At 40.5% G+C, this 250,167-nt stretch overlaps 6 protein-coding genes and 1 long non-coding RNA gene across 12 annotated transcripts; 5 read left to right on the plus strand and 2 right to left on the minus strand.

The window, feature by feature from the left end:
- Window positions 1-36,946: 36,946 nt before the first annotated feature.
- Window positions 36,947-42,777, minus strand: TRAT1 (T cell receptor associated transmembrane adaptor 1; the record flags this gene model as incomplete). The annotated part of the gene is made up of 5 exons (XM_084201061.1): window positions 42,666-42,777; window positions 41,085-41,121; window positions 39,685-39,746; window positions 38,350-38,408; window positions 36,947-37,231 (listed from the first exon to the last, which is right to left on the minus strand). Exons 1-5 carry the CDS (start codon window positions 42,766-42,768, stop codon window positions 36,947-36,949), a joined length of 546 nt encoding a protein of 181 aa, XP_084057187.1. The 5' UTR covers window positions 42,769-42,777.
- Window positions 42,778-102,285: 59,508 nt separating this feature from the next.
- Window positions 102,286-111,357, plus strand: SH2D1B (SH2 domain containing 1B; the record flags this gene model as incomplete). Its single annotated transcript, XM_084227041.1, has 4 exons — window positions 102,286-102,419; window positions 105,632-105,695; window positions 107,978-108,146; window positions 111,317-111,357. The coding sequence occupies 4 exons, from the start codon at window positions 102,286-102,288 to the stop codon at window positions 111,355-111,357; spliced, it is 408 nt and encodes a 135-aa protein (XP_084083167.1).
- A 2,815-nt stretch (window positions 111,358-114,172) lies between these two features.
- On the plus strand, window positions 114,173-138,662 carry CIP2A (cellular inhibitor of PP2A; the record flags this gene model as incomplete). Its single annotated transcript, XM_084224367.1, has 21 exons — window positions 114,173-114,274; window positions 115,222-115,369; window positions 117,016-117,128; window positions 119,022-119,116; window positions 119,748-119,844; window positions 120,800-120,922; window positions 121,074-121,216; window positions 121,951-122,026; window positions 123,107-123,334; window positions 123,874-124,046; window positions 124,872-125,003; window positions 125,759-125,858; window positions 126,735-126,853; window positions 129,313-129,505; window positions 131,721-131,795; window positions 131,878-131,988; window positions 132,690-132,886; window positions 134,773-134,905; window positions 136,728-136,797; window positions 137,289-137,428; window positions 138,492-138,662. 21 exons carry the CDS (start codon window positions 114,173-114,175, stop codon window positions 138,660-138,662), a joined length of 2,739 nt encoding a protein of 912 aa, XP_084080493.1.
- Window positions 138,663-143,318: 4,656 nt separating this feature from the next.
- LOC311166477 lies at window positions 143,319-154,173 on the plus strand. 3 transcript variants are annotated; one of them, XR_014617010.1, is made up of 4 exons: window positions 143,319-143,879; window positions 151,432-151,583; window positions 152,215-152,294; window positions 152,668-154,173. It is a non-coding gene; the product is annotated as an uncharacterized lncRNA (long non-coding RNA). The 3 variants fall into 3 exon arrangements; XR_014617011.1 differs by lacking the exon at window positions 143,319-143,879 and adding an exon at window positions 145,652-145,809; XR_014617012.1 differs by lacking the exon at window positions 143,319-143,879 and adding an exon at window positions 146,327-146,472.
- A 5,563-nt stretch (window positions 154,174-159,736) lies between these two features.
- Window positions 159,737-205,150, plus strand: MYH15 (myosin heavy chain 15). The gene is made up of 43 exons (XM_084201473.1): window positions 159,737-159,755; window positions 162,626-162,778; window positions 163,826-163,929; window positions 164,460-164,603; window positions 166,033-166,189; window positions 167,565-167,592; window positions 168,455-168,548; window positions 169,815-169,832; window positions 170,449-170,541; window positions 171,799-171,862; window positions 171,955-172,053; window positions 173,844-173,947; window positions 174,358-174,496; window positions 175,066-175,184; window positions 176,276-176,425; window positions 176,729-176,899; window positions 177,978-178,157; window positions 179,424-179,556; window positions 181,347-181,414; window positions 182,827-182,914; window positions 183,145-183,262; window positions 183,475-183,598; window positions 184,263-184,399; window positions 184,776-185,031; window positions 185,493-185,735; window positions 186,335-186,511; window positions 187,010-187,155; window positions 187,737-187,827; window positions 188,796-189,185; window positions 190,139-190,265; window positions 191,390-191,508; window positions 191,977-192,173; window positions 193,175-193,524; window positions 194,425-194,549; window positions 195,871-195,986; window positions 197,917-198,109; window positions 198,780-198,983; window positions 199,998-200,123; window positions 200,496-200,666; window positions 201,163-201,267; window positions 202,541-202,636; window positions 203,142-203,279; window positions 205,028-205,150. Exons 2-43 carry the CDS (start codon window positions 162,685-162,687, stop codon window positions 205,043-205,045), a joined length of 5,814 nt encoding a protein of 1,937 aa, XP_084057599.1. The 5' UTR covers window positions 159,737-159,755; window positions 162,626-162,684; the 3' UTR covers window positions 205,046-205,150.
- A 138-nt stretch (window positions 205,151-205,288) lies between these two features.
- On the minus strand, window positions 205,289-220,218 carry HHLA2 (HHLA2 member of B7 family). Of its 3 annotated transcripts, XM_084201476.1 has the most exons (9): window positions 220,116-220,218; window positions 219,122-219,225; window positions 216,240-216,325; window positions 214,844-215,164; window positions 214,133-214,393; window positions 210,632-210,922; window positions 208,520-208,614; window positions 208,250-208,329; window positions 205,289-207,627 (listed from the first exon to the last, which is right to left on the minus strand). In XM_084201476.1, the coding sequence occupies exons 3-9, from the start codon at window positions 216,301-216,303 to the stop codon at window positions 207,504-207,506; spliced, it is 1,236 nt and encodes a 411-aa protein (XP_084057602.1). In that variant the 5' UTR covers window positions 216,304-216,325; window positions 219,122-219,225; window positions 220,116-220,218; the 3' UTR covers window positions 205,289-207,503. The 3 variants fall into 3 exon arrangements, with proteins under 3 accessions (XP_084057602.1, XP_084057600.1, XP_084057601.1); XM_084201474.1 differs by lacking the exon at window positions 208,250-208,329; XM_084201475.1 differs by lacking the exons at window positions 208,250-208,329; window positions 219,122-219,225 and having other exon boundaries at window positions 220,106-220,199.
- Window positions 220,219-220,319: 101 nt separating this feature from the next.
- On the plus strand, window positions 220,320-234,562 carry IFT57 (intraflagellar transport 57). Of its 2 annotated transcripts, XM_084226369.1 has the most exons (11): window positions 220,320-220,508; window positions 221,832-221,994; window positions 223,065-223,183; window positions 224,077-224,167; window positions 226,091-226,159; window positions 226,703-226,825; window positions 228,914-228,985; window positions 229,576-229,707; window positions 230,613-230,675; window positions 232,433-232,499; window positions 233,038-234,561. In XM_084226369.1, the coding sequence occupies exons 1-11, from the start codon at window positions 220,330-220,332 to the stop codon at window positions 233,214-233,216; spliced, it is 1,257 nt and encodes a 418-aa protein (XP_084082495.1). In that variant the 5' UTR covers window positions 220,320-220,329; the 3' UTR covers window positions 233,217-234,561. The 2 variants fall into 2 exon arrangements, with proteins under 2 accessions (XP_084082495.1, XP_084082496.1); XM_084226370.1 differs by lacking the exon at window positions 229,576-229,707 and having other exon boundaries at window positions 233,038-234,562.
- Window positions 234,563-250,167: the final 15,605 nt, after the last annotated feature.

Raw genomic sequence — 250,167 nt, forward strand, 5'->3', positions numbered from 1 at the left:
GTTGGGCTCTATTCCCTCAAGGTTGTGTAGTTGGGTTTTTTTGGTGTTATTTTATGACATTTGTCTGAGAAAGTGTTATTTGGAGCACCAGAGGACAAAACACTGCCAAGCACCAGTCTTCCTCCACAGCACTGCCAAAAGATTTGTCCATACCGTGGTTCAGGTAGAGGCTTTGAATCAGCCTAAGAAATCTAAATGTGGAGCTGGAAGATGAGGGTCTGGTACAAAAAGTTCCAGATGGTCCTGACCTTTACCTCTTGTTCCATTTGGCTAATCGGGCAAACTGGTACAAAAATTTATCTATTAGTCTCTGATAAAACCCGGAAAGAAACTAAAGGTTCTTTTTAAAGATACAGTATTTAAAGGTTTTTAGAATAAATATTTTGCTAATCTTTGCAAATCTACTTCATGGTCTGAATATCCTGAAAGCTCTCAAGAATAGGAGTTTACGTGGTTGTCTTAAATGCTAGAAAGTCTTGATCTTAATTAATTTTAAATTTGGTGTACTTCATTTCAGATGAGCTAGAAAGGCAGAAAAATGGGTAATGTGTGTTTTTGCAGCTTCTAATGTTAGTAGAAAAATTTATTACTTTGTTTCAAGTCATACTAGGGAAGAAATTTCTAAGTAAGTATTAAAGCTGGGTCAACAGCTTTCTTCTAAGAAAAGTGAGCCTGCATAGATTTGTGTTTTTACATGTATATTTACATATTCCATAAAAAATAGAACCTCACAGATGTGTTCCAATTTAAGAAAACCATTCTTGTCTCTGGCTTTGTTTAATTGGAGCACAAAGACACATGAAACCATTTGACCTGTCTGGTTGTGATTGCTGTTAGCCTTAAAAAGAAAACCAAAACTCAGAGCAGCCCATAGACCTTAAACTCTCAACCCAAAAGAGATACCTCTGACTATGGATTATTAAAGCTAATGTACGGATTTTCCTTTCTCACTTACTTTTAAGTAGACCCAAAGTGTTTTAAATTAGGGTACATAAAGGTTTCTGCTATTAAGTTTGAACATTGAATTATTATTACCTATGAATGGACACCTGCCCTTAGAATAGAAGTAATACTGTTTTTTCTAGCTCACAATTCTGCATTTTGCTATATTTGAGGTTTACTATGTGGGTGGCATGTCCAGCACCCTCATCAAGTTTTACTGATCCAAATGACATTCCTTTGAGTGAGGGGCTTGTTTGTTCATATATGGCAGCTCTCAGTGAGGGAGGACCAGGTATGCTAAATTTCAACCTCCCAGAGAAGTGATATTTTTGTCATATATTGGCAGTTTAAATTGGCTTTTTTTCCTTGAGAGTTTTTTGGGAACACCATGGGCTTTGTGGTGTTTTCATAGACCTTGCTCAGTAAGGGATTTCAACTGGACGCTACTACTTTGTTCTTCTAATGCCCTCTGTTCCCAATCCAGATATGTTTGGAAGAGGCAATCTTCGGCTTCTAAAGGAATATGTTGTTAAAGAAGTATTTCAGTAGTTGTTTGCAAACTAATGAGGATTAATTTCCAGAGACAGTAACAGCCTTAAGCCAGAGCCTTCAATTTATGTGCTTGTTGAATTTTATGAGGGAGTGGTTTTATAGCCACCACGTGGAAAGTGGTGCTTTAAATAATTACCAGTATGTGTCCAAACTCGAGAGGATCGTGGCAGTTTTTTTACAGGTCTTGTTCTGTGCACTTTATTGGTTATATACTTGATTTAACTAATTAACAGAAGAGGGAATACCTTGATGAGCTCTCAGATGATAGCAGGTAGGGTTGGCCACTGAGAAAGGTGTCTGACAAATTTGGGCTAAAACTGAATGTTAATTTTCTTCAATTTCTTAGGAAGAAGTTCAAAATAATAGATTTATTTTGGAATAGTCCAGTGCTGAGTAGACAATTTTGGAAAGCTGCTTGAGTCAACCAAGGATATCAGTCTCTAAAAATCACACTCTCTCACGCTGTAAATCAGCAGACAGCACACTAGAAGGCATGCACAAGTGCCTTGCACATGAGGCACACAAAACAGGTTTTCTGCACTGTTCAACAGTGATAAAAAGCGTGCTGGAGTACTTTGGTTTGTGTTTCATTATAGTGTCATTGGCCCGAGTGAGTCAGAAAAGGAAACCAATTACTAGAGCCCCTGGTGATAGGACATAGATAGATGGAAAAATGAAAGAAATTGAAAACAAAACTAGCAAGACAGGCTAAATATTATGAAAGTAATAGAACCTTTTTTTCTCCTCCCATTCATGCTACGAAATATCAGAGGAGCAGAGCCGTGATTTTGAAGATGAGCACTCAGCAGTACTCCAGGTATGGGTGCTACATTGCATCTGTTTGGGTGGAGGGTTCCAGGCCAGGCTGGGTGAGGCTTTGAGCAATGTGGCCATCACAGAGGGGTTGGTACTGGATGATTTTTGAGGTCCCTTCCAAGCCCAACCATCCCATGTCAGCCTCTTTGGGAAAATGTATTTATGTAGTCAAAAGCGAAGAAATCATTTATGAGCAGGCTGCCCTGTACCACGATATCTGTACTGGCTTTCAGCTGTATTATTAGGGTTTTTTTGAAGGGGGAGAGAGCAGTTGGATACAGGCTCTTCACCATCAAGTGCCTTTTTTGTTAGGCAATATGTGGGTCTTAACTTTTTACATGACTGTTTGTCAAATATGTGTAGTCCAGAATAGCTTCTTTTGACTCAAAGTAAGTTTGTGTATAGACTTGTTAATAAAGATGGTGTGATTTGGTCAGAATTTATGGAATACAGCTGTGTTTGTGTCACTCCCACCACCCCCAGAAAACTGAGTGAGCAGTGAAAGCAGCAAATTCTATGGGCTAATTAATACAGCTTAAGTTACCAGGTATTAAAATTCCTTTCACGTGTTTTTAAGGAATCTTCTGAGAACTCTGGTGCAGATACATCTGATACAGGTGGGTTTTTTTATTGACTACTTATCTAAACTTTTATTTAACTTTTGTTTAGAAAGTTAAAGATGGCAAGGTTTTGACCTTGTATTCCGGCCTAAATTTTTGGATTGTGTTATTTAGTGGGAACTGCATTGACTTTTTTTTTCATATTGATAACAGGTATTATTCAACATTTTTGATTCTTGAGCAAATGAAAACCTCCAGTGTTTTTCCTAGCTTCAGCTATAGCTTAGAAGTAGCCAGCATTAACTGCTGAAAGAGCAGTTGCAGTAAAGTGTATGGTTAGCTTGGGGTTTAAGTATTCTGGTGTATAATTAGCCTGTTCATCTAGATAGCTGCCTCTAAGTGTGGCAATGACTTCCCTGTTGCAACAAATGTTTCCTACTGTCATTTTTGGGTATAGATTCAAATAAGCCTTTGAATGATCAGATAATTTCTGCCAATGTAGAAAGCATGCCATTTTTCTCAACCTGCTCAATGAAAGCTAGGAAAACTATTTCAGAGGCACCTGTAGCTTGGCTCCTGTAGTTCTTTGCCTTTTGCACTTGTGGGATAAATGAATGAAGTGCTTCAGACTCTGGTATTTTCATGGCAGCGTTTGATAAAATGATGATGTGCTTCTCCTCCTTCTCCTACGAATGGTCTGCAAAGAGGCTGGTGAGGATTTGGAGAAACCTCTGTGAGTTCCAGCTATCTCCAAATCCTGTAAGATGTGGAAATTAGACTCTTAGGGATATGGGATTGGATTCCTCACATAAAAAATTGAGTGCACTGTGGTGTTTGGGATGTGTGGTGTTTTGGCTTGTGGTAGTTTGGCTGGGTGTTTTCAGGGCTTTTTTTCTTGGTTGTGTTTTGGTGGGTTTTGATATATAAAAGCTTACCAATAGAGCACCCTAAATGAAGGAAAGAAATCTGTCTTTAGCTTTTGTAGGTAAACTTGTAGTTTTGGCTGGTGTTTTCCATTTTTAATATTCATGCAGAATACTTCACACTTCTCAGGGAAGACAGAGCTTCTTCCTGGTATTCTGCACTGCTTTTGTGTTGAAAGTGTGCAAAGCTTGTCTACAGCAGGTAAAAGTCAAGTGGAGCAGCTCTCGCCTGGGCCTGCAAGTGTTAGTCTGTCATTAATAGGGAAAGTTACTAGGATTACCCTCTTAGTAGCATGGCAGGGTGTATCTGACCATTCCTTGTACCTAGCAGGATCCTATCCCAGAAGACTGAATTAATTTGGAGAAAGGGATACATAAGTTATAACCGAGGGAAAGATAGTGTTTTGGATGCTCCTCCTGTGAAACAGCTTTCTGTAATAAAGGTCATATTTTTTACAGAGGAAGGTAGAAGTTTTCTTTTTTCCTCTCTGTTCTGCCTTTGAGGTGCCAAGGTGTTACTGAATTTCCCTTTTGGCCTTTAGGACCACTTTCAGATTCCATGGAGAAATGGCCCATGGCTAATTACTGAAGTTGCTGTGATTTGAAAGTATGATTGCCAGCACATTGCAGATGTACTGAAATTAGATTTTTGAGGATTCACACACTTGAAGGATTTTCCACTTGTATACAAATCTCCTCATGCTTTGATGCAAGCTATTTTTTAATAATTTATAATTGGTGGGATGGAGTCAACCATTCCGTGACACAGGAGTTGTTCCTTTTCTCTCAAGAGCCGCCCATTAGTGTAGCAGTCCAGTCTGTTCATCTTGATGAACGTTTGGAAGCAGTTTGACAGGTTTGTGCCCAGTTGTGCTGGAGGAAGAAGATTGTATGGCAGAAATAGCAATTTCAGAGTAGTATGAGGAGGCAGTGATGTGGTAGTATCATAACCAAGATTTTTTTCACTCACGATTTCCAGGGTTATTCTCCCCTCGTTTTCCTTTCCTCTGCTGAGTGCAAGGAAGTTGAGAAATCAGAGCTGAAAATCCAGTCATATTTTTATGCTTGTGGATGACTGATTTTAGCTAATGATGAATTGGAAGGTTGGCTTCATTGAGGAAAAAAATATTTTGTTGTATTTCATTCACAAAACCACCCTCAGAATACCTAAAACCGAGTTAAAAGATTCTGTCTTTTCTTTTTCATGTTCTCAAGTCTGCCTTATTTCTCACTTTGTCAGTCCTAAGGTGGTCTTGACAACAGGAAGCTACTAGGAGGAAGCGTGATATAAAGTCCTTGCTGTCTTTGTTGGGATATTTAGGAATGTAGCGGGCTTGTGGGCATTAATGATTAATGAAGCTTAGAGAGCCACAGAAGGAAGAGCTTTAAAAGTATTTTACTCTCTGAAATGTTTAATATAAATCGTAAGGAACTGATGGCAAACAAGTTTTCTTTCCCCTTCTTTGCTCCACTGAAGTCATTTATGGAGCCACAAACCATGCTTTTCAATTGGGATAGAAATGGAAATGTAATCTAGTTAAAAGTGACCTTCTAGAAAACTGTTTTCCAGAATGAGAATGGTGTAGTGGACAACCTGCACGGTGTGTGTTTGAAGCCATTTCTGTTTTGAGTTCAGCTATGTTTTATTTAATGTTTACCTTCAAATTGCAGGTGAAGAAGGGGGTGACGTAGCCTCAGTAGGAAGAAAATTTGAAGGAATTCGTCTCAAGGTAAAAAGTTTGGGTGTCTGATAGAATGTAATGATTCATAGAAAGTGTTCACTGTTTGAATAGTTTGCACATGCCTGATGAGCTGATGCAGTCAGCACAAGACTTGATATCGTCTGCATCTTAATGCACATTTTTGGCTCGTGAGGGGTTCAACAGAAAGCGTCCCAGAGACCAGTGACAAGTGATGTCATTGCCTTGCTAATACCAGTGGGCCAGAGAAAGCCCTGCAATGTACTGCGTCAACAGGCAGCCCTGGAAAGGCTTTTATAGGTAAGGAAAAAGGGGAACCAAATGGATCAGAGGTGAAAACACTTGTATAAAGAATGGTTGTTCACCTGAGAGTCTGGCAGAAATAGGTAACGTGATTTGAAGCAAATGGTAAATGTGCAATAATGGCTGCTGTAACAAAAGCAGGCTGGAATCTTCTGCTGTTGCTTCCCAAACTAGACTATGGTCAGGACTAGCCAGACTATGTACAGCGTTGAGGAAAAACATAACACACACTTTGTGTGTGCAGCCATTTTAATCCTGTCTTCTGCTTGCTCCAATAGCATTGCCTGAAATGGGATTTACTCTCCTTACTTGTCCAGCACCGTGCTGGTGTCCTCTCTCTGACAGCAGCTAATACAATCTGCTTCAGCAGGTGCCAGTTTGACTGATGAATTGCCTTTTCTTGCAAAATTCTCTCAGGTTTTACATTGAGGGTCGTTGCAGAGTAGACCTTAATTTGTATATGACTTCTCATGGGATGTTAGGAATATAAGTAGAGATTTGCAGCTGCAATTATCAGAGCTTTGTAACCATTTTTCATTTTTTCGCTTTTCTTTATTTGTGTGGTTTGTTGTTGCTTTGTCGGTATTTATCAGAGGATCTCTAAGGCTGTGTGTCCTGTGCCCTGAGTATTCTTGTTTATGGTCCCTTTTTAATTATCTTCCCATGTAATTCCTTCTTGGGATTTTTGGCGGGGAGTGGTGGGGAAGTCGGATTTTTGCCTAAAATGGATACATGAAAAATAAGTTTCTGCTGGTTGCCTATGCTGATCTGAAGAATACTAGTTTTCAGTAAATCGGAATAATCAGTTTGGAGTTGCCTGTGCCAGTAATTTCTATGTGTTTCAATAGTTTTCTTTTCCTCTAAGAATCTGAATGTAGATGATGGACAAATTGTAAGGAAAAAACGAGTTCCAGTGGATGTGATCTTGCAAGGTGATGAGAGAAATATTCCCAAATGGGTAACGGTAAGATATTTCTCCTATTCTAAGTTATTAGCTAGTTAGAATGAGATAAAAGCTCTATAACTGGGTAGCAGTGAGATGAATTTTAACACAACTTCTCTGTGGTTCTCCCATTGTTCTCCTGCTGGATGTCTGTGTAGATATTGTAGGATCTTGGCCTTTTGACAGCTAGCATATGTAAGAAACAGAGCAAATGGTTTTAAAATTTATTTTCACTTTTTTTTTTTACTTTTATAAGTTCTTGGAATCTTGATGTGCCGGATGATCTCTGAGCTGTCGGTTTTAGCAAAAGTCTCAATCTGAGCTTTACAGAGGCTCAAAGAAGAAGAATTAGCTTTGTTTTGATTTGGGGGGCGAGGAAGAGCAGTGGTAAAGTGTCAGGATACGGCTTCTCTTTTCTGCTGGAGCTGCCAGAGATATGTAGATTACTCAAGTGTGGTTGTGTAGATTTATCTCCATGGATCTATTCTTTTATTTGGAGTAGGGATTAATACATTACATACAACATATAAGTTGAAAAAATTCTGAATAGCTTTCCAAGAATAAACTAGTAACTCCTAAAACTTCCTACTGAAGCCTGAGACTAGATGTTTTCCACTTAGTCTGAGCTTGCCTGAGCCCTTAAAGACCATAACTGTACATGATCCAGAATAATAAGAGGCAAGGAAGTCACAAGTAAGGTTGCAGTGATATCTTTAAAATGCAAAAATCTCAAAATGTAAGATTGTTTTTCTCTTTCTTTGTTTTTCAGATACCAACTCGAAGGTCGCCAAGAAATCATCATTCAACTTTGCCAGAGCCAGAAGAGCTTGGTACAATTAAATCTTTTCTCTGTTGGTCAAATGTACTTGTTTAAAAATGTGGAGTTTTTAAAGTTTGTTAGAAAAAATACTTCATTTCTGGGGAGGATTTGACTTTGTAACCCCACATAATTACTCGATTGCATTAATTAGCAGCAACAGATTTTGACTGGGTTTTTGTAATATTTTAAACTGGTATTATTCAGCATTTTGAATTCTTGAGCCAATGAAAACTTCTACTGTTTTTCATAGATTCACAGCTCTGGTTTGGAAGTAGCCAGCATTGATGGCTGAAAGAGAAGTTGCAGTAAAGTGTATGGTTAGCTTGGGGTTTAAGTATTCTGGTATTGAATTAGCTGGTTCATCTACATAGGTGCCTCTAAGGCTGGCAATGACTTCCCTGTTGTGGGAAATGTTTCCTACTGTCATTTTTGGGGATAGATTCTAATAAGCATTTGAATGATCAAATCCTGCCAATTTAGAAAGCGTGCCATTTTTCTCAACCTGCTCAATGAAACTCACTGGAGAGATGGGGCAAGTACCCCTTGTGCACCAAAGGCTTTGCAGAGTGGCAGGCTCGCATTTCATATGTGAGCATTATCCAGTGGGAGAGGAAGGAAGCATTCATAGAGTACTGTAATAGACAGCTTTGCATTTCTAATGGTTTGGTTATGCTTTTGGGTTAGTGATTTCTGTTCAATATGGAAGAAATGCGGATCTAAGTCCCGAAGAGCCTTCATTTTGGCTTTAATAAGCTCAGATACCATAGAGTCTGTATTCATCAATTAAAATCTAGAAGCTAAAATCTTTTGCCTCTTTTCTCCTCTTGGTAGAATATGGGACTGTAATGCTCTTTACATTTTATCTCAGTATTGTTAGACTCAGCATGTGATTATCTTTTTTGTCTTGCCTGACTTCTCAACTTGAATTGCCGTATTCTCCTGGTTTGTTTTCCTTTAAATTTTTATTTCAGCAAATGTGGTGGTAGACAGTTTAGATTTTCTAATGCTTTTTTTTTTTTGTAATATGTTGTTCCTCAGTGTTTGCTTGAGTGATATTGAGTATAGATGGTATTATGGGAAGTGGTAATATTATTCCTTTTTGTTATCTTCTAGGACCAAAAGGACAGGAGAAGGTTTCCAAGAAGGATGGTCAAAAAGGGAAGAAAGGAGTTAGGGTATGTAATAGTAGAGTCGTACTGTGCAGCCAAATGCAGCAATATTTCTTTATGGATGTATAGATAGATAGATAGGATTACATTCTAATCTAGCCGTGCTGTATCATAATTTCAGAGGTGCTGAAGAGGTCAACATCTGCTTTAAGGTGTTTCCGATGCATTAGGCTTGAATAGATGACCATTTATCAGTGGTTAGCACCACTTGTAAAGCTGGAGAAATTTCTTTTTCAGTTGCTGTCTGTTGGGAATGTGTGTTTTTGGAACTCATCAGAATGTATTCCGTGCAGTTAATGCATTGTATCAATTTATCTTTGTGCAGGCAATCATCTCTTTGATTCTGCCAGGGTTTCTGGTTTCATCTTTAGTTTCTTTTTTTTTTCCCTGTGAAACAATACCAGATGAATTAAAGAATCTTTGCAGTCTCACCAGTCAGAGTGTCATGTAAACCCATGGCCTGTATGGCCTGCCCTGGCAGTGACAGAGAAGCTGTTCTGAACGCCACCGAGTGAGGGCATGAGGAATGAAATTCAGTCTGAGGCAACATCAGGGGATTTAATGGAGCCCAAAAAGAGGCTGCATTTAGGGTTGCCTTCCACTCCTGGTAATGGCTTGTGCACAGCCTACTAAGCATTGCTGCCTAAGTACATCAATGCCTGTGAGGGAAATTGTCTGTCTTAGCCTCTTATGTGGGCCCAGGTCTGTGCTTGCAGTGACTTTAGCAGCAACAGTAAGGGAAAAAGTGAATGATCAGGTAAGTTTTATTAGATACTTGTGGCTTTTCTGCTTAAGCTGGGGGAAACCAGAGAAAATTTAAAGGGCTTGTAGTTGTAGGCTATACCAAAGTAAATAAATGTAATGGGTAAAAATATTTTGCTCTTCTTTTATGATTCTGACTATTTTTTTCTATTGCAGCATAATAGTCGAACACCAAGGAAAACAGGTAGTGTTTTTTGAAAAAAAATCTATTGCAAAGTATCTATTACAAATTTAGCCAATAGTCTTGACCTAAAGGAATATATTCAGGATAGTCTTTGGTTTTGTGTGAGAAATTGTCAAATAAGTCATCAACACTTCTGTGCATAAGGATTCAGAATTGTCATTTAAATTGTTTAAATATATTATTTTTCATGGTGCTATCCAATCAAGAAGATGCCTTCATGAGCACCCCTTATCAATCAATCAAAGAGGTTTTTTATTGTATTTGTCAGTTTTGTCCGATAATAATAGAATCTTAGAGATTCCAAGGCTTACTTGTGTGCACATAGTGGTGAAATATGAATGTTGTTAGCTTTTTGAAAATTACTAGGTAAGTGGGCATATTAAAAAACACGTACTGAAATAATCTCATGAAGTTGCATAATGGGCTATCCATAATTTAGCAGATTATTCAGTGTGGTCAATGAACCAGGATGTCTCCAGGAAAGAGTAGCATACAGTTACTTTATTGGGAAATCAATTTCCAGAGTAGAAATCAAAACCTGTCTGTACATCGGAGTGTAGATGTGAGTCTACTTGGACGGGATGTGTGACATCTGAACATTTTTCTGAAAAGGAGCTGTATGTTCCAATACAATATATATCTCTGCTGGGATAAATGATCGAGGAAAAAATTTTCCAGTGTGGTAGAGTGAATGACACAGAATTGCTACACTGGGAGATACATTCAGGATCATTGAGTCCAGCCCACGGCCCAGAACCTCCACTAAACTGTGGCCCTGAGTGCCACATCCAGTCTTTTTGGAACACATCCAGGGATGGTGACTCCACCTCCTCCCTCAGCAGACCATTCCAGTTCCTAATCGCTCTTCCCGTAAAAATCTCTTTCCTGATATCCAGCCTGTATTTCCCTTGATGTAGTTTGAGATTGGGTCCTCTGGTTCTGTCCATTGCTGCCTAGAGAGAGAGAGAGAGACCAACCCCCACCTACCTGGCTCCAGCCATCTTTCAGGAGAGGTTATAAGGTCACCCCTGAGTCTCCTTTTCTCCAGGCTATGGATTATTAAAGCTAATGTACGGATTTTCCTTTCTCACTTACTTTTAAGTAGACCCAAAGTGTTTTAAATTAGGGTACATAAAGGTTTCTGCTAATTAGTCTGAACATTAAACAAATACCTATTAATGGACCCCTGCCCTTAGAATAGAACTCGTGGGTTTTTTTCCAACTCACAATTCTGCATTTTGCTAGAATTGAAGTTTACTATGTGGGTGGCATGTCCAGCACCCTCATCAAGTTTTAGTGATTCAAATGACATTCCTTTGAGTGAGGGGCTTTTTCTTTCATATCTGGCAGCTCTCAGAGAGGGAGGACCAGGTATGCTAAATTTCAACCTCCCATAGAAGTGATATTTTTGTCATATATTGGCAGTTTAAATTGGCTTTTTTTCCTTGAGAGTTTTTTGGGAACACCATGGGATTTGTGGTGTTTCATAGACCTTGCTCAGTAAGGGATTTCAACTGGACGGTACTACTTTGTTCTTCTAATGCCCTCTGTTCCCAATCCAGATATGTTTGGAAGAGGCAATCATCGGCTTCTAAAGGAATATGTTGTTAAAGAAGTATTTCAGTAGTTGTTTGCAAACTAATGAGGATTAATTTCCAGAGACAGTAACAGCCTTAAGCCAGAGCCTTCAAGTTATGTGCTTGTTGAATTTTATGAGGGAGTGGTTTTATAGCCACCACGTGGAAAGTGGTGCTTTAAATAATTACCAGTATGTGTCCAAACTCGAGAGGATCGTGGCAGTTTTTTTACAGGTCTTGTTCTGTGCACTTTATTTGCTATATACTTGATTTAAGTAAGTAACAGAAGAGGGAATACCTTGATGAGCTCTCAGATGATAGCAGGTAGGGTTGGCCACTGAGAAAGGTGTCTGACAAATTTGGGCTAAAACTGAATTTTCTTCACTTTCATGCAATGAACTTTAAAGTAAAAGACTTCTTTTGGAATAATCAAATGCTGAGTAGACAATTTTGGAAAGCTGCTTTAGTCAAGCAACGATATCACACCCTGCTGTAAAAGCAGCAGTCACTATGCTCGAAGTTATGCACAAGTGCCTTGCACATGAAGCACACAAAACAGGTTTTCTGCACTGTTCAACAGTGATAAAAAGCGTGCAGGAGTACTTTGGTTTGTGTTTCATTATAGTGTCATTGGCCCGAGTGAGTCAGAAAAAGAAACCAATTACTAGAGCCCCTCTGATAGGACATAGATAGATGGAAAAATGAAAGAAATTGAAAACAAAACTAGCAAGACAGGCTAAATATTATGAAAGTAATAGAACCTTTTTTTCTCCTCCCATTCATGCTACGAAATATCAGAGGAGCAGAGCCGTGATTTTGAAGATGAGCACTCAGCAGTACTCCAGGTATGGGTGCTACATTGCATCTGTTTGGGTGGAGGGTTCCAGGCCAGGCTGGGTGAGGCTTTGAGCAATGTGGCCATCACAGAGGGGTTGGTACTGGATGATTTTTGAGGTCCTTTCCAAGCCCAACCATCCCATGTCGGCCTCTTTGGGAAAATGTATTTATGTAGTCAAAAGCGAAGAAATCATTTATGAGCAGGCTGCCCTGTGCCACGATATCTGTACTGGCTTTCAGCTGTATTATTAGGGTTTTTTTGAAGGGGGAGAGAGCAGTTGGATATTGGCTCTTCACCATCAAGTGCCTTTTTAGTTAGGCAGTATGTGGGTCTACCTTTTTACATGACTGTTTGTCAAATATGTGTAGTCCAGAATAGCTTCTTTTGACTCAAAGTAAGTTTGTGTATAGACTTGTTAACAAAGATGGTGTGATTTGGTCAGAATTTATGGAATACAGCTGTGGTTGTGTCACTCCCACCACCCCCCAGAAAACTGAGTGAGCAGTGAAAGCAGCAAATTCTATGGGCTAATTAATACAGCTTAAGCTACCAGGTATTAAACTTCCTTTCATGTGTTTTTAAGGAATCTTCTGAGAACTCTGGTGCAGATACATCTGATACAGGTGGGTTTTTTTATTGACTACTTATCTAACCTTTATTTAACTCTTGTTGAGAAAGTTAAAGATGGCAAGGTTTTGACCTTGTATTCCAGCATAAATTTTTAAATTGTGTTATTTAGTGGGAACTGCAATGACTTTTTTTTTCATATTGATAACAGGTATTTTTCAACATTTTTGATTCTTGAGCAAATGAAAACCTCCAGTGTTTTTCCTAGCTTCAGCTATGGCTTGGCAGTAGCCAGCATTAACTGCTGAAAGAGCAGTTGCAGTAAAGTGTATGGTTAGCTTGGGGTTTAAGTATTCTGGTGTATAATTAGCCTGTTCATCTAGATAGCTGCCTCTAAGTGTGGCAATGACTTCCCTGTTGCAACAAATGTTTCCTACTGTCATTTTTGGGGATAGATTCAAATAAGCCTTTGAATGATCAAATAATTTCTGCCAATTTAGAAAGCATGCCATTTTTCTCAACCTGCTCAATGAAAGCTAGGAAAACTATTTCAGAGGCACCTGTAGCTTGGCTCCTGTAGTTCTTTGCCTTTTGCACTTGTGGGATAAATGAATGAAGTGCTTCAGACTCTGGTATTTTCATGGCAGCGTTTGATAAAATGATGATGTGCTTCTCCTCCTTCTCCTACGAATGGTCTGCAAAGAGGCTGGTGAGGATTTGGAGAAACCTCTGTGAGTTCCAGCTATCTCCAAATCCTGTAAGATGTGGAAATTAGACTCTTAGGGATATGGGATTGGATTCCTCACATAAAAAATTGAGCGCACTGTGGTGTTTGGGATGTGTGGTGTTTTGGCTTGTGGTAGTTTGGCTGGGTGTTTTCAGGGCTTTTTTTCTTGGTTGTGTTTTGGTGGGTTTTGATATATAAAAGCTTACCAATAGAGCACCCTAAATGAAGGAAAGGAATCTGTCTTTAGCTTTTTTAGGTAAACTTGTAGTTTTGGCTGGTGTTCTCCCTTTTTAATAGTCATAGAGAATACTTCACACTTCTCAGGGAAGACAGAGCTTCTTCCTGGTATTCTGCACTGCTTTTGTGTTGAAAATGTGCAAAGCTTGTCTACAGCAGGTAAAAGTCAAGTGGAGCAGCTCTCGCCTGGGCCTGCAAGTGTTAGTCTGTCATTAATAGGGAAAGTTACTAGGATTACCCTCTTAGTAGCATGGCAGGGTGTATCTGACCATTCCTTGTACCTAGCAGGATCCTATCCCAGAAGACTGAATTAATTTGGAGAAAGGGATACATAAGTTATAACCGAGGGAAAGATAGTGTTTTGGATGCACCTCCTGTGAAACAGCTTTCTGTAAGAAAGGTCATATTTTTGACAGAGGAAGGTAGAAGTTTTCTTTTTTCCTCTCTGTTCTGCCTTTGAGGTGCCAAGGTGTTAGTGAATTTCCCTTTTGGCCTTTAGGACCACTTTCAGATTCCCTGGAGAAAATACTTTTCTTTTTCCATTCTGTGCCATGGCCCATGGCTAATTACTGAAGTTGCTGTGATTTGAAAGTATGATTGCCAGCACATTGAAGGTGTACTGAAATTAGATTTTTGAGCATTCACACACTTGGAAGGATTTTCCACTTGTATACTAATCCTCTCATGCTTTGATGCAAGCTATTTTTTAATAATTTATAATTGGTGGGATGGAGTCAACCATTCCGTGACACAGGAGTTGTTCCTTTTCTCTCAAGAGCCGCCCATTAGTGTAGCAGTCCAGTCTGTTCATCTTGATGAACGTTTGGAAGCAGTTTGACAGGTTTGTGCCCAGTTGTGCTGGAGGAAGAAGATTGTATGGCAGAAATAGCAATTTCAGAGTAGTATGAGGAGGCAGTGATGTGGTAGTATCATAACCAGGATGTTTTTCACTCACGATTTCCAGGGTTATTCTCCCCTCCTTTTTCCTTCCTCTGCTGAGTGCAGGGAAGTTGAGAAATCAGAGCTGAAAATGCAGTCATATATTTTATGCTTGTGGATGACTGATTTTAGCTAATGATGAATTGGAAGGTTGGCTACATTGAGGAAAAAAATATTTTGTTGTATTTCCTTCACAAAACCTCCCTCAGAATACCTAAAACTGAGTTAAAAGATTCTGTCTTTTCTTTTTCATGTTCTCAAGTCTGTCTTATTTCTCACTTTGTCAGTCCTAAGGTGGTCTTGACAACAGGAAGCTACTAGGAGGAAGCGTGAGAGAAAGTCCTTGCTATCTTTGTTGGGATATCTAGGAATGTAGCGGGCTTTGGGCATTAATGATTAATGAACCTTAGAGAGCCACAAGAGGAAGAGCTTTAAAAATATTTTACTCTCTGAAATGTTTAATATAAATCGTAAAGAACTGGTGGCAAACAAGTTTTCTTTCCCCTTCTTTGCTCCACTGAAGTCATTTATGGAGCCACAAACCTTGCTTTTCAGTTGGGATAGAAATGGAAATGTAATCTAGTTAAAAGTGACATTCTAGAAAACTGTTTTCCAGAATGAAAACGCTGTGGTGGACAACCTGCACGGTGTGTGTTTGAAGCCATTTCTGTTTTGAGTTCAGCTGTGTTTTATTTAATGTTTACCTTCAAATTGCAGGTGAAGAAGGGGGTGACGTAGCCTCAGTAGGAAGAAAATTTGAAGGAATTCGTCTCAAGGTAAAAAGTTTGGGTATCTGATAGAATGTAATGATTCATAGAAAGTGTTCACTGTTTGAATAGTTTGCACATGCCTGATGAGCTGATGCAGTCAGCACAAGACTTCATATCATCCTGCATCTTAATGCACATTTTTGGCACGTGAGGGGTTCAACAGAAAGCGTCCCAGAGACCAGTGACAAGTGATGTCATTGCCTTGCTAATACCAGTGGGCCAGAGAAAGCCCTGCAATGTACTGCGTCAACAGGCAGCCCTGGAAAGGCTTTTATAGGTAAGGAAAAAGGGGAACCAGATGGATCATGAGGTGAAAACACTTGTATAAAGAATGGTTGTTCACCTGAGAGTCTGGCAGAAATAGGTAACATGATTTGAAGCAAATGGTAAATGTGCAATAATGGCTGCTGTAACAAAAGCAGGCTGGAATCTTCTGCTGTTGCTTCCCAAACTAGACTATGGTCAGGACTAGCCAGACTATGTACAGCGTTGAGGAAAAACATAACACACACTTTGTGTGTGCAGCCATTTTAATCCTGTCTTCTGCTTGCTCCAATAGCATTGCCAGAAATGGGATTTACTCTCCTTACTTGTCCAGCACCGCGCTGGTGTCCTCTCTCTGACAGCAGCTAATACAATCTGCTTCAGCAGGTGCCAGTTTGACTGATGAATTGCCTTTTCTTGCAAAATTCTCTCAGGTTTTACATTGAGGGTCGTTGCAGAGTAGACCTTAATTTGTATATGACTTCTCATGGGATGTTAGGAATACAAGTAGAGATTTGCAGCTGCAATTATCAGAGCTTTGTAACCATTTTTCATTTTTTCGCTTTTCTTTATTTGTGTGGTTGGTTGTTGCTTTGTCGGTATTTATCAGAGGATCTCTAAGGCTGTGTGTCCTGTGCCCTGAGTATTCTTGTTTATGATCCCTTTTTAATTATCTTCCCATGTAATTCCTTCTTGGGATTTTGGGCGGGGAGTGGTGGGGAAGGCGGATTTTTGCCTAAAATGGATACATTAAAAGTAATTTTACAGTTGCCTGTGCCAGTAATTTCTATGTGTTTTAATAGTTTTTTTTCCTCTAAGAATTTGAATGTAGATGATGGACAAATTGTAAAGAAAAAACGAGTTCCAGTGGATGTGATCTTGCAAGGTGATGAGAGAAATATTCCCAAATGGGTAACGGTAAGATATTTCTCCTATTCTAAGTTATTAGCTAGTTAGATTGAGCTAGTTAGAATGAGATAAAAGCTCTATAACTGGGTAGCAGTGAGATGAATTTTAACACAACTTCTCTGTGGTTCTCCCATTGTTCTCCTGCTGGATGTCTGTGTAGATATTGTAGGATCTTGGCCTTTTGACAGCTAGCATATGTAAGAAACAGAGCAAATGGTTTTAAAATTTATTTTCACTTTTTTTTTACTTTTATAAGTTGTTCTTGGAATCTTGATGTGCCGGATGATCTCTGAGCTGTCGGTTTTAGCAAAAGTCTCAATCTGAGCTTCACAGAGGCTCAAAGAAGAAGAATTAGCTTTGTTTTGATTTGGGGGGCGAGGAAGAGCAGTGGTGAAGTGTCAGGATACAGCTTCTCTTTTCTGCTGGAGCTGCCAGAGATGTGTAGATTACTCAAGTGTGTGTGTGTAGATTTATCTCCATGGATATATTCTTTTATTTGGAGTAGGGATTAATACATTACATACAACGCATAAGTTGAAAAAATTCTGAATAGCTTTCCAAGAATAAACTGGTAACTCCTAAAACTTCCTACTGAAGCCTGAGACTAGATGTTTTCCACTTTGTCTGAGCTTGCCTGAGCCCTTAAAGACCATAACTGTACATGACCCAGAGTAATAAGAGGCAAGGAAGTCACAAGTAAGGTTGCGGTGATATCTTTAAAATGCAAACAAACTCAAAATGTTAGATTGTTTTTCTCTTTCTTTGTTTTTCAGATACCAACTCGAAGGTCGCCAAGAAATCATCATTCAACTTTGCCAGAGCCAGAAGAGCTTGGTACAATTAAATCTTTTCTCTGTTGGTCAAATGTACTTGTTTAAAAATGTGGAGTTTTTAAAGTTTGTTAGAAAAAATACTTCATTTCTGGGGAGGATTTGACTTTGTAACCCCACATAATTACTCGATTGCATTAATTAGCAGCAACAGATTTTGACTGGGTTTTTGTAATATTTTAAACTGGTATTATTCAGCATTTTGAATTCTTGAGCAAATGAAAACTTCTACTGTTTTTCATAGATTCACAGCTGTGGCTTGGAAGTAGCCAGCATTGACGGCTGAAAGAGAAGTTGCAGTAAAGTGTATGGTTAGCTTGGGGTTTAAGTATTCTGGTATTGAATTAGCTGGTTCATCTACATAGGTGCCTCTAAGGCTGGCAATGACTTCCCTGTTGTGGGAAATGTTTCCTACTGTCATTTGTGGGGATAGATTCCAATATGCATTGGAATGATCAAATAATTCCTGCCAATTTAGAAAGCACACCATTTTTCTCAACCTGCTCAATGAAACTTACTGGAGAGATGGGGCAAGTACCAGCTGTGCACCAAAGGTTTTGCAGAGTGGCAGGCTCACATTTCATATGCATTATCCAGTGGGAGAGGAAGGAAGCATTCGTAGAGTACTGTAATAGACAGCTTTGCATTTCTAATGGTTTGGTTATGCTTTTGGGTTAGTGATTTCTGTTCAGTATGGAAGAAATGCGGATCTAAGTCCTGAAGAGCCTTCATTTTGGCTTTAACTATGCTCAGATACCATGGAGTCTGCATTCATCAATTAAAATCTAGAAGCTAAAATCTTTTGCCTCTTTTCTCCTCTTGGTAGAATATGGGGCTGCAATGCTCTTTGGATTTTAGCTCAGTCTTGTTAGAAACAGCATGTGATGATCTTTTTTGTCTTGCCTGACTTCTCAACTTGAATTGCCGTATTCTCCTGGTTTGTTTTCCTTTAATTTTTTATTTCAGCAAATGTGGTGGTAGACAGTTTAGATTTTCTAATGTTTTTTTTTTTTTGTAATATGTTGTTCCTCAGTGTTTGCTTGAGTGATATTCAGTATAGATGGTATTATGGGAAGTGGTAATATTATTCCTTTTTGTTATCTTCTAGGACCAAAAGGACAGGAGAAAGTTTCCAAGAAGGATGATCAAAAAGGGAAGAAAGGAGTTAGGGTATGTAATAGTAGAGTCGTACTGTGCAGCCAAATGCAGCAATATTTCTTTATGGATGTATAGATAGATAGATAGGATTACATTCTAATCTTGCCGTGCTGTATCATAATTTCAGAGGTGCTGAAGAGGTCGACATCTGCTTTAAGGTGTTTCCGATGCATTAGGCTTGAATAGATGACCATTTATCAGTGGTTAGCACCACTTGTAAAGCTGGAGAAATTTCTTTTTCAGTTGCTGTCTGTTGGGAATGTGTGTTTTTGGAACTCATCAGAATGTATTCCGTGCAGTTAATGCATTGTATCAATTTATCTTTGTGCAGGCAATCATCTCTTTGATTCTGCCGGGGTTTCTGGTTTCATCTTTAGTTTCTTTTTTTTTCTCTGTGAAATAATGCCAGATGAATTAAAGAATCTTTGCAGTCTCACCAGTCAGAGTGTCATGTAAACCCATGGCCTGTATGGCCTGCCCTGGCAGTGACAGAGAAGCTGTTCTGAACGCCACCGAGTGAGGGCATGAGGAATGAAATTCAGTCTGAGGCAACATCAGGGGATTTAATGGAGCCCAAAAAGAGGCTGCATTTAGGGTTGCCTTTCCACTCCTGGTAATGGCTTGTGCACAGCCCACTAAGCATTGCTGCCCAAGTACATCAAAGCCTGTGAGGGAAATTGTCTGTCTTAGCCTCTTATGTGGGCCCAGGTCTGTCCTTGCAGTGACTTTAGCAGCAACAGTGAGGGAAAAAGTGAATGATCAGGTAAGTTTTACTAGATACTTGTGTCTTTTCTGGTTAGGCCGGGGGAAACCTGAGAAAATTGAATGGGCTTGTAGTTGTGGGCTATACCAAAGTAAATAAGGATAATGGGTAAAAATATTTTGCTATTCTTTTATGATTCTGACTATTTTTTTCTATTGCAGCGTAATAGTCGAACACCAAGGAAAACAGGTAGTGTTTTTTTAAAAAAAATCTATTGCAAATATCTATTACAAATTTAGCCAATAGTCTTGACCTAAAGGAAGGTATTCAGGATAGTCTTTAGTTTTGTGTGAGAAATTGTCAAATAAGTCATCAACACTTCTGTGGCTAAGAATTCAGAATTGTCATTTAAAGTGTTTAAATATATTATATTTCATGGTGCTATCCAATCAGGAAGATGCATTCATGAGCACCCCTTGTCAATCAAACAAAGAGTTTTTTTATTGTATTTGTCAGTTTTGTCAGATAATAATAGAATCTTAGAGATTCCAAGGCTGACTTGTGTGCACATAGTGGTGAAATATGAATGTATTTAGCTTTTTGAAAATTACTAGGTAAGTGGGCATATTAAAAAACACGTACTGAAATAATCTCATGAAGTTGCATAATGGGCTATCCATAATTTAGCAGATTATTCAGTGTGGTCAATGAACCAGGATGTCTCCAGGAAAAAGCAGCATACAGTTACTTTATTGGGAAATCAAGTTCCAGAGTAGAAATCAAAACCTGTCTGTACATCGGAGTGTAGATGTGATGCTACTTGGACGGGATGTGTGACACATGAACATTTTTCTGAAAAGGAGCAATATATATCTCTGCTGGGATAAATGATGGGGGACAAAATTTTCCAGCGTAGTAGAGTGAATGACACTGAATTGCTACAGTGGGAGATACATTCAGGATCATTGAGTCCAGCCCATGCCCCAGCACCTCCACTAAACTGTGGCCCTGAGTGCCACATCCAGTCTTTTTGGAACACATCCAGGGACGGTGACTCCACCTCCTCCCTCAGCAGGCCATTCCAGTACTTAATCGCTCTTCCCATACAAATCTCTTTCCTGATATCCAGCCTGTATTTCCCTTGATGTAGTTTGAGACTGGGTCCTCTGGTTCTGTCCATTGCTGCCTGGAGAGAGAGAGAGAGACCAACCCCCACCTACCTGGCTCCAGCCACCTTTCAGGAGAGGTTATAAGGTCACCCCTGAGTCTCCTTTTCTCCAGGCTATGGATTATTAAAGCTAATGTATGGATTTTCCTTTCTCACTTACTTTTAAGTAGACCCAAAGTGTTTTAAATTAGGGTACATAAAGGTTTCTGCTAATTAGTCTGAACATTAAACAAATACCTATGAATGGACCCCTGCCCTTTTGTGGGTTTTTTTCCAGCTCACAATTCTGCATTTTGCTAGATTTGAGGTTTACTATGTGGGTGGCATGTCCAGCACCCTCATCAAGTTTTACTGATTCAAATGACATTCCTTTGAGTGAGGGGCTTTTTCTTTCATATATGGCAGCTCTCAGTGAGGGAGGACCAGGTATGCTAAATTTCAACCTCCCAGAGAAGTGATATTTTTGTCATATATTGGCAGTTTAAATTGGCTTTTTTTCCTTGAGAGTTTTTTGGGAACACCATGGGCTTTGTGGTGTTTCATAGACCTTGCTCAGTAAGGGATTTCAACTGGACACTACTACTTTGTTCTTCTAATGCCCTCTGTTCCCAATCCAGATATGTTTGGAAGAGGCACTCTTCGGCTTCTAAAAGAATATGTTGTTAAAGAAGTATTTCAGTAGTGTTTTGCAAACTAATGAGGATTAATTTCCAGAGACAGTAACAGCCTTAAGCCAGAGCCTTCAAGTTATGTGCTTGTTGAATTTTATGAGGGAGTGGTTTTATAGCCACCACGTGGAAAGTGGTGCTTTAAATAATTACCAGTAGTCTGTGTCCAAACTCGAGAGGATCATGGCAGTTTTTTTACAGGTCTTGTCCTGTGCACTTTATTGGTTATATACTTGATTTAAGTAAGTAACAGAAGAGGGAATACCTTGATGAGCTCTCAGATGATAGCAGGTAGGGTTGGCCACTGAGAAAGGTGTCTTGACAAATTTGGGCTAAAACTGAATTTTCTTCACTTTCATGCAAAGAACTTTAAAGTAAAAGATTTCTTTTGGAATAATCAAGTGCTGAGTAGACAATTTTGGAAAGCTGCTTGAGTCAACCAACGATATCACACCCTGCTGTAAAAGCAGCAGTCACTATGCTCGAAGTTATGCACAAGTGCCTTGCACATGAGGCACACAAAACAGGTTTTCTGCACTGTTCAACAGTGATAAAAAGTGTGCTGGAGTACTTTGGTTTGTGTTTCATTATAGTGTCATTGGCCCGAGTGAGTCAGAAAAAGAAACCAATTACTAGAGCCCCTCTGATAGGACATAGATAGATGGAAAAATGAAAGAAATTGAAAACAAAACTAGCAAGACAGGCTAAATATTATGAAAGTAATAGAACTTTTTTTTCTCCTCCCATTCATGCTACGAAATATCAGAGGAGCAGAGCCGTGATTTTGAAGATGAGCACTCAGCAGTACTCCAGGTATGGGTGCTACATTGCATCTGTTTGGGTGGAGGGTTCCAGGCCAGGCTGGGTGAGGCTTTGAGCAATGTGGCCATCACAGAGGGGTTGGTACTGGATGATTTTTGAGGTCCCTTCCAAGCCCAGCCATCCCATGTCGGCCTCTTTGGGAAAATGTATTTATGTAGTCAAAAGCGAAGAAATCATTTATGAGCAGGCTGCCCTGTGCCACGATATCTGTACTGGCTTTCAGCTGTATTATTAGGGTTTTTTTGAAGGGGGAGAGAGCAGTTGGATATAGGCTCTTCACCATCAAGTGCCGTTTTAGTTAGGCAATATGTGGGTCTACCTTTTTACGTGACTGTTTGTCAAATATGTGTAGTCCAGAATAGCTTCTTTTGACTCAAAGTAAGTTTGTGTATAGACTTGTTAACAAAGATGGTGTGATTTGGTCAGAATTTATGGAATACAGCTGTGGTTGTGTCACTCCCACCACCCCCCAGAAAACTGAGTGAGCAGTGAAAGCAGCAAATTCTATGGGCTAATTAATACAGCTTAAGCTACCAGGTATTAAACTTCCTTTCATGTGTTTTTAAGGAATCTTCTGAGAACTCTGGTGCAGATACATCTGATACAGGTGGGTTTTTTTATTGACTACTTATCTAACCTTTATTTAACTCTTGTTGAGAAAGTTAAAGATGGCAAGGTTTTGACCTTGTATTCCAGCATAATTTTTGGATTGTTTTAATGAGTGGGAACTGCATTGACTTTTTTTCACATTCATAACAGGTATTTTTCAACATTTTTGATTCTTGAGCAAATGAAAACCTCCAGTGTTTTCCTAGCTTCAGCTATGGCTTGGCAGTAGCCAGCATTAACTGCTGAAAGAGCAGTTGCAGTAAAGTGTATGGTTAGCTTGGGGTTTAAGTATTCTCGTCTATAATTAGCCTGTTCATCTAGATAGCTGCCTCTAAGTGTGGCAATGTCTTCCCTGTTGTGGGAAATGTTTCCTACTGTCATTTTTGGGTACAGATTCAAATAAGCCTTTGAATGATCAAATAATTTCTGCCTGTGTAGAAAACATGCCATTTTTCTCAACCTGCTCAATGAAAGCTAGGAAAACTATTTCAGAGGCACCTGTAGCTTGGCTCCTGTAGTTCTTTGCCTTTTGCACTTGTGGGATAAATGAATGAAGTGCTTCAGACTCTGGTATTTTCATGGCAGCGTTTGATAAAATGATGATGTGCTTCTCCTCCTTCTCCTACGAATGGTCTGCAAAGAGGCTGGTGAGGATTTGGAGAAACCTCTGTGAGTTCCAGCTATCTCCAAATCCTGTAAGATGTGGAAATTAGACTCTTAGGGATATGGGATTGGATTCCTCACATAAAAAATTGAGTGCACTGTGGTGTTTGGGATGTGTGGTGTTTTGGCTTGTGGTAGTTTGGCTGGGTGTTTTCAGGGCTTTTTTTCTTGGTTGTGTTTTGGTGGGTTTTGATATATAAAAGCTTACCAATAGAGCACCCTAAATGAAGGAAAGAAATATGTCTTTAGCTTTTTTAGGTAAAATTGTATTTTTGGCTGGTGTTCTCCCTTTTTAATAGTCATAGAGAATACTTCACACTTCTCAGGGAAGACAGAGCTTCTTCCTGGTATTCTGCACTGCTTTTGTGTTGAAAGTGTGCAAAGCTTGTCTACAGCAGGTAAAAGTCAAGTGGAGCAGCTCTCGCCTGGGCCTGCAAGTGTTAGTCTGTCATTAATAGGGAAAGTTACTAGGATTACCCTCTTAGTAGCATGGCAGGGTGTATCTGACCATTCCTTGTACCTAGCAGGATCCTATCCCAGAAGACTGAATTAATTTGGAGAAAGGGATACATAAGTTATAACCGAGGGAAAGATAGTGTTTTGTTTGGATGCACCTCCTGTGAAACAGCTTTCTGTAAGAAAGGTCATATTTTTGACAGAGGAAGGTAGAAGTTTTCTTTTTTCCTCTCTGTTCTGCCTTTGAGGTGCCAAGGTGTTAGTGAATTTCCCTTTTGGCCTTTAGGACCACTTTCAGATTCCCTGGAGAAAATACTTTTCTTTTTCCATTCTGTGCCATGGCCCATGGCTAATTACTGAAGTTGCTGTGATTTGAAAGTATGATTGCCAGCACATTGAAGGTGTACTGAAATTAGATTTTTGAGCATTCACACACTTGGAAGGATTTTCCACTTGTATACTAATCCTCTCATGCTTTGATGCAAGCTATTTTTTAATAATTTATAATTGGTGGGATGGAGTCAACCATTCCGTGACACAGGAGTTGTTCCTTTTCTCTCAAGAGCCGCCCATTAGTGTAGCAGTCCAGTCTGTTCATCTTGATGAACGTTTGGAAGCAGTTTGACAGGTTTGTGCCCAGTTGTGCTGGAGGAAGAAGATTGTATGGCAGAAATAGCAATTTCAGAGTAGTATGAGGAGGCAGTGATGTGGTAGTATCATAACCAGGATGTTTTTCACTCACGATTTCCAGGGTTATTCTCCCTTCCTTTTTCCTTCCCTCTCCTGAGTGCAGGGAAGTTGAGAAATCAGAGCTGAAAATGCAGTCATATATTTTATGCTTGTGGATGACTGATTTTAGCTAATGATGAATTGGAAGGTTGGCTACATTGAGGAAAAAAATATTTTGTTGTATTTCATTCACAAAACCACCCTCAGATAACCTAAAACTGAGTTAAAAGATTCTGTCTTTTCTTTTTCATGTTCTCAAGTCTGCCTTATTTCTCACTTTGTCAGTCCTAAGGTGGTCTTGACAACAGGAAGCTACTAGGAGGAAGCGTGATATAAAGTCCTTGCTATCTTTGTTGGGATATTTAGGAATGTAGCGGGCTTTGGGCATTAATGATTAATGAAGCTTAGAGAGCCACAAGAGGAAGAGCTTTAAAAATATTTTACTCTCTGAAATGTTTAATATAAATCGTAAAGAACTGGTGGCAAACAAGTTTTCTTTCCCCTTCTTTGCTCCACTGAAGTCATTTATGGAGCCACAAACCATGCTTTTCAATTGGGATAGAAATGGAAATGTAATCTAGTTAAAAGTGACATTCTAGAAAACCATTTTCCAGAATGAAAACGCTGTAGTGGACAACCTCCACAGTGTGTGTTTGAAGCCATTTCTGTTTTGAGTTCAGCTATGTTTTATTTAATGTTTACCTTCAAATTGCAGGTGAAGAAGGGGGTGACGTAGCCTCAGTAGGAAGAAAATTTGAAGGAATTCGTCTCAAGGTAAAAAGTTTGGGTGTCTAATAGAATGTAATGATTCATAGAAAGTGTTCACTGTTTGAATAGTTTGCACATGCCTGATGAGCTGATGCAGTCAGCACAAGACTTCATATCATCCTGCATCTTAATGCACATTTTTGGCACGTGAGGGGTTCAACAGAAAGCGTCCCAGAGACCAGTGACAAGTGATGTCATTGCCTTGCTAATACCAGTGGGCCAGAGAAAGCCCTGCAATGTACTGCGTCAACAGGCAGCCCTGGAAAGGCTTTTATTAGTAAGGAAAAAGGGGAACCAGATGGATCAGAGGTGAAAACACTTGTATAAAGAATGGTTGTTCACCTGAGAGTCTGGCAGAAATAGGTAACATGATTTGAAGCAAATGGTAAATGTGCAATAATGGCTGCTGTAACAAAAGCAGGCTGGAATCTTCTGCTGTTGCTTCCCAAACTAGACTATGGTCAGGACTAGCCAGACTATGTACAGCGTTGAGGAAAAACATAACACACACTTTGTGTGTGCAGCCATTTTAATCCTGTCTTCTGCTTGCTCCAATAGCATTGCCAGAAATGGGATTTACTCTCCTTACTTGTCCAGCACCGCGCTGGTGTCCTCTCTCTGACAGCAGCTAATACAATCTGCTTCAGCAGGTGCCAGTTTGACTGATGAATTGCCTTTTCTTGCAAAATTCTCTCAGGTTTTACATTGAGGGTCGTTGCAGAGTAGACCTTAATTAGTATATGGCTTCTCATGGGATGTTAGGAATACAAGTAGAGATTTGCAGCTGCAATTATCAGAGCTTTGTAACCATTTTTCATTTTTTCACTTTTCTTTATTTGGGTGGTTGGTTGTTGCTTTGTTGGTTTTAATCAGAGGATCTCTAAGGCTGTGTGTCCTGTGCCCTGAGTATTCTTGTTTATGATCCCTTTTTAATTATCTTCCCATGTAATTCCTTCTTGGGATTTTTGGCGGGGAGTGGTGGGGAAGTCGGATTTTTGCCTAAAATGGATACATTAAAAGTAATTTTACAGTTGCCTGTGCCAGTAATTTCTATGTGTTTTAATAGTTTTCTTTTCCTCTAAGAATCTGAATGTAGATGATGGACAAATTGTAAAGAAAAAACGAGTTCCAGTGGATGTGATCTTGCAAGGTGATGAGAGAAATATTCCCAAATGGGTAACGGTAAGATATTTCTCCTATTCTAAGTTATTAGCTAGTTAGAATGAGATAAAAGCTCTATAACTGGGTAGCAGTGAGATGAATTTTAACACAACTTCTCTGTGGTTCTCCCATTGTTCTCCTGCTGGATGTCTGTGTAGATATTGTAGGATCTTGGCCTTTTGACAGTTAGCATCTGTAAGAAACAGAGCAAATGGTTTTAAAATTTATTTTCACTTTTTTTTTACTTTTATAAGTTGTTCTTGGAATCTTGATGTGCCGGATGATCTCTGAGCTGTCGGTTTTAGCAAAAGTCTCAATCTGAGCTTCACAGAGGCTCAAAGAAGAAGAATTAGCTTTGTTTTGATTTGGGGGGCGAGGAAGAGCAGTGGTCAAGTGTCAGGATACAGCTTCTCTTTTCTGCTGGAGCTGCCAGAGATGTGTAGATTACTCAAGTGTGTGTGTGTGTAGATTTATCTCCATGGATATATTCTTTTATTTGGAGTAGGGATTAATACATTACATACAACGTATAAGTTGAAAAAATTCTGAATAGCTTTCCAAGAATAAACTGGTAACTTCTAAAACTTCCTACTGAAGCCGGAGACTAGATGTTTTCCACTTTGTCTGAGCTTGCCTGAGCCCTTAAAGACCATAACTGTACATGATCCAGAATTATAAGAGGCAAGGAAGTCACAAGTAAGGTTGCAGTGATATCTTTAAAATGCAAAAAACTCAAAATGTTAGATTGTTTTTCTCTTTCTTTGTTTTTTAGATACCTCGAAGATCGCCAAGAAATCATCATTCAACTTTGCCAGAGCCAGAAGAGCTTGGTACAATTAAATCTTTTCTCTGTTGGCCAAATATATTTGTTTAAAAATGTGGTTTTATTAAAATTAATTTTGAGAATAATTTCATTTCTTGTAAACAATGGCTATATTCATCTAGCTTAAAATTTCAATAGACTGGATTTCAGTGTTTTTTCTCATGGCACAATGTGTTTGGAAAACAAAAAGCAAATAACTTGTCTATATAAATCTCCTTTGCTTATGCAGCCTCAGGAACCTATATGAATTGTTTAAATATTCAGCAGTATTTAGCTCACTGTAAGCAGTGGTTTTTAGTTCTGCTTATTTTAAACTTAAGGATGGTAATACAGTGTCCTTGGGTCTGCTGACAACTGGTGGTCAGAGTGGTACTTTGTTAGCAAACTTCGTTCAGAAGCTTTCCAGGCTTGGTGCTAGCCTAAGAGTTTTAGTATAAATATTTTAGGCTAATAAGTTCTGAAAGCATTATTTTCATCTTGGTTTATGAAAACAAAAGCTTTCCTTTTTCTAGCCAAGTACAAAGCTTTTAAGGTACACAGCAAATAAGTACCGAAACCTTTTGGATAAGGCTGTTACTGCTGACCAAGATTCACAGTATTGCAAAGTCTTCCTCTGCAGTGAATATCTGCATATTATGCTATTTGAATAGTGGGGGTTTCCAACATGTAATTTCTTTTATCTATAGCATGCGAAGTCCATACGCTTAGAAGTGTATTAATTTTATTTTGTAATAATCAGTAAGGTTTTCTGAATCAAATGCAGTTTCTTTAAGTTATACAATAAATCGTTTTAAGTGCCTTAATAGGTTTGGATTTTTTGTGTTCTTTTTTTGGTTTTTTTTACTCATTGTTGTTTTTTTTTTTTTTTTTTTTTTTTTTAATAGGCTATCAAGCTGCTGTTTGCAGAAAGAAGCTTGAGTTTTTAAATGAATATTCTTCATCCAAATATCTCCAGGGACAACATTCTGCTGTTCCCATTTCATCAAATACAGTAGCCTCACCCAGGCATCGATCTCCTGCAGAACTGAGCATGACCTCATGGTATAGTAGTTTCCTTGGAGAATGCAAGTCTTCAGATGAGGAATGCTCCTTCACCAGTACAACCCTTACAGGCTTGTATCCAGCACTGGTAGCGATATTTACAAAGCTCATGACAAAGCACTCTCAGAGAAAAGTGCTGAAGTACATGTTTGGACACTTAAAGTCCAAGAGGCGGCGTTCTAAAAGACCAAAGCTCAATGTCACTGTAGACAAAGTGAGAGAGTTTGGACCCTGTAAATGTAAAAAGAAAGCGTTTCACAGCATGTGTGGCTGTAGAAGGGAAGACAATCAAAATCCAACTTTTGGAAATGAGAGCAGAGTATTCTGTTATGACAGTTGCCCCATTAGTAATTCATCTGGTTTGGTGCCCTATGCTTGTGCTGATACAAATGAAATCAAAATGCACTACTCTGACTCAACTTTAGAACAACACTTGGCATCTGGAAAAAGCCAAGAAGTTTGCAAACACACTGCTTTTCCTGATGTGTTGGATAGAATGGGAGTGACATTTATAGTTGAAGATAAATTACAGACTGCTGACTCACCAAAGAATTCAGAGTACACAGAAGGTGAAAAATTTACTGACAGATGTTTCTCAGAACCCAGCTTTATAACATCTACTGCCAGTTCAGATTCAAGAGCGTTTCATCTTGTAAAAGAGAGTCAGACTCAGAAAACTGACTTTTGTGTTGGTACCTCAGAGTTGTGTTCATCTCCTTGCAATTCCCATTGCAATAGACACAATTCTATACCTACCACAAATTGTTCTCCTTTAAGATCATCAAATGCTACGTTCATATATCCTCAAAAAAGAACTTCTTTCCAGCCCAAAGAATCATGTTCGTCCTGGAAGCAGAGTTCTTCAAAGACAGACGAAGAAATAGATGCTGCATTTGACAAACTCTACTACAGCATGATTTCTGGAGAAGTCCTAAAGCCTTTGACATTCACAAGACCTCTTTTAAATTCAGAGAACCTTGAAGAGAAAGAAACGTTAGTGAAGAGTAAAGGAAGTGATTCTGAGAGGTCCCTTAAACAGTGTGATATAGAATTTGAGAAACCCTGTAGGAAGTCTGTTCCAAAATTTCCTGGGCTTCAGATAGCTTCAAATTTCAGGAAATATGAAGAAATACAGATGCCTGAAACTGTAAATGCTCTTGTTAATTCTCCTGTCAGAACTTATTCTGCAATTTCCAGTGGTAAAAGAGCAGGAAATTTTCAAAACCATCCTCTTTGTTCACCAGTAAAGCGACTGAAATTTATACCGAAGCATTGTTGTTGTTCAAGCAAATGTCAGGAGATTTCCCACAGTAAAGAGGGTAATCTTCAGACAGGTGGCATGGAGTTTTTGAGCACATACAACTGTAGCAAGCCCAGCTGTTTTATGGATCACAACTGTCATTGTCAGGTATTTAATGACCTTGGGGGAAAAAAAACTGTACACCTTCACAGGAGAAGGGCTTAAGAATGGATTAGAGCTGCAAGCTGTTTTAACTAGGAATAACATACTTATGGTGCATTTTGGCCAGTAGGGATGTTTTACAGCTCTGGGGGCTTGGGGATATCAGGTCTCCTGGATCCATGTAATGAAACTCTCTATATTTAATAAATTTTAAATGGTTCTAAATGAAAGTTTTTGTTCCATTTTAATAGACAATGTCACTGGAAAGAATGGTTTTAGATAGTGACTCAGTTATGGTGTTGTCCTTCTGAAATAATGACATTAATTTAAAGATGGACAAGGTGAGACAATCTTTATAGGGTTTCACAGGACTCAATAAACTTTTTGATTTAAATCAGATGCTTATTTCCAAGTTCACAGTCATTTCTTCTAAGGCAAGCTGTGAAACAGTATATCTGTTAAAGAATGTTATATGTTGCTGCTTTATTTTCAGGGCTCTGGATCTCATGATTCTTCACATCAAAGTTTTCTTGGTATTCCTGGCACTTCCCTGCAAGGTTAGTTTCAGACACTTTATTAATTCATGCAAGAGTATTTTCTTGAAGAAATTTGCCCATCAAAGTACTTCCAATGTTTAAATAGGCTAATTAATACTTAAACAACATTCAGTAACGTTCATGCTACTCAACATTGTTCCTGCCCTTTTCATCCACTGTTTCTAATCACCAGAATCTGGGATTGCAGGTGTACACTCTGGTTGGCCTGGGGCAATGGAGAATTGCAGCTGTCTCAGAAATGTGAGCAAGTGTCACCCAAGGTAATAATAGCCTCTATTTAAAAGAGATTTCAAAATGAATTCTTACTCCTCTATGTCTGCATTAAAGATATGGAGGTGACATCCATACTTTTGTAGAAGGAAAATGAGTGTGGGAGAGCCCAAGCTAATCACAGCTGCATACTTGAACACTGAGAGCCAAGTGTCTGTGGTCAAAACTAGCCAGACTCGAGCAAGGAGAGCTGCTGAGCACAAGACAGTAAGATGACCTGACTGAATACCTACTCTAATCCTAATTTGGTGTTCATTATAGAGGCATTTTTTATTTTAGATAGTCTGTGGAATGGTTTTGATTGTGGCTCTGTGTTTAAGCTAACAAGTCCTCTGACAAGTCCTCTCAGAGAAGAGTGAAGCATATTGTTCTTTAAAAGGACTTGGAAAAGTTGGCACAGATGCAGATGGGCATCATTAGCTGCATTTTGGCTCTGTGTGAACAAGTGGTGGCTCTGTTTGAAACATAACAGAGATCCTCTCCTCCTGCTATTGTCACTACTGGCAGTGTATTTAGATCTCTGGAAGCAGGACACTCTTTCAGTTCCCTGAATACTGGCCTAAAATGTCTGGTTTTCACAGAAAATAAGTAACTTTTAAAGGATTATCAATCTTTAGATATCTTCAGTTTTTAATTACAAACATTTAATATTCTAAGGATTTTAAAATCATTAAAAGCTCTCTAAAAGATTCCTGATTTTATTAACCAATACATTTTTTACATGCTTTTGTGCCACAAGTGTAATTTGTCAACAGACATTTTGCTGGCTTCCCAAGCTCAGTCAAGAAATATTTTCACTATGCTTGAGATCGTCATATGGCTGTATCAACTGACAGTGTTTTAATTGGATGGTCAAAGGAAGGCTGAAAGCATTTTTTAAACTGCTTGTATGGAGAATTTAACCAGAAAAGAAGTTTAATGATGTAAAGAAATAAAGTTTCAGTTTAAGCAAAGATGGAATTGAAATTTAGAGGCTTACAAATACATACAATATTGATAAAGATTATATTTTGATTATTTCATGTATAATGAAAGATTGGAGACAAGCTGATGAGTATGCAAGGATGTTTCTGTGATATTGAGTATGTCCACTTAACTGAGCAAAGTTCTTCTCAGTTCTTTGATTCCATTTTGTTTTTCCTGAATATGTTATCCTGTCTCCCCATACAAAACAGCCATTCCTGTTAGATTAGTTATTGTTTTAATGGAAATGGGTTTTCTTTATTTAATGCCTATAAGTAGAGAAATTAAGATTTCAGAGTTTTCTTCCAAGTCATCTGGAATAAAATCTATTTCTTTCTTCTTTAATTACACAAAGACATGTTTGCTGATTTGTAGCCAAAACGGACTGTCAGCTGGAAAGCTTCCTGAGGCCTGTAGTGTGATATTTTTAGCTTTTTATGGTTCCCAGCAGTGAAGCTTTTTAATGGCTTCAGATCCCTCAGATGTTTAATGCCTAGCCATGTGGAGAAATGCTCCATTTTCTAATGAATGGTCGTGAAAAGAAAAGGAATAATGTTTTTCTATCTAGAACCAGATTTCCTTTGTCCAGAAGATGATTATGAAAGAGATTTCTTAACAGGAAATGTTCATAATTAATAACATAACATAAATGTCCATAGGTAATCTTAATAACAGCTCCGTGTGAATGCTGTCCTACAGCTTTACTGCTCTACTTAATTGTCAGATGTAAACCAAATTAGTTCAAAATAGGAGAGAAAATCTATGCAATTTCTTAAGTAATATGCAAGGTGTTTTCACTTGTGTCTTTACCTTTTATCTGGTTCTGAATACATTCCAAGATTGCATCTCAAAGTTTAATAGATATACATAACTTAGATTGATCTTGTAGCACTACTGAGGCATTAAAATAACATAGCATGAAAAGCTTCCTCTCCATGTGAAAGCACATAGGAAAGCAGACAAGGAGCCCTGCTGCTGTCAAGATGTTCAGATACCTTGCTTTGACAATTTGTTTCAATTTCATCCTGTTCACTGGAGTTTGAGCAAATACAGTATTTTTGTGTGATTTACTCCATCATCTAAACAGAGGTTTTGTTTTTTTTTTCTTAGAGTATACAGAAAACTAAGCTACACTGATGGGAAAGACGAATTGTAGGAATCCCTTGGATGACTCTCCAGTTAAAGCTCACCAAGAAGCATTAATGCACTATTAAAGTTTAAAAAGTTTCATATAGGTTGGGTTTTTATTCAGTGTTGTTTCTTCTTCCAAGAATCAAGGATGTATAATTATATGTAAGCAATACACAAATAGTTCTGATTTATACTTTATTGTAGTTCAAATCTTTGGGAAAGGGTTCGTCCCTTTTAACAGGGCACTTCTTATTCAATTTATAGCTAAGTTGGATTTTTCTATTTACAGAATTTTTAATAACATTCTTTTTATTTGCTGGTAAACTTTGATTCTCACTGTATTAATAATAAGGAAACTGTATTAATAACAAGCTCATTTACCTTAATTGCTGCTTATTCATGTTTTTTGAGTGTCTCAGTACAGATCCAAATTCACTGCTATGTGCTATATTAATGTTAATATTTTCTAAGTAGATCACCAAAGTTGATATAATAAGCTTTAATTCTTACTGTGTTAATAGTAAGTAACAAGCTTATTTATCTAAATTGCTGCTTATTCATGCTTTTTAGATGCATCAGTACAGACCCAAAAATCACTGCTATGTGATATGACTTGAGTCTGCTATGCAATGTTAATGTTAAAATTTTCCAGAGTTGATTGTTCAATAAAGTTTTATACTGTTTAATAGGTTTGATAATTTTATTCTGTGTTTTGACAAAATTGTACGATGTTGTGGTGTGATGTCATAGTTTGTCTCAGGTATCCCGGTCCTTTCCCAGATACCAATCACCTTTCCCCCCACCCTGACCCCTGCTGAGTGCTGTCTGTCAATCCTGGCATTCCAGAAGGGCGCCGAGTGATTGGCAGAGTTCAAAAGATGCTCTGCATCCCTGAGGGCCATTGGACCACCCAGGTGTCCCTTGCACCTGAGACCTGCCCACCCTGCTCCTGGTTGGTGGGATCCCTACCCCTTCCGTCCCCTTCTCCCTGGGGTTGAAAGAGCCGGCAGCCACTCAGTTCAGGAGGTTCTGTTAGAGCTGTTACGGGATTCAGAAACACCATTGGAATAAAACCCTGGATCGAAACCCTCTGGCAGAACCCGACTCCTTTTTCTTCACCTCGCCTTAAAGCTTCTCCAAAAGTGGTAAACCAGAGCTCCTGCATGTCTGGACTTGTCTGTAGTGCCAGCTGCAGCATCCAGCTCAGCCAAAGGTGTCTCTGAGGTGAAAATACTGCAGTTGCTGCCTTTTGGTCAAGCAGCAGAGGCTAGGCAAGCCTGACACGTCCCATTCAGCTATACTGGGAATTATTCCAATAGTATATGTTGTAAATAAAAAACTGTATTGAACAAATACCAATCTTCTAATTTTTTTTTCATCTGTGAATTCTCAGGAGGAGTTTGTATACCTGCACAAGCAAATCCATGAGAATGAGGTATGAGGGTCCCACAGGTTTTCACTGCTGTGTCGTTTCTTGGCAAGGGGATTGTGTTAGTAGTGTCAGATCACGTACTTGCTGTTTTATCAGCACTGCCCCTTGTTAGCTTTCTGAGCTTCAAAAAGGAAGAAATGGGTTTTCTTTGGGTTTATTTCCAGACACACAGGAGGGTTTTATTTTAGCTCTTAAAACCAAAATTTTGTTATCCTAAGTGTTGTTCTTGAAAAGGACAAGAAGCCAGCTGTAGTGAAGTTTTCTCTGCAATACGAACTTCTGCACACATATTCCCTCCTTCATAATTTGGATATTACGTGTCCTTCCATGACAGTAGCAAAATACTGTCATTTATAAATGCTCTTTGGGCTCTTTTTTCTTCCTTTTTCAGACATGGATGCGCTGTAAGGAATATACTTTATGAACTATCTTCCTCTTGGATTTGTTGAGGTAATTATTTCCCAGTATTTCTTGATACACTAGTATTGAGAGATTGCATAATTCATTGTTTTCTGCTCTAAAGTAATTTTGAAGTCAACTGGAATTGTGATTTGGACCCCTTCTGAATATAGGTATGACTTCTACACAGCAACTTCAGTGCAGCTCACACAGGTAAGGAAGGTAAGTGCGTTTATTCAACATAGCAAAATTGTCTTTGTGAAGATTACTTTGAAATAATTTAAAGAGGTTATTCTTGGAAAACTTTTGAAGTGTTGGAAGATAAGATCATACCAATGCCATGTTTTAGGTGCTAGCAGTAGCAAAAAAGGGATAAAGAGATTCTATTTTTAGAATTGGTCCTCCCACAGCATGTGATCCAGCAGACTCTCAAAAAGTATGATACAAGCAAAAGTCTATTGTTCCTCCTAATGATACCAACTGCTACACCAGGTATGTTTAGCCATATCTATCTGCAGTGATTATCAAATGCTATAATTACTGCTGGAATACATCTGCCTCAACTTACAAAGATGTCAGTGGTGCAACCTGATCTCTTGTGTTTTGAGTTCCATTCTTCTACCCTTCCAAACAGTATTGCTTTTTCCACCATATTTCCTCTTGTTTACTCATTCTTTACTGTTCTGTTGAGTTGGTACTTTATTGATAAGCTTACTGTTAATTAAAAAAAGCTTTACACTGCTTCTCTTTGCTTTAAAAAAAATTTTAAGGAACAGTGGAAAGACAGATGAGGTTACTGAGACAGTGTAAACCTAGAACCTAGTACCTCTTCTTATGTTGTAATTAGTTCAAACTTGCTCTATATGTAAGGAATTTAACCAGTATATGATAGTTTATGTAGGTCTTTCTCTAATGTCTTGAAGATGGAACAATATTGAACATGCTTTTTTATCTAAGGGTTCAGTAGTCATTTGAAAACTATCCCAAAACTTGTTTAAAAAAAATAAGGTTGTTTGATTGCTTATTTAAGCAGATGGAGGGTAAAGAGCTGAAAGAATAAAGCTAAATTTGAATGTGGCAGCATTACAAATGCCTTGGAAATAGTTGATAGGCTATTAAAGATCATCCTGAGAGCCTCAATCAATAATTTATTGGTGGCAGTGATTAAATGTGGAAAGGAAGTGTGTATAGATATATAAGGAGAACATTTACAAAAATGCTCTTTGAACAGACTATGTTGCAAGGGAAAGCAGCTGATGAAAATTAGCGTAAACATATAGCTGGACTAAACAACGAAGACCGAGAATAGAAAGGAAACTAAATGTAGTTAAATCCTGTGAAGTGAACTTTATGTTACATGTATACTCAATGAAAGAAGTGGGTACCTCATTTCCATTAAATTAGTTACCAGATTGAAATGACAGGTTTAATTTAACCATTGTTTTGGGTTTTTTTGGGGGGGGGGGGGTGGGGGGGTGGGTTCTTGTTTTTTGGGGTTTTGTTGTTGTTGTTGGGGATTTTTTTTTTTCCATAAATATATCTTAACCCTTGATGTGTCCATCCATTTCTACTGTTGGAAGGTGTTGGCTCTCTGTATTATGGGCCTTTTGTTTCCAGGTTTATCTCTCAGGACCTGACACAGTTTTAGGGCTCTGTGTGCTTCTGAGTTTTAAGCTCCTCGGCACTGATTGTGGATTTTAAAGCTTCCAATATCCTGGTTTTTTGAGAAGGCAGATGTGTCTGACACTTAGAGGCAGACACATTACATCAGCTTGCTTTATTGTTTCCTGCTGCAATTACTTAATGACTCCCAGAATATAAAATATAATAGAAAACAGATACCCACTCTATAAAACTTACCATTTAAAGAGTCTTCAAATTAAATGTGCATACAGTAGTGAAGGGCTTGGGGAAATAAAAAGCTCTTGTTGTTTTTGTAAAAGAGTTAAGGATGGCAATGGAAAACCCAATAGGAATGCAAACATAACATGGGGTATTGGAAGAAATCCTTCCTAGTTTATTGTTACAGATGGTGTGATAATCTTTGTGGACCCTTGAATACAGCTGTATACAATATTACACTAGTAGAGGAGTTGAGATTTGAGATGCATTCTAGTATTGTTAGAGGAAACTAAAGATACACAGATACTGCTAAGTCTCGTGAAATGTACAATTACTACTTCAAATCAGCTGTTAAATTATTCTCCAATCATTGCCACAGACCAGTCACAGTCAAAGTTCATAGTGTGGAACAGCAGATTAGTCCTTATTTGGTAAAACAACTAATCACCAAGTGTGCAAGTATGAAACACAATCTCATTTCAAAAGTATTTAAGTTAATATGGAATAGTTGTACTCTGCTAGAGCTGTTTAGACAACAAGGGGGTCTTTTAGGATTGCTTGAAAGCTGATAATTGTTTAAAACAGGATCAATTCATACTGGAATCACTACCCTGCGAATGCTGAGCTACCAGCTTCTGCGACTCTTTCAAATTGTCTTCAGAAGGGCAGATCCATCTGAGTGGCAGTCTGGACCTGTGTCTTGCTTAGTCTATAAATATGTTTGGCAGACAGGTTAGAACACTTAACTTACCCATTTCATACCACTGTTAAGTATGTCAGCTTTCTGGAATATTTTCTCTGGTCAATCATTGATCCTCCAGAATGAAGAAAGCAAATCTCACTTTATAGTTACATATTTGGTTCATTACATATTCGGTTCTCCCCTTTTGTATTATGAATCAAGCTCATTAATCTGACAGGATCATCGTGAATGGCTTCTACTTTCACCGTGTTTTCGGCAGCCAGCTGCTCACTGTTGAGGTAAATGCTAACTTTGGAAGCCACCATGGGGTTAGATGATCTTTCTCCTTCATCTTCCTCTAATGAAGGATCATTCTTTCTCCTTGGCTTTCTGCATTTTCCCTTGACACTGTGATCAAGTGAGGCATAACACATCTGATTGGCAGACTCCACCTGAAAGAAAATTCACTTTACGCTCAGTAGTTATCCTTGCCTTAAATTAATATCTAAGTTTTCAACTATGTCTACGCTCTAATCATAATCCTGCCTGCAATTTGCCTAAACTAGCTGTAAAACAGCTCATTAAAAGTACGAATTATTAAACTGTGGGAGAATGGAAAATGGATCAATATAAGCTAATGGTAAATGACTGATAGTGGCAATATGGAAAAATTCCTCAAGGTATCACTGGAAAGATTCTCTGTGGGAAAGAGGGAGTCTAGGTTCCTTGGGATACAAGACATCATTTGATCTGGTTTTCTTCTCACTTTTTTATTTTTTAGTTGGAAGCCCGTTATTAGCAGGCTTTGTTTATGCAGAAATCCAAAGATGGATGATTGTTGTCTATATATATGATCTCATTTCCAGTGCAAAATGTATGCTTTTTGTGTCTTTCCCCTGATTTTTGTGCTTTTCAAGCCAGACCATTAATGACTGTTGACATTGGAATGTCTAGATTTAAGAAGTTGTTCTTTACCTGCTGGAAATACCCTGTGAGAGAGTCTGAAAATCCATCCCTATGAAATATGTGGCAATCAACTCAGGAAACTGATGCTAGGAATGATTCAATTACAGGCAAATTTCATTTGAAGCTTTCATGCTTTTAGGCATACAGGTATCTCAACAAAGGACAAATCAATAGAAAATAATCTTTCCCTGGTTAAGGCATATAGATTTTGCACTGGACAGGAGAGAGCCAGTCAAACTCATTAGTATCATGTGATGCAGCTTGTGTTTTCACTTGGTTGATAACTAAACCAAATAAAATTAATTCTTTATATTAGCCACGGATGCAAATTTAATTCCACGTGATCTGCATGCCTGTGGCTGAGCTTTATTATGCTGTATTGCATGGATCTGAACCATCTGTAATTATGTTTCCTTATTAATGACTCAGATTGAATGGAGGGTCAAGTTTGTACTGAAATACTTAGATGAACTGAGATACTAATGCATGGTAATTTTTGTGACTGTGAACATTTTTGATATCTACTCTTAGAGGATAAATAAAGGAACTGTGAGACAGACCATGTTACTCTAATTCAGAAATCTAGAACTAAAATTAAAGATACCTGTAGCTGGTTAGCTGATCTTTGAGGCTGGGACTTCATCTGCTCGTAACAACATTCTTCTGTAATTTATCAAAGTAGAAAAATCTTTTTATTAAGACATGCTATTGAGTCTTAAATGATCAGACCAACAGATTTTCTCTGTTAGAGAATGCTCTAACATTATATTTAATTAATGCTCTAAATTACCCCCAGTTTACTTTGGTGGGATGTTTGTGTTTGTTTTGAAATCACACACAGTTCTCTCCCTCTAATTATAGAGAGGTAAATAGCTAAGAAATTCAGACATACTGTGAAAATGTAAATAAGTGTGTTCATATGAAGGAGAGATTTCTCATTATTTACTTAAATGGATATCATTTTAGAGTGGTAGGACGACTTCTTGCAATCAAGAGGTAGCCACATACTGATTAATTTTTCAGCATAGGCAGCCATTTCTTTGACTGAGAAAGAGGTTGTGAGTTGCAGCAGCTGGTGATTAAATTCTGTTCCTGAGTCTACTTCAGTTTTCTGTAAGTTCGGTTCTAGTTATTTTCTCATGTTATATCTCATTTTAGCCACCAGTAAAACAGATTACTTCCTTACAGTTTTCATACTTTTACAATGTCACTGCATTTGAGCGTTGACTTGATTCAATTTATGCAAACTGTATTAAAAAGTTGGGTTTGTTTGGGCTTTTTTTTCCCTGTAGTTGAAGTGCTTTAGTTTTGCTTAGCTCCAATTAAGGCATGCAGAAAAAGTCGTTCTGGTTACTTAAATACTGCTTTAACTCTATAAGGGCTTTGAAACCCTCTGCACATCCAGCTCTCGCTGTAGTTTCACGATGCTGCAGCCTTTAAGGTGTCTCTGCCGAGCTGTCTGCCCACCATTCAGCTGCTGGGCTTCAGCACATTCCTCAGTGTCCCGGTGGTATGTGGATAGCCACAGCAGACAGCTGGTGTGTGCTTGTTTCTGCCTGCTTCTGTGGGAGCACTGACCTTGCACTGTGAGTAATATGTGGTCTAGATTGCTTTAATAGGCATGGATCAAGCTGCTGTTTCAGTTAGTGTAGCTTTACATTTAGACAAGCTCTTTATTTTGAGACACTTGGCTGAACAGGAACATATGGACTGTAAAAAAATCAAATTCAGTATGAGATCTGCTCTTATAAATAGTAGTGCAGTATGAAGGTTTGCATTTCTATCCCAAGTATCTTTTAATAATTTCAATTATATCAATAGTTGAAAATATGTAGATTCTCAAGTTTGCTGTTTGAGAAATTCAAAATATGTCAGTCATTTTTTAATCATACATTTTTATAGCCACTGAATAGACACGTGTTCCTAAAAGGAAGCTTACCTAAAATATCTTGATTGAGATTGCCATAAACTGGATAATCTTCTGTGTGATAGCCATCATAGCTACAAGGGGAATGAAAAAATACTTTTAATTCACAGAATATGCTTTATTTAGCACCCCAATACTATTTTTTAGTAAATGTTTAATGCACATATGCAGACTGTGTGTGTATATCTAGATACAGCAGATTGTTTGTTATCTTATAAACAAGATAAAAATATCAGAGGGGGCAGAAATGGCAGTATGGGTATTCTCAGGAGAGATTTGTTACCTGGGCCAGAATTGAACTCTCCTTTCCTGTAACTTCATTAAGCACAAAGCTAATCTCAAGACTATTAAGCTACAGTTTTAGATAGAGTAAGAAATATTGATGATCACTGAAAGGAACCCAATCCATGTCCTCTGAGACCACTCTGCAATACAAACTAAGGCACAGTATGCTTCTTTTGGGACGATGTTCTTAAAAGGTCTCCTCCTGATTCAACTAAAATACTTCTGTCAACACAAACAGAGAAAACCATCAGCTCTGCATTTTTAATTGTATGTTGTGTTTCATTACCTGGTGTTACTTGAAAATGTTTTTAAGTGGATTTGTAAAATGGGAATCATTAGTGGGAAGCACTTTGTAACCTTCCTACTGCACCCTTATATTGCATCTCATCAAGGGGGTGAAGTCATGCTCTAACACCACATTCAGTGGTATTTTTCATTCTGAACAGGCAGTAATAGACAAATACAGACTTTGCAATTCCAAGACAATTTGTGATTGAGAATTGGTTTTGGGTAACAAGTGCAGGCTTTTGTATTTTAGTTTCAAGGGCCTTTTATATTTGGGTTGAGATGAGAATATCCATCTCTGTTTACTAAAGTTTGGGCTTGGTTTGGGGTTTTCTTCTGTGTGGCATAAGAGAGACTTTAAACAGATTTGTGTAACAGATCATGACATATCTTACAGCTGTAAACAGACTTTTATTGCTTTTGGATGCTATGTGTAAAAGATGGTTATGAAATGTAAATACATGTAAATTATCGCTCCACAAGTATTAACTATCAGGCTATAATTTGTCACTGCTCTGTGAGAGCTGAAAGTTCTTTCAAATTATTATGGAATTATTGACTTTAAGTGATAGGTAAAGCTGGTTTAACTCCATACCTTGCACTTTCAAATAAAATAGTATTAGCATGCAATTATTTCATTGTTGATAAAGTGACTGGAGGGTGTATCTCAGATGTGAGTATTTTTTCCCTAGGTTTTTTGAAAATTTTTTTCCACTACCAACATTTCCAGGCAGACTGCATAAGATATTGAATTTTCCTCTTTGCCTTCCCTCCAAAGCCATCTGTCATTATTTATTTCATATTTTACCCTTGCCAGAAAAAGCTTTTTTTAGACAGCTTACCTTGGGTCATTCTCTTCATAGTCTTTATGCATTTTAGCTGGAAATTAAAAAAAAAATGTTAAGAGAAAATGAAACGTTATTTTAGAACACTTCAGTCTCAACAGACATGGTTTTGGTTTTGTTTTAGAGAATACAGTTGAAAGCTCTGGCTCTCAGGATCTTCATTTGTCCCTCTACTTTTCTCAAATATTTTGTCAAATACGAAAAATGTTTGTGTTATGGCCCTGTGCTGTGTCTACAAAGTCTACATTAGTTTACAGTACCCAAAAAACATATTGTAACATATGTGACTCATTATTTATTTCCTCCACATTCTCCTTCTCCCTCATTTTTTTCTCTCTGATTTTCTCTGGGGAGGTGAATCATGTTAATTACGATTATTACGAAGTGATGGGCTTATTTATTTTACTAGTTCTGGTATGGCTGAAAAAGAGATCCTGTGATCCACACAGATGAAGAAACTGAAGCAGAGAGACAATGGCTACAAAGAGATTTCATGCTAGAGCTTGATGAATAATTCAGGAATGCCTGACTTTCTAAACTCTGCTCCATGACTCCAGAATTTACCACAGTAAGCTCCAAGTCAATGACTAATGCAGCATCAGCCCCTCTGACCTCAGAGGGGTCAAGTTAGTTTTGTAAATGCTTGTGATTCTTCCTCATAGAGATATCTGCCTAGTAGCCCCAAAACACAAACCAAAAAGCTCAATTGACACCCATCCCAAAAGCTCCAACAACTCCCTTAATATCCTGTGAATATCTGACTCTCCAGTACTTGGTGAACTCAGTTTATGAGCACAGGCCTTCTGTTTATGTAGATGACATACACAGGTGTCTTTAGCCTTGTTGAAGTCACCAGTGTTTGCCTGTCCACCCCTACCTGTACAGCCCAGGGGCAGTTTTCCCTGTGTAAAGGGAATGGGGAGAACTGTACAGCTTGTATGAGACAGGTCGCACTGGCACAATCTGTCAAAAAGTAAAAGTTAATTTCACCCAAAACCAGAGTATGACTGCAGCCACATGAGAGACACACCGGTTTAAGAAATACATTAGAATCCCATTATGAAAAGCAATTGGAATGTTTTTCCAAAATACACTGATAAGGCATAAAATCTGTATGAAATCTGAAATTCAAACAAGCATTCTGGAATTTGGGGAGGAGAAAATTTTCTCAAATGTATTTTCTATCAAGGCATCTACTCAAAATAATTTTTAATGGAAATATAAGTAATAATCAGTTATAGGAAAAGTATACTTCCTTGGAAAGGAAATTGCAGGTATTAAAAATAGACTTAAAAATAAAAATTTAGTCAGAACTAAATTCTTCTTGTTTTGCTGATTTACCTTCAAAGAATGGATTTAGGAAGTTGTTTTTAGCAGTGGATTGGGCAGCTAGCAATCGTTCTGTAATCATACCTGACTCTCCTAAAAGTTTTCAAAAGATAAATCCTCTCTAGTAGAATCATTCTTACCAAAATATAACTTTAAGATTCAGAAGAATCAATTTGTCGACTTCATAGCTCTGAGCAGGGATGGCTTTAAACATTGAAATTTGATTCCTTACAAAGAGACATTACTTACCTTGCTTCTTTTTCATACAGTGTACAATATTTAGTGTCACTGAAGCAAGCAGAGCCAAACTCAGGAAGGCCAAAACTCCCCAGACAGAAAAATGGCAGTCCATTCCTGTAACTGAAAGAAAATTTACTATTTGTGTTGTCTAACAATATTACTGTATTCTTTGTGCTTGGCTGGTTTTTGGTTTCTGTAATCAAAGCTGCTATTTTGTTGTTTACTCTCTGACAGTAAGTATATTAATTATTTAGCTTGTATTGTTATACAAGCTAAATAATTAATATCAAAACCAGATGATAAATATTAAGAAATACTTTAATAAACTTTTAGCAGAAATACTGTTTCATAGGAATTCAGCCAAAGATTAAGCTATTGGTTTGACTGTAAGATGCAGTAAAAATCAGAAATTAATAAAGAAAAAAATAATTTTACTGGGCAGCTTTGAAATTATTTTTGCAGTTGTCTTTAAGTTAGTATTTGCAGTAAATTAAATAAATTCTTAGCTAAATTCTAGAGTTCATGAAAGTAGTTCTGAATTTAGCCAAAACAAATTTGCTGGATGTGTCTCAGAATAATAGCTAAGACTGTAACATTTTAACAATCCCTGAAAAAAAAGTCAAAATTTGGTTATGTTTTCTTGCATTGTTTTCCAGCTATTAAAATCACTTACTTGCTCTTATTTTCTTGCCTGAGAAACCAGAGAAAGTGATGGCATCAGCTGGGAACCAGTGAAGCCCCAAGAAAAAGTTCAAACAGCTGGAAAATCACTTGTTAGAAGGTGGCTCCGCTTGTCTGAACAAAATCTTCTTTTGCTCTAAACTTGCCACTCCTTGGGAAAGAACCCCCCTGCACAAAATCTGTTTTTTCATCTAATTAATTCTTTGATTAACCTAGCTTATACAAATTTCCATCACAAACCATGCTGAAGCAAATAGCCTATTTGTGGCTGTCTAGTGGCCAAAATTATCAGCGTTGCTACAAATGGCCTGCGAAAGCCTTTTGTGACAGAGGAAACACTGAGCCAAGTAAATGAGTGAAAGGAGCTTGCAGCTTTGTTCTTAACTTTCCCCAGAGGCAGATTTCATGTTCTCTGAGATTTGGAGTGTTTGAAATAAAGCCTGCTGCCCAAAATGCCCTCTAATAGGGCATAAAAAGAAATGTGTAGCTGAAGCAGAGCACTCAAGGGGCTGAATTGGACGATACTGATCCTGAATGTACTTTGTTGTTTTTTGACATACCTGGATTCCCTCAGGAAGCCCACATTTTGTTTGTTTCCTAAGCCAAGTTAGAGGAGTACAGGAATGCACTTTTCCACGTTGCTGGCCAGGGGAGGGTGGCAATGCATTTGCTCCTGCTGAGAAAACAGAGCTTTGTTCCTTGACTGACTGGGCTCCAGCTCAAAAACTTCTTACAGGTTTTGCCACCTCATTGTTCTGGTGTTGCCAAAGCTCTTTTTGTTTTGTTGTACTCCAACCCCCAGGTGTTCTTATAATGACAAAACAAGATGAGCCCTGGCAGTAAAAAATCACAAATCACCTGGGCTTCTGGGATGCGGGTTTCTTTCCCAATCAGAACGCTCTTTAAAAAGGAACAACACAAAGCAAATAAGCTGTAATTTTCTGACAGACTTTTAACTTTTTTTTGCACATGGTGACCATTTATTCTTCTTTTTCAGTGACCATTTATTCTTCTTTTTAAACTAAACATCTTTCCCTTCCTTTCTACTACTTGAGTTCTCCCAAAGGTGTTTGAGAGTTCTTTATTACTGCAGTACTTCTTTTCATGTTGAAAGGCACTTCTACGCAATGAGATACAGACATTTATGAGAGACAAAATCCCCGTGGAGCAGCTATACATTATTCCAATTTTTCAGGGAAGGAATTAAAAGAATGGGAGATCCTACACTGAGAAGATGTTATCAGGGTGCATCAAGAATCACCAGTCTTTAGAGCGTGGTTACTGTGCAATTAGCGACTTAATATTGTATCTCGTGCAACCTGTCCAAAACTACAAGTCTGTCCAGGACAAGAAAATTCAAGATTCACTGTTGTACCTAAATAATCAGAATCCTCTCATTCTTCTCCTGTCTTTTTTATCTTTTCTGATGTGATTGGTTTCCATTCTTCTCATGTTCATTTGATATTTCTTTTCCTACAAACACTTTTTCCGGGGAGCATAAGCAGTATTGTGGCCTATGAGAAGGGAAGCACATGTAACCGATAGAATCCCAGAATCAACCACATTGGAAATCTGAGATCATCGAGTCCAGCCTGTGACTGAACAATGCCTTGCCAACTGCACCATGGCCCTCAGTGCCCCTGTCATTTTTTCCTGAAACACCTCAGGGACAGGGACTCCAGCAGCTCCCTGGGCAGCCCATCCCACCAGCCACAACACTGAGATTCATTAGAACTGAGTGAGTGAGCAGGTGCCCAAAGTACAGTTATGACCTAACATTGTTCCTTTTTCTTCTTATAGAATGTTGTCATTTATCTCTCTGATTCAGAAATCCAATTTTTGCCTGGTGTTTCCAGAGTAGAAGGAAAACTCTTAGTTTCAATTTGACTATTTTCAGTCCTTAACTGGCCCACTTTTTATTGACAAAATATTATTTTTCTGTTTTTGATTTAAATTAAAATTACTATCTGGAAAATGGTAAAGGTTGAATAATTTTTTTTTTTTTTTTTTTTTTTTTTTTTTTTTTTTTTTTTAGTTTTCAAGTTTAAATTCTCTAGTATTTGAGCCATCCTACTTCTCAAGAATTTAAAAAAAGTTTTACGAAAAAAAAGATGAAACTTGGATTTCTCATAAAACGTACCAATGTTTTAAATCTCACCATCTATAGTTCTTAAGGATGATTTAGGAAATTTCATGGGTGTGGGTAGATTAAGAAAAGAACATTTAAATTTCTTCCTGGATGAACACTACTTAGTTTATTTTTAAATATATTTTCCATAACACTGACTTGAACATCCGCTTGTGTTTCAGTAGAATGTATACAAACATATGTGTGACTTCAGCTTTTTTTTTTTTGTTTGTTTTTGCAATACTAGCTATTTGTTTGTCAGACAACACTATTTATATGGGAGAAACAACAGCAGTTTTTACTTAACCCGTAAACACCTTGATCAGAGATGTACTGGTGCTCTTCTGAGAGCTCCATGCCATTCTAACATTAGTTTCAACCTAATCATAATACCCTGATTTAAAATATGAGAAAATCCGATTTTATATCCTAGCTTTACAGATATGCAACTCCCATATCTTTCCTATGTCTTCTTGTTCTTACCGGTGTTTGTGATATGCTGTTTACATTTGTAACTGCATTATTTCAGTGTTAACTACTTTGACAACAGCAGCATTAGAAGGAAAGCTGACCAACTTTGTGAAGAACAATTTTTCTCCATGGATAACTGCACTGCCCTCCCTAAATGTACAATAGCAGATGCAACCTCTCACACTTAACAGGTTGTGCGAAAGTCAAAAATAAGATAAGGAGACTGTAGAAGGTGAGTGAGAAATAAACAGCAAGTCTATTAGACTAATTCTGTTACATTTTGAAATGTTGTCTTTTATTCTATTCTCTAATTTTAATTCTCCTGCAAGTCATCTATTCTCAAATGGAGCAAAACTATAATAATCTTTTTTACGTAACATATAATTAGTCCAAAGAACTCATGACACTTTATTCAGAGGCATTCTCGTTCAGCCATCAAATTGAATATTTAAAAAAAAAGAATGTTGTATCTTTTGAAAAAAGTCATATGGAATAATTAGGCCACTTAGGAATAGGACACTATGATTCTAAAACAATAAGCTCAAATTCCATCAGGGTTTTCTGTGACAGTCTATCTGTGATAGGAAAACTTCAGGGTGGTGGCAGTTTGTCACAAGAAATAATATTGAAGTCTTCTTAAATTAATGAGCTCCTCTGTGAAAGGAAGATGTTCATTACACACCCAAGGTTTCATGAGAGGGACAACAATTCTTTTTATATTGTTAGAAGATTTTGGGATGTGTGAGTGGAGAAATATTATATTTAATCATTATAAAGATGACAGTATTTTGATTAACTAATATCAGACTCTCTCTAGTATAAATGACACATTCTTATGCTGCTGTTCTTCCATTTATCTTTGAAAACCAGGTTAAACTTGGAATGGCATCCATATACAACGTCTGTCTTAGGTAAGTTGCTTCATTTGGAAAATGTTTTTACTTTTCTGACTTCAGGAATGGGTTACTCACCACCTCTTAGTACATTTTCCAGTGTTATAAACTGAATGTAGTAAATTCACACCACAAAATATAGACAAACAACAGGCCTTCTAAATATGTTGTTAATTGAGCTTTTTCTCTTTAAAGTCTATGGACAGCTTTCTCCACCAACAGAAACATGGGAATAAATAGAGTTTTGGTTATTTGTTCTTAGATTTTTCTCTTTACAGGGTTCATTACATTGTCACTGGAGCGCTGTGAGGGAAAAGAAGCAAAAATAAAACCCAACCAAAAAAAACAAAAGCCTCCAAGCATTGTAATCTTTCCTGGGTGAATTTCTGCTATTCCTTTTATTGCAGCTCAAAGGAGTGGATATAATCCTGTACTTACCTGTAGGGAGTGGAGCCAGATCTAACAATTCATGTTGGATATTTGTCCTAACAGCATAAGAATAGGTAGCAGAAGGGCTATGTTTTGTTCCTCCTTGCTCTAATATATTTTGTTTAGATAATCCATCACAAGGGAGACAGGATACTTCTACCAGGTTTTTGTACTGAAAAGAACGTGAGGTGAGGAACACAGATACCATCTAGCTGGACATGCCATCTGCGGTATCAATGTGTTATCCACAGAGGCAGATTAATTGCTACCAGATTTATGGTGACGATCTGGAGCACAGAATGGTTTCTTTCCTTTCTTTCCTCTTGTTTTTGTCTACAAATTTGTTGAAGATTACATAAAACTGTCTCTCCTCCCCCCTTCCAATTAAACATTGATATAAATAATATTTTGTACTAATGGCCCTTAGAAAAAGAAACTCATTAAGAGACTGATGAATGTTAAATTAGCATTAAAAATGCTTCCACCTGTGTGAGCATTTAATACAGGATTAATTCTCTGAAAAAGATTCCTTAAACTGCAATTAATTAGCGCACAACTAATTGCTTCGTAAGATATCAGCTTCATACTTCAGAAGGGAAACAGCACGTTGTAAAATTAGAAGGCCCACAGCACAGTATTTTCAGAATAAAACTAATGCCTTAATTAATGAAGGTTTAGCACCCTGAGCCACCTTTTTAGAAGACTGCGAATCTACCATAGCATTCTACTGTTCCTATGCTTACAAGTTAAAAAGATAAAGCTTACCTGGTTCTGTTGCTTCCAGGAATACTCTCCTCTCCTTTATCCAACAGGAAATCAAGTTATGTTGGCAGAAGTTGGATACTCTTGTTTTGAACCTGGCAGCATGAACCTGTCTTTAGAGTTGCTGTTAATCTCAAATCCCTCCAGTCTTTTTTTTTTTCACCTTCTTTCTTACAAACAGGAAATGTGGTTCAGCTTTTACAAGCAAACACACATTCTCCTTCAGTGTTTGCCTCCAGGAGAGAATATAAGTATTTATGTGTACCCTTGTATTTATTGTCCATCTGTCTTGTCTCAGAAGAACATGTACAGGACTATTAGTTTCATTTATGCGATACAAACCTACTTTTGTAATATTCATATTCACATTCTAAGTCTTCTTGGGTTTAATGTTATATTGAATTCAACAAAAGTATTTAGATACTTCTTAAAGTAAATTGCAGAACTGTTTTACCTAGGAGTGCTATGTGACTCTTTCTCTCTTGAAGTTTCTAAACAGAGTCAGAAAATCATTGCTAAGAGCTTACAGTTTAGCAACAATAGGATTCAGAGGCATGATGAGGGAATTATAACACTGCCAGCTCTTGAAAGTCAGGTTAGAATAACATAATGTCATTCCTCCATTCTTTAGAGTTTATGAATCTGGGGCCACAGTCCAGTACGGTTGTAGAAAGAAAGGGTAAACCAGTATGTGACTTACTGTGCGTGTTTGTCTTTAGAATTTAATGAAACATTAGGTAGAGAAGCCATTTTATTCTCTGAATCAGAGTAGCTTCTTCCAGAGGAAGCTTACACCCTCAGCACTGTCCTAGAAACCTGTTAGCTTCTGATGTTTTAGGTGTAGTTCGGCTTTTACGGTTTTTCTTCAGAGCAAACAGTTTTATTTCCTACAAAGTATGATGTAGAAGTAGGAGGGGGTTCTTATGAAAAGAATGTGAATCACATGACTATGTTTGTCTTTTTGGAGTACATAAACTGAAATAGCCCTCAATGTAGTCTAAGGAGCAATGTAAAGCTCTTCTCTTTCTCTAATGTGAGAAAATGTCCTCTGCAATCTGTTTACTTGGGATGCTATTCCTTTGGATTATTATTTTTGTATTCACTGCCTTGGATCAATGCTTAAGAAATAATTTACTGGATTAGCATCTTATTTGAACATGAAGGAACAGATTAGTCTTGATTAATATAATATATCCCATTCAAGTCTAAGGGTGGTATAGACTCTTCACTGCTCAGAGCTTTGTCATAATGAAGTGAATAGAGCAGGAGGAATTAATCTGAAAATACTCCAAATGGTGACAATTCTTATCAAAGGATACTGACCTGAGAGAGGAACTGGAGAGGGTGGAAAATGTACATTGTGAAAACAAAGACAGTTGCTTCTTTTCTCAGCTAGGAGCACGTGGAGTAAATCTGAGATCTGCAGAAGATTCCAAATAAAATACTTATCAGCCTGAACAAGAAGCTTACAAGAAATAAACTCCTTTGGAGATAATTAGGAGCATAATGGAAAGGTGAACACTGAGAATGCAACAGGAGATATCTGAGTCTGCAGTCCTGCTGGTGTGTTAATAAATCTGCTCTCTGAGAGCAAATAATTGCTGTACTGAATCGGCTTTGAATGGCTGCAAAAGCAAAGTCCATTGGAATAAATGTGAACTTGGTATGCTATTTTGGGCAACCTGCAAGTGACAGAAGGCTCTGTTAGATAGCAAGAAAATATTCGCTTCAGGCAGTAAAATCCATTGGGAATATGAGGTTTCTTTTTTTTTTCCTTTCCTTTGTATCACTGCTACATTTAAAAACTTAAGAGAGTCTGCTTAAAGCACTGTTATTCAGGACAATAAGGACAAGGACAAATCATGACTATATTTAGAAAGAGAGGACATAAGGCAATGCCACTTTATCTCCATCAAATGCATACAAAGGCATTCCTCCTCTGTTTGAAGTCCCCAAGCTATAAATTCCTGGGTGTTTATCCCAGGAAAGTGTCTCTGCCTGCTTAATTACTTATGTGATCTTTGGTAAACATAAAATGCTGGTATCTCGAGAAAAGAGTCTGTCTCAAGTGGACATCTGCCTTGGCTGGGAATAGCTCTTGCTACTGAAGTTCTTGGAGAAGGTAAACGGGGCATGATTAAATATTGATGTGCACAGATGTACATGAAGGAGTGAGTCTGTGCTGAAATGAAGTCAAACAGTACAAAAGTACATTTTGTAATATTTACAAGTTGCCAGCAAGTTGTGCTTTTCTAAAACTGCAGAATGCACGTTTATTCTGGCTTCCTGAAGGTGAAATAAGTTGCACAATTGACAACACCATCAGGCCTCAAATGCCTACTTTATCTATTACTACTCAAATTGCAACCTTCCTTTGAAAAATCATATCATTTTCTATGCTAAGTGTTGTAGTGTAAATACCCTTGCAAAGAATGTAGGAGACACTCTTTGTAGTAGCACTCTTGAAAAGAATAAGTATTCCTCCAAGATGCAAGTTATATATCTGTTTGAAATGGAAATCTATTTTTAATAATAAAATTTCAGAATTTTCTGGGCAAAGTACAGCAGAAATGTTTTTAATTGGGTTTATGCTGAAGTGCAGTCTGCTCTGGTTCTAGTCTCACAAACATATTGGAGAAATAGAACTGTTCTTTTAAGCTGAGCATGTGACCCTACTTTGATGTCGAGCGCAGACCTGGTGCTCCTTGTGCTATGAGCACAAATGAGCAACAGTGCTACAGGAGAGAGGTTGGTTTAAAATAGCTGCCAGAAAGAGTCAGGCCTTTCAAGTGCGCTTCACGTGCTGCAGAGAGCTCTTCTGTCTCTCACAGTGAATTTTGTACTTAATGATAAAATTTTAAAAACTAATCAGGCTCCTTTGTGCATTGTAGACAAGCCTGTCTTTAATCACCGCTTTACTTAAAGCCAGTGTTAAGCAGAATGCTATCTCATTAACTGCCCCTGAAATCGTGGCTCCTATTAAAAGCAGTATCATGGGTTTCCTGTGGGGAAACCACTGGGTGGTTTTTTTCTGAATGCTACAAAACCTTATTTTCAAGGACTATAAAGAGAAAATTTCTTATCTTGATAACTTTGCACTGAAAAATTTCCATTGAAATCTAACACTGCATACTTGTGCAGCTTTGGGTGGGGTTTTCTGTGCCGCACGTTTTGAGATAGCAGAGCAGTCCTGGTGTACTTAGCAGAGAGAAAGTAGAACAGATGCCACTTCATTCAAAGCCTGCAGAGATAAAGTGTGGCTTTTCCCTTGACTTCACTAGATTTTATTTTCTGTTCAGATAGACACTGTATCCTGAGAGAGCTGTAATCTCTAGTGAATTTTCTTTCAATAGCCACAAGAAGAATGAATTTCCTATTAAAGTGCTATCACCCATTTAGTTCCCTCTTGACACACTTATACAAGAGTGTGGGCAAATACTTTCCCCTGGGCAGCCAAAGGCCTGACCCTGCAACTATTTCTCATATGAGACATCCTTGTGAAGCCAGCAGGCTCCACTCTATGCTTGGTAGCAAGCTTACAACTGTATCAACTTCGACCAAGGTGCAAGAAAAATTTGTGAGCAAGATAGCAACTCTAAAATACTGAGCTTGTTCTTTTAAAAGATCTTAGTGACTACCACAGGCATGTCCATGTGGCTCTGCCGGACCCAGTGAAGAAAACTCAGACTGTACATGTGGCCTGAAGCCTCGTGGGGAATCACCCTGAACAGTCCAAGTCCCTTGCTATGGCCTGAGCTGAGAAACTGACTGCTCGTGTGTCCTCATTGCTGAAGTGATGAAGCTGACTCCTGCTCTGCAGTGTGTCCTTAACCAGCTTAGCCTTCAGAGTGGGCTTTCTCATCATGGCTAAGAGAATGTCAGAAGCTTGTCCTCTGTTTCCAATGGGTTAAACTTATTCTACCTCGAGTGAAGTGTTCCCAGCCACAATTCTGAATGAAAATCGCCCTTACTTTGGGCAAAACAACTCCTGTGCTCTGCTGAGTGACTGCTATTGCCGGTAATGAGTTCCTGTAACTCAGGATGCCGTCTCTGCATTTGAATACTGTCTCTTCCACCACTTTTTGGAGCCTGTAATATCGCAGCATGGTTCACGTTGGCCTGTTCTTCTGGGCACAAGAAAAACTCTGAGCTCTTTAAAATCTGACGGAGACCTAGTCTAGGCTGTTTTGTTGAGGGCTCTTGTTAGAAGTCAGACTCTGGTGTGTATGGGAATGCTCCCGCCTCACTTTACCATGGCATTGCAGGTGAAAGCACTTGAACTACATTTCTCTGAAATCTCCTCTGAAATACTTCCTGAATTTTATCCAGAGGGATGCTATTTCCCTCATGACACAATTGCTAGGGGGCAGCAGGAGAACCACTGAAGTGGAAGTGCAGGTCATGCACGTCTGACCAGTCAGAAACAGTGACAAGGAAATGAGAAAATGTATGAGCCTGCCTCAACTTAATCTGTGATCACAGATATTTACCAGTAAGCCAAGGTATCTCTGCAGTGCAGCTTAATGACTGCTTAGATCTAATTAATGTGTGTGTAGGTTAAGAGAAAGATTCGAAATAAAAACTGTGAAGCTAAGCTAAGCCTTAAAAAGTGGTCAGTGATGCATTGGAGTAATGAATTTGAAGTGAATCACCTAACTACTGAACCTTTCAGCTTAACAGCATTGTAGTTGCATCTCTATTTATAGAAGTTTCTGGTAAGCAGATCAAAGTGCTCATCTTGCCACATTCGTGGCTGTTATAACATTGTTTTCTTACTACTTCCTGTTAAGCAGCACATTTGGGCACAGCAAAGCGTGTGCTGCTTCTCTCGTACTTTGAACTGTCAGACGCTTGTTAGCACTTACAGAAAATAAGAACACAGGTGCGTGGAAAATGGTTGTCTTGTCCCACAAAATGTTGAAAGCCTTTGAAGTGACTGTCCTACATTGGCATGTACATTTTGGCCTTTCTCAGAGGCCAAAGTAGCTAAAGTTCCATGAGCATGAGAGTCTTGGACTAAAATGTCTGTGTGAAGGAGGCAGGGGACAGGCAGAACTTCTGTCTCTGTGTGAGAGATGAAGAATGCAGTCATGGACCCCTTTAGGTATTGTGGGTGACCTTACTCTGTCACACACAAATGCTACAGCTGCAAAGGGAGGACTTTGGTTTGGAACTAGATGATCTTTAATGTTCCTTCCAAACCAAACCATTCTCTGATTCTATGACACATTTTTCCAAGAGAATTTTCCCAAGAGAAATGTCATGGCTCATTTCACTAAGCTTCCAGGTTAACAAGACCATATTATGTCAAAACTCTGGAGTTGCCAAACCACTGATAGGCTCTAAACAAGCTCTGTTATGGCTACCTTGAACCAACAAAATAATCACGTGACTTCAATTTTTGTTTTGTTTATAATCTAGGCTACTAAAGTTTTTTATTCATGTTCTGTCCTTCATAACTCTTATTTTGAGTTTGGTTAAGAAAGGTGTTTTTCTCTTTTATGACATGTGCTCCTCAGGAGTATTTCCTGTCTTCTTTATTGTGTGTGTGCAGCTCCCACTTCCATAGTTGATGACTAGGAAAGAGCTGCTCCGTGTGCTGTTATTGGTGCCAACAAATTCTCGCTGGATTGCTTAGTCAGTGTTTTATTTGTAGCACTATCCAGGGTGATGAAATATTTGCATGAGTGGATTTTCACTTTTTATAATCTAAAGAACAAAATTACTTAATATTTAAAGGTGATAGCCAATTGTGTGATTTGGTTGCTATTTGGAGATTTCTGTTCAGATACTGAGGTAACTGATGCATAAAATAAGATGTACATCCTTCTACATCACCACTGATGTACATGTGGGTGTAGGTTCAGTTGTTCATGTCAGGTTTGGCCAGGGGGAGCAAAGACATTGTGGCTGAGATGGGAGTTGGATGACTTCAAAGCAGCCAGCAGTGCTGTCTTTCTGTGTTAGCTCTACAGAAATAGGCAGCATTTCCATCTTGAAAACAGGCTGACATTTATCAGAAAATGTGCCATGGCTATGTAGTTCGTAGAATACTCCTTAGGTCATGCTCTGCAGCTGCTGAAAAGGAATGTTCTTCTCTGTGGAGCTCAGGAACTTGATGGCAATCCCTTCAAGCAGAGGAGGCAGGTAGATCAAGCCATTTTCCAACCTTTCCTACACCTCCCTAATAAAGAAGTAGCATGATTTTAAGTACTATAGGGCGATAGAGAGGAAAAGAGAGTTGGATAAAATGCTGTACCCACACCTCAGTGAGGGAACAAAAAAAGTACCAGCATGCCTGAAGCTTGAAAGCAAAGGGAAACAAGCAAGAGAATAGTGTTAGTGTTAGTATTTGATCTTTGTGCATTGAGCTTTATTTTCTTCTCAGTACATAAATAAATGCATGCTTAAAACTCTTCATCTTTGCTGTGACTCAAGCATCCTGGCTAAAGCATCGGTTTCAAATATTGCTCTGCCCTTTACTTGAAGTGAAAAATGTTCAGGAGTTAGAGTACCGTACTAAAATTGAGAGAGGAGTGTAAATTATTTTCTGTCAGTTTAGAGAACAGTTATCCATTTTAGCTGAACAGTCACAGGCTGGGTTTTTCAGCTACTTGGGGAAAAAAAAAAAAAGTGGTAAAGGCTGACTATTCTGGTTTGTAGCTTTCTCCTACTGAACGCTTTTATTCTGTGTTTGAAACCATGCACATCATGACTTTACATCATGGGACAGACAGGTCACAGAAGGTCACTGGATCACACAGAGATGTCAGGTTCTGATGCACTTTGCACGAGTTTTCCTGGAGTTGTGCTCAGCTCAGTACCAATAGCAAAACTGGCATGAAAAGAAAAGCTGGAATCTTCTCCATATGTACATGACTGGTTTTCTTTTAACCATTGTAACCTTCCAGTATACATCAAAAGTTTGCACTCATAAAACTGTCGAACAAACATGCAATTTTGACATCAAACCCAGAGTTTCTTTCTCCATAACTGGAGGCCAAGGAGTTTCTTTTAAAGAAACTGTTGATAGCTTCTATTTTTTTTAATTGGGAGGAAAAAGCTCTGAGACCTCACTAAGTTTTCTCTGTCACTGGTTAAATGTATAATTGTGTGCATGATTCTTAGGCTAATGCTGTGACTTGAAGCTAATTATTTTCCCTGCTATTATATAATGGAGTTCTGTATTTTAATGTGCCTGCTTATTTTAGGCAATGAAATCCAGAGACAAGCCATACCAAAAAGAATCTGTACTGAGGTGCTTTTAAGAACCTGGTATTATTACAGGACTGTGTGTCTTTGAAACGTATCAAAACTCTTCATAAAGTGAAACCAATAAATACTGTGCACCCTACAGAACATGATCATTCACCCAACCTTGAATTAGAATGCACAGCTCTGTGAGGTTGTTCACAGCCACGATGGAAGGGTAATACCCAGTGAGGAATGCAGATTGGCTTCTGCTGAGTGCAGGTAATTACAGTTTCCTACACACACTGGAGTAACTTTTCTCTTTGCAAACTGATCTATGGTATATATGCAGAGTCTTGGCTCTGCATTTCATTTGAGCATCACTGTATTTGCAAGTTCAGGTCTCCAATGATTTGCTGAGAGCATTAATTCATGTCTAATTTAGCACTAGAGAAATCTGAAGATTTAATGCCTTTATAGATAAATGTGTGCAGGTTTTCAGGAAGGGCATTGTGCTAGTACTTCTACAATTTCTGGAGTGAGGCAGTTCCTATGCTACCTAACAGACCTGTGGTTTATAACATGACTTGCTGTATCAACTCAGCAAAATTGCCCAGTGGCTGTAGAGAGTCTGACAAAGAGTATTTATGAAATCCTATCTGTACTTCTCACTTTGATGCTAGTGTTTCTAAAGATGTCATATAGATGATTTAAATGGTTAAATTTCAGCTTTGGAGAGGCAAAGAAGGGAGCAGAGCACTATCAGGCGCGCCGCTAATGTGTGGCTGACAGTACTTAGAGTACCATTTTTTTATGTCTCTGCTTTTCTGCTGGAACACCTGCTGCTTTGAGCACCCTGGTCCTGTGGTGGGTGAGGGGCTGAACAGCTGGCAGCTTGCTGTGGGAAAGGTACATTTTGAGCCCTGTCTTTCCTGACATGACTTGCTTCCCTAGCTGTAGAGCAGAGCTGGAGTGTCTCTCCTGCACTGATTCCCAAAGGAAAGCTCTGATGACAGTGAAGCACGTGATGGGAGACAACTGGGTTGTCTGAGGTTGTCTTACCTCAGATGAGAGACCTGACAACCTTAACAGGAACAAGAACAGAGGCTTGGCTGCATGCATGAGCCTTTCACAGCCTGTCGCTGATGTCCCCTAATAGGGGGCAGAGGGGACTGCAAGCAAATCTTTTAAACTTAGAGAATGCTGGCCAGGTTGTGAGGTATCACCTGTGAAACTGGCATTTCTTAGAGCCAACTGGATTCTTGAGTGGTCAAAGAGATCCTATCTCACTTCAGGGTTGTTTTGTACAGGTTGGCCATATCCTTCCCTTCCCTCACCAGCAAACTGAGGCTGACAGTTAATTGGCAGCTGCCTTGCTGCAGCTCAGATGAAGATGTTTGTTATCCTGGAGTGGAATCAATACCTGTGCTGCTTTTATATCCAATGCCCGTGAATTCTGGCAAGCATAATGACTTTTCTGCTAGCTTAACCCCAACTAAGATTTAATTAGAGGATTTTAAAGTGGTAAATACATCCATCTGTCCTGTGCAAAGACTTTCTTATGATGATAAGCTGAGCAGTCAGAGCATCAGATCCTACCAGCAGACATCTGTGTTAATTTGGAGAGCTTGTCAAGCTCCTTTCTTTCGGGTCAGCTCTGTTCTCAGCTCTGTACTCATCTTTCTGCCTTTTAGAACCTGTCCCATGCCCTCAGCAGGAGCTAGAATCTTCCCAGTGCCAGTAAATTCTCACACTCTTTTGTTACCATTTCCTCTTCCCTTCGCTGTTCAAAGTGTGTCTTATCTAGAGAGCCCAGAGCACGGAGCGAAAACAAACCAATTTATATGTTCAGTAAACATCGGGTCAAGATACATAATTCAGTTTACCACAGCAGGGTGGCATTTCTGAGGGAGGTGTTTAAGGTACAAAAAGGGATTTTTTGGGCTATCAGATACATGGCTTCTGTTGGGAAAAAAAAAATACTGGGGTTTCTGTTGCTTCATTAGAATAACAAATGAAAAAGCAGAGTGCACTGAGTGCCAAAGCTGTATTTATCTTCATGCCATGTTCAACGCTTTCTCAAGGCAAATATTCTAACACAGAAAGAAATAATGAAAATGCAGACTAAGACAGCAAGTTCCAAAGTCTCTGTGCATGCTTTTCAGCAGCATATTTTGAAGCTGAATTCCTTTGCTCTCAGGAAATTCCTCAGGTTATGGATATTTGAGTTTAACAATGACTATTATATCAGAGGTTGAATTGGATCATGAGTCTTACTGGAAAGAACAACTGGGTAACACTGCAGGGAAAAGAAGGGCAGGATTCAAGATGAGGAAAAGGTAAAAAATAAAGAAAGATACGTGGGTGGAAAACACAGGGCAGAACTCTAATGATTTCAGGAAAGGATAGATAACAAAGGCCTCATGATGTGTGCCACACTTCATTGAAGTAGCTCTAAACAAGGGCAAAAGAGAATAACAAACAAACAAAAACCCAACAACCAAAAAAAAAACCCAACAAAACAAAACAAAAAATCCCAGGGCCTTTTCTGGGTTTAAAAAGGGAGCAGCTGAGGAGGAGTTAATTGCTGTGAGTCACCTTCAGTGCCAGAGATTTAAAGACTCAATCTCAGGCCTTTGAGGAATAACACCTCCTGACCAGGTGTGCTATGGAATTAAGGCAGCAGTACAGCTTACAGATACCCCCCTGATATTTGGAGACTTTTTTGGGGCGGGGGTGAAATTTTGCTCATGTTGTTTATTAGTTGGTTTCCCTTCTGGTGGGGAAACTCATGGACAAGTACTGCAGTGTATTGCTACCTCAGTGGTGTCAGTGCCACTTTTTGTGGTTTGTGGAGTTACCACTGCTGTTGTGGACTAGCTGCATTTTCCAAAACTCTTAATAAATTTACATCATTTCATAAAACACATTGTCTTTAGAGCAATTTCTGGAGCCAGACTCAGAAGGAAGCCATGAAGAGAGAATGCTGTTTATAGAAGTCTATAGACTTTAAAGGCTGAGAAACGACAGAGTTCTTTTTCAGAGTGCATCATTTATAGCACTTTCATGCAAGTGTGCCATCTTCCTTGATTTATGTGTATGTATATTTGGAGTTATTTTCTTCCTCTTATCCCAGAAATTGATTCTCTTTCGTCACGCCTCTGAGCCTATTTACACCCCGCGTGATATTCCATCACCTGCCTGAGTTACAGTGAATGCAGTGGAACAAATGCCCAGATGCTCCATTTCCAGAGTGTGGAAAGGGCATTTGTGCCTGCCTGTGGAGATGAGGACAGCTGGTTTTGCTGCTGGATAGATCATGCATGTCTCTGTTTTGGGTATCAGAAAATGGGATTGTGTTTGTGCTGCTTTCTTAGGATGTGTCCTTCCTCATTCTGCCCTTGGAAATTTTATCTGAATGTGACTGTTTGCAGTGTTTATGATTCTGAGAAGCCCAATAGGAATAAGTGGTGTTACAGAGGTGTGCAGGATGGTTTTCATGTGCCTCCAATGTGTTAAATTTATATGCTGGCTGTAAACACTGTGCGCCCACAGGAACTTGTGAGAGGTGGCATCACACTGCTGCTCAGCACAGCCATGGACAGAAGCATGGTGAGACGCCTGCAGAAGCACTTACAAAAGAAGGATCACATTAGTATTTACTCAGTAGTAGCCTTCCAGAAAGGCACAGAAATCCCACATGTTCTCTGCCTCCTTTGGTTATTTACCATGACAGATAATCCTAAAGTTCCTGACTGAACCCATTGAGCACTAATATGATTATTGTCCAGCCACCTTAGAGGGAAGAAGATCTGGCAATTTAAGGAAATGAAGAAGGGTGTGTGGAAAAAGCACTTAGAGATTTCAGCCCTGTGCTTAGAAATAACCTCTGAGAGCATATGAAGAGCACCATCTACTGATGCAGAAGAAAATGAACCATTTATATACAAAGCCTTTTTTTTCTTTTCCTTCTCCTTAGACCAGTTGTTGGTGGCTTTCTGAATGCAGACTTTAATGTGGATTTTGATTGTCACTAGCAAGATATTTTAACTATTGACTCCCCTTCCTAATGGTGCTGATAGAGAAGAGGGTGTGCTTGTACATGGTCTGTTCTGACCCTCAGCAATCCGGCAAAGAAGGGGCCTCGTTAGCACCCTTGATAGGTATAGATATGCATGCCAGATATATCAGCTGCCTGCCTAATCCTTATTGTCATGGCAATTGCTTTCAGTATCAGTTTAGAAAAGCAAGTTGAGCTGCCACAGATCGTCTCTTCCAGTGCCAACTTCCAAAGTGGTCTCTTTCCAGGGCCAACTCCCCTCAGCTTCCTAGCTGAGAGCCGAATGATTTGTGACAACCTTACCTGACAGCTTTATGTGCTCCATGCTTGGAACATTCCACAGCCTGTATGCACTTGACACCGTCACGGTTTGTGGTGCATGGGAGGGGATCATGAAGGTCCTCTTGCTGTCAGCTCCTAGGCAGACCATGCTGTGCTCACCTGAGAAACCATCTTAAAATAAAAATGCACTTTTTGTTCCTCTGGGTCTCAGTCAGCCTGACCTGCCTCTCTCTGCTAAGGAGGACTAACTCTATGTTTAATCTTGTTTCCTCATCTCAGTGCTCCATCATCAGGGCCTCTTTTTCAGTGTTAGATTGGGCATGAAGTTGCATCATTCAGAATCTGAAGTTAGTTAATTTAAGTTTGCTTTCAGGGAGCTCTGACAGGAACGATTAGACCTGCACAGAGATCTATGTGTCAGGTGTTGTAATCTTTCTATCCTGTTACTGCCTGATGATGTATGAAGAGGGAGCACAGCCTTGCTTCCCTTTTTACAGAAGCACAAGGCTCCCTGTTTTGTTATACACCAGCACCACTTAGTGCTGAGATGTTCCAGAGGTCACTAATAGAAAAATATGTTTTTATATGATCATACTCAATTTCTAAGTGAAGCCCTCATTTGTGAGGATTTGTATTAGCACTTAACTAATTTTTGCTCTGTCTGTGCTTTTTCTCACCCGCCTACTTCCATTTCATAGAAATTACAGCATCTTTTCCCACTGGAACAGCGTATTTGCAAGTACACAGCTTATTCACTGAAGTCTAGGGTACAGCTCATGTCCTGGGCCACCCCTTCCCAGCCATCAGCCAGTGAGTTCTAAAATTATAGATCCAGAAACTGTTGCAGTTAGAATTTTGAAGGTTCTGAGCATTCTGCATTTCTAAGTTTGTAAAATCTAGTTGATATGAACAGATTTAATAAAGTCAGAATATTAACAAGGGAGACAGAATCTTAGAACCAGTTATTCTGTTTGGTGAAAAAACCACAAAAGTGATCTCAGATCTTCCAAGCTACCAGATTGGAGTTTGGTTTTTTTTTTTCCATCCATTCATCAACTGATTTAGTAGAGGGATTTTCTTCTTACCTTGTTTTCCAGAAGCTGAACAATTTGGTGTGTTTAGTTTAGTGCAGATGATTAGAGAGAGGGGAAAGGATCTTTTTACCTGCCTGTGTCCATTACCTCTGAACTGAATTTAAAAACATATCTGGAACAACAGTAGCATCTCGTTTCCTAGGAGGGAAAGGCACAAGTAAGCCACTGTACCATTCAACTCTTCTGAACACATTCTTCCTAATGTCAAAGGAATGTAAGACTTGGATCAAGAAACTGCCTTGCTTTGTTCCGAGATATAAACAAAAATGAGCAAAAAGAAATATGAAAGACTTTTATGCATCATAGGCTCGTGCCAAATGACACTTCTGGCACCTACACATATTTAAATGTGACACTTTGAATACAGACTTGAGACGTGTCCTAGCAGATTACTTCTTTCATTGCCACGGAGAGCATTTGGTGGTCTCTTTCTGAACGAGAAAACGCCAGCTAACACTTGTTTACAAACAGCAGTGCCTAAGGCAGTCCGGGAGAGGGAGCACAGGACGCCCGAGCAGAGCTGCTCCACAGAATAGGCAGCAGAAATTGCTGCTTGCGGCACACCAGGTTCTAAATGTTTGGACAAGAATAATATCCCAGTGTTTTGATGGCAGTTTTGTGAGTGCCAATAATCTCCACTGTCCTCCCCAAAACCCTCCTTGGCCTGGTACCTATGAGTAGTAGAAAACAACAAAGTGCAGAGGTGACAGCTGCAGAAGGACAGCAAGATCTTTGAGATCAGGGCACAGGGGAAAAGGAGACTCCTCTCATGTAATGTGCCCAGCAATCCTGCATCAGGGAGGGACTAGGGCCAAAATACCTTCATCTAGCATGAAAATGCATCAAGCTGAATACCGAATATATATACTGAATAACTTACAATGGAACAGGCCTTATCCTTATATGATTATTTATTTACACCTGGTTTTGACCATCACATACCTTCTGTTTTTCAGACAAGAGTGGGGAAGTGTGGTGATATACCAGTCTAAAATTTCTAAGTTTGTCACAGTTATCTGGCAAAACCTGTCAGGAAAAAAGGATCATTTGCTCTATGCTTAATTTAGGCCACTTTCTTATTTTATTGTAAGACTTCATTGCAGATTCTTGTTTACTCAGCAAGTGAACTGAAAGAAGACTTTGTTGCTTCTTTTTTTCTGCACTAAATAATTTGGTGTTAGTAACTGATTTTTCTAGTTAAGAAAATCAAATGGACAATTGGTGACAATTTCCACAGCTAAAATAATTTAATATTTCACAACAAAATATATTTAGGACCAGAAACTGATCTCCAGATTGGATAGAAGGTTTTGCGATCTCTATTTTTTTTGCAATGAGTAGTGCAGCTATTGTATCTTTGCATATTGACTAGAACAAACTAATTATATAGTTCAATTTCTAAAAGTGTTTCATTATCCTAAAAAATGTGCGTAGGTTAAAAAAAAAAAAGGCAGATTTTTGGCGGGCTTTTTTACTTTGTATCTCTTTCTTCAGGTTTGAAGCTCAGACAGATCTTGCAGCAAAGATGATGTTTCAGGAACAGCAGTGTGAAATAATTTACTTCATGATACTTCTCTTCTGTAAAATTCAAGGGTTTGGTCTTAAACTACAAGGAAAGATTTTTACCTGTACAATTTAACACTCCAACAAAGCAAGGCTAAACAGAATTACAAAAGAGTTTTAGCTGTGTATTTGTCATTTGTTCCATTCCAATGGCTCGCAAAACTTAAAATTTTGTCTTAAAATTTAAACTTTTTCTAGGAATTACTTTTCTTTTGTTGTAATCTACTCCTGGGAAGTCTGGGGAACGAGTGGGATAGCGAGACCTTATGTGTTGTCTTGGTTTTGATACTGCTTATTTGTTTAATAGTAATTCTAATGCTTGGATGGATATTTTCCTTTGTACCTAGAGCCAAAAATGTCTAGATAAAAAGAGCCCTATCTCAAGGAATTCCCAGTTACACATGAACACTTTAAGTTTGTGAAAAACTTGCTGCGCTGTCTATTCAGGCACAAATGTAGGGGGGAGAACAGGGGGTGCCCAGGGAGGCAAGTCAGCATCTGGAGTTAATAACTGATTTAATAGCTGGAGTTAATAAGTGATTTAATAGCTGGAGTTAATAACTGATTTAATAGCTGACCACTGGCAGCATGGGGAGCAGGTCCCCAGTGCCTGCCCAGGGCTTGCAGCAGCACGGGTACCTCACTTAGCCCATATAATCCACTGAGCATTCAGCATTCCCACCTCTTCCTGAGCCACTGTGGGGACACAGCCCTGACCTTTGCCTTGTGTGTGCTCTGTGGGGACAGTTTGGCCTCCCCAGAGGGGCCTGAAGGGGCACAGCCCCGTGAGCCCAGCCCAGGGCACGCTGGAAGCATGGGCGCTGCAGGGGACACAGCCGGGCTCTGCCGGAGGTGAGTCCGTGGTGCCATCTGCATCTCGTGTCTGGCACTAATGACCTTCACAGGTGTGTCCCCGAGATACAGCCATTCTGCTGTGGTGTCAAACTCGACATTAACCAGTTTATATCTATGCAATGACTATAGAAATGGCAATGTGCACCTTCTTCTGTTTGAGTGGCTCATCTAGAAACCTCACAATTGGAGGTGGTAACATTCCCTGTATGAGTTTTCCTCCAAAACGTCACCTTAAATGAGCTCTAAAATTGTCATTAAAATTGTTATAATGTTTCATTTTGTAATTGTGTGAGCAAGTATTTCTTGAATACCTTCTTGAATCTCCTGATTCTGAACCATATGTTTCTTCCCTTAAAAATTGTGGATATATAGTACGTAATTTTCAGAAACTCATTTTAAATGGTTGACTTTTTGTTCCCTTTGGGGTCACAACTATTTGAAACCTTCAAAGGACAAAGTAGCTATGACTACTCAGACTAATGTGTCACCACAGTGTAACATGTTCTTCTGAGTTTATTACCAAAACAACTTTGACTGGGTCTACAGAGGAAAATAGGAACACTAAATTAAACAAGGACTGAAGAGACAGAAAGCAAAAGGCAAGAAAGGTTTTTTATCACTGTTGAAATGAGACGTGAAGAGATGTAGGAAGAGAGAACTGTGGTGAATATCTAAGGAAAGGAAGGCGAATAGAGGAAGAAAGGGAAAATTTTCTGTTGATGCTTTAGATAGGTTGACTCCTGATCCTCAGGAGCTGGAACATTTCCATCCCTTACTGCAGCAAGCATGTAGGGTAGGTGGTCAGTACCTATGAGATGTGGAGTGACTTGCTGAGGACTTCAGTCAGCTGGTGTCTGCTGCCTCTCCACTGCTCAAGATGCTGCCCACCTCTGCATGCTAATAAATCTCAACAAGCCTGAGGGCCCCCGAATGGAAAATGCCTTTATGGGGACATAAAGTAACATGCGTAGCATTTAGCTCCCAGAGAAAAGCTCTGGGACTCTCTGTGGGCAAGAACTGTCTCAGAAAGCACAGAGGGATTGCTGAACATAACTAGGCAAATTAGAGGAATTAGACAGTGGTTTAGAAGATGAATGACAGAGGTATGACAAAAGGTTATTGACCTTTCATGATATGCAGCCCTTGTTAGCAGCCCTGCTGCACAGGGAATTATCCTTTCCTTAGGTCACCTGCCTGCCTGGCTGATCAGCCCGTTTGAACCTTTGCAGTTCAATGCAATACAATTCACTGAACCCTCTTTAAACCTTAATTCTGTCCCCAGCTCCTATCCCCTATTTCAGCTACATAAGAAATAAGTGAAGCTAAAGCCTATATTTAATTTTCATGCACAAATTAAAGGCTAGATGACTATCCTGTGCAGACTTCTTGTAGTAGTAGGTGAGCTGTCCTTTTGATAGTGAAAGCAGAGTGTGGCTGAAGATGTGGTATCCTGGAAAATTAATTTCCTTGGGAGGGTCTTCGCAGCAGGGCTCCAGGCTCCATATTAATATCTCTCAGCCAGTGTCCTGGACCTTAGTGTTGCTCCTTTTAATTCCTGAGTAATTTAGGTCAAGGAAGATAGTGAGAAAACAGCTCCCTTCTGAAGGTCAGGAAGAAAGAGCTCTAAGTAAATCCAGATCAAACTCATTTAGCAGCAGCTACACAAAAATGTTGGATTTTGCTTGGTGGGTTCATAAACTAACTGCTGGAGCAAATACCAGCAACAACTATACAGAGGAGGGTTATAATGGCAATTCTAAGCTAAAAAATAAATCTAATTCACAAGTCCTTCACTACTGGGATTCTGAGAACAAGCAAATCCTGCTTCATCCTTCACCCACACTTTTATTTTCAAAGTTTGTAACAAGGGAGTAAACTGGCTTGTGGTAAAGAGAGCAGGCTCTAGGAGCTCTGGTGACAGGATACCCCAAATGGTTCGAGGAGGGTATAGCAGAGCAAACAATTTGCCCCTGCAGTGAGCTATTTTGAATTCAGGAATGGTGGGATGTGATCCCATGAAATACTAAATATTGAATTCAGGGCAGGTGGTATATATTAGGAAGAACTCAGCCATTATGATATCTCATCATTTGTTCAGTACTGGTAACACAGGACAAATATTCTTAAAATAGCTCTGTATGTTCTTTGTAGCTACGTTCCAGCCTGCTCTTCTTGGCTCTAGCACTTGCCTCATTACTGTGCTGCTGCAAGAGGCAGCACAAATAGCAAACTTGCTTTTATTGCTAAGTGAACCTGAAATGCTGCTGCATTTGGGCTTGCTGCTAGAGTTTGTCTGAAGCCCATGGATACATGCAGATGGGATGGGGGATGCATAAAAATCCCATGAATATTACGAACCCAGCGAAATCCTAGGGTTTGCACAAATTCATTCCTCAAGTAGTGACAAAGTTTGGAAATTCTCTGGCAGAAGAAAATGGCTGGTTTATCTACTCTGCTCCCTTTTTCCTTTGCAAGAAATAGCTGTCTTGTAAGTGGGAATATAAGTAGGTAACACAACCAATTTCCTCCTGCGTCTTCTTTATTCCTCTTCATGCAAGGCTGTCCAAAGAATAATTGAAAACCTGGATTACTACTCAGTATGCACAAATCCTTACTTTTTTTAACATCTCGTTTTTGGAAGCTACTTCAACCCACAAGTAACTTAAAAACCTACCTTAAAACAGAAATTAGCTTACAAGCTGGACAGGTACGTCTATAGGTTTGGGGTTTCCTTTTTTCTCACTTCTGGCAAAACTACTGCAAATTGGAGAATGCCATATATTGAAAAGGACTGTGAAAAATATTTGGTTTTGATGATCATCTGTCTCCAAAATGAAAAAGTCCCATTTCAATATTCTTGCCCACATTTTCAATTTTGGTGCAAAATGATTTTACTTCAAAGTTTTTGTGTGCTATGGACTAAAAGTTATTAATGTTTTGGGGAAGCTTCCTTGGACTGAAAAGCAACATTAATATTTTCTTCATATTTACTTACATTTTTGTGGCACTTGGGTTTTTTGAAAATCTTCCTGTCCTAAATTGTAGAATTATGGAGTTATTTGGGTTGGAAGGAACTGTATTTAAAGGTCACCTAATCCAACCCCCTTGCAGTAATCAGGGAATCTTCAACTAGATCAGATTGCTCAGAGCCTTGTCCCACCTGACTGTGGGCACTTACAGGGATGGGGCATCTACCACCTCTCTGGGCTGCCTGCTCCAGTGCTTTACATACACAAAGCAGAGTGCAGTGAAATGCAGGTCTTTCTTTCCAGCAGTTTGTTCATGCCAGCAACACAAGGTTGTTTTCCCTAGAGATCCATAGGAACTGTCTCTTGGTCTATTAGCTGATGCTGTGCACTCTGTGGAGGCTCTGATGGCTCCTGGTCAAGTGGCTGAGGACATCCAAGAGCAAACCTGCCTGAAGAACAGTCATGTGCAGTAAAGTCTGTGGCAGGACTCCACCGAGGTCAGGTACATATGCAAATTCTTGACTGCTTTTACAAATGCTGGCTGATATAAAACTAACAGGAATTACAGGAGCTGCTAGCCATTTCTGGTGCTAGGGAAAACCTACACAGTATCTCAGCAGAAGGGGGTGGAAAAGCGGTGATTTGTGGTGTTCAGTAATTCCTGCACACCAACAGTGCCGTGGTTTAAGCACAGCTGGCAGCTGAGTACCACAGAGTCTGAGAGTAAGCTTGAGGTGGGTCCATGATCACTGAGCAACTCTTCTGGGTTTTTAGCTGTCTCTAAGAGCACTGATACTTCCATAGAGGTAAGTAAATATTGTTTAAAGTCCAATGAAAAAACCCAGCATCTAGTCTACAGTGTTAATGAATGAAGGCACACTGGAAGCCAGCAGCCAAGCAGTACCTGACATGAATGGTAAGTCTAAAAAATATACTGCTGTGAGAAGTGCCCACTGGATCAGCTGGGTGGTCAGCACAGCGTGCAAACAATACTTGCTTGAGGTGCTCATCTTCGGGTTTCATTATTTTGATTGGAAAGAAGAATTATTGGTGGATTGTTAAGATAATTTGTATTAAAGCATTTACAGGGAAAGACAATTTTTTTTTTTCTTCAGGCCAAAGAATAAAACCTGTGAAATATATATTAAAAAACATTTCTAAGAAACTTCAATCAACTTTTGAAATAAAGTTAGTCCCCTTACATTCACAAGACTTGGGATTTGCTTTTATTCCAGGAAACTGAAATACTCTGTTGGCTCTGAGACGGGCTTGAAAGTTGCTACATGAAATTAAAGTTTAAAGTTCTCAAGAAAAAAAACAAGCAAGCCTTATGCTACTTGCATGCTGTGCTAAGCCAGTAAGTTTTTCAAAGAAAACGCACTGTGTCTTTAACTTTCCTGGCAAGCTACAGGAAGAATAGGAGGAGACAATAATAATTTTTTTTTTACTTCAGGGTCATTCATCTTTCACTCTTGGTACTCAGTCTTCTAATATTCATATCCATATATAATAAAGAATCTTTTGGTGGCTGTAAATGTCATCTGGCAGATTATTTCCTTTGAAGCTGGAAAGAATATGAAGGAAATCTGCAGGTATTTCATGCATTACTTTATAGTTGCATTGGTAAATGTACATATTAAAAGACTGGAGTTAGATTTTCTTGTAATTAAGTTATTATGTGTACATTTTAGGCAAGGATGTTAAAGTTCCTGGGAAGCCAGAAAGACTAATGCTGTCTCAAAAACTAGATGCTTACATAAGTATTTATCAGTATTACATTGCTTGCCAAACTTTACTACAAAAACATGAAAATAGGAATAAAGGACAAATCTTTTATATATTCTAAATATTGCACAAACTACCCATGTAACTACTTTGTATTTAGTCTTCAAGACTAATGTATCCTTGAATATATGTTTACATGTTTATGTATTTATGTTCTCACTGCCAGGCTCCCAGACTAATTCAGCAGTTTACAGGCATAATTGCTATAATATTTATGCAAGATATTGTCATTGTTACAATTTATTGCTTTTTCTGCCCAGTAGGCTCCTTTCTTTGAGGGCAGAAAGGATCTTAGAGGAGGGACTTTATTTATCTATCAGTGCAAAGTGTCAGACACATAGTAGGTAGGACTAAAAATGAAGTGATAACAGGTAAGTTCTTTGTCTTCTGGCCTGACACTAAATAAAGGTTTGTGCCTCATGCAGATCATAGGCAATATCTATTAATCCATTTTCAAGTGATCTTCTTTTAGGAAAGGACTAAGATGAAGTACCTTTTACTTACCTTTGTCTTCTTCAGCAGCATAGATACCTAGCCTATAAATGGTACCACTTATTCCCCTCATGTTTAAACATTTCCTGAAGTTTCAATACACTAATTTCCAAACCTGTTCATCTGAGTCGTTGTTCCCTCTCCAGCTTTTAGAATGCAAATGCTGTGAAATAGTGTTGCATTAGAAAGTGCTAATTAGCTCAACATGAAGCACAAAAATGTAGAGAGTGTAGGTAGGTTATCTCCATCAACCTACTAGATATTTCCCTAATAACTTTCTCATTAATTTAGAAATACATTTTCTAGTCTCTCATGGCTGTTTAAATGAGTCCTACAGTAGTTAAATAATATAAAAAGACTGAATGCTATGCAGATCTCTAAATGGCCACTTGAAGTTATTTAAATCTTACAGCTGCTTTTCTCAGATAGTATCTTCTGATAAACGAAGCCTTTTGAAAGCTCATCTTTCTTCCTTTTGAATATAAAAGGAGATCAAAACAGAGTATTTCATGGGAACACAGTAAAATCTTAAAATATGGAAAATTCCTGCCTCCAATGAATAAACCAGAGACTGCAACAGGCTCAGAGGGAAGCGAGTTGAGTTTTGTAGTTTCTGGTAAGACCCTCACTGCTTCAGTGCCAGGAAGGAAAGGCTGATTCAGAACCATTCTGCTTAGCCTCAGACCAAAAGGGAATTTGTTCCCTTATTTCTGGCATCAGCAGTCAAAATTCCCACTTGGATATTTTAGGATTTGAGATGAGTTTAGAACTCTCCAACCATTTTTCTAACACTGTCTTGAAATACTGTTTCCCATCTTAGACGAATATCAGAATGACAGAAGAAACTTGAGCCACCGGGAAACTCGAGATAATGTATTGTTACCAGCTCAGGGTTGTGTGGTTTATAATGATAAACTGCTAGGACTTTCTTCCAGTTTCCCTGTTTTCAGATTAAAGAAACACTGCAGAGCAGCTTTGTCACACTGAAGTTTCAAGACCGAACTTTAAGAGTGTACTTGCTTTGCATTTGGGTAACGAGGCCAGCAGGTGAGAACACAGCACAATGTCCTGCAAGAGCATTGCTGGGCTGTCTCTTTGTTCAGACTATCAGGATTTTGGCAAAGCAACTGGACAGGAAATGTGACAAATACAGAAAAAAAGAAGGAACCTGTAGGAAGAATTGGAGCAATGATGAGTCTGAGATAATTAATCAAATCTGGCTTTGCTGGCAACTGGTCACCTCTGTGCATTAAATCAATTTTTCCTTGATTTACACCTGGGAGATGCATTTAAGAGGTATTTAAAAATATATTTTAGAGGGGAGGAAAAAAATCCACAATTACTCAGTTATATTTGACTTATTTTCTTCAGCTTAAAAAAGGGTCTACCAAACTCAGGTTTCTCAAGAGGGTTCAGAAATATTTTGTTGAAGACTCTTTGCTTTATCTCAACCTTTATTTTTCAGATAATGTTGGGACAAAATAGGAAACATGCATTTTGTCATGACTCAGAGCAGCTGTTGCAGGTGTTGTGCCTTGGAATTTGTGGGATCTTACACTGATTATGGCATGCAAAAATAATTGCTCAGGAAATCAAGTTACATATGTCCCTACGCAAAAAGCCATTGCTCAAACTTAATTGGGTAGGATTACAAGTGGAAAATGGCCCTCATTAGCATAATGTTATTTTCAGGATACTGGTAAGGATTAGGAGTTTCTCCAGAGAACTTGCAGACCACACTCATCAACAGAAAGCCACAGCAACTCTCAGTTCAAGAAAAACTGGTTTACATAACTAGCATTGAGTCACAATACAGGTTTTACAAATTACTTTGTCAACCTAAAAGATGCTTCCTATTCAAATTATGAAGCCCCTGTGAGTACAGACCCATTTCTCTGAACAGAGAGACCATGAAAACATCAGTAACTCTGGCATAAAACTGATGTATTATGTAATAATGTTTCATATAGAACCTGGTGCTTCATTTATCATCAATGTCTGTAGCTAGGTTTGGTACAGGTTACAAAAGAAACCCTGAATGCTTCAGTCACATCACAGGTGTTAATAAAAGGGCATAATAGAGAGGTTGAGCAAGATGAATTTGGGGTATAATGGCTCCTTCAAGCCAAATGCTTGTGAAGATTAGTGGAGGAGGATGGATGGAAATCTGTGCTTTAGAATTATGCTGAACATCTTCCTACCTATAGCAAACTGACCAATCTGCTGTGGAAGAAGTAAATAGATACAAGGCAGGTTTCTTACCTGTCTACATACACAATTCAAGCTCATTTTAGCAGCTTTGACATATTACCAGTTGCTGGTTTTGAACATTATCTTTCCCCATGTGCAGATCAAAATCACAGGGAAAAGTGGGAGTTAAAATCCAGCAGAATGCAGATTTGGTAGGAAATGGCAGAGAGAGCAGCATAGGAAAGTAGGGTGAAAAAGACAGGATTCAGGAAAGTCTAAGGATAAATTTAAAGCTTTAATGTAGAGCAACCCATGTAACTGAGAGCTGGGGTGCTTTTTTCGTCTCTTAATGTAATCCATGTGTGAATTAACAGTGAGACAACAGTGAATTAACTTAGAGAGAAAGGAGTTAAGCCTTCTTGACCACAACCTGGATCTGTAAGTCCTCTTACCAAGCCCTAGAGATTTAGTTTTATTTCTTTAAGAGCTCTTGGCATGTTTCTGCAGCGTGGGAATAAGGTTGCTTCCTGCTAGCCCTGACTTGTGTCAGGTATGAGCAGTTAGATGTGACAAGACTCATGCATGGGAGGTCAAGGCTGTTTAAGTTGCTGGTCAGGGTGAAAGCCAACTGCAGTCTGGCCACTTTCCTCACTTAATGTACTCTGCCTTGCATCTGAAAGCAGCTGAGACAAAATTAAAGTAAGCAGTGCCTCTTGTGAAGGCATTCTAACTGCTCGTGCCTTTTTGCATCTTTAAATATTCTACTCCCTGATCCTTCTTCCTTGCCAAATGCTCTGCTCATGGAAGGGACAAAGGCTTCCAGAGGTGTCCATTACAGCATTATGTCCTTACCTAGAAAAATATATCTGTCATTGTTCATGTTGCATTCAGACACAGGAACAGGAACATCAGCAAGGCTGAAATAGGATTTTTAGGTAATATATCTTAATTTCTGTAGAAGGCTGTGGAGACATATGTGGGCTCCTGTGCTATGTACTTCTAATTAACTACTGGGCATTCACCACTCCACTTGTTAAAAAATACTTATTTATAGAAAAAAAGGGAAGTATCTATATAAACTGCAGAATTCTAGCAAATTTATCTGGTTCCTTTTGAATTGCTTCTGAGATGCAATGATAAATCTTATCTGATATTTTATGCCACTCTCTTTCTAAGGAGAAAACCACTTTTAACAAGAATTAGAAGAGCATGCAGATTCATTACTTGTCTCCTGAAATCTCAGATTGTAGTTAATTCTGTGCTTTTCAGATTTACAGTTTTGATTCTCACAGGACTACAGATCTGCTACTGAAAGCTTTTCCCTCCCACCTCTCTCATCTTGATCCCACATGCTGTTTTTCAAGGTGACACACCACTCTTCAAACATAAGAGGAAGTGGGGAAGGAGGGCAGGGGGGAAAGTCATTCCATTTTAAATTGGCGCAAAATGAAATAAGACTTTAAAATGTTACAAAGAAAACTCCCAAATCTCCCAAAGTATTACAGAGCCAGCACATCCTCACCTTCTGCATCCCTCTAATCCTATTAGATAACATCAGGAATAAGCAGCTGGTACAATAAAAAATGCCAAATAAATTATTTTGAACTGCTTGAAAGTATGAGAAAAAAAACCCGTAAGATGGATAAAAAGCACCAGGAACGTGACAAGAATATGAGAGTATTCAGCCCCTAGTCTTGTGCATAATGGCTGTCACTCAAGTGTGTCTAGTTAAGACTTGGGGAGATATTCATTTCACTGGAGACTTTTTGATCAGGGTATCATCTTGTATGACATTTTTCATGAATTGTTTCTTTCAGTAGCTTGATGATATTTCTTTTTTTAGCTAAATGAAGAGAAGTATTTATGAGAGCTCTGCAATTTGAAAACGTTTTCAAGGAATATGATCATCTGAGTGCCTACCTTTGCTTTTCAATGTGTCCCCTAACTCACTAGTCAGGAAAGAGGAGGCGGTGATGTGCTGCTGCTGCCTGGTGCCCCTGTTCCTTCAGATACTCCTTGCAGCAGAATGCTCTGGTAATTGCTGGGGTTTTGGCTTTTTAATCTGATGCCTCTCCATTCATGAAGTGCAAAGTGTTTACATAGCTGTCACTTCTGCCTCTCACTCCACAGAAGAAACTAAGGCAGGGAAGAGAGGAATGACTTGCACTCAAGGCGACAATGTTAATGCAGAAATACAGTTGAGGTTTCAGTCCCTGTGTTTTCTCTGGTGAGGTGTTCCTGTCTCCAGTTCTCCAGCAGAGGAGGGTTACTCACTCCCTAACAAAAGAAAGTGTTGAGCCCATACAATGTTCCTTTCAGATGCAAACTGTAGAAAGCTTCCCAGGTATCTAACCCCAAGCCAGTGAACCCACACTTGTAAATCACATCTGTACCAATACAGATTTCCCAAAATTTAGTTAATTTGCAAAGTCTGACTTTTGAAAAGTCAGGTGTAACTGTGGACCTCCTACATCCTTATTCCACTGCAGCAGTATGAATAAACTGTATAAAAAATTTCTTAATAGAGTCCCTTTTTAAGGTAAATTAAGGCTTTGGATGAGGTGGTTGGGTTTTTTCCACCCCACGTAGGACATATATGAATGAAGCAAAACAATTACCCATGACTACCCATGGCTGTGACTATGCCAGATGCACAAGTAGCACAACTGTAATGCAGACAAGAAATTGCATCTGATGTCCCAGAAGAAGCCTGTGATGTCTTTTACTCCTAAACAGAAAGTGGCACAACTTTAAGATTGAGATCCTGTCCTGGTAACTTTTTGCACACTTTTTTAAAATTAGGTCAAAATATCAGTCCCAGCTACAAGCAGAGCCCAAATTCAGGAAACAGGGAGGAAAGGGAAGAACAGGTGAAAAGATTGCATTGTTATAACCAGATCTACAGATTAGAAAGGAGTTGAAAATACACACCTGTGACAGGAATGATTTAAAAAAAAAAAAGTCTAAACAGCATATGTACACACCTTTTCTTTAGAAATCCTTTTTGCTTCAGATCACTTTGTTAAAGTTGAATATTAGTAAACAGGGAAGACATTGGCAGAAACTGATCCCTTGGCAAGCTCTAAACCAAAATCCATACATATGCCATCACTGCTGATTGCATGGCACGAGTGTGGCAATGAATATAGGATTTCATTCCAAGATGTAAACTTTAGAAACTTTGATAAATGAGAAGTCCCTTTGAGTGAACTGATATGTGAAATACATGATCTGTCCACCACCTTGCTACTACCAGGATTTCTAGTAGCCACAGGGTGGGTACTAGGTCTCTTACTTGCTCCAAGCCCACGACTAGAGCACGCCTCCCTGCCAAAACAGGAGTGGAGTGTGGTATAGGACTATAAGGACACTTGGGAATTGTTCATGGTCTCACTGGGTCTCAGTCTGTGGATAAGCATAGGCTTTCAGTGTCCATGACTGCTATTGTAGGTTTGAGGCTTTAAGGTCATTGTGAATTTAATGTTCTTTTACTGCATGCCAGATCGTTGTGGGGGGTTTTCTCTTTTCTTTGCTGGAGAGTCTTCACTTTCCAAGGTTTCCACTCAGAATATTGGCTTCAAACTTGTTTTCCCCATCATGTTCAGAGATGATGTCTTTAGTTTCAGCCTGCGTGTGCTCAGAATACAGGGTTAGTTTCGTCTGGGTGTTGTTTAGGAGCTGCCTGTTCCAGTAGACTTCAAATGCAGCATCAGACAGAGACTTGAATATAAAAGCAAGTAGTGCTGATGTGCCATATTTAACCCAGGCTGTGCAGGGAAATCAACCTTAAAAGATTTGTATGTGTTGATGTGCTCCATCTCTAGTTCTTCAGTTAATGTTTCAAAATTATTCCTAGCTCTTTGTGGTAGCTCAAAGAATCATTTATATGCTGGTGTAACTGCTTATTAACATTACTGCACTTAAAAACAGCCTCTATTCTAAGCCTAAAACCACTGTTAAGATTGTGGAAGCAGCACGGTTAATATTGTACAGCAGTTGTCAACTACACAGCTTGGAGTGGGGAGATCTCAACTGTTGTCCTACAACAACTAGTTTAACATCAATGGTTTGTGTGCAGGTGAGGGGGAAAATCCTGTTCATTTTGTAACTCATGCAATTTATTCTGTAAAAAGACTTTTTTAGGTGAACCTTCATAAACTAAACCTCTCACATCCAAAAATGGTCTTGCTTTGATTAGGCACCAGAGCTGGACACCCACAGTCCTCTTCTATACATCGTCCACTGAAGAAGGTTTGTGTGATCTGCCTTTCCATGGAGCCAGGTGCCGTGGGACTCATTGTCATCTGGAGCCCTTCCACAAGCACTGGCCACTGGGGCACAGCAGCAGGAACCTGCTTTGTGCTCTCACCAGAGAGGGATTAATGCATTGTGCACGTTACACTGGGATAATGGAACTATGAAACCCTGCTCAAATTTTACAGGGGTCAAAGCACTGGAGAAACCTAACTCCAAGCCAGAGCATCTTTGTGGGAAAATCCTTTGACTGGTCCTTGGCTTCATCAGAGGGTGAGAGAGCTATTGCATTTTTCCAAGCTATTCAAGGGCTTAGAGATTTCAAAGTGAAATATTTCAAAGCAAGTTAAGGCTGTGCTTAGTTTAATGTGGAGCTGCAAAGGATACTTCTAAGTACCAGGCAGCGCTTGTGCTAACTGTGAAATACTTTACAGCAGCAAAATACTCACAGCAGTCAGCATACCTTTGTGCCCCTAAGGCTCTGGAGCATTTCTGAAAATCTGAAATTGTTATATTCAGATTCACCTCTTCAAATGTTATAGCCACATTAGTTTATTGATTCAAGAAAAGTGTATCTTTTTCTGCATGAATTTTAGGAAAAAAAAAAAAGAAAGCTAGAGATTTCTTCACCAAAAGCTGAGATCCAACAGAACAGTGAGAGGTGACTAGTTCATGGATCTTGGGATGACACACAACTAAGTAAAGTGATGTAAATAATTATTTTTCAAATTTAAGTGTAATAATCACTACAATGAGTGAAAAGTGATTTTTTAGATTAGGAACTAAATGGGAAGCAGCTGGCTACATGTAGAACAGACGAAAGAACATATTAATATTTCTGCAGAACAGATGAAATTCAATTTACTCTTTTAATGCTCATAGCCAGAACAATCACCACATTCTCATGCAAAAGGAAGCAGAAGTAGGTAGAGAAAAGATGGAGCACTGTGGGGGTCCCAGTTGTTGGTTTCTCTGGGTCTGGATTGAGGGCACTTGAGACAGTATTTGTTTGGACTCAGGTGTTTATTATTTCTTATCAGTAAAACAGTCTCACTACTGTGAGTTTGGTAGCTTTTCATTAGAAGGCACAAAATGGCTCACAATCTCTTGTTACAAGCTCTTTTAAGACTAAACTGTCCAATTAAGAACTGACACCTGGATTCTTTTCCCTTTTAACCTAATAACTGATCCCACAAAGCCCACAACGGGGACTTTTCTGCCCAATTACCAAATGCCACCCAAACCCATGAAGAAAGAAGAAGCATGAAGAAGAAACCCAGGATGACACTCTGTGCCCTCCATCCATCTTGCTTCCATCCACAACACACTAAAAATCCCAAAACCTTAATTTCTCACCAAGTGATACACTTACACTACTGTCTATAATCTATTTCACCCTTCTGTGGACTCTAGTCTATTTTGAAGTCTGGGAAACTTTCTCCATGAATGAGGGTCAAAGTCAGTGCTCCCCTGGGGGTCAGGGCACCTCAGAGCAAAGAAATATTCCCAGTGCCCTGGGTCTCCACAGAGCACTTCAGCCAACTCATGAGAACTGAGGTTTTAGAGCAAACTCTTGCTTTTTCAGTCAAGACAGGTATATTTTCTATGAGGAAAACGTTATTTATTTCCTTTTCCCTTTTTAACTAGCACAATTCTCCCAAATTTGGCATAGTACTTAGTCTGAAAGCACCATGGAATAACAAACATAAACTTTATCATATTATATTTAATTACACATGTCCTACTTCCATTTCATAATTACCTTTCATTTATAAGGCTGTAAAGATCACCTTAATGACTTTTCAATTATTTTGCAATTAATTGCTTTTAATTTCCATGCTCCTTTATTAGGGAGGTCTGCAAATTACTTTGTAGATGAATGAGGAGTGTTGCAGAAGGTTCTACTTCTGTTTCTTTTTCTGAAAAACAAGCTGGTGAAATAGAGTCAAGCATTCAGCACAAATTAAAAGCTCACACACATGACATTTGGAAAACAGTCTGTAACTTTAATTTTAGGTGTGATGATAGAACTGAATTGATGGCCTAGAAATACACGAATTCCCTTGGTGAGTACTTGAAGCTTATAGAAATCTCCTTGCTGAATGGCTTGAAGTATAGGAGTTCCAGATCTAGACCAAGAATCCCATCTAGCTCCTGGACTCTCATTATTAAATCAGAATATGTTTTATTCTTGCTGTTAGGGAAAAAACCCACAACCACCAACAAAAAAATGCGGTGCATATGTAACTTTTAAAATATTTGAGACAAAGATTTTAAATAGAGGTAAACTACTTTTATTTGCTTCAGCTCTAAAATGGCTTCCCAGAAAAAGTATGGCATGTCACAGCAGCAGGGATACAGTATGCAGTTCTACAGCAGACGTTGCTTGTGATGCTACTTCTCCTTTTGAACTGATAAACTAAGTTTTTAATTACTGACGTGCTGTGTCTGAAGGCAGCCAATATTTGATGCTTCAGGGGCTGATTAACATTTTCTGTGACCCATAAAACTGAGTGTTTTCTCTTACAAACATCCTGGAGTTAAGAAAAGCCACTATTTATTTTTCCAGATGGCGAGAAGGAATCTGCATCCCACCGGTAATAAGTAAACCATTTACTTGGATTTTTTCTGTTGTTTGGGTCCCTCCATCGCACTGCATTAGTCCTACATGGAATAACAATGCTCACCTGAACTAGTGGAAATAAATAGCAGATGGGAATGGGTAGCAGTTCAACAGTCTATAAAATATGTATGAAAATGATCAAAATTCTCACCAGTTATTAAGGCTTTTTGAAATAGCTGGAGGTTCACTAAGCAGAACCACGAGCTGTGACCTGAAAGAGGCACTCTTGCACTCAGCTTCAGAGGTAGACAGACCAAAAGCCAAGCTGATTAAATGGACTCCAAAGACAACAAGAAGTCTTGTTTTGGCACGTGAAACTATGGAAGTGCTGCAAATTAGAGACTTCTATTACAAAACTGAATGTCTGGTTCAGAACACAAGCTTTTTGCATAATTGGGATGAATACAGCTGTGCAGGAGTTCTGGAAGTTTAAGTGTGCCTCATCCTCAGAATATAAATGTATCATTTTTGCAACTGTGTTTACGAAGATAAAGACTAGATATACCAGCTTTTCCTTTACAAAAGAAAAAAACCCAGAGTCTCAGACTCAGATTTGGGTCATAAAAGGCGTAGTTGAAGGATTTTAAGAAAGCAAAGTTAATGTAGAGATTATTTCAAATTCAGATGAAATCAATTCACTGTAATTTTGTATGCATATTAAGTAGAAAGACAATTTTGGTGGGTGGAGGAGGTAGGAGCAAGTAAGACACAGTCAGTTGAAGACTAAGGCATCCCACGTTTCACCAAATCAAGGAGATGAAGGAGCAATCTGGTATGGACTCAGAGCACTGCCTGCCTGCAGCAGGCAGCTGAGCTGCTCAGGAGGAGCCTCGGTGTTCCACATTGATGGAGACGGTCCAGGGACATGCCAGCAGCTGCTATTCAGATGGAGCAAAAAGGAGAGCTTGCAGTCCATGAAGGAAGCAGGTTACTCCCCCAAGTACTCCAGTTTTACACATAACAAGGTCTATCCTTGATCTGTTTTCATTGCAGTATCTGGGTGTAAAAGTGCATATATTGGCATGATGTTCTAATGATGCAGAGAAGAGCTGGCATCGATGTTTTAGAGATAGAAACTGAAATGCAGAATAGTTCTCTGCTCCCTCTGGGTGCTCACAAACACCAAAGTTCCACCCTGCTGTACCTCATACAGCAGAATCTCTGAATAGATGACAAAATGAGAGATGATTTTAGATTTTTTAGTTATGCTACCTGTAGCTGAAAGGAAGTTCTATATATAGGTAGACTGGGCTGTTTGAAGGGTTTGGAGTAGCTCTGTGAAAGCTGCAGGGAAAAGGAGTCTGATTTATCCCTCCTCTAATTTCACCTCTAGTCTTTCCTGCCTAAGTCTTGCTCAGCCTCTTCCCACCTGCCCCAACAGATAAATTTCTCTACTGCACTCCTGCAAAAGCCCAGAAGAGAAAATGAAAGGTAATTTATAAGCAGTAGAGACTCTCAGAGCATGTAAAGGATGAAAAAGGTCCTGGAAAATTGAGGGACAGCCTGAACCAAACAAATTTCTCCTTTAATTTTGCAGAATTTCTGAAGGCTGTTGTTATCCTACAATTGAAGGCAAAAGTATATCCTGGCTCCCACTTGTGCCAATAGAAATGGATCTGCAAATTGTTGCCCATGTGAAAACATTTCACATCAGTGAAGTAGCTGTAGTTATGTTTTTGTCTTCTAAGCAGAGCTATAAAAAGTACTTCACATTAAGGCCCGTCCTAGATTGTAGCCATGGGGATTGACTTGCTATTTATTGAATCTCATGGAGCCAGAGATCGGCTGTTTGTGGGGAATGTGCTTGTTCCAGCTATGGAAAAGGGGATGCATGAGCATGGCCATGTCAAGGTTTGCTTTTAGCCCTATGTGTTTTTCATGCGACAAAAGCCTAAAATCCCTTTCAGTTTGAGTCACTGGTTATTTTTGTCACTACTTTAGCAGGTTCCTATCCACTATGGTATTCTTCATGGGTTTAAAGTTGTGAGTACCAGCAGAAAAAGAGCCTATATTTTTAACTCAATAGCAAAATTATTTCTGTCAAAGTTCGATAACTGTGTAAGACCTGTAATAGATGTTCTTATCAAACAAATGGAGTTCTTTTTTTTCTTGTCAAGTAAAAAAGTTCTCTAACTAGGCTAGGTCTGTAAAGATCACCAAAAGAAGAACAAAACAGGTTCCAATTGGAAAGAAGAGTATCCTTCTGCATTTAAAAGTAATTTTCTATCTGGGATTCTTGTTCTAAACTGTAAAATACCACTTTGTCTAGGTATGATTCCTAGTGTCAAACACACAGTATGCACTCTGAAACTTTAAATTGCTTACTTTCATAGACCAAGCTGTTATGCTTTCCAGCCTGTATTAGCATTAAAAGTGATATCCCCATAAATATCAGTGTGAGTATTGAGGACAATGAAAATAAGCCCTGTGTGATGCAATCATGCAGGTTTTGTGCATTCTGGCCATGAGCCGCCAAAGCACTGAGTAGCATATATTTTGTCTTATATGCACCTATTGAACTCAGCAGGGATATTTGTGTAGTTAAAGGTAAGGATGCATTTGAACACTCGACTACACTCAGAGCAATTCTCAGATGTCAAGAACCTGTTTATTGCAAATAAAGTAACAGAACTTGCCAGACAAAAACACTGATGTGTCACTGTCAAGCACTGCTTTAGCTTCAGAAACCATCAAGTGACTGGTAACCATGGTTAGTTATGAGCCTTCCTCCAAGGCTATAAATATTTATTTCACAGACAGGGGAGTGTTAATGTACAGAACAGTGCAATGCAAGTAAGTAGTTAAATTCTCAGTCTTGAATGCTGGTAAGATAAATTTCAAAGGAAAGACTTCTGCACACAGAAATCCAGCTAATGTTGAGAACACAGACAATTATTCCAAATAAATGTGTATGTATGATCAGATTTGGACCAGTTCCTTGAGAGCTGGATCACAGCTCTCAAGGCAACATCAAATTAAGATGCTGGTGGTAGGGACATCAAATGAAGATGTCCCTACCACCACCTTACCCCACCTACACCTTGCTGGATTTTTTCTGTTAGCATGTCACTACTAATCAGTGAACTTCTCTTAAAGAACTCATTTTGTCTTTTTTTTTTTTTTTTAATTCAGAAAAGTCTGCTTTCTAGATCTTTTATTCTTGACTTGCATGCAACTCATAGCAAAATCTTTCCTTCATTCTAGAATCATTCTCTTCCTCACAAAAGTGGAGGGGGAAAGAGTTTTCAGACAAAACATAAGGTAAGTATTTTTAATCAACTACTGTGTCAGGTTTGGGGTTTGGTTTTTTGGTTTGGTTTTGTTTTTTTAAATGTTGTTTCACTCTAATATTATTTCTATATGATAGATTCCATGAAGAATCAAATATTTTCAGTCTGTCTATTGTTCTCAAAGTTTAAATATACCACATTGAACAGGATCATTCAACTAGCCTAATGACTGCTACTAATAAATAAACAAGTTTATGGTATAAGAATCCTGAAAATCTGCCCTTTCACTGAAGAAAACACCCAAATATGCTTAAGAAGAAAAGAATGCAAGTTAAGTTTGCCCCTGTCCATTAGTAATATAGAAAAAGCACTAATTATACTAATTTCATTATTAGAATAAACATAATAATGACCAAATAAAAGTTCAGACAGTGCCAATGGGGAAAAAAAATATATTTGTACAAGAATATCAGTCCTATACCTTCCCACTGGACATGTAAGTTCTTCCAATGAGTTTTAGTTTTAAAAGTACAACAATTCAAAAACAGATTGTGAAAACATTGTTTACCATGGCTGCCAAGTTAGAAAAGTGGCACCTCCTATATAAACCCAAAGTATAACTTAGCTTTTTTTTTCTGTTAATCTGTTGGTTATGCAGAAAGTACACATATTTTTCAGTTGCTTATGCAGGGATTCTCAGTGGGAAAATAAAGTGCTAACCACAGAGGCAATGTAAAGCTAAACCATTCTTAGAGAGGCTGGTAAGAGATGGCAGAGATGGGGAAACTTAACAAAATAAGTAATGAAGTAATGAAATAAGCCCATGGATACCATCAATCTTTAAGTAAATAATTTCAGAACAACCTTTAGCCTTAGGGAGATCATGTTTCATTTAGACATAAAATGAGCCAGCTGCATCAGCAAATTCATCTCTCAAGAGTTACAATTTATTCTGATGTTGAATGTTAGAGCTGCAGGCAATGAAAATTACTGATCAAAATCTGTATTTTTAAAATGTTTGTAGTGGGGTGATCAACTTCAGTGAGCTGTAGTTGATGTTTCTTGAGGTAAGGAAACATCTGAGTTTTATAATGGCCACGATTTTAGTTGTTTGTGAACTTCTCTGGCTTGATCACAACTTAACTAGCAGATGTGTCCTTCATGTTGAAATAACATTTCTTGTCTAGTATGTAACCAAAGGCCATGCTCTGATTCTTTGCTTGTGTTTTTTTTTATTTTATTCAAGGGCTCAGCCAACAGAGCTGCCCCCATTTGCTTCCAGGTTTTAGCAATCCAGAAGAGCTGTCTGTGAGCAAGACCCTTGCAATGGGACTGTCAACATGGCTGCAGTAAGAACACTGCATGGTCCAAAGAGGGATTATTTATTGGAAGCAATTCCTTCTGAAAATTGAAAAGCTTGAATTTACAGGGGACTGGGAACAAAAAATTACATGCTTATCAAAGGTAAGAGATATAAACTCCAATTCCAGTAATGCTGTGTGTTGCCTCTTTTGGACCTCTTGTTCCTCCTTGGAAAAGAAGCTTTAAAGTCTGAGTTGTCAAAATTTTCATTCTAAGTGTTGAGGAATGTTTTACTTCTGTAACCAAACTCTAACTTAGCTAACTTAGCTTTATGACAGATTCTTTGATTAATCCTCTGAGTTTTGGCAACGATTGTAATAGTTGTCCCATTACAGTGAGTCCCAAAACAGGGAATTAAGAGTCCAAATGGTCCTGCTTTATTGAGGACATTTTACTATTGCATTTGCCTGTGCCAAATCAAGCTCAAGCTATTGGTCTGATACATAAACTGCTTGAGCAGGATCCGTGTGCTTAAGGAGAATGACAGAGTGCAGAGTTAAACTGTTGGGGAACTCCTTCTGATGCAAAGGGCTGCCCACTATCTCTGTCACTGAGCTCTTCCTTCAACAAATACATAGATATGAAGTGCAAGCAAAACAGGTCTTGTCCTGAATGGTGCCAGAAAGCTGATGGTTTGGCACTTCCATTCCAAAAGCAAAAATCGGGGACCATTCCAAGCCGTGCTTGGACATGTTACAGCCTGCTCTCTCTTAGCACATTCCCCAACATCAGTCTATTGTTTTGGGGTTTTTTTTTTTGTACTATAATTGAATATGTTCTATTCAGAAGCAAGGGTAATTTGTGCAAAGGTCTCAAAAATCTTTAACTATTGTGTGATTGTAGAAATGGTTTTCTGCCATATCTCTCTGTTTTGCTCTATCTGAACTATAATTTCTTTCTGGAGTCAGTCTTTGTCTGCAGCAGGCAGCCTGACAGGCTACATGAAGAGCAAATGGTGCATATTAGACCAGAAATCACAATTCTTCTTTACTGATCATAATCATGGTCAGCCTACGAAGTCATTCTCGGCAACTGGGGAAAGGTGAGGACACCAATAGGGAATGCATTTTTGAGGCTGTCAGAACAGGACTGTTAGGAAAGTGTCATGCTGAAACACTGACATAAGGAGGAAATCTTTTGAAAAGCACTGGCTTTGTGCCCCAAGCTTGTCGGAGAAATTTCCATGAAGATGCTGTGCCTGTTCTTCCAATCACTGTTTTGCCTGAATGGTGTATGGCAAGATGACCCTTGTGTAACACACGTAAGGGCTGAATTCATTAACCAGCAACACTGCCTGAAAGCTTTTTCTTTGCCTCAGAGGATGAGGGTGGTATCATTTATGGAATTCAAGACTGACAGATGGAATTATTTTGACCTTGCTACACAAGCAAGGTTATGTGTGGTAGGTAGCCTGACTCTAAGTACAAAGAACATATCTAAAATGCTGGGTAGAGGTACAGAGGTCAAAGGCATTATGAGCCATAGAAAGAAGTTTAAAATGGGCAATAGTGCTTAGCTTGAGAAATCAGAAGGATTCCTAATTTCAGCTCCTTATTTTCAGTCATGTGCTATTGAATCGTGTGCCTACAAAGCAAAATGAGCACTAAATAATTTGTTCAAAATGGTTTAAGAATAGCATTTTAGCCTTTCTAGCCAGCATCCTCAGTTTGATGATAATTTTTCACTTCTCTAAGGAAATACTATGATTGCTCAAAAGAGATTCTTCATACAAAACAGAGCTTGATTTGAAACCTGAGACAGAAGCTGTCTCTGCACAAAAAAATCTGTGGTTTTCCCCCTGAACACCCTGTATAACAAACCCAGAATATGCTGCAATCTGAATAGTCCATTTAAACAGAGCCTTTGGTTTTCTTCCTTACTGCAATTGGAAACAATACTATTCTACAGTTTCAATACTTTGACTCCACAGTAAATATTATTCAGAAATAAAGATTTATAATTAAGTAATAGAAAATGTATGGGATTGACTAGTATATAGGTGGCACTCAATTGTAGCTCTCTACAATAGGCTTAAAATTATGAAAGTCATTAAATGTAAAATAATAATTACCTTGTAACAGCAGAAAAATTACTGAGAACAAATGTTTTAGGGCTTGAGTCCCTTAATTAATGCAAGTTTGCACCATTATTTTAGTAAGACAGATCACCTCCTCACTTGCATGGGAATAAAAAGAAAAATTTATTTCCCTCTCCATTTAGCAGTGACTAACACTGCTAAATGACTGGACATCTGTATAGGTAGAGATCTTATGCCTAAATTACAGATTGCTAAATTTGGTAATTACAAGACCTTTCCTCCATTTATTAATACAACCAAAGCTGTTATTTTCCCTACATGATTTGAAGTAACAGCCCAGAAAGCAAAGCAGTATCTGGTGCTACTTCAGCAGTATTCCACACAGCAGTACAGAATCAGAAAAAAACTTTTTTTGACTGTTGCCTCTTTAAGAGCGTAATATAATATTTGACCAAACAGGATTCCCTTGTGTTTTTGCAAATCTCTGAAGTCTGTCAGTAAAGGTCAGGAGCTGATAAACACCCTTTATACATATTTATGACTTCATGCTTCTATATCAGAGTGCACAGTAATCAAATCCTACCCAGAAGCTACACCTGGGATGTGATTGCTGCTCCTGCTGGTGTTGGCCTCCACCCCAAAGCAGGCAGGGCCCTTCTGGCCAGCTGGGAGCACGTGTTTTCAGTGCAGGAATCAAGAGCCACACTGAGTTCTGTGTCTGCCCATGTCATCTGGAGGTGGCCTTCAGCAGACCAAGGTCCATGACAGAAATACCAAAGCGCAAAGGAACTGACCCCAAATTCAACTTCGCTTGCTATACAGCAACACTAAAATCACATTTAAGGAACAACAGGCCAGACAGCACTAAGACAGCTATTGGCAACCAGCTAATAAAAAAAGATGTTAACACAACAATTTAAAGTGATAGTGTAGAGCAGAGCTCCAGTTTCAAAAAGCTGGATTTGCACAAGCACATTCTCATCCCCTTTAACTCTGTCATGTGAGAACATCACTACGCTAATGGCTTGGGTGTTTTGTTGTGTTCATTCTCAAATGAATAAATGGAAAATCTATATTAAGAAAGTAAACAAGCAAAGGTGAGCCTTGTTTTTTTCTGTGAACACCTGCAATAGAGATTTAAAAAGATTGATGTAAAACGAACCACAAGACACAAAATGTGTCAGAAGTATTTGAATAACAAGGAAACTTAAGGAGGTGCAGCAAAAGGCATTGGTGATTCAATAACATTCCTCAAGATTCGTACTTGTACAGGACCTCTTACAGATAAACAAGGAGACACATGGACAGAAAAGAACCAACAATAATTGCTGAGACTCTTGGGGCACAGCAAATAGGCTGGAACTACAAGAGAAACTTTTGACTCTCAGTAACTACATGCACCCAACTAATCCCTTCATATCATAAGCAAAAAAAGGAAAAATGAGATCCAAGTAAAAGCCAAGGAAAACCCCAGGGAAATTCTGAGTTTAAATGCTGAAAGCTTGTACTAAGTGCCTTGATTCTAGCCTGAGCCTACGAAAAGCGTCCTTACAAAATAGAATAAAATGCAGATTTTTCCCTTAGGGAAATAAATTAACAGTTGAATTAAGAACAAATATTCCATTGTAACAATTCTAAATTACTTGAAACTGAACAATCAGAAAAAGGAGGAAAATACTCAGGCTCCACGTTCAGGAGCACAGGAGAACTTAATCAGATGGCTAGGGCAAACATTGCCAATGCTCTGCTGTCAGCTAGGAGGGATTACTGTACCCCTATCCAAATTATCCCAAATGGTAGACAAAGGCTGCTCTCTGTGTAAACTCCCAGTTTCATTCTGCAGGAGGAAAGCCTACAAAACTTTTCCAAAACAGTCAAAGTGCAAGTAGTGATTTATAACATTGGGCAGATATCAGAGAAGCGTCTCAAAAAGGTATTTAACTGTTTCCTTGTATCTGTACTTGGGGTGTGTGATGAGGCAGATGCTAAGAAAAAGAAAGAAGAAAATTACAGTGCAAATCAGGGCATTTTAAAAATTGAATTTCCAGTAGGAGAATCAGCTAAAAGTTGATATATTTTACTGTGAAGCATGGCAATGGTTAAATCATTATTGCTGCTTAGAACAAATTTCTGAAATATTCAAATCCCAAACCTTGAAAAAAAATAATCTTTTCAAATCTTTGAGCTGAAACAAAAGAGTTTATGTTGGGGTTTTTTCAGTCAAAATCATGAAAGAATCATAAATCTGAACCCTTTAAATAAGAAGTTTTGAATCAAAATCTGTACCCCCTTAAACAAGTGGGTTGCAATCAAAAGTGGAACTTCATGGCACAAATGCATAAGAATAAGGCTTCCCCCCTTCAAGTTGACCTCAAAACAACTTTTATCTTTCATAATGACCTTCATAATGACCTTTCATGTTTTCTACTGATTTGGAAGTCAGATTTGTGAATTGTCTTTGAATCTTACTTCTGTTCCCTAGATAAAATACACTTCTCATCTTGGCATAGAAGCTTGGGTTTTGTTTTCTGTAACGTAGCAAGAAGACAGATGTGAGTTGGTGTTCTGGAATCAGGACACCATGGTAAAATGGCATTAAATCTGTAAGTAAATGGCATTTGAGAACCAGGAGCAGGTAGACTTGACTGGCAAGTCATCTGTTTTAGCTTCCTGGTATGAATAAAATCAACAGATCTTTAGATTTCCAAGGAGCACAGTATAAACTGGCAAATGAGATGCAGAATTATTAAAGTGCCATATTTACTGTAAGATGCACCATCAGTTGCTTTATTCTTGTGTTTGAATGAAGATGTGGGAATGGGAGAGAAGACCAAAAAATGCAAAACCCGTTCTATTAAGTAAAACTGCTTTCACTTTGGTTCTTCTCTGGATGTGGACAGTAAAAATATGGTATTCCTTTTGCAAAACAGATTACTTCAGATTACGTTCTTATTTAGTTCCAATTTCTAGCTAAACGTAGGTCAGAACACAGTCTCATTGACACTGACACAAGAAGCAGGCATAAACTGATTTATTGCTGTAATTCTATGCCTACCTTGGTCCATCCATTTCCATAAGACTTATGACAGCTGAAGGGCACATGCTGCCTAGCTGTTGGAGAGGCTTTGTAATCTTCAGAACTCAATCAGTTGTAGTGGCTATTTCCACCATGCTGCTGCTTGTATAGCAGCACATTTACACCACCACAACAAAACACACTTGTTGATGTAAAACATCCCTCTCTAGGCTGGTCAGGTCACAGTCCAAGCCCGCCAGATGTACACACTGCACCAGCAGTAACTGGAACCCGATCATTTTCATCCTGCAGAACGGGATCCCAAATGGCCATTGCTCCTCTCCCACCTTGCCCTGGCACCAGGTGACACAAGTTTGCTTCAGGGAATGTTCAAGCCCACTTCTTGGCTTGAACACAGGGCACTGCTTGGCTGTTCTGGTAAATTTCCTTGTTGCTATGAAAATTGTCCAAAACAGGCAAATGATCTTGGAGGAACATTGGGTATATTAGAAAAATTAAATGTAGCACTTGAAAACCAGCTTAAAGCTAAAAAGTTTAAAGTTTCCTCACTCATCTATTCAAGAATTTACTAATTATATCTTACAGTTGTGTCTTGTTTTCCCACTGAGATCTGAGACACAAAATTATGAGCCAGCATTATTTATTGGCAATATTTGTGCGGAACATACTCCCACCATAATGCTCTCTGATCCTTGATGGCCATTATAAAGAAATTTGGAGAGATTTATACCTATGACTTGATGGAATTCAGTGGTGATCATTATTTCTCCCAGTCCTCTTGCCATCCTTGTGGATGGCTGTGCTAAGAAATCATTAACACCTAGTCTGAGCACAGCCTGCATCCACTCTGTAGGGCAGAAACTGAACCAATTGACTGCCTTACACCCTGTGGCCTTGGCTTGGGCTTCTCCTTGTGTTTACAGCAGTGAAATCATCTTTGTACAAATCTGAAACATTTGACCTAACTTAGGAAAGATGCATACCTTTGCATCCCAGAGGGGAGGGTAAAACAGTGTAGGCCTCTTTGGTATGTGACCATCAAGAATTCTGTCATTTTCACTTGATAACTTGATTCCAACTGCTATGCCTTCATTAGAGCATTTATTTGTATCTCCTTTTGAAACATAGTTGGTCACATAATAATATATACCACTACTTTAAAGTATTTATTACAAATAAGAATGGATTATACAATGCACTGGACTTCTCAGTGAGTTGGAACAGATTAAGCTTCTTTGTGAAAACTCTGTTCTTCTCTCATCCTAATTCTGTAGCGCTCTTAGAGACAATATCCCACTGCAGCCCAAATACACAGAATGGTCATACAAAATGCTAAGCCTGATATTTCATCATGACAGCTATCCTGCTGCTTTCCATTAAGGAAATAATGTTAGAGGCTTCTATCATTATGAATCAGGAGGTGACTAAATGCCAGTCTCTAATAACACAAAAGATGCCTGTGATCCTGAACCTGCTTTTGGTTTGTTCGTCCCCCACCACCTACACTTATGTTTCTACAAGTGGCAATTCTGAGTAGTAATGTCGATTAGAAAGTTGATTTATACTAGAAAACCTTTAAATTATATTCATTTCTAGTCTGGAAGCAGGAAAAAACATTCTCTCTATTGATTTAGACTTTGGATAGTATATTTCTCCATGCCTTTAATAACATGATGGCTAGCAGTAAATTGACTCTCACTGATTGATCACACTGATACCCTGCCACTGTGAACACCTGATTAACCCTTCAGTCATGTGCTTCTAATCAGACATAACAACCTGGCTATAGGTACAGCTACACCCAGAGTACAGGTTCTGAATAGCGGGGAAGGGAATCTCTAATCGGATAATTCAGATTGCTTAAGAAAGAACATATGAGTAAAACAGCACCAGCTGGCTGTATGTGTGGTATTAACTGTGAACACACTGAGGGAGGCATTTTATGAAGTCACAGCTTGTGCTGTGACTGAAGAAGTAAATAGGCACTATAAACCCAGCTATTATGGCATGTCTGATATATAAAGGATGGAAGATAGTCACTTGGCAGCTGTGACTCCTTACTCAATTGGCAATGTAACATTTTACAAGGGCTGGTCATTTTAGATTAATCATTATAAAGAGTCACAGTGCCATCTAGGGACTGCAGACAGCTTCCAGAACTGATACTAGAGGAACAGAGAAGGCTTTGTTGTCATACTTAAGTTTAATACATTATGCCTTGAGAACACTGCTTTTCACTGAAACAATATCTTGCTTTGTGGTTATTAATATCCAGGTTTGATCACGAGCCTACTTCTTGTCTTCACAGGTTTTTTTTGGAAATCCAATCTTTTACATGAAAATGCAAAGAAGATGGGGCCTGGTGGAGGCAGGCTGAAGCAAAACTAACCTGACAACCAACCCGAGCCCCTGAAGTATTTTTGGCTGAAGTGCAGGTGTGGTGTTATACACCAGAAGGCACTAGGCACTCATGAGATAATCTGAGGGAACTTCAGAGTGAATGCAAGGGACACATGCTTTGCCTCGCTCTGTTTACTGGGGTGGAAGGCGAGGCTCCTACAAGAAGTGTTGTGCACTTCCAGCCTTTCTGGTTAGGGCTGTGTTGGGAAGCCTGTGTGCTCAGTGCTGGCTGTGAAAACACTGTGAAAACACAACCCTCACACCTACGGGAAGGAAGGCAGGAAGAGTGGCATGAGTGTCTGAAGAGGATTACCTCTCTCTGCTCCATAATGTGTGGGGGAAAAAACACTTGGCAAAAGCCAGTTACCACAAATACCAAGGTAAACAATCTGGGATTAGCAAACAAGAAAAGTAACACATTCTGATTTTTTTTTAATTAAACCAAAGAGATTTAATTAATGTCTTCTAATGACAAGAAACCGCTCTGAATTTTCCTGAGACCTGAAGCAGGAGTTGCAATCTGCCCCTATTAACAGTCTCCTGCATCTGTGTCAGACAATTTGGAGTTCAGATGGCCCAAGAGGAAAGAGACAGTTTTGGGAGTTGGGTGACATGGTTCATGGCCAGTCAGGTGTCCAAAATCAGTTGGGTTATGTCTCCTGTTTCTGCAGAGAAGATGCAAACATTTCATTTAATCCCCACTTCTGGGGATTTGGAAACCCAGGGCCCACAGAGGCACTATAATTTGTGCTTATACTTCATATTTTTGGTGCCTTGAAGGAGAAGGGAGAGGAAGATTTGGAGGCCTGGAGGCTCTGCAGGTTATTTGGAAAGCCCAACAATTCCCCAGAACTGGCAATCCCCCATTCCACCCTTCTTGGTGTCTGTAAAGGCATTTCAGAGCTGGGACAAAAGCCACCCACAGCCTTTACACTGGATGTTGTTGCACAACCGAATGGGAACTTTGGGAAAAGTTTATCAGGGAGACCCTCTTGCTGAGTCACAAGGTGCAGGATGTATTCATCAAGCTTTCTAAACTCCTTCTCAGAGAGGAGTTGAGGTGCAGCTGGATCCAGTCCTGCCCCCAGACCTGGTCACTAGCTTATACCTAAAGAATTGTATAGGTGAAATAGAACCTCTATCTGAGTTTGTCCTGCAGGATTTAGGATGGCAAACCAGATATTCAGTATCAATGAAATGAATGATTTTTAAAAAAATTATTAATGATAGGTAAGAAGGTAAAAATTTAAAAAGTGAAAATGAAAAAGAAAAAAAGGTCAAAAAGACAAAATACTTTAATCAGAATTATTTACTACACAATAAAACTAAAAATATAGTGTACTTCTTATTAAATCAACAATATCACAGCTAGCTTATCAAATATATATTGATGTTACTCACCCATACCAATGGCCATGGGCAATCACTTTCACCCAGCCTTGAGGGGTATCCTTGAGGGGCATGGCCACGTAAGAGAAGGATCTTCAGACACCTTAGGGAGGTATGCTAGAAATCCCCCCCCATGAAAAAGCTGGACTGGTCTTTTATAGTGTAAAATGATCGACTGTCAATCACATACAATTACGTGCTGCGCCCGCTGTGGTGGGCTGGCTTTGGCTGGGTGCCAGGTCATCAAGCCCCTCCACCACTCCCCAGCTGGACAGGGGAGAGGGAATAAGATGGAAAACAATTCATAGATTGACATAAGGCTGTTTACTAGTTTACTAGAGCAAAAGTGAAAGCACAAGCAAGGAGAGAAAAAAAAAGTTTATTCTCTACTTCCCATCTGCAAGACATGTTCAGCCATTTCCCAGGACCCAGGGCTTCAGCAGGTGGAGTGGTTGCCTTCCTTAGCTTTCACATCTGAGCTCACACGCTGTGTTGTGGAATGTCCCTCTGGTTAATTTGGGTCAGCCCTCCCAGCTGCGTCCCCTCCCGGGATCTTGCTCACCCCCAGCCGCTTGATGTGGGTGGGATTGTGTGGAGAGGCAGCGCTGATGCTGTGCCAGCGCTGCTCAACAGTACCCAAAACACTGGGGTGTTATCAACGCCTTTCCAGCTACCCATGCAAAGCTCAGCCCTGTTATAAACAAGAAGCTTGACTAGGCCAATATTCAAGCAACAATCAATTTATTAATTAATTATGGTAAAGTATGAGCAAAACAGCGCTGGGTACAGTGGAGACAGTTTTCCCTCCAACTGCACACCGATATTTGGGCTTACAGGTACCTATAGGGGTACCTATAGGGGTACCTTATAGGGGTACAGAAGCTCTCTCAGCAGTTTCTATTTCTACTTGTTTACATCACAATTCTATACACTATTGTGATTTAGTTTTTCTCAGGATGTGTCCCAAAAAAAGAAGATCCCCAGATGGTGGTAGCAGCCTCTGAGATGTTGGTCCAGTTTCCACAAGAACAATGATGAATCCCATCTGGTGAAGTCCAGCTCCCCAGATGTGGGTCCCCCTTGTTATCACAAGGACTATCAGTGATGTCCAGCTTCCCTTGGTGGAGTTGTAAATCCTTGAGATGATGTCTATCTTCCTTTCTCAAGCTGTTTTTCTCAGTTTTGTTAAGGAGTAAGACAAGCACATTTCCTTTCTATACATTCCAAAGCTATAGTTTCAAGGATACAACCAATATTCCAAAATTATACCTAAAAAGGTTACCATTACAGCACTCTTTAAGGCCTGACTACAAGCAAAGAGCAACATCCCGAATGCTGTAATTCAAATGTTCCTAAATTAATCCAGGTTAATTACAAACAAAAGCTAGGTTCAGAGGCCTTCTTCCATGCTTTACTTTCCTCAGTTATTATTAGAATTTGCAGTCGTCCCATGGTTGGTATCCACACATATCTCAATCACAACTACACACATTTCCCTTCTGTGCCAGACATGAAACACAGCTTTGTATTTCACAGCACTATGAGAGCTTCTAAGGGAAAAGGAACTCCAGCTCAGACCCAATACACCTGCTAAGCAAGATGTGCTTTATTGCTGAAAGAGATATTATCAGCTCCTGGGTTTCTCCTGCTTGACACTTGTGGCTCTCACGCTCCTCTCAGGGCCTGCACACCCGTACTGGTGCCAGCCTCAGCCAGGAAGCATCTGTCTGGCACTTGCTCAGGATGGGTCCAACAGATTGTTTGGCAAGCATTCTTCAACACCAAAAATCCTCTTTGCTCATTCCATCATTGCCAACTGGATAATGAGGCAAATTTTGAGCTGCTGTACCCTCGACCAGAGAGAGTGTCCTGCTACAGATGCTTGGATACATGACTTCTTAGCATACCATGCAAATTTAAAATCTTCATTTTTCCCTTCTAAGCAGAGTGAAAATGGAGTTTGGGTAATTGAATGATAATAATAGCATACTGTGTGGGTTAAGGAAAAATCATTGGCGGATCTATTGGACCCTCATTTCTCCCAAAAGTACATCTTGTTGAAGAATTACTCTTCCCCTGCCAAAGGGAGAGAGACACTGCTTTTTGTTGCTTCAGGAATGGGCATATAAGGATGCTTAGCTATCATACCCTCATCTCACTATTTTGTTTTTATCTCATGAAAGGGTTTTTCTCTTTGAGAAATGAAGGTAGAATGGTGCTAGAAGCTTGATGACTATCACAGCCAACCCAGGATTAGCTCCTGCAGGAAGAGCCATTGTGCATAACTGCATGCAGTGACCATTAGGCAGGGTAAGTCTCAGCCCTCCCTGGGAGAGCTGGTAGAGTGACTGCTGGGCACTGAGGATGTCAGAGCACTACCCCTGCTTTTTGCTCCTGCAGTTGCTGTGTGGCCCATGGGGCAGCCCTGCTCCTCCTGCCCCACCACAGTGCTGTCTCTGAAGAAACCAGGGCAGCCCACAGTGAGGTGGGTGTGTAAATCCCTGCCTTGCTCCCTTCTGTACCTGTTCTTTAACATATAAGAACATTTGTTTTTGAAGTGACAAACCTTATACAAGGCTGGAATTGACTAATGAAAATGGGACATATAAAAATTTCAGGCTGGCCTCAGCATCCTGCTGTAGCCCTCAGTCCAGGGAGAAAAGGGAACACAAAAGGAATGCAGTGTACTGGGAGTTATCAATCACCACTGGACACAGGGTGACCATGTATCCATCAGCCTTATTCTTTCCTGAGATGATAAAGTGATCCCTCCTTTTCTTTTCTCTCTCTTAACTCAGCTGTGTGAATGTAAAAAGGGGGGGAAATGACGTGTTCCAACCAAAAATATCAATACAAGGGAGCCCCACAGAAGCCTCTTGAGATTGGTCTCAATTGCGGGTTCTGTTTCTTCACGGAGTTACTCTAAGAATTGTGATAAAAACCCTTTCTGCCTCTCTTTAGACAGATACAGAGAGATGTGTATTGCCCAAATAGAATATGCTAATACAGAGAAGAGATCTCTCTGTTGATTTATATCAGGTGCCTTGTTGGTTCCTTCTTAGTTTCTATACATAATTTAATTGCAGTTTAAAACAAATAACTGGACAAATTCTGTAACATAATCCAAAAATCCGTTTTCTCGCTCACTATGAAAGAAATTTCTCACTTGTTTTGGGCATCTAAAATTTAACAACTGAGTACCTTTGTAAAGCCAAAGTCTACCCCACCTGCTGTTAGCCCAGTATTAGATGTAACCATTGCATATTTGTCTGTAACAAGCTGAGTGAAATGTGATTTTATGGAAGTTGTTAAGGAAACCTACAGAGCAGCTCTCAGTTTGAGAAGGCAGTTTAATGGATCATGAAGTGACAAACCAGCATGACAGGCCTTCCATATTTTTCAGCAGTAAAACTGCTGAAAAACTCCTCACTAAAACAAAAAGCCCAGCATGTAGTAAAGAGCACGGGCTGCAGAGGGGAAGGGCCTAATAGGGCTCTCAGAGGGTGTGCAAGAAAACAGATTACTTGATAGTCTGCTGAAAGGTCTGCAGTTAAAAATCACCTTTTAGTATGAGACTAATAATCTTCAATTTTGCAAGGAAACTTTTGGATAACATCTGGTTTTGCTGTAAATCCAGATGTTCCACTTGTACAATTTTACAGTCATGTTCAGGGCTTTTTCCATGGGCTTGGGGACAGGCTGGCACTCTGGGCCAGGACCAGGCAGTCATCCCTGAGCTGCCAGTTTCCTGGTGCACCTTGACTGGAAGCAGCCCCTGGGTCAGGTCACTGTCCCTTGGGAGCACCCAGGACACCCTGCAGCCATGCCAGTCATCCCTAGGGGCTGCATTCAGGGCCCTCGACCTTTGTATGTAGATGGTTTCTGCACTGCACTTGCTCTCTTTTGGTCCTAATTACAGCTGCAGAACCTTTGATTTTTTTGCATTTTTTCATTATGGTGTCTCATAACAAGTCTGTTCTTCACAGGTGAGCAATAAGGTCCTTGTGAATTCATATCCAAACAGATGTATTCTCTAGATCACAGAAGTGAGGTGCAAGTAGGAGGGATTCAACAAACAGAACAGGGAGAGCTTGCCACATTTACACTGCCAGTGTGTCAGGCTGCAGAGAGGAGCTGAACCACAAATGATTACATAGTAAGGTGTATTTTCCTCCTTTTTAATGGAGCATATCCATACAGATAGATTATAACAGTCTTTATGTAAGCACAAAATCTTACCCCTCTCCCCTCTACAGGAGTTAAGTAAGCTTTGTTGATAAACTCCCAGGCTTCCAAAGAAAAATTGAAGTGTTTGTGCCGTTAATTTTCATTTCTGCTTCCTCCTTCATGATTATTTTAACCAGTGCAGTGGAGTTATTTTCAGAGGCACCAAGCCAGAGAATCATTGCAGTCAGCTTTCATGCTGTGAGATGGAGCATTTGGATTTGAATCTGAATTTGATAGTAGCAACAGTAGCAGTGGGAAGCTTTATCTGTGAAAGGGAGTCAAAATGGAACAGAACTGAGAACTCCATCAGCAAGAGAATCTGTTATAGCTGGGCTGCAGTAGTTCAAGTCCCTTTTTTTCCCCCTGTTAATCAAGTAAGAGAAAGAGTGTTCCTGCCTGGCTCAGCACTTCTAATCTAGGCATGCTGTAAAAACACAGATCCCTTGGTAAATGCTGGCCTCTACTAATATGTGTCAAAAAGTACAAAGGTTCTCTAACTAGTTTGGGGGTATACAAGCACTGATTTGGGCTGAAATGCTAAACTACAATCTAATTTCCTAAATTTCCATCGAATTATTTCCATCTCCCTAACCAGCTAAGGGTTAGGGAGAATGTTTCTCATGGAGAGAGGGCAGATGCCTTTGCAGGCAAATAGTAAGCTGCCAAAGTGAAGCTCTAAGGCTCTGAAATCCACAGAAAAGCTGGGGATCCTCACATGGTCTCTACTCAGGTCACTTTTATAAACTGTCCTTGAAAAAGAGAAAAGTTCACCTGCTCATATACAACTGTGCTGGAGAAGATCAAAATTAATTTGAGCAGAGAAGCTGAAGCAGTGCGGGAAAACCATCCTGCAGTGCAGTTCATGGGCTATGTTCACATGAAAGTCATGGTACCTGCACTTCATACTGCCCTAATGAATCACTTGTTGCATGATCAGTGCTTGCTGATATGTCTTTAAACGAAGGTAAGTCAAATGGTCTTTAGATATTTTCCCCTTTTATTATTCTCATCAGCCTTTGATTGTTTTTTAGGAAAATCAGGTTCTGTTTCATTCATTAATCTGTTTTTTTCCTAGTTCCCTTCCTTTCCCTCCTTTGTTGCCTTGTCTCTGCCTTTCCCTTCCCGTGTGGCTGACCTCAGCCACTGACCTGCTGGATGAGTGTAACTGGCCTTGAGACACCTGCCACTCTGCCCATGGTTTTAGTGACCCTCACTTTAAAGACTCCTTACAGGATCTCACTTTTCTTCCTATTGCCTGCTGCTTACCCTCTGCCCCTTTTGCCTGCCTCGCTCCCTTCTATCCTATGATCTGCTCTGTTGTGATTTCCACTCCTTGAGGGATTCCCTTTGCTTCTTTCTGGCTTTCCTTTGAGGAATCACAGAAGATTTTGACTGAGACAACTGGCTAACAGAACCGTTTAAATTAATTGATGCATTCTCTTGGAATCTAGGGCTACCAAGCCAGTTTTCCCTAAAACCATTTTTCCATTCTGTTTTCTACCACAAGGCACAACTAAAGGGACACAAAGCTGAATGTCACCTTTGCTGGGGCATCTGTAGGTTCCCATATTCAGACTTCATCTGAACTTTGCAGCTTCTGTCTAGCAGGACATGTTTTTTCCTACTGATTTTTACAGAAAAGGTTCCTATCCTGGCTGTATTTACCCTCCTATGTACAAGAACTGTACTCACCTTTGTACAAAAAAAGTGTATCTTACCGTTTCCTTTTCTACATATCCACTAGTAACCATTTTTGAAAGTGGGATGTTGGCTTTTGGCTTAAACCAGATGGGCAGCCTAATTGCTTTCTTTGCTTTTGACATGCTCAATAAATTCAGCTTTAATCAGTTCTCCTGGCCTATTCTTTTGACACCATTTTTTAATGTCTGTGACTTAAACTCCTATTTGTGTTTTAGCCTTTAGCTTTAGAAAGTTGATACTTTCAAGCATAAGCAGAAGCTTATGCTTGAAAGTATGGGTATTCATGCCTGTCTTGCCCAAGACATGAATCCAAGCCTTGTGTGAACTTGTCCTGTAAACTCCTGAGAGCTCGGACCATCATTTTGTCCTGTGCATGCCCTGCACGTTCTTGGAGAGCCTGGTTCTCTGATCACCTCTCCGTAGTGCTGCCCAGACCATCAGTAAAGGAAGAGGATTATGTGAAGGAAGTTTGGTAGTTGTGGGATAAAAATTAAATGCTGGCACCCCAGTGGTTTAGAAAACAGTGCAAGAGCCCTCTTAAGTTTGTATGTTGTCATCCAGCTTTTCTTTACATTCTTCAGTGCCCAATTGCTACGGGGGGGAAATAAGTATTATTTTCAATATTATGCAAAGATGGCACAGTTCCAATGTGGCAAGCTGCAGTTGTCATGTGCACAGCATTCTGACAGGACACTGTAAGTTAGTGACTAGGAAAATATTAGTAATGGTAAAAAGAGCTACTAATAAGAGAAAATTCATGAGGTAAAAATGATGGCACTGTTCATATGACTCTAGATGTGAAGGACAGATGAACACCCTGGATGGAGTCTTGTCCAATCTTGAGACAAAAGCTCCAACTTTTACAGTGCAGTTATATGTGATGGAGTATGTAGCGGAAGTACAGAAATGTGATGAAGTGCAAGCGAGGTTTGTCACTTCCTACAGCTCTATTTGCACATTTCTGAACAGGAAGGCAGTACTTTGGGGGCATTGAGCTAACTTCTTACTTCATTTCATTAATTGATTTATGTGATATTTGAGACTAATGAATGATGTCTTAGAAGCTTAGAATTTTCAGGATATATATATTTATACTTTTATAGAAAAGAACTAAACCAGCTACATTCCTTCTTTCTGCTGCAACTAAATAGTTTTAAAATAATGACTCATATATAAACAGGACATTTAGTATTGTTTCACTCTAATTCACTCCAAGGGATTTATTAATAAGAGCCTCGGTTACCCTGCCTCAGAGGCAGATCACAACACTTAAATACAAACATTGCAGCTATTATAATCTCAGGGAGTAACTGAATATGGATCACTCTGAACCCTGACAATGGGGTTGCCAGTGAGAAGGAAATTATTGTTTTATGACTCTATCCTGTAAGTAAACATTTAAGCAAAATTCTAAATAATTTTAAGACCAAAACCCACTACTTACACATATTCATGTGTCTTATAAGCCTTTTTTAATTGTTTGGCTCTGTGACTTTTTAATTCAAATTTTAGCACAGACAAGTTTGAACTACCATTCTCAGTTCATTTTGAACTACCACCTTCATTCTGAACTACCATTTTCTCTTTACTTGTATTTTAAAAAACAGGCAATATGTTGTGAGAGTTATAAAACAGGTTTTCCTCCTAGGTTTATATTTTATTAGAAAGTTAACGGGAGAGCTCTGATGCCTTGGGGCTCCACAAACAGCTGTAGCAGCAATCTAAGTAACAGACACACTAGTTCAATTTTCTTCTTAAATTTACATCATAATGATTTTTCTTTCAGTGTCAAGTAAATCTTGCCATCAACAGATAATACCAAAATTACTGTACCTGTGTCCAGGCACAGTAAATTGCAAAAGTAGAGCCTGGTGTAGATATCATGCTAAAGCTGTAAATTGAAATTAAATGTAATTTTTTGCTGTAACAGTTCTTCTTGCAAAAACATTATTGGTTCTGTTGGTAGAGTAAGCCACAGGACTGGGACTGCCCAGAGACACAACTCAACAAGAACTCATATTTCAGGAGATTTAGCTAGAACTCAACTTACTTTCTGTTTTCTTATGTTGCGGCTGGTTTTTTCTTTCTGGCCAGACAACAAATGACCTTCAGCTCCTTGCTTTACGCACAACAGTTCAAGCACACCGGTTTTGCTTTTGGCCACAGCTTTTATTTAGCCACTGTGCCTGATGACTCACTGAATGTCTGACCCTCACTGCTGTCACACAGCCTAGCTTCTCCCCAGATTTCCTGTTCTTACAGAAGGCACTGTCAAGAGCTTTGTTGTGCTAGAGCTGCAGCCAGGAGATGTTACAGAACCAGAGCTCCAACTGTGCTTGTTAACATGAGGTGTCACTATGAAATAGTTAAGTTTACAATAACAGAAGGGAAAAAAAAAAGAAGATTAGTCCAGGCAGCTGAATGGCAGAAAACCAATGAGCTATACAGTCAACGAGGGCTTGGTGCTGCTGCCAAAATGTTGCAGGTCTTGTTTCTCTAGTACCTATTTGTGAAGGGAAGAGTGGCTAACTATCCTCTTCTAATCAAAAGAATTTCTTATTTACAAGCATCAAATTTTACAGAAGGAGTAGCCAAATTGGTGCCAGAGAAAAGTAAAGAGAACAATTGCAAGAAAAGGCAGCTTGTGGAAAAAGACTTCCTTCAGAAGTGATTGCATTAACTTCAGAAAGTGTAAGACTGACTGAAGGATGTGATTGTTTTGACATACAGAAGATTTTTAGGAAGTGAAACTCTGTTTCTTTCCCATGCTATGGTAGAAGCAGGCCAAGAGACAGTCTCTCAGGGAAAAGGACTTTGTTTTCCCCCTGTTCTCTGCCATCTGAAAGGACAGTCACTGCAGGAGGCTATCCTAGGAACTGTGAAATCTCCTTAAGTGGATGAGAAATAAAAAACAACCCAATTTTATTTTGGAACAGAGGAAAAGAACTTTAAGCACAGATTAACAAGAGCTATTACTTGGTTTGGTGTAGCTAAGATTCCCAGAGGTTCAGCCTGGTGCAATTGCCTCAACCACCCAAGCCCCACTGCCTTGGGGCATCACTGCCATTTCAGCTCCCCAAGTCTCTCATCATACATTTAATCAGACTTAAGATCATCAGGTCATATTTCTTACCACTCTTCAGACTTGGCTGAGGAGGCAGCCTGGGTATGCAGGTTTGTGTAAGCCAAAAATACTTGTGAGATTTGTTAAACTGGAAATGTTTGTGTTAGGAAATGTTTGCTCAGAGTTTACATTAGGCTACATTAAGGGCCATGGAAATATACTGTTGTGTGACCCCGACATGCACTGTAAAGATTCAGTGCTGTGTCACACAAGTTGTGGCGAGGCTCATGGTGCAGCTCTGTGGTAACTGGCAAGGAAATCCCCCACCTGCCAGTTGTTACACAGCATCCATCAGCAGGTATCCCAGGCTAGGATCTGCAAGTTCTGTTGTATATTTGCCAGAAGCTGTGTGGTTTTGCTCTGGGCTAGCCCACATACACATACGCACACACACGCCCCCACACCCATACATCTATTTTAGTGACATATATTTAGTCACATAACTGACTGACCAGACCACATTTAAAGCCTCTCTCCTTTCTTCCTTCAGGACCCCTTTCTCTAGCATATTTCAATGGTTTCTGCTTTTAAATCAAGCATTCTATCCTATTCTCAGGTGCATTTGAATATTACAGACAGGCGAGATAAAAGGACAATGTTAATTCCTGAATGCTCTAGGGAGCTGTGGAGACAACTGAGGAGGAAGGTGATTGGGCTAGTGGGTGGCTACTACTGCTGGAAGGAGACCCCAGCCCCCCATTTCTCCTCAAGCCCTTTCTCCTTCTTAAGATTTTTTAAAATCAGACAAGCGCTCTGCTAAGCTGACAGCAGGTAGCTTGTGGTTGCTGTTTCACTTTAAGTAAATTCTACATTCAGAGCTGCAAGATCTACTGAAACTACTGCCTTATATTTCTGCACCTAGGTAATGAGACCTTCAGGGAAAATTGTGAAGAATGTCTATTTATTACCTTCTTGAAAGAGGAATTTGCAGTTGTTTCCTATCTACCTTCCTTTCAATGCAAGCAGAGAACCTGCCTGAAGCAGAACAGTGCTGAGCGGTTGCTGCTCTTCATTTGCAGAGCTGGGCTTCTGGAAAAGCCATTCACCTCACAATACCTCATGGAAAATGTTTATTTATACAGTGTGTAGAAAAAAGGCCACAAACAATTTTAACCTGAGGAAAATACAAGTGCATTTGATAAGAAGGAGAATCTTTGTCACATAAGAATGTTTGTTCTTAAGGATGCTTACAAGCCTGGAATATTTCCCTCCCAATATCACTATCCCCATCCCACTGGAGGATAAAATAAGACTTATTCCAAATGCAGCTGTCTGCAGACAGCTGAAACTGGAGGGTTTAACTACATACCTAACTACAAGTTCATCCCCTTGGTGATCAGGACTTGTTTTATCAGTAACTTGTGGTCGTTGCAGGACAGACATCAGCGACAGCATCACCTTGGACGTGCCATTTCTCGGTTTCTCTCTTGGGATATTTTTTTTCCCTAAGTTTCTACATTTCTATGAGACAAAACAATACCTTTTTAGAGGTACTTTATTCCTGAAATAACTAGGATACCATCTGAAATGGTCTTAGTGTGATGCATGATCAACTTGCAGTTAAACACACAAATATTAATGTAAGATTTGTGTGTGTGCAAAGCTGTCAGAGAAAAACCACGAATGTAACAGCTGCATGTAAAACATAGTTGGTTTTGCTTACAGTGTTCCATCAGTATTTACCTTGGTTTTTTCACAGTTCTTTTTCATTGTGATCAAGACGACAGCAGTCCCTGCATCTCACACTGTTTCTCCATTAAACACCTTGTGTCATTCTACAGCTTATTTTGATGAAATTTGTTTAAACCTCTGCATGAACAGAGAATTGCCATTTTTTTTCTGGCACATCCTATGGCTTCATGACTGATGCTGCTCAAGATACCATGAATACTTATTTTCTCTTCTCAAAATCACCTGAAAAAAGACAAGAGTGCTTTTACATAATTTTATCCTCCCTTATACAGTCCTGACATATTCCTGAAGCATAAGACCCTATTTGCTAGGCTTTGAGCCATTTTAAACATAAAAGTTAACTTAAAAATGTAACTATACCTCAGTGTCAACTTAGTGATTTCGTAGCTTAGAGGTGTGATACATAACCCAGAAGTCTACTGGTACAGTGTGACAAAAGTGTTTTACTTTTTGATGTGGACTGTGACCAGTGTAGACCAACCTTTTCCTGCCTCCACGGAGCTCGTGAGCTGTCAAGCTGCAGAGCTAACCCACCTCACTGGGGACAGTTCAGTAAACAACACAGATGAACTCCTGTGTGTCCTTGGCACTTCCAACTTCAGATGTCCACAGGAAGCTGCCTTTGAAATAAAGTTTCTCCTCATGCTAGGCTTCTGACTTGCTCTAGAATTGCTTTGAAAGGCAAGATACCTTGTTTTCTTTGGTCCATGGAATTCCCATTTTTTCATGGAAAGATAACAAGAAAAACCTGTGAAGAGCTGCTGAGCAAGAAGAAAAAGAATGGCAGCTATTTAATACGGGAGAGTGAGAGTGTGGAAGGAGCCTTGTGTCTCTGTGTTTTGTAAGTACTCTAATGCTGATTTTTTATGAGATTTCAGTTGGATCCAAAGACAACAATCATCTTCTCTAACATTAATAGTTCTTCCCTGATATTAACAGACTCCAAGGGAGTGTGTCTATGTATTCAAGTAATGCTGGTTGCTTTAGGTTTCCTTTATAGTGACAAGTGAGGGGGTGGCATTTCCAAAAAGCCATTTTATGTAACAGATGATAAATGAACTATAGTCTGGTGATGCTGGCCTCTCTCTGCAGACAATAAGGCGAGCCCAGAGAAAATACCTCAACCTGCCAAAAGATGCTAAGATACTTACTCAAAGTAACTGCCTCTGTAATGATGAATAAACAGCATTTTAGCACTGTTGAGACACTGAAAAGTCTCATGGCATGTTACAAAACACCTCCTTCTTTGTAGACTTTCTGTCTGATAAAAACTCAGCCTTGTGTTTCAGAGGAATTTTACCTGTATAAGAACATTGGCTGAGACTGAATATTACAAAGTTCTTTTTGAATTTATATGAGAAATCCACAGACAAGATGGGCATAGAAAACTGCTACTTCTAGTCCAAAGCTTTAATTGCTACAATTAAAAGTTTATTTTCTTTTTCTGTAGGGAATAGCACTTTTATTTCCCTTTTACTCTTTTCATTTCTAATTGATCTGTTCATAATGCCTTCAAAGTTTAAAAACTATAATCTAGGTCTTTGAACCTATGAGGTTTTGTAATCTTATTGTAGATACATTTGAATGTGACATGAAAACCTTTTAAGGCATCTAATTAATGAACAAATATGAGAAGATGTTTTTATCAATCACTAAAAATGAATTTGTTATGAAACAAATCGATGGAAAGGGGAGAAAAAGAGAAAGAGAAATGGAGTACTACTGGGTTGGCAGGTAGAAGAAAGGAGATCTGCAAAATAACAGAACAAGGTGAAGAGAAATAGCAAGTCAGGAACAAACAGAGCCCTCAGCAAGGCAGCTACAGGAGCCTGCTTTCAGTATGGTGTGAAATGAGACAAAGCAGGTGCTGAGGGGAGGGCAGGGAGGCAGGAGGGAAGGCAGATGCATTCCTTGTCAGAAGGGTCAAATGGGGAATCTGACACAGAGGAAGAATGACAATGTTTGTTAGAACCTGGGTTAGGCTTTGTGCCACACCAACGCTTTTCCTTTCATCTTTTTTTTTTTTTAAGGGCAAAGCAGATTTGCCTTGTGATGTCTTGCAGGCATACTTTGGCCTGTCACATCTGCCTGCCACAATATTCTGCGCAGGCACATGAAAAATCATGACTTCCAGTTTGCCTCTGTGGGTTTTAGTGTTAAAAGCTGATAGAAACGGAAGTGTTTAGTGGATTTGCCTATAATCCTGACATGAACAAATGCCATAGTTAAACTGCAAAAGTGGCAGCAGTGGTACACAGATGGTGGCTTGCACAGGTCAGAGCAAGGCTTGTGTTCAGACAGCACATGGAACAGTATTAGTGCATTGGCTGAGAATTGCCCCAGAAACTGGGCTGCCTGGCAGTGGTTCACTGGCAAAATGTCCTAAAACTGTGGGCAACCAACACTGAAACTTTTAGTGATGTTCAAAGACAACTTTTGAATTGGCATTGCATCTCAACACCTTGTTTAGCACCTAACATGGTTTATGTGCAAACTGAGAAACCCTTCTCAAGTTAACTGATCTGTGGGCAGAGACATTGATCCAGTTGCTACAGCAAACAAACAAACAAACTTTCTTGTCCTTTTCTACTGGGATATGGGGGGCAGTGCATTTCCATGGAGGACCTGGGAGGCAGAATGGTGTGAGCAGTTCAAATGCATCTCTCCTCTAATCGGGCAAGGTGCACGGCTCTTCCTCCACAGCACACTGTCTCTTTCATCTAGAATTATCCCAGATCTCAGCACTTCATTTCAGACCTACTGATTTTGCTACTCTTCTCCTTACTGTTCAACAAGCCATTTTCCCTCTCACGTCGCTTTTCTTCCAGACCAAACATTTTGTTTATTTGTACCCTTTACAAGCTCTTGGTAAGCATTTAGTAGTTAATGAGGAGACAGAAGTTTCCATTTTAATGGTAGTTTCATGTTCATTTAGTAAGAATTACAGTACCTGAATAATATCCAGGCAGAAACGAACTGATCAGTAAAGAACAAGTTTCAAAAATGATCAATTCCTGGTATTTCTTTTTCTCACTTCTCTGTCTCTGTAAGCACTCACATTTGTAAAAGTACTTTTCAGCAAGGAACATATATATTTCCACAGGTATCTCAAGAAGACAAAAACCAAAATATGCATCCCTGTGATACTACTTTTTGAATTAAATTAAACCTATTATAACTGAAAGCCTTATTCTAATTTCAGTTCATAGTAACTTTTTTTGCAGAACAAAGTAGTTTCTTTTCAGTAACCCTTCACTTCTGTGCAAGTGCCCTGAGCCAGGCTTCTGCCCCAAGATTCTCCTCATGACAGTTCACTTCACACAGCCACAGCTGAAGTCCACCTGATGAACAGACACACAAGTTAAAAAAACTTGTTTTCAGATGCTGCTCCCCCCTCTCCCCAACCTCCTCACTTGTTTGTGATGTATATTTTCTTGCAACTCTGCTACCTTTTTTGATCACAATCACAATCTCCAGTCCACCTCCTGAATTGCTGCTACTGTGGTACCTGATAAAGCTTTTCTTTGTGTTGACAAAATATATCCAAAGACATCAGTGGCCTCAGTGTTCAAACACGTGCTTATTATCAAAAATAACCATGACTAAAACCTTGGGAAATGCAAAGGAAGAACATTCTCAGAAGTAGGAGCCATACTGTCATTTTCTGGGTGCTAGTGACAGGAGGCCATTTTCTGCCTACATCTCTCCAAGAATTCAGCAGCCTTCCTGTGACAGAAATGCAAAACGAAGGTTAAAGCAGTGAGGAAGATAAGAGAGAGATGAGAAGAGGTGATGTCTGTGGAATTAAATTATGTTTGTTAAAGGCCTGTGTTAGGCTTAGTTAATATGTTCTTTGAAACTCCTGGTCAGAGTAATCTTGTATTTCAAGATATTAAACCTTCACTTATTTTGTAATCTCTAAGATCGCTTCTCTTTTGCTCTCCTGTTCTCTGACTCATTCAATTTTACTGTACTTCTCATGTCTTTAATACTGTTTGCAGATATGTCCACTTTGTTAATATGATGTGTTACGTATACAATGTTTTTTCACAGCTTTGAGGACCTCATCTACACTTACCGTATATTCAGAGAAGACCATGGATATTTTCGAATACAGGTGAGTAACTCTCATTGCATCTCTAAAAATTGCATTAAGGATCATAGATTTTAAAAAAATCATGAATGAAAATATCTTATATTCATCTATGATCAATGATAATTTTAATCTATTATCATTTTAGTCTATGATCATAGATTTAAAAAATCAATAAACACAATACTATAGAAAATATTCCCAAGTTTGCTCTCTACTCAATTCTTATTACAGATGAGCTCAAAAAGTAGCTCTTGTGTTTGTAGAATTTCCTTATAATCTAAGTGTCTCTATCATTTATTAACCACCTGTTTTCTCATTTGACCATTTCTTTTTCATAGCACTGATGAAATATCTATTACTTTTCTTACTTTCTCCTGTTTCTAATTACCTTTTTCTACTTGAAAGCACTGCTAGTGCATGCAGCATCTCATAGGGATCTGGGATATTGCAATGATCTTTTTGATTTAAAGATTCTATAATTCCGTGTGATTGTGAGGCACGTGAAGTGACAATGCCAAATAATGCTGCTTATTCAAGTAAAACAAGTGTAAGAGACACTAATGCATTAACCAAATCCCCAGGAAATGTGAAAGGACACTTAAAAGCTGGCTCACTCCCCTGCTTGTACTAGCACAGCCAAGAGGACTGCCAATATTAAGCAGCATTTAAGTGGAATGAGGAAATCACTTCATAAAGAACACTCCAAGCTCTCATATGCTGATAATTTATTGCTTATTAGTGGTTTTGCCTGTGTATGAAAGACCAATTTCCCATGGAGGAGAACGGTTTGCTGACAAAAAATATTCTGTTTTGGACCCTACCCACCCTACTGGGGTTATGCTCTCATTCTTGTCATCAGGTAATTTAGATATTTTTAGATTTTTCAAACCTTTTCAATTCTTCCTTATTATGTTTTGCCAATAATGTGAAAAAGGAATTAATTTCTTAAAAATTTTAAGTCAGATTATTTCAGCTCACTAAAATAATCAACTGAAATAATGTATTGATGGTGGAAGAGAAGTTGTTTGGTTTTTTTTTTTTGATGCCAGATTCAGACATGAGCCTTCTAGAGTGCAGCAGGCTGGCCCCAACCAGCTAAGCACTCCCACAGCTGCTCACTCCCTCCCTCCTTAGTAGGACAGGGTTTGGGGAAGAGAACACAAAGAGCAAAAGCGAGGAAACTCCTGGACCGGATAAAATACAGTGTAATAGGTAAACAGGTAAAGCAAAATCGTGCACACAAGCAAACCAAAGAAGTTCAGCAACTCCTTCCCATCAGGAGGCAGATATTTAGTGGCCTCCTGGAAAGTGAGGCCTCAGCACACACATAACCACAAACCTCCTCCCTTTCCCTATGCTTTTATTGCTGAGTACAGTGTCAGATGGGGTGAGATGGGACAGCCAGCATCTTGCACACCCCCAGCAAACTCCCCAGGAGAACCAAGTGCAAGAAAGACATCCTTAGTGCTGCACGAGCACTGTTCAGCAACAGCCGAAACATGGCTGTGTTATCAGCACTCCAGTCACAAATTCAGAGCACAGCACTATGCGGGCTGCAATGAAGGAAGCTAACTCATCCCAGCCAGACCCAGTACACACAGGCATTGTCACCCAGTCCATTCAGGGCTGAATGGAAGATGAAGGATGCAGAAAACCAAAGAAAACAAATACATGGTTTTTTGTTAGCTAGCAGATTAAGAGAAAGCCCCATTCTCTTTTAATGACTACTAGCAGGCTGCTCACTGTCTGTCACTGCCCTGAAGTCACAGCACTGTGAAGTCCGTGCACAGAAACGTGCAGGGCTGAGCTGCAGGAGCAGTTCAGTCCTGCCATATGAACCCACATTAAAGAATAGTTTTTTGCACATGACCTTTGCTTCCCAAGGCTGATATTTTGTAAGAAGTTTGAGTTCTGTTTGTCACCGAGTTATTTAAAGGCAGCATTTTAAGCAAGAACTAAATATGTTATCCCTAAATTTTTGCACTCAGATCAGAGTGCAGTGTGTAATGCTGTCACTCTTCAACACTCTGCTGTAGTGGATCGTTGCAGCACACATCTACACCAATAATTTACCTGATGTTCTTTTTGGAAAAAAAAAGATGGTGAGGGAGGTTACTTTCAATGCTATAACCATGGCTCCAAATAGATGTCCCTAGTGTTTTAAGGACAGTGCAATATTCTGTCACCAAACCTGTTTACAAAACAGCTCCTTGGTAAATAAGAAACAACTTATCATTCTTTTCATTTAGGGGACTCCACATGAAGGGAACTTGCAAACACATTTTGTTATCCTTTCCTTACAGACTTCTGAAGGTGTTCCAGAGAGGACCTTCAAAACATTAAAGGACTTAATATACACTTTTGAAAAGCCAAATCAAGGACTGATAACAAAGCTCCGCTACCCAGTGAAGAAACCGAAGGCCGTGCAAAGAAGCCAGAGGTTCAAGTCAGGAATGGACAGTGTTTATGATGGTGAGAAACTTAGCTCTGCCTTTGTGAGTTTTTAAAGATGACAGCATTGATAGGTTTGTGGTGAATACTTGCTAAATATTGTCTTACATGGACAGAAGTTTTACATCCTCCCTTCTCTCTTATGTTCACTGAAATGGTTATTCGTAGCTCACAGATTACTTACCCTAACCCACTACAAATGAACAAATTAAAATCACTAGAGATACACAATGATGAAAAAAGCTGCCTCCAGCTCTCTTGTTCATGGATGTTGATGCTTCTAGGCTGGAGAAGACTGAGAAATAGTTTTACTCAATGTGCTTCTGCCAAGGTACCAGGTCCTTGCACTTGGGGGTTGAGGCTGTCCTTTACCTTCATTGTCCAGGTTTTAAGATCTTTTTATATGAAGACCTTACTCAGTTAGTTCTAAGATGGGCAGGCAAGCAAGCCAGCTTGTAATTTGTACTCAAACATGACTAAGTGATAAGCATATAGCCTTGTGCTAGGGATCACGGCTTTGGAACCAGAGTTCAGCCTCTCATTGCTCTTCTTTTGCTAATTTATGCTCCCGAGTCCCAGGTGTAGGATGAGGATATGATGCTTCTACCTGACAGAATTATGCAGATGGATACAATAAAGACAGAGGTTCTCATAAAGCTTTAGATTGTGTTGTATAGCCCCATGTCATCCTTACATCTTTGTTTTGAGAAGCATGACTGCAGATACTGTTGATAACTTACTAGTATCCCTCACACCATTCTTCCTATTCCTGCTGTACAACACAGAGCTGCAGTATCCATCAGGCCATGGGCTGCAAAATAACCCTGAGACTGTTCCATGACCTCTGGCAGAGTGTGCCGAGAGTCCCAGCCAGGGCACACGTGAGTAAGGGAAATCCGTTTGCTAAGTACAGATATCGTAAAGGAAACAAAACTTTGGAATCTCCACCCTGCCCTGTGATTTGCATCTCATGCCCAAGAACAGCTCAGCACAGTGGTGTGGGGCAGTGTTATGATCCAGTTATTAAAGTTATTAGTAAAGCCTCTGCCCGATTAAGGTGCATATGAGACCATATGCCAGTGACAATAGTTTGGGTTTTATTTGATAGTAAATAGGAGAGGGAGAGAGAGAAAAAGAAGAGTAAAGAAAAGAGAAAGGAGAAAGAGGTGGGGAAGACAGAAAGAGAGTGACAGAAAATATCACCACCACTGTGAATCCCAACAATGTTCCTTTGATCCTCCCAGCTGATCTTCTTAGTGGTGAAGGTATCTCCAGAATGCATAGAATCCAATGGCGTAATAGACACAGACTAGGTAGGAAAACCCCGGCACCTCCCTGGGGCAGGGGAGAGTGCCATTGTCTCTTACAACAGAATCTGGGTTTTTTGCATCACATGCAGTCCTGTGATGCAAGGCTTCAGGAACGACTCTGGGGGGCACATCAGGGAGTCTTTGATGGATTAAGGCACTCTCTCAGCTGCCTCTCATGTGAATGCCCCATGGATGTGACCTTCCCAAGGTTGGGGGCTCCATAGCCAGTTTGTGTAAGGGAGGATGGGTTCACTGCCCCTGAGCAGAGGTTACAACACGCCAAAACTTCCTCCCCCCACCTCGGCTGGGGGAGAAATCTGTACAAACCTCCTCCCAGAAAAGGGGTCTGAGGGCTATGGCCTCCCACACCTTGAAGTGAGGCAGAGATGATTCTCAGTACGGCTGCTGGGCTTGGCTCACATTCTTTTCCTTGTTTACATGTTTGTTTCAGGTGATTGAAGAATGGATTTTCCTTTATCTAATCTCAGTAGGTCGACTTTTAGTCCAAAGTTCCAGTCAGGCAACTTCAGGGAGGCTTCTTTGGTTGTAGCTTCTTTATACAGTTTTTGTTATAATGAGCAGAACTTTATAGCAAAGTTTGAGGCATGAACTATTTCCGACTCACAGACTCTGTGCTGCAGTCACTGGGGTTTCACACATAAGAGCAGTGTAACTGCTCTGGCCAAGCTTCCCCAGCACTGCGTGCACTGCTGCAATTTTGGGGCCTGAGCCACAGCAACCTTGCTAAGGGGAAGCTACAGGGACACATTTCCCATGTCATCAATATTACCTTGCCACCTGTATCACACAGCAAATATGCCACATTTGCTCTAAAAATGTTGTTATGATTTCTTATCATTGCTGTTGCGGGAGACAGAAAATATTACAGTAACATGGATATGTTTTTAGGAATTTTCAGTCATGTAATAGGGATTTTTCTAGAAGATGAAGTGTCCTCATCTGGAATCACAGGGAGGAAAACAAACCCTTTTATTTCAATATCAAAATATAGGCAGTCTTCCATAAATATGGAGGCTTTTTAGAAATAATCAAGCTACTTTGGAATTTTTTTTATTAAATTTTGATTTAAATTTCATTTATACAGCATTCCAAACTTCCCTCTCAGGCTGCATTATTACATGTCCACATCAGGGGCTTATGTAAATATCATGCTCTCCGAAACACAGGCACTGCTGAAAGCTCCCTAAAGCAAGCACATCCCTCACGTGCTACCAGCAGCTGCCTTTGCTGCACACATGTGACTGAGTGCAACCAGTGGAAAACCTCAAGGGACTGAGGTCACAATCCTGGTGGTTGGATTATTTGAACTTTGTTTTCTAGCTTAGGAACAGCTTTTCTAAGGGCAGCTGTTTGAAGAGCAACAGGTTTCCATAGTGGAGCTTTGAGTTCCAAGCATTGAATTTCTGCCTTTTCCCTGGCTTCTCAAAAACCGTAACCAATCTTACAAAGTGTGAGAGAGAACAGGATTTTTCAGGCTCTCCTTTAGTTGGGATGAGAATTTTTCTCTCTGGTATTTATTTACAGAACAAGGGATGCATTATGAGAGTCACAGATATCTCAGCTACTGATTTGATTTAGCAAGAATGGATGATTTCTGACATTTGACTGTTCCTCAGGAAGGAGGGGGTATCATGTGAATACAACTGTTTACAACAGTGCTTGCTGGCTCAGAAAAGGCTTTGCCTTTTCCTGGAGAATCTAGTCCATAGGACAGGGGGCCTAAAGACTGGCCCTGCAATAGCACACTGAGAAACCAAACTGAGTTACTGATACCTGCCCTGCCACAGGCCGTGCTGCTTCCCACAGCCTTTCAGAAGGGCACCTTGCAATGATATTTTTTTTTGTTTGTATTGATCACAGAAGTTGATGACAGTGGTGATTACGTCGATGTCTTACCCTGAAGGATCTGCGCCTGATGGTTTCGGAAACTGCCATTCCAGGATGTGCCCCGACACAGGGCCTCAGCTGGGAAGAGCTGCCAACTGGGTGTCCTCTGCTCTAGATCTGGAATTACCTCCTCCTTTTGCAGACTAGCTTTGTCAGAGTAGCTGTATCTTCAGTCAGTAGATCCCGTACAAATTATGCAGGTTTGCTCAGCAATAAATAAGTACTTTTTGTTGCAGACACAAACACACACACACAGGTATGGGGGAAGGTGTCCATGTATGTGTCTTCTAGTGGTTTTTAGCCAGCAAATTGTCCAAGATGTTGACTGCTAGAGTGAACATTCTGCTAGAAGGCAGCAATATAAATACATTAATTGAATAGGCATAAAGCAGTAATTTATGGCAGAATTGATAGGTGTTGATAAAAATCATATATGACAAAACTATTAGCATTTTAAGACGCTTTAAAACCCCCAAACCCTGTTATTTTGCACATGATTGATGTTACCGATGAGGTTGGAGGAGTGAATAGTATTTCAGCAATGTCAAGGAATACTAGTAGTCTGCAGCTTGAATCATGCAAATTAAAACAAAAATGCTAAGTTAAATCCATTCCATAAAAAAATAACCAACCAGAGGAAAATGGTTTGAAATACTTTTAATGTTGAGGAATGGTTCTGGCAGATTACAAGAGGACTACAAGTTGTACATACACGTCAGCATGAACACATCCTTTTTTTAATAGGTTCTGTACATATGGAAATACTCAATTTTATTTTCTACTGCCATTAGTTCTGTATTATGTATATGTCTTGCTGTTTGTTGTTTTTAATGCAAGAATTTGTTTTAATATTAACCAAAATTTTAAATATTTAATAAATACTTTACTTCTGAAGGTGGCTTGCAACTAGCAGCCACAGCCAAAATTGGAATGTTTGTCCTGAGTCTTCCAGACACTACTACAGATTTGCTCACTATTTGAGACTGTGAGGAAGACATTTGTATTTGTTGTATGTTTAAGACCCTTCAAAACTTATTTATGTATTTTAATGGGTAATACTAGTTAGACTTTTTTTTCTATTACGTTTCTCAAACATCATTATTTGTCAAAGGAATTCTAGATCTTTCAGAGCTTTGGACTTCATTATGAATTTAACAGTGCTGCAGAGTTTTTGGCTCCAGGCTCAACTAGTATTTGTAGCGTGAAAAAAACAAAAAAAAATAGACTATTAACTAACCCTAGAAATGCCAAGAAATACTAAAATGTATGTCCAAAACTTCATTAATTGGTCATCCATGAAAAACATACTATGGGACATAAATAACTAATGTGTCTCTTCAATTGCAGAATCCAGCAGCCTGTCTGATAGCTGGTTATCATAGGTACCAGACTGAGGAGCTGCTGTGCTGAGACACCCCACCTGCAGCAGCACGGTCCTCAACAAAGCGCAACACTGTAGTTTTTCTGAAATGACAGTCTCAGCAGTCCCCCGGGGGCTCCCTCAGTCACACTGATGAGCCTTGGGAAAAGGCCGAGTGACAAGGAATCCCAGCCTGTGTCTCATGGTGCCTACTGAGTAACTCTGATGGCTGAAGAGAGGACAAGGGCCCAGCCGTGGTACCTTTCAGGCGGCACTGGACAGCGCGTTTTGGACTCAGACTTACACCACCAGTCGTGGTGGCTGTAGCTCCTGGTGCAGAATCCAGGAATGAGGGTGACTTCAAGCCCACACTCCAGTCACTTCCCCAGCGTTCCCTTGCAGCAGTCATGTGAAAGAGGGGGACACAGGAAGGATCAAGGACTTAAAAGAGGAAAAAGAGACACAATGGCATTTACATTACATTCACATTGCTCGCCTGTCCTTCATGGCAATGTTTGTCCTATTAACGGCATAGGAAAATACAGAGACCGATACAGATGTTCCTACACATATCTGCAGGCCTAATATGACAGAAAACAATCTGTGCACGAGTTGAGAAAATACGTTCAAAAGCTTCGCACAGCAGCATCTACCTGCCAGCATCCGATGGGTGGGTGGGTGGGTGAGTGGGTGTTCGTCCATGTCGGGGAGTTGAGTAATGGGGGCGCGGAACCTCTTGTACCCTCGAACTTCGAGCACACGGTGTAAGGAAGAACACGGTCCAAGAAGGGGGTGATCCCGACGTCCCGGGCGCTCCAGCTGCGAGCGGTAGGAGGAAAGGATTCCTGCTGCTGTGCTCGCAGCGGCCTGCGGGGGTCGCTGTGTGAGGCGGACGAGCCGCTGGGTCGCGGGGGGCCGCAAGTTCTGTCCCCACCATCGCCAGGACACTGCCAAAACTCCCCCCTCCCGCGAGGGAGGCCAGGGGACCACAGGCGGGAGGGGGAGGCTGGCTTCTGGCTGGGCTTAAGCCCTCCCGAATAGGAGAGGAAAAGATCATGGGGACTAGAAAGACAGCAGGAAAGCGAGGCAGGGCTGCGGGCGCCAGGTGGGAAGCGACGGCACCTCCAATCGGAGGCAGCCCTCCAGAGGCTGGGCGGCTGGAGGACTCAGCTCCCCCCGACCACAGAGAGCTCCGCTTAGGAAAAGCACCTCTGGATGGTGCCGACGGCACGTGAGCCCTAAAGCCGCTGTCACCGATCCAAGCGCCCCCTCCCCCGGCTCCCGCCACCCGCCCCAAGCCGTGGCTACTGCCCGCCCCTGCCTCCCTTAAGCAAGATGGCGGCGGCCGCGGCGTTTCCCGTGCTGCCGCGCGGCGGCCGCTCGCGCTCAGTGGTCGTTGCGTCACGATGGCGGCGGCGGCGGGAAATGCGAGTGAGGGCCGAGCGGAGCGGCTGGGGGGCCGGGCCGCCATGGACCCCCCGAGCTGCATGAAGGCCCTGCTCCTCGCAGCCACCGAGTACCGCGCCGCCAAGACACCGCACAGTGCCGAGCTCCTGCAGCGCAGCCTGGAGGTGGGAGCGGCGCCCGGGCCGGGGGGGTGTGCTGTAGTATAATGTTTTATGGTGTTGTTTACAGAGGCGTGTTGTGAGTCTATATGCGCTCAGGGCAAGCAGATAGTGTGGGTTACAGGGGACTTAATTTTTTATTTATCCCCTTAATTCTGGCCCACATGAATTGTTTCACAGCTTAAAAAATAGCGTGTGAACGACGAACTGGTTTTGCATCTGGAGTTTTCCAGTTCCGTGCAACACGTATTTAGAGGTGTTTTTACTAAGAAGGTGGGCCAGTTCATTTCCCTGATCTTCAGGTACAGCTTTGTGTACAACTTATGTGGTGGCCTTTGAATTAATGTCCGAGTAACTTTTTCAAATATAGATTTATTTTAATTGCTAGAACGTTTATGTGAAAGTTAGTATCTCGCTTTGCTTTCCTCCCTATATCTCTTGTAAGGAGATACATAATGTTGCTTTTGTAGATTCCCTCTGTGTCTCCCATATGCAAAATATAAATCGTGTCTCCTGTATTGGTGTAAAGGTATATAATTTTTGGCCTCTTCTTGTGTAGGGTTCCCCTAGCCCAGGTTCCATTTCTTCATCCCAGTCACAGAGTCCTCCCAAAACAGCACTGACTGCTGCTGCAGATCCTCCCTGTGGAGTGCCACCTTTGGGTCCCTGTCCCGGCCTTTGGAAGGCAGGCTGACTGTGACGTGGTTATTCCTTCAAAATAAGTAAACTTGGTACTTTCCAAGCATAAAGGAATGAAAAACAGGGTTTTTTCTATTTCTGCCTTTTTTTCCCCCAGCACAGGTGAACATAAATGTCCCAGTACAATGGCACTTACATTCTCAGTTTGTCAATTAGGACAAAATCTATTTCATGCAACTCTGCGCTTGGACTTGCGTGTCAATTACATTGTTGCAGTTGAGTAAGTAAGGTTGTTTCTCTCCTTTCATCTCCAGGTTATCTCGGGACTGAAGCTTACCCGTTTTTTTGCTTCAAACCAGATTCTACCAAGTGAATGTCTCAGTTGCCTTGTAGAGCTCCTGGAGGACACTAATATAAACCCTTCTCTGGTCTTGGCTGTGGTTACTTTGCTATCACAGCTAGGTAAGGTTTACATCTGAACTTTTTGTCTGGGCAAGGGAAGATAAGACAGATGCTGATTCTGTGTTGTGGGGGATTAATGTCTTGGAAGAAGCATGACGTGTGAAAGATGAACTATTTTTCATTGTAGTGGAGTCCTTGGCTAAGCTACCTATTAAGAAGTTTTGCAGTGAGAAGGAGATTTGAAGTCATCCCTGTGAATGACAATGATCATGCTTGTCAGAATTTATCCACTGGGTAGGGTGAGAAATTATTCTCTTGTCCTTTATTTTTGGAGCTGGAAAAGACTACTTTTTTTAATCAAGTGAGAAACGTGGCTAGAGCGTGCAAGGGTAGGGAGAAGTGGTGTCACATCCTCTGTTGTAATAACAATCAGTCAGGACTTGGTTTCCTCGTGCAGGAGAAGCCAATTCTTCATTCTCATAACTGTTTTTACACAGTGTTCACAGACCTCGTGCTCAACTCCTATTGGCTAGTAGTTTTCTTGCTCCTTAATTCATTGTTTAGAAAATGTGTAGGTGTTGAGACACTCTCCATCTACAGGTATCTGCATATTTCTTTGGTGGATTCTCATGGGACAGATCTATTGTTTATGCAGGTGCCTCTTATTTTTCTCTGTACTAGGTTGTTATGCAAACAAATTCTCATTCTTAGGGTTTCTTCACATGGGAACTTAAAAGCTATTGCTAGCTTTAGCTAGAGTAGAAGGGCCTAAACCATATTTTATAAGACCTTTCTTTTATAACATCTTTTACCTGTCTGCAACAACTGTCATCACCTCAGTTTACCTCTCCCACTGGAGTGTTTGCTGGCAGTGTGGGCTCTCCAATAGCCTGGCCTATGTGCATCAAGTATCCCCACTGCAAAGAGGTTCTACTGCCTTTTGCTTGTGTATTGAGATACTTTTTTTGGGTTGTTTTTTTTTTCCCCTCTATTTCATGGAAATGGGACTTCACTGTCCAGGGAGCTCTGTGCTCAGAGCACAACCTACATATATAGGGAAAAATTATCCCATCACTGCTTGGTTTCTCATCATATATGAGTAGTTATTCAAGGTTTGAGTCCTTTATGATGCTCCCATGCTTATCTTCCCTGATTCATGGCGTTTAAGCCTCTCTGAGCTTCCTTTTATGTTTTTGGAACAATTACTGTAAAATTATATTTGTTATGGGGTTCTGGAAAATTTTAAGAATTAAGTCCTCTTCTAAATGATCTATTGCTCTACTTGTTTTGCTACAACTCTTTGGGGATTGCCTAAGCAAAACTAGCTGCTATTTATTTATTTAACTAATGCTAGATAACCCTATCAACTTGTCAGTTTGAGTCTACCTTTCCACCATAGCATGAGGCAAGAAACTGAGCTCATCAAGACCTAAGCCTTTGAAGTGCAGGTTTCAAGATCTCAGAACTGAAATTTGGTAGGTAGGAGGTAGGCTATTCTTTCAGAGTCCAACCATCTTAAGGAAATGGATTAGTGTTATAATTAACTGTATGCCCAAAAGCGAGGTAAAGAGGCAAGAGCATAGGAGCTGTCATTTGTTTGTAGTTACCTTTAAAACATAGGTGAATAACTGCTCAGAGACTTTGGCTTCTGCTTCAACTGGTAGCTAATACAACCGTTTCTTTTGCTAATAATTCCTAAATTCCAGCTTCAGACACAGAGACTAGAGAAGCTCTCCAGGACACCTACAATCTGACTAGTGTGCTGGCAGGAGTGGTTCATCGAAGTTCTACTAATCTGAGTGACCCAGTGTTATTACAGGTAAAGGAACTAATGCTTCATAATGTTTGGCTACTCATGCATAATGAACGTTATACTGATGCATATAATAACCCTTCAAAAGCTCTATTGGAAATAATGTGTAAAGGGAAAGTTGATCTTAGCTGTGTACTTTATTTGCTGTATGAGGTGGGTATGAGGAATTTAACAATTTATAGAGTTCTTTGTATTGTCTTAAATCTTACTGTGCTTCTCACAAAAGAGCCACTAAAAAATCCCACAAAGCAAAAATAACAATCAACCCCAAAAAAATGCTGCTCTTTAAAAATTGTTTCAAGAAGTCATTGCTTGAGAGCTCAGAAGATTGATTTCCAGTTGAGGTATTTGGCTGTTTCTCTTGACACAAGCTGTTTCATGGCACAAACCTGGAGATCATTTTGTCTCATCAGCACTTTGACAGGTAACTGTGAAAGAATGAAAGGAAAGCTGTGGCTGCCTGTTTTCATGGGAGGTTTGCAGAGCATGTGTGGCCTCCTTTTTTCTGGTCAGTGCTATCTACCAGTGAATGCCAGGTGCTGTACTAATCAAAGTGAATGTCTGACTATCAGTTTGAACTCACCAATTTTAACCTGTCCTTAAAGTTTTCTTTATTTTTTTCAAATATGCACAGGTTTTCCTCTAAGCTTTCAGCAAGCACTTGCTGGCTGCCTGTTGTCACTTGTCTCTTTCTGAAAAGCAGAAAATTAATTTACTAGTAGCCCTGTGGCCCTTGTTGTGTGGAAAATAAGTCAGGCATCCAGTAAAGATCTATTTTCCTGTGGTTTGTGTATTTCTCAAAGTGCTAGGAGTACCACAAGATCTAGGGATCCAAGTGACTCGCCAGTCAATAGGAGAGATTTTGTAGTCATCAGATAGATCCAATCTTAAGACCTTGAAGCTCTTAGATATCTAAATGGTGAGGTTTTGTTTCAACTGCTAACCTCTGCTGTGATTTTTGTCATGCTAGAGTGTATTGACTTCAGTTATGCTCCAGAAGAGTGCTGTATGAAGGACTTTGCTACCCTTAGATCTTCTGGCAGTCTTTAGAGCAAACCTTTTTTCCTGTATGCATCCTTTCTACAAGAGCTTGCAAAGTGCTTTTTTGGATTTTGATGAGACTTCTAGACCTTTCAATAGGACAAAGCCTGTTTATCACTGACAGAATGGAGAGCTTGCTGGTAAGGCAAAGGTAGAGAATTGAATGTGATGCCTTGAGAGGCTGACCTGGAACAGAGACTAGACAGAGCTAAAAAATAAAGAAGGTATTTATTAAAAGGCCTTAAAAGGATACACCTTGGGCAGTACAAGAGCCTGGCTAGGGCTACACCCAAAATGGACCCAAAATGGTCACAAGGTTTCACATTTCTAGAAGTTTTGGTCTATTTACATATTGGGGTTAATTGTCCAATTACACCTTCAGGTTATGACGTCCCATCCTCTGTGTTTCCTCTGTTCAATTCACTGTTGTTTATGCTCTTTGGGCTTGAAGCTGGTAACAGTTGTCCTTGGTTCCCCGGCTGGAAAAGGATTGTTTTGTCTAGCTACCCAGTGAAGAGAACTTACTGACACTTAGTATAAAGCTCAGAGTTACACACTAAGGCAGTACAGAACATGAAAAATATGAAAGCTAAAATATAAGGCATCAAATGGGCTGAAAAGGTAACTCCTCTGTCAAATAAAATCTTAATAATCTTTTTGGGCTTTTACTATGTAAATCAGTATGTTAGGACATTACAATGTGCTTGCAGCAGCTTGTGTAATTGTTATGTTAATGTTAGAGTCTAAAAATTAATTTGGTTGTGGTGTCTTGATATTTGTCCTTTCAGTTTCATCTTTTGTAGCACTCCTCCTGAGATGGTGTAGGACAAGCATGTGAACAGCTTTCTGTTTCCTCAGGGTATTCAGTTGCTCCAGAGACTAACCTACAACGTTCCCATCTTTTGTGCTGGTGCCAACATTGATGGATTAATTTTGTTTCTAATGCATCATGTGTAAGTGTGTACTCAGTGTCTTTTCTTATGGGAAACAGCAAGCTAAGTTTCTAAACTTTCTGAAGGCTATTAGAGTACTGTACTAACCTGGTCTCCAGAGTGAGCTGTGCTCTGAAGTTAACAGATTTTCCTTTGAAAACCATGTACTTGTTGCAGATTGTCAAATGCAGTGATTGTGGGACTTTTGAGTGATGGAATATTAATTTGCCTCAGCCCACCTCCACACCTCTGGGAGCGGGGACCTAACAAAAAGAAAAGCCAGGAGGAAATTCATGCTTGTCACTAGGAGCAGACCTGTTAGATTAATAAAAATTCGATTCAAGTGCTCTTGTAAGAAATCTAATGAAACTTATAAGTATATGTAATAAACAACCTCTGATAGCAGTGATCTCTGATTCTTTGGGGTTTTCTCAGATGTACTCAATTTAAAGCTGCCCACGCTGCATGGATACAGTCTGAATTTTGATTTGCGTGGTGAAATGGTGTCTCATTAAAAAACAAGCTCTTGCCAAGACACAAGACAAAATATAAGTCCCCCAACCACCCAGCTCTCCCAGCCCCCGCCCTACAATTTCTTCTAATTAAATTCAGGATACTTCAATGAAAACATCTTTTGGGTTTTTCTTTTAAGTCAATCCACTGAAGATGAGTTAACAATACCGTGTTTAGGACTCCTGGCAAACCTCTGTCGTCACAACTTGTCTATTCAAAGTCAGATAAAATCTTCGGTAAGAGCTTTGCTTTTGTGTCATGATACTCCAGCTTAAGGGTAAGAGTTAATTGACTCTACTAGGTAATTACCTTAGTACTTCTTTAACACTTTCAGCAGTGATAACCCTGACCTGCTTGTTTAGCCAAAGGGCAGTTGTTTCTCCCATGCTGGAGAAAATAACCAGTAGAACAGGAAATTGGGTATCCTCTTTCCCTTGGTATATTGCTGTGTTGTTGCCCTGGCTTGTGATACGTGTTTGGTTTTTGCAACTGTTCTCTGCAGCTGAAAAGTAAATTGAAAATTTGATCATTCTTCCATAGAAAGAACGAAATGTCATTAAAACATAAAGATTATAGGTGGATTTTTGGTAAGCAAAAAGGAGATTTGCCTTTCAAAAGATAAATCAATAAAATAGCCTTGATCTTCATGTCAGGGGTCCTTGAACCCTCAAATACATATATATATCTGAACTGCTTGGTTGCTGTGTGTTCATAAATCAGTGCAAACATTTTATTTTTTAGTTCAGAAAGAGAAATTAATCTACATAAAAGCCAATGTTCTGTTTACCTTGGATGAGAGGCAAGGGGCAAAAAAAATGGAGAAACTATTGTCAGATCTAATCATTAATCAAAGAAGGGATAGGAGTCAATTTTCAGTGATTATTTTCTCTTATGGGCTTTAGCAAAATTACTTTCTCATCTTTCCTTAAAATTATGATGTAATTTCTTCCTTGGTTGCTTCTCTGTTGTTTTGGGGTGTTTTTTCTCATTTTACCTTATACAGGTTGAAAAGAGAACATTAACATCAATGCCAGTATTGTGCAGCAGAACAATGAAATAGCTTTCCCAGAGAACTGTTACCATACTAGCATTTTTTTGTATTATTCATTATTTGAATGGCTTATGTATAAATATGTCAGACCTGTAAATTTGATGGGTTTGTAATATCTTTGTTTCTCCTTTTTGCTGTAGAATAATGTGAAGAGTTTCTATCGTACCTTAATAAGTTTCTTGGCCCACAGCAGTTTGACTATGGTTGTGTTTGCACTTTCGATGTTATCAAGCCTTACCCTAAATGAAGAAGTAGGAGAAAAAGTAAGTGTGTCTTTGAAGTTGTTTCTATTCTTAAGTTGTAGATAAAACCAATTGTCACACTGGCCAAATAAAATCCCAATTCCAGCTAGTTTTAATGAGCAAGACACCCAGCAATGTATGTGCCTATACATAACTTTCTTCTTCCTTCCAGCTCTTTCACGCTCGAAATATCCATCAGACATTTCAGTTAATATTCAATATTGTTGTAAATGGAGATACTCTAACAAGAAAATATTCTGTTGATTTACTCATGGATCTTATGAAGAACCCCAAAGTTGCAGATTATCTTACCAGGTATGGCTCCATTTCTGAAAAGTATTTTTCCTAAGCTCTAGTTCAGTTTCTTTGCTGTATGCTATTTGAATTCTAAACCAAACACTAAGGGGAAAAAAAGCCCACGATGCTTTTTGAATTTTGCTAGTTGATTATAATTATAACTGCTATATCTGAACCAAAAGGGTTGCTGGGTTACTAGTTTGACACAGAAGTGTGACTTAAAACCTTTCATTGTCACTGAAGGAACACTGAATACCCTGTTCTGTAATATTTTGTCTGGACCGTGTTGGTAGTCAGACAACAAGATGAGTAGCTATCCTGCCTTTTACAGTGTTATATAATCTTGAAGTGGAATAATATGGTTGAAGTTGCAAGAAGTAATAATTTTATTGGGGGGAGGGGATGTTAGAGTGGCTCTGTGGAGAGCTTGACTAGTAGTTCTGTAAATTCCACTACGAGAATTTAGGTGCTGATTTTCAATCTAAATTAAGCAGTAAACATAGCTGAAAAATCATAGTTTATTTTAAGGAATTGGCTTTCATTCTTAGTGATAAGTAACTTTAAATATTTTTAACACTTGTGTTGTTATATGATCAAAAATTTAAATAGAAATTAAATTATCAAAACCATCACTGTACTTAAAGTATTTGGGGGTGAGAAGGAGTATAGGGCACTTTCATTCATCACTTGGTGTGTCTAAATGTGCTGGAATTTCCATTTAATAATTTTTTTCTTCTCTATGCATGCTATAGATACAAGCACTTCACCTCTTGCCTTGGTCAAGTATTAGATCTTCTTCATGGAAGGGATCCTGATTCATCATCTAAGGTATTTATACTTTTTCTGTTAAAGGCTAAGGCTACATTCCTAATCTAGTTTCTCTTCTGTTATTATAAATACATTCCTTGTGTACAAGGGTTGGTCAAGAAATACGCTATCTTCAGGACTCTTAAATGACCTAGAGAATTCACCAAGTGTATATTTTCTAGTTATTCAAAAGGCTGTCAGATTGAATTTGTAATGATGGAGTTTTGCCAGATTGTGTGTCTGCTTTCAGGCAATAGATATAAAGGCAAAAAGCCAACATAAACGCCTTTTGTGCTTTGGCTATTAAGAAATTTTGGCATCTACCAGGAATGCAGTGCATCCTACTTTGCTCTCTAAATCTTGAATTAATGCTACTCAGACTTCAGCTGGTGATCAGGGAACTCTGATGCTAATCTCAAATGTGTAGGAATAAGTGTTCTTGCCTTAGCTGAACAAGTAGATGCCACTTCTGTTTAAGCTGTGAACTGTTACATTCAGCTTTGTGTTGCTACCACCTTATGTAAATGAAACATTGGCTATCTGTCACTAAAGGCTAAAATATGAAATGTGAAAATGCTGGGGCTAAATATAGCCGTGAAACAGATCTGGAGTTTTTCTATGAATGTGTTACACATCCTAGTTAATAAGAGATGCTACTATTTCTCTCTGTGTGGTTTCGCTGTTGTTTATTTGGTTTAGAGAGGCATGTTGACATGGAGCTTTCCAGGGTGGTTTTCTCTTTGTGCATGCTCGGAGAATGGATATGCATCTTTTCTTGTCTCAGAATGTTTTCTCTTTGACGGCTTTCTTCATGCTGAGTGTATACGTGTTTGTACTTTTACTTGCTTCACTAGCCAGCAGTCATGTCAGAAGAAAAGAATGCAAGACACTGAATACTGTCGCAAGCCTTCACCAGTCCAATGAACTGTTTCTGCTGCTGATTTGGCTTTAAAGAAAGAAAATTATTCCTCAGAAAACTTTCAAGTGCTAAAAGGAGTTGCATAGAACTCGCATATCTCTTTAGACTTGTGTTATGGGAGTTGCAGTTTCTGTGTAAGTTCTTGATTTAAAAGCATTTGAACTCTTCTTCACTTCACACAGATCTTAGAGCTGCTGCTTGCCTTCTGCTCTGTGCTAGAACTGCGTCACACCCTGCGGCAGGCGATACTGGAACCAGCTGGCTTGCCAGTCTCTGCAAACACCAGACTTGTGACTAGCTCAAAGAGTTTTGAACCATCTGTTGCATTGGTGCGCTTGTCAAACCAACCATTGGAAGGCTCTGAAGACTGTTCAGGGCTAGCATTGCAACTAATCCAAGAGATTTTTGAGGTACCAAGACTGATAACTGAGTTTAAAGAGCTTCTTAGTAGAGCTTATTTTTAAATTAACCAAGACTGATAACTGAGTTTAAAGAGCTTCTTAGTAGCTCTTATTTTTAAATTATTTTTAAACAACTGTTATAATTTGACTTGAAAAATAGCACATACAAAAATACCTGTAATAAAGTTCACTGTAAAATAGTTATGTTGGAATAAACATACTTCATAAAACTACCATTCTTTTAAAGACATGCAGTATTTTAGAAATATGTCTGTATTGTAAGTGGAAGACAAGGCAGTTTATGAAGTCATGACGTAGGTGGAACACTATCAGAGTTCCTTTCTAGGACTTACAGAAATGAGGAAGTTCCTGCTGTTTCTGTTCCCTGTAACCTTCCTCCTCCACTATGATACTGGGCAGCCATCTTAAACCTGAAATAGCAAGAGGCTGGGAAAGCAGGAACACAGACTGGTGCAGGAAGGGGTAGAGTGAGCTTGGCTTCCTTGTGTTGTACTTTTCAATATTGACATAAAATGTGTTTACTACAGGATGTTATCAACAATAAGGATGGTAAATCAGCTGAACACTTTATGGATCTTTTGCTGCCTGTTCTTCTTGATCATCTTCAGATGCCAGAACAGATTGTGGATGAGCTATTAGTGAAGAAAAAGTGTGAAAGAATGGTCAAGGCTATTAATGTCCTCACAAATATCCTTTTAATGTGCTTCTTGGCAACTGACTTATTATTCCTCCACCATGATCTGTTCTAAGATATTAAAAGGCATGTTCACCTTGGGTCACTTTAATAGCTTCTAATGACAATAACTGCCCTAATTTTACTTAGGAGTGTCATCTTGCAAGATCTAAAGCAGCTTTCTAATTGCTGTGAAATTATTTTGTGATACAGTGGTGCAGGATAAAGTGTTGTGGTTATTCAACAGAACAGAAGCCCTTTGCAGATCAAAACCAAAGATGAGTGTTTTCCATTGAAATTGTGGGGGAACTCAGACAGCCATCGTCTTGATCCATGTAGTATTGTTGCCTAGCTAAGTGCAGCTCCCAGCCAAATACCATACAAATTTAGATAAGGGAAACCGTGAAAAATAACATGGAATAATATAGTTTTACACTCCTCCTTGAGTCCTTAGTGTCCACAGTAAGTTTGGTAAGGGGGACATGACTGCAGGATGTAGTCCTGCATTCAAGCTGAGTTCTGTGGAGAAGTCCCTGCTGGCTCACTTCTAGGTAACTGAGTATTAGGGGCTGCCTGGTCCCTGCCTTTTGTTGACCATGCTTGTTTATGCCACCCATTTTATTAAGGTTTGCCTTCACTGTCTGTTTCCAGCTGAAAAGTGAAGCTTATTTGATTTGTTAGGCATTATTTAAGTGCTTTATGTTGTTGGGTATTACAAGCATTTTTAGAGGCTCTTGTGCTTTGATGCCCTAGCTTTTTTGCCCTAGATTATTATAAAATGTTGCCTTTTGGTGCCAATACCTAGGCATAGGTATATTGAATTTATTCTTAACTCTGCCTACTGCTCTGCAGAGATGACACACTGAAAATGCATGTCTCGAAGGTGCTGACTGCCAGCCAATGCACATGTCTGATAGAACATCAGTTTCCTTATTGTGGGATTGATACTGGCTTTGGGACAAAATTGGTGGACTCTAAAATGTGGTGAGCACACATATTTATCTAAAATCTAATTAGACACGGCTTGTGTGAGAGTTGTGATATTGTTGCAATGAAAAGAAATGGTAGTTGAAAGTACCATTTAAATCAATATTGGTATTAAATTAAACTTGGTATTTTGTGGAATAAAAAGTAACCTTGCTGGTCAGTTCATTCAGATAATGTTTTGGCATAAGTTGGAGATCCACTTATGTGGAATAAGGACCTTAAACCTCATGTAGTCGTTTAGGCTGATCCAAGTGAAAGCTTACTAGAACTGCTCATGGCATGTGATTTCTCATTTTGATTTCGTGCAATCAGAATTCCAAAATATCACACATCACTATGGGGGGCAGTTGTTGCACTGAAAATTAAATGCATGTTTCTTTCAGCTCAGAGTCATTATAGCTAAAAGTCAATATAGCTATAGCTATAACTTATGGCCAGTTTCACTGGCCAAAACCCAGTGAAATATAACTGGACCTATCATTAAACCCTACTCGCTTTCAACTGGAATTGGTGGTTTTGGTCTTCATTGTTGCCATCCTTGACATGCTGGAGAAGCTCGGGCAAACGTCCAGGGAGCTCAGTATGATCTCTTTGGTTCTAGCATCATTGCCTTGCTAAATATATTTATTTTCTTTGTGAAGGTATTTATTAGGGTTTTTTTTTAATTGGCTGGATTTGTGAGTGTTGATTTGACATATCTCACCTTTTTTTTTCCCCCACCCAATTTGCTTTTCTACTTGGATGTTTAAAAGCAAACTTGCTACTGATATTATTTTGAAAACACTTGATCTTATGAGCAGATTGCAGCAGGATGTACCTGGTATGAAGGCCAGCTTCTACAAAATGTTACAGGTATGATTTTAAAATGTTTTATGAAATATATCTGTGAAATTAAGTGTCACTGCACTACAGAGCTTTTAGTTATAAATGTTTTGCATGGTTATCTCAGAAGTGGTAAAGCTTCTAGGAAAGTACAGTCCCTTATGCACAGTTCTTAAAGGTTGTTTTGCTATTCTTCCAAAATAAGTTTGCTTTTATTCTGGTCATTTGTTTTGGTAAAGCATACGAAACAATATTTCAGCTGCCTGGTAAGAATGATCTTTTTAAGACTGCGTTATGACTGCAATTTAAAGGTAGCAAACTAGAAAACAATTACCACAACAATACAATCATTTTTGGGGTTGGTTACTATCAAATATGTACATCTAATTTGGAGCTTTGCATGGCCAAAACAGTTTCTGGTCAGATGATACCTTAATAAATTACTTTATAGATGGAAAAGCAGTCTGGAGAGTCAAAGACTTATTGCTGTTTTGGAGATATTTCTTTCTAGAATGAGAATTGTGTAATTTAATGGGTAACAATGAGTTTTACAGTCCATGATTAATCTTTATAACTTCTGCTAGTGACCTTTTTATGTTGAGTATCAAGCTCTTGAAAACTTGAAGGAATTAACTAGCCTCTTTATCTGTTGAGTTGCCTTTAATGTAAAATGTGATTTCAAGTACTCAGAAGTATAGACTACTTTTAAAATCACATGGATTTCAGGATTCGTGGATTTCAGGTTCAGAAACTTAGAAGGGCAAACTTTAAGAAGGTAATCTAAGTTTTGAATAAAACATGTATGTGCTCATGGGCTTTGTGATGTTTTGGTAATTTGTGTTTTGTGGGGTTTTTTGTTGTTGTTACCCTCTGTGTCTTGCTTTGACCAAACTAATTTATTTTTAGGATCAGCGCTTGATTACACCTTTGACATTTGCTTTAACATCAGACCAAGGAGAGCGGGTCCAAGTGGGGCTTAAAATACTGTTTGAGGTTGCACCCTTACCAGATTTTCCTGCTGCAGTGTAAGTATTTTTGTGATACTCTGGTTAGATTTGACATCTTTATGGGCTTAGTGATATTAATGTATTTTGGAGTACTATTTTCAGACACAGAAACTTTAGAAAAATTGTCTTGCTTCTGCTTTATGTGCACTTATGAGACCGGAGTGATCCTGGAGGCCAGAGGAAGCCATCACAATGCTGATGGTGTTCATTTTATGACAGAACCTAGAGAGCAGAGGAGCTATTGACTCCTGTTCCTGTGCTCATTTATCTGAAATCTGTGCTTGGAACTTAGGGTGCATCTGACTGTCAGATTTCTCTCTAATGAACTCTGTCAGATGTGTCATTCTTCAGTTCCTAAAGTTTTGCTCACCTTTTTGCAGTATCTTCCAAGAAAGAACTTAGGGTAAGACGCAGGCAGATGACAGTTCAGGAAGTATTTTAATAAGGGGGATTAAACAATGGAAAAAGTATTGAGAAAGTCCTTATTTCTGTAGATGTAATAAAATACAATTTAATTTTTTTTTTTTTTTAATATCACAACCTGGAGTTGAATCTGACAGATATCAAGGCAGCAAGAAAGACCATTACATCAGCAGCAAAAGCCAGACATGAAAATGTATGCCTTTCTGCTGAGTGAAGCAGGGTTCCAGTTGACAAAGGACATGGAAGAAGTTGACATACTGAATGCCTTGTTTGGCCTTCACTGATAAGGATTCCCAAAGGCAGAGCAATGTCCCTGAGAGCAATGGGAAAGCCTAGAGGAGGCGAGACATACTCTGGGTGGCACAGGGTCAGGTGATGGAACATGTAAACTAACTGGGTGTACAGAAGTCAGACCTGACAGGATGTGCCCGTGAGTTCTTAGGGAGTTGCCTGTTGTCATTCCACTCCAGAATGCCTTGGAAAATTCGTGGTGACTGGGACAGGTTCCTGAAGACTAGAAGAAAACAAATGTAACTTCTGTCTTCAAGAATGGCAAAGATGATCAGTAGCACCCTGAACTGCACTTGGAGTCCTGATGACAGGGCAAAGGAGGGCATTCCCCTCTGCTCAGCTGTGGTGAGACCACACCTGAAGTGTTGTGTCCAGGGCTGGGCTCTCCAGTGCAAGAGAGATACAGACATCCTAGAGTGAGTCTAGTGAAGAGTTTGAGGGATGAGCATGTATTACACAAGGTGAGGCTGCAAGAGCTGAGCTTGCTTACTTTTGGGAAGACTTGCAGGCTTCTTATCAGTGTGTTGAAATGTCTGATGGAAAGGAACAAAAGAGACAGAGCCAGGCCTCTCAGTGGTATCCACTGACAGGATAGATGTAGGCACAAACTGAAATACAAGAAAAAACATTTTAGATTTCTTTAAATATCAGAAAAGAAACCAAATTACTGTAAGGTGAGGTCAAACTGGAAAATGTTGCCCAGAGAAGTTGTGGAGTCTTCATCCTTTGAGAGAGTCAAAATTACTAGGCATAGTCCTGGGAAACCTGCTAAGAGCAGGGGAGTTAAACTAGGTGGTGTGTAGATGGGTCCCTTTCAATCTTAATTATTCCATAATTATATGGATTTGTGGATATAAGAAATATTTTTATAGTAGCCAGTAATGAATAATCTGGCTGAAAGAATGAAGGATCTACAAAATCAAATATGTCTGGAATTGTACAATGGAACAGCCAAATAACGTATCTATAAATGCAAGTTAAAATAAGCTATGCTCACTTAGGAAGCAATTGAGACAGCACTTCAGTGAAGTGGCTGGGATAGCTTAGTAATTAAGGAATTTATCAAGAGCAAAAAATTTATAACTGGTGCCTCTAAAATTGGCTCTTTACTTATCATTCTTGTTTGAAACATGTTATTGGTATCTGCCTTGAAAATACCAGCCACAAATTACATATAGACACTTGAATATAGGTGCTGAAATTACTTTTTTCTAAGCTTTTGAGTTCTCTTCCCTATACAAATTTAAACAGATTGCACTTTTATCTGGATACTTAAATTTTGGTTAAAGCTTACAAAATCAAATGTGTTGTACACAATACAGTATTGTAAAATAGAATTGCAGACAAGGAAAAACAGAGGTTTATTGATTGCACTCTGCCCTTTCTTGATTCAGTCTTATTTTTATGCCCAATAAAAATTCTTACTAATGCTTTCTCCATCTTCTTTGATACAAACAGTGGTCTAGTTAATTTGTATAATAACAGGTGAAATAACCTGCTTCTCAGGTGCATAAGAGATATGATCTGTTGCTCAAAAAGAGCTGAGCACTCTACCCTTTCTGATGAGATTCTGTATTTGTCTCTAAAGGTTAACCATGATACATTTTTTCCTCCTTTTTCTGTACCTCTGGGCAGTTTGAGCACATGCCCAACACACTTCTTCGTAAGGTGTGGTAATGCAAATGTGACTGTACATCTCATCTTCAATCCTTGCAATGCTGTTTGTAACAGGTTGTGTCATTAATAGCTGCATGTTTATACAGGCTGGGTGAAAGCATTGTAGCAAATAATGCCTACAGACAGCAAGAAATGCAGCACAGAGCAAAGAGAATCCAAATGCAGGCACCTGTGACCAGCACTGCTTCAGTGAGGTGTTCTTCATCCTATCCTTCAAGTAATGACTCCAAAGCTTCAAATATTGAGGAATTAATACAAAAACTTCATTCTGGACTAGAGGTTGGTAGAATTTATATACCCTTGTGAAACATTTGACACTTTTTTTACTGGGAAGGATGGAAATGAAAATCCAAGTGTCAGACTACTGTGTGCAGAACAGTTAAGTTTGGTTTAGATTCCTGTCTTTTTGGAATATGCTATTTTTACTGAGCTCCTGAGCAGAATTCAGAGATGCTATGTTGAGCTACCCATGAAGGTAGGGCTCCTTACTGAGGGCCCTCTCCAGTGGGTTTGCCCACAGTCATCTTAGCTGTCAGATGCAGAGGCAGGAGCCAGTCCAACTGCTTAGACTTGCAGGGACACATACAAGGAACTTCCTGCCTCTGCTTCCTAAGAAATAGCCTGTAATAGAGTAGAGATGCTTTGCTACTTTAGAAAAGTGTGGTGCATCTCTTGTGCCTAAACATGCATACTGACATTCCCCTTTTGTTAGCTATAGCTGACTCTAGCATTTGCAGCTCAGCTTTTGTGGCCTTCTTGGAAAGGTGCGGTTATTATTTCAGAAGGCAGTTTGTACTTCCCTCTGCAGTAACTTGCACTGTGAATGAAACACCCAACCAGGAACCACATACCATGTGCTGCTTTGTTGGCCATCCTGGCAGACACTCAATATATCTCCTCTTTCCCTTTTCTGTTCAAAGCAGGTTAGCTGCTTTGTAGCTGCTTTAGACTGAGATGGATTGTTGATTCTATTTTCTGTTGGCTTAAAAGAACAATATGCAAATTGGAAAAAGAAATTGAAAGTTTCTTGGCAACTTGATATTTGTATGAGTGGTATTGCCTCCAGCCTTAGCTTTGCAACTCTTATCACTTTGTTGTAACTGATAAAAGTGAAACTTAGAGAGATACCAGTTAGCTAGCAGAGAGCTACCATCTCAGAGAGATGCCAGAATAACAGTGGAAAAGGTCAGGTGAGTCTTCCTTGTCTTACTTTTTACTCTGCCACTGGATGCTCCCATTGATCGTTCTTTTCAGGACTGCATGACAGTCTGTGGGTGCATTGCTGTGTTTATATTAATGTAAATCAAAGCAAGCACAGGTGCCTACACAACCGATGCAGCAGCTTCACAGTAATGTGACAGATTGTAAACCTGCTTCAATTTTATTTTTTTAGGGGAGAAAATTGTTGATGAATTGTTGAGTGATTCTTTTCTTAGACCTTCTAATTAGTAATTCAAAAGCAATATAGACATGCACTTAAAATATCCAGTACTTGAGCTCTGTCTGTGTATTATGTGAAGCTCAAATGCTTGTAAAAACATAATTGAAAAAAGACTTTTCATAATATCACTGTTCAGAGAGAATGAAGGGAATTTCATTCTTTGAGCTTTTCTTGGAGTCATTTCTATGGCCTTTAGATATTTTAAGTTTGCAAGTAGGAAAATAAACTACTTGTTTCATGCTTTAGGGACAGAAAAATGAGCTGACAACTGGAGCTACACACGGTCTCCTGTTAATTTGGAAAAAGCATTCTTGCATAGTGGTTCCGGATGCTGCAGGCTTTTCTGTAGGTGTTCAATGTATGAACAGCTGGCATAGTTTGCACTTGGTTATGCATCAGCATCTGTGAACAGCTGCTCACAACTGATGTTGTAGCAGCACTGCCTAAGAGAAAATACCCTGAAATCACTAAGTAGCATTTTTACTTGACTCAGGCATATATTTTAGTAAACTCTTAGGTCTTGTGCCATACATGGTGCATTTCCTCTAGTAAGTCACTGGGTTAACAGAGTAGGCTCTGTAGGTCCTCAATAGCATCCTTTCCAGTATCCTAGAAAAACTTTCCTGGGCCTTTTCTCCTAATATGTATGTTGAGAAAGCAACAGAGTATAAACAAGGAGTTTTAACTATATGCATTTTGTGCTGTTAATCTTAGGGCAGATTATTTTAGATGTCCTATGAGGGGCCTGCTAACTCTCCAGCAAAGATTGAACTAAGGGGAATGATTTTAGAATGGTAATTTTACCTTTTTATAGTGCTGGACTGATAGTCTTCTGCAGATGAATCCTATTAAGCCTAGCCAGTTCAATTGCTCACAAACTTCCTCAAGGGTGAGGTGGATATCTTTGAGTGGATAGCCTCAGACACAAAAATGAGAATTCAAAAAGTCTAGCGGCAAGGGGAGTTCACAAAACTACTGAGCTCTTTAGTGACACATTACCTGTGTAAATAAATTGAAATTTCCAGTATCAGTAATTGGAAAACATTTCCACAGATGAAGGAGCCCTTGGCTGATGTGAGGATATCTGACGTAATGGATGTCTACGAGCAGAAGCTGTTGGCATTAGCAGTAAGTACAGCCTAATGTGCATGGGGACGCTGCAGTTGGTACTTTCAGAAAATGTTAATAGAAATGTTCTCCCTATATGCAGTCTAAAGAAACGAGGCTGCAGGATCTACTGGAAGTAAAGGCAGTAGCTCTGGCTCAGGCTGAGAGGCTGATGGCTCAGTACCGGTGTCAGAGAGCCCAGGCTGAGTCTGAGGTAAGTAGAGGAGCTTCAAGGTGGGACTGAGTAATGATTATCTGGGTAGCTTTAACTGTGATCACATGTGAAAATTATACTGCTTATCTACAAGCTGTGCAAGTTAGGGCTGTTTTCCTCTGGACTGTTCTTTGGCACAGTTTTCTTTAATGTCATTTTCCTTACAGGATGTCAACAAAAGCACCCTACTCTGCTCATTGTAATTTGTTAACCATTAGTGATATCCAGCAATATTGAAAAGTAATAAACCCACTTACTAGAATTCTCTATCAAATTTGCTGGTATATAAAGAACTGTTTCCTGTTTGTGCCTTTTGATTCACAGATTTGGTCAGAGATGAACTTTCAAATAAAGCTTGCTTTTGTGGGGTCTGTATTTGGGCTGCACATTGAAAAGTGAGAATAATTTCTATTCTTTAAAGGATATATTAAAGATTGTTACTGGTTACTAAATCCACAGCTAAAATGTATCATCTTTTACTTTCTTCCCTCTTCCTTCACAATGTCTATAAATGGAGCTAAAGGAATTTAGTGAACCAGTTAATTTGTAGTTAATATTAGGTGAGAGAATTTATTCTCTTAACGTAGATGGTGGCATTTTGGTGTTAGATCTATGGCCTCAAACATGCCTAATACAACTTGAGAAAAAAAATTCCCTTTAATGTATGTGGGTTTTTATTTGTGGTGTCTTTCCACTCAAAGGCAAGAACTCTTGCTGCAATGCTGAAGGATGCAGAACGAAAAAATGAAGAGCTTAACGATTTGCTGAAGGCTCAACAAGTAGAATCTGAAAGAGCACAGACTGATATTGAACAGCTCTTTCAACACAACAGGAAATTGCAGGCAGTTGCTGAAGAACATGAAATACTAAAAAAATCCACTCTTGATCTCCTTCAGAGGTAAGACATGTAGGATCTCTAAACAAGTATTTCATATGAAAAGAGTTCTGATGTCGTTTACTGTGCTAGGCACATTAGAAGAGCAGCATTACTTGCTGTGTCGTGCTTTTAAATGAAGACTTCATTCTTTTTTCTTCTGTATGCTTATCAATAAGGTCTTTCAGGAACTCAAATCTATGTTACATTTAACATACTTAAATTTATTGATGTATTTACATTCAGCTTTCAGTGGAATGAGAGCTGAATTGTAGGTGCTGAAGGTCCAGTTCAGGAAATAGCTCAAGCTTTGTATAAAGAGAGCATTGCTCTCTAAGACACAGAACTAACAATGCTTAGTTTCTGTTAGCATTATACCATACTCTCAGTGTCTCTCCTTGATCTTACATGCTGTCTTGATGATCTTACATGCTTGCAAGAGTTCTGGAGAAACAGCCAATATCTATGTGTTTGCATAATGTAGGACTTGCCATTGTTGGTCAAATCTCTACCAAATTTGACTTAAATTAGGTATAAGTGAGGTATGGAGGAAGGAGACACATTGTGTGTCCTGAATTATTTATAAGCATTATTTCTTTGGGATCTTAAGCTAAAAAGCTTTATGTACTTTGTGAGACACACAAAGTACATAAAGATAGAAAATATTTGAAATTAGAACATGCTTTGGAAGAATAAAGGCTTAAGAGAGCTTTGACTTCTCAACTCACAAGCTGACACTAGGTGTCAGCAAGGCAAAGAAACTGATAACATTGAGATCAAGTTTCTTTCTTAATAATAGGAGCAAGCTTTATTGGACAATTTTGAAAGCATATTGCTGCCAATTAAGGAGTCATTGAGGGAAGAAAATGTATAAAACTTTTTTCCATTACTAACTTTCTTGAATAAGTGTCTAGTCACTGTGGAAGCGTCTCCATTTTAGCTAGAATTGTAGGCAGTCATACACTTTGTGAACATGTATTGTCTAAGTCATGGGTCTAATCAGCCTCTATCTAGTATCTAACAGTTTTAAATTCTCTAAACTAGGAACAAAGCTTTCTAATCCTTACAATGTGTTTCTAAAGGAAAAACTTATTTCTTAAAACAACCTTCATACTTCAAATATGCTGTCTCTTGAAAACAATCAATTAACTGACACCAGGGGATAGAATTTGCCTTTTGGTGGAAAGGTAGGAAAATGTTTGCTTAGAGCATGAAATCTGCCTCATAAGCCTGTATTAATTACACACTGCATTGTCTTCAGTATGTTCAGTTTTTAGTATCACAAGACAAGATCATAGAAGATCATAGACTGACTTAAAGGGTCCCTTAAAAGATGACTGACATACACAAACTGTTATAGATTAGCTCTTTGCAAATTTCTAAAGGTATTTATAGTTTTGTCAATTCCTAAAAGTTTTCTGCTGGAAGGAGATTGCTTTCTGATCATGAATACTTCAGGATATGTAAGAGATCCTCTGATGCTTGCTGGTTGGTTGGTTTGTCTGTTTTGTTCTTCCAAGTCAAGCATTGGAACAGGCTGCCCAGGGAAGTGGCTGAGTCACCATCCCTGCAGTATCTAAAAGATGTGTAGATGGGGCATTTAGGGACATGGTTTAGTGGTGGACTTGGCAGTGTTGGATTAATGGTTTGACTCAATGATCTAAAGGGTCTTTTCTAACCTAAATGATTCTATGATTCTAAGTATGTTGATTTAAAAAGAACAAACCCAAAGCATCTAACACGCTAACAGCCAGCTGTCACCAAAAAACACTCAGCTGAACACCCCCCTTCCAAAAAACACCTTGCTTGTCACTTGAGTGGGATGATTGCACAGATCATATCAAATATTTTTATTTGGCAGACTATTAAAGTAAAAGCTCTCTTCAAAAGCAATTACATTTCATTTGTAGGTATGAAGCAATTGAAAGGCAATGTAAAGATCTACAGATTATATGCAATTCACTAAATAAACAAGTGGAAGCAATGATGAAACTAAATGAATCACTCTCGCAGCAGATCAGTCTTTTTAAAGCAAGTGAAACAGTAAAATTAAATAGCACTTTAGTCTCAGTTTTTCAACTGTGCTTTAACTAACATCTGAGAAGTGAAGTTAGCCAAAGATAATTCAGGGTTGATTTATACTTTTATTTTTTATGAGAATCTGTAGTACTGACTTTGGTTTATTTTATTTGCTCCTTAATTGGTTGGAGCAATTGGTGAGGGAACATTGACAGACTTCAGCAGTAGTATGAAGAGAAAGATGATGACCCAATTCTTAGGTGCACTTGGGAGAGTGTGGAGTTTTTATTTTGGTTGTCATTGAATTCTCAAATGCTTTTATCATGCAAAAATTTCCTTGTATTTTCTTTTAGCCCACACACATGTTTTCTCTTAATGTTGTCAAGTTGGAAAAAAATCCCAAAACAACCAACCCTACAGATATGTTCATTTGTACAAACACCCTGTGTTTCAAATTCACACATTTGAAAGTTACATTAGAAGTCATGATGGGTGGTATTCTGCCTGTGGTATAAAACATCTTTTTCAACTATAAAACCAGTATTACCTATGTCTTCCTCAGGACTAATTATAATTTTTCATTTTTGATAGCTTAAAATAGAGGTCTGGTGTACCTTTCACCAATGTAACTAAGGGAATATAGGCTCTTGACAGATTTTATTTAATGCATAATTTTCAGAAGATGTCTTTAAAATATGTTCATAGGCAGGCCTTGTATTCAGTTGAGAAATAAAATGCTGTTCTTGGTTTTACTTGGAAAGTTCACTTCACCCTTCCAGGCTCTTGCCTTGTCAGTAATCAGAGCAGTCCAAATCACTGCCTTGAGTTCTGATTCAGATGGAAAATTTTCCTACTGATAAATTAGTTTGCTACTGAACAAATTTGGCTACTTACATTGAATGGTGCAATATGCAGTTCAGGGTAATTGGGGAGATATTCTGAGGAAAGCTGACCCTTGTTAATGCCAGTCTGGAGGAGCAGTTTATTATATGCATACTCTTGAACTTGCCACAGAAATGGACACACTGGAAATATATGTCCCTCCCTCTTGCTAGAGGCTGCAGCTTGGAAACTGGTAGATAGGAAGTGGATAAACAAGTAAACAAAAGTGACAGCAGATGCCATCTAGGCAAAGCAAGTGGCAAGTAGAATATGCCTGAGAAATTAGTCTGGCTGGTAACGGAAAAAGTAGAATAGCTTCAGAGAGTGACCAGTGCTCCTGTTAGAGCTGTACTGCTGGTAGATGCCAGTGCCTCTGTATTAAATGGGTGTGGAAACTGAGGATTACCCAAACTAGTGAGAACTGAGGCAGGCCTGTACAAAAACTTTGTCACTGTTTTATGATGTGGTCACTTTTGAGTGTTGTGTGACAATCCAGGAGATGTCCAGAATGGTATTTTTTGTGTATGGATACAGGATAATACCTGAAACAGGTTTTAATAATTGCATTGTCTCTTCAGGAGCATAGTAAGAGCTAAAACCACAGCATCCTTAATCACGGATGGCAGGGAATTTTTACTTGCATTGAATGCCAATTTTAGTTCTGCCACAGTATTTTGAATTATTTGTGGCTGTGATCAAAGGCACCAGTTTCTGGCCTTTGTACTCCAGGTATCAGCCTTTTCAGTAGTTCCCGCTGTGGTCAGAGAAGGGCAGTCATGGTGGCAGGAAGGAAATAAGATCTCTCTCTGCTCATACCATGCACATTCATAGGTTTGATGATTTGAAGCTCTTGACAGCAATAGGAAATAATACAAAAATCATTTTTGTTTCTTAGGAAAATGGTGGCATAACTCATTTTAATAATTAAAATTTATTTCTCTGCACTTTTAGGAATGCTGCGCAGTTAGTAGAAAGTGAACATCACAGAAATGAATTACAGCAACAGCTGCAGGAGAGAGATGGCACAATAGCAAGTAAGTCACCTGCTTAAAGATCACTGAAGCTAGAGAACTAACTGTATTAACTAGATGTTGTTATTCTAGGTTCTAGGTAAGCTGCTATATCTTAAGGAGCAACTTGTAAACCTTAAAAGTTTCGCACAGATACGTAATTTAATAGTTGAATGAAACAAATACAAATTTTAATCTTTTAGAAAGGATGCATGAAGTTGATTTCCCAGACTTGACTGAATCTCTGCATATTGTGTCCCTTCAGGATCTTCTCGCAACATGTCCATTAGAACTATTTTCTGTATGAAATGCAAATTAGAAGAGCTTAATTTAACTCTCTGCAAATGACTGGAAGCAACCACTAAAATTTATCAGTAGGTGGCACTACTCAGTAATTCAATTAGCAGCCATGTTAAGTAAAAAAAAAAAAAAATTAATAAAAAAAGCCCCTTGTTTCCTAGGCCAATGTTTTCTAAGTTTGGTATCTGATCTTTTAATGTATTCATTTTCTTAAGCCTTGCAAGAGAATATAAATGTTCTGGAAGAAAAAATAAAAACTCAACAGAAAGAAAAAACAGATATGGAACAAACTATCGATATTCTTAGAAAGGAATTAAGTGAAACACAGCAAGCAAGGGAAGAACTGAGTGTCAAGGTAAGGAATTACTTGTGCCTGCATTCCTGAGACTGGAGTTTTAGGTATCTGTTTAATTGATAGAGTTGGTAAATCAGTGCTTTGGTAGCTAAGTACCTAAAGACCCTAGAGCAGCTAATGTAGTAGTGGACAAGAACAAATTCTCTCAACTTTAATTGCATACCTCTTGAGTTTTAAGTTAGGATCAAGTTCTAATGAGACTCTGTGTGGTGTGGTATGTGAGTACATAATGTTGGGAAGGGAAAAAAGCCCCACCAAACCTGTGGCATAGTGTTAAATAACAAAATGTAACAAATTCCTCTCCAGTAGTTTTGACTACTGAAAATGTAGGTCAGCTTGCTCTCCCTCCCTTTCTCACATTGAATTAAGGCACATATGTATGCACCAAAATGCACCTGGGGTTCTTTTGATCATTGAAATTCTAAAAAAAACGCCATTTTTATCTCCAAGAAAAGGTGTCTTTTCAAAAGAGAGATCACTTTGGCTCTACCAAGTCAACAGGATAAAGTTAATAGAAAAAAAACAAACAAAAAAACCCTACAAAACTAATCCCCCAAGCTTCAGTGCAGCCTACATGTCCTTGACTGCAAGTAAGACTCCCTTTAAAATCACAAAGCAGTTTCATTTTACGTGCACACTGATCAGCAAATGCAAAGTGTGCAGTCTGACAACCACGTTTACTCGTTTACTGTATTTCCATTTCCTGGAAGCAAAAGCTTAATCTCTTCAGGCAATGTTATTCAGTATATAGGAAATATTTCTTTTGTTCTCAGTAAATATTTACTGTTGTGGTGCTTGAAATGAAATGTAAATGGTAGCACAATGATAACAAAGGGGTTGGTGCTTTCCCATGGTATCCAACATTTTGCAGTGGGGCAGTAGCTGTAATCACTCATGTGCACCAGCTGTACAGCTGAGGGAGATTTCTGAAAGAAGTTTTTCATTTTAAAACTGCTTTTTAAATACTTGCTTAAGTTCACCACCAGGCCCCTCAGCTTTCACTGTATTATGTGTTTTTCAGTTGGTTATGGAGGAAACTATAACATTTTGTTTGCTTCTGCAGGCATCTTCTCTGGAAGTTCAAAAATCCCAGTTAGAAGGATGCTTGGCGGAAAAAGAAGCGCTTATAAATCTGCAGAAGGAAAAATTGGACATACACGCCAGCATAATTGCAGCAATTCACAAACTAAGTGATGGCAAGCAAAGTGCAGAAACAGCGAACCTCAGTTTGTAGGGCTCTGTTTCCTGTGCTTTACGAATTCTATTAAGTGAGCTAAATTATAGGGGTGACTGCCAGCTTTGTCCACAGCACATGCAGTTTGGTTGCCTTTTTGCATAATGCAGTTATTGCTTAGAAAGGTCAGCAACAAAATAAAATGTTATCAGAGCTGCTGAATTAAGGGGTTTTGTTGGAGTTTTGCAAACTCAGTTGGAAAAGAAGCTGTCAGTGTAATGGGTTAAAAACTTTTAGTGTCAATGTAAATTTGCAGCCATGGGTGCTTTCCCTTTAAAAGTCTTGGTCATGAGGAAGGGGTAAATAAATGCTGGGAAGGGTTTTGTTGTTTGGGGTATTTTCTCCTTTTCTACCAGAAAGTGCTCAAGTAAACAAATTCTAGTAGGAAGTGCCAAGCATGTTAAGAATTAAATTGATAAATGCCAGTTTGACTTTGTCAAATGGTGGAATGAGAGGTGTACCTCTCATTCCAATGAGAGGTATACACCTCACCAGAGTAAGGGGGCAATAAGGTGCGTGTCTGCAGAAAATGGTAAATTAATCTTTAGCATTTATGTGACAGAATCCAGAGTATATAAATATTGATTTTTTTTTCCTTCACCGGAAAAATGTACTGTTTCAGTATGCTATTCTAAGCCAAGTGTAGCTGAATAACTCTGGGTTGCATAGAAAATAAATGCATCAACACATCATGATATTTTGACAGCATTTCCATGTTCTTTTGTGGCAGTGTTTTTCCAAATGGTAATGAATAGTGGCTAATGGAACTACCAAACACATTGATGTCTGTTTAAAATTTTATTAAAAAAAGATAATATGTTACTCTTTACTGTAAAAAAAACCCAAACTGGAGATTTTTGTACTTCATTTATGCAAAGTAATACCTGTGTAAGGGATTTTGCAGTTAGGCATCGTGATATTACCAGTTCTGTAATCAAAATAGTTCTGTAATAAAGTTCCCAGTGCTGTTTTCATATGCATGTTATGTGCCTTATCCACCACATTATTGGACTTTTTTTCCCTTTCCCCACAGGCTCTCTCATTTAGTGCAGGGAGTAGCTGGCACCAGCACAAAAAATAGCTCCGCAATAGTCGATTTTTAATTATCTGAGTCATGTCAGGTTGTCAATTGCATGTTCTACAAGCAGAGACCTTTGTGCTGTCTTAGTTCCGAGTACCTTAATGTCTCAATATAGCGAACTCCAGTACTTCTTATTTGGAAGTAGCTGCCTTTTATTCTACATAATTCAATAATCTTCAAAGTTTTCCATTTAACACGTGGTTCTATATGGCTTTGTATGTTCTTTCATTCATGCCTAAAAATACTCTTAAACGTATATTTATTTTCCTGTACTATGTGTTTTCTTGCTATTTCACTTCTGGTGTACTTACTAGGAATAATGACACAATAAAGGGTTTGGAGCTGATGCTCTTCAATTCATCACCTCTTGTGTGTTGTCTTCATTTTAGCACTCCTCTTTAGTCTAGATTCTGCATCCTTTGATCTTTTTCTATTTCCCTGCTAGTGGTTTATTTTAGGCTTTCACTTTCCTCTTATTCTCTATCTCTTCACCTCTCTTTCACCACTCATTCCAACTGACAGTGCCTACCATTTGCTTTTCCCTGGTGAAATCCTTTATTGAAATTAAGAAGCTTTCCTTGTGTGCTGTTTGGATCTATTAGTAGGGTCTTTTCCACCCCTAGGATAAAACAGTCTGTGGAATGGTACTCTTACTTTTGAATTAAGTCCAATTGATCATCCTCACCCTACATGGAAGATGGAATGGGAAGCTTTACCTGAACCAATTCCCAGCTTTCGTTGTCCCCCTCACCCCATACTTATCTCTGTTATAAACAAGGCAGAGCTTTGTGGTAGTAGTGTGGCCAAAATATCTGTGCTGGCACATGCAACTTCATGTAGGTAAAAAACCTTTTCCTCCTAACATTGTGAAACTTCAGCTGGAATTTTCTTAACTTCAGGATGAAGTTAATAACCTGCACAAACAGTAGGAATTCAGAGCTTTACAAGCAGAAAGCATGACCTTGCTGTAGGAAGTAGAAAGTGATCCTAAATGTAAGGGCTGGTAAGAAGGCCTGTTTAAAACAAGCAATCTAATGAACAGCTGCTGTGATCTTGGACAGATTTTTCAGGAAGTACTTAGTGCTTATGGTGACCAGTAGGATTTAATGATGGTGTAAACAAACCATAAGATTCTGAATAAAGAAATCTAGAAACCACTTATGCTACAGGTTCAGCAGTGCTGAAAGTGATAGCTGCTGGTCAGGATTTATGCCAGCTCTCTTTGATGTTTACAATTTTCCTGATTCAAACATGTCCTGACATATCTAGAATTATCTAGCAGTGCACTTTTCTGGAATAAGTGAAGGCCAAAAATGGGACAGACTCTACTGAAATTATGACACCCAGCTTTATAGGTTTGGTTCAACATTCTTGTGAAGATGTAAGAAGAGGTTCTCTGCTCCTTTTTCTTAGAGTTTATTGTTAGCAGCCAAAGATGAGGTATTTTTAGGCCAGTACTTATTTCTCAAAAAATGCTTTCAACCTTGCAAAGTTGGTTTATATATAAATAAACTCCTCCATGCGTTCCCATCTGGTAACTTTTGAAATCTTCAGATTTGTTCACTGAAGCATGCTTCCTCTCCATCTCCCTCACCAATTTCCCTGCTGCAGAGCGCTGAAATTGGGAACAGTCTGCTAGCTTTATGTCCCCAGTGACGCATCCTTTTCTCTCTACCCCAGTCCAATCTAAATTGGATGCTTTCCTAGGAGTATGGAGAAATGAGGGGTAAATAGGCTGAGTGATGCCACACTGGAAGCTGTATGGCTGTTGACGTAAATATCCTGGGAGTCCCAGACCACACCTGACAACAAGGGCCAGGTGCTTCCCCGCCTCCTGCATGGCAGTCTGGGTTGTTCTGCTCAACTGTATCCAAGAGGGCATCCATGTCAGAGCAGATGTAACAAGGTAATGTGAGTCTGATTTTTATGCCCAGCCTCTGTTTGACTCTGCTGTGCCTGAGGTTCTCATGATTGCAGTATGTTAAACCTTTCCTAAGGAACAACCTCGTGTCCCTTCTGACATGTTGCTCTTTGACCTGAGATTGCTTGATGCTCTTGGCTGCAGAGCTGCTGGTTAGCTGGAGCATTTTGTCTTGTGAATGATTCCTGTAAAAGGCAGTTACTAAGAACCAGCTGTGTCCATGTATGTGTTTCATGCTCAGCATGACAGTTGAACCTCTCTGTGTTTCCTCTTATGTCTGCATGACTTTGACCACATGACTTTTTAACTGAGCTTTCAGTGCAAGTTTGAGTGCAGAAGGTGGAGTTTGGTTTGGGTTGGGATTTTTTATGGCCATTAGCTTTTTGTCTAAAAATGCGAAGTTATGGGATCCCTTATGTGATATGTTGCTCCCAGTGTATAGTTAGTCTTCCTGACCCATTGTTTTTGGGCTGTGTTGAGTGTCTAGCAAACGTTGCAGCCACTTTGCACTTTGCCAATGATAGCTTTAGCTTGGTTTCAGAGGATGTCTTTGGAAATGGAAATATGCAAACTCTTGGTGCTTAACTATTAAAACTTTTATGGCGTTTGCCCCACTGTCCCAGGAGAAATGTGTAAGCACATCATTGCATGCTGCATTCCCTTCCAGTATCTTCCCTTCTGAGCAAAAGGTTTGTGGAGAAAGAAAGGAAAGGAATATAACGAAACCATTTGGGTACAACATTCTCATTTAGGTAGCCTTATGTATTTTCCATAACTAAGAGACAAAGAAACAAAAAAGAAGTTGTTGGGAGTAAGGCACCTGGCTGTGAGGAAAGGTCTGTGGGTTCACCTCCCACAGAACTGAAGTGTGGCAGTGCAGGCTCTGGCCTAGCTTGGAAAATGGACTGCAGGGACAAAAGGCACCACAGGTGAGGCAAGAAGTCTTCATGACAATAGGAAGTATTCAACCTCTCAATTCTGCATCTTTGTAACACTGAATCCAAAGCTGCTGACACAATGACTGAGCCTTTGCATGAGCCTTTGCAGGAAAGGAAGCAGTGAAACACTTTATTTGGTGTATGGAGGGAACTTTATTTGGTGTATGGAGGCAGGAAGGAAAAAGGTCCAGAGGATCTTGAAGTATATTTGGGTGTGATCTGAAGTATCTTGTCAGCCAGTACCCAATCTCAGTCCTGGGCACAGCATACTGTGCACATGTGTGATAAAAAGCTCCAGGCTTTCTCTTTAAATAAAGAAGTGACAAGGCAAGGACAACATGCTACCTGGGAGTGGGCATTGTACTCTTGTTGCTTAGGTGGGCTTTGAAAGCACTGGTTGCTTGCAGGGCATTAAAACATCTTTTCCTTCTAAAGCTCTGTGTCAGAAATGATCGGTGTTTGAGAAATGTGATGGAGGGGGCTTGCACATTGCTCCTTGCAACATGGCAAGCTTAGGGAGACAGCACAGTTTTGTTTGTTTGTTTTTCTGGGACATTTCCAGCATTGCTTGTACTCTGGGATAAGGAAAGAAGAGAGTATACAGAAAGGGGAGATTGTGTCACCAGATCCTAAGAGAGGAGTGAAAACTCCCAGATTTCTTTGGCTGTACCATAGTTGACTGCAGTTTTCTTTGCAAGTGATTGGCTCATGTTACAGAGACTCTAGTCCAGGCTGTGAGTTTTCACTGGATAGACACTGATTAAATTCCAAAGGATCTCGTAGATGTTTGAAAAGGTTATCTCTGCATGCAGAACAAGCACCTCATACTGCTGGGATCCCCCTCATAGCAGGGATGGCCAGCCCTTGATTTACCCATATGTAGCTAAGCCTCTATATGAGAGAACAAATACTGTGTTGGTTAAATGTTACTTTAGAGTAACTGAGCTAACAATCTGGCTTAGGTTTTTTACCTAAGTAAAAAGTATTGAGTTATTAAAAACTAATTTTCTAAGCAGACAACTCTTGTTTTCACTCAGTTTTACTTCAGAATAATCTGAGTGTATTCTTTGCTTATATTGATACTCAAATATTGAATTTCATCTATGTTTTACACCATAGCTAGGATGTTCTATAAGGAAATATAAGGCTAATGTAATTTAAAAAGCCAGAGGTTACTGATAAGCCTGATATTAACAGGAGAAAAAATCCAGTTATAATATATTTTGTTTAATCTTGGTTGGAGTGTGGGAACCATCTCTGCTTGCTCATGTATCATGGTGAGTGCTTTAATTGCTCCTCTTTTTATCCTTTGACGCTAAAGCCAAGGAAAATATCTTTGGTTTATTTTTGTCATGTATCTACTAATTGGAAGTGAATCTAGTTTTGAAAGAAGCATTTAATTTTCTTGCTTATATTCAGGATGAAGTGAAGCAATGTGAATTTTGTTGTGGCTTTCTAAGGCAGTGGGAAATCGCAGAGCTGTTGTGTTAATTTCAGTATCAGTTGAATGGTTTGCTTCAACACCAAAAAACTCAGAATATGCTTTGAGGCACTGTGCTATTGCTTTAGTTGTGTTCTGAAAAGACCAAGCACATGTCCTCATGCCTTTCACTATCCAGGGCAGAAGTTGTTTTTTGGGGGAGAAGTGTGTACGAATATGCTGGAAAACAGCATCCTTTCTGATTAGTGTCTGGCCAAAGTGCTCTGTATTTTTAGGCAAGGTGTGCTTAGATTGCACACTCTCTGGGCTGGCTGATGCGTGCTACCCTCCCAGATGACTGTTCTCCCCAGAGAGGTTAACAGGCTGCTCTGCTCCGGAGTGCCATGACAGAGGCTGCTCCTGCCTCTCCCTGCGGCAGCAGAACAGGGCTGCAGTGTGTGGCTGCTCAAAGGCTGCTGCTGCTTGGACAGTGCTCAAACACTCCCGCAGGAATGGCATGAGGCTGTGTCAGGGAAGGTTTAGGTTGGATATTAGAAAAAGGTTCTTCCCCCAGAGGGTGGCTGGGCACTGGAACAGGCTCTCCAGGGCAGTGGTTGCAGCACCAGCCTGACAGAGCTCAAGGAGTTTTTGGACAATGCTGTCAGGCACATGGTGTGACTCCTGGGACGTCCTGTGCAGGGCCAGCAGTTGGACTCAGTGATCCTTGAGGTTCCCTTAAGCTGAGCATATTCAGTGGTTATGTATGTGCAAAGATATGCCTGCCTGTAGCTATAAAACCCTAAAATAGAATATGTAATGTGTAGCCTTTCTCAGACACTCATTTTTGTGGGGTACTTACTGTTGCAGTATCCACATACAATTGCTTCATGGTACCAAGATGCATTGGGGTAAACTGCTGTTTTGGGGCTCCTTATGTGAAAAGCTGAAAACCTCCATTTGTTAGTCCATAGCACTTCACACCTGCATGCACAAGTGTGCTTTCCATCGCTCCAGAGGCTGGTCCTGGTGGCTTTGGCTGCAGCCCTGGCGTGCAGTACTTTTGTGTGCTTCCTCTCAGCATTTCCATGCAAATCAGGGGTTTTCAACCTCTAGCCACATAGGAAATACAGCCAGTTATGGTAGTTGTCTGTCTAAAAGTTGGTGTATATGGCTTGCTTGCTGTCACACAGGTACTTTGTAGTGAAGCTTCCTGGCATACTAATGCAGCAAGCAATTACTTGAATTTTAAAATCATCTTTCTTTTCCCACTTCCGACTCATACAGAAGGCAGCCTTTGCAACAGAGTGGAAAGGGACAAGCAGACAGTGGAGTCTCCTTCGCCACCTGACTCTGCCTTCCTCCCCACGCAGACCTATCTCATATGCAGAATGAGGCAGAGCCCCCAGGGGAAAAATAGCATCTAATCACAGCCCTGGAAGCAGAGCGCTTATGCACGCAGGTGCTGGTGCGAGGTCACACAGCCTCCAATTTGTGTTCTATTTCTGAAGCCTGGAGTACTCAAATGACATTTTTCCTTCCCTCTTTCCCTCCTGCTCCCAAACCTTGTTTATTATATATCTAACTACTCAAGGCCTGATGATTCTATCATCTTTATTCATAAGTAGGTGAGAAGAAAAGATAGAAAAGCTAGACCTAACCAACTCTGCTCACAAGGGAGGACTGCGAGTGACCATTACTAGAGGGTGAAAAGCCTTTTGGCCAAACCCAAGCGAGTGCAAGTCCTGAGCAGCAGCTCTCCAGGTGATAACTTTGCTGTTTGTTGGAAGGTAATACTTGTTAAGTCCCCTCTATCTTTCCTTATTATTCTGTTGAGATAAAGCTGAGGTTTTATGTAAATAAGTCTAAGAGGGAAAGGGTTTAAAAGTAAAGTCTTAGTGTTTAAATCTGTAAGAATTTTGCCACTGTGTGTGATGCATGTAATTTAAAAAACTATTACACTACAGCCATGTAGTGTAATAGATGGATGTAAGAGTGGGGGTTGCCCCACAACCTAAGAAACATGGGACTTGTCTTACACAAACTAGAGTGTCCCCTACACCATCACCTCCCCCAAGTTCTTCCATTTCTCAGAACTTAAGGTTGAAAGTAATTAGAGGAGAGATGGAAGGAATGGTCCTAATCTTTGGGAACTATTTTCCATTCACTGAAGTGTGATAACAATTTTACTTTGGGTAGCTGAAGTCTGGCCTTAGTCTCTGTCTGTTGTTCTGTGATAACATTTTCCTGGGTTTCTCCCAGACTCATTAAACATTATCAATCCCAGGAAAATCTAACAAGGACATGTGCTTGGATGAGAGCTCTGCTGGACTGAAATATTAAACTATGACCATTCATAGCACTGATAGAAACTGGAAATTTTTTGTTGGATAGTTGCACTCATGCTTCACAGCTCAGGGATTCCATGGGCTACTGATGCCAGCTGGGCTTTGGTAAGTTCTGGGCTTGGGCATTTAGGTCAGACCTGTTTTACTGCTGTCTAAAATAGTTGCTTTCCACAGTTCATGCATATGACCAGCTTCCCTTTCATTCAGTAAAGTACTGTGCAGCAATTAAAAATATCACAATAGCTTTAGGCTTTTTCTTGGTCTCTGCATATTATACTTCTATGCAAAGGTCTCTGTAACCTCTTTAGGGCTCTCTAGGGAAGGAGGTGAGCTTTTTTTTACAGGTCTTAGTCTAAACTGCCATATGAATCTTTTAGTTTATATATAAACACCACTATTTACCATAAAGAGCTCAACAACTAAAGTAATACTTGCTGCATGCCCTTTTGAGGTAATCTTTGCTGCTTGGCTCAGTTCTTTAGAGTACAAGTGTTCTTCCTTCTTTGCAATGTTTTTGTGTCCATAAAGGGCAAGAAAGGATGTGTTTATTTTTACCCATTTAGAAAGGGATAAAGCTTAGATCAGATCTGGGACTTGAGTTCAGCACTTGAGTAGCAACACTTACAAAGGCTGATCGAGACAAGTGAAATTGGATTTTGTTATCTTGTGTTAAAGGCTCTGGCATGCTCATATCTTTAAAGCATTAAAAGCTAAATGTCCTCAGATTCAATATCCTTTAGGCAGGAGAAATGCTAATGTGAATGTTAGCTACAAGCCTATTTTGCTATGAAACTCCATGAACTCGTTGAAAATGTTTTTCCGATATCTTAAAACTATTAATACCTTGACTAAGAAATTTGTTTGGAGATATTACTGCACATTGATGATGCATTTTTAATAACCCTGCCTAGGAAAGAGAATATTGGCTGGTTTATACAGACTCAAGTGGGTCGATAAGTGTGTAACAGACGCATGTGACATGTTGGAAAACCACTTACAGGACGATATCCAAGGTCACTCCTTGTCATGTCTGCAGCGTGTGGCAGAACTGCAGTGCCAGAACTCTCTCTCCTGCCCTTCCAAACAGGAGAAATCTGAACTCCTCTTCACAGAGCCATGCATAAATGGATTGCCTTCCGAAGAGGAGGACTCGGTGGCAGGAGCTGGTTACTATGGCTATATGCATTGCTCACTCTAAATGGAGGAATCAAGCCAACAGTCACTGTATACATTAGCTATATTTGTATATGAAGGAAGCTCATAGCCAGCAGCTGTGTGAAGGTGTCGTGATGAAATCCAACTTGACTCATGCCAGTCAAGGACTTGGTGACTTTCATGCCTTTAAAGCAGCACAGACTGAAAGCAGCAAAATCTATGCACCGTGGGATCAGGTCCTTTGTCCTCCTTAAGCCTTTGTTTTGCTCTACAGAAAAGTTTCTTCTTTTCTGTGCTCCTAGTGATCATAGAACAGCCCAGATAGGAAGGGACCTGGGGAGATCCTCTGGTCCACCCTTTCGTGGGAAAGGGAGCCCAGGTGGGATTGTACAGCACCTGGTCCAATCACATCCTACAACTTTCCAGCAATGGAGTCTCTCCTCTGTCCCTGGGGTGGAAATGGCAAGTCATGATTTTGGCTTGGAAATTATGGAGGTGCCAGCAAGCCTGGGCTCTGGGATACAAAATATAACAAAAACAACTCCTAGCTGTGTTGGCTTCATAGTCCAGCCTTTTTTGAAACTACCCACTGAAGCTAGAGTTTCTGTGGGGTACCTAGCAAATTTTGTTGCAGGGTGGCTGTCAGAGTGGGCCATTGGCTTTTCCCTTTATCCAGTGCTGCATAAAGAGGTAAGTATTTGATAAGTGAGGGGTTAAGCCAAGGCTGTTACCACCAAAGGCTTGCTGAAACTCTTGTTCCTGTCTCCAGTGCCCAGATTTTCATGCAAGTGGGAGCAGTGGACTTGGGAATGCTCAGGAGGTGATTTGTAGCACACAGCCCAAACTGATGGAGCATTTCTATTACCTGCTGTCACTTGTAATTCCACTGTTAAGGCTGAAGAGGGTTTTGCACTTCAAACAGGGGCTGGATCTTTAATCCCAATGGAAAATAGAGCATATTTGCTGCAGATGTAAAAGCTTGCCTTTTAAAAATGAATTGGGTTGCTGCAATCTACAAATATTTTAATTAGCCTGAGTTCAAATTAATTAAAAACTGTCATTTAAAGAATTAAGCGCTTGCAGGTTTTACAGAGTTTTGAACGATCTTAATGGAATTAAAAAGACACTTGGAACTTTCCATATAATTAAAAATAATTGAAATCTTCTGCCTGCATGTATATTAATAAATCAGCTAATAATTAAGCTAAGTTATTGGCAATGGCTGTATTTAATGTTACATCTAGAGTATAGCCTAAAAAATTTTAACTAGTTCCACTATGAAACTGGAAACAATGCAATTTACCATCACTCTTCTGCAGTGGCTGGGATGTCACTCTTATGGGAGATACAGAGAACACACAGACTGTCACTGGTGGATTAGCTGTGTCACTTAGCTTTAGTCTTGAAAGGTTAAATGGCTTAATGGTTGAATGGCTTGCATGCTTCTGCTTGAAATGTCCCCCATGCCACTGAGCCCTTGCCTGCTGCTGGGGACGAGGGAGAACTCCAGAGAACATTTGGTGCCGGTAGGATGCCTCCAGCATTTCTTTATATGTGTTCTCCCTTTAGTGAAAAAAAATGCCCTAACCCATATTAAAAGCAAAATCTGTGTGGAATGGGCTGCTTTGTGTGAGGCTTCAGTCAGGCAAACCAGGTGCCAGCCTCCTTAGAGTTTGGTGGCTGCCGGTTGTCATATGCTTCTGCAGTGACTCTGCCCTTATAATAGCACTCTGCTCCTCCAGAAGACAGAAATCTTGCACAGGAACCCCAGCTGGTGCCTCTCATTCAGTCTCCACACAGACTTTTTGAAATAGGAACTTCCTGAAGGGGAGGGAAAAAAAAGCCAGATAAAATGAATGGATGCTAGTGATTACTCATTCAATAAATCCAGAAAGGTGGAATCAGCTCTAAAGAGGCTCATAGGAATACAAACAGATCCCTTAGTCACAATCTGTCCTCACTGTGCCACAACATGAAGACTTTCTGAGGACTGTAGCTGCATGTTTCTTATTTCAATTCAGTTGGGTTCCTTTTGATGTCATCTCTTAATTTCCTGGATTAGTGATGCTTGGTTGGAGGCCATTGGAGGCAACATCATTGTCATATTCCTAACTGTTATTCTGTCCTTAATATTTTACTTCAAGCTGAGTACATAAATGCTGGGCTGGATTTACTTAGACGGGCTGATCAGAAATACCATTGGTGTGGGAGGATGGTATATATCCTCTCTGTATTTGCATTTTTAATATTAATGATCTGTTCTTATCGTCAGTTCACTCAGAATTTTCAGCTTTTCTTTTATTTAGGAACTCTAATCTTTTATGGCTGGAAGATATTCTCTTAGCAAGTACTGAATTTCTTTTTTTTTTGATATTTGAGATCTCCAAAGAAACTCTGATAAACATGGCAAGTGCTGAATCTTGTCAATTATGTCAGTGCTTAATATATTTTGTCAGGTTGCAGCAGCAACCAAGGTGAAATGTCCACACTTGTTTCATTGAGGGCTTTTTGGGGGGGAGGAAGGAGATAACTTTAAAGACATTAATGAATAAAGGAGGAATAAGACTGAAACAAATTTCTGCTAGCTATCCTTTTTTTCCCATATCTGTTTGTCTTGGTTGGTAAAAGTGGAGCCACAAGCAATGAGGCCTGTTGGTATTCTCCTTCTGCCATGTGCCTTCCCCCAAGTCCAAGAAGAGAAAGTTGTGAAGGGAGATCACACATCACCTCCTAGACCATCTTGTCCCTAGGTGAGGGCAGGGGGGGAAAGGAGGTGACACTGAGGAAACCCAAATGCTCTGAATTTGCTCAGGTGTGGCTGAATGGCTGCTTGGGGTTCCCTTGGAATGCCCCCGCTCCGAGCAGCCGCGGTTCCTGCCCCCCGTGCCCCACACACGTGCTCAGCTCCCTGCTGCTGGACTGGGCAGTGGGACACAGACAGGAGCCCCGTCCAGTGAGGGAGCACAGGGCCAAAATACCTTTCTGTTGCTAATACCTCTGCACTTCTGGTTCTGATAACAGTGGTAGGGGACACTTACAGGAGATAACAGGATTATGGCAGGTGTTGCTGAGTCCCAGAGCTTGGCTGTTGTGAAGGCACTCAGGCTGCCCTTTTTTCCATGTCATGACTTTATCAGTGATTCAGGGTCAGGGGTGTGGAGTTCATCTCAGCAGAGCCCCATGTGACATGTCACACATTGTTACTGCTAATAGGCTGTGGTATTGGGACTAGGGAGAGTGTGGAAGGTTCTGTTTCATTTGTCCTTTTGGACCTCCTCCCATAAGCCTCATACTTCCTTTTAAACTGTCATTAAAACACATCCTGAATCTGTAGTCTGAAAGACTGTGTCCTTTCTGGTTAGGGAAGTATTTGGGTTTGAACTTTGAACTTCAGGCAAATGTTATGAAAAAATCATTAAGACCAGTCTGCATTGCATGAGTATGGGACAGAATGGCGCCTACTACTTAAATGTCATTTGATTTATTATTTCTGGGGAATGGATCTATACATCTGCTTTCTGATTAGTTCTCCTGTTGAAATAAATTCTGCTCATTGGTGTCATACTCAATGGGCATGCTTTTTACCTGACAAGGTACAGTCATCCTGTGTGGCACTAGAAAACTGTAAGCAGTTCAGGTGTATTCAGGATAGTTTTCCACTTGTTGCAAATAGTTAAAACCTAAGTCTGTGTGTCCAGTGAAGAGTGAGCCAAATCTTCCTCCAGTGTAACTGGAAGTATAAAGGGCATTGCTATTGCCTTTGGATGTATCTACTTATTCTGTTGTGAACAACAGTGCCAATTAGTGCATTGCTCCTTACACGTGCAGCACCTAAAATCTGCTCCTCTCATTCTTCATTCAGAATAAACTGCTTGGGTAAGAAAAAACTTGCCATTCATTTTTACACAGGTAAAATTCCTACCTTTAAAACCATGTCTGCCCATGGAGAAGGATGGGACTTGCTCGGAGGGCACTGCCAAATTCTTACAGCCCTATTGCCTGTACTCTTCTCCTGGTCCAACAGCATGACCATGAACACACTGCCTAGTCCTTCTCTGAAGGTAATCTGCTTGTAACTCCACACAGAGAAAGTAGTGGGAATTTAATGCCTCATTATTTATATGGATGTAGCCTCTACCTTCGCCTCAGTTTCCCTTTCCTAGAAAGGTGACAGCAATTCCGGCATCACACCATTTATTTAATGATGTCTTGCATATCTTGAAGTATGAAGGTGTGTCAGTAATGGATAAAGGCAGGCCTCCAGGCCATGCTGGCAATTCAATGGAAATCACCTGGACTTTAAATCTGCAGTTCCCTCTCTGTGGTTCTGGCGCACATTTGGGTGATGACAACAGGGGAGATTTTTCTGCTCTGGAAAATCCCTGTTCAGCAACTGCAGTGCAAAAAGAACCAGAGAGTCTACCAGGACCGTATTGCTTGACAGGCAAGAGGCAGAATGATCCAGCTCAAAAAATACATCTTCCTTTTCTTTTCTCTTTTTTTTTTTTAATAGCATATTTTCACACCCAAAAATAGCCTATATTTTTCTCAAAGTTCTGTGTTAAATATTTTAGTTAGCCTTCTTCTGTAAGTTTGGATCCTCAGAAAAACATTAGGTTGATTTTTAAAACACGATACACACTTTTCTATAGCTATATAAACAAAAATGTTATTTTGTTGCCCTTGTTGCAGGAGTTATTATTTGGATCTCACTCTCTTGTCTAGCGGAAGCAAGGCACAGCCACCTGACCTGCAGAAGGGCATCTGGAAAGGTGAGATGAATAACAGTGTGCACCCACAGAGTGGTAAACAGACTTTCAACCAAGATTGTTCCCAAATGCTCTGTTGGTGAAGAGATTTGAATAGATGAACCTGCTGGTGAGAAGTTGCTGCATAGATCCAAATCCAAGGTTTTCTGCTGAGTGAGTTTTGATGACAATGAGTCACTCAGCTGGGCTGGTGATCTTGTCAAATTAGTTCTTTAGTTCTTTCATGCTGCTGAGCTACTGGTATTTGAAGTGAAGCTTCAGAAGGGCCTAGTGAGGCAGGGCATGTGTTCCATTCTTGTTCAGCATTTTTACAGCAATCTAGCTTCGCATCATCATATTGCATATGTTAACATTTTCTTTTCCTTTTCTTTTCTAGACCATTGGGTGAGACTGAAATGCATATAACTACATATGCAGCAGACACTTTGGCTTTGTGAAAGAAGTCTCAAGTATATGATCTGATTTTTTTTGGTTCTATCTCCTTCATTATTTTTTTTCCTGAAAAATAATATTTCAGTTACAAAAGAAAAAAAAAAGATAAAGAAAAATATATTTAAAATCAGCTCGAGTCAATTCTGTTACAACTGAATTGGCTGCTGCTGGGGATCCAGTGTGACTCTGAAGAGAATTGTGCCTGTGAAGAGAAGAGAATTGTGCCTGTAGCCTCACTGGAGATCTCAGCTGTGCTTTTTATCACTGTTGTGATTAAATTGGCTATCCTCTTCAAAGGCAATCCCTGGCAGGTCTCGGTAATGGTGCCTCCGTGTGTTTTGGTCTGGGTAGGTAGTGCAACCTTTCTCCAGTGGCATCCAGGGGTTCCTCTGGGTGGTCCAGCACAGCCTTTTCTCACCATCCCTCTCTCCTGTGACTCCTGTCATCTCATCACTCCTGGCTCTGCCCTCCCCGAACAGCTCTCCCCTTTCCCATCCCGCTGTGCCTCTCCAGAAATTACCCCGGCGTTAGACCGATGTGCTTGTCGCACAGGATGGGAGCGCCCTGTGCAGGAGAGGCTGAGCCCGACGCGCTTCGGGGGGTTTGCTGGGGGCAGGATTTCGCTCCAGCATCGGGGGAGTTTGCCACAGCTCGGCTGTGGTACAGCAGCACTGGCAGGGTCAGTTCTGCACGTCTCCAAGGAAGAGGCTGCTTCATCTGGTACTGAGCTCTAAGTGCAGAACATCACAGCTGAGAGGGGAGAGGTTTAGAAAATAACTTGTTGTCACATTTATAAGTCTATATATATATATGTATAGATATTTATAGATATACACACAGATGTATAAATATATATGTGTGTCTCTCCTATATATACACTTACGTGCACGCACTAGCCAGTCATATTGCTGTTGGGGAGAAGGATCACATGCCCATTTTTGGAGGTGCTTAAATTCAGCTGACAAAAAGGGTCAAATCATTAGGCCATGTGAAAAGCACAGACTTGTGCTTTTTCAGGCAGAAGGTAATACTCCTGGAAATAGATTTTCTTTAAAATTTGGCCTTAATATTTCAATAAGCTTTGCTGACTGAATTTTCAGCAGAGGTGACCAGCCCAGTGTTTCTGTATTTGGAAAGAAATAATATTTTGTTGTTGCTTACAGAATGTAAATGCTGAAAAACTCACACAGTCTCCTTCCTGCAGTGTTTTCCTGCTAAATTAACATCATGCCAATCACATTGGGTTTATTCCGTCAGGACTTGCAAAGTTAATAAAGTATCCCCATGACAATTGTTTCACCCATTAAACTGTCTCTGCGTGTTTTAGTGAAGCTTGCTGTTGGCATAAGGTAAACAAAAGGCAAACAATCCTTGACTGAAAGTCGAGTTATGACTCATACAGTTACAGCCGGTAAAATGGAAAAATCACAAAACCTCCTCGGCATGAATATTTTACTTCTTTCCCCCTCAGCTCCTCTGAAAAATAAGCTTCCACAGCAGCAAAACCAGGCAATCAGCAAGGACTGTACCCAGCCCTACCCATACCTGAAGGGCAGCTCTGAATCCTTGAAGCTGAAGTATAAAAAAGCCAAAAAAGGCAAGTTGTCTTGCAGGAGCTTGGCACCAGGAGCTAGAATATGTTGTGTCTGAAGACCTAGGAGTATTTTAGGACAGCGCTGCCTATTGAAATGGAAATGTGATTTTCAGGCTGCTTGAGCAGACAGAGTGCATCACAGTCAGAGGCTGAAGTAGGCTAATGAAGTACCCTGTCTTTGAAGTCAGATTGCGTAATACAAACCCCAGAGAGACGGCTTAGAAGATTTCTTTTTTGCCTTGCATTGATCAAGACTAAAATACTTCTGCTATTAGCTTCAGAAAGGTTTAATGGAATTGGTGGTGGGACTACGGTAATTCCAATGACGTGCTATGCAAACAAAAGCTTCGTTAATGAATACTCAAAAGATTAATCTGAACTGCCCACATGCATTATTAGCGCTTTTAACTCCCTGCCTTCCCCCAGTGGTTATGGATAATGCAGAGTGGTTTAAGGTGAGGTGGGGGAGGGAAACCCAAAACTCACTCACGACAATTAGGCTATGTGATAGTTGGGAAAAGGAGGCCCTGCAATTCTCAAAACATGCCATTAATCTCTGACCTGATGGGCAGGGTGAGATGCTCAAGTTCATTGGAGACGGAAAACTTCCAACAGAGCGCATTGGTGGAGTGGGGGCTGTGGTCAAATTTGGAGAAGAGTGACGAGGCACATGACAAAAGCCTTCTTTCCCTCCCCCGGTGCATCTCCAGAGCCCACAAACTGAGACCATTTATTGAACTAGGCTCCCTTTCCATCTTCTTATTTTTCTTATGGCTGTGAGTCAGTCTGAGATTGATTTATCAGCGCTGTTAATCTGCTCTCAAAAGGCTGTCAGTCTCACTCCCAGAAGCCAAGCTCTCCCATTAAAAACCTGACCTATTTAAACGTTCTTAAGATACCGTAATGATTGAATGTCAGCAGGGGAGAGGCAGCAGTGACAGCTCTGAAATGTTTGTTGTCCCGGCCGGACTAGGAGGGGAGCGCTGCGCTTGGCATGGGATCGGAGGCTGAGGGACAGACGCAGCCAAGTGGGAAAATCGGCAGCGCTCCTGTGGTTTAGAGGGTTAATGCTCTGAAGTCCCTGCTGACCCCATGCTGCTCAAAACGGGAAGAGGCGGCAGGGGTTTGCATATTGATAGCAACAGATCACAGATTACAGTGGCTTAAAAGCCATTTAAAACATTTTGGTGGCTTAGGAATTATTTCACCAGGCATATTTGTATGAAAGCAGATACTTTCCGTAGAGAGATTTAAATTTCCGTTCTACTGTCACACCACACGGTAGGTGTCAGCAAAGAATTAATTGGGGGAAAATATTAAAATTACAATGCTGAAAGGAAGGCGTTATAATCAAGAAGCTTGACTATGCCAATATTCAAGCAACAATCAATTTATTAATTAATTATGGTAAAGTATGAGCAAAACAGTGCTGGGTACAGTGGGGGAAGTTTTCCCTCCAACTGCACACCGATATTTGGGCTTACAGGTACCTATAGGGGTCCTCAGAAGCTTACTCAGCAGTTTCTATTTCTACTTGTTTACAATTCTATACACGATTGTGATTTAGTTTTTCTATGATGCGTCCCAAAAAGGAGGATCTCCAGATGGTGGTGGCAGCCTCCGAGATGTTGGTCCAGTTTCCACAAGAACAATGATGAATCCCATCTGGTGAAGTCCAGCTCCCCAGATGTGGGTCCCCCTTGTTATTATAACGACTATAAATCTCGCAACAGTGATGTCCAGCTTCCCTTGTTGAAGTTGAAAATCCTTGAGATGATGTCTCTCTTCCTTTCTCAAGCTGTTTTTCTCAGTTTTGTTAAGAAGTGAGATAAGCATATTTCCTTTCTCTATATTCCAAAGCCATAGTTTCAAGGATACAAACAATATTTTAAAATTATACCTAAAAAGGTTACCGTTACAGCACTCTTTAAGGCCTGACTACAAGCAAAGAGCAACATCCCGAATGCTGTAATTCAAATACTCCTAAATCAATCCAGGTTAATTGCAAACAAAGGCCAGGTTCAGAGGCCTTCTTCCATGCTTTACTTTCCTCAGTTAATATTAGAATTTGCAGTCGTCCCATGGTTGGTGTCCACATGTATCGCAATCACAAATACACACATTTCCCTTCTGTGCCAGACACAAAACACAGCTTTGTATTTCACAAAGGTGAAGAGATGTTCCTGATGCCTCTTCAGGCTGCAGGCACATGTGTCCATGGCCAAGCACAGGCACTGCAGCAGGGGGAGCACAAAGGCTGGCAGAGACCTGAAAACCTGCAGTCTAATAATGGGAATCTAGCCGTCCTAAACATACTTTCAATGTACTGTTCAGTGCCAATTTTCTCATCCTTAAGAGATGTAGCAGAGTGCAACTATTTTTAAATCTACATTTGTCTCCCCCTCCAATTTTGCTTTGGGCCATCAGTGGCTTGAGGAATTAAAACATAATTCTTCACAAGACAAAAAAAATCACTTGTACAGAATGGGCCTGGCTTTGGTCCGGGATAAGATGTTAGCACCTTTCTTCTCCTGAAACTATTCAGGATGAACTTTCTCATCCAACTATGTCATTTTGGTTCTTTCCCTGTTGTTTTTTAAATAGATGCTGCAACAGCAGCATGGACCAGTGACCAAAAAAAAAGCCCCTGAGGAAAACAATAGGTTCTCATTCTTTTTAGATGCATCTTGTAGAGTGATCGTCTTTCTTGCTTTTTTTATAGAGCACCCCAGAGGATCCTGACTGCAAAGATGTTTTCTCCAAGCATATGTCTCTTAAACTGGTGTCCTTCTCTCTCATTGATCTAGCATTTCATGAGTGCCAGGTTATTACAGTACACATTTTATTAAGAGTAGTCTAAAGGCCAGCTTTCGTCAAAACCCAGCTGGCTGGTTGATCTTTTTGCCTAAGAAAATAGAGAAGGTTCATGACTGAGCTTTTTACAGATCCAATATGTCAACTTTTCTATATTAGACCACAATATTGACACTATCTTCTGTCTAGAGCTGATAAATGTTATTGCATTCCTTTCCAGTATGTAATGTTATTAAAAATAGTTTAGTCACAAGAGCTCCTTATCAAAGACCCTTGTTTCCCTAGAAACAGTGACCAGCATTAACCTTTCTAAAAGTAGACCCTGCAAAAGAAAGTATCTTTGGTTGTCCCTGTTACAAATTTAATCTAGGGAAAATGTGCTGCAATTTCTGTTTCATATTGAGAGAAAGCAAATAAACTCCAGAAAGGCTGGATTAATGTGCAGCATCCATTCACATCAGACTAGCAAAGAAAATAAATTGATTACGTTTGAGCCAGTTATCTGTGTCCCTTTCTAAGCAACACAAGCATTGAAATTGCTTGAGAATTAGCTATGGAAACAGTTGTTTGCAACCTCAAAAAAGAAAAGGGAGGCGTGGGAGCAAGATTGTAGTGCTCATGCAGGACTGATGAAAGCTGAATATTTGAAGAACAGAAAAGATGTAAGTGATAACAGTGTATTTGTAAGAAGATGGCTTCTTCTAAACAATGTAGGTGGCAAATGAGAATATTGTGTTTGGAAGTAAAGCTCCTGGCTATGTAAGAGAGGAGCAAGAGGGAGAGAGTATCAGCATTTTGTATCCTCATGGCCTGAAATAATAATATTCTCAGTCTTCTCAGCAGATTAATAACGTCCATAAAGCTTGGTGATGCTTGTGATTTACCTTGTTTCCAATGATGTGATCAGAAGCATCTGCTTGAGTTTACACAACTAATCACTGTTCACTTCAGCAGCCAAAATCACCACCTATCTATTCTTTTTTGCCAGATATAAAGCAAAAAGAAGGTGATTTGGATCTGACAGGGACACACATCTGTGCTGCAGGGCACCAAACACCTCTAAAGCAGCAGGCTAGGCAGCAATTCTGATGTGAGTGTGACAGCCAAACTCTAGAACGTGACACAAGCTGCTAGTGTTCAGCTGGAGTGCAGGTTCCTTTCACAGATGAATCCAGACCAGGATGGAAAGCTTCATCCCTAGCTGTTATCCCTGTCTCTGCTCCTTAGCAGAGCACTCTTTTCTCCAGTCTGTCTGGAGGTGAGCATGTCTCTAGCACAGCAGCAGTGATTCTCTGTCTCTTGGTTGCATTCCCCAAATGCTAAAAATACCAAGTTACCAAAGTGCTCAAATCCTCAGAGCTGCCACATCAGTCTCCTGTCTTTGAGCCTATCACTTCCAGAAATTCCTGTTTCTTACAAACCAACTTTGTCTGTACAACCTGTCCCCATCCAGTCATCAGCATAACAGCTTTAAAAATAGCAGACTCACTATGCAGACATTTTCCTTCTTGCCTGTTCACAACCCAAGCCACTTGTTCCTGTGGGTATCTAGGAATTCAATGAAGTTGTGAATAAGCTCCCTCCTTGCTTCCTTGGAATTGAGTTTTGTAGAGCACAAATATATTGTCTTTCCTCGTGGCCAACAAGCATTATCCACAGTATTTATTTTCCTTTCTGCTTTTATATTCAGCTTATGCTAGAACCAAAGGAAACCTATATATCTACCTATGCTGGTAAAAGCAAATCAGTCTGGCAGTGTCAGTTGTTTTGTTATTTATGGGTTGCAATGAAATGAGACCTGAGTTACTCATGGCGCTTGTTTCACAGGGAAAATGAGTTTACAATAAAAAGGCCAGACATTGCCTAAATTTGGACTCATACTTTGTTCCTTATCTGTGATTCACTTTCCAGGCAGAATCAATATATTCTTAGATTTCTTCCCTGTCTTGCCTTGTTCATAAACTGGGGAACACATGTGTATTCCAAACCTGAGCCTAGAGTCTTGGCTTTAAAACTCCTGGGGCCCAAAAAGGGGTTTTAAAGCCCTTGGCTGGGATGCGAGAACCCACTTCCTAGTCCTGTTGCTTGAAGGGAATTTGGCTCACATAGCCAAATTCCCTTAATAATCACTTAAGTGATTACTCCTGGTGCAAAAAAGCTTTGATTTTCATATTCCAGAGGAGTCATGTCTGAATAGTCTTAATTTGCACACACACACACACACACACAGAGACATATAGACAGACACACAGACACACACACACGCCCGAGCCCACGGTAATTAAGTTCTGAAGCACTTGGAAAAGCAATACTTGCCCTAGTGAAAACACAGAAGCAGGAAAGGCTTCTTCCATGAAGTCATGGAGCAAGAATGAAAGTGTGGCGAGGGGTGGCTGGGACCAAGAGTGCCATTCCCCACTGACATTCCTGACCCCCTCCCTCAGGGCACAGCCACATGTGTCCCCTCCCTGGGCATTGTCTCCTCAGCTGGGATCCAGTGGACAAATATAGGCATGGGGGGAAACCGCAGATGCCTTCAAACAGTTATCAGCAGTGACCTTGAGATAGGGGCATATAAAGCCTGGCCCAGGCAGAGTGGTGACACTTTCTGTGTGCTCTCCAGGGTGAGTACCAACCTCTCTCACTTTTAGGTGTGGGTGCTGTGCTCTAACACTGTACCGTGGGTTTGATATGATTAAGGCTTTCATGTGGCTTAAAGTTTTAGCAGTAGTATCAGTAAATATCTAGCCTGTGGTAGCCACTGTGGGATGCTGCTCGAATGGTAGAATAGCAAATACCGTGTTTCCTCTCTAACATCAGTGCAGTCATTTAACCAGCTGGAATAACCACTTAGGGAAGTGTCAGGTCCCCTGTAATTATGCATCTGAGTGAAATGATTAGCCAGTGCCTGCAAGTCATCTTTTTGCCTTCTCTATCATCTGCGAGAGATGATGTTTTTTTTGCAATTTGCAATTTTAAGCAGCTTGCTGGTCCAAGGCATTCTTCAAGAGTTACAACCCTTGGAGCATTACTGGGCTCCCTTTCCAGGCCACCGCAGTTGCTGTTGCATTATCCCTGCCTGCCCTTAGCGCTGCAGTCACTTTCAACAGCCCCAGTAAAGACAGAAAAAGTCCCTTTTTTCCAAGCCTGGGTGCACCAGCAAATTGGTCCTGGGCATGCCACTTCACTTTATACAACAGTATAGGCTTTCCACAGGGAGCAGGCATTTTCAAGGATCTCCCACAGCTGATATACAAAGGCTGGCTCTTTCTGTTGTTGGCTACAACAGGTTGAAAGGGAACACCTTTAGCTTTAGCCTTGTCTTTCCCAACTATTCTGCATTTTAAAAATTATCTTGCATCCATAACAAAACAAAATTTCCCGCCTCTTGTATCTGCTGATGGATTTGCCACAATGAATTCTCTGCACCCCAAGGGGAGCATGGCCTGGACTCCAACCTCTGCCATAACTCCAAACACCAGGCTGCTGAAGGAAAAGGATTCTCTCCCAGCTGCCAGAATGCTGCTTTACACCATAACATACTCCCTGTAGGGGTCCACCCTGAACATGGGGGGGAAAAAGGAAGAGATAAGGAGGTGATAGCTGAGGAACTGTCCCTAGGAGGTCCATTGTGCAAACGGAGCCAGGTTGCACAAAAGTGATTCAGAGCACTTTAGTGTATTCCAGGACTTGTGGGAACCTGCCTTGGGTCCTAGAGATGAACACTGGTGGGGTCCCTCTGGCATTTGCACATTTAATGTGAAGTTACACTTACGTGCTCTGATGCTGTCCTGTTTAAATGTCTGAACTGATGTGATTTCACTGCTCCACTAGAGATGAAACACACTCAGAGAGAGAGAGGCTCTGCCATTGACTTGTGTCTCCAGCTGGGAACTTTAGCCAGTTCAGATGATGTTGAAATAATTGGCAACTGTTGTGCTTATGTATGTGCTTAATCTTTAAAAATATTAAGGTTTTGAAAATTGCTTAATAATCTAGAAAAAATTAGGGCTAGTTCTGAGAAAGAAAATGTTTGCTCCACAGCAACAAGAGAGAAGGTATCAAGCTTTTACTGGAGCTGCAGGAGAGGGCTGGATGTAACGCTTTGGCAACTCTGCTGTCTTAGGCTTTATGTTCCCTAGGAGGAACATGTTGGAAACAAAAGCTGCCTTCGTTGATGAGGAGTTTTTATCTCTAGCAGGATTTTGTTAGAAATAAATTGAATTAAATTTTGAAAGACTACAGTGTCTGTCTGATAGGGGTCTTGAAAATTTATCCAGCTGGCCTGGATATTGCACAGTAAATAAAACAAGGGAAGAAATTAACCTTAGGGTCACTTACGCAGCTTTAAATAGTAGTCAAATGGTGTCCTGACTTTAAAAACCCCAAATAAACAAAAAAAATTAAAAAACCCTGAAATTCTAAAATTGTGTGTGTGCACCTTGTAGCAGTGGAACTTCTTTTAGACAAGGGCTGGGAAACATGCTGAGTGGTTTATGTGCATGTAAGGATTTATGTCTAAGTCTGTAAAAAAATCTCAAAAATAAACACACCCCCCCCCCCCCCCGCCATTATATCCATTTGATGATTTTAGAGAGTACAAAACAAATTAATTACTTGGCTGTACAAACACAGCAAATCAGTCTCACTGAGACCCATGTCCCCTGCCCTCTCTTTCACAGGAAAACCCTCCTAAACATTGTGCCCTTGTCATTTGAGAAAACAAGTGTAGGTATTAAGCTGGACTGATAAACTCAGAGCAATCTGAAAGCATATGAAGCCCTTGCTCCAATTCTTCAGACACACTTGCCCTCAGCCATGCCCTGCTGCAGGGGGATGCCCAGCCTGGTGAATTCAGAGGGGGCAGCACCAGCACAGGACCTCCCAGGGCCGTGTTAGTCCTGTTTTTATTGGCATGCTAATTCCTGAGTCGAGAAGTGCAGGGAGCAGAGCTGTTTCCAGCTCCAGCGCTGACTCTCTGCAGGGAGAGCGTGGGCATACAGCCCTGCAGCTTTGCAGCAGCGAAGTCTCGCTCCTTGTTTCCCAGAAAACGCCTGCCTGAGATGGAGCTTTAATCGGCTGAGTGGCACAGCCCCAGGGAGAGCTGCGGGAGAGCATACCTTTGCTCCAGGCCACTTTGAAAGGGGCCAGAAGAGGCCCTTGCTGAGTGGCTTTTAAAATTACAACTTCAAGTGGTCCCTCCTGCTCTTAAGCACCATATGCGCTAGAAAAAAAAGACAAAATCTTCCGGTGGAGATAACTGTGACCAATGTTGAGGTTTAGAAGCCTTCAAGACCTGTCTGATTTTTAATAAACTGAGGCAAGGAAGGGTTTAACTAAAAGTGCAGTCTAATCCCAAATCTGTGTTAGGCATTTGTCTTTAACATTAATCATCCCTTTGATCAGCCACCTGCCGTGTTATGCTGAACTTTTCATATTGCTGACATTGTTCATGGAATAGACAATTGTTTTGTTTTTTCCCCCTCTTTCTTAGGTAGACTGGGTGCCTTTCTTTTTCCTCTGTGAGCTGTGCCACCTTGAACCCTTGCCAAGATGATGGTCGATATGTCAGAGTTTGGGGAGGCGGCTCCCTACCTCCGAAAGAGTGAGAAGGAGCTGATGAAGGCTCAGACCGTGGCCTTTGATGGTGAGTTGCAGACTCACAGCCCTTCGGGGGCTGGTTCAGAGGGTTACATCTGGATGGAGTCAAAGAAATGCAGAGCAAAGCAAGATGCAAAGCCTCTGTTGTCACTGCTGCACTGCTGCTGTTGGAGGTAGCTGGTTCAACAAAGTTTGGGTTCCTTTATTCTGCAAAGCTATTAAAAACTCCCAGACAGTAAAATTTAAAAACAATCTATGGCAAGAAAGCGTTTATCTAGATTTAGAAGCAAGGTGTATTGGTACTGCTCTGCTAAAAGGGGAACATCCTCTCTGTCAGCTTTAGAGAAAAACAGCAGATGTTGATGTTTCTGTGGCCTGACTAGATGTCTTATTTGCTCTGCAGCTTGTATAATAATGTGATGTTAGCTTTTAGTTCTCCATAATTTATTTTTCATTAAATGAGTTTCTATGAGCCCTGAGGTTTAGTGGTAAGTGTGAATGCATCAACAACTGCCGCCTTTCACTATTCACAACAGTTGCTGTAACTAAAGACCTAAAATCTTGTGCAGCTGCTCCAAACTCTAAAAAGGCACATACATGACTAAATGTGAGTTGTTAATATTGCTGGTTTTCAACACAATACTAGGAAGAATTCAAAGGAATAAGGTTAAATCTGATAGATGGCAGCTGAATAATGTGGGTTGGATTCCTTGAACAGTTTGAAATTCTCTGTGTGACTTTTTAGCAAATGCCTTAATTTGGGCTTGAATCTCAGTTCCTCCATCTGCACACTGGTGATAATGATTATGAATTTCCCATGGAGGCTGAGGCTTAGCCAGCATTTGTGAAATATTTTGACACCTTGTGCTAGAAGGATCTAGAGGAAGCCGAGCAGTAGTTTCAAAGGAAGACAACATTTGGGAGCCCTATGCCTTCTGCTTCATCACACAGCTTCCCAGCACTGCCAATCTGCTGCACTCCCAGAGGTTTTGTGTCGCTTCTCAGAAAAAATAATCCAGCAATCTCACTTAGCTAGGCATGGTGTTGCTGTTTGATGCAAGGCTGTGAACTCTCAGTCTTCTTAATTTCACAGGGAAGAAGAAATGTTGGGTTCCTGATGAAAAGAAAGCTTACGTTGAAGCTGAAATTACAGAAACCAGTGAAGGCAAAGTGACGGTTCAGACATCGGATGGAAGGGTACAAAACTGGTTTTGTCTGATCTGTGACTAGCAAGGCCAGACCTGCGAGCTACAGAATTGTCCTTGTTTCAGTTCAGTCGCCTGTTTCATGAAATGGGCTGTGAATGGGAAGGCTCAGTAACTGATGCCAGCTCAGGATAGGATAACACATGGAAAATCACCAAGGGAAAACCAGCAATGCAGTCATGGGTGGGTGAGCATCAGCCACCGCACAGCCAGGGGAGGGCTGTGACTGGAGGTTTGCAACCAGCCAGTTCTGGTTTGGTGCCCTGAGCAAAAAACCCAGGCTCCAGCCAAATTTCATGGCTTCTTTTGCAGCCATAACATCATGCTTCTTACTTTTATCATCTCAGCCGTCCCCCATTCTTCCGATACCTGTGGAAACACACAGTATTGTGCACCTAGGCAGAGATTGACCTGAAGAACTTCCCTCTGCTGGGGGAAAAATATGTTTTCTTCCATAAGGTGTATGAAGCAACAGCGAATCCCAGTGTCTTCTGGTGTTGCTGCATTTGTTTGTCTTTGCAGACCATGACTATAAAAGAAGATGACGTGCAGACCATGAACCCTCCCAAATTCGACATGATTGAGGACATGTCTATGCTGACCCACCTGAACGAGGCGTCTGTGCTGTACAACCTGAGGAAGCGCTACAGCAACTGGATGATCTATGTAAGGGCCACTGCAGGGGTGGATCTAGCCACCTGCACTTCAAGAGCTGACATTGTGTGTGAACATGTTGTGCTCATGTTCATTTTACAACTCTGATAAGTCACAAAAGTCAGGGTCGACTGAATACAAACACGAAACTGAATGAGTAAGATGATGCTTGGCTCCTTAGTTTTGCTTGCTTGCCCAGGAAAGTGGTGGTGGGGGACATTTTTCTTAAATCAAGGTGCTGGGGAGACCCAGTTCATTTTTCCATCTTCTAATATTAATCTATGTCAACACCAGCCATGGGGATTTCTTTTGCTCCCAGTTAGCTGCATTCAGTTGTGTTTTAAATCAGTCAAAGGAATCCATTGTTTTTTACAGCCAACCCTATCTCTGTATTTTGGTATTCATCAAAAGAGTAAATCCAACATTACCCATTTAAATTCTGATTATCAAACATTTTCTGTGTTTCTCTAATAACCTCTTTATGAACATGTAGGGCCTAAAGCATAGCTTTGTTTGCAGATCAGTATAGGCAGAAAATTAAACTGGCATCTTGCCTTAATCTGTTTACTGGTAGGGGTGGATTCTTTTTCTTTCTAGAAAACAGGACAGACAATTCATGCCAAGGCCCTTCAGGAGCATGTCCTAACATTGTTTTTAAGGGAAGGGACCTGGATTTCACCTGAAACTTTTAGAATTTAATTGAACTCAATAATCTATGTGCATATAGTGATTGTGCCTATATGATAACTGGATTTCTTTGAAGATATTGCTCCAAGCTGGGCTAAGTACTTGAAAAGTTACCAGCTGACACCAATTGCCTGGGGTTACAAATCAAAGCTCACTCTTTCTCTGAGTGACCAGGCCCCAGAGAACTGATGTATATCATCCAAAGAGCAACTGTAAAGAGATTTTTACCAGCCTGACATCTCCAAAAGCTGAAAAAGGTTCCACAGCTTTGGGGCACAACACTATCATGTGGTTTTTCTCTTTGAACACCCACCAGAAATTGTCTAGAGGTTCTTGCGTGCAATTAATAATGGGAGGTTGTTTCTCCTCCTAAAAATGGAGTTCAAACAGGGAAGCTGTGACTTTCCATTGCAATGTCTGTTTTCAAGAGGAAACAACTCCCACGGAGCAGCAAGGGACAAAATCAGACACAAGTCTATTTGCTGCTCCTTTGTTTTACTGAAGGCGATGTTTGCATTTCAAAACCCCTTTTCCCCATTTGAAAACTGTTCAACATCTGTCATTTTGGTATGAATTGCAATTAGGAAGTCACTTAGCAGATCACTAACTTCCGAAATTTAGAAAGTCTGAAATTCAATTCAGAAATCGAGCCTAAATCAGCAGCTGGCAATGCCACATCCTGCTTGGTTAACCAAGACTTTTTGCCTTATCACTTGAATGAGTTTTTTCACTCTGGCTTTGTGTTACTCTCTAGACATACTCTGGTTTATTCTGCGTGACCATAAACCCCTACAAGTGGCTGCCTGTCTACAAATCGGAGGTAGTAGCTGCGTACAAAGGCAAGCGGCGCTCGGAGGCTCCTCCCCACATCTTCTCCATCGCTGACAACGCGTACCACGACATGCTGCGGAGTAAGTGCCGCTGCCTGCCTCCCCCAGCTTTCTCCTTGGCAGCCAGGCTGGTGTGACTGCGCTGCAGGGAAGTGGGCGAGAGCTCCTGCAGCAGGGAGCAAACACGAAAATAGTCCGTCAGCAACAGGGCTTGGCAGTCTGTGATGATTTGATACACGTGTGTATCCGTGCACTTCTTTCATTTCCAAACTGCCCTGTCTGTTCCTGTGGCACTCCTGGTACCCATCTGTCAGGTGCACAGATTTAGCTGTCTGAGCTGAGTGAATGCAGAAATGGGGCCAGCTCCCAAAGGTCTGTCAGCGCTTTCCCAAGCTCAGGAACATCCCTCCAGTCAGTTTGCGCTCCGTGTCGCGATGCTGGTGAGACCTGTGTGTGTTCACAGGCTGGTGAAGCCAGCCCTGTGGCTGCCACACTGCCCTGTCACTCTGCTGCTGTGACCCCGACCTGCACGGGCACCGAGCCGTGGCAGCGAATGTCCAGATTTCCCTGGGAAACTTCCTCACCCTGACCCGGCGTTGCTGGGGAAAAAGGAGTTTATCAGCAGAGGGCAGCAGCGATGTGCTCACACCAGGGCCTGGGAGGCAGCAGGATAAATCCAAAAGGGACTTGACCAGAACACATGGTGCCGACACTTGCTTTAAAAAAAATGAAAAAGCGCCTTTCTGTGAGGGGACAAAAAGCACCGGGCAGAGAGAATGTCTGTCTGGCTGCAGAGATGCTCTTTTATCAGATAAGGCTGCTCAATATGTAGCCTGCCATGACGACTGGAATTATAAGAAGAAAAGAGGAATTTAGGCTTAATGACTTGGGAAGCTGCCATGATTTAGTGTTTTCTGAACATGATTAATAATATATTAGGGTTGCAGAATGTTCTAATAAATGCTTGTTTCTGATCAGGCAATTAGGCGTGGACAATAGGCTGCTTAGTTCCAGCAGCATGGCCGGCTGAAAAGGAATATGCATGCATTTTAAGGAACAGCCTGTGAAAAAAAAGGAGCAAAATTACTTGGGTTGATCTAGTATTGCAGGAACAGAAAGGTCAGACATGAGCAAAGACACACTCAGGAGTAAGAGAATAAATGTTTTCAGAACAGGAAATTACTTTCTTTGTTGTAGTTTCCCAGACACAGATGAATGTGTACAACTGACAGGTATTTAATACCAATTTGAGCAAAACACAAGAGAAGGATTCAGGCCAGGGCTGGAACCCCCACTTCTGGAAATCATTCTAGCCAGATTTTATCCTTCTGTCTTTGCTTCATGTGATTCTCTTCTGTCCTTGCATGACTGATTCTGGTACCCATTTGCAATTATAATAAGTGATTTGTTCACCCTACTAAGTTTCGCTTTCTTTTTCTTTTTTTCTCCTTCACAGATCGGGAGAATCAGTCTATGCTGATCACGTAAGTTCTTGTTTTTTGACTGATTTGAGACTTTGTTGTTGTGAAAAACTTTGAAGAAAAAAACTCTGATAAAATACAAGTTGACTCATAAATCTCAGCTAAATTGCCTGGAACCAACTCACTGTCAATTTGTCCATCTGATGGTTGACTTGACCTCCATGAGAAAGGAGTAGCTAAAGGTTTGATGGAGTCTGGCCCACTTCTGGTCCCCATCTGATGAACATTCCATGTAGGCATGAAAACAACTCAGCAGGCAATTAAAACTGCTCCCTGCAGGATTAGCCTTTCTATGGCTGTCATCTTTGGATGCAGAGGACTCCTTCTGTTCAGTGTGGTTACTCTTGCTGAAAGTTATGTTTCAGAGTGTTGTGTAGATACATCCAAAGAGGGACGGATGACCTAGGTACAAAAGAGCAGGCGTGATGTTTACTGTCAAGCATAAAAGGTTGGAGACTCAGGTGTCTCTACAAAGTTACAAGTGCTCTTGGGTAATGCTGGCAAATAGCTGCAGCTTTCATCTGCTTTTTCTAGCTCATTAACTGTAGATATATGTACCCCAGAGAGTTAGTCTGGATGCTTGGAATTAAACTTCATGCCCCTAAAAGAAGCTCCATGTCGGGTGGGCTTGTACAGGACTTCTGAGCTCAGCTGTATGAAGAACGAGTCACTGCTGTCATAGGACTGCACCTCTTCATTCAGTCAGTTTGAGGTATTTCCACGGAAATGGCTGAGCCACAGGCTGCAGACACCAGAGTCAGTGAGTCTGAGAACAGCCTTGATGGGAGGAGCAGGCTGGACAGGATTTAAAAGGATGAGTTGCAGCTGTTTGAGCAATGGTTTTGTTTTCTTCCCTTTCCTCCAGCGGAGAATCCGGCGCTGGCAAGACTGTCAACACAAAACGAGTCATCCAGTACTTTGCCACAGTGGCAGCCCTGGGTGAAACTGGCAAAAAGAATGTAAGTCTGCGGCTGGCTGACTCATTTCAGACTCCCAAGGTTCCCCTCTTTCTTGTGTGACTAACCTCACGAGACTGCAGTACTGAGAGCATGCTGCTCTGAAGGGACACAGGCACACAGGAACTTACCAGACTCCAGATGGAGCAGAAACACCACCCCTGGTTCTGGACAGATGCTCCTTGATGCCACTTTTTTTTTCCTCGGGAGTTTCAGTTTTTATGTTTTTATTTTTAACTACTCTTCTGATTGTGTTAAAACTGGTCAAAAGGTGGAGAGGCTGTAAAGAATAAGATTTTTTTTCAAATGGAAAATAGTCTTCAAAAAGACTAGGATTATAACTTCTCATCAAAATATCTGTTTCATTGAAAGCTTTTTTTGTCCACAAAAAAAGGATTGCTTTGACAAAAGGTATTTTTTCCATCAGCTTTTCTGTATTTCTGTTTGGATAAGTGCTGTTCGGCTTATAAGTGCTCTCTAAGGTTACAATGAATACTGTATTCATGCTGCTTTTTATCTTGTGTTGCTATGAGCTTATTTGCTATGAGCTTCATTGCACTTGAAGGGTTCAGTGCTCTTTTGTGGTGAATTAACTGATTCCCGTGAACTGTATTTATAAGGCCAAAATTTCAGCCACACTTCAAGTCTGTCACGTCATCAAACTCTAATATACGTTCTCCTGAGGTCTGCAAGGCTTCCTTAAGATATGGTTGTGTTGTCCAGAGCCAGCTTCCTGCATGCAATGAGGCTGGTGCTCATCGTGGTGTCTGCTGTGCTCATGCAACAGTGGTGCTCCCATCCCAAGCTTACTGTTTGAATTTCCACTGCAGAAATCTACCTGGTTTTGCTCTGGAGATGTCCTGTGATAGACCAAAGGCCAACTGAGTGAACAGAGAAAAGAGACTGCCGCTAGGTAGCAAGAATAAAAGAACAGAAATGCAGACAGACAAGTTCTAGGCAATAAGATTGTGCCCCACTTGAACTTTTGGATAATTTGGGGGTAAAAAAGGGTGATGAAAATGCAACCTGACCTGATAAACTACGTGAAACCTCTTCCAGCTGCAATATCTGGTTTTGCACCGTTGTGATGTATGGTGAATGCAAAGCAATAGCCACACATGCTTTTTGAAGGCTTCAAAAAGCACTGCTGGTGTGTTGGTACCCACGAGACATTAACCTTGCTAATTGTTGTATTTTATATTGTCCTCTGTGTTAGTATTCACATTCTCTCTCTTTTTTCTCTTCATTGTGTTCCTATTTGGTCAACAGCCAGCTACGAAAACTGGGGTAAGCCATCAGCTTTGCTGTTTTATTTTTGCCTTGCAGAATTGGTGTTGGGCTCTGTCAGATGTGCCATAAACCTCAGCATTTCACTTTGTGCGGTTCCCGGGTGAATAATGAATGATCCCAGGAGCCTCGGCAGGAAAAGTGACCCACTTCCCAAACTGAACTCTGTGCGAGAAACAGCTAAGGCTTTTCTCATCTCCAAGAATCCCAAATGTTACAAGCTCCGAGTGCTTTAAATCAAATGCATTCTAGTGCCTGTCACTGCCTTCAGTAGCCCGTCTCCCACACACATTCCTCTTCCCTTGGATGCCCCCACGTGCTCCGCAGTACAGCAGTACACTGGGTGATTTCTTTGGCGTGCAGATGGCACAAGATATAAATCTACAAAGCCAAACAGTGGGGAGCAGCAGAATGTTGGAGGCCTTTTAAAGTGCTCATAATTGACTGATGGTCTCGCTGTTCTGCCATTCCCACTGTGTCACCCCTGGGGTGAAGCTGAATAAATCACTTTGCTACAGAGGCTCAGCTCTGTGAGTGAATGCATGGCTGAGCTAGAGCCAACAGCTGAGTCTGTGGCCTGTAGGTTTCTCAATAGTATTTCAACCTTGATTTCTAGGGAACCTTGGAGGATCAAATCATTCAAGCAAACCCAGCCCTAGAAGCTTTTGGAAATGCCAAAACCCTGAGAAATGACAATTCCTCACGTTTCGTAAGTCTGCAGCATAATCCAGTGGCATCTTATTCAATGGTGGCCAGTTAATAATACCTATGTCATAATCCCTTCATAGATTGCATTTTGCCCATTAAAATTATTGGATTTCCAGAGTGGAAAAAACCTGAAGAGAAATAAAGAAAGGTCAAGCTAGAATAATTGTTTAAGCTGTTTAAGTTGTTTAAAATTAACAGAAGAAAAGCAAAACCCAGTTTTAGGAAGCCCTTTGAACAGCAGTGGTTGATCTTCCTCAGAAGTGCCTCTGCATTATTTTCCTACCCCTTTTTCCACTAGGCTGCCTTTCCCCCTTCCTGTAGTAGCTGTACTTTGCCTCTAAGTGTCAGAAATACAGCGCAGCCCCTGCTCCCTCCCACACCTCCCCTGTGCCGACCCGCCCTGCAGCAGCACTCCTATCCTTGAGCCATTGGGTTTCCCTTTTGGCTCAGTAAGCTGTCCCTGCTCGTCCCTCCGTGCTGCCATCGCCCTGGGGCTCTCCTCCTCTCCATTGGGTTGCCAGGAGAGCAATCCTCTTGGGTGCTCTGCCTCTGCCACATTTGGTTGACATTGTCTGAGAGGACTGAAAGGAATGGCATGAGGATGACAAGCCTGAGTTTGGAGCCCATGCTTCCCTAACAAATCCTGTTAAAAATTAAATTGGAAAGGGTGGAGAGGACCAGAGGTTGTAAGCATCTGTAAAGCTACGCAGTTGTATAAGGAGCTTGTCAGCTGGAAGGGAAATTAATTATTTTTGTGTGTTTGAATATGAGAAACTAAATGAAAACTACTAATTTTTTATGAATTGGGAGAGATGGATATGTAAATTTAATGGGCAAAGCTGTGTAAAATCACAGCACTCTTCTGACATAAGTAGGTGCATGTAAGTTAGAACTGCAAATGAGGAGAAGCCAAAAAAGGAGCCTGTGTGTCTTAAGCCCAGGCTTAATGTTCTGAGTCCTGCATTACAGTAAACCTGCATCATGCAACTGGAAGCTGTATGCTTTGCCATATCTTAGCCTGGCAGATAAGTACACTGTTATCCTTTCTCCCCAAGCAGATTACATAGCTCTACTTGCAGATTTAGGCTTGGAAGACAGTAATATCATTGTTTGATATTTTTCATTGAAAATATGCCTGTGCAATGCCAAGGAGTTTGCATAAATCGATTCTTTGGGCCAAATGATTTCAAACTGCATTCTTTGTTTCCCTCTGTATATACTATATGCACTAATTAGAATATTCTTCTGTGTGAATTAGGGTAAATTTATCCGAATCCATTTTGGAACTACAGGCAAGCTGTCATCTGCTGATATTGAGATTTGTAAGCAGCAAACTCTCTCCTTTTAAAAAATACAATTGTTCATTTGAAAGCTGCAAGACCCTTTCTCACTGAATTTTCCTTTGTGCGACCAGATTTATTGGAGAAATCCCGAGTGATTTTCCAGCAACCTGGTGAAAGAGACTATCACATCTTCTACCAGATCCTGTCAGGAAAGAAACCAGAGTTACTAGGTAAGCATTATGTGGATCCACAGCTTTTAAGATCCTGAAACAGTGGATAAGGAGCTAGGAGGTAAACCCATGTGCAGAAAGGCCCTTATGCTTCCACTGAACTTCCACTGTCAAATACAATCTTTTAGAGATATTGTTCCAGTGGCATCAGCAAAGACCATTCTTCATATATTACAGATTAATCTAATGGGAATAAGACTCAGGCAGGACTTTTAAAACATAGCACTATAAAGGCAACAACTGTCGCACTGAATTTGTGTAATCCAAGGTCTCAAAACATCTGGAAAATGCTATGCCTCCAAAGCATTTGTGGTGATAAAACTTTAATTATCCAGATTTTCATATATAGGTCCACAAAGAAAAGCTAGTTTCCTCTTTGTGCCCCAAGTGACAAAACTGACATTCCAGCATGTTGTGCAGCAGGAGGGAATGTTCAAAGCTGCCTGCTGCTGATTATGTGGCCATTGCCCCTTTCAAGCTTCCCCTGGCTCAGTGTGGTTCCACAGACCCGCTGGAGAAGGGCAGAGAGGGGCTGAGATGCTTTGAATAAAACCTTCGCTAGTTATTTAAGTGACGTGGTTTGCTGACTTCAGTTTGTGCTCTGAAGGAACACATTCTGTAAAATATGTTGGAGGGTCACTTCATTACTCTTCTACACTCCCACTAAGCCATAGCAATCATAATCTCTTTTGAAGTCTTACTATCCTGACAGTGCATGGTGAAATCCCTAACACGCTAAGCTTTACATGGCCTAATTAATGGCAATTACGGGAAAGATTTCAAGGGAGCTTTGCACTGAGATTCCTGGGAGAATCCCTGTGCTGGGAAAATGCTCTGTTTCTCGTAAACTCTCTGTGTGCCCCACAGCAGCACACACCTTTCTGGCCAGCAGGAACATGTCTGCAGGCTCTTGAAGAGGCTGAAACCAACAGGGGTGTGTGTTTTGTAGACAAGACATGTATGTGCTTGTACATAAACACATCCATATCTAAACATGGATAAGTATCAATGCCAATAGCTATGGATAAACATAACTACAGATAATTTATATCAGAGTCACTGCACAGCAAAGTAAGACAAGCTTATAGAGAATAAGATTTTGTATAAACATATTGATAGCCATTTATTTATGATATATGATATATATTCATTGATAGCCACATATTTGGATCTGTGTGCCTGCATAAAAAAGATTGAAATCTAGACCAAATCTCGGTCTGGGGAATGTGGGTGAAACTTTCAGTTGATTTAAGGAAGCAGGACTCTGGCTGTACTTTTAGAGGCAGCTAACTTCATAGACAACAACTCTGCATTTTTGGGTTTTGATATGAAGGAATGACAATGGAGCAAGCCCTATTCTGTCTTTTGTTTATCAAAAGCCAAGTGTCTTCTGCAAAGGGTGCTGGAAGTCGCTCTTCTCTGGATCTGTTTTAAAAAAGGAAAGCCATGCTCATACTCCTATCTTACCCCTAAAAAACATGCAAGGCAAAAGGTAGGACTATACAGGATATTATGGACTCAATATGCTGCAATACATGCTCAGTAGATGTGTATGCGCAGCAGATGCTAATATGCAGTATTTCCATATTCTTTTTATTCACTTTCTCTACATCTTCAGACTAACATAGTAGAATAGGAGAGCTGGTTTCTGCCCTGCAGTTATTAAAGTAAAAACAACAAAACAATGCAGTAGGGCAGAGACAAATGTAGGTTACATTTGATTTTTCCATCTCCATTTCTGAGGATAGCTTGAATGGAGGGCAGTTTTGACCTTGGCATTTCTTTTACAGACATGCTCCTGATCTCTACCAACCCGTATGACTACCACTTCTGCTCACAAGGAGTGGTTACAGTGGACAACTTGGATGATGGAGAAGAACTGTTGGCAACAGATGTAAGTCTGTATGGATATGACTTTGGGTTTCCTAGATCAGGGGAGGAAGACTACTGGGAGGAGCCTGACTTCTGTCCCTGAAACTGCTGGACTAAAGCAAAAGCAGGATTGGGTCTTAACTGCATTCAGACTGAAGCACAAGGTCTGGTAAACTGTTACACTTTTGAATCTGGCCTTGCTCCATGTAATGTCCACCTTTTATAATTTTTTACATATAAAATGCTAATGAAGAGAGCTCTCCCCTGGGTCCCCTGCCACTGCTGGGTCCTCAGGGTGTTCCAGTGGCTGCCTTGGGTGATAACACCCCTTGGCAAGATAGTAATATCTGTCCTGCAAAGGTAGATTGTGGGGCTGCAGCCACCACTGCTTTTGAGCAGGGAAGTGACAATGTCTGTGTTTCCTTTTCACAGCAAGCCATGGACATCTTGGGATTTGTGCCTGATGAGAAGGCTGGTTCCTACAAGCTCACAGGTGCCATCATGCACTTTGGGAATATGAAATTCAAGCAAAGACCCCGAGAAGAGCAGGCAGAGGCTGATGGCACTGAAAGTAAGAATAACACCTAAAATTGCTCCTCAGCTTCAAAAGTCTGGAATGTTCCAGGCACTGTGCTGAGGAAGCAGCTGCCTGTTTGCTTTGCTCTTGCACACTTGTAGCACTCCTGATCAGCCAAGAGTGCTGTACTTGTAAACAGGCTTATTCAGTGGTGGATAACCTTACTCAGCAGGAGATGAGCACAGCCAGACTAACAGGATCAAATTCCATGTTTGGGAACATTTGCACAAAATGGTTGTGAAATCCTGCTGCCTTTACTTTCTCTTTCATGATTACAGGTCCTGCTTCTTTATTTTCTCTTCTACCTGAAGCTGTCTATAACTTGTGTGGAGATATGTTCTTTTGCCTAAGCCTGAAGAGCTTCTTAAGTGAGATTCTTGCAGCAACTGGGGTTTAAAGTAGTCAGATGACCTACCATAAGGGAGAGTACAGGCATACCTAACAGAAATTAGGCCTTTATCCAATTTGTCTTTTGAAGTCAATGTACTTAATATGTTTTTTTAGCTGGGCATGTTTCCATGCAGAAGTTTAAAGCCAAGTGAAACCTTATATCTCCTGACCAGGTGCTGACAAAGCTGCCTACCTGATGGGAATCAACTCCTCTGATTTGATTAAGGGTTTGTTGCACCCTAGAGTGAAAGTTGGCAATGAGTATGTGACCAAAGGTCAAAGTGTTGAACAGGTAAGGAGGCACTTTCATGATGTTTGGATAGATGTCCTGCAAGCCTAGAGGATTTGCCTCTAACATCTCAGACAGACAGACAGCTACTAGAAATATTTACATGAGCCTCTAGTGTCTTTTCTCATTTTATATGCCCAAACTAGGTGAAATACATGGTGAAATTGAGGGAAACTGGGGAAGAGACTGACAAAAGAATACTGTCCAGCACAACTTTTGATAGAATTGTTTTTCTGATGTGTTAGCAGTACTCCAGGAAACCAGATGCAGTAAAACCACATGGGGATTGATAGCTAATTCTGGATGAGGATAGTTACCTAGAAGATTTGAGCCATGGATTATTTATTCACTCATTGCTCATTCATTATTCATGTAATTTTTAATCTCTGTGTGACCTCAAACAGCTAAAGGCAATATCCACTTTAAGTTATCTCTAATTTAAGGGAAAAGGAGTCCTTGGTTTGCTATGCTGCAGCTGTAGCAATATTGTAGAAGATGCTGCAGCGTTTTGGTTACAATAAAAGTTGCTGTTTGAAGACAGTCTGTGGTACAAGCTCAGAAAGTAGAAAACCACTACAGTGAGGTGTATCCTGATGATGCAGATGTGCACAGGCTAAAGAAGATACTTTAGACAGACTTTTCCTATTGCCTACTCATGCCGTAGCATCTCTCAAAAATTAGAAGCAAATGTCAATCAACAACATGAGCATAACCCTCCACCCTTCTCTGGCAGTAGCTCTGGACATCAAAGCTGGCTTCTGGCCTGTGAGTTTCTGCAATCTTACTTCCACAGAAATATCATGGATTAAGACATTTGGAACTTGCTGTCCAGCTGTTTCCCAAGATGTACTTCACAAGCACTTGATCATATGTGTTGGTAGACATCCCTATACTTAGCAGTGATTTGAAGGAAATTCAGCAGAGATAATAGGAGAAACTGGGTTTTATTAACTCTACCTTGGTGATTATACAAAGCATTGAGAAATTTCATTTTAAAGTGTAAGCAGACATTGAAATAGTCTACTGCACCAAAATCTTTGTGTTCCCCAGTGAATTTTATTTCACACTGCAGTGTTCTAAAACATGTATTTTAGGTTCTGTATGCTGTTGGGGCCCTATCTAAGGCAGTGTATGATCGAATGTTCAAATGGCTGGTGGTCCGCATCAACAAGACCTTGGACACTAAGCTGCCAAGACAGTTCTTCATTGGAGTCCTGGATATTGCTGGGTTTGAAATCTTTGATGTGAGTATTAATGTGTGAGGACTGGTTGGAAGGACATAAAATATGCCAAGAGATAGCTCTTAGTTGGGTGTTTCTAAATGAACAGAAGGCAAAGTGCTGAGAAAGCCATAAGGCAAATAATGTGTATGATTTTACGTGGAGTTTTTTTTTTTCTATGAATAGATATAAAAACCACTTGGCTGGACATGTCAATAGCTCCTGGGAACAATATCTCATATGCTTTGGGCTGTAAGCAGTTTTCTTCTTGCTGTTCTACCAAGTTTACCACAATGCAAATGCTTATTTTTTTCTCTCTTTCTGCAGTTTAACAGCTTTGAGCAGCTGTGCATCAATTACACTAATGAGAAACTGCAACAGTTTTTCAATCATCACATGTTTGTCCTGGAGCAAGAAGAGTATAAGAAGGAAGGCATTGAGTGGGTATTCATTGACTTTGGCATGGACCTGCAGGCCTGCATTGATCTGATCGAGAAGGTATGGACATGCCAAGGAGTGTTCACTGAATTGGTTTGATTCATGATGCTCCTTTGGAGGTGTCCTCATGGCCCAGTGAACAGAGTAGGATAAACAGCATGACAAGTTTCTTGCCTTTCTACCTGCAATACAGAATCAAAAGAAAAATCAGTATTTGTGGCCACTCAGCCTTACCTTTGGGATTCTGCCTTAAAGAGCCAAGAGCAGCCAACAAGCTGTAACTGGTGATTTGTATGGCTGCATCATCTTCCCTGGTTTGCACTTTTCTCTTTCTCTGTCCCTGCTGTTCCTCCATTTAGTCTGTACCAAATATGCGTAACATCAAACTCGTCAGCTTTTCAGGGCAAATGCAATGTTTCAGTCTTGTGCCCTGTACACTCCTGTGAGGCTCCTCTTTCTCACATTGCACGCTGATGTGCAAAGTCCTTTGTGCTCTTCCTACCCTGAAAAGGAAAGAAACCTCTCACCACTTCCCCAGCATGGGATATGCCTTTCCTTTTCCCTTTTTTGGGGAGTATAATGTGGTCCTGGCGGGGACAGCTGTCCTCTGCTGCATAACCTGTCTCTGTATCTCTTTCTGCCATGCTTTATGGCACAGTATCTAACCCTGCTGATCTGTGAGGAAACATGAAATTTTGCATCTTGCATTAGCAGGAAATTCGTAACAGGAAAAGTAGAAATTCTGATTAATAAGTGGTCTTCTATTTGATCACTTTCTTATCCAAAGGCAGGATTGTGTGCAAGATCCTAATCCCTCAAAACCAATCTGCCCCGTGCTATGAGGTTTGTTCATCTCTTCCTGAGACATGAATTATCATTATGGTAAATGGCCCTGAAAGAGAAATCAAACTCTTTCTGGAAGCAATCATAAAGCCTCCTAAGGTAGAAGTGACATACTGAACAGTCAAAGGGGACATACTGAATAGTCAATGGGGTGGTTACTGTTTTAACAGAATAGTCAAAAACTTCCTCCTCAGGTTAAGAAGAAATTTTGCAGGCTTGACATTTCAGGCTGCATAGCTGCTGAAAGCAGGTAGCCTAAGCATTTCCCAACAAAAAGATGCTCTTAAATCCACAGCCACTGGGAATCCTGTCTATCCTTGAAGAGGAGTGTATGTTCCCTAAAGCCACAGATATGACATTCAAATCCAAACTCTACGACAACCATCTTGGCAAGTCACCCAATTTGCAGAAGCCCAGGCCTGATAAGAAAAGGAAATATGAAGCTCACTTTGAACTCCTTCATTATGCTGGTGCAGTAAGTTCCTCTGCTGGCAGGCAGACTTTGTATCAGAGGTTTTCCAGGTGGGGTTTGGCTGTAGCTCACAACAAGGGAGGGTGGGAAGGATGAAGAGGGGAAAAGGAAAGGAGAGGAGTAAAAACAAATATCTACTCTCTCTGCACAAGTGCTGCAGCAGAGCAAGGTTTCACCAGGACATCTGCTCCTTAGATGCACAAATAGAATGAAATAAACTGAGGAGGGCTAATAGTACTTTTGCTGGAAGTATGCCTTGCTTTGCCTTTATCACTTCCTCCAATCCAAGTAAGTCTAGTAATTAAACAGCAGCAGCATCTAACTTTTCACCTCGGTTTCCTGGAAAATTTCTGCTTTAACTCAAGGGATGGTTAAAAAAAAAATTTAAAAATCACTTTTTACTCATTTTAGGACCAGTGTCAAAATAGCGAAAGGAAGTGTGGTTAGCTTTGATGCGGTGGTTCAGTTCACAGTTTCACTGGTGATGAGGTGAACGAGAACATAATCCAGTACTGTGATACCTGAGCCAAAACTTGTCCAGTTTTGAAGTTCTGTTTTCAGACCAGATAGGCAGAAGTTATTTGAGAGGGTCACAGGAATTTTTAAATTTAACTACAATTGAGAAGAAGCCTGCATAGCAGAGCAGGAATTTACCTGATGCTGTTAATTTCAAATTATAATTGAGCATTAAGCTAATTTTGTAATTATTAAAAGAAATAATGCTGATCTTGGTACTTATCTGAAGTTGTTAATGCATTCAGCAGAGAAAATTAGAATTTCTATTCCCTTGTGGTACTGATAATGGAACATATTTCCCCACGAAACAGAGCTGTGGCAAAGTCCTGGAGTTAGTTTGTAATCATTAAGATTCTATTAGAAAACCCCAATAGTTCCAGTGTAGCATGCTATTTTGAAGTTAAATGATTACTTGTGTGATTTATACTTCAGCACTTTTTCATAGCGTTCCTGGGACACCAATGCCACATGGTATCTCCACAGATAACCACACGGAGTATGTGAGAAGACGTAGGGACCAGATAGTTTGGAAGGGGTGTGTGGGATTCACATGCCAATTATTAGGAAGAGAGGTTTGGGAATTAGGAAGCAGAAAACTGGAGGGGAAGTGATGAAAACCAGGGCAGCTGGTACTGCTTTGGGAACAGCTCTTCACAAAAAGTCATTGGCTTCAAGCCGAACTGCAAAGAACTGCTGGCTGCTCCGAAGGGGAACATTGGCAACCTCTGGTTTGTTTTCAATGCCTTGCTGCAGGTCCCCTACAACATCATTGGGTGGCTTGAGAAGAACAAGGACCCACTTAATGAAACCGTAGTAGGCATTTTCCAGAAATCCTCCAACAAGCTCCTGGCAAGCTTGTTTGAAAGCTACATTGGTGCTGACAGTGGTAAGCAGAACCAGCTCACACGGGCTCCCTTTGGGCTTTGGGATGCGTGCTTGGGAATGAATTTCTGAAACAAAGCAATTCTCTCAAAGCAATTGCCTCAGTGCTAGATGGGGCAGTGACTAATTGTTTAGATGAGCACAGCAGCTGTAGGAGTTTGCCAGTTATAGGAAGGAGACCATTAACTCAGCTGGGTTGAACATATAGTACCTCTGAGCAAGAAGAGCTGTGTTGTGAATAATCCAGCGGGAATCTGAGTATGCAAGTGTTCAGATATGCAGCCAAGTGTTGCACAAAGATTGTGGACATAAATGCCAGTGAAAAAGAACAGCTCTTTTTTACTCACGCTGTAGTATTCCTTGCTAGCCCCACTGAAATAAATAAGAAATACCAAGTTTAAGAGGGAGTTTTGGAATATTTTATTGGATTAGTGGCAAGTACACACTGAAGGTACCAGAATACCATCCCACATTGGCCACAGTAGAAAACTTTGCCAATATGTCTTCCTTTTTGCTTGCTGCTGTTTTTCTTTTATTTGACAATGTACATTGTACTAATGTGCAATGTAATAATGTATATCTGAGGACATATTTAATCTCTATTCTTTGCATAGAACTCTTTTATTTGTTAGAAGACAAGTAGCAAACATTCAGAAAATTGATCTTAAGTAAATAACAGGTATTCATTACAAAAATGTAGCTCTTATGCCCTGAAGTTGAAATCACTTACAGCCTGTTTATCGGAAACCTCATTTCAAGAGATGCTCTTGCCATTTATCACATGACACTTTCCTAGGAAGCAAGCAGGCTGAAGACTTTGTAATGGGAATGAGATGAAGCCAAATGTAAATAACAAACATCCTGCCAGGAGCAAATCCTTTCAAGTTACTAGCTGCCTATTTGCCTGTGGATATTCTGGTCTGCCTGAACACTACCTTGCTTTTCTTTGGTGTCAGGAGAAAGGGACAGCCTGTCCAGATTAGCCTTTTCCACACTCAGCAGTAACACCTTCTGAAGGGGAAAACGCTGTGGATAATTGCATCAAGCACATTTCACTCTTCACTTCTTTTATGTTGATAGGTGACACAATGACAGATCTACTGGGAATGATCTAATGGCCCACTGCTTAAGAAAGCTGCAGCAGCTGCTGTACATTTTTGGGTCCTGTCATGAACCTGTGAAACTTTGTAAAGGTCTTGTCAGAAACTAGCATTCCTTGGGAGGATCTGAGTGAATCTGACTCCAAAGCTTTAAGCAAAATTCAGGGGATGCAAAGTTACTATATCTAAAATGATAAATATTTATTTCCCACTATTCTAGACAAATCTTACTTGCACAAGTTCAGTGTCTGCATAGCAGAGAATCAGTTTCTATACAGTACAATGTGCAGTAGAAATTTTCTGTAAGATTATTTTTCTTTAAGTTTTTCTTTTCGTACATCATCTCACGCTATGGAGCTTTTAATGAACTACAAATTACTTTTGTTAAAAGTTTTTTTCTGTCATATTCATATTTATGGACTTCTCTGCATAAGAAATGATGCAGCATAAATCTGAAATGCAAATGCAATCCAGAAAGTTTACAGTGGTCTTTGACAAAATTCCTAACTATGGACAGAGAGTTGCAAATGTGTGATGTATCATGCATGATTTTCAGAATGTCTTCTATAAAATTTGAGCAATCAGAGCCTTTTAGTCAAATAGAGCAGCACTATTAAAATGGTCTGTTTTCCACACTCTGCCTGCATCCCTTACTGAGATATGGATTGGCTTATGCTTCTTTTTTCCTTCTTAGGTGACCAGGGCGGAGAAAAGAAACGCAAGAAGGGTGCTTCATTCCAAACAGTGTCCTCATTGCACAAGGTTTGCTACCTCTCCACGCCTGGTGGTTTGAGTTAAGACGATGCATTGAAGAAGAATGTTAAGGGCTGTAATGGACAGGAAAAAACTGAAATCCAGGATTGAAATTTGACTTGTGGACAGGGTTATTTACCTTGGCTAAGGAAATACACTGCTATTAAAACTGCATGCCAGGGGCTGCTCCATTTCATCATCTTGGAGCAGTCGGGACATTGTTCTTTTTAACGTGTTTCAGAAAGTTTCACAAAATAGAACCAACAACCTATATCACTTATTTTGTTGCTTACAGCTTCATGCTTGTCTCTGGAGCAGGAACTGATTACAAGTAATTTGCTAGTCCCTATCTGATTACTGCTTGTAATTGGATCCTAGGGTTAGAGCAGACATGGAAAACAAAAGTTGTTGAATGAAGAGGCATAAAGCCTTTTGTTTCCTCAGTTATTCCCTTCTTCTGGGACTGGCACGTGCTCCTGGTGGAAGCTGTCATTAGGAATCATGTCTGAGGGGAAAATAGGGCTATTTACCTTTTTTTACCATTACTACCATTTCTATGGGTAACATTGAGGAAGCTGTAATGCAGGTAAACCTCAGGTTGGGAAGGATTACCCACTAATCATGCCATTTTATCTTGTTTGGAGATACAACCCATGAAAGGAAATCACAGGAAACAGATCTGTATCTTAGCATCTGATGAGGTATAAAGGCAGCTGTAGGGGCACTCAGACAATAATTAATAAGCCACAGACAGAAGCCCACTTTCCAGCACACAAGCAGCTGTTGGTACCCAGCTCAGATTGTTTGTTGTCCTGACTGGTGTATGAGGAATCTGCAGCTTGCACAGTTGTGCTGATGGCATTGCATTCCACCTCCCATGGTCTCCATTTTCTACTTGCTGAACAAAACACTTTCCCCAGAGCCTGGTGATCACTGAATGGTTGGCTTCTTCTGAGCTAGCTTGATGTCTGCCTGGGACATGTCTGATTAAGACAAATAAAGGGAAAATGTTTGGCCAGGAGACAAAAACCCAACTTTTATGAGGAACAGGTAGACAATGTGAGCTCTTCCCATTGAGTGGGAAGTGACTAGGCAAAGATGCAGCTGGCTTTACCAAAATGCTCCACCAAATGATGCTGAGTCTCGCTTGCTGTTCATCTGGGGTTTTGAATTTCTGAGGTTGTGAGTAAAACACATATCTTCTTTGCTAAAACTGATGTGGAATCCTATAATAATGTTAAATCGTACTTCAGTTTATTTGAACACATTTCTGTCTAATAATTTTGGTAAACCTATCATTTTGTCAGAGAATTTTTAGAAAAATTAGCTTCTTAAATTAACAACCAGCAAACCAAAGAAATAGTGATTGGAATTCCACTAAACTGCTAAAGCTAATCATGTTTTTAATGTGTCTGTTCTAGGAAAATTTAAATAAGCTGATGACTAACCTAAAATCTACAGCCCCTCACTTTGTACGATGCATTATCCCAAATGAATCAAAAACTCCAGGTATGAAAAAGACAATAGTCTTAAAATTTTAGAATATTTCACTCTGTCATTGTATTACTTACTTCTGAGTCACCAGATTGTTCTTAAATACTGTCTGTGCCTTTTACCTTATCCAGTCATGTTGCTCTCTTAGGAGATGACATCTCACATTTTTTTAATTTCCTTGGGGAAGTGAAGATGAAGCCCTGTGGAGAAACTCCTTTTAATTTAGCCTTGTTTTCCTCCTGCAGGCGAAATGGATGCATTCCTTGTCTTGCATCAGCTCCGCTGTAATGGTGTCCTGGAAGGCATCCGCATTTGCCGGAAGGGTTTCCCAAACAGGGTGCTTTATGCTGACTTCAAACAAAGGTAATGCAGAGCTGTGATTGTCTCCTGTTCCATTCAAGTTTGCCTGACTTGGATGGCAGAATTCTGCTCTTCCTTGTGTCTGTGTAGTTACAAAGCAGGAGATTACCCTGGGTGTTTTGGTTTGGGTTTTTAAAACATTTGGGGGAAGAGGGGAAAAAAACCTAAATTGTAATCTAAGCCAATTTTACACATTTTTCATTTCTTAATAACAGGTACCGCATCCTGAATCCAGGAGCAATCCCAGAGGATAAGTTTGTGGATAGCAGAAAAGCTGCTGAAAAACTGATGGCATCTTTAGATGTTGACCATACCCAATATCGTTTTGGGCACACCAAGGTAACCAGAAAAGACTATCATTGCTTATGTAATGAGAAAAGTGATAGATCTGGTATTTAATTTGCAGAATAGGACACTGCAATTTTTGGTGGTGGTTTTTAATGGAGATTTGATAATAGAAGAAACCAGCAAAATAGCAGTGAAATAGCAGCAAGTGATAGTAAATTCTAAGCTGTGCTAGAGGAAATTCAACTCTCTGGCTCCCACAGAGCTTTTATTAGAGAAACTCTACAAGCAGACACAGCACCAGCTGATGTTCCATGCCCCCCAGTAAAACAACAGCTTATTTAGTATAATACAGGTACATTCAAACATAGATGGAGCACAAGATCAGCTGCATCTTTTGAAATGAGGCCATGTGGAACTCTCACGTGATCCCATTAGAAGGGATCTCTGGGAGTCAGGAGTTGTGGTTCAGTTGACCTACAAAGGTATTGTGGCGATAAAGTGGTTCAGCCTATTCAAAACTGGGGAGAAAAAACCCAGTTTTAAAACAACTCTGGAACTGTACAGTGAAGTCCCTTACACAAGCAGTATTTGGCCCTCTAGACTCACCTAGGTTATAATGTGTCAATACAGGGTGAATCATTTCAGCAAGGTAGCTGAAACGTAGCTCTGATATAAATCCTTCTTTGTGGTGAACTGACATCTGTGCATGCACCAGGTGTTCTTCAAGGCTGGTCTCTTGGGCCATCTAGAAGAAATGAGGGATGAGAGACTGGCGAAAATCTTAACGATGATCCAGGCAAGAGCGCGCGGCAGATTGATGCGGATTGAGTTTCAGAAGATAGTGGAGCGCAGGTATGAAGGCACCCCCTTAAATCTTAGCAGATAATAGTAATTACCATTTAATTATAAGTTGAATAGACCTATTAATTACAGTCCCCAAGGCTACAGATAACCCTAAATTAAAAGCTTTAAGCGTATGTGTGATAAAAATAATAGCAACTGTGTATTAATTGCCTGCAGCTTTGGTGAAAATGAGATTTGGAAATTTTTTGTGTCTCTGAAAGTAGAGAGATCTGGAGGAAGTTTCTTGTATCTCTCAGAAACTAGTAAAGGTTCCTAATATTGCTCAGAAAAAAACAATGAAACTGACTGAGAAGGAAAACAAAACCCCTCACTTTTTCAATTCAAGCTAAGATTTAGGGAGTTTTTTTGTTTTCTCTTAAACCAGGGATGCCCTTCTTGTAATTCAGTGGAACATCCGCGCTTTTATGGCTGTCAAGAACTGGCCTTGGATGAAGCTTTTCTTTAAGATCAAGCCTCTCCTGAAGACTGCAGAAACTGAAAAGGAGATGGCCAATATGAAGGAAGAATTCTTGAAACTGAAGGAGGCCCTGGAAAAATCTGAAGCCCGGAGAAAGGAACTTGAGGAAAAGCAAGTCTCTTTAGTTCAGGAAAAAAATGATTTGCTTCTCCAGCTCCAGGCTGTGAGTAGACATATAGACTTATATACTTATTAGACGTTCTTTGAAACTCAGAGGTTTACAGGCTAGAGTCTTAGTAGAATTTAATAAAAATAAGCTGTTGATACTGTCAGAGCCTTTCCAAAATTCAGAGTGGATAGAAGTTCTTATGTTTTAGCACATGTTTCAGCATACAGTCCTTATGTTAGCCCAGGTGGGCTAACAATGCAAATCTTAACACAGATTCTGTTCAAGGTACTGTCCACAGCAGTAATGCATGCAAGTAGTCTCATATGTGACTAGTCATGCTCACCACTATCTCATCCTGCTCTGTTAATTATTTGTCTTCTGAAATCAAGAGGAGAAAATTTTCCTTGCACTACTTTGTTGCTTTGTATCAGGCTCCCTGACCAGTTATAGGCTAGGGGACAAGTGAGGGAGAAACAAGGTCAGTCATTGCTCTCCTCTTCCTTGTGCCACACCAGGAGCAAGACACTCTGGCAGATGCTGAGGAACGTTGCGACTTGCTGATTAAATCCAAGATTCAGCTGGAAGCCAAAGTCAAGGAACTGACAGAGAGGGTTGAAGATGAGGAAGAGATGAACTCTGAGCTGACTTCTAAGAAGAGAAAACTGGAAGATGAGTGCTCCGAGCTCAAGAAGGATATTGATGATCTTGAAATAACACTTGCGAAAGTAGAGAAAGAGAAACATGCTACTGAAAACAAGGTACATTTAGAACTTCACCATGTATTCAAAAGAGGCTATGGGTCTTCTGATGGTTTTACACTGTTTGTTATACAGGCCACAGTGAAGGATCAGTAGATACAGTAATTTGACTTTATGAACTGAAAATCATTACCTCTGAGCCTAAGTTTCCTTTTTTTTTTTTTTTTGAATTGAGTCTTACTGCACTTCAGCTAAAGAATTATACCTATTTGTGGCATTTTTAAGTAAACAATCTTCTGGTGTAACTATGAACTCCTCCAGATCTCCTCCTTAAAGCCTGTAAATGTAAAAAGCTCATCTCCTACTCCGCCCAGAGAGATTCAGAAGCTGGAGTCCATCAACAGGAGTGACTCTGAAAAGAATTTAGTATGTTTGAAATAATGGACTACCCCCACACCAAAAACTGGCAGACATTAACTCCCTTGATGGCAATGTAACTCAAAAAGCTGTGAGGTGCTAGGAGGGGAGAGATCCCTTTCTTTCTCTTGGTTTCCTGCTTACAAGTTCAGACCAGATAGTCATTTGAGACTATTCAGACCAGATAGACATTTAATCCCTTCGTTCAAAGTCTAACAAACACATCTTCCTTTCTCACCCAGGTCAAAAATCTGACAGAAGAAATGGCAACACTTGATGAGAACATCAGCAAACTTACCAAGGAGAAGAAGTCCTTGCAGGAATCTCATCAGCAAGTTCTAGATGACCTACAAGCAGAAGAGGACAAGGTCAACACACTGAGCAAAGCTAAAGTGAAACTGGAACAGCAAGTGGATGATGTAAGCTGGCTCTTCCTTTATGTTTCACAAGGCTTGTTTGACCACCACTTACAGTGGACCTTTCGTGAGCCTGAAAGGTTGCAAAACTTTGAAATATATTCCTCTCCTTTTAGAAATGTACTCCTTGTACTGTCTGTAAAAGGTATAATTACAGGAACACCACCAAAACTGATCTGTGTTCAGCCTTTCAAAGGATTGCAATGACAAGGGAAAATCCTCCCAACTTGCACTTGCAGTGTAACTGGCATCAAGTCAAAGAGAACTTTGCCATTAAGAGAGCTGTAATGCTTGCACAAATGTAAAGCATGGACCAACCCTTTTGTTCTATTTCTTTAGCCCCATATGCCCACTGGCTGCTAGAAAACAAAACCTGTAAACTAGGATGCTTGTACTTAAGTGCTTCTGCTGCACAGCTCACTAGAACTGGGCACAGCCTACATCTGACTGTTGTAAACCATCTGTGTTCAATATATTTATTAAGTGACTTTGCTCCTAAAGCTCGAGGGATCACTGGAACAAGAGAAGAAAGTGAGGATGGATCTAGAAAGGGCAAAACGCAAACTGGAAGGAGACTTGAAGCTGACTCAAGAGAGTGTCATGGACTTGGAAAATGATAAACTGCAGATGGAAGAAAAGCTGAAAAAGTAAGAAGTTGATTATGTTGTACCAAATCAAGCAGCACAGCTATAGTGTCATTTAAGAGCCTTCAGGTGTGTCACCCTGCTCTGGTGGTGGCTGAAAGAAAATTCTATTATGAAAATGTGTAGCCAAAGAGGGAGGCAAAATAACTCTTGTATACATGACACCTGAAACATTAGAATTCATTAAACTTTCCTACATTAAAAAAAGCAACCGAGAAACTCATTAATGTTCTTCATTGCTTAGAGGAGAAATCTGAAGAAATTCTATAAAATTGTTCATCCTAACTAACGGTGGTAGTATTGTTAGGAGACCTGACTGTTAAATATGTTTTTCCATTGAGTCTGAAAATAGTGTTGCTTTTGTATGACAAAAAGAACCAGAAATATAATTGCACAAATGCATGCAGAGGCTTGGCTTGGAAACTGCTGCTCAGAGGAAAATGTGTTTTCATGCAAATTGTAATACATGAGAATTGTTTTCATTTTTAGATACGTTAGAAGTTTTATTGAGCAACTCTTTAAAAATTTAAAAATCCTAGCTTGAAGCTTCAAGGCAAATTGTAGGATTTTCCTTTCTGTGCCAGGAAAGAATTCGAAATGAGCCAGCTGAATTCCAAGATAGAAGATGAACAAGCTATAGTGATGCAGCTGCAGAAGAAGATCAAGGAGCTTCAGGTCAGCTTGCTTTTTTATTGCATATCTTAGGTTGAGTTTCTCTTTGTGCCTCACTGAAAGACCTTGCAGAAACTTTTCACGGCTAGCTGCAGCTCCTCTTTGAGACACAAAGTGGTACATCTCCATAGCTTCCTAGACAGATCCCTTTTTCCCTCAGGATGGTTTCTCTGTAGTGTTTCCTCCCAGTAGCAGGACAGATGACCACAGGATGGTAGTGGTGTCAGGCAAGGCAGAAAGGCTCTGGTGTTTTGTTTTCAGCAAATAATATTGTTCCTAACCATGGAGGCAAGGGTAGTTACTGGAGGGGAGTTGAGCAGTGATAAGCATGGATTTGAAATTTAGAGAAAAGGTTAAAACACACAGGAAATTTTCCACACAGGAAATTAAAAGGCCAAGGAGATTCAGCATAGTCCAAACACAATGGCTGGACGCAAAAACAACAGCTCCACCTTTTTTTGTTAATAAGGAATATTTGTATAACTTCGATGTAAAGTGCAGATTGGTGAAAATAATCATAAAATAAAAAAGACCGCTTCCAATAAATATTTGTTATCCAGGCAGTTCAACACACTGCTGTGTTGAAACCCTGTCTTAACACTCCTAGAGACAAATTACTCCAGTCATGGAAGTTTTAAAATGAGAATTTGTTGCTGTTACTCCTACTAGCATGTGACTCCTCACATGTATTTCAGCTGAATGTCAAACCTGTGAACATAAGGTCAATGCAGTGGAACTATATGTCTTGAATTAGAGCTTGCAGCACACTGTACTGCAAGCAAGATGTGACTCACCATCATTACTGTAGCTCAGGATCTGATTTACTGGCACAAATGGGCAAGTCCATTAACTGCTGAGCTTCTGCAGCGAGGTAGAATGTGGGCTGGCAGAGGGTTTAACAGTTTGTAAGGTGCCCACAGTCTCCTGATGGGAATAGCACTGACCCCAAAGTGTTGGTGTTTCTCTGGCAGGCTCGTATAGAAGAACTAGAAGAGGAGCTGGAAGCGGAAAGAGCTGCTCGAGCCAAGGTGGAAAAGCAGCGCTCAGATTTGGCCCGGGAGCTGGAGGAACTGAGTGAGCGGCTGGAGGAGGCCGGGGGAGCCACGGCTGCGCAGCTGGAGATGAACAAGAAGCGCGAGGCGGAGTTCCTGAAGCTGCGGCGGGACCTGGAGGAGGCCACGCTGCACTACGAGGCCACGGCCGCCACGCTGAGGAAGAAGCACGCAGACAGCGTGGCCGAGATGGGCGAGCAGCTGGACAACCTGCAGAGGGTCAAGCAGAAACTGGAGAAGGAGAAAAGCGAGCTGAAGATGGAAGTGGATGATCTGTCATCCAACATGGAGCAGATGGTCAAGGGAAAAGTAAGGGTCCTGAGGCTCCCCAAAGCCCCAGAATCATGGGCAGCTAAGGCTGTTTCCCAGGACACCTGCTGTGGCTGAAGTGCTTTGGAAGGTGGTGTCTTGCATCACATCTGCCTTGCCCAGCTGGTGTACAACTCTTCTTCCCTAGAGATGGAACAGCAATTAGGATGGCCTGTCTGAAACACACAGTGCACCCTCAGTCCCAGGCATGTTTTTTATCTATGCATCTCAGGGCACAAAAACATGCCAAATTAGGCTCCTCCAGGCTGGTGACAACTGGAGTGATGCCATCCAAGTCAGGCTATCTCTCACCCTAAGCAGAGTCCTTTTACATCCTGCCCTTGGTTCACAGTTTTGATCCATGTTAGCACGGAGTGCAAAGCAAAGGCTTGCACGATCACACAACGCATTTTCACTTCCTACAGCAGAATTGTGGATTTTGTTTCCTGAGTAGATAATCTCAGAAGCTTTCAGAGCACTCGAAATAGATTTCTTTCAGTGCAAGTGAGGAAAAGAAATGTCAGTATTTTCAGAGTTAGAAAGCTGTCATCAAAGCCAATTTATGATAAATGGTAATTAAAGCAGAATCAGTAGAGCAATTTTCATTGGAGGTGATTTTCCCATCTAGCAATTATGAAGTGGCTATGCCTGAACTTCATAAGCATGTGACTGCTGCTGAAGTTCTTGCAGAGCCTTTTTACATTGTTGCTTACATCCAGAACACAGTTCAGGGAAAACAAATGGGGAAGGTGATCTGATGGGGAGTCCCATGTCCTGGGATCATAGCCATGGGGCTGCTCCTCCCTGCTCTACTACTGTGGTATTTGTTTCTTTGCTATCTGCCATTCCTCTGAAAGGAAAACAGAAAAAATGATACATTTTGAAGGCTAGAGCTTCCAAATGATTGCCTGGAGGCTACAACTTTCTTTGTCTTTTCTCCTGATTCCCATTAGGCCAATGCAGAGAAGCTTTGTCGCACTTATGAAGACCATCTGAACGAGACAAAAACAAAACTGGAGGAAATGACTCGCCTCATGAATGACCTCACTACTCAGAAGACTAAACTCCAGAGTGAGAATGGTATGTGCATGTTCTGCCCAGATAGAGTGTTTCCCAGGAATTTATCAGGGCACCTCTGCACTGCATCAGTGAGACATGTTCTGCAATGGCAACTGCTCTGAAGGCTGGGATTGCTGAGTGGAGCAGTGGCTTTGTGTCTTTTGACATTTCTATCCTCAGTATTCTTATAACATTGGTGGGGACACCTTGCCTTGGACTGGGTTTTAAAACAAACCTGTACCCACATTTATCAGCATACAGTGATACAATCTCACAAGCCAAAAGGGATGTGCCAGCTCCAACCCTGGATGTGCCAGGCTGCCTAGGTAGCTATTGTTTCAGGACCAAGGATATGTGCATCTAGAAATACTGGAGGGAAAAAGGAGCTGGGCCTGTGTGAATCCCATCTTCCTCAGCCTGACCTTGAGCATTGTACCCTAGAAGATGTTCACATATCCTCTAAATACCACATATCCTCTAACTTCTTGCTACATTTCTGGCCAGAGCAGTATTATTTAATTTCTTCATTTTCATCAGACACCACTGTTCTGGGTATTTCCAGAGACATATTTTTCATTTACTGTTAGTTGTAATTTCCGTGTCTCCTGTACAACTGTGGTTTTTGCCCTGCAGTGAAACACTTCCTGTGTCCAGTGAAGTTTTCCTTATGTATTCATCTGTTCTGTATACTGGTCTTTGTGAGGTTCTCAGGGTGCTTTGCAGCCCTCTGAAAAGAAGTCTGTGGAAAAGCAATATAAAACAGTGAAAAAAAGTAAAAGCAGCTACCACCGCCCATGAAAGTAAGCATCAGTCTAGTCTGATCCACAAACTGAAGTAAAATTAATGAATCAAGCTATTGACAGTACAAAAATAACCAACTGACCAAACAAGAAAACTCAAGTCATTAAACCCACCCAAAAAAAAAAAAAAAGGGGGGGAAAAAAATCTGAGGAAAACTATCCTGGCGAAGTATCTGATGGTTACAACTTTGGAAGAAGCTTCACAACAGGTCAATTGCAATCACTGTGAGTTCTTTTCATCAGCAGAATTGGACAGGTGGAACTATGATTTTTGACTGCAACTTTGTAATTTCATCATCTTGCTGTTTTTTTGTTTGCTTGCTTATTTGTCAAATCTTGTGGCAGGTGAGTTTACTAGACAGCTCGAAGAGAAGGAGTCACTGATAAGCCAGCTGTCCAGGGGAAAAACATCCTTTACACAACAGATTGAAGAACTTAAGAGACAGCTAGAAGAGGAAACCAAGGTAATACTTTATCTGTGCCCCATTCCTTGAAATGGAGTGGCAAAAAGTGCTCATATTCATGTAGCGTAGATAAAAGCTGAAATAAGGCATAGGCGTGACAATGATTCCTACTAATTGTACTGATCTAAATTCCTGCCCCTGACTGAGGCAAGTCACAAGAGAAGAGTTTGGGAAAATCATTGGCATACATAAATGCTAAATGAAACTTACCTAGAAGGACAGCCAAAGTCTCAGATCTTACATCTTAAAGTTTCTCCAAAGTTGTTAAATTATCCTCAGTCATGATTGCTTCCTCCTCATGTCACCAGTTAGGGATGACTTCAAACAATTTTCACCTCACTTGACCTGGAGTGTCAAAGGCAGATGTGAAAAGGAAAAAAGAAGCTTAAGCTTTGAATTTCTAGGGGCTGTTTGTTTCGGTTTTGCTGTAGGTGACCTTGAAATGTTGTGGCCTTTCTATCCCTGCAGTCCAAAAATGCCCTGGCTCATGCCCTGCAAGCAGCCAGGCATGACTGTGATCTCTTGCGGGAGCAGTATGAGGAGGAGCAGGAGGCCAAGGCAGAGCTGCAGCGGGCTCTCTCCAAGGGAAATGCAGAAGTGGCACAGTGGAGAACAAAGTACGAGACTGATGCCATTCAGAGAACTGAGGAGCTGGAAGATGCCAAGTGAGTTACGAGGCTTCAGCGTGTCCTTGACTGGCAGAACTGTGCTCACCAGGTCTTATTGAATGCTAAGGAAATAGGGTTGGAAAATTTCCTGGTTGGAAAGTCCCTCTGACTCAATGCTGTAATTTGGGGCTGTCCTTCTCTTCTTATTGCTTGGGCAGGTCAATGTTTCTGCTGAGTGCTTGAGCAGTGGCTGTGGATGCAGGGGTTTATTTGAGAGCCAACAAAATTAGATAGTCCTGCTTAGCTACGTCACGCTCTCTTACTTTGCCCCGGCCCAGAACTGTGTTTGCTTGGTCTTGACTTCCCTTTCCCACTGGGAGATGACGCTGCCCTGGGAAAGTAGGGCAGAAAGTCATGCTGGTTCACTGTACAGCTGCTCCCAGTTACCAGGCTCAGGTTGCTGGGCAAGGTCTCTGAACATCTCCTTCTACCTCTGCACATCTCCAATCTGCAGGATCTTACCACACTTTCAGCATATTTTCTTAACGTAGTATTTCCACGATCCTCTTTCTTTCCAGCACCTCTTCTTGCCAGGACTTGCTTTTTTCCCGGTCTAAATAGCCTATGAACAAAAGCCCAGGGCATGACCAGCCCCCTAACTGGTGGTTGTCTCATATCTCTTAATTGGAGGTAAATTACACTGTCATTTAGAGCAGGCTTCATAAAAAATTTACAACCAGCCTGTACTGGTTACAGCTAGTAAGTAGCTAACTGATGCCTGAGAGTTCAGAAGTTCAATTTCAAATATTCACAGGCACACAACAAAATGTTTTGTCACATACCAGTATTCATCATTTAAGCCATTTTTTCCCGTCATAGACTCTTCTCTCCAGAGGATCAACTTCCCTCTCTGGTCCTCTTCCCCTTGCCCCATCCTCATCCTCACCCCCTCCCTGTTTTCCCTTTTAGAACTGATTTCCTGAGTTTCCTGTCAGTTTTTCTGGATAACACGGCAGCAGTGACACTTGGTCATTTCACTGTGTCTTCCCACCTGACAGGAAGAAGCTCGCTGCTCGCCTGCAAGAGGCTGAGGAAGCAATTGAGGCAGCCAATGCCAAGTGCTCCTCTCTGGAAAAGACAAAGCACAGGCTGCAGAATGAGCTGGAAGACATGATGATTGACCTGGAGAAGGCCAACTCAGCAGCTGCCTCGCTGGACAAGAAGCAGCGTGGTTTTGATAAGATCATCAGTGACTGGAAGCAGAAGTACGAGGAGTCACAGGCAGAGCTGGAGGCTTCCCAGAAGGAGGCCCGTGGCCTCAGCACTGAGCTCTTCAAGCTGAAGAATGCCTATGAGGAGACACTGGACCACCTGGAGACTTTGAAAAGGGAAAACAAGAACCTCCAAGGTAGGCTTCATTCAAGTCCCACAGCCAGTAGAACTGTGGGAGAGCCACATCAGCAGATGGCTGGAGGGATGCAGGTGCCCTGCAGCAGCTGTGAAGAAAGATATTTATCTCATCCTGAGATGAGCTTTCTGATGTCATTTGAGATGCGGATGGTGCCAGTGAGTGTTTTGCACATGGAGATGGGTATGGCAAGAGCAGAGAAGGCATCCCTTTGCCCCCCTGTCAATGGAACTTAAAGTCTCAAGGGAGGAACAAGAAAGATGATAGAGGTGAAGTGGATGAAGCCTAAACAGCAGAGCATGGTGTTCTGAACTGTGGAGGGATAGAATGTAAGAAAATAAAGATAGTGCAGAAGGCAGTCTCACACCTGAGGAGTTGCAGCTGTATTGATCACCAAAGATTAGGAACAGGCCTGCCCTTAATAGGCAGGACCCACAGCTGGGTCCAGTAAGAAGAGTGCTACAGAAGAGTGGGTTAGCTGCTTGAGGAGAGAGATAGAGTTTGTGGGCTGTGCTGTGAAGAGAGATAGGGTTTCTTGGTTGTGCTGTGAAGAGAGTTGGAGTTGTTGGCTGGGAAGAAGAAGGAGTCAGTGCTGCGAGGAGCTGCCCATAAGAAATCACTGAGAAGGTATGAGAGCTTTGACATATGATGACAACACGAACCTACAGATCGCAGATAAAAACTAAATCACTATAGCCACTTAAAAAAGCCTTCCCAAGAAAAGCTGTGCCTTCAAGTTGTAAAAAATCTTGCTGCAAGTGAAAGTAAGGCAGGGCTCCTGTACAGAGAAGCCTTTGAGGTAGCAGTTTTGAGGCATAGGTCCTCTATTCACACTCCACAAATTGCAGGGTGTTCCAAACTCTCTGTTTGCTAAATCCATCCATTCCTCTTTTGTTTCAGAGGAGATTTCTGATCTGACCAATCAGATTAGTGAAGGAAACAAGAGCCTCCATGAAATAGAAAAAATCAAGAAGCAGGTTGAGCAAGAGAAGTCAGAAGTTCAGCTGGCTCTGGAAGAAGCAGAGGTAAGGAAAGAAAGCTCAAGGGAAAAGGAAGAGGATGTCTTTATCAGGATTTTCCACCATTTTCATCTGTCCTACTTTCCCAGAGCATGTGGAGAATGATTATGTACTCTGTCAAAAAGCTTCCCTTGCTGGGAAGAATGTTGCAGTTCTTGAGGGATCTAAGGGGGCACAGTTTACTTTCCTGGACTGTGTGGAATGGCTTTCTAAAACTCAGTGGTATTAGGAACTAATAAAAGTGATGATGTATCTTACTCTAAATGTGAAAGAAATGGGTTAATGCAGATTTTCTCCCTTTCTTGTGAATTTGAGCCTCTGGCAGTCATTGCTGAAGATAAAGAATTTCCACATGCCCTTCCCACTAATATGTTGTGGCTCCTGGTCATGATGTGTGTATTTGACTGACCTGCTGCATGTTAGCTGGAGATCAGCAGGGATTTTGTACAGCTTTGTTTTCACAATCCTCATTCTGTTTCCTCATTCTCTTGATGAAAGACTAGCTCAGCTTGTGCAGTTCCACCCTTCAGAGAGCACCTCCCAAAATATGCTGTTCATTTCTGTGCTTCCATTCCTGTTCAGTGAGAGCAGCAGGGAGACAGAATGACACTGAGCCTGGCTTATGCGAGACCTGAAAGTCAGAAGCCTTGTTATTCTGTTAACTACTGCTTAGTTCTTCCTATGAGAGAAATGTGGGAATAAAGACAGGAACAAATTACTCCTGTTTCACAGACTTGTCTTCATGTTAATTGGAAAGAACGAACAGAGAGTTTGCATTTTGTCATACAGAGCTGATGTCTGTTATTTCTTTCCCTGAAGTCATCTTGCCTAATAAGATTATGTAACAGGGAAGTTTCCAACACTTTGTGATTTGCAGAGATTTTTGTGAGCAGGAGGGTACAGATGTGTGGATGCCTTCTCTCTCCCAACAACAATCTCATTTTAGCTCATCCCTGCCCCTTACAAGCCTCTGAATTTCCAGAGGGAATCTGCACAGAGGCGTGGAGCAGGGAACATCTGTTGATGTCTAAACCATGCAGGCAGGGCTGAAGGTGTTGGGGTGTTGTTTGGGTGGCTTTTTGTGAGCTGTGGACTGTTTAACAATTTGTTCTCTGAGGAGCTTGCTGCTCGGTTTTCCAGCTGTCAGGTTGCTTTAGAAGGCAAATAAATGTGTTGTTTTGCCATGTAAGCTACTTGTGTCCTTGCCTAGAGAGAGGAGGAGGAAACAGGAAGAGAAGTGTGAAGGGATCATGTTTGTGCTGCTGTTTGTAGTTTGGAAAAAAAAATCAATTCCTGGTTTGCAAGCCCTTGGTGTTTTCTATTTCAGGGAGCTTTGGAACATGAAGAAAGTAAGACCCTTCGTTTTCAGCTTGAACTTTCTCAGGTTAAAGCAGAGTTTGAAAGGAAACTGACAGAAAAGGAGGAAGAAATGGAAAATATAAGGTACTGTGCAGGAAGCAGCATGCTTCTTAAGGGAAAAATCTAAAAATACTGGAACTGTTCTCAGGACCCAAGCCAGTTAAAGGCACCACAGGTAGTTATGCCAGCATAGGCAGATACTGTCGGCACCAGAAACCAAGACAGTTCTGACTATCTGCCAAAGGCTAGCCCTGACACATTTCCCTTGCTCAGTTCAAATATTCCTGTCAGATCAGTCTCTGACAGTGTACCATTAAACCCATCATGCATAACACACTGCAGCTGTAAAAAACTTGTCTGGCATAATCAATTCACAGCAGACCGGGGCCACTAACTCTGTATGTTGACAGTATGGAGGTAAGCAGGTCTAGAGGGCTGCCATCTCCTAATCCTGTGGGATGGCTGCCTCCCAAGGGGACCCCCAGGCAGTACTTGCCGCAGTGGTGCCCAAACCCATGTCATCTGAGGGCATTTAGTAATTTATGCCATTACAGCTACCCTGAAGGTGGGAGGATGTGAGGAGCTTGCTGTTATGTGTACACCATTTGGGTAAGCGGTGAGAACTGCAGACAAGCAGAAAGGGTGAATGGAACAGGAGAGGAACTTGCAGGTAAGGTGGATAAATAGGAAAAAATGGTAAGCAATTAGGTGAGAGGAAGACAGTGTCTTTTGTCTCTCCCCTCCCACCCAGCAGAAAAGCAAGTCTAAAGAATTATACCCTTAAGAGGAGGCCATGCTAGCCTGTGTGTCTGTGCAGTCATTCAGCAAACTTCAGCCTTGAATTAGTCAGTGTTGTAATGTCATTAATTCAAGAATCATGTTCTTGGTTATTGATAGGCTAAAGGGTAGGGAAGTCCAAGGCCCACCCTGGCCAGCATACCCAGAGGGATTGATATGTTAGTTGCTTCAAAACCAGGAATATTTTGGCCCTTTCACCTTCTGGTGTCTTGCAGATGTCTGGATTGCAGATCTCTCAGGACATGCTGTGCTAATCAGTGCATTTTGCTTCAGCTTCACAATGAGTGCTCAGCAGACATTCTGTGTTGAATTTTGGGAGTCTTGGGCAGAGTTCAGTATCTTGCTGAAGCAATAAAGCCCTCAAGTTTCATCTTGTTTACTTGGTGATTTCCCAGAACTCCTACACTTTCAGCAGAGCTTGGCCAGCAGTGAAATAAATGTTTCCATGTGTCATATTCTGTGCTTTGAGCAACTTTCTGGTTGCAAGAGAATAAAACTTTTGTCGTAGGATTTCTCTGTTACAGAATTAAGGAAATTAGGTTGTTTGTATCTGCTTTGTCTTTAAATTGACATTAAGCTGCCTTTCCCAGGGGAACCAGGCTGTCAACTGGGTGGGTTTTAATCACTTCTAAATTTAGATGTCTGTAACACAGATTTGTATGAATGAATATTTTCCCTTATAATTAGCACAATGTTTTTCAACATCTATTTTAAGACACAATAAATTGTAGCTTACACATGCCATAAAGAGCACCTAGAGCTTAGAATGTACAACCTAACTTCAGTTTGATTAATCCCCCCCACTAATGCCTTCAGCAAAAGGCTGAGATGTAAATCACTCCAGGAAACTATTCAGTAAATGTTTTACTAAGTGACTGTTGGGCTGGAAGTGCTTCTTGTCAGGTTCAAATCCATACTTGCTTGTGCTTACAAGAGCTCTGAGAGCACTCCTTGCTCCAGTACTGCCAAAGGAAGCACAGAAGAAGGATGTTAGAAGTGCTTGCAGATCAGGAGTTGGCTGAGGGTGTGATGCACAGCAGCCAGCTAGACAGCAGTGAGGCACTGCAAACTATGTATGTGTGCTACCTATGTCACTAGTCAGAAATACACTGTTTCTGGAGGGGAGACATTTCAGAAAGTGAAGTACTGCTGCAAGTATTCTGTGTGCCTGAACAGAGAGGAAAATCATTCAATTTACCCTTCATGTCCTTTTCAGGAGAAACCAGCAACGTGCCATAGACTCACTGCAGTCCACCCTGGATTCTGAAGCCCGCAGCAGAAACGAGGCCATCCGGCTTAAGAAGAAGATGGAAGGGGACCTCAATGAGATGGAAATCCAGCTCAGCCATGCTAACAGGCACGCTGCAGAAGCAACAAAGTCAGCACGAGTCTTGCAGACACAAATAAAGGTACTGGTGCCCCCCAAGCACCCAGCGGTACTGATGGGCTGGGCTCCCTGAGCACACACCAAACCAGCAGTGGTGATGGTAATTAAGAGAGAAGCTACTCCCAGCAATGTAAAGGGAAAGCCTTGGTGATCATGGCTGGCATAAGAGAATACTGAAATGTGGATTTCTTCTCAGACATGCATACAAGCTAGACGAGATCCAGTCATAAAACCCTTGCTGGCTGCAGCCTCTTGCAGGGGCAGAAAGCAGCAGCACGAGGAACTGAAAACCTGTGATTTTCTTGTGAGCTTGCAAGGCTTTTAAAAGCAGCAGAGAGCAAGTGGGTTGTTTGGAGTACAGGGACTGTGTGTATATTCAGCTTTGCTGTTTGTATCAATATTTGTAATATCTTTAAAAAAACAAAAAAAAAATGCTTCTTGCCAAGGCACCTCTTCCACTGTTTCCTCTTCCAGAACCACCAGCTCTTAGAGATTTGAGAACACAGATTTTTCCCTCTGTTGCACCACATACCACAAAAGCTATTCGGCTTACAGTTTGGAAATAAAATAAAAATATAATAAATTTTAAAAGCACTGAAATTCTGGAGGTTGATCCCAGGTGGCTGCTGCAATCTGCGTTTCTCTGATATAAAGACAGAGGCTTGAAATGGGGTCGTGTTGCTTTATTTTAGGAGCTTCAGGTGCAGCTGGATGACTCAGGACACGTGAACGAAGATCTGAAGGAGCAGCTGGCGGTCTCTGACAGGAGAAACAACCTTCTCCAGTCAGAGCTGGATGAGCTGAGGGCTTTGCTGGACCAGACTGAACGGGCTAGGAAGCTGGCAGAACATGAACTGCTGGAAGCCACTGAACGTGTGAACCTGCTTCACAGTCAGGTAGGCTTTTTCTGTGCCCTCTCCATCACTGGTTAACCTGAGCCTTCTGTTGTTGATCACTGACACTGTTTTTCCATGGCCACCACAAGTCAGACACACCCTGGCATCCCTCCAGAGGGAAAACGGGGCAGAGGAGTTAAGTCACTCTGGGGATGTGCCACCTGACTCCAAGTTAGCTGGAACAGATGATTCATCCAACTGCTTTAAACAGCTTCCAGAAAAAACACTGAAGGAAAATAAAAAGAGTAAAGTTGATTTCTTTCATTCTTCCCTGCAGTAAAACCAGCTTCCTGCTTTAGTTAAGCCATATCCTGGACAGTGAGGCATTTCTCTGGAGAACAATGCAGGTGCTGCTTTTGTGATGTTACTCAGCAGTGAAAACCCCAGGAGTGGGCTCTTACAATAGGGAGATGATGCAGGGCGGGAAACCACAGGAACCACCTGTAGCGAAGTGCCCTCTGTGCCTGCAGTCTCCACTGAGATCAGCCTTTGGGTGTTGTCCAGGGGGACACTGATATTTCTAGGGTGCCATGGAGGGACGTGTCCTAACTTGACAGCATTTTTACTAAAACCCAAAGCTTCTCTTCACCAAATAATAGTCACAAAGAAAATGTGCTACAGGCTTTTGATGTTTTGCAGTATTTTCTCCAACCCATTGGTGATGTTGTTTTATTCACCTCACTGGGTGATTAAGGATCATTAATTTACCAAAATGAACAGCCTTATTAATTCTTGTATTTCAGCCTATTGCTTATTATTTTATCTGAATCAAAATCTCAATATTTACAGCTTTGTAAATAGTATTTTTAATATTTCTTCAATTTGAAGCTACTTATGCTAGTCAAAGGCAGCCCTTACCACATACCTGGGTCTCCATTCCCAAATATTGCTCTGAGTAATCCAGAAGTGGCAAAAATCAGGAAGCCTTGGTGTGCTATGGTATTTAGAGGAATTGTCTCTAATCATCACTTTTCCTCCTTTTCCACTACTCATTTGGGGAAAACTTAATAAAAGAACACAAGCCTGATCAATCAAAAGAAGAAGCTGGAGGGTGACATTTCCCAGATGCAGAATGAAGTGGAAGAATCACTCCAGGAGTGCCGGAATGCAGAAGAAAAAGCCAAGAAAGCAATCACAGATGTAAGTAAGCTGGTTCCTTGCTCACTTCATACCACAGCATCTAAGGACACTGTAGTGTAGTGACTGTCACAGGCTTACTTGTAGGCATTGTAAACGAGAAGCCTAGTGGTAAAGCACAGGGATAAAGAAAACAAGTAAAAGGGAGAGGTGGAATCTTAAATAAAAGCATTACAACAGAGAGGCCTCCAAGGTTTTACTCTCCTTCCATTTTCTCTGTCCAGGCAAGCTATGCACACAGAAAGTATTCTGTGGAGGTTTGGCTACAGTGAATAATCCAAATAAGGAATAGAATAAATGGTGGAAGATCAGTCCTGAACTAAATCATAATCCAACAGCATAAGGGATTTCCTGTAAAATGTGGCTGTTTTTCAGGCAGCAATGATGGCTGAGGAGCTCAAAAAGGAGCAGGATACTAGTGCTCATTTAGAGAGAATGAAGAAGAACATGGAGCAAACCATTAAAGACCTCCAGAAGCGACTGGATGAAGCAGAACAAATAGCTCTGAAAGGTGGCAAGAAGCAGATCCAAAAACTGGAATCCAGGGTAAGTTTGTGATCCAACTTCAGACCACTGCCTTCTGCTAATAGAATTGGCACCACATCGGTAGCCTAGTGCTGCCTTATAAGTTCACAGAGGCTGAGAAGGAGTAGTATGGACACTTTCCTCTGTTTCACAAAATGCAGGTGAACAGTTCTTGGAGACATGCTTCCCCTTCATTATCCAGCTATGAGCTGCTGACCAGCAAGTGACAAAGCCCTTGATTAAAAAATAATTAAAAGCCCCAGCACTTAAAAACAGTGAAAGTGTCTCCCAATGCTTGCTTTGGTTAAACTTTTTCGGCCTTTGCACACTTCTGCACCTCTGACTGATGGTGAAGCTGGAATACTTTTATGAAAAAACAGAGTGGGAAGGTGACATTTTGATCTCTTCCTGAAATTTGACTCTATGGAGATACCTAGTGTTTCTTGAACTGTGAACCAAATGATGTACTGCTTTACATGTATGCAGCATAATGGCAAGAGTTTTTCCTTTCTTGCAGGTTCGTGAGCTGGAGAATGAACTTGAGACTGAGCTCCGTCGCAATTCAGATGCCCAAAAAGGAGCCCGCAAGTTTGAGAGACGCATCAAGGAGCTGACTTACCAGGTATGCAGTAACCACCAGGCAACTGGCAGGACACATCATAAATAGTCTCAGGGTTACAGTGAAGGAGGATGGATGGCCTTAGTCCAAGCTTTCTGATTGCTGGAGGCTTTAGGCTTAGGAGGAATATCTCCCTACGGCTTCCATCACAGAATGCTTTGGGTTGGGAGGGACCTTGGAGATCATCTCATTCCAACGCCCCTGCCATGTGCTGGGACACATTCCACTACACCAGGCTGCTCAGAGCCCCATCCAACCTGGCCTTGAACACTTTCAGGCATGGAGCATCCACAGCTTCTCTGGGCAACCTGTGCCAGTGATCCTCATCCTCTTGCCTGATTTGCTCTAACTAATGTTAGAAAGCCTCTGTTGCTGGGACTTGGACATTTGTAGCACAGTATTAATGTGGAACAGGCTTCAATGTAGACTGTTTACAGTGCAAGGGAAGAAAGAGACCATCTCCCTCTCAGCTGTGCTGCTTTTGCTAAAAGGAGGCAGAAGGACTCAGTGGCTCTAATGCCCTGCTCAGCATAGGGTTGCTAAGTCCAGGGCTCTATTATTGAGCAGCAGGGTCTAGTCTTGAGCCTCCTGCAGGTTTGCTAACAGCTGCTCATGCTGCTTGGCCTTCAAAAAAGGCCTGCAGCACAGAGCACTTACCCTTTTTCTTTGAACAGCATTAAGAAGATAAACCCATCCATCTGCCTTAGGAGATTATTTAGCCTCCTACCTGTTGTTTTACTTTGACTTTTGCATGCAGAGGCTGAAGGTTGTTTTATTTGAATACAGTGTGCAGGCAGAATTAGCTGGCCCCTCTGCTTATGGAGCATGACAGCTTAAACTAGGCCTTTTTTTTTACCAGAAATGCCTGCAAATCAAACTTCAAATTATGCAAATTACACAGTTCTAGGCTCACCCGTATCTGCTTCAATATATAATGACACGCTTTATAATGACAAGCATGCTCCTCACCCCGAGCAAGGAACTCTGCCTGTGTATATTTGCACACCTCTAAAAGTGTGTGCACATATATATTTTTCTTTATAGACATTTATATTTACACATCTATACATGGGAAGGGTAGTCTCAGTTTTCACCCTCCACACACACATCCTCAATGATGATGTAAAAATTTTTCTCACATGTACGTAGGACGTGGCTAGTTTGTGCTTTGAGCTATAAGTTTCTAAAATATGTATGGCATCCATAATTATTGTATTGTGGCATATGCTTTAAGCCTTTTTACTCTATCAACCCAATTAATGGTGTTTTGATACAGTCAGAAGAAGATAAGAAGAATCTTGCCAGGATGCAGGATCTGATTGACAAGCTACAATTAAAAGTGAAGAGTTACAAGCACCAAGCAGAGGAAGCTGTAAGTAACTATCTGGGCCTTTTTACCTTTGAGAGATGTATTGTTCTAAACATATCCATATGTTTTAGCCATAGAAACTTCTAGTACACATACACATTCTGTGTCCATAATTAATTCTTTTCATATCTATATAAGCCCTGCATATAAAACTGTATTTATATTATATAAAAATTAAAATATATAGCATGTGTGTTGATTCTATTTAAGAAAAAGTATTCTATTTTTCCTAAGACTGCAGTATAATTTGCAAGAGAAGGGGAGGAAGGGAAAAAACAGCCCCTCAGCCCCTCCTAGCCCCTCAGAAGAGATGATGAGGGCCTCACAGTTCACTTAACATGGAAAATGCCACTAGAAATATCAACTCTGTAAAACAACAATCTCAGTTCTGCAGGAGGCCCATACAGCTGTTACCTACTCATGCTGAGCACTTTCCATCCCACTTGAAATTAAAAGCTTTGTTTCATGCGGACAGGAGGAAATCAGCTGCACTCCTTTTTCTCAACAGGAAGCTCAAGCCAATCTGTACCTCTCCAAGTACAGAAAACAGCAACATGATCTGGATGATGCTGAAGAAAGGGCTGAAATAGCTGAATCTCAAGTGAATAAGCTGAGGAGCAAGTCAAGAGATATTGGCATGAAAAAGGTATGGTCATACTGTATGGGTAGATATGAGTGTTTAACACACAATAGTGGGTCCTCTGTATCTGTTATGTTTCTGAAAGTAGTGTAGACCAGGATAAATCCTTGGGTTTCTACATTTGTTTTGTTTCACTCTGACCTTTATTTTAATATTAAGGTAACCCTGTAGGACAGCAATCTGACCCTTAGACAAAATATATTCTCTGTATTTTTGTTGTCATTTAACCTCTGTTCTCAGCAGCAGAAGCAGAACTGGTGTTTGGTGGGGTTTTGCAAGGGATATTAAAAGACTCTACCTTTTCTCTCCCTGATGATTTAGATTTCTATGCATGTAGTAGAGCCTGGGTATTACCACATTAGCAGATATTTTAACATTGCTCTTTCAGTGAACTTGTATTGATTGGAAGAGCTGGACGAAAAGAAAATATTGGTGATTAGTCACTTAGGTGCTGGGAAGTCATTAGTGATTAGAAATGTATTTGTGGTGTTTTGTACTTGAACTGAATGGTAGCAGAATAATGTTGATGAAACTACAAGGCACTTAAGAACTTAGTCTGGAACTGAAAGCAAACTTATCTATGGTTGCCTTGTGGCAAACAGGGCAAAAAAGAGTGAGGTTGTTACTTTTAGGAATGATTTAAAAAGGAGCTGGGTCATTGCTAAATCTATTTCATTTGCAAGTTTAACAAACTTCCAGGCTTAACATCACATATGTTTTGTGGAGTTGATAGCTCCCAAGCTAAGAAAGGGAGAAAACCCCTTTAGACTCTTAATTTCTGCTTTTGTATTGGCCTAATGAAATCACCTTTGACTGATATAAATTACTGCTGCTCCACCATCTAGAGCAAAGACACATTAAAACTACCTGAATATCTGGTTTATCATGCATTTATGCGCAATGGAAGCAGTACTGCAATGGAACCTCAAAAGATTTGCAGCTTTTAAGGATAAAAAATTTCCACAGATTTTTCTAAATTATCCTACCCCTACAAAAAAAAAAAAAATCAAAACCATTATAAACTCATTTAAAGATTCACAAAGCCATAGCATCACACAAACACTGAAATAGGTACACCATAAGAATAATTTATTTTTTAAAATAAATAAATGTTCCTGTACCTTACTGGTACCCTATTTCTGCTTCAAAAATGAAGAAGTCACAGAAAAGTGGATGTCTGTTTTTACTATTCAGATGCTGTTTGCCAACACCAACTGCAGCTCTGGCAATGGAGTAGAGTGTTGCCAAAAGATGAGCTCAGTGGTGCACGTAGTGGTGGCAGCTCCAGAAGACGGGTCTTGTGGCAGTGACTGCAGGAGCAGCCAGGAAACACATTCAGGTGGAGACTGCTGTCCCAAAAATCACAGCATCTCCTTTGGAGAGAGAAGGGCACTGCAGAGACTACTTTAATCCTGCAGCATTACCTTGTCTACTGCTACCAGTACCCATTTCCTGGATACTCTGGGGAGTGCGTGCCATTCAGAGCACTACCATCAATTAAAAAAGGGTTGTAGAAGTCCTCTGCCATCAAAAGGATCTATATAATCTAGAACAAGGACAAGATACCTGCACTGCTAGCTGGAATAAGATGGCAAATGTTGGCTAGGCTACTGCTAGTCTATTTTAGATACAAACTGGTAATACCAGGGAACAGAAGCATTAGAACAGCTTTTGTCACTTACTTGTGAACTTACACTAAAACCTCTTGACATTTCTATTTTTAACAGTTGCATACTATCTCAATTGCCTTTCAGGTTCATGAAGAGGAATAAAAAAGTCCAATATGACAAAAATACTTGACATAATCAGGCACAACTGAAAGCAGATGTAGGAAAAAATAAGCACTTACAGAAATAAACATCAAGTGAAAATCTGAAGAGACTGTAAAGCGTATTTCATTCATTTATTTGTGTTTTTATTTTGCCAAGCCTTAGGGATCAATAGAAGATTACATCTCGCCAACAGCCGACTTCATTATGTTGGAACAAATCCTAATTGGCAGATCTCTGACAAAATCAAAACTAAGGGCAAATCCAGTCATGCTGCACAGCCTCATGTATTTCGTATGCAGATTGTTAAAGCAGCGGTCCTGGTTTATGAACAGTACTTCTCCCTTCGCTCTCTCAAACCACACTCCCCTGCCCCTTCCCACTCCTGGAATGGAGTTGGGAGTTGAAAGCACAAAAGGTGAAAAACCATGGGCTAAGAACACTTTCCTGGAAAGAGCAATGAGATAAGAAAATTAATAGTAACAGCAACAATATTAATAGAAAAAAGTATACAAAAGAGAGGGTGATGCACATGCAGAAATGCTCACCCCTCCTTGAAGGAACCCATTTTACTGCACGGACAGTCCCTCTCCACACCCCCAATGAAGTGGGGAGGCATCAAATAACATTAGGGTTCTGGTCAAGTCCCCTCATGGCTATTGCAAAAGAATAACCCTGTCCTGGCTGGAACCAGGACAGCAGCACAGATTAAACCTGTGGAAGGGACAGCCCTTAAAGCTGGGAAAACCCAGCTTTCATTTGTTCTGCCCGTAGGACCCTGAGTTTTGGAGAAGAGAAAGTAAAGATTTCCATATGAGCAGTCAATTTATAAGCTTCTACTACCACCAGAAGTCAAGGGACTTCTCTTTGCCAGCTGCAGGACAGGCACAGGAGATGGTGTCAAGGGACACCTCCCTGCGGCTCAAAAATAAAGAATTCTCTTCAATCTTTCTTGCCTTTAAACAGGGAACTGGTCCATGGTGGTTTAACACCAGCCAGAAAATTAAACTCCAAATAAGCCCCTTCTCCCCACCCCTTTCTGGTAAGAGAGAGAGAAAAGCAGAGACTGTGGGTTGAGATAATTTACTGAAAGCAAAGAGCAACAATGTTAATACCAAAAGTATACAAGAAGAGATGCTTTACCCATGCAAAGGTGTTCACCACCTGAACTTAGTTCCATGTGGCTACTGGGACAAAGGCAAAATGGTGGACACTTCCCATAGGTCACGTCCACATGGTCTCCTGGGACAAGGACAAGATGGCAGCCGTCCCAGTGCTGCTGGCTCCACGTGTTTTTGCAGACTAAGACAAGGTGGCAACCATTCCTACACATGTAGCCCCTAGGACAAAAGCAGGTGGGGGAAGCTCCCACAGCTAACATTTCCCATCCCTGAGCCCAAGACAATGGAGAACCCCCAATGGAAAAACCCCCGAAAGTTGGATCGTCCATGTCACAGGGCCCATTTTCCAGACTGCTGTGCTAGGCTGTGTTTGGCAGCATTCAGCTTCTCACACCTCAGTCTGCCAACTGTTTTGTTCCCCACAGCTGTTCCCACTTGGACACTTTTCTGCTCCCCCCACCACTGCCAGCCCAAGTCTGCTGGGCTCAGACTTGCCACTGTCGACAGCAGACATGATCTTTACTTTAAAATAAAATACTAAAGGAAATGAAAACCAGTAAGCTCTCTTTTCTTCACCCTAAAAAAAACAAAAACAAACCAAACCTCAAAATTAAGGGATTTCTTCTTCTCTGGAAACTTCTTTGTCCCTTTAGGAAATCCAATTTTGCATGCTGACTTGTCACAGGACAAGTGGGAGCTTCACACAAGCCCTGCCTTAGCCTCAGACTTTTGGCAACAGCTTAAATTTAAGAAATCACTCTGGCCCGCAAGTTCTAAGGATGGCAGATCAGGTCTATTTATATAAAATTAGTTATTTATTGGACAGACAGGAGGTAACACATGAAAGGTCTTAATCTGAGTTAACTCTGACACAGTATAAAACAAAAGAACTACCAGTAGATTACATAAAACAGTACATGATATTAAGGTGCCTATATTAAAACTAGCAAAAGAAATACTCAGCCTGCAGAGGAATAACCGCAAAGCAGGCGTCTTTGCTCTGAGGTGAAACTCCACACTTCCAGGAAAATGTGCAGTGTTTCGGCTTTGGGAAAGTTTGATGTAGCTTATATAGTTTGTAAAGGCAGGTGCCTGTCAGTCAGAATTCCAGTTTGTCCTCCCAGGTGGCAATCCCATGGTGCCAAAATAACTCACTACAAGACAGCTGTGTCTGGTTTGAGTTAACTCACCAGTTAAAAAGCAGCAGATAAGCTCATGTGGGGGGTGAGATGCCCTGCTCCATGACTTTTCACATACAAGTGTCCATCGACTTTTTTCCTCTCCATTTGTCCATTACTCTTGCTCAGAAAATCACATTTCCCTGTGGCTCTTATTGTAACTCAAAGGGGAAGGTAGAGGAACTCTTTGTTCTTTTCATCACCAGTGTCAGTAGTATCTGTGTGCAGAGAGCTAGTTTCTTCCTGTATGTCAAGGTGTTCATATGACTCCTCTCTTCCTTTTTTTCTAGACAAAATAAAAATACTTATAAGAACTACTGATGCGTAAAATGAATCCCCTAGTGGGGAAACAAGAACAAGACACACTCACCATAAATATGTCAGCATTTTCCATTTTAGTTTTATCTGAGTAAAATGTCTGAGCATCCACACAATAGTGCAGAAACATTCATTGTTTTTCCATCTAGTCCTCCATCAATGTAACCAGAGCTGAATTAACCTGTCAAACATTCCACTTCCTCTGATTATGATGTTTGACAGCCCAACAGGTCCCAAGATAACTTAATCTTGCTTAAGTTGTTTAGACAATTGCATCTCAAAGTACATTATCATTCCTAAAGCATGTTACAACTGTTTATTAAGCAGCATGCAAGTGAATCTTTGTGTAGAGAGAAAACTGAAAAAAGACTGAGGCATAATAATTTCAGAGTTTTCTTTCTCATATGTTTTTGCTGTACCTCATGGTACCCATAAAATGCCTCCTGAAGCTTACCAAACTGTGACAAAATCTTCAGACAAGCATTCAAGGTATGGATTTAGGTACTTCCCTTCAATATGAGTTGGGGGTCCATTTTGAGGAGGTGGTCAATGGGTTTCAATCTCCCACTGACAGAATTACCTTTCCCCACTTACTGCTCAGTTCTTTGGAGTTTACTTCTGGTGCCCCTTGTCCAGACAGCCTGTTCACACTGGGATTGCCTTCCCTTTTTCTTAAAACAGAAGATGAGCCTAGCAAACAGTGCTAACAATGCAGTTGTTTAATCACAACTGTCTAGCTACAGCTACTGATTACCAATTTTTTTTGAAGTTCTAAAGCTTGGCTCAACCCTTATTCAAATCTTGAAGGGCTTGGTATCAACAGTATCTTAAAAAATAAGTACTCTAATGATTGTACATACCTTGAGATAGCAAAGTACCGCTGCTATTGCCACTGCTATTGCCACTGCACCAAGAAGCACTCCTAGCACAATTTTCCCAGTGTTACCTGAATTTTCTTTAAAAAGACAAAAAAGAAGTGCTTATTGTTCAATAAATGTATCAAAGCTATGATTATTTTCTTATTTGTAATCTTAAAGGTATGATTTGGGGAGAAAGAAACATTACAAGGAAACTGAGACAAGGACAACAATGTTCAAGTTACTTGACTCATAATGTAAGACTTTGAAGTGATACTTTACTGACTTAAGTGTGAATAGCTGAAAGCAGATTATTTTACTTCATTGTGCTGATAGCAAATTTCATGTGTGCTCATGGGATAGGATTTGACAACTTCTTAACACAACTCCCATTTAAAACCAATCAACTGCCCAGTGTGCTGGGCACTGTCTCCAGGTACAGTGCTCAGTGCCATTAGCACTACTGATTTACAGTAGAGCAGCTCTGTAAATGTTACCCAGCCTGGATCATAAATTTCATGACTCCTGCTGCAAAATCTCCGCAACTTTAATCTGAAACATTGCCCAGCTCCATAGTGCGACCTTGCAATCCAGGTGGACACAAGAAATCCTGAGATGAGTGAGTGATAACCATGGATTCCATAGGGGATCAAAGCCCACCTAGAAGAAACCTCTGCACAGCACCAAACTGTCAAAAGAACTGTATGGCTCTTCTACCTCAGGTTGTCTTTCCCCTGCTGTGTCTTGTCCAAAGAATTTGAAAAATTCTACACTCCTCTGGAAACCTCCTATGGATGTCTGGAAAACAGCCAGAAAATAAGAACTGCTAAAACAGAGCATTTAATCTAGTCATTGCCTTTAGCTTGACTCTGTAACCACATGCAGACCTATGTTTACATCTTGTAAATTCCTTTACAAGAGCAGCTTTAAGCTGCAACCCTTCCTTACACAGGAGAGATGACTGTAAATCTCTTTTTTCCCCTGAAAAGCCTTCTTTCCAGTGCCCCTTGGAAACACTTCTAATGGCTCAGCAGCTGCTGTGCTAAGGCTGCTATCCAACATGGATAGCCCATTCCCTACTGTCTCCAGCCACTTATCTGCTTTCAGGCTGTGCTGTAAGCCACAAAGGTCCTTATCTGTAGTTATTATCACTTATTCTACTCCCTTTTCTATTATGTTGTCTCTGTTTTTCATGTCTTACTGGCTTGCTTCAAGTTCTGTTCTTTATTTAGCAGAGGTGCCCTCTATTAGTTCTCAATCTTTTTGGTGATTGTATGTAATTGTGTGAAATGTCTGTGAGCTACGGTTGTATGTGCTACTGACAATGAAATAACTGTAAGTAAGATTTCACAGCTGGGAATTTTAATAGCTCATAAAAACACAGGCATGCATTTAAACATATATATCCCTAGGCCTAAAAAAGGCCTGCTGCGTAGAATTAAAGCTTTGAAAATAACAACTGTGCGTTCTCAACAAGCTTTCTTCTGCAGCCAAACTTATACCACAAGCTTTGGGCTTCTCATCATCTCTCTGCTACATTTAAAGCTATGTTTGCTGTCAGCAGAGCATTTAGGACAGAATTCTGAGAGCCCTGCTGTGTCCTCAGCTATAAGAGCAGTTGGTAGCAACTGAAGGCAGACACTGATTTTGTAACCTTTGCCACAATAAGCTGCTGACCGAAAAAAATAAACTTCTAATCTTTAAATAAACACATCTTTGGTAACATTTTTTTTCCCCTGAGCCAACAAAAATAAAATATGTCTCTCTTCCACCCAACTGTACCAATCACACCAAATTACACAAAAGTGCACGTTGCATCAGCGTACTGAGAGCTGGCAAACAGCTATCACTGCTGTCCCACTGCATTCTCACCCAATTCCTCTAATGAAGGCTGAAGACATTCACAGAGAAAAGCATCTTCCAGTGGAGCCAGTGTCTCCCCTCAAGGGGTATATTCTGACCTCTAGAGCTCTTTCCATGACTAGTTTTTAACTCATTCTTGTAGTATTGATTCTTTTTATGTAACGATTATTTCTGAGATTTCGGATTGACTCTTTGCCTGTGCACTGTCCTAACTGGTCCTCATCCTCTGAAATGGAAGGAGTAGCAACTTACCGACGTGCAAAGTTGTCACAGCAAGTTTTGTGTAGAGAGGTGTTGAAATATTACACAGATATTCTCCACTGTCGCCTGCAGTAAGATGATCCAACCTCAGTGAAAAGTCACTTTCATTAACCTGGACTCGAGGCTGGTGAGAGTGGGATGTGCCATTGAAGGAGGCCAGGACTGAGGTCACTGTGTTTCTGTGTAATGTCCAGACCACACTGAAAGCATCAGTGCTTGCAGTGTCAAGGCTGTGTTCACAAGGAATTATGGTGCTCTCTCCTTCCACCTTAGGCAGGTCATCTGAAACAGATAAAAAGCTCTTTGCACTTTTTTTTGGAAAATACTGTGAAGGTTATTTAGACCTATTGTGATTTTTTTCTTAGGTTTGATACTACCATGAACAAATACAAAAAACCTATTTCACTACTTTGATATTGCATTCAAATATCACAGTATGTTTCTAGAAGCATCTGAAGATTTTTAAAACACACATATATTACACTAAAAAATCTAACTGGTACTGGCAATATTTATGAATATACTTTTTTTAAAATTTGAATATTTTTCCTCGAATTGAGTGGCTCATTAATAGAAGTGATTCAATCTAGTCTAGGTTACAGTGTAAACCAGCAGAAATTCCACATGCTGGAACAGAGAGAAAATAGAACTGATCAGACAATTGCCCACCTGAAGCAAAAAGATAAAACACAGCATAATTTAACTAAAGAAAAACAAAAGAATAGAAAGATTGCATGTAGTTAGAAATAACTTTCAGTTACGGTGAACTTAAGTTCTTTACTTGTCCGTGTTGAACGTTTAACAATAAATAGCTTTAAAAAAAAACAGGAAAGGGAAAGAGAAGGCAGGTAAGTGGAATTAACACCTAATATATAAAATACTAATATGAGACAAATTAACATCATAGCACAAGTACGAATTTGACAGCAGGGATTTGACAGCAGTGGTGGCTGGCAGTCAGCTGGAGAGGAAGATAGATTATTTTGACATGGTATAACTACACTTGGTTTCTGTGCGGGAGGGTTTAATGAACAAAGGTGTGGGGCTGAAAAATCATGAAGACAAAAAAACCCAGAATTGTACCCCACACTGCTATTATAGAAACAAAAGGAGAACAGTTTGTTTTCAAAATATTCTACTGAGGGGCTAGATGGATGCAGGGAAATGCAAGTATGTGTGTAATGGAATGTACCTTTTCTCTTGTGGACCAGGCATAGATAACAAAAGAGACACAGTGCACTTGGTAGCTACAATGATGCCATACTTGAAACCTTCCATATTTTAAGCTATTCCATGAAAATTAAAAAGTGCACTCTTGTTCTGGAGCTTATGCAGTGGGTTAGGCATTGAAAGTGTCTGGATACACTTTAGGGGGTAATCAGGATAATGGAAGCATCCATGCACATCTCATAAGAGAACTGCTCTTGCATTGCTCTTCCTTCAATTAAAAATATTTCCTAAGAAACAGGAAAGGTTGAAAACCACGAGTTATCTACTCAAAGTGAATTTCCAATGAAATTCAGGAGGAAGACAAAGCAGAGTTGAAATTTCATAGTCCTAATTTTCCTTAACTAAAAAAAAATGAGCTGCTGTTCAGTAAAATGCAAACTGTTTGCTGCTCTCCATTCCCATGCACCCCAGCACTCAGACTGGTACTTAAGCTTGCACGTGAAGAGAAGTACAAGAAGTACAATGAAACAGATCATACACAGCTAGAGCAGCAGGCAAACTTTCACCTCCCTCACAGAACTCACATATTCTCCAAGGTTTCCATGTATTTTGTCCCATGGGCAGAATTTTTTTATTGATAGAGGCTAAAGTTTGTTTTTTAGGCAACTCTTAAAATGTGAAACTGATATAGAAAAGATGGTAAGAGTAAAGGTAACTTACAGCAGGGTGAGATAGCCCCTCTCATTCCTACTTCCTGGAAGCAACTTGTAATGGTACTTTGCAATCCTAACAAATGCATTTCAAAGAGAAAGGTAAATCCTTTTGCACTGTCCCATATTGTCATGGTTTGACCCGGAAGAGAGTTTTTTTTGGAAAGTTATGGTCAAACCAATCAGTGGCCAGATGTGAAATTGGCATTTGGTGTGGCCACTGAGGATTTGGGTACGCCTCCGAGAACACACTCAGTGGGTTAAAAAGCAGAGGATTTAGAGAAGACCTTCCTCTTTGGAGTCCGGCCGGTGAGTTGCTCGGACCTCTCCCCTGCCCAGCTGCGTCTGGGCGGGGGAGGGGAGGCCATGCGGCCTGAGAAGGGAGGCCGGAGCCCCGGCAAGGTGCAGGGGTGGAGGAGTCCTGGGATGGTTTGGGCAGCCCCCCTGGGAGAGAGGATGATAGAGACTGTGCAGGCTGAAATTTGTTATCTTGTGCTGGGAGCACAGCCAGGAGGAGAAAGTGGGGGGGGGCGGCAGGTGCCCAGCTGCCAGCAGACCGGGCCGAGCTTTTAACCTTTTTTGTGAATTTTTTGGAAGCTGTAAAAACACTGATCCTCCCCAGCTGAGGAGTGAGAGGGGAAAGAGGATGGGAAAGAAGAAGAAGTTTGACCAGGTGAAGGAATGCTTGCAGATGAGAGTGCCCTAGGTGGAGGAGATGAGTGGAGTGGCTTTGGCTGGACTTTTCTCTTACACAGCCACGGGCGAAACCAAGTTCTTCTGATAATACAGAGACTGCTCCTTGGGGGAGGCGGTTGGCTAGAAGCCAGGAGTGACAAGGCCGAGAGGAGAAGCGGAGAGAACAGAGACTGAGGGGGAGGGTGTGGTGGAGCCCTCTGCCTCCAGCGAAGGATCTCTGTTCCTGAGAACCCCAGGCCCCAGGGGAGAGAATATGGGGGGGACAGGTGTCCCAAATGGTGAGAGGCGGCCACTTCTTGGAACTGGGCAAAGCATTCTTAAAAGGACCTAAGGAGCAGTTTGGATCCATGGACAGTGGTGAGAGCGCTGGACATGGAAGGAAGATGGTCACCACTACAGATTTTCTTCAGGCGGCTGCAGTGTGTGACATGGAAGCACTGGGGACTTTACAGTGTTTTCCTGGGGAGGCCCATGGTGTGAGAGGAAGACTCCTCTCTCCTGATGAACTGGGGAGAGTGTGTGTGAAGGAGGGTATTGGACTGAGAATTGATGTGTTAGAGGGGATTTGTTTGTTTGGAGAGGTGGGGGGAGGAGAAGTGTTTTTTGAAGATGTTCTATTGTGGATTGTTGTGTGTAGTTTTTCCCTTTTCCCCTTTTGTGTCTATGTAGATTAATAAAATGTTGTCTTTTTTTTTTTCCCTCCATTCCCAAGTTGGAGCCTGTTTTGTTCTGTTCCTGGGTCACATCTCACGGTAACCATTTTGGAAATCCACCTTTCATGGGGGCGCTGGCACTGTGCCAGGGTCAACCCGTGACACATATCCATGTTGCCCCACTGCAGAAAGACTGTCTTTAGTTTGACTCTGAAGCAAGCTGTGAAATTCAGTAACAATGCTGAAAGAGATTTCATTCCTACCTTGCATCTTCCATTCAGCGGCCCACACTTCATGATACAAATGAATATGACAGTAGTAAGTATCTGTCACATTTATAATGTCCTTGTCACTTCTAAGAGAATAGAGAACTCCATTCCTAGTTTCCTCCCAATCTGTTTCTCGGACGGGTATACTGCCCTGTACCCAAGATATAGTTGGTGCTGGATAAGTGAGAAAAGCATAGCACTTCAGTCTCCTTCCTGTGTTTGTCTTTTGGTATTCCAGTGCATAAGAAGAAGGAGCTGTAGATTAAAAAATAATTAAAAAAATAAATCTTACTACTTACAAAATGGTTTTTAACTTGCAGTGATTACTCTTTTGAAATACCATTGGAGGGAATTAATATAGCCAGGAACAAAACTTCATCTGTGTTTGATTTCAGAAGAAAGCACAGCTACTTACAAGGCCAAGATTTGTACTATTCTGAGAAGCCACATTATGTGTACCATGTAATTAGCCCTTAGAAATCAAGGTGCAGCAGGTTATGAAATCAAGTGCCGCACTAAAATTTTCCAATCCATATTGCAATAGTTCACCAGAGGGAAAAAACTGCTGCATAACACCATCAGGCCCAAAAGGTGCTCTGCTGGGTTGGAAGATTTTGATTCCATGGGAGAAACAACACAAGGAAATCTGTCAGTGCTATTCCATTTGCGGTGGTGTGATCCAAGGGTTTTTGATGCTTTACTGACCTTCAACGCGTAGCTGCACTTCTACTTCCGTTTGCTGTTGTGCTGTTCCCACGTAGCAGATATAAGAGCCCTCATCAGTCATGGTCAGGTTACTAAGTTTCAAGGAGGCATTTCCACTAGGGATGTTCTCATGGAAAAGGTGTGTTCTGAGTCTGTAACGTGGATCTTGCTCTCCCAGCTGATCCTTCTGCTGGTAGTAACTGTGCACATTTTTGTTCTCTTTGCTCCAGTGAATTACTTCATCATACCCAGGTGGGAAACGACAAGGGAGGATGCAATCCTTGGAAAACAGCCCTGTTACTTCTTCCTGTTCTGTAAAACCTAAAGCCCGTAAGTACAAATTACTAAGTTTAATCCAGTCTACAAGTATATTTCTGCACTTATTTATCCCTGACAAAAAAATGCTCTTGCAGGTGTGCCAATGTCTCTTTCATGACTTTTCTGTCACATGAGTCTCTTGGGACAGCAAGGGTGTCCATTCAGTTTGAACTTCTAATCTGTTTACATAGGAATCCCAAGTAAGCACCTACATACTCAAATCAGCACACTGCCACCTTACCACCTGAGCTTCAAACGTGTTTCCACACCTTGAACCACATCTCTTCCACCGTAGACTTTAAAAGCCTTTGGAGCTGCAGCTTCCTACAGGTTCAAACATTCACAGTGCCACGCTGCAATGCCCCATGTTACCAACCACCCTCACACAGTGCCAAGCAGTTGTACCATCAGAGGGAAGAAAAGACATGGCTCTGCAACTGATGGGAAGGACGGAACTTCTTGAAACAGCTTTGCCACCACAGACAGGATGAGGAAGCTCTCTCTCAGCCCCTTGAGATAATTAAGGTGTGCATTCCACAAATTGAGACAAGTGGTAGCATCTCATTTCCGTCAACATTTAAGTTAGGCCTTGGTAGCATACAAGAGTAATTTAAAATTAATATTTCAAAAAACTGACTGCATTGACTTAGCATCATCGCGTTACTTCTTGGCCAAGGTAAGACAACCTGTTGGGCAGGTAGTGACTGCCGAGGGGCAGCTGCCTTCTCAGACATTCTGATGCCATCTCTAGCTCATCTGGCAGAACAATCCAAATGACTTTGCCTCAGTGTTCTCAATGCAAAGTCAGCCAATTTGATGCAAAGCATTTTCAGTCTGAACTGAAAATCACTGCCTGCTGAGCCAGTGGGGCAGAAACCTTGGCAGGCAACAGTCTGGGGGTTCAATGGCCACAACCATCCATGCAGCCACCTGACAAGCAGTCTTTGGCTTCAGAAGTGTTTTACATTACCCAAAATTGATTCTTTACCATTAATAAACAGTGTTTGAATTGAACTAACTCTTCTTAATAAAAATTAAAAATAATGGTCTTCTTTTTTATTTTTCAGCTACAACCTACCCCAAAGTGTAGCACTGATGTGAAATAAACAGATCGTGACAGCTGGTATGTTCTGTCCTTTCATTTGCTCGTAGATTCAGGTCAACCTGGCAAAATAAAAGTAGGGGATAAAACCTGTTTAAATGCAAATAAAAGACATGTCCATACATAATTTCCTTTCTACAGCTTGCTAAGGACTATAGGCCTTTGTATCATGTTTTTTGTTTGCAACAGACTTGGTCCAAGTTTTTGACATTAAAGTAATTCATTATGTGATCCTACACATTACATAATAGTGGAGGCCCACTCATTACCTTGTAGCCCCTTGCAGATTGATGCTTTATTTTTAATAAATAGAAAGTATTTACTATCAGTGTGGTTGCAGGGCTAGGGAATATTAATCTTCCTCATTCCTGAACAGGACATCAAGGAAAACTGGTCAAGTAAAATTTGCAAAAGTATGTAAGAGGTCCCTTGTCAAGCCTGATTTTCTTTACTTTTTAAAGTATTTTTCTGATTACTGCAACATTTGACTTTCTGGGGTGGGAAATTTCATTGCATCTGCAAATACTGCAGATATAGAGAACTTTTCACACTTTTTATACTTTCAAAAACGTGTGCATGGAAATTTAGGGTAGGAATACAAAGGAAAAGGAGACTCTCTCATCATATCTTCTGTTTTGTCAGACAGCAATGAATTGGAACCTCTCATGTGTAACCGAAAAAAATACTCTAACTATTACCTGAGTGGAGGAAGAATGTAGTCTTACCCTAAAATACAGCATACCCCATTGGAGAAATTACCTCATGAATCAGGTAACTTGAAAAGACTTTAATGGATTTTTCCTAATCTTTTTTTTTTCCTCCCCAAAAGGCAGCTACAGGTACCGTTTCTAACTGTCTTAGCCAGGCTTGATAGCCAGACCTTTTAGAATTATGAACAATTTTGACTGGTGTCTGAAACTATATTTGTGGTGGATGTGAATCTTAAATCCTAAAGATTTCTGAGTATTATTTCTTTTGAAAAGGTAGTGGGTTTGTTTTATGTATTCTCATTATTCTTTAAGGAGAAAAAAACAGAACAACAACAAAAAAAAAAGAATAGAGGCACCAAAACATTAAGTCTGAGGGCAGAACTAGATACAATGGTAAAATAAACATTTGATATATAATTTTGTTCCACATCAGCAAAAATTGCCAGTATCTACTTTCTTTACCCCTTGCACTGGCAAGTGGGGCAGATCATGTTTTATTGGAATTTTTGCTTATTTACCTATCACTTCCAACTTGATCGATAAAATATACTATGCTTGATGTTTGAATTTCAGAAACTGCAAGCAAGGCTGTATTTCCCTCAGTGAGGGATCTGCCATGTTTAATTGACATGTCACCTTTCACTGGCAGTGACGCTCTGAGAGTAACACGGTTCCAGTGATAGCTCTGCGATGCCTTTGGGGGTTGCATGGACAGCGCACACTGCCTCCCACCTTCTAGCTGTGCCCCATAACCCTGCTCCAAAATACAACAGCTACAACTACTTAGCTGAAAATTTTCATGTTCAGCACAAACCATAGCTTTGGATCTTCCCATTAGAGAAAAATGTATGCCGGTCTGTAGAAAAATCTGAGGAGTGTAGGTTCTGGCCAGTCTTTTCAGCAAGTTCTGGGGTCTTACAGGAATAAAGAGTATGTATGCTGATAATTAGAGTCACACTGCAAAGTACGGGACAAACATGCAACAAACAACGCCTGTTTGTCACAAACGTAAGTGGCACAACCAAGAAGTCACGCCCTAAGTCTTTGCAGTGAAATATCAAGATGAAATAATGTATACAGACAGTGCACAAGTAGAATTAAGTTCACTGTAGTTATGTTAGTTACTGATGCTCTAGTTTTCCATACAGAATCACCACAGACTCAACCGGAAAGCAGCTCAGCCAGGGTTTCTGAGAGCAAGGCAAGGTGCTAAAATGCATCTCCAGAGACATACTGAACAGCTCAAATAATGGTAGGGGGAATGCTGCATTTGCTTTGGCCACTACAGGGAAAGAACACAGGCTTTCTCTTTCTTCTGTTAATCAGTGACCAAACTGTATCCCAAGTATTTCCGCATTTTTGAACTCTGCAGTCAAGCTGAAACCTGATCAGAGCACTCCTGTAGCAAACAGCCACTGGGATTGGTGGCTGCTCAGTGTACTTTGTGACCTCTTTAAGAGCAGATATGCATATTGAAATACCCTCCTTTCAAATAAAATTTATTTGTTTCTTAGTACAAAGGATTCTGATTTATTCCTTTTCAATGCAAGTTAAGAACAACACATTTCAAGCATACCCACACTTACAAGGACTGGGAAATACCAGAAGATTTTCATTTTTACCAACAAGCAAACAAGAAAAACAAACATGTAAAATTCTCAAAAATACATGTTAATCACATACTGCTAAAATCTCCTGCCACAATGATGCCAGCTTTTTAGAATTTCCTCACTGAATCTTCAGAGGATTTCCCACAGTGAAACAGAGAAGTCTTTCTCTGCCTCCCCACAATGAAACCCTTACAACTTAAATGCTAACTCCATACTTCACTTGTTGAGAAATACTCCGAATGGAAAAAAATTTCCACAATCTCTCCCTGTAGACCTTTGCCTCTCTCCAGCTGCACGCTGACCCACTCATATAGCTCAGGACTCAAGCAACTAACATAAAAGTTCTTGCACTCCCTTTAAGGGAAGCAGCTGTTTTTACTGTGAGATCTACGATTCGACACACGCGAAGATTTCACACCTTTTATGTTCCTTTCTTCGGGCCTAAGAAACTTTTTCTCTTGACCATTTCTTTTGCCTGGCCATCCCGAAGTTTCTGCAAGCTGTAACGGAGGAAATGAGTGAGCAGTAAGAGGCTTACAGCAGTCAGGATGCCGCTCCTAACGCGCTCGGGGAGGCAGCGACAGCGCCAGTTCTCTCAGGGGCAGAGCGCAGGAACCTGGCACCAGGAGCGAGCTCAGATCCCTGCGGGCTCAGGAGAAAAAGAACGTAAGGTAAAAGTAATCATGACACTCTTCTCAAAAAGCCGGTCATCTGAAACAACAGGTAGGTGCCTAGGGCTGCCTGAAGGGTTAGGCAATTATTTTCTAACAATAATTTTCTCATAGTGAGTTATTCTCTCTGGACAATCAAGACTTGTCTGTGCCATCTGGTTGCCAGCAGAACAAAACGACTCAAGTATTTTCGGGAAGAGGGCTCATAAAAAACCCCAAACAAAATGAAGGGAGAAGTGGCAAGAAGACTTTCGTGCTACTAGGAGTAGACGGGCAAGGTGTGTCTTGCATTCACTGAGTTATTTCGGCTGTAAAAAGACCTCTGAGATTATCGAGTCCAACCTTTGACTGATGAACTTCTCAACTAGATCATGGCATTAAGTGACACGTCCAGTCGTTTCTTGAACACTTTCAGGGTACCTGAGCAGCTCATTTCAATGCTTGAAAACCCCTTCAGAGGGGAAATTCCTCCCAATATCCAATCTAAACGTCCGCTGGCACAGCTTGAGGGTGTGTCCTCTTGTCCTGTTACTATTTAATTGGGACAATAGACCGATCCCCATCTGGCTGCATCTTCCTTTCAGGAAGTTGTAAAGACTGGTAAAGTCTTTACTGACCGGCTCCTCATGGCAGCTGCACTTCACCCCCTTCACTCCCTCTCCCTTCTCTGGACACGCTCCAGCGCCCCAAAGTCTGTCGGTAGTGAGGTGTCCAGAGCGGGACGCAGCACTCGAGCTACTTCACCAGTGCCAAGGACATTCCGGGAGACGAGCTTTCCCACCCCGCCCCAGGGCACCCCGCTCAGCCGGCACCCGCGGCTAATGCTACAGCTCTCGCCTGCCCACACTCACTTTTCCGCACCTCCGGCTGCAGAGCACCGCCGCTGCCCGCTCCGCACCTGCCCGGAGCGAGCCGTTTCGAAGTTTGTCTTCGGAAAGTTCAAAAGTTGACCGGCTCCGTCGGGCGCCTCGGCAGCTGGAAGGTGAAAGCGCTGTCCCGCGCGGCTGGGCTGTGTGGCCTCGCCAGCACCGCCCCGAGTGCGGGCCCGCCCCCGTCGCTGTGGTTACGAGTCAAGATGGCGGAAGAGGGCCCTCCGGGCCGGCGCGGGGAGCGGGGCGACGAGGTGCCGGCGGAGCGCGGCCCCGGCGCGGCTTTTCACATGTTCGTGCTCATGGAGGACCTGCTGGACAAGCTGAAACTGCTGAGCTACGAGGAGGAGGCGCTGCGGCGCCACAACATGCGGCCTCTATCCAGGTGCTTCTGACCCGCGCCTCCTCCTCGGCCTGAGGGCTCTGGTGTGGCCGTGGGCGGGGGGCGGTGGGAGGGAATCCCTCCGGGCCGTCAGAGCCTAGCGAAGGGCCTGCATGACTGGTTTCCTGGGAAAACCAGCCAGTAGCAAAGCTGCCCGTGTGAGCTGGAAGCTTTCAGAATGCGAGGCACCGCGAAAGGCTGAGATGCGATGAGTAAATAGTCCATTGACCTTTCCTGCCCCGGCAAGTACTGGGTATCTACATGCCAGGGTACCCGTGCAAAAAGTAATTCTACCTAAATTCTACTTCTTCCGCAGAAAATAGCTCTATCTGAATTCCAGCTTGTTCAAAATAACTCTAAATATCTTGAATTCAGGATAGCTATTAATGGTCTGTGTGTATTTTTTACCCTTTAACCCTTTATGAAGAGGGTCTTGGACATGTTTTTGGTAAGGCTGGGGTTTCATATCCAGTATATACTTGTTTAATATATTATGGTTTTTTATGTCCTTTTTTAAATTATGGTGGTGACAGGAAGTCTGGGAAACAGGGCCAGTGTGCTGCCCAAATAACTTTTAAACCCATCCATCACTTTCAGCCATATTCCACTGCAGGGTGTCACAGAATTAAGCTTCTTATAAGCAACAGTTTGGTAAGGAAGTCCGAGTTACCCGCTTTTTGGAAAGGAGGCTAAAGTATGAGCACAGTGGCTGTGAATTAGTTCTAGCCTGCTGTTGAACCTTTGGAATGTTTGGAGCAGAACAGCAGACCTTTGTGTACTTCAGTGAGTAGCTGTGTTGGTAAAGGGAGGCATGTCCAGAAGTTCCCAGTATCCAGTGTACATGTTATTTATACTTTGGAAGGGTGTCTGGTTTTATGGACAGAACTCTTGTTAGGACCACATATTTGAATTTGGTGTGGTCCAAGTCAGATCCAGTTTTCATTGCTCTCCAAAGCGCAGTAGGTAAACATAGGTGGAAGGCTCACTTCAAAACATGCTCCTGATCTGAGCTGAATTTGCAGATGTAGGGAATACCATCTTCCTGCATTTCTTGAGGAAAGAGTGAAGGGGAGGTGATTTGGGGAACTTGGCTGCCAAGTCTGGTGTTGACTAATAACTTACTCAAAGCTGGAAGTAAGCAAGCTGGGTGTAGAAAACTTGGTCTGATGTGGTTATATGTGAAACTAGGCATCCTGCTTTTTGGTCAGATGGGTTGCTCATTGAGAAAACTGGGTAAAGAAACTATTCTGTAGCCGGCGATTACCAATCATGTTGTAAGAGCTCCAGAAATTCACAATACATGCCGTTTGCCCCCTTTTTAAACAGGCACTACTTTGCGCTGCCCACCAATCCCGGTGAGCAGTTCTTCATGTTCTGCATGCTTGCTGCTTGGCTGATCAGCAAAGCGGGACATCCCTTCGAGCAGCCGCAGGAGTACGACGACCCCAATGCGGTGATTTCAAATGTGCTCTCAGAGCTGCGGTCCTTTGTGAGTGTCACACGGGCTCTCTTCCCAAGTGTGTTGCAAACGCCTGCATTCCCTTCAGAAATAGCAGCACAGCAGTCACACACTGTTCTCCTGCTGGGTCTGGTCCCAAGGACTGGACAGACTTTTCCTAGCTGTAAGTCTGTCCTGTGTTACTTAGTTCATTGTAAGTTTACATAGGCTGTACCTACTTGCTATTTTTTTTAGCACTACAGAAATGGTCTTATAAATGATTCCAGTTTCTTTTGTTCTGCAGTCTGTAAAATGGATTAAACCAGGCTTACCTTTTGTAGTGCCACATATGTTGCTCATTTATCGTAGCTTAATTTTCAGAGATTTCATCTGGAAGGTTTACGCAGTTTGTGATCCTGCTCCGGCCAAAGTCAGTGACTTAATTTGTCGTGTAGGAAGTGGTTTAGAATAGTGTTTGTGTTCTCTTCTTCCTTTGTTTTGTTTTTTTTTTTTTCTTGTTAAGGATTAAAAGGTTGTACAAACTGCCAGGAACTACTGAGATTTTTTTTAAATTAAAAAAAAAAAAAAGGAAAAAGGCCAAACTCCAAAGATCAAGAAGTATGATTTTATGGAAGATTATACTCTGGTGCAGCTGTGAATGATGTTAAGGACACTGTTCTCTAAAGGAGTTAAACCATATCAGACTACTACATTTATTCTGCATGACAACAATAAATTAAAATGTTTTATAAGGCAAATCTGGACATTGTTGAAAAGTTGGTAGTTAAGTCTCAATACTTGAGTTTCTCAGTACCTGTTCTTACGTTGCCTTGTCACTTGTGTGCTTGACCATCCAGATCCCTTGTGGCTTCTGCCTCTTCTGCTGCCTGGGAGTATGCTCTTACCATATGCTTAAAGATGTCTACACTGCACCTGTTCCTTGGCTTCATCTGGTTTTCCTTCTGTTGCCTCACTGGAGCTGCATAGGGGAAGAATGTAAATTGTCATTAATAAAATCTCATACACAAGGGACACTTTGGTTTAAGTGTACAAAACTTATCTCTCTTTGAGGAAATTTGGGTTGTAAGGCCATTAGTAAACAGCCTGTCTCTTTATTTTAGGGAAGGCCTGTGGATTTTCCTCCCTCGAAATTAAAGACAGGCTGTGGAGAGCAAGTGTGCTATGTTCTTGATTGTTTAGCTGAAGAAGCCTTGAAACACACTGGGTTTAGCTGGAAAAGGTACAGTACACTTCTAAGCACCCTCCTTTATGCATTGTTTTACAGCAAACAGATGTAAGTTGTAGTGGTAAGATAAAACATAGGAATGACTAAAACCGTTTTACTTGATGTTTCATGAGATGGAAAATTCAACTAGGCTTGAAGCAGGGTGACCAATTAATTGCTAATGCAATTTCACACAACTGGCCCATTGCCAGCAAGGCTGAGTTTGGACCATTATGGACTTAACTAATTAGGGTTTAACTGGTCACTTTGTTTTTGTTATTTCCCTACACATAACTCCTTGTTAATCTGATACTTGAGTTGAAACATGTAATGTCCTTTTAGGTTCTATCAATCAGTAAATTCCTGGAGTTGTGCGCAGTATGATCATGTTACAAGTAGACTAGAGTAATTTTATTTAATCTGAAGGAAATCTTAGGACAAATTAGATGACAGATAATCTCAAATATATGAAAATGTCTTTAAAAGTGTTCTTTATTTTAGTCTTTTCCTCCAATGGGTTTTGAAATTGATATAGCAAAGTAATTTTTACCTTGGAAATATTTTACTGTTACTTCTCTTTAGTACACAAATTCCACTGTAGGCTGGCTGCAAATAAGCCTGTGGTGACTTGCACTTGAGTTTTAACAGCTTAGACCAATAGAAAAAAAACCCAAATTTACTTCTAGATGGCTTTGTAGTGTGGATGTACTGTACTGCCTTTACTTTTAAGACGGTCCAAGATGAACAAGACTTTCAAGGCAGAGTATATATTTATTTAAGTTATGAAACACTAATCACTGTCTAGGTATGTTCCATATCATCCATTTTTCTCATGAAATGTTTTGTTTGCAGAGGTATTTACAGTATATTGCGTTTAAAAGCTCTACTGTTCTTTGAATTAATTTCAGGCCAGCATACCCAACAGAAGAGCCAGAAGAAGAAGAAATAACAGAAGATGATGCAGAATTAACACTTAGTAAATTGGAAGAGGATGTTGCAGTAGGTTTATTTGGTTGGTTTTGATTATATTAGTATTGGTCGACTATGAGGAAATTTTTATTCACTGTTCATTTTGTTTGGCTTTGTTTAAGAAGTCTTTTCAATTAGCTGCTCAGGTTTTTTCCTGCAGCTCTATTCCTGCCTTGTCAGATTCTCTGTAGGGCTTTTTGTTGCTTTTCAGATAAGATTAACTCTTCAAGACAGAGTGTATGTTCTTATGTGCAGTGGAATCTAACAATGCATTAAAAACACAGAGATTCAGAATTGTTTCTTTTCTACTGATAACTCTACTCTTGATATTAAACTAAAGGGTTAAAATAGGAAAACAGTCAGCTGTCTCTTCTTTTCTGTATCTTGTTGAGGTCTAAGCTGCTTAAATTGGGAAGTGGGGATGAAACAGTTAACTAAACCACAGTTGAAATCCTTCAAAGAACCTCTGGGTTTGTTCTCAGGTATTGTCCTAGGCCATGATTTTCATAACTAATGTGTTCTTTTAGCTCTTTGGTATGTGTATTAATAAAACCACTGAGGTGTTATTCCTTTACTAGGTATTACATTACCAGGCAGTTTATACCAAAAGGATACTCACTTTTTAGAACCCCTGGTAGTTCTACAGGGATTAATTACATGCCAATATAATTTTTTTCCCTGATCCATTGTTGCTGCCGGTATATTGATATTAGCTATATCCATAATTGAATTAGAAGTATTTCCAGCAATTAAATGTTAATGATGAGGTTCACTGATTGTTCTTTGGTTTTGATTCTTTTGAATAAAAATGATGAGGCTGACAGAGACAAACCTAGTTCTGTAAATCAGGGATAACCTGTATTAGGTGGCCAGTATAGGCAGTGAGGCTGGGTGTGCAAGAAAATCTGCACAGTTTGGTTTCTCAGTTCTGATAATCAGTCTTCTTGTTCTGGTGGTGTGTTCTTCTAAATGCTGTACAAATATGTATTGTCCATTTAGCAAAAGATAGTCTTAATTTAGTCTTAATTTCTTGCCGGTATTCGGGGGACTCAGGGTCAGACATGCCAGAAGAAAATAGTTGTCCCTGTTAGTTAAAAACTGGGTAAAATAGAGGAAAGAGAAATAAGCTCCAAGATTTTCAGTGGGTCTTAAAGGATTTTTATCCTAAGACCTGTGTTATTGCAGCTTTTGTGATTTGTGTAGAAAGGAGGTGGATGATGAAATTTTACTTTGGTGGAAAAGACAGTCAAGAGGGGGACAAGGTGTTTAGGAGTGAAGTGTCTGTGTGATAAACTGGCAGACGAAATACAGTGTAGATAAATGAAGGTTAATGCACAGAAAAAGCATTGTTACTTATGGGTTATGGGCTCTCAGCTGATCATAGTCACAAAAGAAGGGGATTTTGAGACTATAACAGATTTATAGAGTATGTGAACAGAATGTGTGGTCTCATGGGCAAGAAAAAAAGCAATTGCCTCAATTTCAGTTGTGTTATTCTGTACACTTAATATGTGGCATCATTCTGTAACTGCAAACACGTAGTGCAAACAACATCTTGAAAACTGTGTTGAGGTCTGGTTGTGGTTTGGCTTTTGTTTTGATGGGGCTTTTTTTTTAAGGTAGAGCTTTAAGAAATACATTAAAAAATACAGTTACCATACAACTATTGACAATGGGCCATTTAATGTCAGAGGCTTTAGAGTTTGGGTTTTGTTGGTTAGTTGGTTTATTTTTGTAATACTGTGGCGCTCTGAAGAATATGTGGGGTAGCTTTGATCTTCCATCTTGTCCCAGGTATTATGCCTCTTCATAAGCTCCATATCATAAATTCTCCATGTCTTGTTTTGTTCAGAAATATGTAACTTAATACTCCTTGGTTTGTTCTGCAAAATAAAATTATGGAGAAAAATTCTGCAATAGTTACTGAAGTCTTGCTTTGAAACTTCTCTTAAGGAAGAAGAGTCAGACAATGAAGAAAATTACATTGACCTGAATGTTTTAAAGGCACAAACGTACAGATCAGTAAGTTGTTACCCATTAGTCCTCTCATGAGAGATTTTTTACATCTGTAGCAGCAATTTGTGTTTGTTGGATTTAAATCTAAAAATCCTTGTATAGTCTTTACTTGAAAAAAAAACCCATCTGAAATGAATCAGATATTATATATTAATATTATTTTGAATGAACAATGTGCAGCCAGTTTCTAATCTGATATCACTGAAGGACTGCTGGGAACATTTGCAAGAAAGTTTTTGCAGACACTTCTAGAGAAACATAGTATTAGTTTCATGGATGTATTTAATCCCACAAACATACAACATTTCTGAGATGTATTATAATTTCTTAATATATACATTTGTCTTCAGTTTTAAGTACGATGAGAAGATACACTTTAATTCCAAATCTTCATGAACTCAAAGAAAGCCATTAAAGAAATCTGTTTCATCTGTAGGCTAGATCATTCTGGATACAGGTATTTTTCTAATATTAACACTGCAAGCCATTATAGTGATTTCATTGCATAACAATGATATTTTGTGTATAAACTTTGGGATTTTTACACAGAACATGAATGACACTGCAAAGCAAGAAGAGATTTTACAGTCCACAACAGATGCAGCAGAGTGGAACTTGGAAGTGGAACGTGTGCTTCCACAGCTGAAAGTCACAGTCAGGACTGACAATAAGGTATGGAAGAATGGATTTGCTTGTGTACATGTCGTGATTAAAGTGTGATCTCAGTCGATGCTGTTTGCCAGCATCTTAATGTGGCAAACTTAATGTTTGCCATTGTTGTCTTCTGTCATGCAAAGACCTGTGAGTAATCGGCTCTCCAGTGCTACCTTGTCTGAACCTTTGTCACTTGCTTTGATCCTAGAAGCAATAATTTTCAGTAAGGTGTTTTTTCAATATCATAATTTTTTTTCTGCTGCTTACAAGGCACCTTATTTCTATATAATTATTCAGTGGGGATTTTTTTCAGTCCTCTGACACTTCCAATATATTCACACTTCTAAAAAATTATATCCTCAGTTTAAGAACTTTTAAAAGATCTTCTTGGAGGACAGCTCATTATCTTACCTTTCAACTCTTCTATTTTTAAACCACATGAAAGGCTGACTGTATGGAATTCCTTTTGGTGAACTTTACATGACAATCAAGTAGGTCTGTACCCTAGTCTAGTCATCCTGAACTCTCCTAATGTTTAGTGAAAATAAGTGGTCACTTTTTCAACTGCTTTTGCTCACCATATCCTGATAACTGTCTCAGGGTGAAATTCATCATGTTTTATAACTGTGTATTTCTCTCCGTAGTCTATTTCAAGGAGTCTAGAATGAGCAGCTTAGAAGTATGTATCCACCTTTGGCAGGTCCAAACCTAGGGCCTGCTCCTGGCATCGCCACAAGCATTCTTTCCAGGAGCTTGTGTAGCACACAGGGATCAGTGCAGTATTGAAACTGTTCATTTGCAGTGACCCAGGTAGTTGGAGTGTTGGAGCAATCTGCAGCACTGATACAGCAATACTATACATATACATGAATACAATGAAAGATAATTACCTTGCCAAAAATGTCAACTGTCTGCTGAGCTGCTTGCCTGTCTTACACCATTCTGCATTCTTCTGTGTGAAGAATTGCCTGGCTTGAACCACTCTGCTGTGATCCTCAGCAAGCCCATCTGTTGCAGAGAACATGACGCTTGAGTCTCACAGTGAGGAATTAAAACTTAATAAAGACATAGATGAAAAATTAAAGCCACTGTAAGATCTGAGGTTTACTAGCTTCCCGCTTAATGCACCATCTCTTTGCCTTCAGGAATATGTCAAAATGAACATAGAAAGAGGATTCATCTTTTTCTAGTTTCTTTCAGAAATAACTGGAGAGAAGTGTTTGGCCTTTTTCTGTCGTGCCAGAAAACATATTCTGTTCCTTAAGCTGTGCATGTTAACATAGTACCAGGAGAGTATTAATGATTTAATCAATGGCACTAGAAACTAGAACTTACTGTAAGGTCCTGGACAGAGGTGGGGGTGGATTGTGTGCCTGTTGTTTTTATTTAAACTCCAAAGTTTGGCAAATTGTGAGCAACTGTCACCAGACCAAGAAGAGATCATGAGTCTCCTGCAAACCTGAAACGTAACATAAGCACATTTTCTCTAGTGACTCATTACCTGGTGTGCAGGGTCAATTCACAGCACCTTTTCTCAGCCCCCACCCCAGAGTCCATGTATGTTTCCTATGATCTTGAAGCTGGAAATAATTTTCCCCTTTCTAATTGTATCCTGTTACCAAAACCAAGTTTTGGTATTTCTGCCTTTTTCTTTCCATTCTCCTGGTAACAGTAATGACTGAAATAGAAAGGAAAGAACAGATAGTCAAGAATTGGTAGGTGTTGGGCATCAAAAGCAGTCATTTTGTCTAAGAATAAGCTGAACTCGTGCAGCTACAATCAATATTTTTAGTATTTGTGCCCAGAGTGGTTCCTAGCAGAAATAGTTCCATGAAGATCAGACTCTAAAAGCATAGCTACTGTGGTGTCAGTGAGGATGTCAGTGTTTGTTTATGGATCTGAGTGTCACATGTGACATTTAGGAGATTTATAAATTGTGTCACATTGAGCCAGTGCCCCTGGCTATGAACATGGCACTGGCAGGATGATACATGGCAATAGTATAAAAGAAAACTGACCCTGCTTTGCATACGTGCTGTTGTTTAGTAACCAGAGAAGGATAAAAATTGTACTTACCTGTGTTTTAATTTGTGATGCCTTTTTTAGGATTGGAGGATTCATGTAGATCAAATGCATCAGCATAAGGAGGGAATTGATTCTTCTTTGAAAGAAACTAGGGTATGTCTTGTATGTACAGAATATTTTACTAATCTATCAGCATTTTTATTTTCTGTTTGATATGCATTAAAGACTAAATTTTTTTTTTCTTCCTTTTGTTTGTGCTATTGCTGTAAAATTTAAAAGGGAAAGATATGACAATGATCATTAAGGACAGTGCTGGTGGCAAAATACCTTCTGTGAAAGAGTTGTATGTGTGAGGATTAACAGGGCTATCAGGGTCTAGTAATGAATGCATTACCATAAGTGCATCCTGGCTACAGAGGAGAAAATAGAATAATACAATCTGAAGGTGCTGTTAAAACCCCCAAATACTCTCAAATGCTGTTGCTAGAGTACCTTACTGACATTGACACTTCTAATTAATTGAGGAAGGGAGAGCAATGAAGCAGTAAAGACTGAAATACGTGTTTTGGAGGTTGGCAAACCAGAACACATTGGGAATAATTTTTTGTTGGCTAAACACAGTATTTCTGTACTATTTTTCTCTTTGTCTGTAGGCTTCCATAGCCTTTCTTAACTACAGCATCATTTTGATACTCTTTGCATACTGTCTGTATACTGTCAACCCACAGAATGTGATTTTCTAGGGTTACCTTGACAAACTCCATAATGAAATCAGCAGAACACTGGAAAAGATCAATAGCAGGGAAAAGTACATCAACAATCAGTTGGAGCATTTGGTTCAAGAATACCGTTCAGCACAAGCCTTGCTGAGTGAGGTATTGCTGATCTTTTGTTGTTGCCTTGTCCTGTATCAACTTGCTGTTAAGTGAGGGTAGAGGCAAAGACAACATGGAGTGAGCTATCTATGAATTCTGCTGTTGGATATAAAGTAGGGGAAATGTTGATTGGCTGTCAAATTATATTCTTCCTAAGCTAAACTAGCAATTTTTATTCAACTGTTCTGCAGGGCAAAATAGATGGTTTTGCCTGAGTATTATGTATAGCTGTTGCCAGTCTTGAGCAGCTAGTAAATTGCTAGTTCTGCTTTCCCTGTGAAGTTCATACATCTGTCAAGAGTGGAATAACTACAGTTTCAGTCCAACATTCATCCCTTAGATTGGGTACTGGTGCTAAGGTGCACAAAGCACTCTGATTACTTCTTTGCTTCATTTAGTTTTTATGCCAATAGATTGCTGTCTGAGAAGCTTTTTATCCCCTATTTAGGAGGCGCTATAGTCTCCCTTTTGGCAAGCCCTCCTGGCTGTGGCCATGCTGACAGTAATGCTAAGAGAATTTGACCTCTGCACCTTCTCTTTGCCTTGTTGTTAAGGTATCTTCGAGATAATAATTTACTGTTGATGAAGTACTAGTCTGGATTTCAGTATTCAATCCTTTCTGCATTATGGCAGATTTTCTTCATGTTTATTTCCTCATGTAAACGATTAGAAAGTATAGTTCTTATCAAGTGTGTATTTGGACTATTTACTGCTTTACATTTTTGAATGATAGTCATTGCAGGGGCTTATGTTTCAAGCCTGTCCTCATTTGTAAACCTCACTGGAGCTTTATGGGAGAGTTTCTGGAATTTAAACATATGAGAGCAAGTATTGAAGTTTTCTCTGAACTATCTGCATACATCTCTCCAACTCTGTCATTACAGCCAAGACATGTTTTTTTCCAGGCTAAAGAGAAGTACCAGGAGGGAAGTGGAGGAGTAACTGAAAGGATTAAAGTTCTTTCTGAGGTAAAACCCATTTTACTTTAAAACAGTCTTCAGTGAGTTAGCATTTAGTGGTTGTAGTTTAATGAAACCAGATGTCTCTGATTTGTTCTCGTGTTAAAGATTATTCATTGTTTGGGGGAGGTGATCTAGTCCAGTCCCTAAATTTTGAATCCAGGCTGCCATTGATTTTAAACTCATAAAATGTGAGCTCAGTTTGTAAATGAAGGTTTATGTTCTGTATTTTATAACCTGTGTCCTAGAATTATGGGGGATTAATAAATCATGCCCATAAATTCTTTGGAAGAAGAAAAGCTTAACTCTTAGTTTTAGTTAAAATTAACGGTTTGAAATTTTATCTTCCAGGCACTTAAAATCAATATTTGACTAAATAGTAATTTCTTCCATACATCAAATTATCTTATTACCTAAATCTGGTCTTATGTTGTGGATTTTCTTTTTTCCTTTATATTGGTGTTCTGACAAATTTAAATAAACATCTGTCTCCTAACTGCCTCACCATGTTGAGTGTTTCATGGCATTTAATTTAGAATTACAGCCCAATCTCCAAACACTTCAACTCTTTATCCAATTCACAAAATTTTTAAATGGCTCTGTTTGGGTTTTTGAAAACAGCTTTACTTATTAGACAATAAAGCCTCAGGAATAGTTGCATAAAATAGGCCATACAATAAGAATGTGTTAAAAACAGTACAACAAGTTTGAGATGTTTTAGAACAGATAGAACAGTTGAGTTGGAAGGGACCTACAGTGATACCAAATGCAGCTGCAGTAGGTAATACAGCACTTTAATGTGAGTTTTCTAGCAAAGATTTCTGAGTGTATGAATTCTGCAGAATTAGATCTGCTTTCTATTTCACTCTCAAGTATTTTGTGATGACTTCAGATTTACAGTGTGCACTTTGGGACCTGATTGACTGATAAATAATGGTGGATATGTTACTAGCTGGCATTCTTCAAACTACATAAGTGCAGTGGCACATGTCTGAGGTAAACCAGACACATTGGATGTTAGTACTGATCTGTTTTCAGACGTGCAATCAAGACCTCAGCCCACCTGGCAATACCATTACCACTGCATGCATGCAGTAGCAATGCTGCAATGATTGCTTTTCGTTGCTGAAAAGTCTTATTGAAGCCTTTATGAAAGGCTATTTTCACATTATCAACAAGAATACTGAATTATTACCTTGGCTATACTTTAGAATCATATATTTGCCTTTTTACATTGTCTACAAAGGCAAACCAGTTGCTAGGCAGTGCTGAAATGCACTTTTGTTCTTCATATGTGGATTTTACATACCTGTACCTGTGTCAGTGCCAGCAGGCTGGACTGCTCCACCTTCTTATGCTGCAGTGCTGTTTCTCAGGTTTCCAGTGTAACATGCCAAAGTCCTGGTGCTTCCAGAAGGGCAGTGGGCATGGTTATTTGATGAATCTTGATCTGTAGGGATATTGGTTCCTTTGTTCATCCATCCAGCATCACACTGAAACACTTAATATTGTTGGTTTTTATTGGGGATGCACAGATTTTCAGTAACACCATGGTGTTCGGTCAAATTGTTACCCATTTTCTGTAATTTTCTACAACATTAATTTAGTTAAATTAAAAATTTCTGAATGTTTGAAAAATCGTTTCTCTTTATGTTACAAGTAAGATGGATTAGTTAATTTTTTTTTAAATAACTCTGCAGTTATTCAGCAGAGACTTTTCTAAATTCGATATTCATCTGTTTTAATTAAGAAAAAAATCTCTTAAGATTACAGAAGCATTAGAGAAAGTAAAGCAGGAAACAGAAGAGAAAGGAAGCAGTATGACTGATGGTGGTAAGTACATTTTTGCTTCAGACAACACATCCTTTTTCTTGGTGACAGTTTCATGATACATACTTCATTAAAACAAGAATAAGAGCAATTGCAAGGAGCAAGATGATGCAGCAGCATCATATTAATGGGAAGGGAGGGGTTAGAAACAAAATGTAAGGCACAAAACATTTTAATAGCTTTTCACAGGTAAGATTTTCACACCCTGCTGAAGGTGTCTTCAGTTCTCTACCAAACCTCAAGTCAGCTATGGGGATAAGGCTTTCAGCTGAGCAAAACACATAATTGAAAAACCTGTCTTAATGTTGGTGCACATTTTTATGAAGCTCTTAGATGTCAAAAAGACAGCAAAATTGTCATTGTCTATTTCTGTCTTTAAAGTGTTTTGCATATTAAAAATGATGTATCAGTACAATCATGTCTTTAGAGTAGAACGCCCTTTTGTTCATTCAGCTCTTCCATTTTAAGGAGTAAATTACAGAAACAATGATTTTGTGTTACGTGGCTGACAGAGTTGTACTGTTTATCTTTTTTTGGACAGCTCCTCTAGTGAAGATTAAACAGGCCTTAACAAAACTGAGGCAAGAAACCATTCAGATGGACATACAGATTGGTGTGATGGAACACACATTGCTGCAGTCAAAGCTGAAAGAGAAATCCAATATGACTAGAGATATGCATGCAACAGTGATTCCAGAGGCCACAGTAGGCACCTATTAAAATTGGTTGGACCTGACTTGGTTTGCCCAAAATGCAGCTTTCTACCATTTGTTTTTTGTGAGTTCAGAGGTTTTGTTTATGTTGCGGTAGGAGGATGTTCCTTTTTCATGTTCCTTTTGAATAAGATGCTTGTTGAAAGATGCACTTTTTTAAGAAGTAACGTGCACACTTTAGACTCAAGAGGGAGCCATGTTTAGTTTTGTGCTGTAAAGATTTACTGCATATCTCTTCCAAATATACTAATAAATTCTTGTTAGTGAAGATGTGTCTATTTCTTTGGGAATGTTATGTAGTGTGAAAGTCTGTAGAATGATGCTGACAGCCTGTAATCTTGATACTCTGCAGTGCTGAAAGGAAATTGCTTGCAAAGGACTTGAAAGGAAAGTAAAATGTCTGTCATTGCTACTTTCTCTAAATGTATGTAAATATTTAATTAATTAAGTATTTAATTATTTCAGTGATACTGAAATAATACAGCATTACCTACCCTACAGGCTAGGTCAAAACTGATATCAGCTGCAAGACTCCTCTAACATGAGCATCAGTATCAAAATCTATATAAGACCAAAGAAGGTGAAAAGTTTTGTTTGGAAATTACTCTTGGCTTTCTAATTTTTTTTCTATGTGCAACCACTTTTTCAGAATCACTTTATATTAGCATTGGGTCAAATGCTGCTTTCATTTATAGTATTTAGAAGAGCTCTGTGGATCAGATTTGGATTATTTTTGTTTTCTTTTCTTGTGTCAGAACACTCACTTTTGATTTCTGTGGCAGAAAAATGTTGCCAAATCTAGTTGACTAATACAGAACAAGAAGAAAAATGTAGGAGGACAGAGTTGGGAATGTAATGGCAACAGGGAGCTTGCTTTGTCTTAGTAAATGTGTAGGTAGAAAGTGATTCTAGATGTTAGTAGTAATGAAGGAGTATGGAGCAAAGAAATAACCTTATTAATGTACTAGTACATCCTTTTTGTTCTGGTTGTTCGTGAGCCATGAACAATATTAGTACAATTCCAGTGGCACTAAAATCCTCGCCGAACTTCTGCAGGCTATTCCATTCATCTGACAAATAATTTCTCTCACTTAAATGTGAGCCGTATTTTGCAGAATCAGTGGACTATTTCTGTGTCTGAAAGTCAAGATACTTGACACAGTCAGTACTATGAGCCAGTATAAGTTTGTTGTGCTTCAGTATTTCATTTGCCAAAAAAAGAAAAAGCCCTAAACCTATTGGATTTTAATAAGTGAAAAGATATCTGTAAATGTCGACTATTTCAATTTACCTGTGCAAACCACTGCTGAAAATCTCTATGAATCACACTAGAAATTGGTTTTCAGCTCCTTCTGCTGCCTACCTATATCCTCCCACATTCAGCTGAAATTAGAAAAGTTATTATTCATGTTCCCTTTGTTAGGTGCTGTTGCTACTGCATATTTACTTTAACAGTGGCTTTACTTCAGCTTAAGATTAAGCAACTCGCTTTTGCATTGCCTGCAAAGCAGCTCACTGATGCTTTTGGATTGCAATGTTGTGTTGTATAAGTGTTGTTTATGTAAACGCTTTCCTCCAAAAAAACTCCTCCTTCATGCTAATACAACAAACATGATTAATCAAAAACCTTTCCTTATGAACTGAGCCTCTTATTCTATTAGAAATGAATTTGTTAAGACAAGCATAGCAAAAAACCCTCTAATGTGACAAAAATCTCTGGAGGAAAAGCCTCCTTTGTGCCAAAGTAATTCTAAAATAGCGTGCTAATTATCTGGAATTGATCTACATTATTTTTAATGGTACTGTCTGAAACTGCTGTCATTTAAGTAGAACACTTCTGTTGTTATCACTGGTATCAGTGATACATGGCCTTTAATTGTCATCTGGCAAAGAGTGGCATTTGCCCCTTGAGATAGTAAAAGCACTTGACCCTGCTTTGAAAGCAGCCTTACTGATCCAGCAAGTGGCCAGACCATCTTCCTTAAAAGCAGAGGAGAGCTGCTTGTCACAAGCTGCTTGTGAGGCCTGTCACAAGCAGCCTGAAAGGCCCTTCTAGAGAAGCAAAGATCTGTGTAATTAGTCCACAGCTGAATCAGTGCAGGAAGCAGAAGCCACATTAAAATTAAATCGCTTGGTTCACATTACATCCTGCACCGCTCATTATCTAATGCAGTGTCAGAACGGAAGACCAGTAAAACAAAGATGTCTCTAAGTTAGTAGGATGCACACAAAGCTGTTCTATAAAAAGAGTCTCTCTTCATCTGGAGAGGATTTAGGAAGGGACTATTTGCAAGAGTTAACTTTTGTCCTCTTCCAAGGTCTCTTAAAATTTTCAGTTCTCTGGAGTATCAATATGGAGGCATTTTCAGATTTTACCCAGAAGCCAAGTAGAAGCTGGCTGTAGACAGACACAGAAATTGTGGGAGAGAAAGAAGGAGCTTCATTTGCTCACTTTTTGGTTAGAGAAGCCATGGGTTTTGTCCTTGCCATGAGGACTGCAATAGGTCAGTCTTGTATATGACCCTGGTATGAGCTGACCACTTGGGTTTTGGTAACATTGTGGAGGAGGGCTCATCAGTAGCCAGCTCACTCTCTTGCATGTACTCCCTAAAGTTCCAGGAAAGGAACTCTTGCAGCGTATTACTTTTTAGAGTTTCTTCAGCTCTGAAATACCTCTGAACCTCATAACATGACCCAATGTCTTATTTCCCTGTCTTTTGTCTAGGCTAGGATGTAAGTGCCCTGCTGGGAACTAGAAATAGCTTAGTGCTAGGTACTCTATTAGAGGTGCTGTTTATAGGCCATTTAGGATACCTGAGAGTGATTACATGCATTACCTTTTTACTTTAATAAATATAATGCCTCACTCCCCATTCTCTTCTAAAGTCAGCAGATAGCATGAATTGCTGTGCTGATAAAAAGTGCAAAGGGCTATTTTTTTACCTTCTAATCCATTTCTCTCACAGAGAACCTTCTAGAGAGTTGGCGACTTAACACTGAAATCACAAGAGTTTAAAACTGGCTTTCAAGCATATGCCAAGAATTCATTGTTTCAGCACTGAGTCAGGTTAATCATTTGAACTTGCATTGCTGAGCGCTGTGCAGGAAGCTGGATGAGTTGATATGAGTTTGAGAAACCACTGTTATAAACAACTCCCAGATCTGGTCAAAATATTCTCACTCCTGTCTGCTGATGGCGTTAAAGGCCCTCTTCACTCACCCAAAGGGGGAACTTCAGGGAAAATTTTTTCTCGAAAGCAAAAACCTTTATGTCCACCTACTATTAAACTTTGTCACTTTTTTTGGAGTACAGCTCTGCTGTTCACTGTTACATACAAAAAATTGATTAGTATTGCCAACTGTAAGTTACAGTAAGAGCAAGTAAGTCATCTGTGCATGACCTATAAAAAAACCTAAGCATAAATGAAGAGCCTGTGTGTGAACATTTCTAGCTTCTGTACTCTTTGAATTTTGCATCCAAATTTTGCATCCTGGGCTTCTCTCCAAGTTTGACAAATGTTAATTAGAAAAAGAAGGAGTTGGTTGATGCTGTGTGCCACGCTGGCCCTGTGCCCGTGTGGGGATGTCAATGCTGCAGTGTCCCCCCACAAGGCAGCTGCACGTGCATGCGCACAGGCCTGCGCGCACTGTTGCCTCTCCCGGGGCTGGCACCAGCAGCAGAACAACATGCCTGTGAAAACCCTGGCCTACTTCCTGCAGCCTCACTGCTTTCCCTTTGCTTGTGGATAGATTCATGTTTTAGGAAATGGTCGGGTGATACCTGGCAAAGGCGTTGAAATAAAGCTCAGGAAAAGTTAATCAGTACCCGTGAGATTAAAGTAAACAGAGGATATGAGCACTATGCTGCTCATAGGTAGGGACTTTCCACAGAAGGCTTGGAGATAGCAAAGGTTATTTTCATCTGCCATTTCCTCCTTTCGATGGATTTCTTCATTGAGCAAATGCCATTAACAGGGCTTTCTCATGTATAGGCTAATACTTAGCTATTGCTCCAGGGCTTGGTGTTGCTGGAAATGTCTGTCTTTCAGCTTCCTAGTAACAGCCCTACCATTTCACAATTATTCCCACGCAACACTGGAATGAGCAGGGTTGAGAGTAAGTAATGATTTGAATAATGCTAGTCTTTCACTAACTGCCTAGTTTGACTCTGTTCTTTTTCATTCCTGGTCTTCGTAGTTAGGATTGCCTGTATTTACTCTGTCCCAGAAGTAGCTGAGATATTCACATGCATCCTGTTGTAAAAAATCAAGAGAGGTGAATATTTTAAGGTCAGAAGAACAGAATAATTATTTCTAATAATATTCCTCTTGATAATGCACTAATTGCAATTGTTAATCCAAAAATATTTTCCTGTTTCTGTGGTTTTCAAAGGATGACAATACTTCAAATGACACCTTAATGTTATTCAATAGTAACACAAAGAATTAAACTGTGAAGTGTGGGCATCCTATCCCTCCTCTAGTTTTAGGGCAGAAGTTTTTTCTTGTATCTTGGTAGGGGGGTTCTTGTAAGGTTTTAGAGAGTTCTCCCTATCCTTCATCAGCATGGCTTGTCCATAAGCATTTTGCCTCCCTTCAAAGAATCCATTTGGGAAAGAATACAAGCTAGTAGTCAGACCAAAAGGGACATGCTGTTTGTGAAATTTTCCTGGAAACTAGTGCCAAAAATAGTGCAGAAGGTTTCAAAAGGTCTGACAGCATCTGTTGAACATTATTTCGTTTGTTACAGGAGATGTTCAAGTTCCTGGTATGATGGCAGGAAAGATTTCTGCTGAGTTTATCAAATGCTGTCTAACTACAGTAAAAACAATGAAAACTGTGATCTTAAAAGTGTCACTCATTAATTTTATAGTAATTTGTCCAGCAGCCATTTCACCACAGCCTTCTGTAGAGTGCCTGTAAACTCAAGTAAAACATTCTTGAAGATTTTCATCTTCAGCTATATAATCTTGACAACAAAGAATAAAAAATACTGTTCTGAGAAGACTTTTCCTGAGACAGATGATTATACTCTAGGTATGGTGAGGCCTGGCAAGTTTGGAGGGTTTTTTCTATAAGTAGTGCAATCTGCTGACTTTTGTTTGAATAAGGGCATACCTGTTAATATGTTTGGGTTTGTGAGAACTCTTATCGAAAAAAGGAATTCCAGGTAACTGTGTTAGAGAAGATAAACAGCTGAAAGCCAGTTGAGGTTTCTCTCCTTTGTGAACAGGACTGATAAACACATAACAAATTCATGTGGATAGAATTAAAGAGCTTCCTTTAAAAAGCTCTTCCATACTATCCTGGCTTAAATGTACAAAACATGCCTTCGTTTAGTTTTATTCCATTTGTTGCTACTAGTTAATCCTCATCTCTATAGTGCACAGTGTGCTCCTCTCTGATAACGTTTCCCTCCAAATAATTGGGAGTTTGACAACATGACCTGAACATAACGGATGTGGTCAGTCCATGTGAGCATCTGCTAAGGTGGGTGGGGCTGACTTGGTGTGTCTGTAGAGTGCCACCTCTGAGCAGCTACTGACACTGATTCAGTATAGCTGTCGGGAGACAAAAAACAGGAAGCTGGTCCCACTTCCTGTCAGATAAACCGCGACCTCTAGGGTGCTTGTCTCCTGTAGGAGAGTGCAGAAGGCTGCACAGACTTTTTTTTGCTAGTGCAGCTACAAACAGGGGGAAGGTGAACACCATGGTGCTTGACACGCTTCTGCTAAAATCAGCTAACCAAAACTCAGTGCCCCACTGATTGCTCTAATCAGGGGGAGAAGGAAGTGGTGAAGAAGCCAAGTGATAACTTTTGTGCCTAGAATGAATCAAACAAACAGCAGAAAATAAGACACAGAACCTGCTCACAAATACAAGTATTCTTCTTATATTGATCTCTTGACTATTTTTTGGGGTCAGGCTAAACATTCAGAGTAAGGATAGGCTTTCCTACCTCACCTGTGTTTTTTCAGATCTTCACCACCTCTATCTTTTACATATGCAATAACATTTATGCCTGAAGCCTCAGAATTTAGGCTGGATGACTTATCTCTGTCTGGTGGACAGACATTTTTATGTTGCACCTTTCAAAACCATCTGCATCTGGAAAAAAGCTTCCTTTTTATCTGCACCACAAAGAGTTGTATTGATGCCCAGAGTTTCAAAGCAGTTTAGCTTGACCTTTACCAGCATAAAGTTTGGCAAGGAGGAGCAAAGCTTTCATTTGTGAGAAAAAGTTGTTCTGTTCAGTGGTGGAAGAAAAGAAGAAATGGAAAAAGGTATGACCAGACAATGTATCTTCTAGAAAGCTGTAATATTTCCTGCAGCACCCAGATTTTTATGCTCTGCCAACATACTGTGTCTCTAAACACCCGAATTTGCTGTTCCTCATTTTAGCAACATGACCCCAACTCAAAGCTTGAAGAATATAGCAATGAGCAAGATCCATGACATACAGCCAGATCTTTCAGTGCTTAACAGTAACTAAGTCTGCATTTGAGATGAAGCATGTCATTTATTTTTAAGAGACTCAGAATACAAAATACCAGTTTATAAGTGTGAGGGACCTTCTCTGACAAGCAGCAGATAAAGGTTTACTGTGATGAAGAAAATGCAATAACAGTAAAGAATTATTAAGTCTTTTTACGACAATCCATCCTATATTTCATCCCAGAAAATGCTGATAGCTCCTTTTCACCATGTCTTAAGTGTGCCAGCTCTATTATACAGATCCCAATCTTTAAACCATGCTTTGGCAAATGTATCCTTTGTGGCACTTGTGTGATCAATTATGCTTTACTCAGTGCTGTGATTGTTTACAACACACCACAGTCTTCCACTGCATGTGAAGACACATTTATTACAGACAATGGTGCCAGTGCTGATCTGTTCTTATTGGCCATTTCAAAACAAAAGCCAGACAAAAAGGCATCTGTTTTCAGTGGCTGGTCAGGTTAGTACTGAAAGTCTCTTCCTGGTGCTTTTCACCCTATGTTGGAATACAGCTGTCAGTGCTCAGGGACCCTTTTCACTGAGGGCCTAGAAGAGCTGCTGTGGACTCAGACTAATTCTAGCACTGACCTGCCTTTCACAAGCTGTTCAGGCAAATCTTCACACTGAGTCATTAGAGCCCTACAAATGGTATACAGTTAAAACATCCAAGACTGTCAAAATGAGTCATATTTTTCAAGTGACAATTGCTATTTTGAGTGACTGTTTTGCATTACACTTACCAGGACATGCAGGAAACAACAGCCTTTAAGCTTTCCTGCTGCTTGTGGTTCCTAGCACGTGACCAGCCAGGGCAGTTATATCACTGAGCCACACCTTGCACTTACCCAGAAATCATATTCTCAGGCATACATACCACTTTATCAGAAGGAAGTGACTCTAGACTTCTACGAAGAGTTATTTCAGGCAAAGAAGGGGGTTGCTTTCAGTGGCCAGCCTGACTTGCAGACAGTACACCCTCTGCCTTGGAGACAGCTGAAAATGGAACTGAGACTCTACAGGTATCCATAACACTACCAGCATGTAGAGGGAAGAAAGGCAGAGTTAAGGACATGGTAGAAGTGACCATTCCCATGGATTACAGACTTGGAAGACAAAAGCTGGGGAACACAAAGAAACAGACATGCCCATGCAGAAAAGCAACCCCAAAAAGGAAATGGTGAGGCTGCAACATGGGAAGAGTCATCAGTAGGTGGAGGAGTATGTCTGTCATGCGGAAGAGCAGAAGGGGTTTCTGATTTGCAGAGAAAAGCCAGCAAGGAAGAAGATAGCACTGGAATGAGCATATTTGCTGTGAGAGTGAAAAGTGAAAGAAAAGCGCACAATAAGAAAAAGGTACAGCTCACTGAAGGTGGTAAAAAAGAGGTATTGAGGGTGAGGAGGACTGACTGATAAGAAATGGAAATTCTTTACAGCCTTAAGGTAAGCTAACACAAGTCATGGGACATTCCCACCAGCCTGTGCACATGCACAAACACTACCAACAAACAAACAAACCAACCAACCAACCAACCAACCAACCAACCAACCAACCAACCTGTTTACCACAGCTACCTTTGGTGTCCAAAAGCCACAAGAAGAAATTAAATGAGGAGGGGAGAAAAAACAAGGGAGTTAAAAGGTTAGGTGAGGACAAGAGTCTAAGCCATTTCAGAAACAGATACACAAGCAAAGGAAATTCTAAACGGAAGAAGAGGAAGGGGGGAGGAGGAGGAAGACAGAAACCAGTGAGCTGAGTATGTGAGAATAGAGCTGGTTTCCACATAAACCTCCTTTGTTAGCAGCTTTTCCCGTTCTGGTCTCTGAATAGCTGGAGCAGCTCCCACTATTCTGCAGGGAGATACTGCATTATTTGCTGCAGCCACAATGAAACAGTTAAACGCTGTGTAAACTCTTGCAGCAGTACAAGAAAGGCCCTACCCGTAACAGCTACAAGCCTGTTTGGTTATAGCCTTGAGGAGAAGGGGGAAAAATTCTTTAAGTAACCCTTTCCAGGGCACTGTTTTCCCTCTTGCCTTTTTTTTTTCTTTCTCTATGGAGATGAGCTGCATTGAACTCCTGCTAATTGAGATTAGATAAACAGGATTTAACTATTTAATGTTGCAAGTTGGTATAATTTTCACAAGTAATAGGGAAATTTCAAACAAAACTAAAGCTGTTTTACAGATTTTTTTCAGTTGACCAGTGATACCTCCAGTGGAGTTCCTATTGGAACACTCCCCTTTTTATTCTTGTTGGCAAGTTCAAATTTGGTGTCAAAGGGAGAACCCACAATTATCACTTCAGGCAGGTTTAAAGACAGTTTTTTCAACTTAGTTGAAAAAAGCATCTCTTGGAGACCTGCTCTTTGAGGAGAGCCATAAGCTAAATTTAAAGTTGCTTCCTGTAAATCGGAAAATTAATTTCATCCTTGTTTCTTCTTTGTCCCTACTCCAAACTGAAGACAAGTTGGTCGAAAATACTCATGGGTAACTAAACTCAGGTGGAAAAATGTCCACATCAGGAGGCCAAAATACTGTACATACCAGTAGCAGAGTTGCAGCTAGGGTTCAGCTGGAGCGCTGCCTGTCTCTGGCATCCTGCCCCAGAGCCACAGACCAACCATATGTCTGTGTGCCCTGGGCCTGGGCCAGTCTGCTGGGAAGGCTCCTGGCCCCACAGGGATCACCAGGCTGGAGATTGCAGTGCCTTGTGGTCTGCCTACACTGGCTCTGAAAGCCTCGGCAGCCCCAGCTCTTTAGAGCTGCTCAGGCAGGTGTTGGGATGAAGCCTGTCCAGAGATGGAGCACTCTGCTGGACAGTTACAGTGGGGAAAAGCAAACATGGCACTGGGACTCCAGCTTTCCTGCTGGGATAAGCTGAGCTAACAAGAAGCTGCTGGGGGTGTGTTCAGCTGCCCATTTTGTTTCCTCATCTGCACGTTTCTATCACTTCTCTGCCAATGCACAGCAGTGTGATGAGCCCAAACAGCTCACAGATCAGGCTGAAAACTAATCTGGTATGAGCCCTCTGTGCCCACACACACTCAGCAGCCCCTAGAGAAGACAAAGAATGGGAAACAAAGGCAAGGAAGGCATTGGGGAATTTTCTGTTGGCAATGCACAACCAGCTTCACAACCAGCTTGCACTGGTGGTCTAGCTGCCACCTGCAATGCCAGTCTGTGATTCTCCATTAGCCATTATTGGGCCCTACCAGTACTGAAAAGTTTCACTACGCAGGTAGGAAAACAGTACATAATAACTAAAACTAAAATACTGTGCTAATTATTCCAGTAATTAATTTTTCTTTTATTTCAATTCATTCTTGAGAGGTTTTGTCAGTGAAATGATTAAGGGATCCTACCTCCACCTTGCAAAATCTTTTACTTTCAAGACAGAATAGATTCCTTGCTGGTCACTCCTCTCTGGACTCTCATGAATATAATTTTGAAAGACCTTCATGGCTAAATTAAATATTGGGGAAAAGAATGGCAGAATGCCAGCCACTTTATCTCAAACTATTATAATAATAATGCCAGCCACTTTATCTCATGCTATTATAATAATAAAGATCATGTGTAATATTATTACCCTTTTATACTCATTTTGGCCTTTTCCCTGTTGTCTTGGAACATCTCCTTTGTCATTCATTGATTTTATTCTTAATAATAGCATTGCATTGAAGCATAGGGTAGGCTGAGGCTCATGCACACAGCCATAGAAGAAGTCAGAACAATCACATTCATCCACAATGCTTTTCACTGTAGTATCTGTTGTCTTCGCTGCAAGTTGCATCTCCTCTCTCTCTCCATTGTGGGCTCTAATACATGCAGAAAAGAGGAGCTCAGGGAGTCTAAGCTAAAATAGACTGGAGGTTGAGGACCCAAGAAAGTAAGGACTATTGCATGTTTGCCCTTGTCCCCAGGCACCCACATCTGGGCACTGTCATTACAGAACATGGGACCAAACTGCTTTTAAGGCAGACCCAGCACAGACAGTTCATATATTCTACAGCACCTGAATTTGGCCCAGATCTCACAGAGTTCTTGCCATGAACTGAAGCTTTGTGGCTAGCAAACTACACATCATCACAAAACATGTTGCACAGTCACTGGGGAAACATTCCTCAGTCAGTCTCCCTGTTCAAACATCTTCATGTGCTACTCATAATGCTCTATAGAAGTAGCATACATGACATTACATGTACATAAAAAGTCTAAAAAAATGAAACACTTGCTAATCTTGTGGGGACATTGCGCTGAAAGGGGTGTATCCATCAAAAGAAAACCAATTCCATTTCATGCAAGCTTATCAAGAGAACATACACAATATGCAACCATTTCACAGCTGCCAAAAGAGATCAGTCTAATTTCTTTTTTTAGCTAGAAGGGGAAATTTAACCAGGCAAAGCTGTTGGAAGCCAAGAAGACTATTTTTAAAAAAAGCAGAAACCATCCACAATTTCATCCAAAGGCGGAAGAGTTTGTCTGTGAAATCAAACACTTGGCCAAGTGACATATTTGTGACAATAATGTGGCTCCACATGAGGTATGTCAATTAGTGAATTTATTGGTGGACTGTCTGTAATCCTGAGAACTAAACCTAGAGAAATTTTGTACAGTTCTATTTCTGGTATTTATCCTTATCTCTCCCATCCTCCCTCCTCTCTATCCCCCTCTCATCCCTCTCCCATACAACAACTGGTTGCATGCTAACAATATTTTTCTTTGTGTCTCTGCAAATACCATTAGATCCAAGCATGTCTCATGGAATTTGAGGCTATCATCTGTTCATGTGTATTGGGTAGTCAGCAACTTCCACAAGACAAAAATTCTCCTCACCCAGATTTCATTTGCTTAAAACCATCTCAGGAATTCTTATGAATTGTTTAACTGTTTTAAATTAGCACTGAAAGAAGCCCTCCCACTTGGCTCTGCAATTGCACCCAACCTGAATTTGGATGCATTAAGAATAAAATCAATGAATGCCAACCCACATGCCATTAGAAACCATTCAGGCCAAAGAGACGCCAGATGTTAAAATTTGCAAAAATAACTACTGAAAAAATAAGACTGTGTAGGGTGGCTGGATTATTGTGCCCAGTTGGAGACTGAGAGCTGCTGAACCAAGACAGAGGGAGGATAAGGCTGAGAGTGTTGGGGTTTTCCAGCCTAGAGAAAAGAAGGCTCCAGGGAGCTGTTAGAGCAGCCTCCTAGTACCTAAAGGGACCTGCAAGAGAACTGGAGAGGTACTACTAACAAGGGCAAGTAGTGATAGGACAAGGAGGAATGGCTTTAAACTGAAAGAGGGATTTACATTAGATGTTAGGAAGAAATTATTAGCTGTGAGGGTGGGACCCTGGAAGAGGCCGCTCAGAGAAGCTGTGGATGTGCCATCCCTGGAAGTGTTGAAGGCCAGGTTGGATGGGATTTTGAGCAACATGGTCTAGTGGAAGCTGTCCCTGCATGTGGCAGGGGTGTGATGGGAATTGGAACTAGATGATCTTTAAGGTCCCTTCCAACACAAATCATTCTGTGATTCTAAGAGCTGCACAGTCCTTGCCTGGGCTCCTCTAAGAAGCTTAGTGAAGATGGCACCGATTCCTCCTGGGGATGGCATGTGAACTGTCACAGGAAAGGTGGTTCCAGGAGATTGTGCTTTGGAGATATACCTAGGAATCAAAACTTTTCTGTTTTCTGGGAGAGGGCAGTTAATGACTTACTCCAGAAGTAAGTGATCCATGTCCAGCAGTGGATCTCCATGCAAGTAGTCCTTATAGACACTTTGTGAATATGCTTACATTTTTCTGTGTTTGTGGTGCAGTCACTCTTCAGGTCCTTGTGGCTTAATTATCCTCTTGGGACCTCAGTTACTGTCTCTGAGGGGTCTGATATGTCCCTGTCCAGGTATTCCTCAGATGAAAGCAGTGATGGTATTATTACTACAGTATCATCGTGCTGCAAATGGACTGCTTGTGCTTGGTTACCTACCACAGATTTAATCCATGGGCACAACAGTCTTCTCTTTGTGTTTTCACAGCCTGATTCTTCAAAGGAAGACCTTTTGTTTCCATCCAGGATGATAAATGAGTTTTAGCTTGATTTTCTCAGAGGAAAGCTTATGTGATTGTACTGTCTGTCATCTGTCTACACCGATAAGTTTTTAACCGCCGCAGCCAATTATAATTATTTTCAAAGAAAAAACTGCCAGAGGCAGACATCTCCATGATAATTATATTTCTATGGAATTTGTAAAAGACAACAGCAGACTGGATTGGGGCTAAGGAGGAGGAGGAGGGAGAGGACAAAGCACAAGACCACACTGAGAGTGTGTCATGTCAAGGGAGTCTGGGAGGCCTCAGCTGATCTTCAGCCCATCCTGGCTGAAGGCAGGCAGGCAGCCAGTCTGCAGCACTGGAGAGTCAGTGGGCACGGGTGTCTCAGCAGACATCTCACAAATGTACCGTTCTTGTCCATGGGTGTGATTTCATAGGGGACATCAGTGTGGCTGTGGCTGCAGTGCTGAGCAGGAGCAGGCACGGACTTTTTTCTGCTGGCTGTGATGCAGGGATCTGGTTGTGTTGATGCAGGCAGTGGTGCTGTGTTGCCCTGGGCCTGTACTTGCAGGCTGCAGAACCTGGGTGGTGGCTGGGCTGGGCTGGGCTGGGCTGGTAGGTGCCCCCAGGCAGGACAGACAGGCAAAGTGCAAGGCACGGTCAGCATATGTTCCATGCTGCGACTAATTGAACATAATGGGTGCACTGCTAACAAAGACTCCTAGTGTGGAGGACAGTGTGTTCTCTGTGCTCAGAGACCTGCCAGCCACTAATGAAAGCTGCTAAGGCCAGCTTTGTAAATGCATTTAGGTGACTGAGCCAGATATTTGAGGACAGGTAGAACCTAATTCTCTCTGACATCAAAAGGGACTCTGACTTGCACTGCATGGGAAGGCATGTCTTTAAACAGCTTCAAAGCTGTGAACATTTCTCCTTAAATGTTTTAGAAGAAATGACCCTCTCTCTGAGTGAATCTGGTGTGAAATGAGAGATTTCTAGAACCCTTGAGAACCAAGTAACTTAGCTGAACCTTTCCCTGGATTGAGACATCTGCTTCACCATTAGAGGATGTTCTTGGAAGGAACAAAATGCCTCAGATGAAAGCAGATCACCATCTTCACTGCCTAGCTACCATGACATGTAATTCCTCTTGGCTTGTCAATAACCTGATCCAGTTCTCCAGGTCTTTTGTAAGTGGAGGGCAGCTGCAGGTAACCCCCAGATTGTCTACCCGGCTGTCTCAGCTGCAGCCTGCAGCAGGAGTTCAGTGACCTGGAAGACAAATCTGCTTTCAGAAGCCCTCATGGCAGGAGAATTTGACAGGCTGGATTTCCCCCCCCCCTTATCATGCTGTTAGCTGAACCTTTCCCAGAGTGCTTTATGTTGAGTGAGAATGAACAGGATTTCTTGTCTCCCACATCCCCACTAAGTCACTAATGGCACCAAGTTGCCCAATGAATCCCAGCAGCTACAGAAGCAGCTGAAGAATGGAAATTGCAAAAAAAATGCATTCAAATACACAACAAGAGTAGGACGAGAGTAAGCGAAGAAGGGGAGAGTTGGGAGAATGAAAGAAGCACTGTTTCCCTGAAACAGTTTGTTTTTAAATGGAGGACAAATGACTGCATTTTAGCCCTACCAAACATCTGTGAAAGGTTAACATTTCTTCACAGCATTGCTTTATTTTTGCCTAAGTCTTCAGCAAGTATTACTCAAAGTTAATTCAGGCTTTGGCCCTTGGGAACTTGCTTAATCTGCTAGTGCTTAGAAGTCCATTAATATTTATAAATGTCACTTGAATTCCATTTTTACCTTCTTATCCAGGCAGGAGCACTCCTAAAAAGAAAATTTTTTTCCTGTGTTTTTGTTGTGTTTGGTTTTGGTTTCTTTTTTTTTGGTTTTTTTTCAGAACCATAGTAAGCTCTGAGTTGAACCTGTTCTAAAAATGTCATATTCTATACAGCTGTGATATATAGTTTTGCTAGCCTGCCTATGCCCTGAAGAAGGGCCTGAGAGTTAGATGTTAGGCCTGAAAAAATGGAGATGGTGTCTATTCTCAGCTCTGCCACTGGCTAATTATGCAACCTCAGTCAGTTAATTTAACCTCGGCACGCTTAGGTTTCCAGATCAGAAATGAAAGGGATAAAAGGCTGCTCTGTGAATCCTTTGTGGAGCCTGAGGGAGAACAAGGTATTACCCATCACGTTGCTGCCTTGTGAGCTCTGGGTGTGGGTGGTTTCTGTGTTAGGGTAGGATACCTGTGGTGAGTGAGCCCACAGATGGAGGCCTGGGCACTGCATTTCTTGCCAAGGGAGACAGCCCTCGCAGTCGGTTTGACAAATCACAGCTACTGACACCCTTTGCTTTAGGCACTCAGGCTTTTATGTCACTCTTCAGCAGTTTCCTGCCAGCCACAGCAGCCACTGCCTCCTGTACATGGGTTTTTGTATGTGACTCGTGCCTGTCACAGCTTGCTGACCCCAGAGAGTGATCAATGGCATTCCAAAGAGCTGTAAAACAGTGTAAAATGGCAGATCTGTGCCTAGTAGTGGTAATAAAATAAATTGCCTAATTTAAAGACCAGAAGTGTGCCTTGAAAGTCATAAATGAGAGACTCAGTTTTCAAAACATATGACCTCTCACTTTTGGAGCACTTGGATTTAAACACAGCGTTGCGACAGCAACTGTGCTTTTCACAGCTGCTGAGATGTGTTTCTCTGTGAGCTTCTACGCCATGTACTGCTGGGCAAAACAAGAGTGATGTTAGAAAGTGGTTAAAAGCACGCAGCTCTTGTATTACAGCAGGGGTTGCTCTGTGTTCCTGGTTCAGAACACAAAGCAGAGCTGCCCAACTTTTGTTTCAGTGGGCATCTGAACTGCCTTGTTCTGCACAATCCTGCTGCCCAAAACCATCAGCAAGCAGAGGCATTGCAGACATTTCTCGGCAGCAGAAGGCAGAGCATTACTACACAAAATATTTCACGTGCACACCTAGCTGGATGGCATAGCAACCTCCAACACAACCAGGGAAACTGTATGCAAAGAGTTATCTTTGAGGGCTTTGTGAGACTCGGCTTGGTAGTACAGGAGGCAGCAGCACCTGAGAGAGCAGCGCTCTCCCACGCAAGGCTCCTGGCCCTCCGCAATTTCCCATGCGCGCTGTTTTGCTTCTAGGCCAGTGTGGGTGCGATATGTGTTACCTTAGCAACAGGGACAAGTGAGCTGCAGCTGTAGCCTTCTCTTTGCAGCAGGAGAGCATCCCTGGTTTTCTTACAGAAAATGCTGCGCAGCTCCCCACAGAGGGGACCCCGGTGCCTGTGGCGATCAGCGTGCTGGCACGCAGGGCACAGATACAGATATGAGCTATGGCTGACGCAGACAGGCCTTCCCTGCTACCCCCTGCTCCAGCTCGTCTCTTCTGGCCTCCAGAGAACATCATCTGAGTCAGTCTGGCAGGAGCAGGATCAGCAGCTTTGTGCCAGCCCCCTCCATCATTTCTCGAGTCAGATGGCTCCCACAGCTCAAGGCTTTTTACAAAACTTGAATGCCAGAGGATGTCTGAGTGCTTTATGAATATCTGGAGGAAACAAACGTGGCAGCCAAGGCATTGGTACCCATTAATCACTTAGGGATGATTAATTTGCCGGGGGAGAATTTAAGAGAATAGAGACTCACGAAGCAGGGGGGGGTTTGTGGGGTAGACCCACCCAATATAAAGCCAATATAAATGTTGCAAAACCCCATAAATGCAATAAATCCGTGTGAGACGTAAAACCTATGGAAATTCAGTTTCTCACAGAGTTTTGATTCTGCCCTGGCTTTCATCCTCTGTTGAACTTTGGGACTTGTAACAACATTGTAAATATAAACATATCTATAAATGTATATAAAGGTGTGTTCCCCAAATATATTTAACAGTCCTTTTTTTAATGCCTCACCAACACATATGTTTGAGAACAAAGCATTATGAAATACAAAGCTGTGTTTCGTGTCAGGCAACGTGTGTATTCATGATTGTAATACGTGTGGAAACCAACCATGGGACGGTTATAAAGACAAATTCTAATAATAACTGAGAAAAGTAAAGCATGGAAGAAGGCTTTGAACCCATCCTTTGTTCGCAATTAACCTTTATAAGTCCTAAGTTGATTTAGGAGCATTTGAATTAAAGCTTTAAGGATGTTTTTTTGACAGGAACTTTCTGCTTGTAGTTAAGCCTTAAAGTTTTGCAATCATAACCTTTTGAAGTATAATTTTAGAATATTGCTTGTAGTAAGGATCTTTGAAACTATAGCTTTAGAATATATAAAAAGGAAACATGCAGCTTGAGAAAGGAAGATGGACATCAACTCAAGGATTACTAGTTTTGACCAAGGGAAGCTGGACATCACTGTTATGAAATTTATCGT

Source organism: Fringilla coelebs, assembly GCF_963513975.1.
Source record: "Fringilla coelebs genome assembly, chromosome: 2".
Taxonomy (NCBI): domain Eukaryota; kingdom Metazoa; phylum Chordata; class Aves; order Passeriformes; family Fringillidae; genus Fringilla; species Fringilla coelebs.

Coding starts and splice junctions, on each gene's coding strand:
- MYH15 (XM_084201473.1), top strand. CDS start 162,685: ATGATGGTCGATATGTCAGAGTTTGGGGAGGCGGCTCCCTACCTCCGA. Junction 171,863..171,954: donor ATCTGCTGATATTGAGATTT/GTAAGCAGCAAA, acceptor TTGTGCGACCAG/ATTTATTGGAGAAATCCCGA. Junction 200,667..201,162: donor TCCAAAAACTGGAATCCAGG/GTAAGTTTGTGA, acceptor CCTTTCTTGCAG/GTTCGTGAGCTGGAGAATGA.
- HHLA2 (XM_084201476.1), bottom strand. CDS start 216,303: ATGAAAGGACAGAACATACCAGCTGTCACGATCTGTTTATTTCACATC. Junction 214,394..214,843: donor AGTGCAGCTACGCGTTGAAG/GTCAGTAAAGCA, acceptor TTTAATCTACAG/CTCCTTCTTCTTATGCACTG. Junction 208,330..208,519: donor CGGTACTTTGCTATCTCAAG/GTATGTACAATC, acceptor TCTGTTTTAAGA/AAAAGGGAAGGCAATCCCAG.
- IFT57 (XM_084226369.1), top strand. CDS start 220,330: ATGGCGGAAGAGGGCCCTCCGGGCCGGCGCGGGGAGCGGGGCGACGAG. Junction 223,184..224,076: donor ACTGGGTTTAGCTGGAAAAG/GTACAGTACACT, acceptor AATTAATTTCAG/GCCAGCATACCCAACAGAAG. Junction 229,708..230,612: donor CACAAGCCTTGCTGAGTGAG/GTATTGCTGATC, acceptor GTTTTTTTCCAG/GCTAAAGAGAAGTACCAGGA.